Source organism: Narcine bancroftii, chromosome 3 (assembly GCF_036971445.1).
Source record: "Narcine bancroftii isolate sNarBan1 chromosome 3, sNarBan1.hap1, whole genome shotgun sequence".
NCBI classification, from domain to species: Eukaryota; Metazoa; Chordata; class Chondrichthyes; order Torpediniformes; family Narcinidae; genus Narcine; species Narcine bancroftii.
The window spans coordinates 335056919-335282943 of NC_091471.1; the positions used below are offsets into that span (position 1 = coordinate 335056919).

Genomic DNA, 226025 nt, shown 5'->3' on the forward strand with positions numbered 1-226025 from the left:
CCATCCACCCCTCACTCCCTTTCCCCTCACTTACTCCCTCCCCATGTCCCTCACCCACTCCTTCCCTTCACCCATCCGTACCCTCACCCCCTCCTCCCCTCACCACCTTCCCTCACCCCCTCCTCCCTTCACCCACAGCCTTCCCTTACCCCTCCTCCCCTCATCCACCCTTCACTCCATCCTCCCCTCAACCACCCCCTTTCCCCTCACCCCCTCCTACCCTCACACACCCCTCTCTTTACCTCCCCTCAACCATCCCTTCCCTCACCCTGTCCTCTCACCAACCCCTCTCTTTACCCCTCTTCTCTTTACCCCTCCTCCCCTCACCCCCTTCTACCCTCACCCATCCCGCCCTTTACCACTCCTCCTCTCACCCACCACCTTCCCTCAGCCCTCCTCTCATCTACCATCCCTCACCCCCTCCTCCCCTCACCCACACCATCCCTCATCCCTTCTCCCCTCACTCACACTACCCCTCACCCCTTCTTCCCTCATCACCCTCTTCTTTCCTCACCCACCCCTTCCTTCACCAGTTCCTGCCCACCCACACCACCCATCACCCTCTCCTGCCCTCATCCACTCCCCTTCACCTAGCATCTCTTTTCACTCTCGTCCCTTTACCCTTATCCTCCACTCACTACCGTCCTCTCCTCACCCTCGTCCTCCCACTCCCTCCCTCATTCCCCTCATCCTGGTCCCTCCCTCACCCAAACCCTCCCCTCACCCTTGTACCCATCCTCCCTGCCCTCGCCACCCCCCTGCCCTTCTCCCTCGGGTATCTGTTATTCTATCTACAACCCCCGGGTCTCTGGTCAGATACAAGGAGACTACTTTCCCGCACGCTAACTCTGCAGACACCCCTGTGGGCTAGCCCATTGGTGAAATGCAGTTTGCTGTGGATGTGGATACACACTGTGTGGTAAAGAGCAGACGTAATCTCCTTGTTGACACAATTAAGGCACTTCAGAGCCTGTTGGACAAAAAACATTGAAAAAGCAACTCATTACACGAATGCGGGAAATCCAATTTCAGACACAGAGTACTTCTGACACGGTGACAGATTGGGTGGCACTAATATTTCTAGGCATTTCGGGGTCCTTGTACACAAGAACGGAGAGCCAACACGTCTCTGCAGCAGGTAGTTGGGAAGGTGGTTGGAACTGAGAGAGGGTTTGAGTGGAGACGTCTCAGTGGAAGAACCCAGGGAGCATGTTGAGCTTTCACCTCCTTGACTATCAAAGGATGCACGTATTATGCAAGGAGTGCAATGAAGATTCAACAGACTGGTGATTCTGATAGCAGTTTACTGTTTATCGAACATGCACAGCGCAGGCCCTTCGGCCCACAATGTTGCTTTGACCTATATAAACTTACTCCCTCCTTCATTAATCCTCCATCTTACATGCATGTGCCTAACAGTCTTTTAAGTGTCCTGTTGTACCAGCTTACGCCACCACCCCTGGCAATACATTCCAGCCACCCATCAGTCTCTGTGTAGAAAACATGCCTCTGACATCTCCCCTAACCTCAAACCAATGTCTTCTGGTATTTGCTCTTATTGCCCCAGAAAAAAAGGTCCTGGCTGTTCCCCCCATCTATGCTCCTCATAATTTTATACATTTTGTATTAAATCATCTCTCATCCTCCAGAAGTTTCCAAGATTACTTCAGGACTTGGACACGAGATACAGGGAGGATATTTCTCCTGGCAGAGGAACCTGCAGCTGTGGGTAAGGACCAGGGGAAGTGGTCGTGAGTGGGGCTCAGAGGTTTTGGTTTGAGAGGCGTTGGCAAGTAGAGGTTGAGGAAGTGGGGTAAGTGATAGAAAAAAAGACTTGCATAAGAAGGCACAGGTTAGAGTAGGTGAGTTCAGGGAAGGTCCTTATTGTACCACCAGTGCAAGAGGAATAGATGGGGATGAATTTGTCATGTGTCCAAGAAGGATTCCAGACACAGTATGTGGACAAGCCAACGAGAGGAGAGGCCCTACTGGATCTAGTATTGGGTAATGAACTTGGTCAGGTGACAGACCTCTCGGAGGGGGTGTATTTCAGAGACTCCCTGATCTTTATCATAGCTATGGACAAGGTTAGGAGCAGATAAAATGGGAAAGTGTTTAATTTAGAAAGAGCTAATTATCATGGGTAAGGCAGGAACTTGGGAAAGGAAATTAGGAACATGCGTTCGCAGGGAAAATGCACAGCAGAAATGTGGAGAATGTTTTGGGGCCACATGCATGAGGCCTTGGATAGGTTTGTCACAAAGATTCAGTAAAAGATGGTAGGCTATAGAAACCATGCCCGTTAGAGAGGTAGGTCAGCTCATCAGGAGGAAGAAGTAAAAACACAGAAATGCTGGAGGAACTCGGTAGGTCTCGTAGTGTCCACAGGAGGTAAATAAATATTACTGATAATTTTGGTCTGAGTCCTTCTTCAGGGTCAGAAGGAAGCAGACATAGGGTTTAGGAAGTGCTCATGAGAATTATATGGTAACCAGGAAGGAATGCAAAGGACTTGGGAGAGCTAGATGGAATGAGGAAACCTTGGTAAGTAGGGTTGAGGAAAACACTGAGACATTCTACATGTAAATGAAGAACCGAAGAATAATGAGAATGAAGGTAGGACTGATTTGGGATCGGGGGGGAGGGGGGAGGTTGGGAATTGAAGGCAGAAGGGAAGGACTGAAATTACTATTTTTGCCTTTTATTTTATTAACATTTTTTTGAATATTTTGTTTGATTTTCCAAAGACGTCCAAATCCAATAAACAAAATATTACATTCTCTTTCCACCTAATATGATTTACAGAGTTCTTATTTCCCACTCCTTACACCCTGTCCACCCGATCCCTTAAATTATACAAATACCAAAATATAAAAATGCAAACATACAAACCCCCCCCCCCCTAAATACTGACAAAGGCAAGAAGGGTAGGGGCAAAAGCATTTGTTGTCTGCGTCGCATTCCCCATTTCATACTCTTAATCCTTTACCTGCTGGGATGGATTGTTTCTTTACTCTTATTCGGGGAGGGGGTAATTGTGAATTATATCTATGCCCCTATGTGCCTCAGATATGGTTGCCACACTTCAACGAATGTGTCATATCTCTTCCATAAATTGTAGGTGATTTTTCTCCAGGGGAATTCAACTCTGAATTTCCATATTCCATAAGGCAATATTTAGCTGGAATCTGACTTCCATGTAACCTCTATACACTTCTATACACTTCCTGGCTACTGACAAGGCAACCTTCACAAAATGAATTTGTATTATTACTGTACTATCCTAATGTTCCTAGAAGGTACAATTCTAGATCTTGTGGAAAATCCACCTTTGTAATATTTTCAGTGTCCCTCAGGTCTTCCCAGAAGGATCTCACCTTTATACACTGCCAGGTGGAGTGGACAAACTGCACCTAAAGCACATATCCAAAATTTCTGGCTTTGTCCTTTTAATATTAAAATTTGATAAATTAGCAAGTCACCCTTCTTGGGTAGAAATGGAACTGAACTTTTCCAAGAAATCATCTATGTTGGCAATTTTAGGCTCTGCTTTACCTTTTTCATTTTCTAAATTGACACATAATCCAATAATGAGAATTAGATTGAGGATAAAGGCTCAATTTAGGAAATTTTTTGGTTATAATAATTTTTCTCTGGCTAGGTCCATTATGGATAACTATCTATTCCCGCCTTCAGCATTAAAAATTTTAAAGATTTATTTATTCAAAAAAACTTTACCTCTTTTGAACAATTGTCAGTTAAATTCTCTAATAGACATTAGAAGCTCTGTAATAGACTTTTTTTTAAGAGTTTGCAAGTTAAGAATTTTGTTTGGTCCAAATTGAACACTTTTCCTTGAATTGTGGATTAAAATATTCAGGATTTACTTTTTGTTCTGCAACTTGTTCATCGTGGATTGATATCAAGTATTCATATTGATTTAAGATTAGCCCCAATAACTAAGATTAAAAATGATTGGGAGCATGATCTTTTTTTTTTAAACTTTATTTAAAATTTTATGACATGAATAAAATAAAAATTACATTTAAAGAAATAATAAAAAATAAGATAATAAAAATTAGAATACTACATCATTAAACTACACAAATTAACCCCCCAATAATTATAACACAACATTAATCATCTAATTTAAAATTAGTCCAACCCTCCCCCCCAAAATAAAGAGTGAAGAATTAATTAACAATATTGTAAATAAAATAGAAAAAACCCCACTTACAAAAAAAGGATAAAACTTATCAACAAAAAAAAATTACTAACAACAACAAAAAAAATATATCAGGGAGCATGATCTTGATAAAACTTTTTAGATGAGGGTTGGTATTCCACTCTCAGTTTGATCAATGAATCTTTATTTTGTGCAAAACACTGTTTATTACAATTTAAGGTGATACACATGCCTAAACTTAAATTATCCAATTTCTATGCAGATGTTGATCCATTTTGTGAAAAGTTGTAAAATTTTTGAAGCCTCACTGATTCATGTGTTTTGGGAAGTTATTGGCGGAATGTTTTAAATTCTTTGTCAATGATTTTTAAGATTAAATTAGATCCTTGCCCTGAAACTACCCGGTTTGGTTTTTTCATGTGAATCAGATAAACTTTATCGGCATCTCAAGAGAAAGTTTTAGCTTTTAGCACATTGATAGCCAGACGAGCAATTTTAATGAAGTGGAAAGATAAACTCTCACTGACTCATGCACAGTGGCTACATAATATAATGTCATATCTAAATTCAGAGAAAATTAGGTATAATATTAAAGATGAAAAGTTTCAGTTTGAAAAGGTATGGGGCCCATTTATTGAATTCTATCATAACTGGCAGTTTTAGGTGATTTGGGTGCTTGAGTGGTGATCCGTCCGTCTTCTGGAGGCCGTGACTTGATGCATCTTTGTATTTTTGTTTTGTAACCTTGATTGGGGGGGGGGGGCGGGAAATTAGATTAGTTTTAGGTTTTTTTTCTTTTTTCTCTTTTAGATAAGTGGGTTTATTGGTTTAATTATAATTATCATGTGTAATATCCCTTTTTTAGATCTTATTAAGATATAATGTGATTTGTAAAAATTGTATTTAATTGATTTATATGTATAATTATTTTAACAGATAATCACATTTAATCATCAGGGATGGAATTTAAAATATGGGATATTGTATATTTAATTTTATGTGATGTATACATTATTATTTTGTCTTGCTTTTTAAATTATTTTGTATATGGATTGTTATGTTGAACTCATTAAAATATTTTGGAAAGACTTTGCATCAGTGTTCACGGGAGAAGGACCTTGGTGAATGTGGTGACAGTGTTGAACAGGCTAATGTGCTGAAGTATGTCAAGGTTAATAAAGAGAAAGTGCTAGATCTTCTTAAAACTATTCATTTGGAGACAGGGTGAGATATATTACAGAAAGCAAGGGAAGAGATTGCTTAAGTGTTAGCGATGATCTTTCCACTCTCCCTGGCCACAGGAGAGACATCAGAGGTTTGGAGAAGGGCAAATCTAGTTCCCTTGTTCATGAAGGGTAAGAGGGAGAATCCTCGGAATTATATCTCTTCTTTGGCTTGGCTTCGCGGACGAAGATTTATGGAGGGGGTAAAAAGTCCACGTCAGCTGCAGGCTCGTATGTGGCTGACAAGTCCGATGCGGGACAGGCAGACACGGTTGCAGCGGTTGCAAGGGAAAATTGGTTGGTTGGGGTTGGGTGTTGGGTTTTTCCTCCTTTGCCTTTTGTCAATGAGGTGGGCTCTGCGGTCTTCTTCAAAGGAGGTTGCTGCCCGCCAAACTGTGAGGCGCCAAGATGCACGGTTTGAGGCGATATCAGCCCACTGGCGGTGGTCAATGTGGCAGGCACCAAGAGATTTCTTTAGGCAGTCCTTGTACCTTTTCTTTGGTGCACCTCTGTCACGGTGGCCAGTGGAGAGCTCGCCATATAACACGATCTTGGGAAGGCGATGGTCCTCCATTCTGGAGACGTGACCCATCCAGCGCAGCTGGATCTTCTGCAGCGTGGACTCGATGCTGTCGACCTCTGCCATCTCGAGTACTTCGACGTTAGGGGTGTAAGCGCTCCAATGGATGTTGAGGATGGAGCGGAGACAACGCTGGTGGAAGCGTTCTAGGAGCCGTAGGTGGTGCCGGTAGAGGACCCATGATTCGGAGCCGAACAGGAGTGTGGGTATGACAACGGCTCTGTATACGCTTATCTTTGTGAGGTTTTCCAGACTCTTTTGTGTAGTCTTCCAAAGGCGCTATTTGCCTTGGCGAGTCTGTTGTCTATCTCATTGTCGATCCTTGCATCTGATGAAATGGTGCAGCCGAGATAGGTAAACTGGTTGACCGTTTTGAGTTTTGTGTGCCCGATGGAGATGTGGGGGGGCTGGTAGTCATGGTGGGGAGCTGGCTGATGGAGGACCTCAGTTTTCTTCAGGCTGACTTCCAGGCCAAACATTTTGGCAGTTTCCGCAAAGCAGGACGTCAAGCGCTGAAGAGCTGGCTCTGAATGGGCAACTAAAGCGGCATCATCTGCAAAGAGTAGTTCACGGACAAGTTTCTCTTGTGTCTTGGTGTGAGCTTGCAGGCGCCTCAGATTGAAGAGACTGCCATCCGTGCGGTACCGGATGTAAACAGCGTCTTCATTGTTGGGGTCTTTCATGGCTTGGTTCAGCATCATGCTGAAGAAGATTGAAAAGAGGGTTGGTGCGAGAACACAGCCTTGCTTCACACCATTGTTAATGGAGAAGGGTTCGGAGAGCTCATTGCTGTATCTGACCCGACCTTGTTGGTTTTCGTGCAGTTGGATAATCATGTTGAGGAACTTTGGGGGACATCCGATGCGCTCTAGTATTTGCCAAAGCCCTTTCCTGCTCACGGTGTCGAAGGCTTTGGTGAGGTCAACAAAGGTGATGTAGAGTCCTTTGTTTTGTTCTCTGCACTTTTCTTGGAGCTGTCTGAGGGCAAAGACCATGTCAGTGGTTCCTCTGTTTGCGCGAAAGCCGCACTGTGATTCTGGGAGAATATTCTCGGCGACACTAGGTATTATTCTATTTAGTAGAATCCTAGCGAAGATTTTGCCTGCAATGGAGAGCAACGTGATTCCCCTGTAGTTTGAGCAGTCTGATTTCTCGCCTTTGTTTTTGTACAGGGTGATGATGGTGGCATCACGAAGATCCTGAGGCAGTTTACCTTGGTCCCAACAAAGCTTGAAAAACTCATGCAGTTTGGCATGCAGAGTTTTGCCGCCAGCCTTCCAGACTTCTGGGGGGATTCCATCCATACCTGCTGCTTTGCCACTTTTCAGTTGTTCGATTGCCTTATATGTCTCATCCAGGGTGGGAACCTCATCCAGCTCTAGCCTTAGGGGCTGTTGAGGGAGCTGGAGCAGGGCGGAATCTTGGACTGAGCGGTTGGCACTGAAAAGAGATTGGAAGTGTTCTGACCATCGGTTGAGGATGGAGATCTTGTCGCTGAGGAGGACTTTGCCGTCTGAGCTGCGCAGCGGGCTTTGGACTTGGGGTGTGGGGCCGTACACAGCCTTTAGAGCCTCGTAGAAACCCCTGAATTCGCCAATGTCCGCGCTGAGCTGTGTTCGTTTGGCGAGGCTAGTCCACCACACATTTTGGATCTCCCGGAGTTTGCGCTGAAGATGGCTGCATGCGCGACGGAAGGCTTGTTTCTTCTCTGGACAGGACGGCTTTGTAAGGTGAGCCTGGTGGGCAGCTCGCTTCTTTGCCAGCAGCTCCTGGATTTCCTGGCTGTTTTCGTCAAACCAGTCCTTGTTTTTCCTGGAGTTTTATGTCAGTGGTTTTCCAACTATTGGAGATGATTTTTAAGGACAGGATTTCTGAGCATTTAGAGAAGCATAATCTTCTCAGGGATAGTTGGTATGGCTTTATGAGAGGCAGGTTATGCCTCATGAGCTGAATTGAGTTTTTGAGGATGTGACAAAGGAAATTGTTGAAAATAAGTCAGTGGAGTAGTGTATATCATCTGACTTAGCATTGATAAGACCCATGATAGGCTCATTCAGAAAGTCATGAAATATGGGATCTATGGAACCTTGGCTTCTTGGATTCAAAATTAGTTTGCCTGCAGAAAGCAGAGGGTAGTAGTAGATGGAATGTATTCTGCCCAGAGGTCAGGGACCCTCATTCTTTGTGATTTTTATAAATAGATGAAGATGTGGAGGGGTAGGTCAGTAAACATGCAGATGATACAAAGGTCAGCAGTGTTGTGGATAGTGTAGAAGGTTGTTGTAGCTTACAACAGGATAGAGACAACAGGATGCATAATTGGGCAGAGAAGTAGCTCAATCTGGATAATTGGAAGTGATGCACTTTGGAAGGTGAGTAAGTGGCTGATGTTGGATTTTTAACAGTATGGAGGAACAAAAGGATCTTGGGGTCCGAATCCATAGATTCCTCAAAGTTGCTGCACGTTTGGAGTATTGCATTAAGTTCTGTTCACCTCATTACAGGAAGTACTGATGCAGATGGTTTGGAGAGGATGCAGAGTTAATTTACCAGGATGTTGCCTGAATTGGAGAACATGTCATATGAAGCAAGGTTAACAGACCTTTCTCTTTGAAATGACAAAGGATGAGAGGTGACTTAACAGAAGTATATAAACTTATATAGGGTGGAGAGCCAGCACCTTTCTCCCAGGATAGCAATGACCAATACCAGAGGACATCTGTTTAAGGTGAGTGGAGGAACATTTAGGTGAGATGTCAGAGATGTTTTTTTTTACACAGACTAATGGATGCCTAAAATGCATTGACTGACACTCCTCACAAATCATTGGATTCAAACCCAGTCAACACCACTGCGCTAAGAAATATACAGGGTTATGTGCGTAAGGTAGGGAAGGATTAAATCATTGTGGGTTAGGTTTCCATAAGTCAGCATGATATCGTGGGCCGAATGTCTGATACTGTTCAGTTTTGTTCCTCAATGAGTACTTCTTTATCTTTACTGTGGAAAATGAGGACTGGGGAACCTGAGGCAGTCAATGGTAGAGTCTTGGATCAGTGCTGAAGATCCTGATGTGTATGAAGGTAGACAAATTTCCTGGGCCTGATCAGATATACGGTGGAAAGTGAGAGAGGAAATTGCAGGTGCCCTGACTGAGATTTATGAGTTGTCATTTAGTTTTGGTGAGGTGCTGGAAGATTGGAGGATGGCAAATGTTGTGCCTCTATTCAAGAAGGGCTACAGGGAAATGCCTGGGATCTACAGGCCAATGAGTCGGTAAATTACCGGAGAGTATTCTGAGGGAGACCAGAGGTGATTAGGGATAGACTGCACGATTTTGTAACTGGAAGGTCATCTCTCACAAATATTAAAATTAAAATTAGACATACAGCATGGTAACAGGCCATTTCAACTCATGAGCCCGTCTGCCCGATTACACCCAATCCTACATTCCCATTACATTTTTGAAGGGTGGGAGGAAACCAGAACCTCCAGAGAAAACCCATGCAGACACGGGGGGAACTGACAAACTTCTTACCGACAGCGAGGGATTCGGAACCTGGTCCCAGTCACTGGCTCTGTAACAGCGCTGCGCTAACTGCTACATTAAGCGCACTGCCCATTTTTTGGTGACCAAGAAGGTTGATGAGCACAGAGCTATAGACATTGTATGTATGGATTTCAGGAAAACATTCGATAAAGTTCTGCATGGTAAGGCTGCTATGGAAGATTAGATCACATGGAATCCGAGGTGAAATAGCAGATTAGATGGAACATTGGCTTCATTGTGGAGCAGAGGGTGGTGGTGGAAGGTTGTTTTTCAGATTGGAGGCCTGTGACTAGTGGTGTGCCACAGGGTTCAATGCTGGCCCATTGCTGTTGATATCAATGATTTACATGAAAATGTACATGGCATGATTGTCAAGTTTGCAAATGACACTGATATTGCAGATAGTGAAGACAGTTACCAAAGATTGCAGCAGGATCTTGATCAGTTGGGTTAATGGACAAAAGAATGGTTGATGGAATTTAATACAGAAAAATGTGACGTGATGCATTTTGGAAGGTCTGACATGGGTAGAACCAATACAGTGAATGGGAGGAATCTGGAGTGTGGTCGAGCAGAGGGATCTACATTGTATATTTGAAAGTGGTGACACAGGTAGATAGGGTGGTCAAAAAAGCTTATGGCTTATTGACCTTCATCAATCTGAGTACTGAGAATAGAAGTTTGGAGGTCACGTTGCAGTTTTATAAGACATTAGTGAGTCCCATTTGACTCCTGCTTTTTCTTGGTCAGGCTGGTGTTGTGATCCTTAGGAATGGCTCCTGTCTCCTCTGGTCCAGGATGGTGTTGGGATAATCAGGAACAGCCTCTGCTCTCACTTGGACTACATTGATGTGTTGGGATCCTCAGGAATGGCCCCTGATCTGCCTGGACTGAGCTGGTGTTGGAATCCTAAGGAATGGCCCTGTCTTCCTTGGACTGGACTGGTGTTGGTATCCTAAGGTATGGCCCTGTCTTCCCTGGACCAGGCTGGTATTTGAATCCTAAGGAATGGCCCCGTCTTCCCTGGACCGGGCTAGTGTTTGAATCCAAAGGAATGGCCCCGTCTTCCTTGGACTGGGCTGGTGTTGGAATCCTAAGGTATGGCCTCTGCTCTCCCTGGACTGGGCTGATGTTGCAGTCCTCAAGAATTCTTTGAACTGGGCTTGTGTTGGAATCCTAAGGAATGGCCCTGCCTCCTCTGGACCACACTGATGTATTGGGATCCTCAGGAGACCTCTGCTCTTCCTTGGACCGGCTGGTGTTGGGATCCTCCGGAGACCATACCCCATCCTGACTTAAAGCAGCAGCATGGTCCATGATGGACAACCTGTGGCTCAAGGGCAGCTGGTTCTCCCATATTCCCAATGCCTAATTCTTTAATCAACATCTGCCATTGACTGTGATGCACTAGACACTTGAACCAGGAATTGAGGGGACTACCACACATTAGCCTGGACAGCATCTGAACTTAGAAGTGAAAGGTCAGTGAATAATCCACAGGACTACACTTTGAACAAGTTCACCTCTATTGCTGGGGCCTTGACAAATGTATCCTCCACAGGTAAGGATGGGGAATGGCCAATCCTGTGCTTTTGTTCCAGAAAAGAAGTAGGGATAATCCAAGATATTATAGGCCTGTGAGCCTCACATTAGTGGTTGGGAGGCTAATGCAACGGATACTTTGGGATAGGATTTAGGTGCATTTGCAAAGTCACGATCAGGCAACAGTCAACATAGCTTCGTGAGGGACAGGTCAAGATTGAATTTTTCGAGAAGGTGACGAAGGTTAATGAAAGTAACCTGAGATTAATGAAGGTAAGGCAGTGGATGTTGTTCACATGGACTTCTGTAAGATCTCCAGCAGGTATAGAGCCATGGAGAGTTGATAATGAATTCAGACCCTACATAAAAGTGCTGAAGAAACTCAAAGGACAAATTTGGATACAGGATTGTCTGGCCCATAGAAGAGGATAGGATTGGAAGGATATTGTTCAGGCTGGAGGCCTGTGATCTGTGGTGCACTGCAGGGAATAGTGTTGGGATCCCTGTTATTTGTGATTATATATACCATATATACTCGTGTAATTGTCAACCTGCTTTTTCGGCCTAAAGATCGGATGTGTTTTGTATGACCCATGTAAAAGGCAACCCCCTATTTTTGGCCCCTGCTGCCTGTCCATCTGAACTCCCGACATCCTGATCGTCGCCCTGACCACCCATCGAATTCCTGACTGCGGATCCTCGACCTGACCGCCCATTGAACTCCCGACCGCGGATCTTCGCCCCAACCGCCCACCCATCTGAGCTACCGGCGCCCCAACCATAAACTTACCTCCCAGTCTCTGCCATCTGAGCTCCTGATACCTTGGACAATGCAGGTACTCATGAGGTCAAAAGTTTGACCCATGTAAAAGTCGACACCCCTCCCATTTTTTCCCAAAAAGTGGTCCACAAAATTCGCCAGTTACACGAGTATATACGGTAAATGACTTGGTTGAAACAGTAGGTGGGTGGGTTAGTAAGTTTGTAGATGATACAAAAACTGGTGAGGTTGTGAATAGGGTAGAGAGGTGTCAAAGAATACACAGGTAAAGAAAAGAGCGAAGAAGTTTGATCTGGATGACTATGAGGTGTTACAGTATGGAAGGTCAGATGTAAGTGCAGTTAGTGGTATCGATGTGCATAGGGATGTAAAGGTTCAGGTCCACAACATATTGAAAGTAGTTACGCAAGTCAACAGGGCAGTAAAGAAGGCCTATCTATGGTAACCTTAGCTTCATTGGGTATTGAGAGTAAAAATAAATGAGTCATGTTACAGCTCTATAAAACTCTGGTTCGTCTGCACTTGGAATACAGTGTTTATTTCTGGTCCCCCCATTGAAAGAAGGATGTTGAGGCTTTGGAAAAGAGACTGAAGAGGTTTAAATTAAATTTTAAATTTCTTAAAAATTTAGACATACAGCACGATAACAGGTCACATTGGCCCGAGCCCATGCTGCACAATTACACATAACTGTCAGTGGAAGGAAACCCACGCAAACACAGGTAGAATGTACAAACTCTTTAAGTCAGTGCGGGATTAGAACCCCGGTTCTGATTGCTGGCGTTGTAATAGCATTGCGCTATCCGCTTCGCCAACTATGGCGCCATGTTATGGGGAGAGGTTGTAGAGGCAGGTTGTTTTCTCTGGAGCATTGGAGTCTGAGGGGAGACATGATAGAGGCTTATAAAATCATGAGAGCCTTGATTGGGTGGACGGTCAGAATCTTTCCACAGGGTAAAAATGCAAATTTTAGAGGACATGTATTTAAGGTGGGGAGAGGGGCGGGGGACTTTGGAAGCTTTAAGGAGATGTAGAGGGAGGGGAAATGAGTTAAAAAAGTAAAAACCACACAAAAGTGCTGAAAGAACGCAGCAGGTCTTGCTGCATCCATAGGAGGTAATCATACATTACTGATGTTTCAGGCCTGAGCCCTTCTTCAAGGTATATCTTTACTTCCTATGGAAGTTGTGAAACTGGTTGAGTCCCTACAGAATTTCTATGTGTTTTTACAATAATCTCAGTATCTGTAGATATTTGTGTTTCACGGGCAAGTTATTCTACACGGTGAATTGTGGGTACCTGGAACTGGTTGTCAGGGGTAGTGGTACAAGCAGATACAACAGTAGTTTTTAGGGGACTTCTAGATCGACACACGGATATGAGGAAGTTTAATTTTTTTTTAGACATACAGCATGGTAACAGGCCATTTCGGCCCACAAGTCTGTGCTGCCCAACTTACACCCCATTAGCCTACATCATTGGTACGTTTTGAATAGTGGGAGGAAACTGGAGCCCATAGAGCAAACCCACGCAGACACGGGGAGAAAGGACAAACTCCTTACAGACAGCGCAGGATTTGAACCCCGGTTCGGACCCAATTGCTGGCACTGTAAAGGCGTTGCGCTAACCGCGGCACCAACCATTGTAGGGATGTGGATCAGTGCAGGCATCAGAGTTCTAGTTTGATTAGGACATCATGTTTAGCGCAGACATCAAAGTGCCTGTTCCTTTACTGCGCTGTTCCATCAGGAATCTGATCATTTCTGCAGAAAGTTACATTTTGCCACTTACCTTAACAGCATCTTTTCTCTCAAGAACGATGGAAGAACTTAAGCTCTTTATCAGATCCTAAAATTTAAAACACAAGGTAAATCTCACTATAATGGTTCAAGACAATGTATGATTCTGGAGTAGCAGCCGTAATTATAGGAGAGAAAGTGTATGTTACCCATCCATACAAACAAGAGCCAAATACTTGCACATGTAACTTTGAGCAGAAATTACGAGGTGAAATAGCTTCATGAACAGAGATCACTGCTTGTTCAGAAAGAGATATGGTTCAGAAGCTAACAAGATAATACTTGGGGGGGGGGGGGGGGGGGGTGGGTGTCATACGAACAATCTGGAGCAAGTGAGCACTCAGCTGGAGGAACTCAGCGCCGAGCAGCATCAGGCAGGGGGGAGAAAAGAATAATTGATGAAGTGTTCTGACCCAAAACATCAACTATTTGTTTCCGTCATTGAGGCAACTGTGCACGCAAAGGCGTCTGTGAAGAAGGCATGCCAATGCCTCTACTTGCGAAGAAGTCTGAGGAGATTTGGCATGTCATCGAATACTCTAAAGCAGTGGTTTTCAAACTTTTTCTTTCCAATCACATACCATTTTAAGTAATGCCATAGATGCTCTGTGATTAGTAAGGAACTACTTAAGGTGGTATGTAGGTGGAAAGAAAAGGGTTGAAAACCACTGTTCTAAACCCATCCAATCCATGTAGTCGTCCAATTTTTTTTTATACAACACGGTAGCAGATCCTTCTGGCCCATGAACCCTTGCCGCAAATACCCCAATTAACCTACAACCCCCGCATGTTTTGAAGGCAGGGAGGAAACAGGAGCACCTGGTGGAAATCCACGTTTACACGGGGAGAACGACCAAAAAATCCTTACAGACAATTCCGGATTTGAACCTGGGTCACTGGTGCTGTAACAACATTGCGCTAACCACTAACCACGTCATCCAAAGTTTTATTAAACTTTTCTGCCTCAAAACCTCCTCTGGAAGTTCGTTCCCTCAGTGTAAAATGTTACCCCTCAGGTTCCAGTAAAATCTCTCCCTCCTTCCCCTTTAACCCATGTCCTCTCGCAACGGATTCCCCTACTCTGGGCAAAAGACTTTCTGCATTCATCTGATCTATTCCTGTCGTGATTTTGTACACCTCTATGAGATGACCCTTCATCCTCAACCCTAACCTGCTCAACTTCTCCCTATAGCTCAGGCCCCCTGAGTTGTGACAGCATCCTTGTAAATCTCCTCTGCATCCTATCCAGGTTGACAAAATTGTTCCTATCACAGCGACCAAAATTGAACACAATACTCCAAATGGGTCCTCATCAACATTTTATACAACTAGAATATGACCTCCCAACTTCTAGACTCAAGCCAAAAGCCTTTTTGACCACCTTATCTACAAACTATATGGTAGATGCCACTTTACGTATCAGTAGTTCTAATTCTTTCTGCTCTACAGCACTCCCCAGATCCCTACCATTCACTGTGTAGGTCCTACCCACATTAGACCTCCCAAAATGGATCACCTCACATTTCTCTGTGTTAAATTCCATCAACCATCCCTCTGTCCACCTGACCAACTGATCCACATTCTGCTGCAATCTTTGGCAACTGCCTTTACTCTCTATAAAACCAGACATTTTAGTATCATCCACAAACTTGCTAATCATGGCATGTATGTATTCATCTAAATCATTGATATACTGTATATTTCGGCATATAAGTCAACCATTGAAACCCTCAAAAAGCACTCATAAATCTTATATACCAGATGCAAAAATGAGCACCTCCCCACCGCTGGCACCGCCACTCCCTGACACTTCCCCACTGCTGCCATAGCCCAACTGGAGGTCCCTGCTCCTGCTTGGGAATGGGTTCCCCCAAGGCCGACACGTGTCCGTGGTTCTTGCGTCAGCAGTGAGGTGACTTCCACGATGTGGATGGCACCGCACCCGATGTTGAGAATGGAGTGCTGTCATTGACTCTGACAGCAGCCGATGCTGAAGACTTGGACCCAGCTTCATTTGGCTTCTTCCCGGGCAGAAGCAAAGATTATTTTTTAACTTGATTACCTAATTTACAGATTTACTTGGCGATTGGGGAGTTGTAACAAAGTTTGGGTCGTTGCTGGGAGGCCTGGACACCCAATATATGATAAAACCATGAAAATGGGGTCCCGTCTTATCTGAAGGTCGACTAATACACCAAACTATATGGTAGGTGACATAAGGCAATGGGCCCAAACCCTGCAGAACACCACTGGCCACAGGCCTCCAACCTGAAAAATAACCTTCCACCATCACCCTCTGCTTCCTTCCAAGAAGCCAATTTTCTATCCATTCTGCTACCTCATGTGATCTAACCTTCCTAAGTAGTCTCCCAGGTGGAGACTGCTTTCCTGAAATCCATGTATACTACATCTACAGCTCCGACTTCGCCAACTTTCTTGGACATGTCTTCAAAAAAATCTCAATCAGATTTGTGAGACATGACCTCCCCATTTTCAAAACCGTGCTGACTATCCCAAAGCAGTCCTTGTTCATCCAAGTGCATGTATATCTTCTCCCTCAGAATGCTCTCTAGTAACTCACCAACAACAGACCCAGGGGAGAATGGAGTGGAGACACTATACTCATCCATAGGGTCCTATTATTTTGACAGTCCCCTACAGGCTTAAACCACATGTAGAACAGGGTTGACGGTGTTCTTTTAACATCGGAGGACCCACGGTCTGTGCCCAAGATGGCGGTGCCCATGCTTGGCAGCCCAGACCACATAGGGCAGGGATTCTGGGTGAGCAGCAGACCAGCACAGGCACCAGGGTGGGAGACCATCCCAATCAATGGAGAAGGAGAAGCCTGGGAGAGAACCCTCGAGGGGAGGAGACCACAGCATTGTACCAGCAATGGGCATGGCGGCTCATTGAGGGGAATGCCTCGGTTAATGCACAAGAGGTGTGTTTAATGAGAGTGAGGAGGAATGATGCTGACCCCAAGGCTATGACGGCCACCCACATTGGTCAGACACTGGTGGGTTTGATGGAACGTTACCCACAGTCCCTCCACCCTCGCTGGCAATAAGCAGGAGATCCTCCATGACCCCTTCGCTCCCATGATGCCTCATAGCATACAGTGGATGCTGGTTGTATCCTACGTTGACCACACTTCTGTTTTTATACTAAGAAACATCTGGATAGGGGTGGGCGATCACTGTACGTACCTGCAACCTTTGCCATTTCAAGGGGTGAATATCTGCATCAATCTCCTTTGGTTTCTTATGTATTTTCTGAACACTTAGAAGGACCGCATAAGCTGCTGCATGGAACTGATGCATGTAGTACTTGTGCCTGAAGGATGATAAGGCTTGGTGTTAGTCAGGTCTCAAGGATCCACCCATGGCCATGCTATTGTGACTGGGGTGTCACCATGCCTCTAACCCCACTACCCTGCCATCGCTCAGCTTGTCCGACCTGTCCTTCCCACCACTTGGAACACAAATGGATTGTTATCCAAATCAAGGGGTGTTGACTTCAGTCAAGTGGCACTCGCCTAAGTCTGATATTTTTATAATTGTCAAGCAGAAATATTCAACAAATGAATATACTTGGAGTGTTGTGATGAGGTGAGATCACTCTTGTTCAGTTCTGGTCCCCAGCTATAACAAATTATGGTGCAGGAAAGATTCCTGAGGATTTACCAGGACAGTTGGGTAAGCTGGGACTTTTCTCCCTGGAGCTTAGGAGGGGAACATAGAGGTATATATAATTCTGAGGGGTATGGAAAAGGTAAATTATTACACTCTTGTTCTCAGGGTATTAAGCAAGGGGGTATAGATTTAAGCTGAGAGAGGAAAGAGTTAACAGGGACCCGAGGGGCACCTTCTTCACACAGAGGGTGATGGGAATTTGGAACGAACTGCCAAAGGAAGAAGTCAGTTCAAAAGCAACATTTAAAAGACATTCAGACAGGTAGATGGATAGGAAAGAGAGATGGGCCAAATGCAGGCATGTGCGAATGACTCAGGTTAACAATTTGGTCAGCAAGCTTGGCTGAAGTCCATGCTGTAAAAAACCATGAGCCTTCTTTTTGAATGCCCTGCTATTCCTCCAGGGTTAGTTCATAGATTCACATGAGGGATTGTTAATTCTTGAAACTTATGGACAATGCTGGGGTGTTGGACGAAGTAGGCCGTCCACAGCTCCCAGGGTTTTCCCAGAGCATTCCTGGGGAGTGCAATCTAACAGCAGAGCAGAGCCTCACTTCCCGTTTTAACATGCCTGTCACGTTCACTGTCACAGCCCCATCCTCCCCCACCCCCTACCGCAGACCGACCACACGACACATCTGCATCCAATTCTCACCATTCAGCTGTATGCATTTCTGTGTTCCCTTCACATCTGTGGTGACAACCCCGGGGGTTTTTTGCTGAAGCCGTATTTGGAGTTCTGTGTGAAGTTTTGGTCAACCAACCACATGAAAGATATCAATAAAATTGAAAGAGTGCAGAGAAGATTTACAAGGATGTTGCTGAGACTTGAGGAGCTAAGTTAGGTGAGTTAAAGGGAAAAGTTAAACAGGTTAGGACTTTATTTTCGGAAGCATCAGAGAATGAGGGGAGACTTGATAGAAGCATACAAAATCAGGGGTATAGATAGAGTAAATAGAAGCAGGTTTTTTTTCCACTGAGATTAGGTGAGGCAAGAATTTGGGACATGGGTTAAGTGAATGGTGAAATGTTTAAAGGGAACATAAGGGGGGACTTTACAGAGAGAGTGAAAGTGTAGAATGAGCTGCCATCTGAGGTGTTGAATGCAGTCAATGGGACGAGGCAGGGTAATAGATCGGCACAGACTAGATAGGCTGAAATGCCGGCTTCTATCCTTTAGTGTTCTATGATTCAGTGCTCAGAGGTCAGTGGTCAGACTAGAGCAGCCTCCACACAAATCTCCTATGGGTTTGTGAGGGAAGAGCCGGTGGGGGTGAGGGGGTGGGGCAATGTACCAGGGTGATCTACAGGTGTCTGACAGGATTGAGCAGGGCAGACATGGCTTCCTCTGCCTCCGGCCTGTCTGAACCTGCTGCAGCAGTGCTGGTGTCCCTCATTCGGTGTGGTATTTCATCCCCAAGCACTCATTCCGTGGTAAACTTGTGAAAGAGACACGGAAGCTGCAGATCCTTGAATTGTAAATGAACAATGAGACTCAGTGGGTCAGGCAGCAATGATGGAGGGAAATGGTCAGCCAACAGGGTGGCACGGTAGTGCAACGCCATTACAGCGCTAGCGACCCGGGTTTGAATCTGCTTCTGTCGGTAAGGAGTTTGAACATTTTCCCTGTGACTGAGTGGGTTTTCTCTTGGTGCAACAGTTCCCTCCCACCTTCTAAATATATAGGGTTTGTAGGTCAGTTGGTCACATGGGTGTATTTGGGCATATAGGCTTGTGGGCTGGAAGGGCCTGTTACCGTGCAGTATCTCTAAATTAAAATTTTTAAAAATGAAATGTTTTGGGCTGTGCCCCTTGTTTGAGACTGAGCACATCCCTCTGTGGATGCTGTCTGACCCGCTGAATCCCTCCAGCTTCTCATTGTTCACCTGTTGAAGCCATGTCAGGACTTACCTGAGTTTCTGCTTCCTCCGCTCCTCAGCCTGCTGCTTCATGCTTCCCCGCGTCTGGTAGATGACGTTGTCCTGGCTGACCAAGTGGGGCTGTTGACTGATGGACTCTGGGTCCTCTCCTGACCACCGGTTCGGCAGTGGAGGGATCACCTGTTTTAGGTTGTCAGAGGACGAGAGGAAAAACATTGTAAAGTTGCCATCTTCATTGAATATGTGTCCCACTCCCCCCCTACCCCCAATTCTCCAACGCTCCAGGGAAAAAAGTCCTAACCTGTTTAACCTTTTCATGTAACTCACTTCCTCAAGTCCTGGAAACATCCTTGTAAATCTTCTCGATAAGTGATCAAAACTCCACACAATACTCCAAATTTGACCTCACCGTACCATTTCACCAATTCAAGTCGGAAATATGAGTGCAATGTGCTTCTGGAGTGTGCACTCCAGTGTCTACACACTCACACCTCATCAATCTTTCATAAATGGAACTTGGCAACTTCCCACAAATGGCACAAAACAACTGCACTTTTTCAAGTCACAAGGATTACTGTGAAAATTTAATATCGCTCCATCTCATGTATTTATTGTCTCTTATAATTCATCTAAGTTTACTGTTTTGGTTTTATTTTAATGAATACCTGCAGCAAGTAAGAATTTCAGTACACATGTACATCGTACAATGTGCACGATGATAAATTCAATATTATTATGAACTATGGTAAAAACCTCGGTATCCAGCACCTATGGGGATATTTGTAGATGCCGGGTAACTGAATTTGCCGGTTGCTTGAGATTGTGCGCTGAGTGGATTGACCACTAGGGGGAACCAATTTTAAACTTTCTATTTTTTAACCTACTGCTATTTTTTTTTTGCTAGTTGCTTGAATTCCAGATAAATGGGATTTTACTGTATTTCAACAAATGCTGCCTGTTCTTCTGAGTGGTTCCAACATTACCCGTTTTTATTTTAGGTTTCCAATCTCTGCAACTTTACTCCGGAACTTTGTCCAGATGTGTTGCTACACATCTGCTAATTGCATCATCCTTGCATTCACACCAACCCTGGTTCTGGGTTCAATGAGGCATGAATCACGTCTCTCCATCACTGTAATCAACCGAATCCCTCTGAGATCTCTAACCTTCTACAATTTTCGCCTCTTGCATACCCCATGATTTTGACTGCTCCTCTCCTGGAAGTAAAATACTCAGTTAAATTTATCTGTCACATTATACCTAGTCCAGTGAGAAGTTTCTTCTGTGAGCTGTCTAGCTAGTTATCTCTAACATTCATACAGCGATGTAAACCCTCAATTTATAGAATATAGGGTTGAAATGAAAAGATCAATGATCACCAAGCAAGGGCAACATGATCATGATGGGGTTCATTCAGTATCATGGTGGCTGTGGGGAATAAACTGTCTTTAAGCTTGGTTGTGCACCTTCCTCCCAATGGAAGGAAGAAGATGGGTGGAGAGGGATGGGTCCTTCAGTCTGCTGGCTGCCTTTCTCAGGCAGTGGGAGGTGTTGATGGAGGGGGTGGAAGTTTATGTTATCTTCCCACCTTCTGCTAATGCTCTGAGCACTGGCACTCCTTCAAACCTCATCATCTCTCCAACTCCCCCTCTCTTGCTTCAAAGCAGTCTTCAAACCTACCTCTTCAATTATGCTTTTGCTCATATTCTCAACAACTCTCCTGAGTGGGATGAGTATGCTACTGTAAAGGGCAACATTAGAAACTCTATGAAAGTCAAATTGCTACTGTGCTGTTAAGTGCTGCTGGGTCTGGTTGCTGCACTAACACAAGATCTCTCTGGAAGTTGGCAAAAAACCTACTGAATATTGAAAAGGTTGGATAGAATGAATGTGGAGAAGATGTTTTCATTAGTGGGAGTGTCTAGGACAGAGGGCACAGCCTCAGCATTAAAGGACGTCTCTTTAGAATGGAGATGAGGGTACATTTCTTCAGCCGGAGCTTGGTGAATCTCTGGAATTTGTTGTCACCGACAGCTGTGGAAGCCAAGTCATTGGAGAAGTTTAAAGCAGAGGTTGGTAGGTTCTTGATTAGTGAAGATGTCAAGGTTATATAGAATTCTCCTGCAGTTTGAGAGAGAGAAACTAAAATCAGACATATCAGTATACCAGTGGAATAAAGGGGACTGCAGAGGTATGAGGGGGAACTGGCAAAAGTGAATTGGAAAGCCACACTAGCAGGAAGGATGAGAGAGCAGCAATGGGTGGAGTTTCTGTGAGAAATAAGGAAAGGGCAGGACAGATAGATTCCAAAAAATAAACATCTGAATGGAAAAATGACACAACTGTGGCTGACAAGAGAAATCAAATCCAAAGTAAAAGCAAAAGGAAGGGCATCCAAGGAAGCAAAACTCGGTGGGAAGATTGAGGACTGGGAAGCTTTTAAAAGCATACATAAGAAGGTCATTGGAAAAGATGAGGTTTGACAGGAGACTACCCAAAATATCAAAAGGAATACTAACAGCTTTTATATTAAGTGTATAAAAGAGGCAAGAGTAGATATAGGGCCAATAGAAAATAACGCTGGAGAAATAATAATGGGAGTGAAGGAGATGGCAGACGAACTGAATGAGTATTTGCATCAATCTTCACTGTGGAAGTCATTAGTATTCTACTGGACTTTAAAGGCTGTCAGGGAAGAGAGATAAGTGCAGTCACGATTGCCAAGAGAATGTGAAAGGTCTAAGGGTAGATAAATCTCCCGGACCAGATGGAATGCACTTTTGGATTCTGAAAGAAGTAGCTATAGAGATTGAGGGGGCACTAGTAATGGTCTTCCAAGAATTAAGTGCAAACGTCACTCCATTATTTAAAAAAGGGAGGGACACAGCAGAAAGGAAATTATAGATCTGTTAGCCTAACATAGGTGATTGGGACGTTGTCAGAGCCGATTGTCAAGGATGAGGTTACGGAGTATCTGGGGGTGCATGACAAGATAGACCAAAAGCAGCATGGTTTCCTCAAGGGAAAATCTTGCCTGACAAACCTACTGCAATTATTTGAGGAAACCACAAGCAGGCTGGACAAAGGACACGCAGTGGATGTTGTCTATTTGGACTTTGACAAGGTGCCGCACATGGGGCTGCTTCACAAAATGTGAGCCCATGGAAGTACAGGAAAGATACTAGCATGGGTCAGGCTTTGGCTCATGGGCAGGAAACAGAGTGGGAATAAAGCGATCCTGTTCTGGGTGGATACCAGTTGTCAGTGGTGTTTCGTAGGTCTCAGTCTTGGGTCCACTTCTTTTTACATTGCCTGTTAATGATTTGGATTGTGGAACAAATGGCATTGTGGCTAAGTTTGCTGATGGTATAACGATAGGTGGAGGGATAGGTAGTGAGGAGGAAAGATAGATTAGGACAATGGGCAAAGATGTGGGAAATGAAATACGATGGTGGAAAGTGTATGGTCGGGCACTTTGGTAGAATGAATAAAAGGGCAGATTATAATTTTTTTCAAAAGGTTTGGTTCCTGAAAAATAATTGGGGATTACGATAGACAACTTCAAGCTGAACACAAAGATAATTTCAGATTTGCCGTATCACTAAGGAAGTTGGAGAAACATTAAATTAACTTTTATTGAATTGAGCCTGTTTAATCGCATAATGATGCTGACACATTGTGTCAGTTCAACTGACCTAAAAATGTTTTGCTGCTGATTTACATTTGGACTCAGCATCTGATGCCTCTCATGTCAGTGTCCAACAATCGTCAGCCACCAATAATGGATTCCAGTTGCCTTTAAACCACTCTCCCATGGTCTCAATGTCTCGATGAAACCTTTCCCCGTGTCCGTCACTGACTGCACCAAGATCGGCAGGGAAGACGTCCAAGTGTGAATGCAGAAAATGAATTTTCAATGACATGTTGCACTTGATGGTTTTGTAAGCTTGAAGCATGTTAAAAGTATGACAGGAAATCATAAAAATAGGTTTATATATATATATATATATATATGTATATAAAAATAAAAGGTACGTTTTAGTAAAGTTTTAAGGTAATTTTCATGACCAACAGCCTAAAATCCAAGAGATACAGCCAGGAAGCAAAATCTTCATTGCCCAATGTTATTTGGATGGAGAAAAACTTCAAAATTCAGAGGTGCTACCTTAACAACAAATTCAATCAGGAACTCATTTAAGGACCCTTTTGCACTTTATTGCTTTTTTTCCCCTCTCTGTATTGCACAGTCAGTTTATTTACATTTGTTTATTTGTTTACATGTGAAAGTTGAGAAGTTTTTTTTATACTACCATTAGTGATAATTCTGCCATATCCGTAGGAAAAAGAATCTCAGGGTTTTATGTGATGTCATGTATGTACTCTGACAATAAATATGAAATTTGATTTGGGAGTTCTCGATACCTTAATGTTTAACCTTTATGTTGAGTTGGTGGTGAAAAAGGTGAATGCAATGATGTCATTCATATCTGGAGGAATAGGATATAAGAGCAGAGATGTGATGTTGATGTGATGTTATAAGGGACTGGTGAGGCCTCACTTGGAGTACGGGGTACAGTTTTGGGATAGGATGTGCTGGCATTGGAGCGGGTTTGTAAGAATGATTCCTGGAATGGGAAGATTAGCATATGAGCAATGTTTTATATCTCTTGCGCTATACTCCTTGGAGTTCAGAAGAATGAAGAGGGACCTCATAGAAGCATTTTGAATGTTGAAAGGCCTGGACAGAGGAGGTGTGGTAAAGTTGTTTCCCATGGTGGGGGGGGGGTGGGAGGGAGGGGGTCAAGGACAAAAGGGCACAACTTCAGTATTGCATTGTACCCACTTAAAACTGACTCGTGGAGGAAATTTCTTTAGCCAGAGAGTGATGAACCTCTGGAATTTGCTGCCATGGGCAACTGTGGAGGCCAGGTTGTTGGGCAGAGATTGATAGGTATCTGAACAGTCAGGGTATGAAAGGTTATTGGGGGGGGGGGATGGGTGGCAGAGGAATGGGACTGAGTGGGAGAATCGATCAGCTCATGATGGACCAAATGGCCTACTTCTGTTCCTGTATTTTATGGTCTTACGTTTTTGGGGAGAAGAATGGAGGATAGGGTTGAGAGGTAAAATTCATCAGCCATGATTTGAATGGCGGAGCAGACTCGATGGGCCAAAAGGCCTAATTCTGCTCCTATGTCGTGGTCGTTGTTTGTGGCCATGCAGAAGGAACATTGCCCCCATCCGTCTCAGCATGCATCGTTCACTGTTAATTACCTGCTCCCCCCTAGCTAGGCATCGGCTGAAGTAAATTCACCTCTTTAGGAAACTTCCGATCCTTGCCTTTCAATTGTGCCCTTGTCTCCTTGATTCCCCTTCCGTGGGGAACAACTTTGGCTTGGGGTTTGCCTTTTAATGAGGAGGAGGAACATGGAACTAGTGATGCAAGGAGCTGGAAGTAAATTACCTGAGGCACTATTGTATTTAACCCTTTGGGCTCTGGCCATGTTTAACTTTTCATAATATCTATTCCGTCCTGACTGGTATAGTACAAACCCCAGTACGAAGCAGCTGGTATAAAACCAGTCCCAGATGGAGTCCAAAGGGTTAATGTCACTGGGAAGTCATAGTAATGGGGAAATTAATATCCATAATCAGAAAATGGTAGCCAGCCAATCCCAAATAGTTCGAGAATTAGGAGCACTTCAGCATAATTATTCATCATCTTTTCCGGCAGGTCTCTGGGATTGTTTCCTCTATGCTTTTGGGGGTTCAGAGGTGGCTAATGTGGTCACTTTGGGATTCACAGGGGGAAGGAGATGACCAGCAGAATGGGGGGATGGGGATTTTGCAAAGGGTGGTGTACCTTTCCCACGGTTTCTGGTGGATTTCCACTTGTCTAGCCATTCTGAATGCCTCTTCCCTGTTCTGAGTGCCCATGTTACACTCTGCCAAGGGGGCTTAGAGAACTTCCTCAATTAATTTCTTCTGTTCTCCTGGAAATGCTTTGCTGTGACAGAGCTCCAAGTTCTGGACTCTGGTCTTGCATATGTGAACTTGGACCTGGTTGAGTGTAATTGCGGGGTAATTAATTTTGCAGAGTATGGACATGTGGTATTTTTAGTGAATCCAACAGTGGCTTGGTGAGTGAAGAAAGAGGTGAGTGGTAGATATATTCCACAGTACAATAATTGTAGTCCACAGCTCAATTAAATAGACAGATAGGATAGCATTGAGTCTCCATGTTGCAGGTGTACAAAACACTGGATTGATTAGACCTCACTTGTGTAGAGTTCTGGTTGTCACACTGCAGGAAGATGCGGGAGTGGTAGAGAGAGTGCAGAAGAGAATCACCAGGATATTGCCCGGAATGGAGAGCTGAGGTTATAAGGAAAGATTTGGTCGGCTCGATTTATTCTCACCAGAGTGTAGGAGGGAGAAGGGTGATCTTATGGAGGCTTGAAAGGTTATGAGGGATAGGCAAGATAGCCACTGTTTTTCCCAAGCCAGGCGAATCTAGAATCAGAGGGCACTAGTTCGAGGTAAGAGATGAGAAATATAAAGGACACCTGAGGGATAAGGTTTTAACTCAGAGGGTGGCAGTTATCAGGAATGAACTGCCAGAGGAGGTGGTGGAGCGGATACGAGCACAATATTCAAGAGGAATTTGAACAGGTACTTGGATGGGAAAGGTGGGAGGAATATGGGCCTAATGTGGACTAATGTGAGTAGTGTAGATAGACATGGTACGGTCAAGAAGGGGTGACAGGGACTGCTTTGTGCAGTTTGACCCTTGAATTCTTTGCTTTGTGGTGCATGATGCAAGTGAGAGGTCACTGTGGCCTGGCAGGGCATGAGCTCTGAGTCGGTTTGACATGTGAGGGCACCATTAATTGGTGGCTGTGCTGGCACGTTTAAGGCAATGTGGTGTTTGATCATCAACGTCTGCCCTCACTGAGGCATAGCTCCCACAATGTGGTAAACAGTAATATTATCTCCTCATGGACCTTTCTTGACAGAGGAGAGTATACACCAGGGAGAGGCAGACAACACAAAAACTTTGAATATAAAGGCCAATGTGCCAAAACCTCTCTTTATGACCCTATCATACCACTTTCACAGAATTATGTATCTGTATTTCCAGATCTCTCTGTTCTACCATACGCCTCATTTACCATTTACCATGTATGTCTGACCTTGGTTTGCTTTCCAAAATGCAACATCTTACACTTGTTTGCATTAATTCCATCTGCCATTTTGTAGCCAATTTTTCCAGCAGGTTCAGATCCCTCTGCAAGTCTTGAAAGCCTTCTTCACTGTCCACTATCTTGGTGTCATCTGCAAACTTGCTGATCCAATTTACCACATTATCATCCAGATCATCGATATAGATGACAAACAACAATGGTTCCAGCAGCGATCCCTGAGGCACACCACTAGTCACAGGCTTCCAGTCTGAGAAGCAATGATCCATCACTCCTCTCTGGCTTCTCCTGCATAGTCAACATTGAAACCTGTTTACATGAATACCAAGCAACTGAACCTTCCTGACTAATGTCCCAGGTGGAATCTTGTCAAAGGCCTTACTGTAGTCCACGTAGACAACATCCACAGTCCTTCCTTCATTGGCGTTCCTGATAACCTCCTTGAACCTTTTCTGGCTAAAGACTCTCTGCATTCACCTGTCTATTCCTCATGAATTTGTAAACAGAGGTTACCCCCCCCACCCCACCCCCTACCAATCCTTTTGCTCGCTTTCCCTGTTGCTCAGGTTCTCAGCAATTGCCTAAAGATTTTTCTTTTAAACAGAATTCAAGCAAATGGCAAATAAATTGCAGAAAATAAATGGGAAAAAAGTGTGGAAGTTTAAAATTGGTGAGCCTCGCTGTTAGTTCTCCAATCATGCAACATGCAATCTCAAGCAACTGAAAAATTCACTTATCCTCATCCCAAAACGTATACAAAACCAGGGGTTTTATTGCATATAGATCTCCCAAACCCGTCCAACCAACCGAAGTCGTCCAACCAACCAAAGTCGTCCAATCAACATACAAGACCACCACCTCCAAGTTCACCTCCTTGCACACCATCCTGATGGATCATTTTTCCTCCATCATCAATTGGACAAAAATGAGAAAAACGTGAAAACTGGAATCTAAGAACAAGAAGCTAGAGAGACAGGTCAGGCAGCATCCATGGAGAGAAAATGGACAGTCAACATTTCAGTTTGGGACCCTTTTGAAGATTAGGATGGAAAGAGGAGATAAAAGGTCTGGTATCCTAGATAGTGAAGACAGTTGTCACAGATTTTAGCAGGATCTGGATCAGGATGGGCAGAGGAATGGTTTATGGAATTTAATACGGATAAGATGTTAGATGGCACACGTGGGTTGGACCTGCGCAGTGAATGGATGGAATCTGGGGAGGGTTGTAGAGCAGAAGAATCTAGTAGTAGGGAAAAAAGTACCTTGAAAATGGTGTCACAGGTATAGAGGGCGGTCGAAAAGGCTTTTGGCCATTGGCCTTCATCAGTCAGAGTATTAAGTTTGAGGTTTAGAGGTCATGTTGGTGAGAACCCATTTGGAGTATTGTGTTCAGATTTAGTCATCCTGATATAGGAAAGATGTCATCAAGCTGGAGAGGATGCAGAGAAGATTCGCGAGGAGGTTACCAGGACTTGGGGACCTGAGCAATAGAGAAAGGTTGAGCAGGGTTGGGCTTTATTGCTTGGAGTGCAGGAGGATGAGGGATGATCTCACAAAGGTGTACAAACTCATGCGAGGAATAGATTGGGTGAACGTACAACTGGATATGATTAGAGGTTACATAATTGGAAGATTCAAGGTTGATGCCTTAGGCAACTCAAGCAAAAATGTGGCATCTCATCCTGAGTCTGAGGATAGATGTATATCATTGTTGGAATGGTTGAGGGAGTTGGAATGGTTGGCTACAGGAAGCTCAAGCCTAGACCCACACACAGAGCATAGGTGTTCAGGGAAGTGGTTACCCAATGTGTGCTTGGTTTCCCCAAATGTAGACAAGGCCACATCGTGTGCACTGAATGCAGTAGATCAGGTTGGACGACATGCAGGTCTGTCTGTGGTCTTGGGTGGAGGTGAGGGGGAAGATATAGGGACAAGTTTTACACTTACTGTGGTTACAGTGGAAAGTGCTTGAGGGGGTGGAAGAGTAGGTGGTGAGGGAAGAGTGGATCAGGGAGACTAGGAGAGACTGATCCCTGCGAAAAGCAGATTGGGTGGGAAAGGGAAGATGTGGCTGGTGGTGGGATCACGTTGTAGTTAGAGGAAGTGACAAAGAATGAGGTGACATTCGTGGACGCTGGGGAACAAAAAGTTAAAAAGCCGGAATTCCCAACCTGACAGCAATATGAGGTTTCCTTCATGACATGAATTCAAGAATGGAATATGAACCACAAGACACTGAGAATGCACAATATGTTGAGAGAAGGCCAGATCCCAAGAATGAATGATCTTGTTTGTAGCCCAGCCAATAAGAATCCCGTGTCCAGGTAAAGCTAATATCACCATCATTTCGGGCCTGAGCGTATGAGTAAAATGCAGGCAGGTGCCCGAATTAAAAGGCTGAGGAGAAGGGGAGAAAGGGAAGAGGGAGAACTGCAGACCAACAGACATAAGATGTTAATTGGGTATGAAGAGGAAGACAAGAGAGAGGAAAGGTGAGATTTGATTGGGGGAGGGTGTTGGCTGTGTGAATGGAAGAGGAAAAGGAAAGAGAGAGAGAGACAGCTGGAGGAAAGGAGACAGGAATAGATGGGAGGGGGCTGGGGTGTGGGGGGCTAACAGAAAGAGAGGTCGATATGAATGCCATATGGTTGGAGGATGCCCATTCGGAATATTACGTCCGTTCAACATCGACTTCTCTGGTTTCTGTTACTCCTTTTTTACAACAACCACAGCATCTGCAGACCTTTGTGTTTCAAACATTTGCCTTTGACCAGACCTTTTTAAAATTGTTCCTTAACAAAGATTTATTAGTCTCAAAATTACTAGCAACTGGCCAAGCATTCATTTCTCCCAGTGACTCTGTGTGAAACTGTTTCCAAACATCATCCCAAAAGGCCTGGTTCTAATTATTAGAATCTGCCCCTGGCTGAGACTCAAGCTTACATCTGTACATTTATTCATTCTCCTTAACGTCTTGGAAATGTTAACTGTCCCATCATCTTCAAAGTTCCAAGAAAAATGACTGCACAGTTAGGATGGGGTCTAGTGCAATGCTCTCACTGCACCATTAATTAGGGTTTGAATCTGGCGCTGTCTGTAAGGACATCCTTCCTGTGACCTCATGGGGGGTTTACTCCAGGTGCTCTAGTTTCCTCCCACATGCCAAAAAATGCGGGGCTATTAGGTTAATTGGTCACAGGGAAGTATTTGGGCAGCGTGGGTTTATGGGCCAAAAGGGCCTGTTAATCTATTGCATCACTAAATTAAAAACAAACTTGAGTCTATGAAAGTTAAACAAGAAAACCTGTTTCTGACGAAGGGCTCAAGCCCGAAATGTCATCTGCCTTTCTTCCCATGGATGCTGTGTAACCTGCTGAGTCAAGTATCCAGTTACAAGGCACGTTCAGGTGGCCAATTGACCCGCTTGTAAAGCCACATATTTTGGCAAAATGCAGCTGTGGGAAGGCCACGTGAATGAAAAGCGGCTGCATTCGGATGACAGTCAGCACCTCTCCCAGTCCCCACACTGTTGGGCGGCCAGTGTGGGCTGTCAGTGCAGGGACGTTCCCACACTGATCCCGCTGTCCTGCTTTCTCCCCACTTACGAAATCAGTCCCTACACTGTCGGGCAGCCTGTGCGGGCTGTCCCCACACCTTTGGGACTGATTTAGGGAGTGGGGAGAAGTGAGCTGGAGTGGCCGGCGGGGGAGAAGGGGGCTGCTTGAAACAATGCCGGTGCCCAACTCGAACGCCTCCTTCACCCCTGCCGGCCGCTCCAGCTCCCGTACTCACTTGCTGGTGCTCCAGCCTCCTCCTCTGCCAGTCGTTCCAGCCTTGTGAGTGGGGAGAAAGCGGGTCAGTGGGATCAGTGTGGGGACAACCCATGCCAGCCGCCCCAAAGTGTGGGGACTGAATTCGTGAGTGGGGTGCTGTTAGCCAGCCATCCTGAATTGACAGCCCAAGGGACAGGAGCTGGAATGCGCTCAGATGCACATCCTGGCACAGCTGTCCTTTCAAGTGGCCAGTGCTGCACTTTCAACGCTGCCACCTGAACTGTCATTTAAAGGGCCGCTTCTGCTTCTTCAGGCGCATTCTTAGAGGAGAATACACCTGAAAAAGCCTATGGAGGGAGGTGAATAGGCCCAGTTTTTGTTAACCAGTACTGAAGGGATGATGACAATGAAAGCTGAGCTGTAGTCGATGAAAAACAGCCTGATGTACATGTCGCTGTGGTCCAGATGATCTAGGACTGGGTGAAGAGCCAGTGAGATTGCATCTGCAGTGGAACCATTGTGGCAGTAGGTAAATTGCAGATCTTTACTTAAGTATGAATTAAATCTGGCCATGATATCACAGTGATATTAGTGCTAAGGGCCATAGTCATTGAGGCAACTCCCTCAGCTTTTTTTGGGCTCCGGGATGATTGATGCCCTTTTGAAGCAGGTGGGAGCCTCCGACTGCAGCAGTGATCTGTACCACACTCTCTCCCAGTCCAATATATCCCTTCATGGAACTGGTGCCCAGAACTTTTCTGGAATACTGCAGCAATGGTATCACCCAAAAATTCTTCCTCCCTTGTATTCTCATCTTTCGGTCTAAAACTGGCATTCCAGGAGACTTTTTGATTATTGTTATACCTGTCTGTGATACTATAACGTTCCAGATACATGGTCACAAACTCTCCTTGATCTTCCACCATTTCTAGTTTTCACCATTTATAAAGGGAGGTACACAAAATCACAATCGACTGCCCAACTCTGGCCATGCTCCTCACAGTGCCCCATGCCCCTGATTCTGCCCACATTGCCCAAAGCTCACAACTGGCCAAGCAGCAATGAGAACTCAAAAATTCCCATAAATTCCTGAATCCTGGGTCACCTACAGTAGCCACCTCCAGTATCTTGGAAGACCGCGCAAGACTGTCTCCAGAAAATCATCCGAGTTCATTAGAAGGTGAAATGAACCAACGACAGTGTTCTCACCCAAATCAACATCCCCAGCAATGAAGCCTTCATAACAACATAACAGCATAAGAAATAGTAGGAGTGGGCTATTTGGCCCATCGAGCCTGCTCCACCATTCAATAAGATCATGGCTGATCTGATAATAGGCTCATCTCCAGCTACCTGCCTTTTCACCATATTCCTTTATTCCTTACAAGGCAAAAAATTCCACCCAATCTTGTCTTAAATATGTTTACTGAAGTAGACTCCACTGCTTCAATGGGAAGAGAATTTGACATGTATTCACCATTCTCTGGGAAAAGCAGTTCCTCCTCATCTGACTGTAAGAGGCACCACTGGCTGTAAGAGGCATTTCAGGCAATTTCTGCTGATAGTGAATCTGTCTGTCTTATGACACAGACGAAAACAAATTTTGTGCAATATGACACTGTCTTTATTACATGACAATAAATTGAAGCTTGAATCTCTGCCCCAAATCCACTACCCTAAATCTTGAGGCTTTGCCCCCCCCCCCACCCACCCCCCCAGTTCTTATCTCATGTAGCAGTGGAAGAAGTTACAGTCTGTTCCATCAGGGAAGCAATGTTGTTGACATACTCCCGAAGCACTCAAATCAAAGCTCTGTCACTGAAGGAAATGTTTGCTAACCTACTGGAAGCAAAGAAACATCCCTGGTGAGTCCTGGGCTGATGACCACTCAAAGTGGAGAGGGAGCATTCAGGATGGCCTTGAGAAGTCACATGAGTGGCTTCAAGAGGTTGCACACATTATCTCTAGACACCCAGACAGCCTCAACCTACTCCAATTTACTGGCCCCTGAAGCAGGTCCAGACCAGACATCACTAGGAGGTGCGGACCACACCAGGTGACACCGTCGGGGGGGGGGGGGGGTGGGGAAGGGGGGGGGGGAGACGGACACAAAATGACTGTCTATAAAATTTTTGTGTAGTGTTTCAGCAGAAATTTATTATTTTTTAATAAAAATATCCCTGTAGTTAGTTATAACAACAAAAATGTTTTTTGTGAGACCAGCTTACATGTACCAAAATACCTACAAGGCTAAAACTCTATGCTAGTTTCTTTTTGAACCTTCTAATGCACTCCAGTCACAGCTGTCATTATGACCCAATTACAACGATGCTTCGAATCATGTGGTTTTGTCTGCATGCGCTGTTGTTTTCATTGCTGCTGGTGTTTTTATAATCACTGTTTTTGTCAAATTTTCTGGAGTTTTAGCTACAATATTTTGGTAATTAGTATTTGTGAACTGAGATCAATAACTTTTTTGAGAATGAAGTTGTATTTAAAGGAAAAGAAAGAGAAAAATTTTAAAATATTTAAATCTGTTACTAATAATGTTGTAATTCAATGTCGAAAGATTTTATAAAACAATTTTGTTGTTTAAGAAATGTTACATTTAAGCAATTTACAACTATATTTATCACATATGATTCTATATTTTTACAACTATATATACTTTTTTCAAATATTGGTAATTTGTTTTTTTTTATTGTGCGGGTAGTGGGGGGGGGGGTGCTGATACCATGAGTTACTGCATTGGGTGACACCAACCCTAGCGACACCACTGACCATCACCCTGGCCCTACATTCAGCCCCAGATCACAGGACACCTTCAACAGACTAATATTTATTGCCTATAGCTCCATATTCAACACAATAAGACAAAGCAACTCATCACAAAGTATGGATTGGCTTCAGCACCCACTCACCCCCCTGCCCAGTAATTGGATCAGCAACTTCCTATCCCGCTGGCTATGATTAGTGAGGACTGGTGACAGCACCTCCTGCACAATCATCCTCAACACTGGGGCACTGTACTCATCCCCCTACTGTACACCACCACTGCATGGCCAGCCATTGCTCCAATTCCATCGATAAATTTGAAGGTGACCATCGTTGTTGGCCAGATCTTTCACAACGAGTTGGAGCACAGAGAGAGACTTATGGCTTGGAGTCAGCACAACAACTTCTGCAAGACCAGAAAGCTGGTTGTAGACATCTGGAAGAGGGATGGAGCTCAGTCCCCGATGTTGAGATGGAGATAGATGACAGCTTCAGGTTTCCATGGTGAACATCTCCAGTGACCTGTCCTGTTCCACCCACATTGATGCAATGGCCAAGAAAGTGCCAGGCAAAATTTACCACGCCACCTGTGTCCCTTAATGACTTCTACAGATGCACCATTGAAAGCATCCAATGTCAGGGTACATCACTGCATGGGATGGGAACTGCTCTGCCCAAGACCACAAGAAGGGGTGTGAATGTGACTCAGACCATCACACACATGCCCCCCTCCCCTCTCCTCCATTGACTCTATCTGTAACTCCTGCTGCCTTGGCAACATATTAAAAGGGTCATCACACCATGGTCACACTCCTCTGTTCACACCCCCTCCTGTCAGGAAGAAGATTCATTGATGTGAGCTCACACACCATCAGATTCAGGGACAGTTCTTTCCTGTTGTTATCAGATCCCTGAATGCACATCACACTCATAAAATGATGCTGCCTTTACTCTCCCTGTAACTCTCCATTTTTGGATTTTGGTGCTGGGTCTTTCTTGTACTGTGAATGAGATGGCTACTGGTCTGCTCATGGAACAACCTTTGCCAATGCACTTCCGATACACGTGGCAATAAACTTGAATGTGACTTTGGGAACATACAGAAACCCTGCAGGAAGACATCATGAACCTGCCCCAGCGGTTGGAAGGGCCAGTGGCTCCCTTTGTCACGACCCATAGTCAGAGTCATCCTGACCCTGAAGGACTGCTGCAGAGGAGAAGAACGAGGGTGGAAATCCATTCTGATGCAGATGGGTCTGACCCAGGAGACTCACCTCCAACATAGCCGGCTCCACCTGGAGGCAGTGCTGGCAATGGTTGGTTCTGATGCAATACACAAACATGCTGGAAAAACTGCATAAGGAGCATCTAGAGGGAGTAATCATCCTTTCAGGCCTGAAGCCTTCATCAGGATTCTGGAAAAAAAACAGGATGCTTGAATAAAAAGGTGAGGGAGAGGGGAGGAGGAGAGAAGAGGGAGAAAGGGGCAGCTGGGGAGGAGCATAGGCTAACAGGTAAGAGTTAATAGGTGGATACAGGTGGGAGGGTCGAAGGAAAGGAAGCTGAGAACTGATAAGGGGAGATGCCCGAGGGTAACTCTCTGATAGGGGAAGGAAGGGAAAGGGTGGGGAACTGAAGGAAAGGAAGCAGGGGGATAGGGAAAGACAAGGGGAGGGGGTTAATGGAAATTGGAAGAGTTGACATTGATATCATCTGGATGGAACATAAAGGGGTTGTTCCTCCAATTTGTGGATGGCCTCAGTTTGGCAGTGCATGAGATCATGGACAGACATGTGGGAATGGGATGTGGAATTAAAATGGTTGGTCATACCTGTACTTAGAGCAGCAGAATCAAATGTGCCTTGCTATTGCAGAGGAGAGAGCAAGGTGCTCAACAAAATCATCTGCCAGACTGCGTCTGGCCTCATTTGACCCCCAGCATCTGCAGATTTTATTGTTTAACGCTATAGTTGGCTCTGATATAGGTCTATCCTGTTGAGGGATAGCTCGGGCATGGGGTGCGACCAATCACCTATGAATACAATCCTGACCCCTTGCCTGCGCTCGCTGAACCTTTACTCACAATAAGTGTAGCTTCAAGCGATTTGCTTGTCGTGCTGACCTGATGACAATGTGGCTCACTGGACAGAGAGAGACAGACCCGAGTCTTTCTGGGCATTCACTCTCACCCTTTACTGAGGCAGTACACAGGTTTTGAAAGTGGGGCAGCCTCTCACTACTGAGGCTCGATTGTGATGTCACGAACCCCTGGCTGTGCTCACTGTTTTAAGAGCTCCTCGAGGCTTTGCTAACCCACAGGCAGGAGCTGCAGCCCCTGGCATCCTCAGCATTGACACCAGACCCCATGAAGCTTCTCTGCAACAAGCCAAATACTGAGCGAGAAACCTTCCTCCTGATTGTTCCTCACCCTCCCTTCAGCTGATGAATCAGTGCTCCTCCACGTTGACCAACATCTAGAAGAAACACGGAGAGCAGTTGTACCAGCTATAATTTACCCGATAGACACATGATCAAAAGAATACACTCACTCATTCATCGGGTACAAAATGGAGTTGACCATCTTAATTCTTCTCAGCCACATCAATAAATTCGTTCTTCCACCAAACACCACCCAGACAAATCCCCCTGACCTTTTCATTGGCTCTCCACCAGACGAGTGATCTTGATGCACTCAATCTCTTCCTCTTGTGTCCGAGATCCATCACAGTGTATGTAGCCTTCTAATCTGACCTGCACGTGTGCGCTATTACAAGCTGTACCTCTTTAATCTGGTGACGTTGGGTCCTGGCCATTGCTGGACCACAGAAAATGACTGAAAATAGAAAATGACCCCTAAGGGAACCTCCTATGTAAACATATCAAAGGTAGAACAAAGGTTAAAACAGGAAATAATACTGTGGGCCGGCATGGTTAATATAGCAGTTAGTGCAATGCTTTACAGCGCCAGCAATTAGGATTGAGATTTGAATCCAGTGCTGTCTGCAATGAGTTTGAGGTATGCACCGCTTAACGTCCACAACATTTTCTGTGAAATGGGCATTATGTGATGTGGACGCTGTGCGAACATCATATCATATACTTTAGCAAAGCTACATGAGATATTGTAATGCACCTGAAAACTTTTTATTTGCAAGTTGGGATCAGTGGAGTGACCAACATGGGGCTGTGGGCAGAGAGTGGGGGAGTGGGATAAGTGTGGGGACCAGCACGAGGTTGTGGGGAGAGAGTGGGCAGTGAGATCAGTATGGGGATCAATACGGGGCTGAGGGGAGAGAGCAGGACAGTGGGATAAATGTGGGGACTGATACAGGGCTGTGGGTAGAGCGCAGAGCAGAAAGGTCAGTTTGGGTATACAGAATATAACTAGCATTTGCTTTTTCTCAATTGCTACGGACTTGCTTGTGGTAACTGAATAATTATGGGACTACGGACGTATATGCGGTGGGACGTTTCCCAAACAGACATTAAGTGGTGCATACCTGTACTTACAGCAGCAGATTCAAATGTGCCAAACCATGGGAGCTGCTGGACCACAGAGCGCCGTATAAGAGAGATACAACCTGTACTCCCGTGCGTCGCCCCAGATACGTCATCACCACTCTCGATACAGGTAAGGGCACAGTAAGGCCACAGATCATATTCTGGATTGGAACTATCATCACTCTGTCATAGAGTAGTTGACATTTACACCAAGGAAGCAGGCCTTTCAGCCCAACCGTGCTGACCAAGTTATCTACCTGAGCTAGTTCCATTTGCTGCGTTCAGCCCATATCCCTCTGAACCTTTCCTACCCATGGACCAGTCTCACTGTTTTTCAAAAATCTTCCCCTCTCACCTTAAATCTATGCCCTATGGTTTCACAATTTCTTACCCTGGGAGAAAAAGATTCATGTCCATTTGACTTATCCATGACCCTCCTGATGTTATAAACCTCTCCCCTGAGGTTCTTACACTCCAGAAAGAAAAGTCCCAGCCTATCCACTGGGAGATCCACGACATTGTGGGGGACAGAGACGAGATACTCAATAAAGTGATCTCCCGTCTGCGTCCAGTCTCTCCAATGTAGAGGAAACCACAACGGGAGCAATTTCAGGACAACTTTGAAGATGATCCATTGTAAGGCCCTGGCCCAAAACATTGACTGCTCTTTACTTTTCATGGATGCTGCATGACTGTGATGCACTATCGAGCAGAAAAGCAGATGCAAAACAAAGTCTGTTCAACAGGCTTTATTCGACATAAACTTCCACAGAGCTGGCTGTGAGAGTAGCTGTGCTGGCTCTGAGACTGACCTCGAGGGGTCGGATGTGGCTTATATCCCGGAGGGTGATTGTCAGCCGATCGGGTGGGGCTTGGTCCATTCAGGTTGGCCAGGTGTTGCCTTAACCTCCAGTGCTCTTCTGCAGGTACACAGGTTGCCCCCTGTAGTCGGCTAGTGGTGTATCACCAGAATGACCTGCTGAGTTTCTCCACCGCTTTTGTTTATGGCACTGTTAAGAACAATGTTGTTATGACAACCTAGACATTGGGCTAATAAAATAAACGTGTTTTTGTAAAGTACTTAACACAAATCTAATGCATGCATGACAAAGTGTATCTTGCCTCATTTCAATCAATCAGTCCTCTCTCCAGCCGAGGGAAGACCATGTAAATTTGAGGCCCTGACATTAATGTTCCCTTCAGTTTTTAATAGTCAGTGTGTGAAAAAAAAATCACATGTTGTGCAAATATTTTTTCTGTGTCCAAAGTACGTGCGCACTGGATGCTTGTGCAAATGTAAACTTGAAATTGTTTCAAGATCATTTTGGCACAGCCTATTTCTCATGGCTAATAAAACTGTATTGGCAGGTTTTAATATAATACAAGTATGATTGGATTCTACGAAGTAACGTACTTGCTTGAGTTTTTTTTAAAAGTGATTAACCTTTTGTGCACACGTAGATTCCCTTTGTGCGCCAATTGGAAAACAGGTGCATGCGCACACGCGCACAACTTGTCTGTCAGAGACTGCGTCAACTTAGAACTGCTCACACGATGGATGGTCAGTTGGCTATGTGCTCTAGTTCAAATATGTTCTCTGTTCTAGAATAAAATGCAAAGTTCAACACAGATAAAAGCCAGGAGTAAGGCCAGCTCGAAGTTGGCCAATCACAGTGACTCAACCGAGAGATCCAATTTAAATGCAACTGGTTTCAAGATATTAGAGTTAACAGTCCAAAGCCACTCAACCACACAGGCCTACATTTCTGGCTCTCTTAGCCATGAGTCAGCAAGATAAGCTCTTTTTGAAAAGAGAAAACAGTATTTCATGGAACACATTGTCTATTCAAACTAGATGACTGTATTCCAGTTTATGTTGCCTGAGAAACAATTATAAAAATAAATCCTAGAACAGAGCTGAGATGGGTAGATTAGTGGTTAGGAAACTGCAGGCCAGTGGGTTTGACATCAATGGTATGAAAGGAAATGGTGAGATCCAGATGGAGAGCAAATCTGGCTGCCTGTTGCAAAAGCAATCACCTGATGTGAGCAGGTACACCAGCCCCCATCTCCCTCCCCTTCTCCTATCAGAGAGCACTCCCCCTATCACCTCCTAGCTCTTCTCCTGCCTGTATTCACCTATTATCTGCCAGCCTGTGGCCCACCCCTCCCTTATCTGCTTGATATTCGACACTCCTGATGAAGAGCTCAGGCCTGAAATGTCGACTGGCTTTTACTTCTTATGGATGCTGCGTGACCTGCTCAGTTCCTCCAGCAACAGTAAATTTCTCGTTTACTTCCACGTTAGCTCATATCGCTTTAAACAGAATGAATGGACTAACTCGCTGAGATTAGGAGAGATACAAACCAGAAGACATAGGTTAAGTTCTATTAGATTGGATAGATACATGGATGGGAGAGGTCAGTGGGACTCGTGAAATAGTGGTCAGAACAGACTAGAAGGGCTGAATAGCCTGTTTTCTGTGCCTTCTATGGTTCTAAAAAGTTCTAAAAAGGAAAAAAGTTTAATGGGAACATTAGGGGGAACTTCTTCATGTAGGGAGTGGTGGGAGTGTGGAATGAGCTGCCAGCTGAATTGGTGAATGCAGGTTCAATTTTGACATTTAAAAAAAATTTGGACAGGTACCTGAATGGGAGGGGTATGGAGGGATATGGACCACGGGCAGATCTGTGGAACAAGGCAGAATAATGGTTTAGCACAGACTGGAAGGGCCGAAGGGACTATTTCTATGTTGTAGTGTTCAATAGTTATAATCATTGTTCTTTATAATGGAATTATCAGTGCACACCAATAATTTTCCAACACCAAGCACCCTAGCTATAATTGGTTAACAATTCCATTATGGAGATGCCATGTGACTGGCAGGGCAGCAGAAAAAGAAATGGATGGGTTTACTTTGAAATTGCATTCCTGAGGCACCATATTCCCTGTGTCTAAAATGCTTGCTGCCTCTTCTTATTTCAGAACACTTCATTCTGACAAGAAGTTCTGCTGCCAACCATCAAAATTTGGCTTGAATCGAAGATTAAAACACTGCAGATGCTAGAATCTGGAAGGAACATAGAACACATTAAAAACTCTCAATGGGTTACAAGAGGACACAAACGCACGCAGGGTGGGTTGCCAACGAAAGAGGCACCATTGCAGGTCACACCAAATAGGTCCCAGCGCAATCGACAAACGTGCTAGAGTAACACAGCAAGTCATACAGCATCCAAAGGAAATAAAAAGTAACCTATGTTTTGGACCTAGCCCCTTCATTAGATAGAAGCAAAAACAGCCGGGTGCCTGAATAGAAAGGTGGGCTGCGGAGGGGGCTGGTGGTGTGGAGGAGAGGAGAAGAGGGTGGAAGGGGAGGCAGGACATTTTAATTCAGGCACCTGTTTTTTTATGCATACATTTTGAAAGGTTCGTTGCCCACCCCATCACAGCATCGGCAGATTTTCTTGTTGAACTCCACCAACCTACCAGACCTCTCTCTCGGGTCCTTTTATGCCATGGTATTGAACTGGTGTCAGGCATACCTTCTGCTCCACATCCATCCTTTGAAATAGTCCTGGAGGTAGAGTTGGGTGGGGGTGGGGGGGGGGGTAGTGTTTCATGGGCAATTTCTGCAATGAACCAGGTCAGGTGTGGTCTCCTCCCTTCACTCTCTGTTTTATACCTTCCAATCGACAATGAAACAAAGCAACAAACATCAGTTCAACATTGAGCGATGCCTTCCCCAGCCATCTGCCATTAGTGATCAGAAAATAAAACAAACAAGAGCAGGAGTTGTCTCAATCCGGACATCCAGATCCCCAATGTAGAACCACCAACCCCATCTTCTGCTCCCAATTATCAGCACTTGACATGTGGTCTTCAGTGCCTTAGCAATTCAGTGCCTCATTGAAATACCTATTAAATATTGTGGAGTCTCTGCCTCCTCCATGCCTCTGGCAGGTCCCCTGAAGAATGTGCCCCAGCCCCAACTATCTTACTTCCTTCCTTTCAGCCTAAGATCAAAAGTGTGGCGGAGGTTCACCCATTGGTTAGAGCTCGTGACGGTGCCTTCAGATCAGGTGACAAAATGGCATTGAGATCAGCAAGGGCTGAACTCTCCCGTGCAATCAGGAAAGCAAAGTGGGGGTTTGCTCAGAGAATCCACAGACACCTGTGTGACACTGGCAGCATGAGGCAAAGTTCCATGCCATGCATATAAGTGACGACCTATCCTGGACTCACAACACCTCCTTATGGAGTCAGGAAGGTGCAGCGGCCCATACATAACCTAAGGAGACTGAAGAGGGCAAGGCTACTAGACATGTGATAACACTTTACAGGAGCACATTTAAGAGTCTCCTCTCTGGCTGCATCATTGTGTAGATGCAATGTGTCAGACTGGGTCTAAATAGAGGGTCATTAAAACAGTTGAGAGGTTTACTGGGGATCTCCTTTTCCTCTAAAGATGACATTTACTGGGAATGCTGTCTAAATAGAATTCAAGAAATTATAAAAGATCCTTTCCATCCAGTGAAGATCCAACTGCGCTGAGTGGGTCACGTCTCCAGAATGGAGGACCATCGCCTTCCCAAGATCGTGTTATATGGCGAGCTCTCCACTGGCCACCGTGACAGAGGTGCACCAAAGAAGAGGTACAAGGACTGCCTAAAGAAATCTCTTGGTGCCTGCCACATTGACCACCGCCAGTGGGCTGATATCGCCTCAAACCGTGCATCTTGGCGCCTCACAGTTCGGCGGGCAGCAACCTCCTTTGAAAAAGACCTCAGAGCCCACCTCACTGACAAAAGACAAAGGAGGAAAAACCCAACACCCAACCCCAACCAACCAATTTTCCCCTGCAGCCGCTGCAACCGTGTCTGCCTGTCCCGCATCGGACTTGTCAGCCACAATCGAGCCTGCAGCTGACGTGGACTTTTACCCCCTCCATAAATCTTCGTCCGCGAAGCCAAGCCAAAGAAAAAAGAAAGAAAGAGAGCATCTTCAACCCATTACCATCAAGAAAGATATTCAGAAGCATCAAAATCAGGACTGCCAGGCTGGAAAATAACTTCTTCCCGCAGGCTGTGAGATTGTAACTGACTGAATCATCCCAAAACATTTGTACTGTATATATTTATTTTAAATTATATCTTTATGTATATATGTGAGTATTATATGCTGTGTATTGTGTCTGTTTGTGTGTGCTCCGTGGTCTGGAGAAATGCTGTTTTACCAGTGACAACAAACCATTCAGCCCAATTGCCAACTCTTTCAGATAATAAAGCAGAGTGGGGTTATGGGGCAGAAAGACCTGAACAACATTCATGCATTGCCTGATGTGACAAGTAATAGTTTATTGCAGAAAGAAAAATAAAAATCCACTTTCAAATGGAACAAGCCACTTGGCCCAAGACGTCAAACATTATCACGTTGGACTCCCTCCCCCACCAGATCCTTCGATCAAACTGGGGCTCCCATTGATCAGAATCTTACCCGAACCTGCAAATAAATTCTGTGGCCACAAGAGCTGGTCAGAGGCTGGGTATCCTGTGGAAGAAACTCATCTCTTGATGTCCCAAAGCCTTCCCCCATCCACGAAGTCCTGAACAAACTGGGATATTCTCTGCAAGAAAAAGTCTTTGACTGTCTACCTTATTTCTTATGACTTTATAAACTTCTGATGATCCTTTCTCTGCCTCTGATGGCTCAGAGAAAAGAATCCAAGTTTGTCTGAGCTCTCTGTATACCTCATGCCTTTTAATCCCAACAACATCTTGGTGAATCTCTTCTGCATCCTCTCCAGATTTTCCTCATCCTTCCTGAAATGCAGTGACCTGTAGTGCAGGCAATACTCCAAATGTGGCCTGATTAAAGTCTTATACAGCTGCAACATGACTTTCAGTTTTTATACTCAACACTTTGAACGATGAAAGCAAGCATGCCGTGCACCTTCTTTACCTTCCTGTCCACTTGTGTTGCCATTTTCTGGAAGCTGTATCCTGAGATCCCCCAGTAGATCAATGATCATCCTGCCATTTATGATATATTTAACTCATGAACTACTCTTTGCAGACGATGCCGCTTTAGTTGCCCATTCAGAGCCAGCTCTTCAGCGCTTGATGTCCTGTTTTGCGGAAACTGCCAAAATGTTTGGCCTGGAAGTCAGCCTGAAGAAAACTGAGGTCCTCCATCAGCCAGCTCCCCACCATGACTACCACCCCCCCCCCACATCTCCATCGGGTACACAAAACTCAAAACGGTCAACCAGTTTACCTATCTCGGCTGCACCATTTCATCAGATGCAAGGATCGACAACGAGATAGACAACAGACTCACCAAGGCAAATAGCGCCTTTGGAAGACTACACAAAAGAGTCTGGAAAAACAACCAACTGAAAAACCTCACAAAGATTAGCGTATACAGAGCCGTTGTCATACCCACACTCCTGTTCGGCTCCGAATCATGGGTCCTCTACCGGCATCACCTACGGCTCCTAGAACGCTTCCACCAACGTTGTCTCCGCTCCATCCTCAACATTCATTGGAGCGCTTTCATCCCTAACGTCGAAGTACTCGAGATGGCAGAGGTCGACCAAGCCAAAGAAAGAAGAAGAAGAACTCTTACATTTGACCTGTTTGAATTGCTAAAATGCAATACTTCTTACTTTCCTAGATTAAACTCATTCAGCCTGCTGCATCTTTTGACAACCTTTATCACCATTCGCAAATGCACCAATTTACAAACTTACAAATTTGCCCAGTATTGTAGAACGCGCCAGAAGAACCAAAGACTTGCTGATCACAAGTAGATCAACCAGTCCAGAATGACCTGGTCTTCCTTTAAGACCTGCCAGTAGGTGTGGCTACATTCTCAGCCAATCACAGACATCCTACACTACAATCTGTACATATACACATTGGTGATAGAATCTGTACTATCACATTCACCCCTTCTTTAAGAACTGACCCCGGGTGGATGGAGGTTAGGAGCTGTACCAGACAGGGGGCCTGACCATCTGGCATGACCACCGTGGTGCCGGGATTGGGGTCACCGGAGTCGTGTCGTCGGCAGGCCCATAGGGTGTGCCACTGCTTCGCTCAATTCCCCAACAGTGTTGTTGACAGACTGGCCTGAGCTGGTGGGGTGGTGCTGGACCCTCTGTTCAAGCAGATGACCTGGGGAGAAGGAATAGGGGGAGGTTGGGTTAAAGGCACTGCTGCGCCTGATCCGACTTGGGCTAGGTCCCTTACCGAGACTGTGTCCTCCCACCCGTCTAGGTACTCAACGTAGGCATAATGTGGGTTCGCGTGGAGCAGAGTCACTCGGTCAACCAAGGGATCATTCTTTGAGTACCGGACGTGGTCGTTCTCGATTTGGATTTCCTCGGGAAAGAGAACATCCTTTCATGGCGGGGGTGGCATTGGTCGTGGTGCATAGGAGGGAGCGGATGGAGTGTAGGGCACTAGTGAGCACGTCCTGCCAGCAAGAGGTGGGGAGACCTTTGGACCGGAGGGCAAGCGTAACTGGTTTCCAGATGGTGGCATTCTCTTTTTCGACTTGCCCATTACAGCATGGGTTATAGCTAGTGGTCCTGCTGTTTTTTTCACACTATGAACCATGTTGACCAAAATACACATAGATATTTCCCTCTTGAATATACACAGTGTCATTTTCTCCCCCTTTCCCCCCCTCCCTTCCCTCCCTCCTTCAACCCCCCTTCCCACCCACTCAGCGTTCAACATATATGATACATTAAATCGATTAAACAATGTCATCACACAACAAAAATAAACAAGAAAACTGTCATCTACTCTTACATTCTGGGTCAGTTCATTTCGTCTTCTTTTCATTCTATCATTTTAGGTGGTGGGGGTCCGTGGTAGGACTTCTCTGTTGTATTCCATGTATGGTTCCCAAATTTGTTTGAATACTGTGATGTTATTTCTTAAATTATATGTTATTTTTTCCAATGGAATACATTTATTCATTTCTATGTACCATTGCTGTATTCTCAGGCTATCTTCTGATTTCCAGGTTGACATAATACATTTTTTTTGCTACAGCTAAGGCTATCATAATAAATCTTTTTTGTGCTCCATCCAAATCGAGGTCAAGTTCTTTACTTCTTATATTACTTAGAAGAAAGATCTCTGGATTTTTTGGTATATTGCTTTTTGTGATTTTATTTAATACCTGATTTAGATCTTCCCAAAACTTTTCCACTTTCTCACATGCCCAAATTGCATGTACTGTTGTTCCCGTTTCCTTCTTACAGCGAAAACATCTATCTGATACTGCTGGGTCCCATTTATTTAACTTTTGGGGCGTTGTGTATAGCCTGTGTATCCAATTAAATTGTATCATGAGTAACCTCGTGTTTATTGTATTTCTCATAGTTCCAGAGCATAGCTTTTCCCATGTTTCATTCTTTATCTTTATGTTTACATCGTGTTCCCACTTTTGTTTGGGTTTACAGCTTATTTCCTTGTTCTCTTTCTCTTGTATTTTGATGTACATGTTTGTTATAAATCTTTTAATTATCATTGTGTCTCCTACGTTGTACCAATTTTTCATCCCATTTATATAATATGTGCTCAGGTATCTTTTCCCCTATTTTATCTAGTTCTAATCTAGTCCAATCTGGCTTTTCCCTTGTTTGATAAAAATCTGATAGGTATCTTAATTGTGCTGCTCTATATAATTCTTAAAGTTTGGTAGCTGTAAGCCCCCTTGTTTGGACCATTCTGTTAATTTATCTAGCGCTATCCTCGGTTTCCCCCCTTTCCATAAGAATTTCCTCATTATTTTCTTTAGCTCCTTGAAGAATTTCTCTGTTAGATGAATTGGTAACAATTGGAATAGGTATTGTATCCTTGGGAAGATATTCATTTTAATGCAATTTACCTTTCCTATCTGTGTTAGTGGTAAATCTTTCCAATGTTCTAAGTCATGTTGCAATTTCTTCATTAATGGCTGATAATTTAATTTGAATAGATTGGCCTAGATTATTATCTAGTTGAATACCTAGGTATCGGATTGCTTATGTTTGCCATTTAAATGGTGATTCTTTCTTAAACTTTGTGAAATCCGCATTATTCATTGGCATCGCTTCACTTTTATTTGCGTTGATCTTGTACCACGATATTTCTCCATATTCCTTTAATTTCTTATGTAATTCTTTTATTGATAATTCTGGTTCTGTTAAGTGTACTATGACGTTATCTGAAAATAGACTGATTTTATATTCCTTCTCTTTTATTTTTATCCCTCTTATTTTATTTTCCGTTCTTATCAGTTCTGCCAATGGTTCTATAGCTAACGTGAACAGTGAAGGAGATAGTGGACATCCCTGTCTAGTTGACCTGCTTTATTTAAATTGGTTTGATATATATTAATTTACTGTCACCTTCGCCAATGGTACTTTGAATAAATAATTCCATTCTACTCTGTCAAAGGCTTTCTCTGCATCTAAGGCAACCGCCACTGTTGGCGTCTTGTTTCCTTGTATTGCATGGATTAAATTAATGAACTTACAGATATTGTCTGTTGTTCGTCTTTTCTTAATAAATCCAGTTTGATCTAGTTTTACTATTTTTGGTACACAGTCGGCCAATCCGTTTGCTAATAGTTTAGCTATTATCTTATAATCTGTGTTGAGTATACGATGCTGGTTTTAGTGGATCTTTCCCCGTCTTTGGTATTACTGTAATTATTGCTGTTTTGCATGAATCTGGCATGTTTTGTGTTTCTTCAATCTGGTTCATTACTTCCAGGAGAGGAGGAATTAATAAGTCTTTAAATGTTTTATAGAATTCTATTGGGAATCCGTCCTCTCTCAGCGTTTTATTGTTCGGTAGTTTTTTAAAATATATCCTGTATTTCCTCTATTTCAAATGATTTTATTAATTTGTTTTGCTCCTCTTCTTGCAATTTCAGTAGTTCAATTTTAGCTCGAAACTCATCTATTTTGTCTTCTTTCCCTTCATTCTCAGTTCGATATAATTGCTCGTTGAATTCCTTGAAGTTTTCATTGATCTCCGTTGGGTTATATGTAGTTTGTTTGTCCTTTTTCCTTGATGCCAATACTGTTCTTTTAGTTTGTTCTGTTTTAAGCTGCCGAGCTAGTATTTTGTGCATTTTTTCTTCTAGCTCATAATACTTCTGTTTTGTCTTCACCTTGTACGTTTGTAGTGTTTCATATTTTTTTTTTGTCCGCCAATTCTCTTCTTTTTGTTGTAATTCTTTTTCTGTACTTGCTATTTCCCTTTCCAGCTGTTCTATTTCTCAATTGTAGTCCTTCTTCATCTTAGTTACATAACTTATTATCTGCCCTCTGATAAACGCTTTCATTGCATTCCATAGTATAAATTTATCTTTCACTGATTCCATATTTATTCCAAAGTACATTTTAATTTGTCGCTCAATGAATTCTCTAAAATCCTGTCTTTTAAGTAGCGTGGAGTTTAATCTCCATCTATACGTTCTCAGTGGGATATCCTCCAGCTCTATTGCTAATAACAGGGGTGAATGATCCGCAGCTTCTCCTTTGGGTGTTGTCTCCTCCATATATCCAAAAGTTGCATTTCCTGCATTGATTTAACCATAAATTTGGTTACTTTGTTCTTTCTGCTAGTCTTTTGTCCAGTTTTATCCATATTTGAGTCCAAATTAAGGTTAAAGTCCCCTCCTATCAGTATATTCCCCTGAGTATGTGCAATCTTCAAAAAGATATCTTGCATAAATTTTTGATCCTCTTCATTAGGTGCATATACATTGAGCAAATTCCAAAATTCTGAATATATCTGACATTTTATCATTACATACCTCCCTGCCGGATCTATTATTTCCTCCTCTATTTTGATTGGTACATTTTTATTGATTAATATAGCTACTCTCTGGCTTTTGAATTATATGATGCTGCCGTTACGTGCCCTACCCAATCTCTCCTTAATTTCTTGTGTTCCACTTCAGTTAGATATTTTTCCTGCACGAATGCTATATCAATTTTTTCTTTCTTCAGTAAATTTAAAAGCCTCTTCCTTTTGATTTGGTTATGTATTCTGTTAATATTTAAAGTCATATAGTTCAACATGGCCATTTCATACTTTGTTTACCTTTCCTTTCTGCTTCCTCATCGCCACCTTTCCTCCTTATCCATTTCTGCTTTCTTTTTTTGAACACACTGTAAGACCACACTTCTAAAACATAAAATATTTCCACTACTCCCACATCTAAAATTCCTTTAACCCCAAATGTCCCCCGCCTCTCCGAGTTGCCCCTTGTCCCTTGCCAGGCAACCACAACTCCCCTCTCCATTTGGATTGCGAACCCGCTCGCAAGCGTCAATTGATTTCGCAGTGACTGTTATTCTCTCCCACCCAACCCCCTCCAGAAAAGACTTTTATCTTCACATATAACAAAGCTTACCCTCTTAATTCCCCCCTTCCTTCCCCTTCTTAGTTCTTACTTAAACATGATTTTTCTTCTTTATATGAAGTTTGTCGTCATTCTTGTTCTTGTTACATCTCTCTTTCTGTTTTGTAGGTGTTCTGCAAATTCTCGTGCTTTCTCCAGATCTGAGAACAGTCTGCTTTGCTGCCCCGGGATAACTATTTTAAGCACCACTGGATATCTTAACCTCAATTTATAGCCTTTCTTCCATAGGATCGATTTTGCTGAGTTAAACTCCTTCCTCTTCTTCAGGAGCTCAAAACTTATGTCTGGGTAGAAAATTGTTTTTGACCTTTGTATTCCAGTGGCTTTTTGTCTTCTCTCATTTTTTTCATTGCCTTCTCCAATATATTTTCTCTTGTCATATATCTCAGGAATTTTACTAGAATGGATCTTGGTTTGTGTTGTGGCTGTGGTTTTGGGGCTAATGTTCTGTGTGCCCTTTCTATTTCCATTCCTTCCTGTATTTCTGGGATTCCCAGGACCTTGGGGATCCATTCTTTTATAATTTTTTTCATATCTTTGTCTTCTTCATCTTCCTTAAGGCCCACTATCTTTATATTGTTTCTCCATCTTCTGAGCTAACAACTCCTGTGTTTCTTTAACTTTTTTATCTGTTTCTTCCAATTTCCTTTTTAAGTCGTTCACTTCCATTTCTAGGGCTGTTTCTCGTTCTTCCACCTTGTCTACTCTTTTCCCTATTTCTGTCATGACCAGCTCTAATCTACTCACTTTTTCTTCTTTACCTTTTATTCTTCTTTTTATTTCATTAAATTCTTGTGTCAGCCATTCTTTTAATGCTTCCGTATATTCTTGAAAATTTTTAAAAATCTATGTACTGTCCATTCCCTTTATCTTCTATTTCTCTGTGCAGAGCTTGATGTTCTCCTTCTTCTTCTTCTGTGTCTGCTCTAGGGTTTGTGTCTTCTACTTCTCTTCCCTGTATCTGTGTGCTGGTGGTCCTGCTTGAAGTAATACCAGAAGGTACTGCTGCAGCTCTGCGCTCATAAACGAGGACCCGCTGTCACTGTGGATGTAACTGGGGTACCCGAAGATGGCAAAGATGCTGTTCAGGGCCTTTATATCTGAGGAAGCAGTCATGTCTGAGCAGGTCACAGCGAACAGGAAGCGGGAGTACTCGTCGATGGCCTTAAGGACATAGGTGTTACAGTTGGTCGACGGTAGGGGCCCTTTGAAGTCTACGCTGAGATGCTCAAAGGGGCAGGTGGCTTTGATGACATAAGCGTTCTCCGGATGGAAGAAGTGGGGCTTGCACTCAACGCACACCGGGCAGGCTTGGGCCATGGAGCGAATCTCTTCGACTGTGTAGGGGAGGTTGCGAGCTTTGACAAAATGCGCGAACCTAGTGAACCCTGGATGACAGAGCTCCTTGTGGAGTTTCCGCAGCTTGTCCAGTTGTATGTTGGCGCAAGTTCCCCTGGAGAGTGCATCTGGTGGGTCGTTGAGTTTAGCAGGCCGATACAGTATGTCATAATTAAAAGTGGAGAGCTTGATTCTCCACCTGGCGATTTTGTCATTCTTGATCTTACCTCGCTGGATATTGCTAAACATGGTCGGTCAGCAGCGTAAAGTAGGCACTTTAGAGAGGTAGTGTCTCCAACGACATACTGCTTCGACTATGGCCTGGGCCTCCTTTTCGACAGAGGAGTGTCGGCTCTCAGGATCCTGGAGGGTTTTGGAGAAGAAGGCTACCGGCCGGTTGACCTGGTTCAAAGTGGCTGGCAGTGCAAAGTCGGACGCTCTCGACTTGGAACAGAATGGACTCGTCGATGGCATGCAGCGTTACAGCAGCGATGTCCAATTTAATGGGGTCGAAGGCCGCTCTGGCTTCGGTTGACAGGGGGAAGGATGTGGTCTTGATGAGTGGCCGTGCCTTGTTGGCATAGTAAGATAGGGTGTAAGATAGTAAGACGTCAAGCGCTGAAGAGCTGGCTCTGAATGGGCAACTAAAGCGGCATCGTCTGCAAAGAGTAGTTCACGGACAAGTTTCTCTTGTGTCTTGGTGTGAGCTTGCAGGCGCCTCAGATTGAAGAGACTGCCATCCGTGCGGTACCGGATGTAAACAGCGTCTTCATTGTTGGGGTCTTTCATGGCTTGGTTCAGCATCATGCTGAAGAAGATTGAAAAGAGGGTTGGTGCTAGAACACAGCCTTGCTTCACGCCATTGTTAATGGAGAAGGGTTCAGAGAGCTCATTGCTGTATCTGACCCGACCTTGTTGGTTTTCGTGCAGTTGGATAATCATGTTGAGGAACTTTGGGGGACATCCGATGCGCTCTAGTATTTGCCAAAGCCCTTTCCTGCTCACGGTGTCGAAGGCTTTGGTGAGGTCAACAAAGGTGATGTAGAGTCCTTTGTTTTGTTCTCTGCACTTTTCTTGGAGCTGTCTGAGGGCAAAGACCATGTCAGTAGTTCCTCTGTTTGCGCAAAAGCCGCACTGTGATTCTGGGAGAATATTCTCGGCGACACTAGGTATTATTCTATTTAGTAGAATCCTAGCGAAGATTTTGCCTGCAATGGAGAGCAACGTGATTCCCCTGTAGTTTGAGCAGTTTGATTTCTCGCCTTTGTTTTTGTACAGGGTGATGATGGTGGCATCACGAAGATCCTGAGGCAGTTTTCCTTGGTCCCAACAAAGCTTGAAAAACTCATGCAGTTTGGCATGCAGAGTTTTGCCGCCAGCCTTCCAGACCTCTGGGGGGATTCCATCCATACCTGCTGCTTTGCCACTTTTCAGTTGTTCGATTGCCTTATATGTCTCATCCAGGGTGAGAACCTCATCCAGCTCTAGCCTTAGGGGCTGTTGAGGGAGCTGGAGCCAGCTCTTCAGCGCTTGACGTCCTGCTTTGCGGAAACTGCCAAAATGTTTGGCCTGGAAGTCAGCCTGAAGAAAACTGAGGTCCTCCATCAGCCAGCTCCCCACCATGACTACCAGCCCCCCCACATCTCCATCGGGCACACAAAACTCAAAACGGTCAACCAGTTTACCTATCTCGGCTGCACCATTTCATCAGATGCAAGGATCGACAATGAGATAGACAACAGACTCGCCAAGGCAAATAGCGCCTTTGGAAGACTACACAAAAGAGTCTGGAAAAACAACCAACTGAAAAACTTCACAAAGATAAGCATATACAGAGCCGTTGTCATACCCACACTCCTGTTCGGCTCCGAATCATGGGTCCTCTACCGGCACCACCTACGGCTCCTAGAACGCTTCCACCAACGTTGTCTCCGCTCCATCCTCAACATCCATTGGAGCGCTTTCATCCCTAACGTCGAAGTACTCGAGATGGCAGAGGTCGACAGCATCGAGTCCATGCTGCTGAAGATCCAGCTGCGCTGGATGGGTCACGTCTCCAGAATGGAGGACCATCGCCTTCCCAAGATCGTGTTATATGGCGAGCTCTCCACTGGCCACCGTGACAGAGGTGCACCAAAGAAAAGGTACAAGGACTGCCTAAAGAAATCTCTTGGTGCCTGCCACATTGACCACCGCCAGTGGGCTGATAACGCCTCAAACCGTGCATCTTGGCGCCTCACAGTTTGGCGGGCAGCAACCTCCTTTGAAGAAGACCGCAGAGCCCACCTCACTGACAAAAGGCAAAGGAGGAAAAACCCAACACCCAACCCCAACCAACCAATTTTCCCCTGCAGCCGCTGCAACCGTGTCTGCCTGTCCCGCATCGGACTTGTCAGCCACAAATGAGCCTGCAGCTGACGTGGACTTTTACCCCCTCCATAAATCTTCGTCCGCGAAGCCAAGCCAAAGAAAGAAGAAAGAAGATAGTAAGAGAAAAATCCCAGGCAGCGTCTGAGTGCCTTCTAGGTGTGGGGTGGGGGAGGGGGGAAAGTCCATGAGTGGATGCATGCGGTCATGGTCCGGCATGAGCACCCTGTTCTCCATCATACAACCCAGAATTGCGAGCCGAGTGGTCAGAAAGAAACACTGGTCGAAATTGTAGATCAAGTTCAGCCGAGTTGCAGCCTGAAAAAATTTCTCAAGGTTGGCATCACGATCCTCCGCGTCACGGCCGCAGATGGTGACATTGTCCAGATATGGGAAAGTAGCAGCAGCCCGTTCTGGTCCACCACCCAGCCCATTTCCTGCTGGAAGACCGCAACGCCATTTGTGACCCCAAAGGAATTGATACAGCCGCTCATTCGCCTCAAAGGCTGTGAAAAGTCGGTTTTCTCGGCAGATCAAGAGCTAATGATAGGCCGAACTTGTCAATGGTGGAAAATACACCCTATTGGGCGATCTGATTCACCACATCCGTGATCTGTGGAAGGGGTTATGCATCCAGAAGCGTGAAGCGGTTGACTGTCTGTCTGAAGTCAACCACCATCTGCCGCTTCTCCCCATTTTTAACAACCACCACCTGGGGCCTCCATGTACTCTCAATAATGCCCTCGTCCAGCAGTCTGTGCACTTCACTTGTGATAAATTTCCTATGTTCATAACTATATTGCTGGCTTTTGGTGGCCACAGGCTTCCAGCCTTGGAGTGAGGTTTGCGAAAAGCACTGGCGGAGAAACTCTGAGGGTGGAGAGACTACAGGTGAGGCCTCAGGGCGCAGGGGTGGGTGGCTCGGGCTGCCGCTGGCAAGAGGCTTCCGGGGTGTAGTGGTTACAGACAGAGAGTGGAACGTGAGGCCCCCTCAAAGTGCAGGGAAATGGTTTGAAACTGGCACTGAAAATCCAGTCCCAGCAGTGCAGGGGCGCTCAATTGGGAAAGGACTAATAGTTTGAAGTCTGTGAACGTGATGCCCTGGACTTTCAGGTACTACCACGCAGTACCCCTTTACCCTAGCTGAGAGCAATCTGGTCGCCAATGAAATTCTCTGTGCAGTGGGGAGAATAGCCAGCCCACAACGGTGGGCCTGATCTGGGCGGATAAAACTGTCAGTTGACCCCGAGTCAAATAAGCAATTGGTATAGTGTCCATGCACTTTAATCAGTTCCATTGCTTTTGTCAGGGGTTGGGGGAAGTCCTGGTCGAGGGTTACTGATGCAGATACTTGTAATGGGGACAGTGGAGTCCTGCGTGATGACGACACGCAAACAGTTGGGCCTGAAGAGACAGCGTCGAGGAGTTGGTGTCACTGCCTGCAGCCTGCTGGGGGTGTCGGCCAGCCAACGGTAAGTGTTGGGGGTCGCTGCTTGCTGTCGGCGGTGGGGCGGTTAGCGGCGGTGGGTCCCTGGTTGGCAGTGTCGGGTCCCTGATCAGCAGCGTCAGGTACCCGCAGCCACGACTGACACCGAACTGGTACACACCGACGCTGCCGACCGGGGACCCAACGCTGCCGACCGGGGACCCAACGCTGCCGACCGGGACCCAACGCTGCCGACCGGGGACCTGCTGCCACTGATCGTCCCACCGCTGACGGCAAGCAGCGACCCCCAACACTTAGCGTTGGCTGGCCGACACCCCCAGCAGGCTGCAGGCAGCAACACCAACTCTTCGACGTTGTCTCTTCAGTTCCAACTGTTTGCATGACGTCATCACGCACACGTTGCGTGATGTCATCACGCAGGACTCCACTGTCCCCATTACAAGCCTCTGCATCAGTAACGCTCCGGGCACCTGGTCAGCTGCCTCGGTGGTGGCGGGTCCCCAGTTGGTAGCGGCGGTGGGTACCCGGTCAGCACCGGCAGCGGGTCCCTGGTCGGCAGTGGAGGTGGGTCCCTGGTCGGTGGCAGTGGCGGTGGGTCCCTGGTCGGCGACAGTGGGTCCCTGGTAGGCGGCGGCGGGTCCCTGGTCGGCAGCGGCAGCAGGTCCCTGGTCGGCAGCAGCGGCGGCCGTTGAGGTTGGGGCTGGGGCCTGGTCAGACGTTGCTTCGTGAGGTAGGGTGAACATCATTGTCTGCCCTGCTTCGTCAGGCACTGCCGTCCAGTGGAGTCCTCACTCTCATTGGACGAGAGATCGGAGGAAGAAATGTTTGAAATGGAGAGTGGCAATTGGGCTTCACACGAGGCACTGTGTTTGACGGTGGCCATTTTGAAGCGACAGACTACAGCAAAGTGGCCGTTTTTAAGGCACTTCTGGCACCTGGCTTTTCTCGCCGGGCACTGGGACCTGCTGTGCTTGTTCCTCCCGCAGAAATAACACTTTGGGGTTGCATCGGGCAGAGTAGCGGCAGTAGTAGGGTAGAGGAAGTGATTCCTACTCACATCAGAGTGTGGGGTCCAGCCCCAAGAGTACATGTCCGTACTTAAAACTGTAGCCTCCTTCATCTCTGCGATCCGGATCACATCCTCTTGGTTTTCTCCCCCGTGCTCTAGCAGGCGCTGCCTCACCTCATTCAATCGAATCCCAGCCACATAGGCATCCTGAATGAGATCGTTTGTGGTCTCCGCAGCAGTTCTGACTGTGCAGGCACAGTCCCTGCCCATTGCCCTTAGTGCTTGAATATAAGCTCTACAGGACTCACTGGGCTGTTGCCTCCTTGTTAAAAGTTTGTACCGAGCATAGACCCTGTTCACCGGTTGCTCGTAGAGCCCTTTCAGCACCTTCATGGCTGTGGCGTAAGCAGTCGCTTCCTGGACAATCTGGTAGACTCTCGGGGACACCATAGTCATCAATATTAGTAGTCGATGGCTGTCCTCTATCATGGCAGGGTCAGAGAGCTGTAAGTATGTTTCGAAGCATCTCACCCAGTGCTTAAAGTCATTTGAGGCTGTAGGCATTTCAGCCGTAGCATACGCTCTATCCCTTCAAATTTTTTTAGTTAATAAAATTGTAGAGTGTGGCGAAAGAACCAAAGACTTGTTGATCCAAACCAAGGCTTTTATTAACTAAAAGACTGAAACATATCACAAATAGGTCAACCAGTTCAGAATGACCTGGTCTGGCTAGGAGCAATCCTTTAAGACCGGCCAGTAGGTGTGGCTACACTATCAGCCAATCACAGTCATCCTACACTACCATCTATACATATACACATTGGTGATAGAATCTGTAATATCACACCCAGCTACATTTTCATTGATAAAAATCTATTTATGTGCATTTGTACAGTATATCTATCATAAACATTGGTGGTTCTAACACTAAACTCTGTGGTACACCACAGACCCATGGTTATTAAAACTATTCCTCTACCATGACCACAGTATTGCAAGACCACCTCCCTTTTTCACCACCTCACCTTACTGAGAGCTGGATTAAAAAAAAGGAAACATATGGCAAGTGCAGAGGAAGGATCTCCAGGGGTACAGAACACACATGACAGTACTTAAAGAAACCAGAAGGAAAAAGGGAGCGGGGGTCACTTGGGTGATTCGATACCCTGGAAAGTGGAGTTTCTAGTCTGACTCTTCTCTCAAGCATACCTCTCACATCAGCAATAATATAATCCCCTCCATTGATCGAAACTTCGTCAGACTCCTTGCAATAAATTGAAGCAATCCCTCCCACATCATATCATGCCATGTTCTGCCTGGTTTTATTTCCTTCTCCAATGGAACATCTACCCTGTATCCCAATTTTCTGCCAATTTATTTTTTCCTGCAGAGACTCACAAGGGTAGTGAAGGTATGCGTGGTATCACAGGCTACAAAGCAAAGTTCGGACGAATTGCACCAATAACATTTCCCTCCTTGTCAAACTCGATGTATTTTTATGCTGGATTTGAGTAGAAGGTCAATTAATCATTGTAAAGGGACCCATCCCATCCCAGTAACACTCTTCCAAGAAGAAGGTACAAAATTGAAATTAGAAACTTTCAGAATCAAAGTCATTTTCTTTCCAGCCGTTATCAAACTCTTAAGCAGACCTCTTATTGGCAAACCGTGTTTCTCTATATTCTGTAATTTGTAATTGTGCAATGAAGACATCTATGTGAACCACATCCTGGTCAGAAACTCTCTTCACTGCTCCCTTTAGGCAGAAGGTACAGAGTCTGAAGTCTGCCATCACAAGGTTCAAGAACAGTTTCTTTCTAACAACTATCACTTTTGAACCTCTCCTTGTTACACTAATCATGTACTGCTCTGACACTACAAAAGTTCCGTCTGCATTATAGCAGTCACTTTATTTTGCACTAGGATTACTGTGAATATTAGAGATCTAGCTTTGCAATTGTTGTATCTTTTTAATTCAAATTTTGCATACTACTGTGGTCCTTTTTTTAAATGAGGTACCTGTTTGTCTGCAGCAAGTAAGAATTTGGTGCATATGTTCATTGCACAATGTATATGACAATAAACTTGTCTTGAAACACTACACCTTGCAATTATTCTTTATTATTTCAGTTCATATTTTACTTAAGTACAAGTTGACTTGGGGTGAGGTGAGTTTCATGAAAGTGGCAATACAGGTAGATGGGGTGAAAATGTCATTTGGCACACTTCCCTTCATAAGTACATGAGCAGGATGTTATGTTACAGTTGTGCAGGATGTTGGAGAGACTACATGGAGTTTTGGTCACCCAACTGTAGGAAAAGTACTCTTTAGCTGGAAATAATCCAGAAAATATTCACAAGGATGTCACTACGACATTTTGTCTTAAATTATGAGAGGTTGGGACTTTTCATCCTGGATGCTGAAAGGGGGGTCTTATTGAGGTTCATAAAATCATGAGGTGCATAGATAAAGTTAATAGTCATGGTCTTTTTCTAAGAATAGGTGAATGTAAAACTGGAGGGCAGAAATTTCAGGTGAGGGAGGAAATATTTAAAAAGGAGCTGAGGGGCACCTTCTGCACTCAGAGGGGTGCAAATATAGGGAATGGGCTGCCAGAGCAAGAGGTAGAAGTGGGACAATTGTAATGTTCAAATCATAGCAGCACATGGATAGGAAAGGTTTAGAGGGATATGGGCCGAATGCAGGCAAATGGGACTAGCTTGATCATCATGTACAAGTTGGGCCAAATGGCCTGTTTCCATTCTGTAAAACTCCCTGACTTGCCTGGAAACAAAGCTTTTCACTGTATCTCAGGGTGTTCATCCACCGTACTGAAGGACCCATCACATCCAAACTTTCTCTCCCTCCTCCCTTATGAAAGCACGCTCAACAACAGGTTTAAAGATGGTTTCTTCCTTGGAGCTATCATTCCCCTGAATGAACCCCTCAACAGTGCTGCCCTTGCTGGGTGTTAATTGATCTTCCTTTTTATTGCAATCCTATACTCTGTAAAGGATTGTACTCTTTACGCCACTGTATGAATGCAAGAGGTAACCTGCTCGCAGAAGAACCCTTCTCCCTATACCAGTTTTTTTGTTTCAAATAACTCAAACTTAATTAAAAAAACATGACAAAACAATATAATTCATGTTGGTGAAGTAGTGAACTGCATTCAACAATGGTTGGATGGGAGAAGCCAGAGAGTAGAAGTAGATGATTGCTTCTCAGACTGGAGGCCTGTGACTAGTGGTGTGCCTCGGGTATCAATGCTGGGACCATTGTTGTTTGTCATCTATTTCAATGATCTGGATGATAATGTGGTAAATTGATCAAAAAGTTTGCAGATGACACTAATATTGGAGGTGCTGTGGACAGCAAAGATGGTTTTCAAAGCCTGCAGAGGGATCAAGACCAGCTGAGAAAATTGACTGAAAAATGGCAGATGGAATTTAATCCAGACAAGTGTGAGATGTTGCATTTTGAAAGGTCAAACCAAGAAAGAACCTACATGGTAAATGGTAGGGCACTGAGAAGTGTGGTAGAACAGTAAGATTGGGGAATATAGATACATAATTCCCTGAAAGTGGAGTCACAGGTGGATAGGGTTGTAAAGAGAGCTTTTGATATGTTGGCCTTCATCAATCAAAGTATTGAGTACAGGAGTTGGGATGTTATGTTAAAGTTGTATAAGACATTGGTGAGGCCAAATTTAGAGTATTGTGTGCAGTTTTGGTCACCTAACTACAGGAAAGATATCAATAAGATGGAAAGAATGCAAAGAAGATTTACTAGGATGTTGCCTGGACTTCAGGAACTGAGTTACAGGGAAAAGTGAAACAGATTAGGACTTTATTCCCTGGAGCGTAGCAGAATGAGGGGAGATTTGATAGAGGTATTTAAAATTATGAGGGGGACAGGCATAGTAAATGCAAATAGGCTTTTTCCACTGAGGGTAGGTGAGACATAAATCAGAGGACATGGGTTAAGAGTGAAAGGAAAGAAGTTTAGGGGGAACTTCTTCACACAAAGAATTGTGGGGGTGTGGAACGAGCTTCCAGCTGAAGTAGTGAATGCGGGCTCAATTTTAACATTTAAGAGGAATTTGGACAGGTACGTGGATGGGAGAGGTAGGGAGGGATATGGACTGGGTGTAGGTCAGTGCGACGAGGCAAAAAAAATGGTACAGCACCGATTAGAAGGGCTGAAGAGGCCTGTTTCTGTGCTGTACTGTCTTATGGTTCTAAATTCAGGGAAATATTAATCCCAGCTCACATCCAGGGAAAGCACAGATCACTTGAGTAGAGTGAGTGTATTCTTTATCCTTTAGTTACTGAATGAGCTGATCTCGAGTCACACAGGAGATTGAATCTGAAGCCAACACAAACCACTGGAGGAACTCAGCGGGTCGAGCAGCATCAATGAGAGAAAAAGAATGGTAGATGTTTCGAGCCAAAACTCTGTATTGAGACTGGGGAAATGTAGCAGAGAAGCCATTGTAAAAAGGCCAGGGTGCGAGTGGTGGGAAAGGCATCCTTACAGGAGACTGGGTGGAAGGAGGTGCAGTCGAGGTTGATGTTGGATTAAGATGTTGGTTTGTAGTTAATGTCAGCCAATAGCTTGACCCATTTTTTTTTTGCCTCTCTTCCCTTTGTCTGGCATCTGCCCCCTCCTCGCCCTCTGTTCCTCATGTTTTATTTTTGCCTGGTTCACTAATTCTGCATGGCACCTGCCTCCAACACCCCAATGCTTCTGGTTAACTTCCCTTAGTCTTGACAAAGAGTTTTGGCTCAAAATATCGACCATACTTTGTCTCCCACTGATGCTGTTTAACCTGCTGAGTTTTTCCAGCACAGGTGTATTTTTTTTAGCTGATCCAGAAGATCAATGCCAGATTTCACTTTGATACCAGTTGCTTGGTCACTGGTGTGTGACCATTCACAACATATTATGTCAACATTGATTGAGAAAGCAGTGAAATAATAGGCTCCATTGTAGCAAGACATTTTAAAAAAATGAAGACTTTATATTCAGCCTTGAAGGTAATCCTTGTCTCATCTTTTGAAAACTAGACACTGTGATTCTTCCTCCACTGCTGCCCGTCACCTTCCTGTGACGCAGATTACTGCACAATGGGAGATTATATGATCTACTGAGTTGGTGCCAGCTTGTTACAAGAGCAGTTCTGTCATTCCAATTCCCCTTCATTTTCAGCACCCAATATAAATTATTTTTCTCTTGTTCAGTTCTGATTTTATATTCCTGTTTGCTTGCGCAATTATTGGTCACAGGATCATAAGATTCTGTTGAGGGCGAAGTCGATGGTGTTTAAGACCAGTGATGGAGATCTCTACAGTAAGTCCAGGTATGACCTATGGTCGGCTGTATTAGCAGCAAAGAAGCAATTCTGTTGGAAGCTGGAAACAGAGTCAGATACTTGCCAGATAAGGCAATGGCTTACATGCCATTACATCCTACAAGGCAAAACCAAAACCATAAATGGCTGTGATGCTTCACTCCCTGACAAGCTGAACACCCTTTATGCCTGCTTTGAGAAGGATAGCAATGAGAATCCCTGCAGAAGCTGGGATTCTGTCTCTGAAGCCAATGCCAACATTTCAAGAGGGTGAACCCTGATGGTGTACCTGACAGGGTTATGAAAATCTATGCCAACCAACTAGTTGGAGTGTTCATGGACTTTTCCAATTTCTCACTCCTGCAGTTGAAGGTTCCCACCTGCTTCAAAAGGGCATCAATCACACTGGTGCCCAAGAGGAGTGGAGTGAGCTGCCTCAATGACTGTTGCCCAGTAGCCCTCACACCTCAAATGCTTTGAGAGGTTGATCAAGGCAATTCATACTAAGTAAAGATCTGGACCCACTGCAATTTGCATACTGCCACAATGGTTCCACACCTGATGGAATCTCACTGGCTTAGCCTTGGATCATCCTTGACAACAACCACATGCACATCAGGTAGCATTTTATCCACTATAGCTCAGCTTTTAATACTATTCCTTCAGTACTGGTCAAAGCTTCAAAACCTGGGCAACTAGATCTTTGACTTCCTCATCGGAAGACCACAGTCAGTACGGATCTGAAACATGCCCCCTTCTCACTGACAATCAACACAGGTGCACCTCAAGGATGCGTGCTTAGCCCACTGTTCTACTCTCTCTATACGCCTAACTGTGTGGCCAAGCACAATTCAAATGCATCTACAAATTTGCTGATGACACCATGGTTATCAGCAGAATCACAGATGTCAATGAGGAAGCCCACAGGAGTGAGATAGATCAGCTGGTTGAGTGGTGTCACAATAGCTTTGCACTCAAAGCTGGCAAAACTGAGGAAGTGATTGTGGATTTCAGAAAGGGGAAACCAAGTGAACACAAATCAGTCTTCATTGCGGGGTCAGCAGAGGAAAGGGTTAAGAACTTCTAATTCCTGGATGTCAAGGTCTCTGAAGATCTATTCTGGGGCTCCCATATTGATGCAATCAAGAAGGCTCGACAGTATGTCACAAAAGACCTGCAAATTTCTATATGGAAACTGTGGCGAGCATTCTGACTGATTGCATCACTGTCTGGTAAGGAGGTGCCAATGCACAGGACAGGAAAAGGCTACAGAGAGTTGTGAACTCAACTAGCACATCAGTCTCCACTCCATTGAGGACATCGACACGTGGCAGTGTCTCAAGAAAGCAGCCTCTATCCTCAAGCACTCTCGCCACCCAGGCCATACCATTTTCACACTGCTACCATCAGGGAGGAGGTACAGGAGTCTGAAGAAGAACATCCAACATTATAAAACAGCTTCTTCCCCTTCGCAATCATATTTCTGAATGGAGAATTAACCAAAGACACTACCTATATTTTCTTTTGTACTCATTATCTTATTTTAAAGGAAGTAATTTATAGCAATATTTTGCCTGTAATTTGCTGCAAAAGAACATATTTTGTGACACGCGTTCATGATACTGATTCTGAGATCCAGACTATAATTATTCTCTCCACAAAAACTGTTTGTCTTCGCATTCTCCCATATCAGTTTCCTATCACGTTAACACTGTGTCATGCAGTTCCGAATTATCCCATGCTGGAATTAGCTCCTGGTTGTAACACCCTGTGCTGTATGTCTAAATTAAAAAAATTATTCCTGTGCTCTAAAGAATCAAGCCCTTGCCTGCTCAACCTCTCCCTATAGCTCAGGCCCCCAAGTCCTGGCACCATCCTTGGAATTTTTTTCTCTGCACCCTCTCCAGATTGACAACATCTTTCCTGCAGCAGTGGCTCAATCTAAACACAATAAACAGGACCTCACCAACATCTCATACATCTGCAACATGACCTCTCAACTTTGAGACTCTACTCTGACTGATGAAGAACAATGGGCTGAAAGCCTTTTTGACCACCATGATGCCACTTCAGGCTACCATGTATCTGCATTCCTGTTCCTTCTGCTCTACCACACTCCTCAGATCCCTACTATTCACTGTGCAGGTTTTACCCACATTTGGCTTCTCAAAATTTAATATACATGTATTCCTTGTATTAAATTCCATCAACAATTTCTCTACCCACCTGATAAAGATCTTGCTCCCATCTTTGGCAACCATCTTCACTGTCAACAATACTAGATAATCTCCCTGGTCTACCCTCCCCTCCCCATCCATCTTTCCACCCCTGGGGCATGTTTTGCTTTCACCACAAAAGGGCAAAACTTGCCCTGACATCAACTCCCTCACATCCATCCAAGTCTTACTACTTCTTAGCCCCTTTGGGGTAGAGCCTTCCACAGTGCTACTGGGTAGGGAGAATCTAGATTTAAATCCAGGGACAATTAAGGAGTGGTGATAACTTTCCAAATCAAGATTGCATTTTTCTTGGAGGGGAACCCGGAAGAGGTGATGCTCCCATTTGCCTGTTCTTGTTGTCCTGCTTGGTGTTAGAGGTCATGTACTTTTTAGGTGCTATTAGAGTGGCCAAACTGCAGCGTGGTTTGTAGTCAAGTTTATTGTCATTTGATTGTACAAGTACAACCTGACAAAACAGCATTCTCCAGTCCTTGGTGCAAAACACAAACACACACCCAGACATAACACACATACAAACAATACATATTCAGGACAAGTATTTAATTGATACAAATAACTAAATAAATATTGTTTCATGAATATGAGAGTCTCGGATGGTTAGTGTGAGCAGTTCATTTGGACGTTCAGTGTTCTCACTGCCCGTGGGAAGAAGCTGTTCCTCAGCCTGGTGGTGCTGGCTCTGATACCCCTGTATCTCTTCCCCAATGGGAGCAGCTGAAAGATGCTGTGTGCAGTGTGGAAGGGGTCCTCCATGATTTTGCGCTCCCTCTTCAGACAATGATCCCAGTAGATCACATCGATGAGGGGGATGGAAATTCTAGTGATCCTCTCTGCCACTCTTATGGTCCTGTGGATTGACCTCCAATCAATTTCTCTGCAGTAACCCTGTGATGCTGCTGGCCAAGACGCTCGCGATAGAGCTCCTATAGGATGACATAATGGTGTCCAGTAGCTTTGCCCACTTCAGTCTTATTGGGAAGTGCAGTTGCTGTTCTGCCAAGCTGACGAGGAGACTTGTAGCAGGCACTCAGTGAGCATCATGATGGAGGGAACGAATGTTAGGGGTGTTAAATAAGGCATCAGTCAAGTGACAATCTTGGGAGATGTTAAAGTCCTGACAGTGGAGAACATTTCATCACATGCCTGGATTGTACCTTGAAAAGGATCACATGGGATCAGGATGTGAGCCACTTGCTGGACAATATCAGCCACTGACCAACAGTATTTATGTGGCTGGTCCAGCTCAGATTTCCGATTTATTGTTAGAGTACATTCATGGCATAATATAAAACATGTGGATACTTTTTCCTGTGGGTGAGGCAGAATTACCATTTATTGGTAGTGCAAAAAAAACAGTACAAACATACACATGTAAACAAATAAAAAACAAAAGGACTGTGCAATGCAGAGAGAATTTAAAAAAAAAAATCAATAAAGTGCAAAAGTAAGAGTTTTTAAATGAGTACCTGATTGAATTTGTTGTTGAGGAGTCTAATAGTGGAAGGGTAGCTGTGACCTTCTGGTCAAAGGCCAGCCCCAGAATGTTGTTGAGGGCAACCATATTGGCAGTGCCTTTGAACCTCAAGCCACTGAAGTGTTTTCCTTTTGGTGACCATGAATTTCAGATTTACCAGGGTGCCTTGAGGCTACTACACTCAATAAAATGCTGCTTTATTCCTCAGGCAGTCAGACTCACCTGACCTTTGGAATTCTGTTCCATGTTGGCATCAAGGCAGTAGTCTGGAACAAAATAGCCCTTGTGACATTCAGAGGGCTCCTTGTGGTTAGTCGTCCCTACAGAAGGTTCTTGGCCCAGAATGTCAATCATCTCTTGCCCTCCATCGATGCTGCTTGATCCATTCTGTTCTTCCAGCATCTGCAGTCTGTGTCCCCTCACTTGACTGCCAGCTCATTCATCATCATAAACATTCATTCCCTCCACCACTTATTCCTTGCTGTGCTGTTCCTGCAATACTGTATATACCATTCTCAATGCAGTGGAATTACTTGCCCAGTATGTCCCCTACTCATGGTTTCTGCCACCAAGGATAAGGGAAGCACCACTACCTGAAGAATCCCATCCAAATGTCACACCAACCTGACACGTCTTAATTCTTTCCACAATGGCCTGGTGTGGTACTTTCATCTGTCAAGGCAACAGTCTCTCCATCTTCTCATGGGTCCCTTGCCAACAACGCTCAGATCCTGAACATGAAAAGAAATGATCAGGTGGTAAGTAGCTGAATAGGATGAGCTACTGCCCGATTGATGCCAACAATTTATGATTTTCTTTAAATTCAAATCCATGCGAGTATCCTGCAATTTGCAAGGCAGCTGATATCAACAGTCAGTGTTATCTGCAATCCTAGAACTTTGCCAGGAACTTTGTTCCCACCACAGAGGACAGGGACCCAGAGGTCAATGTGAAACCATAGCACCCATGGAACAAGTGTAATAAAACATGAATCAGGTGAGCTGTGATCTCGTTAATCAGGCTTGCTAACATTGACTACATTCCTCATAGGTAGCAAGAATTTGTTGCATAGGATGAGTTTGAAGGTTCTTGATTTCTATCCCAGTTGGGATTCTCATTCATCCACATTATAAAGGAGTTGGATGGGGTGGAATTTGTTAAGTGCATCCAAGAGACTTCCCTCAGGCAATATTTTCAGGGCTGACTAGACCTACTTTTTTGGGAACAAGATAGGACAAATGACTGAAGTGACAGTGGGAGAACACTTTGGGACCTTCACTGACTCAAATAGTTTTAAGACAGTTATGGAGAAAGATGGGACTGATCTTGCAAGTCCTACATTGGGAAAAGAGGGATTTTGGGGCAATTAGGCAGGAACTTACTGGCTTTGATGAGGAGAGGATGTTTCCAATTAAGGGAAAGGATGGAAAGTGGGATGTTTTTAAAGGTGAGATCAAAAGTGTTCAAGTGCCGCATGTTCCTGTCGCATGGAGTTTGTTTTTATGCAGAGTGGGTGTCTGGAACAGGGTAGTGATGAAAGCAGATAAAATAGTAGCAATTAAGAGATTTTTTGATACACACATGAATATGCAGGGAATAGAGGGATATGTATCATATTTAGTACACACGTGGACTGAAGGGCCAGTTCTTATGCTACACTCTGGTAGGCATAGACAAGTTGGGTCGAAAGGCCCATTTCCATGCTTTATACCACTGACTTGAAAGGGTGTTTTAAAATGCTACAACAGAAAGAAAAAAATTGTTAAATGTTTAAAAAGGGAGAGAATCAACAGGATTTGTGTTTCAAAAGCCACAGATAGACCAAAGGGAAAAGCCCAGATGATTACCAGATGGAAAGTATGAAGGATTTCCTCTCAGGACAACAGGGCTGAGGACATGCAGACATTCAACTCAGGCGGAGATACCACACATCACTGTGTGCAGTGCTGCTCCGGCAAGGAGGTGGGTTGTGCCAGCTCAGGGACAAGAATGCCTCTCTAACAGATGATGGAACAAGACAACGGAGGGCTGAGATGGAGGAAACTGAAATAATCCCCCTCATGCAAGGGAAGGGGGTTGGGCCACAAGGACCCAGGGGTTGGGGTCTAGGCTGTAGGGAACCCCCGTGCTGAGTAGGAGAACTGGGGATGGGGGAACAGGGATCCGAGTGGAGGGAAGGGAGACAAGACCCCCCCCCCTCCACCCAGGCAGGGTGCTTAGCGCAGGGGAGGGATTCATAGAGACCCCTGAACAGGGGAGTGAAGCACATGGACGATAGCATAGGGGAAAGGGACAGGGACCACTGGACAGAGGGCACAGGAACTCCTGCACAATGGAGGTAGGCACAGGGACCACTGTGGACAGGGATGGGGGCACAGGAACCCCTGGACAGGGGAAGGGGGAGGGACACATGCACCCCTGGTCAGGGAGGGGGGCACAGGGACTCACGGTCAGGGAAGGAGGCAATGGGGAGGGCAGGGACGGGAGAGAGGGGGCATAGGGAGCAGGGGGGAGGGGACACAGGGACCCCTCAACCCAGGGAAAAAGGCACTTCAGGTCTCCCCGGTGCGCGAGCATCGGAGGTCAGCGGCGACGCGTCATCGGCGAGGCTCCGCCTCCTCAGCCCCCGCCTCGCGCGCACGCGCGCCCGCCCGCTGCCTCCGCCGGGAAGATGGTGGCCAAGCTCCGAGTTCGGAAGCTGGCGCGGAGGTACCGGGCGGCGGCCGCTACCGCTCTGGCCATCCTGGCCGTGCAGGCACTGGCCGTGTGGAGCTTCAGCGGCCTGGACGCCGAGGACAAGGTAAGGGCCGGTCCCCTGGTCGGGCCGAGTGGCGGTGATGGGAGAAGGTCCGGGAGAAGAGGGGCTGGAGGGAGAGCCGGTGGGGTTGGGGGGGGGGGGGGGAGATGTCAGGTCGGGGCTGACGGGGCAGTGAGGGGTTGCCATATGAATGGGGGCCAGTGAATAGCGTGAGTGGAGGGGTTGGTTGTGTCGGGTGGCAGAAGTGGATCGGGAGTCGGTTGGGAACGGGGTGGAGTGAGGTAGAGGTAGGTCGGATGTACACCAAGTGTAGAGATCAGAATGTGTCAGAAACTCGGTGTTTTGCGGCCTCATCATAGGGCAAACATTCATATTATAACCATCTTACAACATCGCTATAAATGAAAAAAAATGCACGAAAAGTAAGGCAGTGTCTTTGATTATTCAGACAGTCTCCTGCCTTCCTCGCTGTCCTTAACCTTTACACTCCCCCCCCCCCCCCCCCCACCCTCGTCTTGGATCTCAACTCCCTGATAGTCTAGTTTAAAGCCTCCTGAATCCTACAAATCCCTCCAGCAGAGTTTTTGTTCACCTTGAGTTCAGGTGTAACCCATCTCTCCAGAACAGGTCACTTCTGGTCTAGAAGCGATCCCAAGTGTTTATAAATCTGAAACCCTCTTTCCTGCATCATTGCTCTCTCCTACTTTTCCTACTCTCATTGGCACATGGAATCCCAAATTGAGAGACTGCCTACTCCAAGGGAGGAAACTGGACCATCTGGTGTAAACCCATGGAGTTACAAGGAGAACATGCAAACTCCACACAGAAAGCACCCGAGGCCAGGATTCACGTTATGTCGCTGGTACTGTGCCAGTGTACTTCCCCCTAATGAAGTGAGTGAAAGGACAGCAATGAGGAGAGGGGAAATGGGATTTAGTTGATTTGGGTGTTGGTTGGGGGTAGTTGCCAAGAGGTGAATGAGTTTGGTGGTGTAATCTAAGATGGGGGAGAAGTTATGGATGGAGGAGAAAGAGTGTCATGGGTTGAAGACTAGGGAAGAAGGAAAGGATTGGGTATGTTGGGAATGGAGTTGTCTGTGGCAGAGGTGTTGGGGGTTTGCTGGCCCAGTGTGTAAGAGCTGGGAGGCCAGGCCAGGGCTTGGGTGTGGGGTGGGAAGTTACCAGTGATTGATGTCTCAGTAGAAGAGAGTTGGACTTGGGGGCAGTGGAGGGAGGTCAACAGGTTTGTGGGAGGTGAAGCGTTATGATTCAGGGAAGGAGTTGTGACTCTCGGAGGGGAAGAGCCATAGGGATCTAGAGTTGGGGATAGAATGTGGCAGAGTGCGGTGGGGAAAGAGCATTCTGGAAATTGGGAAGGACACTGGGAATGGATAAAGGTGGCAAGAAAAGGAGGCTGGCTGGAAGGAAGGGAGAGAGCAGGCAGCAAGAGAAATTGAGGAGAAACTAGACTGAGAAAGAGGCAGGATGAGAAGGCAGACTGCAGTTGGAAAGAACATAATTTGGTTCACTGCATATGTGGCTGCATGGAGTGTGGTAAATAAGGTTATTAAACTACAGGTACAGATATCCTTGAGGGAATTTGATGATGTGATAACAGAAACTTGGCTGAAAATGGGGCAGGTTTGATGATCATCTATTTCTGAATATTGGAATGTTGTGGAAGGAAAGAGGCATGGGTAGCAGTGTTGGTTAAACAATATTACAGAGCTGGAAAGAGGATGGTGTGGAGGAGTCAACAATGGTATCTGTATGGTTAGAACAAAGAAGCAGTCAAGGAGCCAGAGCACAAGGGTATCCTTTATTGGTCATCAAGAAGTGGGATGGATATAGATGAACAAATATGCAGGATGATTGAAGTGTTATGGACCCTGGACAATTTTATTTTCGGACCAGGGAGAGCACTGAATCTACGGTGAGAGAGAGGATCTTTCACTACTGTGAAGCACTGAAGTAGCTCTTGGAAAATTGACAACTGTTGTGAAGTGCTGAAACATTGCTGGTAAATGACAGCTGATAGACAACATGGACTGCCATTAAAAAAGAGATGGTTCAACTGGAGGCCCAGCAAGGATACAGAAGCAGCTCATCAGAGAAGAAAGAAGATGACGCAGACACAGAAAAAGAGGAGGAAGAAGACCAAGAATTTCAAAGGAAAGAAGGTAAAATAAAAGGACAAGATTTAGATAAAGCCTTTTTCGAAGAATAAATGAGGTAATTAAAAGAATGGCTATCGTTAGAATTTAGTTCAATCAAAAGAAAAATGAAAAGAGCTGAAGACAGAATGCAAAGCTTAGAGTTGGACATGACTGAAATAGGGAAAAGAGCAGAAAATGTGAAGGAACGAGAAGCTGTTGTAGAAATGGAGATAAATGATTTAAGAGGGAAGTTGGAAGAGAGTGGAAAAAAAAATTAAAGAGACACAAGATTTATTGTCACAAAAAATTAACGTATTGGAAAACTACAGTAGGCGAAACAACATAAAAATAGTGGGCCTGAAAGAAGGCAAAGAAAGGTTAGATATGAAAGAATTTATAAAAGGATGGATCCTGAAGGTGCTGGGAATGACAGATTCACATGAAGAAATAGAAATCGAAAGGGTGCACAGAGCACTAGTACCGAAACCGCCACCACATCAAAAACCGAGATCCATATTGATAAAACTTCTAAGATATTCAACAAGAGAAAACAAGAAAGAAGGTTAGAGAAGACAATAAGCCGTTGGAATATAAGGGACAAAAAATATTTTTTTTACCCAGACATAAGCTTTGAACTTTTAAAGAAGAGGAAGGAATTCAACACGGCAAAAACAATCTTATGGAAGAAAGGTTATAACTTTATATTAAGACATCCAACAGTACTCAAAGTATTTATTCCTGGAGAACAGAATAGACTGTTCTCGGTCCCAAAGAAAGCCCAAGAATTTGCAGGACAGGAGAAGAGAGGAGGAAGAGTGACAAGAAGGAAGACCGGCAAGAAAATATACAAAAATATGTAAAAATATAAAGTAAAGATAATGTATATATAAAGATTTAAAGGGAAAAAAGAAGGGGGAAAAAAAAGAGAGAGCTTTGTTATATGTATAGGTAAATAGTGTTCTCTGGTGGGGGGAGAATAATGGTCACTGCGAAATTGGTTGGCAAGTAAGTTCGCAAACTGAATGGAAAGGGGAGTTGTGGTTGCCAACAAGGGGCAATCCAAGGAGGGGAGGTTCATTTGGGGTTAAAGGGTTATTGCTTGTGGGGATTGTTGGGGTATTTCATGTCTTAAGTGCGTTGTCATATATTGAGATTATAAAGGAAAACTTAAAAAACTAATGGAAAAAAAGGGAATGGAGGTGGAAAAGAAGAGAAAATAAAGATACAAGATGGCCACTTTGGACTATATGACCATAAACATTAATGGAATATATAACCGAGTTTAAGTGTATCCCACTGGAAAAAAAATCACATAATTTAAAAGACAAAGTTACAATGTTTGAAAAAACCTGGGAACCACATATGGAACATAACAGAAAGAGCAGGCCTCAGAGCACCTAAAATGATAAGAAGATAAACACGATCAGATTTAATGTGTATAAGTAGATGATACGTCATTTTTTGTTTGTATTCCCTTTGTATAAAGATATTGTTTTATTGTATTTTAAATGTTCAATATTTACTATTTTTGGAGTGGGGTGGGAAGGGAGGGATGGGTAAAAAAAGAGAAAATGTTACTGAATATTTAAAGTGATGCATCTGTAAATATATTGGTTGATATGGTTCATAGTGCGATAAATAAAGAATTACAAAAAAAAAAGAAGAGATAGTTCAAGTATACTTGAGGCACATTCCCATAAGAGGGAAATGAAGAATGAACAAACCCAGAACTCCCTGGATGATGAAAGCGAGACAGAGGAAGGTAAAACAAAGATCGGTTGTTTCTGGTAATTGTCAAGTTGTAGTGAGAACCAGGCTAATTGCAAAAAATCAGAGTGAAAATGAAAACTAAAATGAGATGAAATGGGCAGATGCACCAAAATTCTTGCATGCCACAGACACATAGGTACATCAGATACAAAGAGAACACCTGAGAGAGGATCAGAGAAACCGAAAAACTGTAGATTCTGGAATCTTAAGCAAACAATGAGGAACTTGGGTCAAGCAGCATCCGTGGATTGAGGTGGATCACCTGGCAACATGAATGGGATTCCAAAATTATTCTGTAGGTAAATTGCTAAGGAACTGAAGGAAATGTGGAGATGTCCTGGAGCATATTAAAGTGGACAGATCTATAGGGTCTGATGAAGTGCATCCTACAAACTTATGGGATACTGGAAAGAAATTGCAGCGACCCTTGCTGAGGTATCTTTGTCCTTGGGTGAAATCTTAGAAGTCCGGAGAATGACTGATATGTTACTAATAAAAAAAGGCAGCAAGCACAAATCAGACAACTACATGCCAGCAAGTGATGTCAATGGTCATAGAATTGCATTTAGTAGTGAATATTCTGAGTGATGGAATGTATACATGCTTAAATGGATAAGGGCTATTTTGGGATTGTGGCATGGTTTTGTAAGTAGGAGGTAATGCCTCTGAATGAGTTTATTTGAAGATGTGACCAAACAGGTTGACGAGAGCAGAGTTGTAAATTTTGTGCACATTGATTTCACCAAGGCATCCACACAGGGTTAGCTCACATAGGATCCAAGCTGAGATAGCAAAATGGATAGAATACTGGGCTTTATGGAAGAAAGGGTGATGGTGGAAAGTTATTTTTCTGACTGGAGGGCTGTGACTATTGGTGTGCCACAGGGTTTGGTGCTGGCCCATTGCTGTTTGTCATCTGTATCAATGATTTAGGTGAAAATGAAAGCTTGTGGATGACACTAAAGTGGCTGATATTGTAGACAATGAGTGTGGTTGACAAAGATTGCAGCAGGTCCTTGATCAGTTTGTTAGGTAGGCAGAGGAATGGCTAATGGAATTTAATACAGAGAAGTGAAGTGTTGCATTTTTGGAAGTTTAACATGGGTAGAACCCACAGAGTAAATTGTAGGAATCTGTGGAATATTGCAGAGTAGAGAGAACTAGGAGTGCAGGTACATAGTACCTTGGAAGTGGTCTCACAGGTAAATAGGATGGTCAAAAAGGCCTTCATCGGTCAGCGTATTGACTATCAGAGTCGAGAGGTCATGTGGCAGTTGTATGAGATGTTAACCTATATCTCAAATGTTCTGGTCATCCTGGAGAGGATGCAAGGATGCTGCCAGGAATCAGGGACCTGAGCTATAGGGAGAGGTTGTGCAAGCTGAAGCACTATTCCTTGGAGTGGTGGAGCATGCGGGTGATCTCCTCGTGGTGTACAAAATCATGAGAGGAATAGATTGGACGAATGCAAGGAGGGAGTCTTTTGCCCAGAGAACAGGAATCAGTAACCAGAGGACATACATGGTGATGGAGAAGAGATATAATTGGAACCTGCGGGATTTTTTTTCTTCACAGATGGACGACTGGAGAAGGTGGTTGAGATAGGTACTAATGAAATGTTTCAGAAGCATTTGGACAGACCCATGGATAGGATGGGTTTAGAGGGATATGAGCAAAGGCAGATTTTGTTCAGCGTGAGCAAGTTGGGCTTAAGGGCCTGTTTCCATGCTGTTTGACTTTATTACTCTAATTTGGATTTTATAACCAACATGAACACAATGGCATAATGGGACGATTGTTCTTTGGCGCCAGGTAACTTGAGAGGACAGCAACCTATGTGATCTTGGAAAGAGTTGGATTGGTTTGTCAGGTTTCAGAATCTGAGCTGAGATTTTGGAGGGAGATGAACAAATCTGAATTGAAAAGTTAAGTTATTACAAGTTAGAAAGGTAGAGAAAACAATAGTTGGAAGAACAGCAACAAGAGTTTGTACTTAATGGTAAATATTATAGAAGATGTACATGCTTCAGTTTAAGATGACCAAGGAATAAGATGTGCTGAGATGCAGTTATGGAGATAAGATACCAGAGCAACCACTGAAATATAACCTAAAGTGGGAAGGAATGATGTTTCAGATTTTTACATTAACAGGATTTCCATATGTTAAGAAAATGGATATAAATTGAAGGCGGGAGTTCTTCTGGAGAATAGAAATAGCTATTGATTTGTAATCCCATGCATCTATAATTCATTTCCAAAGAACATAAGAAATAGCAGGGGTAGGCCATCTGGCCTGTCAAGCCTGTTGGGTCTCTCTCTGTTCCCCTAACCAATGAATCCCCGATCACTTCTGCTCTCCTGTCTACCCTTCCTTTCTGAGACACAGTGCTAACCTGTGTGTCAGAGAACTGGCTGCTGCGGCTTTCTCCTGGTAGTCATTCTCCCAGCAATATCCAGTGTGTTGTATGTTATTGAGGGAGTAGCCACAGGGGTACACTGCATTCACTACCAGTTTCTTTTTTTCCTGTTGTTCACCCAGCTACCTGTCTCCTGCATCCTCAGTGTGACTGCATTCTCTCTATAAACCCCTTAGCCTCTAGAATGATACATTGTTCATCTTGCTCCAGCTCCCTACAATGTCTGCAAGGAGCTGCAGTCAGGTGTGCTTCTGGCAGGTTAAGTCATCAGGGATACTGAAAGTCTCCTGCAAGAAGAACATTGTGGCGTCTCTCAGCGCAGCTTCAGAACCAAACTCTTAAACTTCATTGTAGGATTATAAAGGGTGTTTAGGATGGTGTATTTTTATGGTCTCATTAATCTGTGTTGCCAAGGCTATTGCTAAAATATTAATGGAGTGAATATCACCACTGCCCACCAAGATCAACATGTTGTCTTTTGCCTAACTAATATTTCTTCTCTCCATTCAGCACTAGATGCTTTTTCAAGGCAATTTGATTCGTCATACCAAAATAAGCCAATTTGCCTGTCATTCATTTGCCAATTACAGATTCATCCTATCATTTTAATAATGCTATCTAAGACCTTGTCGTTATTTACTGTTGACAAAACTCTCCAATTTACATTTGATTTGACTCTGTATCACTTTTGTAAATTGGCCTTATTATCATTCCTTGTAGAAATTCCTGTAATTTATCATTGACTGAGAACTCTTAAACACAGCTGTCCTGTGGGGCCAGCAGGCATTTGTTGATGACAGATTGTTTTTCTATACCCTGACAGATTTTATGATGAAGAAACAATGTCAAGAGTGAAACAGGTTTAAGTTTGTCATCAGATTGTATAAGTACAAGTGAACGAAGCAGCATCTTTCTGTTCTCGGTGCAAAAATATGTATACTCATACAAAACTAGCACACGTACAGACAAAATGATTCATATGCAATAGATTATATAAAATAAATTTTTTACATGTAAATAATGTTATTTTTCCATTGTCAATTTTTACTTTTACCTTCCTAAATGGCCGTCATACAGAACGACCTGTGTATGGATATTGCCGCATGGTTAGACTGAAAACCTGACATGTGGTACTTGTGTAGGCTGGATGTAGGTTGATGTCACCCATCATGTCGTATATATTAGCTCATTTTTGTGGACTGTCTGCTCTTCAGTTTAGACTACAGGCAGTCCGCAATAATGTCTAGGGGAGCCGCAGGTAAAATCTCAGAACGGGGCTGAGTCACTCATTTCTGTTCTGATCTTTTTACACAGACTGCGTTCCGGGAATTTGGAAATAATTTCTTGGAACACAGTGGCTGTTTAAAATTTAAAAAAAAAAAAATGTTAAATAAATAGTGGTCCCAGAGGGTTTGTATGAGCAGATCATCAGTTGTTCAGCAGTTATGCTGGCTGTGGGAAGAAGCTGTTTCTCAGCCTGGTGGTTCTGGGTCTGATATTCCTGGTATCTGTTTCCCGAAGGGAGTAGCTGGCAGATGCAAGGTGGGGATCCTTACTAACTTTGCAAGCTCTCTTCAGACAGTGATCTCCATAGATGGTGGATGGAGACCCCTGTGATCTCTGATGCTATTAACGTCTTGTCTCTGATCCAATGTAATCTAGCCGGCCAAGACGCTCTTGATAGAGCTCGTGTAAAAAGTTGACAGGATAGTGGTTACCAGCCTTGCATGCCCCAGTCTGAGGAGGTGCAGTCGTTGTTGTGCCTTCTTTACAAGTGAGGAGATGGGTAGGTCACTTATTAAGTGGACTCCGAAGAACTTGGTGCTCTCTACTCTTTTCATTACCGATCTATTAATGTGTTGTGGAGGATGGTCATCCATGGTCCACCTGAAGACCATAATCCTCTCCTTTTTCTTGACCACGTTGAGGCTCGGGTTGTTATTGTTGCACCACTTCTCAAGATTTTCCACCTCTGCAGTGCAACTCTTTGTTGTTGCTGATGAGACCAATTACTGTTGTGTCACCTGCAAGTGATGACTGTTGGAGATGGATTTGGCATTGTAGTTTTGGGTCAGTAGCGTGAACAGAAACAGGCTAAGCACACAGCCTGAGATATACCAGGACTCAGCGTGATGGTGCTCAATGCTCTGCTGCCAACCTGGACAGTCTGTGACAGACTAGAAATCTAATTTCTAGACTCCAACCCACCGGCAGTTAAGGACAATATGCTATTTGCTTTTGTAACCACTTCCTGTGCCTCTGCTAAATTTTTGTGATCAAGCATAAGAATGATCATATATCCCACTATTTCACTTATTTGTAGTCTTTTACAATTTTGATTATGGTCTGTTCTTTATTTCTCTTATTGAAGTGCATGACCTCAAACTTTACATTAGAAGTCTGAGCAGGAGTAGGCCATCAAGATAATGGGTGATCTGACATCTATTCATTTATACCTTGTTGAAAAGCCCAAATATCATCATTGCGACGTGTCTTCCTTCCTATTTTTGGGCCAGACAGACTTGGAAGCTCTGTTCCCTCCAGGTCATTAATATTTGAAAAGGAAAATATATGTATCATGGTCAATGTGGTTTATGGTGTGAAAAATAAAAAATTTTAAAAAAATATATATATATAAAAATGATTTCTAAAAATGGGGAGAAGTTAGAAAGTAATTTGATGTGCTTTTTCAATAAAGGCATAGAGGACAAGAGCAAGGAAGTCATGATGAACCTTCATAAAGTGCTGGTCTGGGCATAAATGGAATATGGTATCCTCCTTTTCTGAATGCTCTACTCAAAGAAAGGGACAAGAGATTTTAGTAAAAGAAGATGCAAAATATTTTTTTAATATCTCTGGTATTTTCTTAATATTAATTCCCCATCTAACGTCTAATGGAGAACATTCTGGCTGGTTGCATCACTGTCTGGTATGGAGGTGCCAATGCTCAGGGCAAGAAAAAAACTCCATAGGGTTGTTAACTCAGTCTGCGACATCATAGGCACCAGACTTCACTCCAAGAGGCAGTGTCTTAAGAACGCAGCTTCTATCCTCAAGGACCCCCACCACCCAGACCATGCCTTTTCAACTCTGCTACCATTGGGGAAAAAGGTACAGGAGCCTAAAGCTGAGCTTTCAGCGGCACATGGACAGCTTCTTGCCCGCTGCCATCAGATTCCTGAATGATCAATGAACCAAAGATACTGCTTTACTTTGACTTTTCATGCACTATTTTTATTGGTGTTAGGTGGTTTATATGAATGTTTGCATGATGACGCTGCTATAAAACAACAAATTTCGTGACTTGTTCATGACAATAAATTCTGATACTGAGAAGCCATTATGAGGCTGAAAAACAAGAATAAAACAGTAAGAGATATCAGCCAAACCTCAGGATGACCAAAATAAACTGTTTGGAATATCATTAAGAAAATATATTTAAGAAGGAAAATGTATGTATCTTGATCAATATGGTTTATAGTGTGAAAAATAAAAAAATTAAAAAAAAAAAGAAAAAAGAGCTTACTGATGAACTCAGTAATCACAAAGGTTCTTCTGGACCAAAAAAGTCTTCCTCTGCTGATGACAGAAGAATTCTCATCATAATGAAGAAAAATCTCCAATGCCTGTCCGACAGATCAGAAACTATTTTCAGGAGGCAGGTGTGGATGTTTCAATTATGTTTTTTTTAACCAGCCGCTGCCTTCCAAGAAATTATTACCATTTTCCCAGAACACCTGCTGTGTAAAAAGGTTGGAACGAAAATGAATGTGCCATTCCCGTTCTGATATTTTACCTCCTAGAAAATTTCCCAGAACATCTGCAGTCTAAAGTGAACTGCAGGCATTCTGTGAACAATGGGCAAATGAATAGGACGTATTGATGACACACATTGCAAGTCCTACCTCTTTAATTCCCTCACTTCCGGTATGCTATCTAAATTCACGTAATGAAATGGAGATTTTGAGTTTTGGTCGTTTGTGTGTGAACTACCAATGTCGAGACCTCCGACATTCTTCAGACTGGTAAAATCGTGCAAATTCTATATATATATATATATATATATATATATTAAAAAAAACACTGAAAGATTAGCCACAGTAACAGGATGTCCAGATAACAATTTGCCAAGAAGTATTTAAAATAGCCTGCAGAATTTTAGAAAAATGTCTTGTGGATAGATGAGACCAAGATGAATGTATCAGAGTGATGGCAAAAGCAAAATGTGGAAGCATAAAGGAACTGTTAAGATCCAAAGCATACCACCTCATCTGTGAAACATGGTGGTGGGGGTGTTGGCCTGGACATGTACACTGCCTCAGGTACTGATGCATTTATCTTCATTGATGATGTAACCGCTGATGGCTGTAGCAAAAAGCATTCTGAGGCGTATCGAAACATCTTGTCTGCTCAAATTTCAGCAAATGCCTCCAAACTTATTGAACAGAGCTGCATCCTACAGTAAGACAATGATCCCAAACATACTACTAAAGCAACAAAGCAGTTTTTCAAAGCCAAAATCTAGAAAGTTCTTGATTGGTCAAATGAATCTCCGGCTCTAATCCAATTAAGCATGCCTTCCAGATGCTGAAGAGAAAACTTAAGGGGACAAGCAGGAGCTGAAGATGGCTGTAGTAGAGGTCTGCCGGAGCATCACCAAAGAAGATACTCAGCACCTGGTGATGTCTGTGAATTGCAGACTTAAAGCAGTCATTATATTGCAAGGGTATGTAAAAAGTACTAAACGTAACTACAGATTGTCCCTGACACAAGTGCGATTTCCATTCTGACCAACTGGTCATATCTTGAAATCGACGTAAGTATGTTATCCTGACATTTAGAAGTCGTAAATCAAGTCATTTTCAATTCCAAATTCCGCACCTTCCTCGGCTTCTTGCCTCATCTATCAGGAGTGGATGGATTTTTCCTCTTGCTTGCCATCTTCTTTGGTGAACTTACTGAATGGCAACTGAGAGATGGTCACTATTGTAGGTGTTCAGCTTTTATTTGGTTGTATGGATGGTCGTTAGTCGCGTAGGTTGTAAGTCGGAGAGTGTCTGTACTTTAATATACACACCATTGCTATATCCCAATGAGGGTATTATGTATAAAAAGTGCTGTAATTTCTTCATGATCAAATGAAAATGTATATAAATAACCTTGAATAAAATCTAGAATATGCTTTTTAATCACATAGCCATATAACCATATAATGTGAATTATTTGATTACAATTTTAAAACTGTGGTGCATAGGAGCAAAAAAAGGAAAAAAAAATGTCTTTGTCCCAAACATTATGGAGGGTATTGTATGGGTTTGCAATACTGCACCATATTTTAGGAGAGAGGTTACTATTCCAAACAGTGAACCAGGAGGTTCCACTTAGAGTTGTCGATAAAATAAACAAGTATTGCACAATAATTGTTTCTCCCAAGCTGGTTATTTTGATGGTGTTTAAAAGCAATAGCGTTGTTAGCATTGTGACAACCATTTTATTAGTTGGCTTTTGAATTTTTAAAAATTTCTTTTTGGCATTGTTTGTTGTTTTGGCTTTTGACTTTGAGCCTGACATAAGAATTGGGAACAGGAGTAGGCTGTTGAGCCTGGTGCACTGTTCATAAGATTATGGCTGATTCTGAGCTTTACTTTAGCTCCACTTTCCAGCCTCTACTGCACATCTGTAGACCCCAAATCTACATGAACTTCATGGTAATCAGTAATTTGGTAAGCAGCTCTCTGGAGTAGAGAATTTAAAGGTTCATTATCCAGCGTGAAGCAATTTCTCCTCATTTTCATCTTGAACCCATTATATTGTTCCCCTCCCATTGCTGGATTGGGTGACTATTTGCATTACAACGGAGGAGTTGTTTGTCATTGGCAAGTTCTCAATTTAGGATAATCTGCCAGTGTTCAAATCTCAAAGCATGAATTACTGAGTTATTATTTGGGCAGTGAGCAGATTCTCAGTGCAAATGAATTTAAATTTATTTTGTACCCACCACTATATAGATACTTTACTCAAGATTTTTTGTTAATTGTCAACTTGTTTGTTTTAGCTCTTTGATAGTTGTAAATTGATAACCACCTTGTGTCTGGGTAATTTGTGAATCAAGTATTTTTATATATTCTGCAGCTCACCATAACCTGTTTCAAATGTTTCTAGCCCAATATGAATTGGTTCAGTCCTGATAGAATCATTTGCTCAACTACACGGTACAGCAAAGCATCATTGAATCTTTCAGACACAGGCTCTGACCTCTTTTAGTGATACATTTGAAATCTTACGAATGAGTTGAACAGGCTTAAATTGTCAAATGTAAGTTAGAAACTGTTTTCTTTAGATTCACTCAGAGTTCGAGCTTCTCTGAGACCACAATTCAGCTTCAATGTAATGCAGAATGAATTAATTTGTAATTTTAATGTAATTAATTGAATGGTTTATACATTTGTAGTTTTTGTAGAATTGGTACATTTTATAATAATGTAAAAGTATGTCTAATAATTTACCCATGTCTACACTTTACTTGGAGAAAGTGGATAAGTTATTAAGAGGGAGTGCAAGTTGTGGCAGGCAGAGGATGGTACTGCTGGAGGGGAACTATTTAGGTTTGTTTTAAGGAAGAAGTGGAGAGCCCTGAGGTCTTCTTTATGGGGAGTGGCAGTGTATAAAGACTGAATGTCCATGGTGAATATGTGAAAGTTGTTGAAACGATGGTAGGTATGCGAAGTGTCCTGCACGTAGGTGGGAAGGGACTGGAGCAAGGGGGAAAAATGGAGTCAGCTTGGGGGGGGGGGGAGGGAGGGGTGGAGCACCCGGAGGCAATGGGTCTACCGGAGCAGTTGGGTTCGTGGATCTTGGATAGTAAGTAGAACTGGGCATGGCTGAGTGGGATACAGTGAGGTTGGAGGCTTTAGAAGCGAGATTATCACGTGATGAGGTCAGTGATGGTGCAGAGCCGGTGGCTTGTGATGATTTGGAGGGGTCCTGCTCAAGGACTATGAAAGTGGAGGTGTCAGAGAACTGTTGTCCAGCCTCAGCAAGGCAGAGGTCAGTGTGTCAAACTTCAACAGCACCACCTTTGATAATGAAGTTGGGTTTGGTGCAGAAAGAATGGAGGTTAGTGCTATCTGAGAGGGTGAGATTGGAATAGGTGAGTCCCATGTAATTTCAATTAAGCTTCCTCAACTTTCTGCTCAAGTTCCTTTGCAATAAATATTGATACATAAGTTGCCTCCCTCAATGTTTACCTGCATTTTAAATTTGTAATACATATGATGCTTGAATCTTTAATAATCAACACTTTAAAAACTTTTTTGTTTTTGTTTAGTTTTGATAACTTAGTATTTTCCCCAAATAATTTGACGTTGGTAGATTTTCACAGCTGCACATCTCAACAGTGCTTCCTTTCCCACCATCCACTCCTCACTGGTTTTGCATCATATATTACACATAGTCTCTTTAACTGCCAGTAGATGGATGTAGATTCTAAAAATGTGAAATTCAATCAGCACTTGATCATCTACAACTTGTCTCTCTAAAAATACCCTGTTTATTCCTACGCTTTTAGCTTTGTTACCCACTGCTTATTAACCCTATGACCTCTTGTGTAAATTCCAGCAATCCAATGTGTTTCAAACATTTTCTCTGCTACCTTTACTCCACTGTTCTCTTCAGCTCTGGCTTGGAGCATGTTAGCGGTGTGAGATGCTGGCAGGCAACCATCTCCAAATATTGCCATGACAAGTGTAGTCTGAGAGTGATGTAAGGGCTAGACTCCAACTGCTCCTCTTCAAATAGTTATTTTCCAAATGTGGAGACAAGGCAAGATGGTGCATGAATCCTGGAAGATTACAATCCTTTGCTTTTTGAGAGTATCGACTCCTGCAAAGTGCTTTGTTTTTACAAATTATACGTCACTAGCAATGGTGAAAGAAATAATAACACTTTGGAAAGAACCATCTTCAATGTTTTTGTTTATAAAAGAGATGAGGTGGAGGGGTGCCTGCAACATGAGAATGAGTTTGCAGTTTTGATAACTGGATATCAAAATCTGTGTAAGGACATGAGCTGCATACTGACTGACAGTGGTATGACAGGGTGAAGTTGGATCCTGGCAGCTGGAGTCAGTGATGGGAGGTGTTACACTTCATTGGTTGTGTACCATGATTGGGAGGTATGAGAGCTGCAACATAAAAGATGGGATTTCAGGAAAATAAATAGAGGAAAAGTTAATGGAGGAGAAATGAATTGCAAGACTCTTCTAAAATGAATAAAGGTAATTGAACGGGGGTCAATTATCCTCCATTTTCACATCCCCTTCCTTTACCATTCAGAGGACTACACCCCCTCCACCTATCAGCTTTTTTCTCTTCTGCCCTTCCACCCATATCCACCTATGACCTCTTACCTGTTGGCCTGCCCTTCCCCCACCCCCTCCCCATACCTTTTTACTCAGGTACCTGCCTGCTTTTTACTCATGACAAATGGCTCAGACCTGAAATGTTGGTTATATCCAATAGACCAGTGGTTTTCAAACTTTTATTTTCCACTCACATACCACTTTAAGTATTCCCTATGCCATAAGGTGGTATGTGGGTGGAAAGAAGAAGTTTGAAAACCACTGTTTTAATCATTCCAAATTGATTCATTATGTGCACAGTTTCAGATCTCCAAAGGAAATGGGCCAATGACAATTTTTCTCAAGCAAAATATTGGGTCTAGAGCAGTGATTCTCAATCTTCCCTTCCTACTCACATCCCACCCTTAAGCAATCACTTATTAATCACAGAACACTTATGGCATAGGGAATACTTAAAGTGGTATGTGAGTGGAAAGTAAAAGGTTGGGAACCACTGCTATTGACCAGGGGTGTCAAACTCAAATTCACGGAGGACCAAAATTAAAAACTTGGACTAAGTCGAGGGCTGAACTAAAGATTTATTGAAAATTTTCAACAACATCTGCGTGTTTTCTCTTCTTTCAACATATGTAATGTTAAACTTTTTCTTATTAAAATAAATGTTTAATAATAGTTTTGGATAAACTCTTTCCAGAAGCATTAACAAATGAGAAATAAAATATTCAAGAAATAATATTTCTCTATAGAGGATTTGTCAAATGTTGCTAGTGTGCTGTTGAATAGTAAAATCTGAGGGCTATTGAGAATGTGGGAGAATAACATGATTCCTGAAACAACCAAATGGGTGACTGATTGTGGGCATGAACTCTAGCAGGGTTATTTGCCATGCGCTTTTTCCATTGGTACAGATATCCTTTGATTGACACACTTTTCAAGTTTTATGCCTAATGAGCTTGTATCCAGGTGCAGGACCATTTTTAACCAGGAATATATTTATCACTGTGACATGAAACTATTGGAAGATCGTTTTATCCTGAGATTAAAATTCATAATCCTTACTCAGGCCTGTGTGCGGGAGGGCGGGGTTTGCGGGCGATAGGGTTGGTCAACGACAGTGCGGGGGCATCGGCTCTCGCTGCAGGGTGGCATCTCGGCGGATCAGCGGCCCCGTCACCGTGAGTCGCGGGTCGGCCTGCGGCAGGGAGGGGGAGTGGGCAACGGTCCTGGTGAGGTCAGGCCCGAGGCCTCCGGTTCCGGGCACTGGGAAGCGGCCTTGGCTTCCCCTGACACCGGCCAGGCCCCAAAACCAGAGTCCACAGTGAGACCCTGCAACGTAAACAGAGGAGGTGGGGGCGATTAGCAGGCTGACGCCAATGCATTCTGGGATTTGTTGTATTACTGTGCATGCACTATACTGGCGCAGCGGCCAGCGGGCCACCTCTAATACATTTTTGAAATGATCTTGCGGGCCAAAAAGAGTTTGACATGTGTGCTATAGACGATGCATGATGTGGTGAGTTTCTTCAACACTTTTGTGTATTGCACTACAATCAGTGCCTGCAGACATTTCTGTTTAACTTTAACTTGAATGTCAACTCATTCATCTTATCTCGGTAGGGTTATCAAACGTCATGATTTCTATGCTGTGACCAAGAAGAGATGATACGTTTATAATCATGAAATGTTTGGTGGATATTTTGCAACAGGCCATTTCATCTGCACATTGTTGAATGGTTTATGAGGGGAGAAATTTCTTAGACTCTTTGAAAGAAGGAAAGCAATTCCTTGGGGTTATGTATAAATTCTCGATTTCTGACCAGACTTGTAACTTGGTTGTTGTTTTTCCTGCAGACAGGGAGGGAGAAGAGGACCAAACTGCCAGACAATGAGGTGGACAGTTCTGACAGCCGACATCTGGGGCCCAGCCGAAGGCAAAGCGCAGGGAGGATGGCCTTTGGGCATCCAAGTAGCACTGCCAGTGTGCTTAGAACTAGTTTACTGAAACGGAAGCCTCCGCTGCGGCTCAGGGTTGGTCCGAGAGTCCACTTCAGCAACACTCTTCAAAGCAATCTCTCTAGCAGCAGAAACATCAGCGATGTGAAAGGGGATTCAAAGAACAGTGATATTGGGAGCGTAGGAGGGGCTCCTCAGCTGACTAGCAATGAGTTCTCACCGAACTGCGACATAGTCGGGAAGGATGCCTTGTCTGCGTTGGCCAGGGCCAGTACTCACTTGTGTCAGCAAGAGATCGCCAATGTGGTCTGTTTACACCAGGCTGAGAAGCTGATGCCACACACTGTACCTCGCTTCTGTCATCTCTCAGGTAGAGTGAGTAATAATGCTTAAATCCTTTTAGCAAAGTGTTATCAATTTATTGCAGACCTTATAAAGGAATATAGCAATGGAACATTCAGAAACTGACTAATAGTATCCAGCACTCCCAAAGCATTGTTTAAATCATGTGCTGAAACAAAAAGCAAAACACTGCAGAAGCTGCAGATTTGATGTAAAAACAGATTGCTGGAGACGTTCAGCAGTGGTGGCAGTGCTTGAAGAAAGAAACAGAACTAACATTTCAGAATGATGAAAGATTATTAATTTGGTTTTTTTATTTTCCAGAGATCGTGTGAGCTAAATATTTTCTGATGTTTTCGTTTTTAATTTTGGAATATGCGATGTTTTGTCATATTAGTTTTTTTCTTCTGAGAAAAGTGGCTTCACCCCACTTATTCAGTTTCCCTTTTTTATCCTCCCAGTTCTTCTCTGGCTTTGTTTAAAGAACAACCATGTTTGCAATAGTGAAAAATCACAGACGATTTTTGAAAAGAAAATCAAGCATCTGTTTTCCTGGAGGGGCTTTTACATGAATATTGCCGTGTTTTTGTTTAGGTCTGATTTTCTGGATCCTGGCCTTGCTAAATCACAGCTGGAACTCATATTATGGGCTGGCTTTTCAATCATATTATCTGATTTAGGAACTACCCATTGCCATCGTTCCACTGTCAATATATTAAACACTATGAAGGGTACGTTTTAATATTGTAGTGTAATTCATATTTCTCCCTGTACAATTATTAGATATTCTGTAAATTCACGAAAGTGTTCATTAAACATAGAATTGGATGTAGTTTTGTGTGGCTGAGTTGTTCAAATTGTAAGATGGAATGTGGAGAAGTTCTGCTAGAATAATAGGACAAAAGCAATCCAATCCAGCATCTGCAGTTTATTGAATTTGATTTTTCTCAAGGTGCTCCTCTAGCTAGCTCTCTAGAGATTCAATCTTAAGAAGGGACTTCCTGGCCCAGAAATAGAAATGGTAATAATGAGTTTACTGTTATATACATTGTGCAATGGCCATAAGCACAAAAATTCTTATTTACTGCAGCTGGACAGGGACTTTAGAAAGAAAACTCAGCAGTATACATTAAATTAAGAAGATAATAAATATTCACAATTGCCCTAGTGCAAGATAAAAGAAGTGGCGTTAAAATAATCCAGATATTCCTTTTTATGGTATCAGAGCAGTCCCTCATTAGTGTAACAAGGAGAAGTTCAAGAACCTGATAGCTGTCAGAAAACGGTTCTTGAGCAGAGAAGTGCTGGTCTTCAGGCTTCCACCCGAAGGTGGCAATGCTCCAGAAACCTGAAGCCCTCCATTTCCGTAGGACAATGGACGATCGATAATTTGTTAACGTGGGTGGAAATTGAGGACCAAAAAGCATAACAACAAATTTCATGACACTAAATCTGATTCTAAAATATTGTGGAGCTTTGGTGAGGAACAGAGTCAAACTCTTTTATCCCCAAGATTGATTCATGTAAAACTAAAGGTTATAGATTTAAGATGGGATGGGAAAGATTTTAAAGGGACCTGAGGGAACCACCTTCACCCAGAAGGCGGCGGGTATATGGAATGAGCTGTCAGAGGAAATGGTAGAGTGGATATATTTGTAACATTCAAAACACATTTAGGCAGACACATGGATAAGAAAGATTTTGAAGAGTATCGGCTGAATGCAGGTAAATGGGACGAGCTTGACTTGCATGGACGTGAAAGGCCTGTTTTCATGTTGGGGAACTCTATGGCCATAACTTTATAAAAATCAGAACACTGATGCAAAATATTAGAAGGCAGGATCAATGCCTGTGTCATTCCAAGTCACTTGATCTCACTGGAAGATGACCCATTCATTTTAAATCTCTTTTCTCTTCATTAACCAATTCCGTTTACACTCGTATATATCCTTAATTGAAAATTAAGGCTGTGTTCTCGCACCAACCCTCTTTTCAATCTTCTTCAGCATGATGCTGAACCAAGCCATGAAAGACCCCAACAATGAAGACGCTGTTTACATCCGGTACCGCATGGATGGCAGTCTCTTCAATCTGAGGCGCCTGCAAGCTCACACCAAGACACAAGAGAAACTTGTCCGTGAACTACTCTTTGCAGATGATGCCGCTTTAGTTGCCCATTCAGAGCCAGCTCTTCAGCGCTTGACGTCCTGCTTTGCAGAAACTGCCAAAATGTTTGGCCTGGAAGTCAGCCTGAAGAAAACTGAGGTCCTCCATCAGCCAGCTCCCCACCATGACTACCAGCCCCCCCACATCTCCATCGGGCACACAAAACTCAAAACGGTCAACCAGTTTACCTATCTCGGCTGCACCATTTCATCAGATGCAAGGATCGACAATGAGATAGACAACAGACTCGCCAAGGCAAATAGCGCCTTTGGAAGACTACACAAAAGAGTCTGGAAAAACAACCAACTGAAAAATCTCACAAAGATAAGCGTATACAGAGCCGTTGTCATACCCACACTCCTGTTCGGCTCCGAATCATGGGTCCTCTACCGGCACCACCTACGGCTCCTAGAACGCTTCCACCAGCGTTGTCTCCGCTCCATCCTCAACATCCATTGGAGCGCTTACACCCCTAACGTCGAAGTACTCGAGATGGCAGAGGTCGACAGCATCGAGTCCACGCTGCTGAAGATCCAGCTGCGCTGGATGGGTCACGTCTCCAGAATGGAGGACCATCGCCTTCCCAAGATCGTGTTATATGGCGAGCTCTCCACTGGCCACCGTGACAGAGGTGCACCAAAGAAAAGGTACAAGGACTGCCTAAAGAAATCTCTTGGTGCCTGCCACATTGACCACCGCCAGTGGGCTGATAACGCCTCAAACCGTGCATCTTGGCGCCTCACAGTTTGGCGGGCAGCAACCTCCTTTGAAGAAGACTGCAGAGCCCACCTCACTGACAAAAGGCAAAGGAGGAAAAACCCAACACCCAACCCCAACCAACCAATTTTCCCTTGCAACCGCTGCAATCGTGTCTGCCTGTCCCGCATCGGACTTGTCAGCCACAAACGAGCCTGCAGCTGACGTGGACTTTTTACCCCCTCCATAAATCTTCGTCCGCGAAGCCAAGCCAAAGAAAGATATCCTTAATTGCATCTGCTTAAATTTCTTGAAAAACATGATAATGTTGATTACAACAAATTTATTGTCATATACATTGTACAATGTATACCTGCAGTGAAATTCTTGCTGCAGCTGAACAAGTACTTTGTTTTTTTAAAAAAGCAATAGAATACATTAAATTAAAAGGAGATAATAAATATTAACAGTTACTGTAGTCCAAGCAACAAAAGTAGCATTGCAACCGTGCAGGCAGTCTTTTTTGTGGTGTTGGAGTAGTCCCTGATTCATGTAACAAAGCAGGTGCAAGAACTTAATAGCTGTTGGAAAGAAACTTATTGAACCTAGAAGTTCTGGTCTTCAGGCTTCTGCACCTTCTACCTGAGGGTAGCAGTGAGAAGAGGATGTGATCACGGTGGTGGGAAGCTCTTTATGATGTTGGCTGCTTTCTTGAGGGAGTGCCTCACATGAATGTCTTCATTAGATAGGAGGTCGGAGCCTGTGATGGACCTCCTATATTTGCTGCCTTCTGTGATCCTGGGCATTCAAATTCCCAAACCAAGCTGTATACTTTCCACACTGTTCCTTCCACAGAGATGAGAAATTGCATCAGGCAGAGGGTGGCGAATCTGTGGAATTTATTGTCTCAGACAGTTGTAGAGGCCGTCATTGGGTAGGTTTAAAGCAGAGATTGATAGTAAGGGCATCAAGGATTATGGGGAGAAGGCAGGAAGGGGAGAATACATCAGCCATGATTCTACTGAAATGGCCTAATTCTGCCTCTATCTCTTATGTTCTTGTGCGTCTCTTGAAGTTTGATAGCGAACCTGATGACATGCCAAATCTCTGGACTCCTTAGAAAGTAGAGTCGTTGGTGTGTGTTCTTCAAAGTAACATTGATGTGCTAACTTCAGGAAAGGTCTTTTGAAGTTTGGACTCCCAGGAACTTGAAAATTCTAACCCTTTCTTCCTCCATCCCATCAATGCAATGTGGTCCCCCCGTTTCCCCCCCCCCAAACATTTCCTAAAATCAACAATAGGTTTCTTGGTGATAATGAGAGCGTGATTGTTGTTCCAGCATCACCCAACCAGGTTATCGATATCCATCCTATATTTTGACTCATTATTTCCAGTTATTCAGTGATACCATCAACAAATGTTTTGATTACCCTGGAGTTGAACTGGGCATGAGTGTCCATGTTGCGTGACACCTTATTAAAGGACTTCAGAAAGTCAGATCACTTCTCGTTTCTCACCTGCTGCACCTCACAGATATGATGCATTTCTCAGATATGATGCTACTCTCAGAAATCCATATTGATTTTGCCAATCCTATTATTCGCCTAGTTCCCTTCTGTTACACTCTTAATAATAGATTGTAGCAGTTTCCTAATTATGAAGTAATGTTAGCTGGTGTTTATATTTCCCCATATTTTTCCTCTCCCTTTTTCTGAAACATTAGGATATGTTTTTTTTCTATTGGAATCGATTTAGAGTTTATGGAATTTTGGAAGACCATGTCTGGTGTCTCCATTGCCATCTCTTTCAAAATCTTGGCATGTAGGTCATTGGGGATTTTATTGGCTTTCACTCTGGACCTGTTCTGCACTGCTCTGTGACTCTTCATCCTTCGTGCCATTACTGCTAATTTAGCTTACCCTGATTATGTTTTTATTTTGGAATTAAAGAGGAAGGCAGAGAAACCACAGCATGGTTCTTCACACCAGTCTCAGAGTGCAGTGGGTGTGTATTATTTTAATAATGCTTTTGAATGGAAACATAAGAGACTGCAGATGGTGGAATGTGGAGCAAAAGGTAAACTGCTGGAGGAGCTCAGCAGGTCAAGCTGCATCTGTGATGGGAAGATGTGGGCAAGTTTTTGGAACAAATCATACAAAAACATTCACCATTAACAACTGAGCTTTGTCTTTTGGGAAATGTGTATGATTTGGAACCCCAATTGAAGTTGTCGAAATATCAATTAAAAATTTTTAAAGTTGCATTGCGGTGGCCAGGAGATGTATAGCAATTACATGGAAATCTGAATCCTGTTTCAAAATTGATTGTTGGGAGAGGGAGGTGCAAAATTGTATTCCCTTAGAAAAGGTAACTTATAATATTAGAAATGGGTATGATACATAAAAATATGGTAACCATATTTAGATATTGTGGTTTTGGATATCCATTGATTTTCTCTTCTACAGCCACTTTTTAAAAAAAAAGTCTTAATGGTTGAACCATTGGTTTAATTCTACTGTTTTGTAACTATCCTGTTTTTCTTTTTGGGAGGGTCAGGGGAGGGGTAGTTATCACAGTAGTTTTGCACATATATTTTTTCTTTTACACTTTTTTCTCTCTTCTCACTTTTATTTTTACAACCTTTTATTTTTATTCTATTTTGATAATTGTAAGTATCGTTTGGAACTGATTCTATATTATATTGAAATGTATACAAAACCATAAATAATTTAAAAAAATCTGCCTCTGTGGATGATTTGGAGGTGTTTGGGTATTTAGAAACCACATTGAGTTTTCATTGTGAAACAGTGTCAGAATATTAGTTTTGGAGGGAGAGAAGATGGTGTGGAATCAACTTAGTCACGTTCTGTCATTTTTTTGGGTCTATAGATATATAGACTAAGGTCTCTTCCTCAGTGCTTTCTCAGGCTCAACCATTCATATTGTGCCCTTATAATCCTCCCATTCTTCTTCTTTGGCTTGGCTTCGCGGACGAAGATTTATGGAGGGGGTAAAAAGTCCACGTCAGCTGCAGGCTCGTTTGTGGCTGACAAGTCCGATGCGGGACAGGCAGACACGATTGCAGCGGTTGCAAGGGAAAATTGGTTGGTTGGGGTTAGGTGTTGGGTTTTTCCTCCTTTGCCTTTTGTCAGTGAGGTGGGCTCTGCGGTCTTCTTCAAAGGAGGTTGCTGCCCGCCAAACTGTGAGGCGCCAAGATGCACGGTTTGAGGCGTTATCAGCCCACTGGCGGTGGTCAATGTGGCAGGCACCAAGAGATTTCTTTAGGCAGTCCTTGTACCTTTTCTTTGGTGCACCTCTGTCACGGTGGCCAGTGGAGAGCTCGCCATATAACACGATCTTGGGAAGGCGATGGTCCTCCATTCTGGAGACGTGACCCATCCAGCGCAGCTGGATCTTCAGCAGCGTGGACTCAATGCTGTCGACCTCTGCCATCTCGAGTACTTCGACGTTAGGGGTGTAAGCGCTCCAATGGATGTTGAGGATGGAGCGGAGACAATGCTGGTGGAAGCGTTCTAGGAGCCGTAGGTGATGCCGGTAGAGGACCCATGATTCGGAGCCGAACAGGAGTGTGGGTATGACAACGGCTCTGTATACGCTTATCTTTGTGAGGTTTTTCAGTTGGTTGTTTTTCCAGACTCTTTTGTGTAGTCTTCCAAAGGCGCTATTTGCCTTGGCGAGTCTGTTGTCTATCTCATTGTCGATCCTTGCATCTGATGAAATGGTGCAGCCGAGATAGGTAAACTGGTTGACCGTTTTGAGTTTTGTGTGCCCGATGGAGATGTGGGGGGGCTGGTAGTCATGGTGGGGAGCTGGCTGATGGAGGACCTCAGTTTTCTTCAGGCTGACTTCCAGGCCAAACATTTTGGCAGTTTCCGCAAAGCAGGACGTCAAGCGCTGAAGAGCTGGCTCTGAATGGGCAACTAAAGCGGCATCGTCTGCAAAGAGTAGCTCACGGACAAGTTTCTCTTGTGTCTTGGTGTGAGCTTGCAGGCGCCTCAGATTGAAGAGACTGCCATCTGTGCGGTACCGGATGTAAACAGCGTCTTCATTGTTGGGGTCTTTCATGGCTTGGTTCAGCATCATGCTGAAGAAGATTGAAAAGAGGGTTGGTGCGAGAACACAGCCTTGCTTCACGCCATTGTTAATGGAGAAGGGTTCAGAGTTCTGAATCCTCCCATAATGAATCATTTAATTCCAACTGGGATTAAATTCCATCTGCCATTGTTTTGCCATCACCAATTTTCACATCATTTGCAAACTCAATAACCATACTTCTACATTCACATCCAAGTCATCAATGTACATGCCCTAGAACTGATCATTCCGGTCACAGGCTTCCAATCACAAACACAACTCCTCTATCATCAACCTGCATCCTATTACTAAGCCAGCTTTGGATTCATTTGCCACTTTACCTTGTATTCCATTTTTGGCCTTCATGTGGGACCTTCCTAAAGGTTTTTCTGAAGTTCATGTTGAGTTCGTCAACCAAATTGACCTAAAACTATTTTGTTACTTTTTTCAGAAAATTTGAAAAAGATTTCCTACCAACAATGCCATGTTGACTAGCCCTCATTAATTAATTCCAAATATAGATTAGTGCTGCCCCCCACAATTTTTTCCTGTAACTTTCCTATCATCAAAGTTGAACTCAAAAAATATACACAATCCTTCAATGTTTATTTTTGTCTTTATTTTATACAATGTAGTTGACTTGTCTGAAAAGTAAGAACTTTGGTGCATCTGCTCATTGTACTTGACGATAAACTGTCATGTTCATTGTTTAATACACAAAAATGCTGGAGAAACTCAGCAGGTCCCGCAGCGTTTCTCTAGCACTTTTGTGTATTAACTACAATCACATTGTCTGCAGTTTCTCGTTTCACTCATTATCTGGCTTATCCCCGCTGCCCTTCCTGAATAAAGTAACTCTGGATATTATATTTCAATTCATATGGGAACTCACTTGTGACAAGTAAATATTTTAAAATCTTTATCAAAGCCTCAGCAGCCTTCTCCCCAGTCTGCGCTGTACCTCATCATTTCCTGGGGAAGCATCTGTCTTTGTGTTTTAATGTTAACATGCTCATGTCCCTCCTGGAAATCTGCAACTCCAATGTCATTCTCCTCAGTGAATACAAATGTGAGCCTGCAGAGCTCATCATATCTCATCCATCAATCCACCATCTCTGGCTGTGCTTTTAATTCCTACCAGACCCGACTTTTTTCTTAGTCTTAATATACCCAGAAAAGGCCCTGGTATTTTCATTAACATTGTCTGCCATTGATATTTCTTAGCTCCTTTGCTCTTCTAATTCTTTTATGTAAATTAACATAAAAAGGTATGAATGTTGGAAATACAAAATAGAAATAGGAATCGGAGGAACAACTTAGCGGGTGACATAAAAATTGTGGAAATAGAAACAAACAATATTTCATGTCAGTAAAGTCCTTCATCAAAATGGGTAAAAGGGAGATGATATTTTTGGGAGAGAGAAGGTGGGGCAAGAACTGCAGAAAAAAAATGTACGTCTGTGATAGGCCAAGCCAAAATGACGAAATGGCAGTAGTTGCCCACACATTAATAGGTGGTTGCCCTGTAATGTAATCAGTAAGGTTGCGGGACTGACTAGTAGGCTGCATTTGTATGAGTAAATTAAGAAAAAATGGTCAGCCTTGATCTAAAACAGAAATGGGAAATGCTGGAAAAACTTACCAAGTCAGGTGGCATCTGTGGAAGGAGATTATTGTTTTAGAGGGACCCTTCAGCAGATCTGAAAAAGAGAGATTTTTTTTTCTGGATATTGGTGAAGGTTGAGAAGGGTAAATATCACTCCTCTTCCATTTTTTATCATGAAGAACAGACACAAAATATTTTCTCTTTCTACAGATGTTGCCTGACTGGGTGAGTTTTTGCAGCATTTTAAAGAAGAGTGTACACACCCACCCACCCACCCCCCCACCTCCCCACCCCCCACCCCCCACCCCCCCCCACCCACCCCCCCACCCCCACAAAATGTGTTTGTCCCAAATGTTATAGAGGGTGCTATACATGTTATTTCTTTGTGTTTATTTGTGTGTTGCACTGAAGCTGTTTTTCTTCAGGTTGTAAGGTACAAGGACTGCCTAAAGAAAGCTCTTGGTGCCTGCCACATTGACCACTGCCAGTGGGCTGATCTCGCCTCAAACCGTGCATCTTGGCGCCTCACAGTTCGGCGGGCAGCAACCTCCTTTGAAGAAGACCGCAGAGCCCACCTCACTGTCAAAAGACAATAGAGGAAAAACCCAACACCCAACCCCAACCCACCAATTTTCCCCTGCAGCCGCTGCAACCGTGTCTGCCTGTCCCGCATCGGACTTGCCAGCCACAAACGAGCCTGCAGCTGACGTGGTCTTTTTATCCCCTCCATAAATCTTCGTCCATGAAGCCAAGCCAAAGAAGAAAGAATTGTATAATTGGATGATAAATACATTTTAACTTCCCCTCCCTGTTTTCCGGAGGGACTGCTCCCTCTGGGACTGACTCATTTCTTCCCATGAATCTCCCCCGCCACTTCTGTGCCTACTTCTGTGAGCGTAAGAAATACTACACTTGCAGCTATGCCTCCTCTGTCACCACTGTTTGGGGCCCCAAATAGTACTTCCAAGTTAAGCAGAATTTGTGAATCTGTGGGGGTCATTTAGTTTATCCATTTCTCTCACCAATGGCCTCCTCTAGATCTCAATGAGTCCGGATGCCGATTGGGAGATTGTTTCGTTGAGCTCCATCCATTGCAACAGCAAGGACCTCCCAGTAACCACCCAATTCAATTCCACATACCATTGCCATGCCTTCATGTATGTTCACAGCCTCATGCACTGCCAAACTGAGGCCACCTGGAAAATGGAGGAACAACAATGCTTTCTTTCTGAGCACTCTCCAACTGGATGACATTAACATTCACTTCTCCAATTTCTCTTAACCCCCTCCCCTGAACCTTTCTTTCCCTATCTTTCTATCTCCATCCAGCTCCCCATCCTTCTCATATCAGAGAGCTACCCTTGATCTTCTCCCCCATCACTTTGATTTTTTTCCTTTTCCATCCTTTCATCTGTATCTACCTATGACCTGTTTCCTGTTAGCCCTTGCTCCTCTCCTTCTCATTCCTCTCTCCTCCTCTCCCCCCACCATTTTATTCCAGCACCTGTCTTAATTATACCCAGAAAAGGCCCTGTCTGTTTTTGCTTTTACCCGATGAAGGGCCAAGGCCCGAAATGTTAGTTACTGTTAATTTCTAAAGATGCTGTGTGATCTGCTGAGTTTCTCTAGCACGTTTATGTACTGCACTCTGCTCCAGCTTCTTCAGACATTCTTGTTTAACTTCAACAAGGATCTCTGGTATAAAAGCATAGAGGGGATAGAGTTTCAAAGTTCATCTAGGACAGTTTTTTGAACTAGTATGTGGATAGTCTTGCAAGAAAAGGGTCAGTACTAGATCTAATATTTGGGAATGTAGCTGAATAAAGAGTCTGAGAAAGTATTTTTGGTGAGACACACCATAACTGCATGTTTCAAAGCAGTTGTGGAAAGGAATAAAAAATGGTTTGGAAATTGAAGCCCAGAATTTGGGAGGGGAGACGTTTTTAAAAATATATTGAGATAGGATTTTGCAAAATTAAATTGGGAGTAGCTATTTGCATACAGGTCTACATTGAACAAATAGGAGTCATTCAAAAGTGGAAGAATGTAGGACACAGGAGGCAGTAGAAGTAGATTGGGGAAAGATGGTAGGTCAGTGAGAAGAAAAATGAGAAATTTAATGTGTAAGACAGCAGCAGCAGCGAGGTTTGATGCTTAATATTTTGCTACACAGGAAGGAGTTTTAATATGAAAAAAACTACCAAAAACTGGTGGAATCAGTTTTATTGAGCACATTTAAGGGGCGTTTAACAGCCGCTTAATAGGCATGGCAAACTTGGATCATTTTCTCTGGAGCATCTGAGGCTAAGGGGTGATCTGATAGGTTTTTAAAATTGAGAGACAGATACAGGGCAGATGGTCTTTTTTCCTGAAGACATCTATTAAATAATTGAGCACAGAGATTTAAGGTGAGAGTGGGAAAACTAAAGGATATTTCTGAAGAAGTTTTTTAAAACCGAGAGGATGATAGGTGTCTGGAATGTACTGTCAGTGGAGATAGTGGAAGCAGATATGATGGTGACATTTAAGAGATGTATCGAGAGGCACATGAAGAGTCAGGATGGGGAGAGATAGACTTGGTGCTGATGTGCACTTTTTGGCATAACTGACGATGGGTTGAGCAGCCAGTTCTTATGCTCTACTGTTCTGTGTTCAAAAGAGAGACTTCAGCTCCTTGCATAGACTAGGGAAGTTGGAATTATTCTCCAAGGCAGCAGAGAGTAAAAACTGTTCCTATTGGTGGTGATGTAGAGAACCAGGATACATAGAATGAAGACAAAGGTCTGAAGTAAATAGTGAATAGATGAAGTTTAGAAGTCATTGATTGTTGTGGTTACAGAGAGCTGTCAGTATTTGAATGGAAATAATTGGAAGGTCTGTGGGGAGGGGGTGAGAGAGTAGGACTATTTGCATCACTCTTACACAGGGTGGCTTAATGGGTTAGGTTTCTGTCTCTGTTACCTTTCTCTAGTATATTATCATTTCCTCACCTTTGTACTCCATGCCTTCCCTGTTTACTCCCTCACTCGTACCCAGATGCGGAGTGCACATCAGAAAGAACTGTTGTTTTGGTAAGGGTTCTGACTCTAAATGTTGACCATTCTTTTTCTCTCACTGAATCTGCTTGACACTGAATTCCTGCATCAGATTGTGTTTTACTCCAGATTCCAGCGTCTGCAGTCTCTCGTGCGTCCTCAGTAAGAATACAATCCGGTGCAATCATAATAGCATCCTATATGCTACTTTCTAGCCGAGTATAACACCTTTTGTTATTGGACCAAGGAACTCAAAGGAATCGCGTGCTAGATGATGTAATAGAAACAGAGTTGGTGAAGTACATTGGAAAGACCCTGAGGAAATTAAGCCTTTTCTGGTTGTTGTGATTATACTAATTAGTAATTTTTTTTTGTAGGGAAACCTAATAGCATCATCCAGTGGGAAGATGGCACTGTGGATCTAACATCCATCCAAAACCCAATTAGAATTGCCTATGTGCTTGTCGTTCATGGCAGAGCCATCAGGCAGCTTAAACGAATGATCAAAGCCATCTATCACCAGCGCCATTTCTACTACATCCATGTTGATAAGGTACACATTCTCACAATCCTGATAGGTATGTTGCTTGCTGTGTGGCAGGGAACTTCATCTGCATGTTGCATGGATTGGATTAAGACTGTAAATGGTATTAATGTGGCTTCAATTGCAAGAACACAGGTTAAAATCTGGATTGTGGGAACAGTAGAGAGCTGATCACAGTAAATTCATGTTTTTTGGTGAAAGTACAGCACTGATTCACCATAATACTAGGCTTATGTTTTCTTGGTTTTGTATATATGTTTAGAATATTAATGAAAGCAGTCCAGACCAAGGTTGGTGTTCTCTTCAATAACAGCTGGGTTTTTAAGGATTGGAATTAAGGAGGGTTCTTCCTTTTCCTGACCCTGGAAATATTCCACCGAGATTGAACAACAAAAAAAAAATCAATGATGAATAAAAAGAGGGTGGATAAGTGGGATAAAGGCCAGCACTGATCAAGTAGAACGATGGAACAGTGAAGGGGGCTAAAATGGCTGAACTTGATTCTTTGTTTACCACCAGTAATTAAACTGTAGAATAATTAATTTTTAAAAATGCCAGAAATCTGAAACAAAAATAGAAAATGATGGAAAAAGTCAACAAATCAGCCTTGAGTGAAGGCTGATCGTGGAAGAAATGCTTTCACTATCCACTTTCAGGTGAAAGTGGAAGGTCTGTGGGGAGGGGGTGAGAGAGTAGGACTATTTGCATCACTCTTACACAGGGTGGCTTAATGGGTTAGGTTTCTGTCTCTGTTACCATTCTCTAGTATATTATCATTTCCTCACATTTGTACTCCATGCCTTCCCTGTTTACTCCCTCACTCGTACCCAGATGCGGAGTGCACATCAGAAAGAACTGATGTTTTGGTAAGGGTTCTGACTTGTAAAGCCACATATTTTGGCAATACGTGGCTGTCGGGAGGCCACGTGAATGCGCAGGAGATGCCTGCAAGGCGAACTTTGTAACCCTCCTCCGAAAGGGATAATCGCCGCAGCACAATGGCCTCCCCAGCCATCTGAATGCAGCTGCTTGAAAGCGGCTGCATTCAGGATGCGCGTCAGCTGGCGAGCACCTGACAGCTCCTCTCCCAGCTGCCCTTTCCCCTGCCACAGGACGTTAGGGCAGGGGCAGCTGGCGTGGGCTGTCAGCACAGGGACTGCAGGGCTGGAGCTGCCGGCAGGGGAGTACAGGGTTGGGGCGGCCGGCAGGGGAGTACGGGGTTGGGGCAGTCGGCGGGGAAGTACGGGGCTGGGGCGGCCAGCCCCCTTCTCCCCCGCCGGCTGCTTCAGCCCCCTTCTATCCCGCCAGCCGCCCCAGACCCGTACTCCCCCGCTGGCCGCTCCAGCTCCCTTCTCCCCCGTCGCCAGTAGAGTGATCAGTGTGGGGACATCCTGTGTGGGATGTCCCCGCTCTGATAGCCCGCCTTGGCTGTTCCAGCTCTGAGAGCCAGCCATCCCAAATCTGACAGCCCAAGGGACAGGAGCCGGAGTGGGCTGAGATGCGCATCCTGGTGCAGCTGTCCCTTCAGGTGGCCAGTGCTGCGCTTTTAGCGGTTTTAACTCCATGGAATTATGGACAATGTAAAAGGCCATCAACAGGATGTAGATGCAGGTATGAGCAGAGAAATGGCAGATGGAGTTCAATCCAGATAAGTGTGAGGTGTGGCATCTTGGGAGGTTAAACCAGGACAAGACTTGTACAGTGAGTAGAAGCACAGCAAGGAGACTTGGGAGTGGATGTTATAGTTAATTGAAAGTGACAACACGTGTTAGGAGGGTGGTGAAGAAGGAATTGGCTCACTTACTTTCATAGATCATGGTGTTGAGTAGGGATGTCATGTTACAACTGTACAAGACATTGGTGAAACCACACTTGGAGTACTGTGTGTAGTCCTGGTCACCCAACTATAGAAAATATATCATTAAGCTAGAAATGATGCAGAAAATATTCACAAAAATGTTACTGGGTCTGGTAGGTTCTAATTAAGGCTGAGAATTTTCTTCCTGCAGTACAGGAGGCTGAAGGGAGAACTTAAGGTTTATATTTCTAATATCATGAGGGACATAAAGGTAAATCTTCATAGTCTTTTTCCCAAGGTATGGGAATCTAAACAACAGAATGGAGATTTAAAGTGAAGGAAGAATGATTTAGAAGGCACCTTTAGAGCACCTTTTTCACACAGATGGAGGTGGCTATATGGAATGAGCTGCCAAAGGAGGTGAAAGAGCTAGGGGCATGGATTTCAGTGAGGTATTTGACAAGATCACCCATCGTAGGCATTAGGAAAGTCACAAGGCATAGGATTTAAGGAACCTTGGCTGCTTGGATTTGGAATTGGCTTGCCTGCGAAAGAAGTGGGTAGTAGTAGATGGAACGCATTCTGCCTGGAGGTCACTGCTTTGAGGTGGTCTGCAGGGATCTGTTCTGGAACCTTCATTCTTTGTGATTTTTAATAAATGGATGAAGAAGTGGAGGGGTGTGTCAGTAAATATGCAGATGGTAGTAGATGGAGCATATTCTACATGGAGGTCAATGACGAGTTGCATTCCACGGGGATTGGTTCTGGGATCTGTTCTTTGTGATTTATTTTTTACAAATGACTTGAACGAAGAAGTTGGGGACACAATGATTGGAGGAAAGTGTAGAAGGTTGTCGTACGGTGCAACAGGATGAAGAATTGGGAGGAGAAGTAGCCACTGGAATTCATTCCGGGTCAGTGTGGTGATGCACTTTGAAAGGTCAAACTCAAAGGTGGAATATGTGGTAAATCTTTACATGTGGAGGAATAGAGGGATCCTGGAGTCCAATAGATTCCTAAAGTTGGCTGCACAAATTGATAGTGCAGTTCATTAGTCAGGGGAATGAGTTCAAGAGCCATGAGGTAATGTTGCAGCTCCATGAAACTGGTTTGACTATATTATGTACTGATATGGTTAATGTAGAAGATAGAGCTTTTCTCTTTGGAGAGACAAAGGTTGAGAGGTGACTTAATGGAGGTATATAAGATTATGAGGGTCTTAGATATGGGAGGGGGGGCGGGGGAGAGGACAGCATCACCTTTTTTTTCTGGAGTGACAAAAACAAATACCAGCAAATATCTGGTTAAGGTGAGTAGATGAAAGGTTAGAGAGATGTTAAGGGTATATTTTTTTTACACATAGATGGGTGCCTGGAATGCATTGCTGAGGCTGGTATGATCAAGACGTGAACAATTCTTAGATAGCCACATGGATGTTAAAAAAAAGTGTTATAGGTGTGAGGTAGGGAAGGAGTAGAAAGTCTTTTGAATGCCTTGGTTGTACCAGCTTCCACCACCACCACTCCTGACAATGCACTCTAGGCACGTACTACTCTGTGTATAATTTAAAAAAAACTTCTCTGACATCTCCCTTAAACTTTCCCAATTCACCTTAAACAATTGTTCTCTGGTATTTCCTATTGTCACCCCAGGTAAAAGGCATTGGCTGTCTACCCTATCTTGGCCTCTCATAATCTTATGGACCTCTATTAAGCCACCTCTCATCCTTATTTGCTCCAAAGAGAAAAGCCCTAGTTCTGTCAACTTTTCTTCAAGACGTTCTCCAATCCAGTCAATATTCTGGTACAACCTTCCTGTAATGAGGCGAACAGAACTGAATGCAATATTTGAAGTGTGGTCTGACTGGAATTCTTTTGAACTGCACATTACCTCATGGCTTTTGAACTCGATTCCTCAACTTAAAAAAAGCCATCATCCTATACACCTTCTTAACCACCCTATTAATTTGCACAGCAATGTTGAAGGATCTACAGACTTGGACCCCAAGATCTTGCTGTTCCTCCACAATGTTAAGAATCCTGCCAATATTCGCATACTCCACCTTCAAGTTTGACCTTTCAAAGTCTCACTTACTTATTCTGATTGAATTCTATCTGCTACTTATCCATCCGACTCTGCATCTGCCTATATCCTGTTGTAACCAGTGACAACCTTATACATTATTGACAAAGCCTACAATCTTTGTATCTTCCGCAAACTTACTGGCCCACCCCTCCACTTCATCCAAGTCATTTTTAAAAATCACAAAGAGCCTTCTGCATACAGCAAACTATTTCAGAATCCAAGCAGCCAAGGTTCCTTGAATCTCATGCCTCCTCACTTTCTGAATGAACCTACCATGGGAACCCTGAACCTGGAGGTACTGGACTTCCGGCTTCTGTACCTTCTGGTCAAAGGTAGCAGCTAGAAGAATATATGACCAGCTGATAGGAGTCCTTTATGATGCTGTTTGCCTTATTGCAATGGATGTGTTCCTCCTTTCCGAGGTGTCAAGGGAACTGAAGTAAGGGTGAATGTTATAATATCTAATTTCTACATTTGAAGGTGAAACAAACCACATGGAAGGTGGATCACCAAGATCTCAGCAGATCTCAGATTTTTCAGTGCTGACAGGGCATAATTCAGACAGTTCTGGATGGATAGAGCTGAGGGTTTTTAAAGGATTTAAATGTGATTTTTGACAGTATAACCAAGGAATCAGGAAAGCTAGAAATATAAACAGTTTCTTTCAGCAGAATCAAAAGATGGGAATATTCTTCACATGGAGGAACTCGGATTGCCCCATCAAAAGCACACTCTGGGTGAATGAATGTGAAATCCAAGCTGACCTCATGAGTTGTTCTGATTTGTTCTTTCCATAATTGTCATCGAGTTATACAGCGCGTAAACAGACCCTTCGACCCAACTTATCTATGCTGACCAAAGTGCATTTCTGAGCTTGTCACTTTTGCCTATGTTTGGCCCATATTCCTCCAAGCCTTTTGTAATCATATTGCCTGCCTGAAGGACTTGTAAACATCCCAATTCTACCACTTTGGGCAGCTTATTCCACCTACCCACCAAAGTTATTCTTCAAGTTCCATTTAAATATTTCCCCTCTTCTAGTTTTAGACAGCCCTATCCTGGGGTGGGGGGTGGAGAAGACTGTGAACCATCCATTTTATCTGTACCCTTCATGATTTTAGAAACGCCTCTGCGGTCACCCCTCAGCTTCTGACATTCCAGCCAATTCCGTCTCTCCCCAGAACTGTTGTTGCAGTGTCATCAACAGTCCAATTAATCTTTTCTGCATCCACTCTAGTGTGATCAGAATGAGAATTTATTGTCATGAACGTCACAACATTCATTGTTTTGTGGAGGCATCAGTGCAAACGTTTATATAAACCACCTTACAAAATAAAAAAAATTAGTGAAGAAAAATTTAAAAAAAAGATAAAGTAAGGTAGTGTCTGTGGAGCATTGTTCGTTCAGGTGTCTGATGGCAGCGGGGAAGAAGCTGTCCTTGTGCTGCTGAGTGCTTGTCTTCAGGCTCCTGTACCTTTTTCGAGGTGGTAGCAGAGAGAAGAGGATACGGCCTGGGTAGAGGGGGTCCTTGAGGATAGAGGCTGTTTTCTTAAGACACTTCCTTATGTAGATGTCCTTGATGGCGTGAAGACTGGTGTCCGTGATGTTGCTGGCCGAGTTAACAACTCTGGAGTTTTTTCTTGTCCTGAATGTTGGCATTTCCTTGTAACCAGCCAGACTGCTCTTCGGGGTGCATCTGAAGAAGTTTCTGAGAGCTATTGGAGACATGCCAAATCCCCTCAAGCTCCTTATAAAGTGCAATAGGTGACGAGCCTTTTTCGTGATTGTATCAACGTGGACAGATATTCAGAGATGTTGACCATCAGGAATTTGAAGTTCTTGATCCTCTCCACTGCAGATCCCTTGATGAGGACTGGTTCATGTTTTCTTGATTTTCAACTGAAGCCCACAATCATCTCCATGGTTTTGATAACGTTGAATGCACATCCTTGTTGTCACATCCTTCCTGTTGTATGGAGATCATGGGGAATGTGAAAAGAGGGTTGGAAGGAAATTGAGGTGTTAGTTCAGTCACTGTGAATACAACTTTTGCCTTTCTGTTCTTGCAGCGTTCTAATTACCTGCACAGAGAGGTCATGGAGCTAGCACAACAGTACCCAAACATCCGTGTAACTCCATGGCGGATGGTCACGATATGGGGAGGGGCCAGCCTGCTGAAGATGTACTTGCATTGCATGAAGGATCTTCTGGAAATGGCTGACTGGCAGTGGGACTATTTCATTAACCTGAGTGCCACCGACTACCCTACCAGGTCAGTATCTTGGAATAACAGGAGAGCAAAATGCACATGTTTCTGTTTGGAATTATTGTGAAGGTCATAGTTTTGAAAGTATTTATGATAATCTCTCATTACCCAAGAACTTTCTGGTACAGTTCCAAGCAAATTATGATCATTTTCATTCAGTTTCCTCAAGTGGCCAATTGTTAATTGTGTATGTGTGAAGTCGGATGGGGAGTTCATAATCTTGCCCCCAATCAATGTCAAGGTGTTGCTGCACAGCTTGGAAGTGGAAACCAGCCTCATAATTTGTCCTCCATCATGAGGCTGAATATCAGTGTTGGTTGTTGCCAGCCTTTTTCACGATTGCCCTGAAAGGGTGATCATCACTCTTTATTGCTGGAATTCTGCTTGGTGCTCTTCGATAGTTGCAGGGAGTGGGATCTCCCCCTCAGGACAGACTACTCACAGCTGCACGAGTTTCATTTCAGAACCTATCCCACAACGGATGAAAGTGATCACACAGACACTGGGTCAACTGCAATTCTGTCAGCAATGGGAACAACTGTTGACCCTGAATCAGGTTGTGGATTCAAATCCAACTCCAGAAACCTGAGCACCAAAATCAAAGATGACTCTTCATTTACAGATGTCACGTTCACATAGAGGGTTAACGAGATGACCTGAAGACGGCCAGCGTTGACGCGATCCATCATGAGATTGAGGAGGTGGAGAACCGAGGTGCAGGGAGCCAGCATCTGGGATTGAGGAGAGTGGAGTACGGATAACATATCAGCTCATGGCCAAGCCTGAGGGTATCCAGAAACCTTTATCCTTGAGGCAGCATCAAGCAGCACTCATAAAATCTGAAAATGAAGTGCAGAAAATATCTTCTGAGGAGCAAAGAGCGATGCCCTAAATGGTTAGTAGTCCTATGCAAGATGGAAGTAGGGATTGTGAGCAACCCTGATCCCTGAATCAGGATGTGAAAGAATGGGTGATTTGACACAGATTTCAGCAAAAATCAACTCTCCATGGAGAAAATTGCAGAGAGATGGAGTCTATAAAATAACCAAAATGACTTGGTTGGAGCTAACGAAATGCTAGTGCCATAACACATTGAAAAATGCCCTTTGGACTGCGACCTCCATGCTGACTACCCTACCTTTGATGCTCATAATTTTTTAAACTCTCTCGCTCACACTCCGCCTCTGGTCCAGGGAAAACAGATGCAGCCGATGCATCCTCAAAACAGTACTGTCTCCATCACCGGCAACATCCTGCTGATTCTCCTCTGCTCTCTCTCCATTGCAGTCGCATCCTTCCTATAATGTGTTGTCCAGAACCCCATACATTACTCCATTTATGGCATTACTAATGTTTCAAAGGTTGAACCACAAACAAGCTGTTCTTGTATTCCATTCCTGTAATGAAGATAAGTATCCTGTATATCTTCTTCATCTTAGCCATCTTCAGGAATCCTTGGGCCACCATACTAAGATCTCTCTTGCTCACCACTACTTGCACCCTTACATTCTGTAGTTCCCATCCTCATTGATCCTCCTAATGTGCTTTAAATCTTAGTTACCTGGTTTAAATTCCATTCACCGTTGCTCTGCCCTTGTTGTCAACTGATCTTTAAAAAAAAACCTCACAGCCTTTGACAATTTATCAATAACACTGCCAATTTTCTTGACCTCTACAATATAACTTTAAGTGTCCCAGCATTAATCCCTGTAGTATTGCACTGGTCACAGGGTTCCAATCACAAATACAAACCTCCACCATTACCCTTTGCCATCTGTTACCAAGCCAATTTAGGGACTATTTTGTCAACTTGCCTTGGATCCATGAGCTTTAAATCTTTTGACCAGTCTCACATGTGGAATCTTATCAAATGTTTTACTGAAGCAACAGCTGAATTGGTCTCGCCAAGTTACTTTGCTACCTTTCAAAAAAAAAATCAATTAAACATGGGAAGACAAGATCTTCCAAATAAAGACTAACTTTAATCCTGTCTGCCCAAGTGCAGATTAATTCCGTCCCTCAAAAATTCTTCCTCTGACATCCCTTCTCTTGGCATTGAACTCACGGGCCTGTAATCATCCAACTTATGCTACCCTTGAAAGGAACCATGTTTGCTGACCTTCATCAGCTGACCCCTTCTCTATGACCAGCAGTGATTTAAAAATCTGTCAGGGCCAATAACCTCTACCCTTGCTTCTTATAACAGCCTGGGCCAGTCTCATCAGGCCTCATGGGTTTCATTCAGCAAAGACATTTGATGCCTCCTCATTTCTTGCACAGCACAAAAGTGCTGGAGACATTCACCATAGAAATGAAAATGCAGTTGAAATTTCAATTACTCCTTCAGGAATAATTTCCCATGGATGCTTTTGAGCTTCCCCATCACTTTTGTGGACTGCACTAGACCCCAGCATATGCAGATTACCTCCTTTGTGTCTTTAGTATGGCTTGGTTTTATATAGCTTGGGCACAGCTGCTTTGTCCATCCGACCTGCCAAGAAATTCTTTTCCACAATGCTGTTGTTTAAGCTCTTTGCCATGGAAAATCAATGCTCCTTAGAGTGGAATGTGGCTTTTTGGCAAGATTCACATGAAATCATATATTAGATCAGTGCATCAGACTGCACATTTACTGGTGAGCCTCATCCATCAAGTCTTACATCAGCGGAACCATGCTGGGAAAAATCAGATCATATTTTTCCATTGAACAGATCATAGCCTGCTGACATGAGGATGAGTTTTCAAACCACTCAATTCTGTTAAACAGTGTGGTGATTGAGGCAGGGAGCACTGGTGGAACAATGTTTCTCTGATAGGGGTGTGTTTTGAAAAGTGAATAGGTATTCTATATGTGCAGTAAATGATAGGGCACAAGGATAGAGCACAAGCAGAGGAACAGGTCCTTTACACTGAATAAGAGGCCCAAATTAAATTTAAGTCTCTTCTGTTTGTACCTGATACATATCCCACCGTTCCCTGCATATTCATATGTCCATCAAGATGTCCCATAAATGCTTCCACCACTGCTCCTCACAACCACCCACCACTTGAATTTTTAAAAAAACCTTGTCCCACGCATCTCCTTTAAATTTCCCATTCTCATCTTGAGTGCATGTCCTGTAGTATGTGGCACTTTTACCCTGGGCTAAAGATTCAGTCATTCTACCCCATTAATGCCTCTCATAATGTTTTAAATTTCTATCAGCCTCTGATTCTCAAGAGAAAATAACCCAAATTTGTCCAATTTCTCCTAACTCATTCCCTCTAATTTAAGCATCATGCTGGAAAGTCTTCTTTACCCTTTACAGAATTCCACATAATACTCCAAGTGCTGTCTCACCAGATTTGTATGTTTGCAACATGACTTCCTTACTTTTAAGACGGATTTAGGAGATCTAGAAGGAGACACAGGAAGCCTTTGGTAATAGGATCAAGGATGAAACTGTACAAGGCATTGGTGAGACTAAATTTAGAGTACTGTGTGCAGTTCTGGTCACCGATTTATAGGAAGGATATTAACAAGATAGAGAAGATTTACAAAGAATTTACAGCATCTGAAATACAAGGAAAGATTGAGCAAATTAGGTCTTTATTCCTTGGAACGTAGAAGGCTGAGAGGGGATTTGATAGAGGTGTTTAAGATAATGAGAGGGATAGATAGATGTGGAAAGGCTTTTTCCATTGAGAGTAGGAGAGATGGATACAAGAGGTTATGGGTTGAGAGTTGACGGGCAAAGGTTTAGGAGTAACATGAGGGGGATCTTCTTTACTCAGAGAGTGGTTACTGTGTGGAATGGGCCGGTAAAGGTGGTGGAGGCAGGGTCAATTTTGTCATTTAATAAAGAGTTGGATAAGTATATGGATGGGAGGGGGATAGAGGGATATGGGCAGAGTGCTGGTAAATGGGATTAGAGGAGGGTACTTGGACTCGAAGGGCCAATTGGCCTGTTTCCATGCTGTAATTATATGGTTATATAACCCCAAGGAGCTTTACACAAACATGAAAAACAGGAGGATGACAAGAGTGAGGGTAAGACTGTTCATGGTAAAGGGGGGGGAATGTGCCTGGAGTTAGGGGAGGTCATTAATGGATACTTCAGTGTTCACCAGGGAAAGTGACCTTGACAAATCTGAAGTCGGTGTAGAACAGTGCATGTTGAGGTTAAAAAGATGGTTGTGTTGGAGTGCAAGAAAAATACTCGGATTGATAAGTCTACAGGATTGGATGGAATATACCCCAGGTTATTACAGGAAGTGAGAGAAGAGATTGCTGGGGTTTTGGCAATGACCTTTGCATCCTCCCTGCCCACAAGAGAAGTACCAGAGGATTGGGAATGGTTGTTCCCTTGTTCAAGAGTTAATAGGGAGAACACTGGGAATTATCGACCAGTGAGACTTGCGTCAGTGGTGGGAAAACTATTGGAGAGGATCCTTAGGGGCAGGATTTAAGAGGATTTGAAGAAGCACAGTCTTATCAGGGATAGTCAGCATGGCTTTGTGAGGGGCAGGTCATGTCTCACAAGCCAAATTGAGTTTTTGAGGAGGTGACAAAAAGATGTTGTGAATATGGATTTTAGTAAAGCCTTTGACAATGTTCTGCATGATGGGCACAGCCAGAATGTCATGAGGCATGGAATCCATGGAAATCTGGCAGCGTGGATTTGGAATGGGCTTGCCTACAGAAGAATCCCTCTGCTCATCGATGCTGTGAAGGGCCCTGCCACCAACTGTATACTTTCCCCTTATATTTGACCTCCCAAAGTGCAGAATTTCACATTTACTTGACTTAAACACCATCTATCATTTCTCTGCCTCTATCCCCATGTGAAGCATATCCAAGTGTATCATTTGAAAACCCCCTTTCACTGTCCACAACCACAAAACACACTCATCTACATTTTCATTCAAGTCATTCATATATAACAAAACACAGGGATTCCAACATTAATCCTTGAGGAGATTATTGGTCACAGGACTCCAACCTGGATAAAACCCTTCCACCATGACCAACAAATTCTAAATCAAAAATATTCAGTCATCGTGGATCCTATGCATCTTTACCTTCTGGATCTGCCTACCATGAGTGCTTGTCAGATGCTTAATAGGCAACATTCACTGTCCTATCCTTGTTAACCACCTTTATCACCTTCTCAAAAAACTGTCGAGTTGGTAAGATAATATTTGCCCTGCACAAGGCCATGCTGAATGTCCCAACTCTGTGCCTTTTGAAATTTGTGTCAATCCTATTCCGAAGTATCTTCTCCAATAGCTTCTCTATCACTGATGTGAGACAGACAGGTTGATATTTTCTTCAATTATCTCTATTTCCCTTGAACAAAGAAACTACTCTTGGTTACTTCCCTTTCTTTGGGACCTCACCTAATGCGAGTGAGTAGGCAAAATTCTTCATCAAGGCCTCAACAGTCTCCCCTCTTGCCTTTTTCAATAACCTGGGATATATTCCAAAAGACTTGTTCAAGAGATCCAGCAGCATCTGCCCCTAGCCTTAGCACATCAGCATGTCCTTCTCTTTGCTGAATTCCAAAGCAGTGCTCATTTAGTACCTCACCTCTTCCTCTCACTCCAAGCACAATCAAAAATGTTAGATCTGGTGAAGTTGAAAAGATACTGATGCATCTTTATTAATAGCATCAAACATTTTCCCCTTGACATTTGCTAAGCCAACTGATCAGTAGTTTTTAGTTTCCGGTCTCCTACCTTATTGAGTTATTTTCCCTTTGCTGTTTTCTAATCATGTGGACTCTTTCCCAAAAGTAGGAACTCTCCCTCAGGCCACTTCATTTCAGGGCCTAGGATGAAATCCACCAGGCACGAGAGGCTTGTCAGCCAACAGCTCCACCAATTTGCTAAGTTTCACTATCTTGTGATCATAATTAGCTCCTCCTTCCACAATATATGGCTGTCATTTATTTCCTCTAATGGAAAATTCCTATTTAATCCATCTGTTTTTGGCTTTTTCCGTTGATTTCCCAAACTCTTTCTTTCAGATCAATGCTCCTTCTGTTCACATTTTAAAATAACCATAGAAAATTTGCCATCTTTTTATATTTTTGGCTGGCTATTCAGTACTTATTGTTTCTTATTAATCTTTTAATCGTTCATTTCTGTTTTCTATATTATGTTTATTTTTCTGACCTGACACACCCAACTTTATGCAATTATAGGTTCTAAATCTTGAAGTTTGATGCTATCTTTAACTTTTGAGTTTTCCCCTTGCAATTTTCTTTTCTCAGTGAATATAACTTGTATGGTTTCTTAAAGATCTGCTTAAATTTCTGTTGCTAAACTAGTTTGATTGATCCCTAAGCCTAATTTACAAGTTTACTTCAGCTAGCTCTGCAGTCATGCTTTCTCAATTATCGTTATTTAAGTTTAAAATACTAATCTACAAATTAGAAACATAGAACATTGCAGCACAGAAACGGCCACCTTCATCTCTCTAGTCTGTGCCAAACTCTTTTTTTGCCTCATCCCACTAACCTGCACCCAGCCCATAGTCCTCCATACTTCTCCCATCCATGTAGGTGTCCAAATTATTCTTAAATGTTAAAATTAAGCTTCCATTTACAACTTCAGCTGGAAGCTCGTTCCACACTCCCACCACTTTCTGTGTGAAGAAGTTCCCCTTCATGTTCCCCCCTAAACCTTTCCCCTTTCACCCATAACACGTTCTCTAGTTTGTATCTCACCTACCCTTAGTGGAAAAAGCCTATCTACATTTACTCTGTCTATCCCCCTCATAATTTTAAATACCTCTATCAAATATCCCCTCATTCTTCTACGCTTCAGGAATAAAGTCCTAACCTTTCTCTGTAACTCAGTTCTTGAAGTCCAGGCAACATCTTCTCTGAACTCTTTCTATCTTATTGATATCTTTCCTGTAGTTAGATGACCAAAACTGCTCACAATACTCCAAATTTGACCTCACTAATGCCTGATACAACTTTAACATAACATCCCAATTCTTGCACTCAATTCTTTGATTTATGAAAGCCAGGATGCTAAAAGCTCTCTTTACAACCCTGCCCACCTGTGAGTCCACTTTCAGGGAATTATGTATTTGTATTACCAGGTCCCTCTGTTTTACCAGACTCCTAAGTGCCCTACCATTCAAAAACATTCAGAAGCTTGTAAAGTTCAAAGGAGCTCAGCTCTGATCAAAACCTTATGTTCTTACCCTATGTGATTCCAGACCAAAATACAGTAGCCAGGCATGGAAATGCTCCAAATACAAGAAGAAAATGGACTCATTACTGAAAAACAGTTAGTGAATCATCAGAGCCTGCCCGAAACTGCTCACTGGATTAGTGCCACTGAACATTCAAAAAGCTCTGGCTGTTTAATGCACAGAGGAAGAAACTGGTAGAGATCTTGAGACACTCTTGTACAATCACTCCAAAACACACATTTGCCTGGTGTGGTTTAGCAGCTTCCCTGTGACTGTAAGTACAGTCGTCACTACACTTTTACAAACAGATAATTTTTGTAAAAATAAACTACAATACTATACATTAAATATCCCAGTATGGAAAGAGATAATAAATATAAAAGATCATAAATATTCACAGTTACAATAAGTGCAAGGGGGATAAAAAAAGAAGTACAGTGTGGAATAATGCAGACGTATCTTTTTGTTGTCCAGATGTAGATAACAATTCAGGTAATAAAGGGACTTTCTGGACCCCGATAGTCATTAGGAAAAATGCTGTTCTTGAACCTAGATGTGCTGGACTTTAGGCTTCTATACATTCTCCCCGAAGGTAGCAGTGAGAAGAGTTTGTGATCAAAGTGATGGCGGTCCTTTATGATGTTGGTTTCCTTCTTGAGCCAGCATCTCACATAGATATCTTCAATGGATGGGAGATCGGAGCCTGCGATGGACCTGATAAGTTTGCTATTTACTGCAACCTTCTGCTTTCCTTGGTACTCAAATGACCAAACCAGGCTGTGGTGCAACCAATCAGTATAGCTTTCTACTCTTACATCTGTTGGTTTGATAGGGTATTTGATGGCATGCCAAATCTCCTCAGACTCCTTCGAAAGTAGATGCACCACTTTGCCTCTGTACGCTGGCTTCAGGAGAGGTCCTCTGTTGTGTGGACTCTGAAGAACATGGTGTCTCAGATGCTAACCCTCTCCACCTCCATCCCATCAATGCATATGGATCTTCAGCCTCCCTGTCCGAAAGTCCACAATAAGCTCCTTGGTCTTGGTGATGTTGAGAGCAAGATTGTTGTGCTGGTACCACCTAATCAGATTCTCCATCTCCATGATCTCCATTCTCTATTCTGACTCGTTATTTGGCCAACAATGATGGTCTTATCAGAAAATGTGTAGATTATGTTAGAGCTGAACTTGGCTATGCAGTTGAGCAGAGGGCTAAGCATACATCCTTGAGGTGCCCTATATTGAATGTTGACATAGAGGTGATGTTGCCAATTCACATTGATTGAGGTTTGCCAATGAAGAAGTCGAAGATCCAATTGCAGAGTGATGGAGTGTGTGCCAGATACCTTTGTTTGATCATAAACTTTGCTGGTAGGATGGTGTTGAACACTGAGCTGTAGTCTGTGAACATCAGCCTGACATTGGTGTTCTTGTAGTCCAGATGATCTAATGCAGAGTTGAAAGCCAGTGAGGTGCATCTGCCTTTGGCCGATTGTGACGATAGTCAAATTGAAGTGGATCCATGTCTTCCTGAAACTGGTTGATTCACTCTATAACCAACCTCTTGGAGAACTTCATCACGTCGACTGAAGTGCTACTGGCTGATAGTCGTTGAGACAGGTCACCTTGCTCTCCTTGGGCACTGGTATAATGGACATCCTTCTGAAACAGATGGGGACCTCAGATCATAGCAGAGAGAGGTTGAAAATGTCTATAGCCTTCAGCCAGTTGGACCATACACTTGTTACGTTCCTCGATGAGGTGTGTCGTTGGGCACTGGGACCAATTTGGACACTTGGGCTTTCTGTACTGACATTCAAAGGTGAAGCTGCTGAGAACCCAGTCACCGCATAAAGAATAACTATTCAAAGTGGGGTTACTCCTCCAGTCCAAAGACTTGCAGTGAGCAATTGTCTGTCTAGTTTACATGAAGACTACCTTTACACGGCCTAACTTGCTACAGAAATAGATAACAGAAGAAGATAACTTGGGATGCTCTTTACCTTCTACCACTCTCCCTATCTTAAAAACCTTAAATTGATACATTTTGTTCCCAGTGTTGATGTCCTCCAGCCATGTCTTAGTATTGTCGTGTCATACCTTCCAAGTCGAACTTGCACCCGTTTATATGTAAAGAATGCATATTTACCTCAAATACTCTGATGTATTTAGTTCTACGAGTAATCAGTTATCTTGTGTCTTTCAACTGGTTAATTTAATTGACATCTTGTCAATTTCACTTCAGATTTCAGATTTATTGCCAGAGTACATACATGAAATCTCATCCAATCCTGAGATTCCTTTTTCCTGTGGGCGAGGCAGAGTTACCACTAATTGATAGGGCCAAAAAAAAACTGTACACAGCATGAATATGTAAACAAATAAAAGAACTGTAATGAAAGTAAACACACTGTGCAATATGAGGAGAACAAAAGAGAACCTCCAATGTCAAAAGAACTATTCATATCCATTAGTTTTCACCCATTTCTTTAATTTTATAACAGTTGTGATAATCCTATTTATTTGTTTCACTGGAACTCTGGCTGTAGCTGCCGTGATGAGGTATTGTACTGCTTGATAAATATCTGCCAGGATGCAATATTGGTGAGAGGCCTTCTACCACATAGCTCTACCATCTGCTCCCATTGCAATCTTTTAAAATTATTTTTATCGAGTCTTATCAGAAAAACAAGCAAAAAAAGCAGTCAATCAAGATTCTAAATGTCAAGTTTATGTGTGGATTTTCTCGTTGGATGTTGTCATTCCAAATTCCTTTATTAAATTCCTGACTAGAATGAACACCCCATGCAGGATAGGTGGTGTAAGAAATGGAAAAACAACCCCACTGAAAGGGAACATGGGGATTTTATTAGAGGGGACAAAGCTTTTTTTCTTCACCTGTGTTGTTCTTGCTTTGGGAATATTTGTTGGAGCATTGCAGAAGGAGCATGATTGTGTCTCTCAGCTGCCTTGTCACTCATCTGGGAATGTATCATGAGTCAGTGCAGATGAAGCTTTGTTCTGTGCCTCTGCTGGGTGTGTGTGGTGGTGCAATGGTTATTGCAAAACCTGCATTGATACTTGCCCAAGGAAAGGGTGGGGGTGATTCTAACCAACATGGAAAAAGTTTAGTTCCCCAACATTAAGGTTTAACGAGGAAGGAATTCTGCAGCTTAAATAAAAAGTGTTGGAAACACTCAGTAGGTGAAGAAAAAAAATCCTTCATACCAATCAACACAAAACTCCAGATTCCAACCACAATCAACAGTGTGACATAAAAGAAATGCTCAGTTTTGTTTGAATTGTTAACTTTTTCTTTCCAAGAACAAATGATGAACTGGTGGGATTCCTCTCCAAGTACAGAGGGAAGAACTTCCTGAAATCTCACGGCAGGGATAATGTCAGGTAGGTGCAGAAATCTGGGCTAATGTTTTCATGGTAACAAATCTGGAGTGTGTTTAGCTCCCTGACCTCATCCCAGGAAACAATCCAATTGGATTAGGAACTGTGACATTGGAGAGCCCAATATTAGCACTCCTGGTCATGATTGCTGTTGCATGTTGGAAACCTAAGCAGGTTCATGTCCCCACTTGATAACTCCAACCAGGATGGGTTAGTCATTCATTCGCAGGATTTTTTTTGAAGCTGAGTAGATGAACGAGTTTGCATTAACTTGAGATATTTGTGAACAGCATACTGTGTTGAACTCAGAATCTCGCTTGTATAGCAGAGATTTCAATACCTGTAATGAGCAGTCTGCCATTTTCTTAGTATGCCAAAGGCAGTGATGAGCTGTTGGTTCTCAGTGCTGCATGTATCCCATGATTCTGTCCATGGTGATAATAGCTGCTATGTGACTCTGGAAACCTTAGAGTCAGACAGTGGGGAAACAGGCCCTTTGGCCCATTTTGCCTATGCTGACCAAAATGCTCCACCTACACTAGTTAAACATAATAATCTAAGATGCTGACATCGATGCAATACATAAAATTGCCGGAGAAACTCAACAGGCCATGCAGCGTTCACGAGAAGTAAAAGGTAACCAAAGTTTCAGGCCTGAGTCCTTCATCAGGATTCCTTACTGAAGTGTCTGTTTAAATGCCTCTTAAACCTTGTACTTGCATCTAATTCCACCACCTGATTAATTGTGGATTGGCAGCATCACTTCCTCCTCTCTGACCATCAACATGGTGGCACCTCCAAGCTGCATGTTCTGTTCCTTCTACACTCTCAATTGCAGAGCCAAATTTGGCTTCAACATCATCTATAAATTTGCTCACAACACTACTGAGTCTTGCAACATGGAAACCGACCCAAACAACAAGTACTCCTGCTTCCGTTCAATTTGGCTGCAATAGGTCCAAGCCCCTAAAAATCAGTATGTTGTTCCCCTCACAAAGCCAACCATATGGGTCCTATTCAGTCCCCATCTTTCCAAATGTAGTCAATCATGTTCCTCAGAATTTTCTGCAATAATTTCCTTACCACTCGTCAGTCTTTATTTACCTGGCTTATCCCTGCTGCCCTTCTTCAATAAAAAAGTAACATTAACTATCCTCAGGTTTTCTGACATTCCTTACCTGTGGCAAATGAAGATGCAAAAATATCGTCAGACCCCAAGCTATCTCATCACAGGTTATTATTTGGGATATTATTTCTTTTGGAGGTGTTGGATACCTTAGAATGGTTACAGTTAGATCAGTGGTTCTCCACCTTTTTCTTTCTATTCACATACTTTAAGTAATCCCTAAGCCATAAGTGCTCTGTGATTACTAAGGGATTACTCAGGTTGGTATGTGAGTTCTCCATTAACAATGGCGTGAAGCAAGGCTGTGTTCTCGCACCAACCCTCTTTTCAATCTTCTTCAGCATGATGCTGAACCAAGCCATGAAAGACCCCAACAATGAAGACGCTGTTTACATCCGGTACTGCACGGATGGCAGTCTCTTCAATCTGAGGCGCCTGCAAGCTCACACCAAGACACAAGAGAAACTTGTCCGTGAACTACTCTTTGCAGACGATTCCGCTTTAGTTGCCCATTCAGAGCCAGCTCTTCAGCGCTTGACGTCCTGCTTTGCGGAAACTGCCAAAATGTTTGGCCTGGAAGTCAGCCTGAAGAAAACTGAGGTCCTCCATCAGCCAGCTCCCCACCATGACTACCAGCCCCCCCACATCTCCATCGGGCACACAAAACTCAAAACGGTCAACCAGTTTACCTATCTCGGCTGCACCATTTCATCAGATGCAAGGATCGACAATGAGATAGACAACAGACTCGCCAAGGCAAATAGCGCCTTTGGAAGACTACACAAAAGAGTCTGGAAAAACAACCAACTGAAAAACCTCACAAAGATAAGCGTATACAGAGCCGTTGTAATACCCACACTCCTGTTCGGCTCCGAATCATGGGTCCTCTACCGGCATCACCTACGGCTCCTAGAACGCTTCCACCAGCGTTGTCTCCGCTCCATCCTCAACATCCATTGGAGCGCTTTCATCCCTAACGTCAAAGTACTCGAGATGGCAGAGGTCGACAGCATCGAGTCCACGCTGCTGAAGATCCAGCTGCGCTGGGTGGGTCACGTCTCCAGAATGGAGGACCATCGCCTTCCCAAGATCGTGTTATATGGCGAGCTTTCCACTGGCCACCGTGACAGAGGTGCACCAAAGAAAAGGTACAAGGACTGCCTAAATAAATCTCTTGGTGCCTGCCACATTGACCACCGCCAGTGGGCTGATATCGCCTCAAACCATGCATCTTGGTGCCTCACAGTTTGGTGGGCAGCAACCTCCTTTGAAGAAGACCGCATAGCCCACCTCACTGACAAAAGGCAAAGGAGGAAAAACCCAACACCCAACCCCAACCAACCAATTTTCCCCTGCAGCCGCTGCAACCGTGTCTGCCTGTCCCGCATCGGACTTGTCAGCCACAAACGAGCCTGCAGCAGACGTGGACTTTTACCCCCTCCATAAATTTTCGTCCGCAAAGCCAAGCCAAAGAAAAAGATGTGAGTTGGAAGGGAAGGTTGAGAATCACTGCTCTAGACCCAGTTGTTACTGAAATATTTTGTAGAGAAAAATTGTCATTGACCCATTTCCTTTGGAGTTATGAAACCATGCACATAACGAGTCAATTAGGGACAAGTAAAACATTCCCTAAATTCCCTAAATAATTAGCTTTCAAACTTCTTATTTTCACCCACAATACACCTTACTAATCACAGAGCACCTGTGGCATAGGAATACTTAGTGGTATATGAGTGGAAAGAAAAAGGTTTAGAACGACTGATCTATCTGTAACCATTCCAAAATATCCAACACCTCCACCTTCATGTTTGTTTTGGATTTTCAATGTACCTCTACTTGTACTTGCTATTCTCTACATCCATCCGTGGTGAATAAAAGCAAGAAGTATTCATTTAAGTCCACACCCACTTCACTACCTCCATACATCTTTGGCTTGGCTTCGCGGACGAAGATTTATGGAGGGGGTAAAAAGTCCACGTCAGCTGCAGGCTCGTTTGTGGCTGACCAGTCCGATGCGGGACAGGCAGACACGATTGCAGCGGTTGCAAGGGAAAATTGGTTGGTTGGGGTTGGGTGTTGGGTTTTTCCTCCTTTGCCTTTTGTCAGTGAGGTGGGCTCTGCGGTCTTCTTCAAAGGAGGCTGCTGCCCGCCAAACTGTGAGGCGCCTAGATGCACGGTTTGAGGCGTTATCAGCCCACTGGCGGTGGTCAATGTGGCAGGCACCAAGAGATTTCTTTAGGCAGTCCTTGTACCTTTTCTTTGGTGCACCTCTGTCACGGTGGCCAGTGGAGAGCTCGCCATATAATACGATCTTGGGAAGGCGATGGTCCTCCATTCTGGAGACGTGACCCATCCAGCGCAGCTGGATCTTCAGCAGCGTGGACTCGATGCTGTCGACCTCTGCCATCTCGAGTACCTCGACGTTAGGGGTGTGAGCGCTCCAATGGATGTTGAGGATGGAGCGGAGACAACGCTGGTGGAAGCGTTCTAGGAGCCGTAGGTGGTGCCGGTAGAGGACCCATGATTCGGAGCCGAACAGGAGTGTGGGTATGACAACGGCTCTGTATACGCTTATCTTTGTGAGGTTTTTCAGTTGGTTGTTTTTCCAGACTCTTTTGTGTAGTCTTCCAAAGGCGCTATTTGCCTTGGCGAGTCTGTTGTCTATCTCATTGTCGATCCTTGCATCTGATGAAATGGTGCAGCCGAGATAGGTAAACTGGTTGACCGTTTTGAGTTTTGTGTGCCCGATGGAGATGTGGGGGGGCTGGTAGTCATGGTGGGGAGCTGGCTGATGGAGGACCTCAGTTTTCTTCAGGCTGACTTCCAGGCCAAACATTTTGGCAGTTTCCGCAAAGCAGGACGTCAAGCGCTGAAGAGCTGGCTCTGAATGGGCAACTAAAGCGGCATCATCTGCAAAGAGTAGTTCACGGACAAGTTTCTCTTGTGTCTTGGTGTGAGCTTGCAGGCGCCTCAGATTGAAGAGACTGCCATCCGTGCAGTACCGGATGTAAACAGCGTCTTCATTGTTGGGGTCTTTCATGGCTTGGTTCAGCATCATGCTGAAGAAGATTGAAAAGAGGGTTGGTGCGAGAACACAGCCTTGCTTCACGCCATTGTCCATACATAAATTGTTACTAAGGGCACACACTCAATCCCCATCTACCCTCTTGCTCTGAATATATGTATTGAATGATCGAGGATTGTTCTTAATGTTATCTTGCATAGATGTTTCCAGTGTTGCTCTCAAAGATATTTCGTAGCTTGTTTTTGTTCTTGTAATTTTCACCTTAAGTACTCTACTGCACCCTCTATGTTCCCAAAAGTGAGGAGTAAGCAGGAGAGAGGAAGTCCTTTAGCCAGAAACTAGATGAATGTTTCAGATCAACTGCATTTACCTTTTGAGAATCTCAAATTACACCAAGCGAATTTATGCAACTTGTCTTGAAAAGACCAGAATTCAGAAATGGAATTGAAAAGTTGGATCTTAGTTTACTTCGGAGCAATTGTCCCTCCCAACACCCAATGACAACGAAGCTAATAGTATTATTACCTATTTTGTAGTATTTTGGCTGTGACAAGAATTTCACTGCATGGGTACATTTTACAATTGTATTACAATGAACTCATTATCACTAATGTTTACAATTTTCTTTTGGTATCTGAACAGGAACTTGTGTTAGAAATCAAGAGAAGCAGTAATGTATTGTGGTCTTTATCACAGGGATGTGATAACATTTGAAGGACGAGCAATCACTGGCTGAGAGGAAGGCAGGGGATACTTGTCCAAACCATGATTGATCAAAGTTTTTCTCTCTTGCTTTCTTTCCTGAGACCATGAATCCTTGCTGCATTGTGTCAGTAGATGGCAGCAAGCTCTTGTCTAGAAGCTTATGCTTATGTGAATTTAGGGAATGCTTTGGAACAATCTTTTGTGAAGTGCATCACGCCTGGGTCCAATTCTGATCTCACCTTGTGTCCGTCTGTGCAACAAGAATATTATATTTGGTGATCATGAATTTACTATAAATCTAGAAACCCACAAAAGTACCAGATTTAAAGTGGGTCATTCCAACTCAGAAAGCATTAAAGTTCATGCAATTAAATTTATGAAATTCGAAGAGACACATGAAGCAGGCAAACCATTGCTCAGATCAATATAACAGTGTCTGTTGTCTGTTACTGTGTGGGCTCATGGCCAGAAGGTGACGACCAGAAGGCGCTTGGCACAAATTGAACAGTGAACCAAAAGTTTCAGTGAGGATTGGTGGAGACTGCTTAATTTGCTGGTCGTGTTGAGATGAGGACATCTGGGCATGTGCCTGAGTGCCAGGGTCAGAGGTTCATGGATAGAGAAAGAAGCAGCAACGGTGGGATAAATACACAAATGTGCTGAAGAAATTCAACAAGTTACATAGCATCCATAGGAAGTAAAAGGAAGTTGCCGTTTAGGATGTGGGCCCTTCATCAAGGAATAAGAAAATATAGGGAGTCGATAAGAAAGCAAGTAGAAAAAGCTCTGACCCAGTAGATAGGAATTCTGATGAAAAATTGTGGAAACATTGGTGGTACATCCTGTGAAAGGTTGGTTCCACTAACTTTAGAATGTTGAGAAATTTAGAGCAGGGAAAGCCAAAATATTAGAAGTTGACTGGTTAAAATGTAAAATATGCAGCAGACAATAAAGTAAAATCGACGAGCTGGGTCCATGAGGTTTGCAACCATCCACCCCATCTCTTCTCCACAATTTTGTACACCTCATTCAAGTCCCCTTCAGAAGACAGCTTCCACTTATTTCTTGTAACTAAAACATTCTATCCCAGGCATTGTCCTGGTGCATCTTTTCGCACTCACTTTATTGCAATTAGAACATGAAACTGCAGAGAAGAGGCCCTTTGGCCCATGATGTCTGTGCTGACCATACCAAATTAAACTGCACACATTGCTGTCAAATCTCTGCTAACACTTCCCTTGTCAGTATGTTCTTGTCAGTACCTACCTTTCACCCCTCTCACCTTAAATATACGTCCTCTAGTTTTTGACATTTCAACTCTGAGGATAAAGTCTGGCCATGCACCTTTCATAATTTCTATATACTTCTATCAGGTCACCCCTTGGCTTCCAATGTTCCAAAGAAAACAATCCAAGTTTATCCAGCCTCTCCTGCAGCTAATGCCCTCCAATTCATGCAAAACCCTGGTGAATCTCTTCTGCACACTCTCCAAAGCCTCCTCATTCATCCTGTTATGTGATAACCAGAACTTAGGAATTTTGGCCCACTAAAGTTTTATGCAGTCCAACAATACTTGCCAACTTTTATACTCTGGAAGGATGGGCTGAATCTCTCTCTGAGTTCTGCTGATACGGGTTGGAGGGGAAAGCTTCAAATGGTGGCAAAGGAGGTTGGCCAGGAAGGGGGAAGCCAGTTTGTTACGGGGATGCAGAGGGTGTCCATGACTTGTGTAGCCCAGACTCTGGATGTCAGATGTGATCAGGCAGACTAGTTCTGCACCCTTTCTCTATGACCAGGAACAGGAATATTCGACAACTGAGTTGCGCCAACAGAGTTTGCAATGTAACTGCACAGCGATCTGTTCAATTGGTATTTAGTACAAAAATGTGATCCAACTGCCGTCAGCTCCGTACAGACTTTGAATAGCCTGTTCAAGGAGTCAACGTTAGTTTTATTTAAAATCCTATGACTGAGGTGTTTATGCCCAAGATGGTAGTGCAGGCTCCAAGGAAGCAGAGGGCTGGCGCAGGGCACCAAAAAATGGGGAGACCGACCTCCATATGAGAAGCAGAGGAGACAACCCACAGGATGGTGTCCATACCAGCGGACCAGTCAGGGGTTCTGCAGCTGAATGGGTGACTCAAGGCGAGGAATCTACACAGGCTGTGGGCTGCTGGAGACTGTGGTAAAGGGACTCGCACCAGGCTGCGGATTGCTGGAGCCTGGATCATAACTGGCTAATGGGGGATCAGGTATCGGAACTGGGATGTGAGAGGAAGCCGAGGGCACTGAAGGGTTCTTCATTGTATCAGAGGTTGAGATGATGGTTTGGACAGGACTCTGTGGCTGCAGTGTCTGCAAGAGCGCTGGAGGCAAATCTATGGACACTTGATGACTGCAGGAATCTTTCTTTTGCTTCTCTTTCTCTGACTGTAGGAGGCGCTTCAGGCAATTTCTGCCAATGGCGAATCTCTCTGCCCTACAGCAGACAAAAAGCAATTTTGTGTAATATGAACCTTTTTAATTATATGACAATAAATTGAATCTTGAATTCAAGTTTTATTTCAGCAGTATCTAAATTAATTCAGGTTGCCCCTGCAGTGGAACATTGAGGGATCAGTATAAGAAGTTCCAACCATAATAAGCCAAGCTAGTCTTCTCATGTTGACAGAGCAAGTACCACAGCATAATTCCAAGAAAAGTCAAAGAATTTCCCCTGGTGGTGTGTCCATTGCTCAGCCAATGTCAATTAAAAAGATTGCCTTGGCTATTTACCTGCTTTAGAGGATCTAGTTTGTGCAATTTGGCTGCTGTTTAATCTCAATTACTTTTTTAATTGTTCGTCGAGCACTTTGGAACAGCCAAGGGCTTGATATATGTGTGCAAGTCTGTTCTTCATTAATTCAGGTGGAATTCTATCATTTGCAGGTTCATCAAGAAGCAAGGTTTGGACAGACTCTTCCATGAATGTGACAACCACATGTGGCGCCTTGGAGACAGGCAGATCCCTGAGGGCATTGCAGTAGATGGCGGTTCAGACTGGTTTGCTCTGACACACAAGTTCGTTGATTATGTGGTGTACTCACAGGATGAGTTGGTCAAGCAGCTGAAACAGTTCTACTGGTACACACTGCTTCCAGCTGAGGTGAGAACCCACTGAGATCAAATGAGTTCTATTCACTATCACCAAAATCAAGGCTTTTCTCTGCCTTGGAACAGTGCTCTGCCTCCTTCAGACATGCAGTGACAGGATGAAACACTTCCTGGCCAGGAGCAGCACAGATTTGGTCCACAAACAACCTTCCTCTGGTATGGGGGCCATACCAGACAAATGAGCTCAGCTAGGTAATCAGAGTTCTGATGGGAGAATATTTTGAGAATAGTGATTGTTGTTCTCAACTTTCAAGGATAAGTTTGGACCTTGTGGAGAAGGCAAAATATGATAGGATTTGACAGGAGCTTGGGGAGTGAACTGGGAGCAGCTGTTATTGGACATGTGGGAGTTGTTCAAGGACCAACTAATTAAAGTCCAGGACCAGCGTGCTCCAGTGTGAGGAAAGGTAAAGAATGGCAAGGGAAGGAACCTTAGATGATGAGAGAATTCATGAGTCAAAAAGAAATGGGAGACATTCACAAGGTTCAGGATGTTACATCATCGGAAAGGGAAGAACTCAAGCAGGGCATTAGGAAGACCAAAATACCATGGGCCATGAAATGTCCTTGGCAAGCAGAATTAAAGAGAATCCCAAGGCATTTTATACTTGCATTGAAAAGAGTGACAGATATGAGAGGTCAGAAGGAGAATTACATTTGTTTGGGCAACATCTGACCGCATATACATCCATTGTCCTATAATTATTCAGTTACCATGAGCAAGTCCACAGCAATTTAGAAAAACCGATCGCTAGCAATAGAAAATTGTATACTGTATACCCAAACTGATCCGACTGCCCCGCACTCTCTTCACAGCTCTGTATCAGTCCCCACACTGATCCCACTGTGCCGCTCTCTCTCCACAGACCTGTCGGTCCCCACACTGATACCATTGCCCCGATCTCTCCAACAACCCTGTGTCGGTTCCCACACTGATCCCACTGCCCCGTTTACTCCCCACAATCCCATGTCAATTCCCACACTGAATCCACTGCCCCGCTTTCTGCCCACAGCCCTGTGTTGGTCCCCACAGTGATCCTGACTAACAAATAAAAAGTTTACAGGTACACTACAGTATCCTATAAAACTTTGCTATGTAAGATATAGTGTTCGCACAACATCCACATCACATAACGCCTAATTTCACAGAACGTATAGTGGATGTTAAGCAGCTTATACCTGTATAAGGGGGATGTTCGGGGCAAATATTCTGCACAGAGTGATGAGTGCCTGGATCAAGATGCCAGGAGTAGTGATGGGAGCAGATACAATAGTAACATTTAGGAGGCTTTTTGATTCAGACATGAATATGCAGGGGATGGAAGGATATCTGTAAAATGCATCATGATTGACAGGTGGGCCGAGGGGCCTTTTCCTGTGCTGTTCTAAGTAACTGAATTTGAATTAAGATGGATGTGGGCTGAAACTTGCTGATGGAGATAATGGAGCAGTGTGGGAGTGGAATAGGAAGAATGTCTCCAGGGAAATGTACACAGGTGACAATAAAAAGTAATTCTAAAATTATTCAGCAAGCAAGGCAGCATCTGTAGAGAAAGAAATGTCCTACAGTTGATGCAAGTGCTTTCTTCTCTAATTCAGAGTTATTTTCAGTGTTCTGGTTCATTGAGGAGTAGGGTTTGGACTAACTTTTTTAATGCATGAACTGGTTGAGATGGTGAATGGCCTGTTCCTTGTGAGTAATTGTTTGGAATGTGTTGCCAGGGGAATAGTGAAGATGGTTTCCATCGTAGAGTTGAAAGAAAACCTTGATAGCATCAGAAAGGAAAAGAGAATTCTGGATGAGTGTGTAGAGTTGGTTTGCTGTGGTTTGGGTTCCATACAGACCCACTGGGCCAAATCATACTCATTCTGTAGTTCTGTTTCTCCGCAATTTACTGTTTCATCAAATATTTCTAGCACATGTACACTACAGAGTCAGAACATGGAACATTACCACACAGTACAGGGCCTTCGATCCACGAAGTGGTATTGATCCATATAAACCTACTCAACAATCTAATCCTATCGTACCTCACACCCATAACCCTCTATTTTTCCGACATCCATGTGCCTACCTAAGAGTATTTTAAATGTCTCTAATGTACTTTCCTTTACCATCACCCCTGGCAATGCATTTCCAGGCACCCACTACTGTCTGTGTAAATTAAACGCCTCTGATGCCTCCCCAAAACTTTCCTCCACTCACTTTAAACAGATGTCCTCTGGTTTGGCCATCGTCACCCTGAGAAAAAGGTGCTAGCTGTCCACCCTCTGTATGCCCCTCATAATCTCATGTACCTCTGTTAAAGTCACCTTTTGATACCAAGTTGTTACCAAATAAAGTGCCTCCTCCCTGCAATGTAACAGAGCAGTTATGAATTTGGTTAGATGCAGAGTAAACCTCCCTTTAAATTGTTCTGTCAAACACGATGAGATGATCAGTTGTCCATTTCTCTAGGGCTATACAGAATGGAAACAACTCATCCCTGCCAATCATATTATTTATTATCATGTAATAAAACAAATGTAACATTACATGAAATTGCTTGTAGTCTGCCTTAAGGCCTTTACAGAAAAAGAAGCGAAAGAGAGCCCATTAGCTTCACCGAGTGTTCATAGATTCACCTCCAGTGTTCCTGCAGCTTCTGCAGCCGCACAAAACCTCAATTAATTTCAAATCATTATCAACCTAAGCCCAGATCCAAACCTCCGAAACAATGAAGAAGCCTTCAATGCCCAGGACCCTTGCCTTGAACATCCTCTCAAACCTCTGTTCCGATACCTAGTTCTCATGAGCCAGTCTCCTGCAGCCTATTGTGAGTCCTTTGACCTCGTCGCTAGCAATCTGCAGCCTGTGTGAGCACCAGTCCGCTGCTCCCCCAGAATGTGCAACCCCTCAAGGTAGCTGCTGTACACAGGCACTGCCATCTTGATTGCAGGATTGGCTCCTTTAACAGGACAGGGCAGGGAAGTGCTGTGTCTCCATTTGCAAATCTCACAACCAATACTTTTTTATTCTAGATGACATTATTTGCAAACCACTATATTCAGTAGACCACTGAAGCCATCAGTTCTATGACCTCCTGCTTTTGTGTCATACTTCAAGCCTCCAACCAATATATACCCCATTTATTTCAAGGATCTGTGAAGAGGAATCTCTGTTCATTTTGGATTCATAATATTTACTCTGCTGTTGTGTTCCTCAATTGCATTGCATACTGTCACATCTGTGACTCCTTAACAATTGTGGTCTCCCTGAAACCAACTTCTTTCACAGGTCCAATTTTGGTATCTTTAACTTGGTCATGGAATCCAAATGATTAATTTATCCTGCAGAAAGAACATGCCATGATACCCTGCTACACCATTGCAATAGCCCTCCAGTCACGAATGACCCATTGGCCATTAAACTTCACGTTCTGTCTTGGACACAGTTTTCACTCCTTATCACCTCATTTGTTTTCTGCTTATTCCAGGGGCTTTTATATTTCTGATCAGTCTGCCATGCTTTTCCCCCGTCTCACTGAGTGGCACTGTGATGTTATGCCCTTGACTCTGTGCACAGCCTGCAGCAGGTAAGATTTCCAGAGTAATTTGCAGTTGGACACATGGGACACATTCCGCACCAGGTCAGACCAGTACACTAACCCTGGAGCCATGTATGTGCAGATCTTTATTCTCTCAGTAATTTTGCTCATCATCTCCCTCCTGCAGTCATTCTTCCACACTGTGTTGGAAAACAGCCGCATGTGTGAGACACTAGTGGACAACAACCTGCGAGTCACCAACTGGAACCGCAAGCTGGGCTGCAAGTGCCAATACAAGCATATTGTGGACTGGTGTGGCTGCTCACCAAACGATTTCAAGCCACAAGACTTCATAAGGCTTCAGGTAAGGAGAGTTTGGTTCCTTTGTCAAGTGCAGTTTTCACACCATTCACAAGGTGTAAACTTGTGAAACTGCTAACTTCCCTGGAAGGTTGGAGCAACCGTTAGCATCTTTCAGGTGTAGTAGTGTAACCATTCCATTGCTCAGTCGGTAGCCACAGAATCAAGCACCACAGGAAGGATGTGAGTAATGTAGAGAATACAGAATACCAACAAGTCAATCTCCGATTGTTCACAAGTCTCAGTGATGGGCGTAGACTACACTTTCCTTATTCTAATGTATCCTAATTTCAAAGCATCATCTTCCAAAAGCATGAGCTATGATATTCCGAATTTCGATCTCTTTAATCCAATAAATCCAACTCTGTGACTGCTGCTTTATGTAGCTTTAATTCGTTGATAAAAATGGATAAACATTTTGCATAGCTTCGCATTAAGACTTTCTTAACTATGAATAAACAAAGCATTTACTCTACAATGATAGAGATAAAATGTATATAAAGAAGCTCAAACTTTAAAGAGATGCAGAAAAGTATTTAAAGAGACAAAACAAACATTCAAATAAATATTTCTCAAGCTCATGCTTCCTTTACATGTTGTCGAGTAATGAGCAAGCTGTTAGTCTGGGTGGATATTATGACATATTACATCATAGTCACTATGGTAATACTACAAACAATAGCTCTCTTAAAGAGACAGACACAAAATTAACTAACAGTTAAAAAACAAGGTTTTTAACCTTTACTGTGGGTAGTTCTGTTTCCCAGAATCCTTGTCAATTCACCACCACTCCCTTTTAAACTCATTAGGTCCCCAACTCCAGTACTCTGTGATTGGAATTGCTGTAAAAAGTCATGATCAGTCAGTCACCACTCCCTAGAACACTTCTTCTCACTCTCAAACTCTCTCGGACTCCTTTCCCACTCTTCTCAAACTTCTTGGTTTTTATGCTCCCTGCTCCCTTTAAACTTTGCATTTCCATGTTATACCTTTTTAAAAAAAAAACAGTCTCCTGTGGTATCAATAGTCTGGAAGATTTGTCTATTTAGTACCACCAAAGTGAGGTTGTTAGATTACTGTGAGGCTTTTAGACACACTTACACAGACAAAGCATAGACAAGAGATGGTCCTAAACCAAGAAAATGGGACATGTCGATGGACAGAAATGTTAGTGTGGAGATGGTGGGTCAAAGGGCCTATTTCTGTGCTGTAAGACTGACTCTGATGTTGGCGTTCACCAAATAAACTGGAGTCAGTAGAAGTAATTCAACCCCAGCTGTCAGAAGGCCATGAAACTCCCAGCCTGTTCACCACTTCCCTCATATCCATTCTGGGTTCAGACTTTATACAACTCAGCTTCCAAAAAAATATAAAGCACACTTTCACCATGGTATCTGAATAGCTACAGACCTCCTCCTCCACCCCCCCCCATCTTCATCATAACTTCTCATATACAGTACTCCCATCTCCTCTCAATCATCTCCCTGCTTTCCACAGCCATCTCTTGCATGACTGAATATCTTCCCTCCCATCTTCATCAGCCCCAATGACATCCTCTTTCTCCTTACTCTGCAAAGTGAGAGATTGTGAGGGGAAGGACTTTGCCCAGTTGTGTATGAAAAGCCACATTGGATCGGGGAATCAGGCCCATAATTCTAAACTGCAGGGAAAACACATTTTGAAGAATTTCTAGCCCACATGCATAGTGGAAAAGGTAATTGAGTAGAGGGATACAGAAATTCCAGAAATCTTGGATGCATTCCAATGAAACTGGGGACTTTCAGAGGTGAAGGGATGTTAAGTGATAGCCACTGCTTTCCCTTCCATTCACTAAAACCCAGTGTTTTACCTGTGACGTTCTTTCCTCATTCCATGTACTGCCTCTGTGTTCACAGCAAATGACGAGACCAACATTTTTTGCCAGGAAGTTTGAATCAACAGTTAATCAGGAGGTGATTGACATCCTGGACTCCCACCTGTATGGCCATTACCCTCCTGGGACAGCGGCAATGAAGGCCTACTGGGAGAATGTCTTTGATCAGATGGAGGAGCTGAGCAGCCTCTCCGACGTTGCCATCACCAGCTACCTGACTTTCTTCAAGTTGGGCCTGAGCAAAGTGCAGACGTGGCAAGAAGGAAAGGATAATCGCTGCAGGTATGGGAGTGTCGGAGTCCATGGCAACACCCCACGTGCACTTGAGCTTCTCTCAGCTAGATCCTTGTTGCATCTACCTATAGATTAGACAGGGTAAGTGGCCAGGTGGCTGACAACTGACCAGACCAGTGCCACCCTTCTGGAGTCAGTGAGATATCGTGATGTCTTTGATTTTCAGGGATCAACTAGTGAGGTGGTGGATGAGTTTCCCAGGTCCTGAGGTGGCTGATGAATCAATAGTCTGCCGCAGGACACACTGAGGGCAGTTGATCCATTGCAGTCTCCAGCTGATGTTCGTCTTCAGAGAGATTCCAAGTGGTCAGCACCTTCCCAAATATCTGTGCTGCCATTTGTGCAGATTGGGGCCTTGAATTCCCATCAGTTGTGCTGCTGAAGTTGGGAGGCTTTGAGGAAGTTGGTGTCTTCTCAGTGCTCGGTTATCCATTGCTGTCGCTAGCACAATGCAGTTTCGCTGTCCCATTGTATAATGCATGACCCCATCACGATTTAGTATTCCAACGTATTGCACAATGCAACTTCCTGTCACACTGGAACGTCCCTGTCACTTTGCACGAAGCAAAGTCCCAACATGGCACGTGGCGAATCAGACATGATGCGCTGAAGGAAGAGCAGTGTTAAAGGATGTATATTAGGGTGTGAATGAAGGCAGCTGGATGGGTGGCAGTCCAGCTGCAGGTTGGAGTAGATGGGACAATTCAGGGGCGAATGGAGGAACCTGTTGGGACAAAAGCATGTCTGACAGAGTTGATGCATTACCAGGATTGTTGGGGGAGGATATCAGGGATGAGAGGATTGTGTTGAGGATGTTAGGAGAGTGTTGAGGAGGGGACCAGGGTATCAGGGAAGGGGATGGAAGAAATGTGTCTGGGAAAGAGATAGGTGTCGGGATGCAATGGGAGAAATGTATGGGATGACATAAGAAATGGGGGCTTATTGTGCTTGCTCTGCTATTCAGTAAGATCACCGCTAATCTAGCCATGGACATAGCACCATACACATCTTTTCCCCAGAACCATTAATTTCTCGACTTTGCAAAAAATGTCTTAACTGTCTTATTTGTCAAATATTTATGAGACAGCCTCTCCTACCTCCTTGGAAGAGAATTCCACATACTAGCTACTCTCTCGGAGAATCATCTTGCTCATCTCTGACATAAGTCTCCTCCCCCAAACCTTGAGGCTGTGTCCCCCTAGTTCTCTCCTGCCTCTGCCTTAACTATCCCTTTCCTAATTTTATCTATTTTTATACATCCCCTCTCATTCTTCTGAAATCCAACGACTATATTCCCAGCGGCGAACCCCCTCATGTCTGGAATCATTGCATCAATCTGGGCTTCAAGCCTCCACAGACATATCTTCTCAAATCTTTCTTATTGACAACTACATTGGTATTGCCTCATGCACCCATTATGAACTTACCAGCTATATCCAAATTCCACCCTACTTCAAATTCACTTGGTCCATCTCTGGCAACTCTCTCCCGTTTCTCAACCTGCCTTCATTATGGAAAACCGACTTATCCACACACGTCTTTTATAAACCCACTGATTCCCACAGTAACTACACTTCTCACCCTGTCTCCTATAAGGAATCTATTTTCTTCTCTCAATTCCTCCGCCACTGCTGCATCTGCTCCCATGATGAGACTTTCCATTCTAGGGCATCTGGGATGTGCTTCTTCAGAAAACGAAGCTTCCCCTCTCCTGCCATCAACTCAACCCTCACCTGCATCTCCTGTTTCATGCACATCTGCCTGGCTCTTTCCCACCACAGGCAAAACAAGTACTGGATTCCCCTTGTCCATGCCTACTACCCCATCAGCCTGCATATCCAACATCTCATTCTGCGTAATTTCTGCCACTTCTAGATACATCTTTCCCTCCAGTGTCCCCGCTCCACTTTCTGTAACGAGCACTCTCTCAACAAATCCCTTCCCACCTACTCTGTGACCACAAGAAATACTACGCTTTCACCAGTGCCTCCTCCCTCACCTCTATTTGGAGCCCAAAATAATGTTTCTAAGTGAAACTAAACTTTGTCTGGAGACATTTACGGTGTTCAGTACTCCCGTATGGCCTCCTCTATATTAGGGAGTCTTGACACAGACTGGGAGATTGTTTTGTTGAGCACCATCACTCTGCCACTACAACAGCAAGGACCAACCTTTTAAATTCCATCCCCCTATTCCCACGCTGACACGTCTGTGCATGGTCTCATGTACTGCCACCCGAAAACTGGAGGAACAACAGCTTGTATTCTGTCTGGGACCTCTCCAACCAGATGGAAACAATATCAACCTCCAATATCTATTCATCTCTTCCCCTGGTTATCCTCTTGACCCTCTGGCTCCTTTCCTTCAGCTCCCCTTCCCCTTCTTTTCTCCTATCAGTGCATCTTTTTCAGCCCTCTGCCCCTCTCCCTATCACCTCTCACTTCCTTTCCTCTCCCACCTGCATCCAGCTACTACCTAAGACTGTGCTCTTCCCCTCCTCCCACCCCAACCTTCTTATTTGGGTGTCTGCCTGATTTTTGGCACTCCTGAAGAAATGCTCAGTCCCAAACCTCGACCGTCTTTTGCTTTCCCTGAATGCTGCTTGACGCTGAATATCTCCAACACGTTTATGTACTGTATATCCTTTCTCGAATAAGATCAACAGAACTGCATGCAGCACTCAAGATGTGGCCTCACCTATACCCAATACAGTGGAAGCAGAATGCTGCTGTTAAATTCAATCCCTCTAACAATGAAGGTGTCATTGCCTCCTTCATTTCCTGTTGCATCTGCAAACCATCCTTTTCTGATTCATGCAGAAGCACTCCCAAGTCCCTCTGAACAACAGGATGGGGCATTCTTCCACCATTTAAATAATCTGATCCTCTGTTTTTCCTTCCAAAGTGGATGAGCTCACATTTACCAGCATCGTGCTCCACCTGCCAGATTCTTGCCTACTCATTTCATGTGTAGTGTATGTGTAGTGAACAATTGCGGGAGCAGTGTGTGGAGATGGGAACAGTAGTATGTAATGCACTGGTGGAAGAGAACAGCAGACCAGGATGGAGAGAAGCATGACAGGACAGGCAAGTAGAGAAGTGGATGGGAGTTGAGGCTGAAGATTGGAGGACGTGTAACCCATAGAAACATCTTTGTCTCCCATGTCATTTTAAGAAGGAACACTTCTATGTTTTGAAGTTCAGTCTAGTTGAAACGGCAGTTGTATGCACTTGGGTCCAAACATTTATTCCAGTGTATAGAGAAACTGGAAGCTTCTGAGATGAATGGGCTCTGTATCGCAGTTACCAGTGCTGGTATAGTGTTATGCACAGCTGTGAAGATAAATGATTCACAAAGACCTGGAAGCATGAGAGACTATAAATGCTGGAATTTGGAACATAAAATGAGCTCCTGGAGGAACCCAGCAGACAAGGCAGAATCCTTGAAAGGAAAGAGATAGTTTGGGTTGAGTCTCTGCTTCAGAACACAAATCTGGATTTGGTTCTCAATCTGCTGAGATTTATTGGAGGAAAAGTGCTCAGTTAAAAAGAAAAGAATATTTAATTTGTGGTTTATTTTTACTTGTTTGATCTTGGAAGTGTTAAGGCTACCTTGTTGTCTCCTCTCTTCAGGTATGAACCTTTGGGTTATCCCCTGTCTGTCCATCTCTACTTCTATGACGACCAATTCCAAGGTTATTTAGTGATGCAACAGGTTAAGAATATGACGACAGGACAGAAAGAAACTCTGGAGAGCTGGGTGTCACCTATTACCATGCTCCATCTTACAAATATTAACCCAGAAGTGGACAGACTTCAGAGCCTGGCGGTAAGTAGACCAGCCCTGTCAGAGGGGAAGAGTCAGATGTGACATTGGTGTTTTAAATTGACCTCATGAAAGGGGGTCCTTGCTATTTCTGTTTCCAACATTATCAATACTAAGGCTAAATTGTCATTCAACGCATGAGGTGGGTGTATGCAAAAAGATTAGAAAAGTTTCTGTCATAAAATATGTAGCACGGTTTTCTGGTAGACCGGCAGGTTATCTCTAGCATTACACCCAACCTTGTAAAGAGCACAATTTACAGGATTTAAGATTAAAATGAAAAAATCAATTAGCTCCAAGCAAAGGCAGCACAGTGTGGGGTTCATCCAGGAGCCTGATTGCTGCTGGAAGAAACTGTCTTGAAGCCCTCTAATACGTACTTTCACATTGTTTTATTTTTAATATTTTATTTATTATTTCCACACAAGCTTGTACAGCCATATACATTGTTAGTGCCATATCCTGACAGCTTGTATTCAAATTTACATACACTCCATTCTCATTATTGACTGTATACATAAGCTCACGTCTTTTCCAGTCCTCCCCAGATCTAACAGGACAGCTCATTTAGACTTTGACCAACAATAAAAACTTTACCCCGGGATAGGGGCATTATATGATATTATACTAGTTTGATAACTACAGGAGCAAATTAATGAGATCAATTTATTTTCAATAAGAAAGTAATCAGTTTGCAAAGAAGTTCCATGAATGTGTAAAAAGAAGGAATACTATTTGGATAAAAGAAATGTCAGAAATTGCATAATCTGAGATTTTTAAAAAATTTAATGAGGCAGATTTATTCATTATAGTGGGTTTAAAGAGAAGAACAGTCCAAAGCAGGGTTTAACCAACAATTAAAATCTCCAAGTATTAGAGAGTATAAACTCAGATCTGGTAATGAAGAAAAAAATATTCAAAAATTCCCCACATCATCTGCATTAGGGGCTAAATATTAGCTAAAATTACCATTTTATTATTTGATTTCTCTGAAACAATGACATTACTTCTTTGTATTCAACACGCTGCTTCATGAATTCGGGACAGGAATATTCTACAATTCTGATATACTGTCTACAATATTCAAGTGTCCTATGGTGGGCTTCGTGGATCAAATATTCCTTTATTTGATAATAATATAGCCGAAGTACAACCGTATAGGTCTCTGACCAGGAGCTGGCTTAGGTAATAAAGAACGATGTGCTCTATCAATCACTGGGGGAAGTGGGAAAAAAAACTCCTTACCAAAGACCTCGTAAAGCAAGTCCAAGATGCGCAAGTTTTGTCTTCTTTCCAGATTGACGCCTTCGTTAATTTCAAATTGCTTTCACTTAATCCGGACCCTGTATTTTCCATATCATCAACCCATTGAATCAAGCTGTTCAGTTCCCCCTTAACAGTTGTTCTTTAGTTATTTTTTTGGACGGTCAGGTTTAGTGTTAATCTCACCCAAGACTTCTTTAAGATCATCAGTTATCATCTGTCAGTGCTGATTAAGTGCATCCATGATGGACTCCAAGGTCAGATTTGTTAATACTTCTTTCTTCCCAAATTTGCTTCTAGTAGCCATTTCAATGTGATTATAATTAGAAGAAAGACAGGCAAGTAATATGGAGCTCTTTAGTTGTGAAATAAAGAGCTGAGTAGATAGAAGAACTGTAAAGTAGGTAGGACCATTAAATTGCTGCTGTTACCTCATGAGAAGCCAACCGGAAGTCCTCTGCCATTCCCACTCTGCCCTCTGATTCCTTTCCTCCAGCTCCCACCCCCTTCCCTTTCCTCTCCTATTTCAGTGCTATCCCTCCCCATCACTTTCTCAGCAATTTTCTCCTACACTCTCGTCTGTATCCACTTGTTATTGTTACCTTGTGCTCCTCCCCCTCTCTTTACTTCCCTCCTTTCATCTTCTCAAGACATCCCCTCCCCCACTTTTTTTATTCAGGTACCTGTCTGCTTTTTGCTCATACCTTGACGAAGGGCTCAGACCCAAAACATTGCTTACCCTTTACTTTCTATAGGCACTGAATGACCTGTTTTCTCCAACACCTCTGTGCATCGGTCTTGACCCCAGCATCTGCGGACTTTATTATTTAAGGATGCTCTCAATTATGCTCCTGTAAGATGTTGTCAAAATGGGGGCTGGTAGCCTTGCCCTCCTCTACCTCGCTGTTGTGCCTTTCTGTCTACGAAGGTGCTCGAGATAGGTTTTCCTTTATATGCATACCAAGAAACATTTTGTAGTCTCTGCAAACTACTACTGTAGAGCAAGAACTGATCCTTTTCCATTCACCCCTCCTTGTTCTTTAGGTGGGAACAGAATGGGATCCCAAGGAACGGTTGTTCCGGAATTTTGGCGGTTTGATTGCACCCTTTGATGAACCCATTGCCATGCAGAGATGGTCCAAAGGCCCCAACATGACTGCCACAGTGGTGTGGATTGATCCAGCGTACATAATCGCAACTTCCTATGATATCACGGTGGATTCAGAGGCTGAGTACACCCAGTACAAGCCCCCCCTGAGCCACCCCCTGCGGCCGGGCAGCTGGACTATGCGGGTGCTGCACCTGTGGACGTTGCTGGCAGAGATCAAGTTTCTGGTGATTCCTTTGGCCTTCAATGGGAAGCGGCCTCTCAGAAAAGGTGTGTGAAATCTGAGGGTAAGAACAGGTTTGATGGAGCAGTTATGCTGGCTCGAACTCCAATTTGAAGAAGGGCTTAACACATCTCAGCATGACTATTAATTTCAGACTGACTTGCATTTTCATGGAAACGGCAGGAGAAGGAGGGATTCTCATTGAGATTTTTAAAGCCACTAGGAGGTCTGAAGGTGTATGGGGAAACCAGAGGTCATGGGTGTAAGGTAATTGGCCATTATCTTCATATGAGTAAACTCATAAGTGAACATGAGATGGTGTAACCAGTGTTTGAAAGGGTGATAGAAGTTGCTTCAAAAGAATTTTGTGGAAGGAAAGAGTTCAATAGCCCCACGGATAAAAGGCAAGGAATTGGCATGAATCTATCAAGAGCAGAGAGAGGCCTGCTGGGAAAATTGGGCTCCTTCACCACCAGCACTGCTGCTTTTAGAGATTTGTGGTGTTTCTCACTGATGCACAACTCCCTCCCAATATCTCTAACTGTGAATGCCAAAAATTGGCAATAAGAGAGGTGCAGTGGGTAGTCGTGCAGTGACACAGCAGGTAGTAATAAATTTTTATTTTAAAATTTAGACATGCAGCATGGTAATAGGCCCTTCCGGCCCATGCCGCCCAATTACACCTGATTAACCTACAACCCCATATGTTTTGAACGGTGGGAAGGAAATGGAGTCCCTGGGGAAAACTCACGCAGACATGGGGAGAACATACAAACTCCTTACAGACAGTACAGGATTCGAACCCCGGTTGCTGGCGCTGAACCCTTGCTCTAAACATGCCGCATGGTGCAGCAATGCAGCAGGTAGTGATGCAGTGACACAGCATGCAGTGATGCAGCGGGGAGCAGTGAAATGGGGCCATGATATAGTGGTGCAGCAGGCAGTAATGTAGCAGGTAGTAGTGCAGTGTTGTAGTGTGTTGTGAGGTTAGGTGAGATAAAAAACCAGAGGACATGGATTAAGGGTGAAGGGGGAGATGTTTAGGGGAAACATTAGGGGAAATTTCTTCACACAGTGATGGGAGTGTGGATTGAGCTGCCAGCTGAAGTGGTGAATGCGGGCTTAATTTTAACATTTAAGAAAAATTAGGATAGGACCGTGGATGGGAGGGATATAGAATAGGTGCAGCTCAGTGGGAAAAAGGCAACTTGCATACACCATAATTTTGTATATATCTATCAAATCTCCTCCCATTCTTCTGCACTTCAGGCAATAAAATACTAACTGTTTAATCTTTCCCTGTAACTCTGCTCCTCAAGTCCCTGCATCATTCTAGTAAATCCCTGCACTTTTTCCAATTTTATTGATCTCCTTCCTGTAGTTAGGTGACCAAAACCTCAGATAATACTCCAAATCTGGCCTCACCAATGTCTTATTCAACTGTCCCATAACATCCCAACTCCTATACTCAATACTTAGATTTATGAAGGCCAATGTGCTAAAAGCTCTCTTTACAACCCTATTTACCTATGATGCCACTTTCAAGGAATAGTGTATCTGTATTCCTAGATCCTGCTGTTCTATCTGACTCCTCCATGTCCTACGTTTCTCACGTTTACCATATATGTCCTTCCAAAATGCAACATCTCACTTGTCTGCATGAAATTCCATCTGCCACTTTGCAGCCCATTTTTCCAGCTGGTCCATATCTCCTTACAAGTCTTGAAAGTCTTCCTCGCTGTCCACTACATGTCCAATCTTGGTGTTATCTTCAAACTTGCTGATTTGATTGACCACATTATCATCCAGATCATTGCTATAGATGACAAACAACGATGGTCCCAGCTCCGATCCCTAGCCTCCTGTCAGAAAGGCAATCTGTGTCTTCTCCCATAAAGCCAATGTTGAATCCAATTTACTGCCTCACCATGAATACTGAGTGACTGAATGACCCTGACATCTCCCATGTGGGACCTTGTCAAAGGCCTTAAGAAAGTCTATGTAGACAACATCCACAGCTTTTCCTTCATCAACTTTCTGGTAGCCTCCTCGAAAAATTGTACAATCTACCATGCACAAATCATATTTACCATTCCTGATCAGTCCCTGTCTATGCAAATACTTCTATATCCAATCTCTTAGAACACCTTCCAATAACTTGCCTGACTCATCACCCTCTAATTTCCTGGGTTATTTTTGGAGACTTTTTTTTAAAGAACGTAACACTATGAGCTACCCTCCAATCCTCCAAGATCTCACCTGTGGCTAAGGACATTTAAAATATATCAGCCTGGGTTCGTGCAATTTCTGCATTAGCCTCCCTCAAGATACGAAGGAATAACTTGTCAGGCTCTGGAGATTTATTCACCTTTATTTGCTTTAAGATAACAAGCATCTCCTCCTCTTTTATCTGTTTAGGTTCAGGACCTTACTACTTGTTTGCCTCACTTCCCTTGACTCTGTGCCAGTTTGTTGAGTAATATAGATGTAAAAAACAATTATCTCCTGTCTCTTCTGGCTCTATATACAATTAACCACTCTGATCCCTCAAGAGGACCAATTTTCTCCCTTACTGTCATTTTACTCTTAATATGCCTATAGAAGCCCTTAGCATTTTCCTTCACATTGTCTGCCAAAGCCACCTCAGGATTTCATTTGGCCTTCCTGATTTCCCTCTTAAGTTTTTCCTGCATTTTTATTATCCTCAAGTACCTCATTTGCTTCTTATTGCCTATAGCTGCTTTCACCTCTCTCTCCTTCTGAACCAGGTCCCCAATATCTCTCGAAAACCAAAGTTCTTAATTCTTGTTAACTTTGCTTTTAATTTTTACAGAAACGTCCAAATACTGTACTCAAATTTTTCCACATTTTAAGGCCTTTCACTTACCAAGCACTTCCTTGCCAGAAAAGAATTTTGCCCAATCCTCGTGTTTAAGATCCTTTCTCATTTCCTCAAAATTGGCCTTTCTCCAATTTAGAATCTTAACTCGAGGACCAGCCCTTTTCTTATCCATAATTAACTTGAAACTAATGGCATTATGATCACTAGGTTATATGTGTTCCCTGACACATGTATTGGTCTCTTGACCTGAGTCATTCCTGAATTGGAGATTCAGTATTGCATTCTCTCCAGTTCAATGGTTTTTAACCTTCCCCCCCCCCACCCCCAACTCAAAAATGACCTGAAGTAATCCCTTACTATCCTTTCTTGTGCCATTGGAGCTCTGTGGGTAGTATGGGATTACTTAAGGTGGTATGTGAGTGTGGGGGTGGGGGTGGTGGGGGGGGGAAGGTTGAGAAACACTACTCTAGATGGAACATTGATATAATGGAAGGCTTTCCTGAACACACCTGACAAACTCTAAGCTCTTTTACAGTATGAAAGTTCCAGTCAATATGTGGAAAGTTAAAATCACCTACTATCACAACTTTGTTTCCTATAGCTATCTGCTAACTCCCTGCAGATTTGCTCCTCCAATTTTTGCTGACTATTGGGTGGTCTATAATACAACCCCATTAATGTGGGGTGGTATTCCTCAGCTCCGTCGTCGAGTCCTCTAGTCTGTCCTGAATGCACAGTTGTGATATTTCCCCTGACGAGCAATGCCACTCCTCCCCCTTTCATCCTTCCTGCTCTATTGCACCTGAAACAACTCCAGCTGCCAGTCCTGCCCCTCCTGCAACCGTTTCACTAATGGCCACAATGTCATAATTTCACAAGTCAATCCATGCTCTAAGCTCCTCTGCCTTTCCTGCAATACTCCTTGCATTGAAATAAATGCGCCGAAGAACATTTCCACCACGTACAACTCTTTGATTTTTCTCTCTCTACGTGGTCTTAACGTCATATTTTTCATCCTCTGCTCATCTATCTGCTCGAGCACTTTCATTCCCATCCTCCTTCAAATTTAGTTTAAACCCCATCTCCTCCCCCCCACCCCACCCCCGAGCATCCCAGCAAACCTTCCCTCAAGATATTAGTCCCCTTCCAGTTCAGATGCAAATCTTCCCACTGGTACAGGTCCTACCTTCCCTTGAAGAGAGCCTAATGAATCAGATTATAATGCCCTCCCTCCTGCTGTATCTCTTTAACCATGTTTTAAGCTGTAAAACCATGTTTTACTAGGACTAGGACATGGCACGGGTTGAAATCATGAAATCACAACCGAGCAGGTCCTGTCCTTCAGCTTCACACCTAACTTCCTGAACTGTCTTTGCAGGACCTCATCACTCTTCCTACCTATGTCATTGATCCCTCCATGGACCACAACATCTGGCTGGCTACTCACCCTCCCTCTTGAGAATGGCATGAACCATCTGAGATATCCTGAACCCTGGCTCCTGGGGGGGGAATCCAGGATTCTCAATCTCTTCCACAGAACCTCTTATCTGTTCCCTTCACTATTGAATCCCCTTCACTAAAGCTCACCTCTTCTCCTCCCTCCCTTTCTAGGACACCGAGCCAGAGTCACTGCTGGAGACCTGATTGCCACTGCTTGTCCCTGGTGGATCATACCCCCCCTCAGCAGTATACATTATTAAGGGGAACACCTACAGGAGTACCCTGCTCTGCCTACCTGTTCCCTTTCCCTCTCCTATCACCCAGCTTCCTTCCTCCTGCCTCCTAGGTGCGATTGTGTCCCTGTAACTCTTATTTATTAACCACCCCACCACCCCCCCCATCCCTCTCTCATGAATGATCTGGAGTTCCCTAACATATTTGAAAGGAACTGCAGTTGGATGTACTTCTCATCAATGAAGTCACTGGGGATACCGTTGACTTCCCTAACTATCTACATTCTGCAAGAGGAGCATCTCCCTGCCCTGGCTGCCATTTCACTGTCTATGAAATAGAGAAAAAAATTGTTGGTAAAACCTGTCCTTACCTTTTCTTCCTTGCAGAATCCTTTTGTTCCTTGACAGGGTTATCCTTTCCTTACCTCAACTCCTGTACCACCACCTCAGTCTCTGGTTGCTAAAGGCTCAAAATCCCACTTTGACACTAGCTACTCACACAGTGGTCACTCCAGTTAAGCTTCCCTTCCTTTTATTGGCTATAGCTAATTAGCCAATGGAGAAATTTAAAGAAGCAGCTACCTTTTTTGTGCTTTTTAAACGATTCTCTTCTCATTCCAAGTCTCACTCTTGCAGTTCCCAACGAGAAGCAAACAAGCACCTACCTTTCCCAATGTTTTTTTTAAATGGCCCTCTTTCCAAGTCCCGCTCTCGCAGTTCCTGATGGGAAACAATCATCTACCTTTCCGGTGCTTTTTTAAGCAGTCATCTTCCCATCCAAGTGGCATTCTCACAGGTCCTAACGAGAAACAAACCAAATGCTCTTTCAACACTGAAGTATCCACCTCTACCCCTTCCTCTGATAGTTCAAACCAGGTAGCCACCACCCATGTGAATGTATCCAACTACCTCTTCCCCAGCAGTTTGTTCCAGGTAATCAACACTCTTGTTAAAAGTTTGCCCTTGCATTTTTAATTTTTTTTTCCCTCTCACTGTAAATCTGGGCCTTCTAGTTCTAGACACTCCTGCCTTGAGAAAAAGAGACTGTGCTCAACACTATTTTAAAAAAGATCCTATCAGTGCCCCTCATAATTTTATCATTCTTTCTAAGGTCACCCATCAGTCTATTGTGATCCAGTGGAATAAATCCACCCTATTCTTTCTCTCCTTGTATCTGCAGCCCTCCTTTCCAGCCAATATCCTGGTAAGGCCCTTTTGTACTCACAATTGTAAAAGTATTTGAAATATGTTTAATTTAGTAATCTTGGGAAGATGGCAAGCAAGTTGTGCTTGGCAAGATTCCAGAAATGTAACAGATTTTTTTCTAGTCCCACTTTTCCTCTAAGTAGCTTTATAATTCAGTACAGATTAAATGGGCCAAAGGGCCTCTTTTCTGTGTTCTATTGTTCTGTCTCCATTAGTGAGTCTGTTAGGGACTCTGGTAAAATTGAGGCCCAATGAAGAAATCTTCACTGGCAGCACAGTACTTCTCTGGAATGCATTGCCATCAATGGCCCTGCAAGGAGAGGTGTCTGGGAGAAACTTAATATTACTCAGTTCTTACAGCTGCTGATCTTGGATCCCATAATAAGGACAAGCCTTTTGTTTTCTTCTTTCTGTGATACAGGACAAGACGAGTGGATTCATGCTGGTCCACCAAACAATGAATATATGGACCAGAACTTCCAGCGCCTTAGTGGGATTTTGAACCTCCCCCCATCAGACGTAGCAGAGAAAGAAGCTCTTCGAAACTCTCAGCTGGTTGGTGAGCAACTGGAATCCTGGATATATGAGAGTGTGGGCAAGTTCTGGTCAGCTACCGACACCTGTGCAGTGGGACCTTCACTTTGTCCTGCATTACAGCCTTGTCGAAAGACACTCTGGAGTTCTCTATCTGATGACCCCAAGTCTGAACTGGGACCAGTAAAAGATGATGGGCGTCTGAGGTAGCAAAGGAGGTTAGTTGGGGGAGGAGAGTTTGGCATAAGACTCAACCAAGTCGAAGGAAACCCACTTGTGGGCTGATGTGACAGTCCCATGGATGTCAAGATTGGCACTGGTACATACAAGAATGAATTCAATGTGTTAAAAGGACCAAACGTTTAACACAAGGATTAAGGGAAGGAGAAACCATTCTCTTTAAGTACCCTGTATCAGCCAATCCAATGTAGCAGTCAGAAGTCCAACAGGAGTTGCACTGAGGTATATGCCCCAGCACAGGTTGGCTGTGAGAAGAATTGAGTGGCTAAGAACAGGTGGACAACCTCATCATTCCTGGTATCATGCAACAGCTTCTGAAATCCTGGTTCCTCAGCACGTCTGAGTTGTTTTGTGATTGAATTTCAGCAAGTTGTTGCTAAATAATTGGAATAATTTGATAGTTTGAAAGCCATTTCCTTATCTCTGAGGATGAGAATCACTAGCTTCCAATTGAAAGATCTACTTACACGTGGCCTGAACTTCAGAATTCTTAATAAAGACGTGTTTTTACAAGATTTGATCTTCAGCTTGTGCTCGCTGTCATTCATGAGCTGTGGAGAACTTTCCACTTCAAAACTTGTTCAGAAAAGGTGCATCAAAGGTTGACCTGAGAGTAATGTTCCTCCGTCCTCCTAATACTGTATGAAGCTCTCGTGAGATCTCTTCAAGGAAGCTTTTACTGACAAAGGCAAAGAAAGGGTTAGGTAAATGTCTAACTCCCACTGGACTCCTTCATCAAACACTCTCACTGGCTGCAGTGGTAGCGATGAATTGGTGACCTAACAACAGAGTTCAAATCCCATCAGGGTACGGTGAAGTTTGAATTAGTCTTAAACTTTTTTTTTAAACTAGCAATTACTAATTGCAAAATGACAGATTATTGCAATAACTGATCTTCTTCGCTAATGCCCTTCAGGAGACAATGTGTATGAGAGACAGGAAGTGGCCCCAAGTTGATTGGAAGGGGAGCCCAGCAGGCAAGAGAGTAGAGCAGCAATGGGAGGAGCTTCTGGGATTAATTCAAATGCAGCATTGTTTCATCCCAAAGAATATGAAGCCTTTATGCCCAAAGGGGAAGTAAGAAAAATGTGGCTGACGAGGGAAGCCAAGGACAGCATAAAAGTAAAAATTAGCAGGAAGCTGGAGGATTGGGCAGTTGTAAAAAAAAACAGAAGAAAAAAGGAGAAAAGATTAAATATGAAAATAAGCGAGCCAATATAAAAGAGGACACCAACAGTTTTTTTCATGACTATAAAGTTGAAAAGAGGCAAGACTGTTGGAAAATGATGCTAGAAATGTGGTAATGGGGGGGGGGGAATAAAGAAATAGTGGATGAACAGAATAGGTATTTTAATGTCAGTATGGAAGACACAATTGACGTGCCAGAAATTTGAGAGTCGGGGGAGAGGTAAGAGTAGCTGCTTCTATTGAAGGGAAGGTGCTTGGGAAGCTGAAGGTGGTCAAGTCACCGGGACCAGACGGACTACACCACAGGGTTCTGAAAGAGGCAGCTGAAGAAATTGTGAACACATTAGTACAGAGTTTCTTTCAGGAATCACTTGAGTCAAGAATGGTTCCAGAGGACTGGAAAATTGCAAATGTCACTCCTCTCAAAGAAGGGACAGAGACAAAAGACAGGAAATTATAGGCTGGCTTCAGTGATTGGCAAGGTTCTTGAGTCCATTATTAAGGATGAGGTTTTGGGCTACTTGAAAACACGAGATAAAATAGGCCAAAGTCAGCAGGGTTTCCTTCAGGGAGTTCTTGCCTGACAACATTGGAGTTCTTTGAGGAAGTAACAAGCAGGATAGATTAAAGAGAGTCAGGAGGCCTTTGACAAGGTGTCCCACAAAAGCCTGCTTAAAAAAAGATGGTCCATGATATTATGGGAATGGTACTTCCTGGTAGAAGGCAGAGTGAGAATAGGGAAGCATTTTCTGGCTGGCTGCCGGTGACTAATGGTGTTCTGCAGGGGTCAGCACTTTTCACATTGTACGTAAATAGTTTAGATGACAGAATTAATGGCTTTGTGGTCAAATTTGCAAATGATATGAGGTGAGGTGGAGGGACAGATTGTGTAGAGGAAGTTGGGAGTTTGCAGAGAGACTTGAACGGGTTGGATGAATGGGCAAAGAAGTGACAGATGGAATACAGTTAAGGGAATTTTGTAGAAGGAATAAATAGACTATTTTCTAAATGGGGAGAGAATTAAGAAAGCAAAGGTCCATAGGGTCTTGAGAGTCCCAGTGCAGGAATCCCTAAAGGTTAACTTGCTAGTTGAGTCAGTTGTAAGGAAGGTAAATGCAATGTTAACATTTATTTCAAGAGTCTAGAATTATAAAGGCAAAGATGTTATGCTGAAACTTTATAAGACATTAGTCAGACCACATTTGGAGTATTGTGAGCAGTTTTGGGCCTCATATCGAAGGATATAAGCTGGCATTAGAGAGGATCCAGAGAAGGTTTACAAGAATGATCCCAGGGATGAGAGGGTTGACACACGAGGAGCGTTTAATGGCTTTAGGTCTGTACTCACTGGAGTTTTGAAGGATGAGGAGGATCTCATCAAAGCAGACTGAATGTTGAAAGGTCAAGATAAAGTGGAGGTGGAGGAGATGATTCCATTCGTGGGAGAGTCTAGGACCATAGGGCTCAGCCTCAGAATGAAAGGAGGTGCCTTTAGAACAGAGATTAGAAGATTATTCATCCAGAGGGTGGTGAATCTGTGAAATTCGTTGTCACAAATGGCTGTGGAGTCCAAGTCATTGGGTAGATTTAAAGTAGTGGTTGAAAGGATCTTGATTGGGCAATTGAGTTCAGCAAGTGAAGTCAAAGGATTGAAAAGGAGGACAGGTCAGATAACAACTGATTAGGCAATTGAGGTCAGGTGACCCAAGCATCATTATAAAAGTGAGGAACTGTGTAGCGGAGTGGTCATTGAGGGGGTGGTCTGAGCCAGGGTGGAAAGGCTTTGTTTGGCTCAAGTAAGTCAGGGCCACCCTATTTGAGGAACAAAATGGATTTGAGCAGGGTAAAGGCAGGTTTTATATATAATAAATATATTTTTTCTGTAGTCATAGACAGTGGGAATGGCAGGCAGTCAGTGCAGGGGAATGCTCCCTTTTGCAGAATGTGAGTCATTAGGGAAGCCAAGAGTATCCCTGACAACTTCTTCTGCAAGAGTTTATCCAGCTGCAGCTCTTGACAAACCAAGTTAAGGAATTAGAGCTGGAATTGGATGAATTCCAGATCATTTTGGAGGCAGAGGGGGTGATACACAGGAGTTACAGGGGTGCCATCACACCTAGGAGGCAGGAGGAGGGTAGATGGGTGACAGTCATGAGAGGGAAAGGGATGAGGCAGTCATTGCAGGGCACCCAGGTGGCTGTTCCCCTCAATAACAAATATTCCATTTTGGATATTGTGGGGGGTGAGGGTGACCTACCAGGGACAAGCCACAGAGATCAGGTCTGGCACAGAGTCTGGTCCTGTGGCTAAGAAGGGAAGGGAGGAGAAGAGGTGAGCTGCAGTGATAGGGGATTCCATAGTTAGGGGGACAGATGAGAGGTTCTGTGGAAGTTATTAAGAATCTGGATGGAATGTTGCCTCCCTGGTGCCAGGGTCTGAGAATCTCAGATCTAGTTCATGGCATTCTTAGGAGAGAGGGTGAGCAGCCAGATGCCGTCGCCCATAAAGAGAGCAATGACGTGGATAAGAAGGGTGAAGAGGTCCTGCAAAGAGAGTTCATGAATTAAGCCCAAGGTTGAAGGGCAGGACTCCAGGGTTGTGATCTCAGGATTGCTGCCTGTGCCGCATGCTAGTGAGGTTAGAAATAGGAGGATAATCTGCTTAACACGTGGCGAAACACATGGTGCAGGAGGGAGGGCTTCAGGTTTCTGGATCATTGGGCTCTCTTTCAGAGAAGATGGGACCTGTTCTGACGGTGCGGTTTGTATCTGAACTGGAGGGGCTCTAATATTTTTGCAGAAAGGTTTGCTGGTGCTGCTCTGGGGGGGTGGGGTTTAAACTTGATTTGCAGGGGGATGGGAACCAGTTTGTCAGAGCAGATAGAGTAGAGGAGAGGGAAAAGATGATGTGAAAATTGCATGTAACGTTAGAAATCAGTGGGTTGTAGGTGGTGGAAATGTTCTCAGATGCATCTATTTCAATGCAATGAGTATTGTAGGAATGGCACATGAGCTTAGAGCATGAATTGGCATGTGGATCCATGCCATTGTGGCCATTAGTGAATCTTGGTTGTAGGTGGGTCAGGTCTGGCAGCTCAATGTACTGGGCTTTAAACATGATAGAATGGGGGGGGGGGGGGGAGGGAATGGAAGGGGGAGGAGTGGCATTTTTCGTCAGGAAAAATATCACACCTGCGCTCAGGCAGGACAGACCAGAGGCTATATGGGTGGAGCTGAGGAACAGGAAGGATATGACCACAATCATGGGTTTGTGTTATAGACTGTCCAATAGTCAAAGAGAATTGGAGGAGCAAATCTGGAGAGAGAGGGAGAGCTGAAAGCTGCAGGGATCATAAGGTTGTGATAGTAGGAAATTTTAATTTTTCACACATTGACTGGGACTCCCATACTGCAAAAGGACTGGATAGCTTGAAGTTTGTCAAACGTGTTCAGGAAAGTTTTCTAAATCAACATATCAAGGTACCAACTAAAGAGACTGCATTACTGGATCTCCTATTAGGGACCAAGGCAGGCCAGGTGACAGAAGAATGTGTAGTGGAACATTTTTGGGTCCAATCAGTTATGGAGAAATACAGGCCTGGGCCTCGGGTTGAGATTCTAAATTGGAGAAAGGCCAATTTTGAGGAAATGAGAAAGGATCTAGAGTGCTGGATTGGGATAAGTTGTTTTCGGGCAAGGACGTGCGAGGTAAGTGAAGGACTTTCAAAGATGAAATTTTGACGTACACAGTTTGTATGTTCCTGTTAGGATTAAAGATAAAGTTAACAGGCATAGGGAACCTTGTTTTTGAGGGATATTGGGGATCTAGTTTGGAAGAAAAGATAGGTGTATAGAGTTATAGGTAACATGGAGCAAATTAGGTTCTTGAGTATAAACAATGCAAAAAAAACCTCAAGAAATAAATCAGGAAGGCTAAAAGAAGATAAGGTTGCTTTGGCAGACAATGTGAAGGAAAATCCTAAGGGTTTCTACAGGTAAATTAAGAGCAAAAGGATAGTTTTTTTTGCATCAGTATTAATTCAGAGACTGATACAGAGTCGAGGGAAGTAAGGAAAACAAGTAGTGATGTCATGGAACCCATACAGATTAGAGAAAGAGGTGTTTACTGTCTTAAAGCAAATAAGGGTGGATAAATCCCCAGGGCCTGACAAGATATTCCTGCAGACCTTGAAGGAGGCTAGTGTAGAAATTGCAGGGGCTCTGGCAGATATATTTAAAGGTGTGGTCCAGGAGGATTGGAGGTTAGTTCATGTTGTTCCATTGTTTTAAAAAGGCTCCAAAAGTATCCCTGAAAATTATAGGCTGGTGAGCGTGATATCATTAGTAGGTAAATTATTGGAAGGTGTTCTAGATATCAGATATACAGTATTTAGATAGCCAGGGACTGATAAGGGATAGTCAACATGTGCATGGTAGGACATTTTTAGCCAATTGTAGTTTTTTGAGGAGGTTACCATGAAAGTTGACGAAGGAAAGGCTACATGGACTTTAGTAAGGCCTTTACATCATTCCGCATGGCAGTTAGTCAGGAAGGTTCCGTTGCTAGGTATTCACGGTGAACTGGATTTGACAATGGCTGGATGGGAGAAGCCAGATTGTTTCTCAGACTGGACGGCTGTGATTAGTGATGTGCCTGAGGGATTGGTGCTGGGACCATTGTTATTTGTCTTTTATATCACTGATCTGGATTATTTGATACATTGGATCAGCAAATTTGCAGATTACATTAAGATTGGAGGCGTTGTGGACAACAAAAATGTTTTCAAAGCTTGCAGGGGGATCTTGACCAGCTGAAAAATGGCAGATGGAATTTAATGCAGACAAGTGTGAGGTGATGCATATTGGAAGGACAAACCAAGAAAGTACATACACAGTAAATGGGAAGTCACTGAGGAGTGCGGTAGAACAGAGGGAATACTGATACATAATTGGCATCACAGGTGGATAGGGTTGTAAAGAGAGCTTTTAGCATATTGGCCTTTATAAATCAAAGCATTGAGTATAGGAGTTATGATGTTATAGTAAAGTTGTACAAGACATTGATGAGGGCAGATTTGGTTACAGGAAAGATATCAATAAGACACAGAGAAAATTTACTCGGATGTTGCCTGGATTTCAAGAACTGAGTTGCAGGGAAAGGTTAAACATGTTGGACTTTATTCCTTGATGCGTAGAAGAATGAGGGGAGATTTGATAGAGGAATTTAAAATTGAAGGGTATTTTTTCTTTGGCTTGGCTTCGCGGACGAAGATTTATGGAGGGGGTAAAAAGTCCACGTCAGCTGCAGGCTCGTTTGTGGCTGACCAGTCCGATGCGGGACAGGCAGACACGATTGCAGCGGTTGCAAGGGAAAATTGGTTGGTTGGGGTTGGGTGTTGGGTTTTTCCTCCTTTGCCTTTTGTCAGTGAGGTGGGCTCTGCGGTCTTCTTCAAAGGAGGCTGCTGCCCGCCAAACTGTGAGGCGCCAAGATGCACGGTTTGAGGCGTTATCAGCCCACTGGCGGTGGTCAATGTGGCAGGCACCAAGAGATTTCTTTAGGCAGTCCTTGTACCTTTTCTTTGGTGCACCTCTGTCACGGTGGCCAGTGGAGAGCTCGCCATATAATACGATCTTGGGAAGGCGATGGTCCTCCATTCTGGAGACGTGACCCATCCAGCGCAGCTGGATCTTCAGCAGCGTGGACTCGATGCTGTCGACCTCTGCCATCTCGAGTACCTCGACGTTAGGGGTGTGAGCGCTCCAATGGATGTTGAGGATGGAGCGGAGACAACGCTGGTGGAAGCGTTCTAGGAGCCGTAGGTGGTGCCGGTAGAGGACCCATGATTCGGAGCCGAACAGGAGTGTGGGTATGACAACGGCTCTGTATACGCTTATCTTTAAGACATTAAGCTTTTTCCACTGAGGGTAGGTGAGATACAAACCAAAGGACAGGTTAAGGGTGAAAGGGGAAAAGTTTATGGGGAAACAAGGAGAATCTTCTTCATAGAGTGTGGAATGAGGTGCCATCTGAAGTGGGGAATGCAGGCTCAATTTTAATGAAGAATTTGGATGGAAAAGATATGTGGATGAAAAAGGTATATGGATGGGAGAGGTACATGGAGGGCTGAGGACTGGGTGCAGGTCAGTGTTACTAGGCAGAAAAATAGTTCTACCCAGACTAGAAAGGCTGAAGGGGCCTATTTCTGTGCTGTAATGTTCAATGGTTCTATGATTAGAGAGGACTTCAAAGATTATGGGAAGAGGGCAGGGGAATGGTGTTGTGAGAAAAGATCTTAGATTTGAATGGTGGAGCAAACTCAAAAGGCTGAATGGCCTAATTCTGCTTCTTTGTTCCATGGTCATGTAACTTCAGCCCCTATAAAGTGCTTGGCTTTGAAATATTCTGGCATGCCACTCATTTCACCATGGCCATTAGATGGAACAAAATCATGTGTCCAGCATCACTGAAGCCACAACTTCAGATAAGGCAAATATCTCCTCGCTTACATCTAGGAATGGGTATGTCAACTGGAGGAGCTGTCTCACAGAGCAGTCAAGCAGTTGATGTGAAGACAATGTGCCAAACTCCATCACAGCCCACTGGATCAGGATATGTCCATCAACAGAAATCAATCGCTTTGGGAGCCTTCAGCATTGATCCAAGGCCCTGTGAGGTCACAGACATGGTTCTGTTAGCTGGTGAATCAGCCTCAACATGTTGGACAACACTTAGAAGAGCCAAGGAAAGTGGCAAGATAGTTAATTTAGGGATAATGTGTGAAATGAGGAAGAAATCCATTTGTCGTGATCGTTTCCTGCTGGAAATTGAAAAGAATCATGTATGAAATCCAGGCATTGTTATGACTCAATAAACAAAAATAACTCTTAGGCAAAGTTAATTCGTAAGGGAGGCTGACTATCTTGGGCTGGTGTTTGGTTAGCTGAACTCGTGTTGAGAAGTAGACCAGCCAAGATGGGCTTCCAGTGAAGTTAAGGTGAGATACATCTGTCACTCCATGGTTGAACATCTGACAGAACCAATCACTTGTGCAGACAGAGGTCTGAGGAACTTGACTGAAGATCCAAAGGAGAGATGGGAGATGTTTCTGGACTGAGTGAAGGCATGACTCCATCATGGTGGAAGCAGATTCAGAGGTAGCTTTCATCAAACGAACCTCCCCAAGAAGGTGCAAGTTTAGGGGAGAAGGGTCGGCAGTGACACTAACTGGAAAGGTTCTGATAAAGAAACATAATGTTGACACGGGCTGAAAACCCTGCTCCTATACTATTTTATTCACTTCCGGGAGGTAGCAGTACTTTATTGGTGGAATTGCCCCAAAGGAGCAAATTAACTCAGCTGAAGTATTGTCTGCTTTGCAATAAAATTAATTTTCATTTGTGAAATGCAGCAATTGAAAATGTCTCCTGTATCAGTGCAACAGGAATTATAAACCACTGTCCTGGACTCATCTCACACCCCCAGCTCCACAGTTAAAACAGAGTTGGTCAATAACTCTGTCAAAGGACCTTGTGTTTGATTTTTCTACTCATTTACTTGGACAACCTGCAGTGCTGGATAACGGCTGTATAACATGAAATATCTACACAATTTTGTTTGCAATGAAACTATAGTTCCAGTCAGGTGTGACTGAACATTTGCCTGCCTCAATTATCAAGAACTGTATCTTGCTCCTGTACATCATCGTCAAATTTTGCAGAGAATTCATATTTTTGAACAATAAAATATATTCCATGTCCATCACTGAAGTTATTCTGTCACAAGGTTCAATGAAAATATTGCTGTCTTTTCATGCTGGACTATGTAACTTGTAGTTCTGCATTGGAGTTTTTAGCAGATATATGTCCCATCCAGTTGCATTGGCCAATTGCTCTGCAACCTCCTTCCATTAAGGAACAAATCATACACCCTGCAGATCTGACATCATTTCTGCTGAACAATAATGGAGATCACAAGTTGGAGGCTTACAGCTGAATGCAGCCACATGTATAATATAGACCACAGGACAGTGCAGGGACAGGCACTTGGTTTGTGTAACCAACCCGAACATGAGTCCAATGCAAACTATAAAGCTGTTGCACTGGATATAACAGAGAACAGTACTCAAGGAGATGATGGGGTAAGTTATTGGTTGTGGTGGTGGAGGCTGGTCCAATAGGGACAATTAAAATAGTCTAAGATAGTCACATGGATGTAAGAAAAATAGAGGGTTATGGGCCATGAGGGAGGGGATTAGATTGATAACAGTTTATATAGAATGGCACAACATTGAACCAGCCCTTCAGCCTACCTATATAAATCTATTCAACAATGCAAACCTTTTTTCCCCCTCACACTCCTAATTCTCTATTTTCTTGCATCCCTCGCTAACAGTCCATAACCCTCTATTTTTCTTACATCATTGTGCCTATCTAAGAGTATTTTAAATCTGCATATTGGACCAGCTTCACCATCATCCCCAGCAATGCATTCAAGGTACCCATCACACTGTGCAAAAATAAACTACCTCTGGTGTCACTCTTAAACTTTTCTCCATTCACCTTAAACCCATCTCCTCTGGCATTTGCTATTGTCACCCAAGGAAGAAGGTGCTGGCTGTCCACTCTATCTCTTTCTCTCATAATCTTGTACACCTCCATGAAATCACCTCAATTCCTCCTTTGCTCCAAATAAAAAAGTCTGAGCTCACTCAACCTTTTCTGGTAAATCTCCTCTGTACCCTCTCCAAAGTTTCCACATCCTACCTGTAATGAGATGATCAGGACTGAGTACAATACTCTGTATCGTTTAATCAGAGTTTTTTCAAAGTTTATCACATATCTGGATTGAACACCAACTGCCATTTCTTTGACCAACTGCATCAGGTCTATAAACTTACAGACCCACCCTCTACTTCATCAAAGTTGTTTACAAAAATCCCACAACGGATTCCTATGGAACACCGCTTGTAAATGACCTCCATACGGAATACATTCCATCATCTGCCACCCTTTGATTCTATAAGCAAGCCAATTCCAAATCCAAGCAGTCTAGTTTCCATGGATTCCATGCCTCATAACTTTCTGGACGAGCCAACCATGGGGTGCCTTAGCAAGCACCTTGCTAAAATCATGTACACTGTGTCCATGCCTTTCCTTCATAAATTTCCTTTGTTGCCTTGAAAATCTCAATTAGGCTCGTGAGACATGACAAAGCCATGCGAAATATCCCTGATAAGTTTTCGCTCCAAATGCTCATATATCCTGCCCCAAAAATCCTCTCCAATAGTTTGCCCAATACTGAAGTTAGACTCACTGGTCTACAATTCCCTTACATTTCTTAACATGAACACTCATGCCATTCTCCAGTCCTCTGGTATCTCTTCTGTGGTATGCAAATAACATCGTCAATGCCCCAGCAAACTTTCCCCTTGCTTCCCTTAGTAACCTTGGGTTTATCATGTCCAGTCCTTGGGACTTGTCTATGTGAGTGCCTTAAAGAGGCTTTAATACTTTCTTTTTCTTAACTTTGACATGCTCCAGCACATTAGCTGACCTCATATTCACCAAGGTCTCGTCCTTGGTTAAACTAGTTCTAGAATATATTGTTTGCACTGTGGTGGTGGCGCAAAACATATTTCGTAACAAATTCTGATTCTGAGATTTGCCTTCCCCTACTTTACATTTAGTTGATAGATCCAGGAGTCTGTCTTATCAATCTGCTGCCTGCATGTATTGCAGGACCCTCTGGAGTTTCTGATCTAACCAACATGTTTCCTGAAACTCTTTACAATTTGAATTTTGAGGAATGAATTCCTTGTGACTCCAAGCACAAAAGCCAGTGGCCTGAGTTCCTAGCCCAAGGATGGGACCTGTGGGCAGCACGCTTAGCATGGTAGTTAGCGCAACGTTGTTACAGTGCCAGCGATCGGGACCGGGGTTCAAATCCCACACTGTCTGCAAGGAGCTTGTACATTTCCCCCGTGAATGTGTGGGTTTCCTCCCACCATTCAAAATAGACTGGGAGCTGTAGGTCAATTGAGTGAAATTAGGTGGCACGGACTCCTGGAGTGAAAGGCCCTGTTACCGTGCTGTATGTTTACATTTAAAATCTAGCACTGGTATTGCTGATCTGAGGCTCTACTTTTTAAACTTTTATGTAAATAGACCTCTCATTGCAAGGCCATTAGGTATATCACTCCCTGAGAGCACAGGGAAATCAATCTAGTTCAGTAGTTTTCAAACCTTTTCTTTCCTCTCACATACCACCTTAAGCAATCCCTATGCCATAGGTGCTCTGTGATTAGTAAGGGATTGCTTAAGATGGGATGTGAGTGTGGAAAGAAGTTGGGAATCACTGGTCTGGACCCAATTGTTACTGAAATATTTTGCTTGAGAAAAATTGTTATTGGCCCATTTCCTTTGGAGTTATGAAACCGAGCACATAAGTCAATTAAGGACGATTAAAACAGTGGTTTTCAAACATTTTCTTTCCACTCACATACCACCTTAAGTTTCTTTGGCTTGGCTTCGCGGACGAAGATTTATGGAGGGGGTAAAAAGTCCACGTCAGCTGCAGGCTCGTTTGTGGCTGACAAGTCCGATGCGGGACCACCTTAAGTAATTCCTTACTAATCACAGAGCACCTATGGCATAGGGAATACAAGATGGTATGTGAGTGGAAAGAAAGAGTTTGAAAACCACTGATCTAGTTGGACCCATTCCTCCAATCATGCTTGATATATTTCACCCTCCACTGCATCCGAGCTCTACTTACACATGTTCATTTCTGACCTCAAGCACTGTCTGTGTGGAGTCTACATGTTCTCCCTGTGAACTCTCAGTTTAAGTTCATTATTAATAGATTGTACATTAACTAAATCTGCTAGACAAGGATGTCCTTTGACTCCAGCATTATTTGTTTGGCAGTTGAACCATTAGCACAATTAATAAGACAAGATTGTACCAGGATTGGTACTGCTACAGCCAGGTTATAGCTCATGGTTGTAGCTCAAACGTTGCAGAGGAAAGACACACACTCACCAGTAGAATCTATTTGATGCTGTGTTTATTTAGGGGCAGCTCTGCCTTTTATAGTGAGCTCAGCCGTGTCACCACTGGGTCATAGGTTGAGCAGACCGACCACTGATTGGGCCTCCAGGATCCGCCAGTGGTGGTTGGCCAGTTTCACCGTACCACTGGCGGATCCTGGAAATGGGCATCTCAGCCCGTGCAAGGTCTTGCCGGTTGCTGCGTTCGATGCCCATTTCTGGTGTTGGCCAGAGGCACAGGCCGCTACACAACTCACCCCAGAACCGGCAATCAGGGCAGAGTTCTGAGGACGGTGACCTCTGCATCGTGGGGTCAGATGGCTGATGGGCTGATCGGTGTCTAAGTAGGTCAGTTTCATCCGGTCTCCTCTCTGCCACTAACGTCCAGAACACAGGTGGAGCTGTTGTTTCATATGAAACAGTAGGACCCCTTGTAAGGTCTCTGAGAGGTGACTGGTGTGCCCCGTGCTGAACAAATACATATTTACAATCAGCCAAGTCCTTGGCGATGTACATGTGGGGCTGGCTGTGGGCTTGGTGGGGGCCAGGGTGCCGAGGCACTCGTGAAGCCAGGACAGTGTGGTTGATGGAGGCTCCCCTAAGTCCTCAGAGTTCATTACAAATTTGCTCGGTATGATCAGGGGTGATCCAAGAGCACCTATGGCATAGGGAATACTTAAAGGGGTATGTGAGTGGAAAGAAAACGGTTTATAACCACTGCTCTACATCCTTGTTGATTTTTGAGCTCTCTCAATCCTCTTTCAATCCCAACTCTGACCCCAGCAACTCCATCTCCTCCAGTTTGTCCATGCAGTAAACCCTCTTCCCAACCCTGTCCACAAATCAAACCTGCAATCTCTCTGACCTGCAATGACAGAAATACTGGAGGAATTCAACAGATCTAGCAGCGTCCATAAGAGGTAAAATATATTGCCAATGTTTCGGGCCTGAGCCCTTTTCAAGGTAGTCAATAGTGATCAAGGTAGTGATTTTTTTTAAAACTATAATCAAAACATCTGGAGATCTTTGTTTTCCCTCCACGTCCAGAGTGTTAGAACAGTTCTGTGTAAGTTGGAGGCTTTTTAATTCTGTGTCCTGTCTGTAGATATGAATAATATAAAGACAGGAGTCTCATCACCTGCCTTCTTCAGAGATGGATGCACTTATATTCCTAGGTCTCTATGTTTCTAGAAATGCACACTGTTGGAAACTTCTTCTCACTATATGTGAATGATTCAGCTACATGTCCACTGTTTGTTTCCATAATTATACAGAAGTCACATTCAAAGATTCAATGGACCCTTTATGATAGTGGAATATTTTTCATGTGCACAGAGTTTGAATCAATTTTGGTAATATTTCTCATGATTTTTGGATCTCAGGGTGGATTCAGAGGTAGCTGCTTTTGTATCAAAAGCAAGGTCATCCTCATGTTATTTCATCTCCCAGTCCCAGACTGACCTGCCCATCCTCAGCTTTCTCCACTGTCAGGATGAGGTCAAACACACTAAGAAGGACACCCCATCTTCTGTCTGGGTAGCCTACAGCTCCTGGGCATGTGCAGTGAACTTTCCATTCGCAACTAACTAGTACTTTCCACTCCCACCAATCCACTCAGGTATTCTCTCTCATTGTTTACCTTTTCCATTCATCCCTAAACTGCCCACTACATAATTATCAACTTTGACCTCTACTCCCTTCATTCATCTGTCATTTCCAGTCCCTTCCCACTCTGTCTGTCAAATTATTTTCCTTGTACTTTCACCCATTACCAATCAGCTCTGTCTCAATGAGCTCCTCTCCAACTTGGCCCTACCTGACCATCTCTCCCGGTCGGTTCTACCTATCACGTCCCAGCCCCTGCCTCATCCCTCCCTCTCATAGTCACATAGTGTGGAAACCGATCTTTCAGTCCAACTTGCGCACACCAACCAAAATGTCCCACCCATGTCCCATCTGCCTACATTTGGTCCATATCCCTTAAACTTGTCCTTAAATTCATCCAAATGTTTCTTCAGCATTCCAGCCCATTCCATACACTGAACACCCCTCAGTTTTCTATTAAATTTCTTCCCCTCACCTTAAACTGATGTCCTTTAGTTATTGATTGCCCAGCTCTGGACAAAAGACTCTCTGCGTTCACCCGATTTATTTCTCTCATGATTTTTCCCGCCTCTGTGAGATCACCCCTTATCCTCCTCCACTCTAATGAATAAAGCTGTAGCCTGCTCGACCTCTCCCTGTAGCTCATATGCCAAGTCATTTCCACATCCCTCTAAATCTTCCTCTACCCTCTCCAATTTGACAACCTCTTTCCTTAGCACAGTGATCAAAACTGAACACAGTACTCCAAATATCAACTCACCAATGTCTTATACCTACCAACTTCTGCACTCAGTGCTCTGACTGATGAAAATAACTGTGTTGGAAGCCTTTTGACCACCCAATTCACATATACCACATTTACAACTCTGCCCTCGTCAACCTTTTTGGTCGTATCTTAAAAAAAAACTCAATCAGATTTGTGAGATATGACCTCCCATTAACAAAACTGATTATTCCTACTCAACCCTTGTCTATCCATGTGCATGTACTGTATATCTTTTCCTTCAGAATGTTGTCCCGTAACTTACCAACCACAAATGCCTGTAGTTTCCAGTCTTTTCCCTGCAGCTCTTCTTGAATAGAGGCACCTCACCTGTATTTAATGAAAATTCATCATTCTCAGCTAGGTCCCCTGCATTTTTTCTCTCTTGCTTCCCACAAGGTCCTTGGCTACATCTGATCAGGCCTAGGAGATTTCTCTACCTTCACGACATCAGGGCCTTTTCAACCATGATGCTGTCTGTTCTTGAAGCACTATTATTGACTGCTCCAAGTTCCCCGGTCCTCATTCTCCACAGTAAAAAAACCCAGAGAACTATCATTGAGGACTTCGCCCATCTTCTGTGGTTCCGTGCAGAGTTGAACACATTCTTTCAGGAGGTGTCCCATTTTTTTCCCTATGGTTGCCCTTTTTCCTCTTTTTGCAAATAAAACCTCTTGGGATTATCCTATCCCAGAGCCATCCCCATCCCTTTATTCCCCCTCTCAATTTCCTTTTTTTGCTTGCTCAGTTCCTGAAATTCCTCCAGGTATAAATGATCCCAACTGCTTTTACCTGCCCCATTCCTCCTCCTTGTCCTTGACCAGTACCTGAATTTCTCTCATCATTCAAGCTTCTCTATGTTTGCATGTCTGAACCTTCACTCGAACAAAATTAAAAATGTGCATGTCCTGGACTCCTGTCAACACACTTTTAAAAACATTCCATTTTCCTCACATTCCTTTTCCTTCAAACAACCTGATCCAATTAACGAGATAGATATTGTCTTATACCTACAATGTTGGCCTTGCCCCAATTCCAATTTTTAACTAGTGGTCTTGCTCTGTCTCTCGCCATATCTATTTTAAACCCAGTGTAACAATGGTCACTGACCCCCCTCCCAGGCTTATCCGCAAACACTTCACCCACTTGCCCTTTCCAATCTCCCAAGAGAAGATCAAGGATTGCACTCTCCTGTGTGAGACCCTCTTCATATTGTGAACACGTTTAACCAATTCAAGCTTTTCGCAATATGGCTTTCAAGTTAAATATTTTGGAAGTTAAAATCTCCTGGCAGATTAGCTTCTCTTATTCCCATTGACCTTTTAAGGGCACATAATACACCCTCAACAAGGTGATCATGCCTTCCTTGTTTCTTAGTTTCACCCATACAGCCTGTACCTCATAGTCCAGCAACAATAGAAATTCACCAAGATGATGTTGTTTCCAAAACAATATCTTCATTAATAAATAACTAATCCTTAAATCTGTGCATGTATGTCTGTTTGTTCTATTCTGCAAGTCAATAGGGAGCACTGGAGAAATGTCCAGGTAGGTTCAGTAGGGGTAACATTTGATGCTGAATGTCATGACCACATTGAATTTAAGATCATATAAGTGGTTCAAAACCAGCTTGCACTGATTTGCATTACTGTTTATTATACAAGTATTCATTAGCACTAACGTGATTTAGTTTACTATAATTGTGGTAACATTTGATACTGAGTGTCATGACTACTTTAAGGTCATATGAAGTTCCAAAAAATTGAACTTGCATCAGGAACCCCTCAATTAGTTCCAGTGCTGTGCACCAATGTTTTTTCTTTCTTTGGCTTGGCTTCGCGGACGAAGATTTATGGAGGGGGTAAAAGTCCACGTCAGCTGCAGGCTCGTTTGTGGCTGACAAGTCCGATGCGGGACAGGCAGATACGATTGCAGCAGCATTCAGAATAAAAGCAAGTGGCCAAACCCAGTTTAATACGGGCCCAAAAAAAGCGAAGCAACTTGGGCAGAAGCTCTTCACAAGCCCGGAGAGTCAGACATGGGAGAAAGTGAGAGACAGCAGAGGAACATCAGTCTTAACCCCACTGTTGATGTTTCCAGACATGCAAGGAGCAGGCAGCAGGAAACGGTACAACGGTGATACGCCTGTCTCAGGGCTCGGGCCTCGAGACAGGCAAGGGGCAGGCAGTGGGAAACAGAACATCAACACCAATGAACTCTCCCGTGCAATCTGGAAGGCAAAGCGTGGGTACGCACAGAAGAACCACAGACAGCTGTGCAACACAAAGCACATGTGGCAAGACATCAAAACTATTACAGATCACAAGTCAACCTTGTGAATTAAGGACAATGACACCTCCCTTCTGGACAGAATGAACACCTTCTATTGTTATGGACCATGGACTGACCTTTTGGACTGTGGACTGTCATTATAAAGGATGGATATTTGCCAAGAACTCTGTGCAACTTGTGGTACAGCTGAGTGCTGACTCGCCAATTGCTTGGAACTTTTGAGAACAAGGGAGAATCCAGCTGTGAAGCAGAGAGCAGCAGTTGGAGCGGTGGAGGGCAGCTGGAGAGCTGTGTGAAATGCATGTGCCTCATAAGTGAGGATTCATAAATTTACTGCAGCGCAACATCCGTCATTTCTCTCTCCAACGTTCAATACGATGTCCTTTATTGTCAGTTAAAGAACTGAACTGGGATATTGAATTTTGAATTCTGTGGACTGTTCTTTTAACTGACTTACTTGACTGACCTGGGAATTTTGGGGATTTTTTCCTTTTTGAATATTGGACACAGTCTGTAATGGTCTGGGTTTTTCACATACTTCACTGTTTATAAATATATGATATCTGTATATTTGCTGTAGATTATTTATTGTGGCGTTAAATGTGTTAAGTGATTATATTGTTAAGTCATTGATAAATATAGAGTCAAAATTTAATGCTTTTGAATTACATCTTCTGTTGTTGCTGGTTTGAGATGTAACACTGCATGGTTTGATGAGATCAGGATGGTGCCAAGGAAAGCTCTATCTCCCCCTGATGAATGGGCTCCCTGAGGAGAACCCTATCCAAGGTGTACCCACACAAGGCAGTGGGACCAGGCAGCATACCTGGTCGGGTACTGAAGGACTGCGCAAATCAATTCATGGACGTCATCATTCCCAGTACTCAAGAGGATGACAAAAACAGGCCTCAATGACTACCATCTGTGGTACTGACCTTCACCATTCTGAAATGCTTTGAGTGTCTGGTGATGAAACGTATCAAAGCGCACCTCCCAGGGACACTGGATCCATTTCAATATGCCTATAGAAGAGACTGATGCGCAGATGATGCAATATCCTTGTTGCTTCACTCCGTTCTGGCCCACCTGGACAAAGACATCTCATATACCAGGCTGCTGTTCACTTACTTCAGCTCAACATTTAACATGATCATTCCCCAGTGGCTGGTGGAGAAGCTGTCCTCACTGGGACTCAACTCCTCTCTTTGTAACTGGATCCTGGAATTCCCAATGGAAAGATCACATTCTATCTGGGTTAGTAGCAGAACGTTGAGCACCGTAACACTGAGCACTGGTGCAATGCAGGACTGTGTGCTCAGCACGCTCCTGTTCACGCCACTGACCTACGACTACATTGCTAGATCCAGCTCCACCAGTGTCAAGCTTACAGATGGCACAACAGTCGTTGGCCTCAATGGCAACAACGATCAGTTGCTCTATAGAGAAGGGGTGGAAAATCTCATGAAATGGTGCAAGAATAACAACCTGAATCTCAACGTGGACAAGACATAGATGATTGTGGACTTCAGGAGGACCAGGAACGACCATCCTCCACTACACATCAACAACTCTGTAGTAGAGTGTGGAGAGCACCAAGTTCCTTAGAATTCACTGAACTAGTGACCTTTCATGGGTACTCAACATCTCCTCATTTGTTAGGAAGGTGAAAAGTGACTGCATTTCCTGGAAAGACTGGTAGTGTGTCTGCATGTTTTGCACCGAGGACCGGAGGATGCTGTTTCCTTGGGTTGTACTTGTGCAATCAGATGACAATAAACTTGACTTGGTGGGTTCACTTGTTGGTGCACTTGATCGATGAACATGATTGGTGCATTTGTAGCTACCATTGAGGCAACTCCCAGAATATGGCTGATGATTAAATCAGAATGCAGGGGTGACAATGAGCTGGTTCAGACGAGTTCTGATGTTCAGAGGGAACTCTGAACATGCAGTGATGAGGATGAAGTACATGAAAATATAAGAGGTTTTGGTGCCACCAGACATGCCCCACCAGGTTCACATGCTCTCCCTCCACTATCAGACTCCTCAACAATAAACTCAGTCAGGGACTCGTCTAAGAACTCTTACCTGTGCACTTTATTTTTATTTTTGAAGACTTTATTTAAAATTTTATAACATGAATACAATAAAGAATTACATTTAAAGAAAAATAGAAAAAAAATTAAAAAATGTATGATTACAATATTACATCAGAAAACTACACAAAATAACCCCCCCCTGTTAATTGTAACACAATATTAATAGTCTAACTTAAAATTAGTCCAACCCTCCCCCCAAATAAAGAGTGAAGAGTTAATAAAATTGACAATATTATATATGAAAAAAATACCCACTTACAAAAAAGAGATAAAACTTAACCTAAAAAAATTCTAACAACAAAAAAAAATTGTCAATACTAAAATATCACACTTAAACATATATTTAAATCAAACTTAAATGCATATAATTAGCAAACGGAGTCCACTTTAACTTATAAAAAGACATCTTATCCTGAAATGAAAAAGATATCCTTTCCATAGTCAAACAAAATTTCATTTCCAAATACCACTTATCTAAAGTTAGTATATTTCTATCTTTCCAAGTAAGTGCTATACATTTCTTAGCCATAACTAAAGCTAAATAAATAAATGAAATCTGATAATCCTCTAAACCTAAATCGATTAATGATTGCATGTTCCCTAATAAAAATATATCGGGATCTAATACAAGATGGATATTATATAAACTGTTAAAAACAGATTGAATACCTTTCCAAAACTGTTGCAATCGATCACAAAGCCAAACAGTATGCAAAAAAGTATTGGCCATCTGATCACATCGAAAACAAGAATCCAACATACTAAAACCAAATTTTTTTAATTTCTCCGGCGTTAAGTATAGCTGATGAATAAAATTATAATTAATCATCGCTAGTCTAGCATTAATTAATTTCCGAATACTATTCTGACAAATTTCCATCCAAGCTTCTTCAGCTATTTTATGTCCTAAATCTTTTTCCCATTTCAACTTATCCCAGTCTTTTTTACTATCAATTTCTTGTAAAATACAATACAAATCAGATATATATCCCTTTTTTGGTATTGAAAGTACATATTCTTCAAAACTAGATTCAGGCAATAAAATCATATGTCAACCACATAACTGTTTTACAAAAGATCTTAATTGATAATATACAAATATAGAATTTGCACTAATACCATATTTCCTTTGTAATTCGTCAAAGGATCAAAAACAACCCTCAGAAAAACAATCAGATAAATTTTTTATTCCCTTCTTTTCCCATTGTTTCAAAGTGGCATTGGAGACCATAAAAGGAACAAGTTGATTATTATATAATGGCAATCTTCCAGAATATATATTTTTAAGTCCCAATTTTTTAAATTTACTTGTCCATAAATTCAATAAATGTTTCAATATTGGCATATCATAAGTTCGTAATAAATTTTTATTCCATCGAAACAAAAACTCATGAGGAAATTTTTCTAAAATAACCGCCATTTCTATCTTTACCCAACTAGGTGGGTCATCCATATTCATTAATGCACTAAGAAATTTGAATTGAGCTGCTTCATAATAATGCTGAAAATTCAGTAATTTTAAACCTCCAAATTGAAAATCCCACATCAATTTTCTCATTGCTACTCTCGGAAATTTTCCCTTCCATAAGAATTCTCTAATCGCTTTATATAAATCCTTAAAAAAACTTTTTTAAAAAAAATAAGGAATTGATTGAAACAAATATTGTATTCTAGGAAAAATATTCATTTTTATGGTATTAATCCTCCCTAGTAAACCCAAAGGTAGATCCCTCCACCTAATCAAATCTAATTTAATCCTTTTTATTAAAGGAAAATAATTAATTGAATATAATTCTTGAAATTCTGTATTAACATTAATTCTTAAATATTTAATTTGTGTAGTCCACTTCAAATTTGTAATATTTTTATATACTGAATAATCACCTTTACAAATTGGTAAAATTTCACTTTTAGTCTAATTTACTTTGTAACCAGATAATTGGCCATAAATTTCTAAACATTCTTGAATTGCAGGTAAAGAAATATCCGGATCCACCAAATATAATAAAACATCATCAGAAAATAAATTAATCTTATATTCCTCATTCAGAACTCTCATACCTTTAACATTTTCATTTTGACGTATTAATTGTGCTAAAGGTTCAATAACTATAGCAAATAAAGCAGGTGACAACGGACATCCTTGTCTAGTAGATCTTGTCAAACTAAAAGATTCTGAAATTTGGCCATTAACAGCAATTCTAGCCTTCGGGCTATTATCTAAAGCCTTTATCAACCCAATAAATGAAGAACCAAAACAAAATTTCTAAAGTACTTTGAACAGAAACTTCCATTCCACTCTATCTAAAGCCTTTTCTGCATCCAATGAAACCACTATTGGATAATTCAACTGAAATTTAGATTTATTTATCAAGGTTATTAACCGTAAACTATTATCTGACGCATACCTGTTTTTTATAAATCCCGTTTGATCACCATGTATAATTTTAGGCAGATATTGAGCTAATCTATTAGCCATATTTTTAGCTACAATTTTATAATCTACATTTAACAACGAAATTGGTCTATAAGAAGGAACCTGTAAAGGGTCTTTATCTTTTTTTGGTATAACCGTAATTATTGCGTTAGAACAAGACTCAGGTAATTGAAAAGTATTGTAAGTTTGCTGTAATACATCCTTATAAATAGAAGATACATCAGCATAAAAAACTTTATAAAACTCTATAGAAAACCCATCTTCACCAGGTGCCTTTCCATTCGGCATGTCTCTTATTGCCCTTTCTATTTCATCTTCTGTAAAAGGTTTATCTAACTCTTGTCTGTCTTCTTGATTCAATTGTGGCAAGTTAATATTTTCCAAGAAAGAATCTATTGCGTCTCCAGTTACATCTTTACATTCCGAAGTATACAATTGTTTATAGAAATTACAAAATTCCTCATTAATCTCCTTTTGATTAAAAGCAATACCTGATTTCTTTCTAATCGCTGGTATAATCCTAGATAATTGTTCCTTTTTTAATTGCCATGACAAAACTTTGAGCTTTCTCACCCCATTCATAAAACTTATGCTTAGTTCGATTCATTAAACATTCAAACTGATATGTTTGTAATTCATTATATTTAAATTTTAAATTAGTTAACTGATTCTTTTGCGTTTCGGTAGCATGTTTTTGAAATTCTTTTTCAGTAGCAGTTATATTTTCCTCTAAGTCTTCAATCTCTTTAATTCTCTCCTTCTTTACTTTAGAGGCATAACTGATAATTTGGCCTCGCAAAAAAGCTTTCATTGCATCCCATAAAACAAAATGACTAGAAACAGAATTACAGTTAATACCAATAAAAATTTCAATTTGCTGTTTTAAAAAAACTAATAAATTCTGGTTTTTGCAATAGCATAGTATTAAATCTCCATCTTGAAGCTTTCTGAACATCTTGTGAACTCAAATATTCTAATAATAATAGTGAATGATCCGAAACCAATCTAGCCTTATACTCCACAGATGTAACCCTATCCTGCAAATGTGCTGATATTAAAAAATAATCAATTCTAGAAAAAGAATTATGTTGCGAGGAATAAAAAGAAAAATCTTTCTCTGTAGGATTAACTCTTTGCCAAATATCAATTAAATTCAAATCTGCCATCATATTAATCACTTGGATTGCCATCTTAGACTTCTTAATTACTCTTGGGTACTTATCCAATAAAGGCTCCAACACCACATTCAAATCTCCCCCAGTCATCACATTAGAGTTCGATTGTCCAAGTAATAAAGACATATCCACAACAAAAGCTGTATCCTCAACATTAGGAGCATAAACATCAAGCAAAGTCCATGCCTCATTAAAGATTGTACAATTTAATTTTAATAATCTTCCATCATTTTTCTCTTCATTCTGTAACTGAAATGGTAGATTCTTATGTACCAAAATTGCCACACCTTTTGCCTTAGAATTAAACGAAGAATAAAAAACTTGCCCAACCCATTCACGTTTGAGTTTCAAATGTTCCTTATCTGTTAAATGAGTTTCCTGTAAAAAAACAACATCAACTTTTAATTTTTTTAAATAAGCAAGTACTTTCTTACGCTTAATAGAATTATTTAAACCCTGAACATTAAGAGAAGCAAACTTCAATTTAGACATTTCTTACCCTCAATAAAACACAAGAAACAAACAAAAACAGGAAAAAAAGAGAGAAAAAAAGAAGAAAAAAAAGAAACCCCCAAAAAAAGAAAAAAAAAGAAAAAAAAACCGTTAATTCCCCTTTGAAATTACAACCAAAAACTAAAAAAAAGTTATATATAAAAAAAATTTAATTATTTAAAAAAGATAATAAAAAAAAGCTTCACTCCCTAACCCGAAAATTAAAAATAAAAAAAAACAGGTCGGAGGTCACAATTACCTCCTCCTGTTTAAACCGCCTAATGCGGTAACTCCCCCAAAATATTGGGTGTGAGATAACTCACACGCAGCTGATGACTTCTGGAAATTTGTGCCCACCCAGTTCCCTCTCCCAACTCCCATCACTATTTAAAATCTTCTCAACAAAAAAATAATAAAAAATATTTAAAAAAAAATTTTTTTTTTAATCAACTTTGCCATTGCGTCCACCGTTTCTTCCATTTCTTCCAGAAATCAGATTCCCTTCTTGCAGCTCTGCCCTCTTTGGAGACCGTGGAGGACTACGTCGTTCCTGGAATTGCATAATTGGTAAAGACTGAGCAAAATCCATAGCTTCTTTAGGATTATCAAAGAACTTTGGTTGATATCCATCCTGAAAAATCTTCAGTACCGCAGGGTATCTAAATATCCTTTTTTCCACAATAATTCTTTCACAGAATTAAATTTACGTCGTTGAAACATAATTTCCTGACTCAAATCTGGATAGAAGAAAACACGATTACTCTGAACCATCAAAGGAGATCTGTTTTGCTGTGCATTTCTAATAACCATACGTAAAATAGTCTCTCTATCACAGTAATTTAAACAGCGAACCAAAACAGGTCTTGGATTCTGTCCTGAAAAAGGTCTCCTTCTCAAAGCTCTATGAGCCCGTTCCAATATTAAACCTTCAGGAAACTTATCTTGTCCCAACACTTGTGGAATCCATTCAGTAAAAAATTTTCTTGGATCTGGCCCTTCTATGCCTTCTGGCAAGCCGACAATTTTCACATTATTCCATCTAGATTGGTTCTCCAAATAATCAACCTTTTTTGCTAAATTTTTATTCTGAATCTGTAGCGTTTCAATTGTTTTATTCACATCTTGCAATTGATCTTGTACATCAGATAATCCTTAATCACACATCTCAAGTCTTTCAATAGTTTCGACTTTAAAAGCTCCATAATCAGCCATCTGTTGAGTATTGACATCCACCAATGCATTAATCTTAGAAATAAGATTATTCATAGAATCACCTAAATGCATCATTGAAGAAAATATCTTATGTTCAAGGCTCTTGAAAAGTATATCAACATCAGTAGATCCAGACATAGTGGGATCCTGCTGTTCTTGTGGAATCAGAGGACCTTCTATCCCTTCTTTTAATTTAGTAGCTTTTCTTGCAGTTTGACTCCGTGTAAGAGCCCCTGCCACAGACCCCCCAGAAGTGTCACGAGGCTGATGATCAGGGTTATCTTTGATCCAAACCTCCTTTAAAAGCTTCGTTACGTCAGTATCTGGAAGAGCTGTTGTAACTGATGGTATAGCAGTCAAATAACAACTCTTTAACTCTCCAACTGGTGGCGCCCCAGCTAATTCAGTAGTCAAAGTCTCAGTAACAGTAGACGTTGTTTGAAATACTAGCATCCGGCCAGCCCTTTGTTCTAAAGGCTGTTGAAAACGACCTTCAGAAAGACTTACGGATTCAGAGCGGAGCTCCAAGGCCAAATTCTTCGCTTCCTTTCCTGGATCCATTTCACGCTGAGTCATGGCTTTTTGTAAACAAGCAGGCTCAGATAATTTCGGAAAATATAATTTTTTAACAATCTGTTGATGTTTCCTTTTACTTTTTTTTAAACAAATGTACCATTAGGTATTAATTCAACACCTCATGCTATTTATAAACTTTTTTAAAAAAGTTTTAACGGGCACTTAAAGACAAAACAATAAGTTAGAGTCAGGAGAGGACTGGAAGGCACATCTGTTCCTTACGCCATCTTGCCACGCCCCACCTGTGCACTTTATTGATTTTCTTTTTATTCTCTCTATATTGCACAGTTTGTTTAATTCATTATCTGTTTATGGTTATTTGTTTACATGTTTACGCTGTGTACAGTTTATTTTTGCACTACCAATTAGTGGTACTTCTGCGCCCGCAGGAAAAAGGAATCTCAGGGTTGTATGTGATGTCATGTTTGTACTCTGACAATAAATCTGAAAGAGGGAGGTCACTGTGCTGAAGGTTAGTGATAGGAAGAGGTGAGATGCTCCTGGATTGAAATGAGGGATCGTGCTCAGATGACACAAAGTCATCCTGGTGTTGCAGAGGTGGTGCTGAAACGCGAGGTGGTTGTGCGTGTGATGGAATGAGTAGATATCTGACAGTAGTGTGGTGAGGTGTGCTGGAAATTTCTGGAATGGTCTTTTGTGTGGGTGTCCGTAACTCTCCATGCTGCAAGACTGAGGTTCTTTAGTTCACCTGATTATTTGAGTGTTTGTAAGGAAGCCACCCATTTTCAGTGCTGGAAAATCTCAGCAGATCATGCAACATCCATAAATCCACCATTCTCCAAGGATGCTGCATGTCCTGCCATGTTTCTCTAGCACTTTATAGACTGCACCAGGCCTCAGTGAGTTTTTCTTGTTTACACACAGTTACAGAGTTCCAGGATGACTCTGTAATCCTCAGAGCAGAGTCACATCTGCTCTGTGTCTTCCTTGCATGTTAAACAGTTTTATAGCACGGACACAGACCCTCCAGTCCAACTCATCCATGCTGACCATGTTGACTACCCAAGCTAATGCCATTTGCCTGTTTTTGGCTCACACTCCTTCAACCTTTTCCTATCCATACATCTGTCAAAATGCCTTTGAACATTGCAATTTACCCACCCATCACAAACATTTGGATAGGAAAGATTCAAAAAGATACCAATCAAGGGCAGGTGAATGAGACTAGCCCAGAATGGTTGGCATGGATGTGTTGGGCTGAAGACTGTGAAGCATGACTCTATGACTTCGCACATTATAAAGGAACACTTTCCTCTCCAATATTCAAACAATGACCCTTGTGACCCTTGTAGAATAAATCATCCCTTTGGTTCAAGTCAACATCACAGCCCTTCAAAGCTCTTTTATATTTTCCGTTTTCATTTTGACTTCTAAAACGCTGACCTTTCCTTGCACTTCAACTGACATTTGTTGCTTCAGGAACAAGATTGTTGCCCTGTGTATCGTGAATAAACAGTCCTCTGAAGACAGTGATCTGATCATGAGAATGGTATTACCATACGCATTGTACAATGCATACATACACCAAAATTCCTACTCTACAGCCAAACAGGTACTTTGTGGAAAAAAAAACCTACAAATATAACTACAACAGTATATGAAATTGAATTAAAAGAGACAATAAGTTCAAAATAGATAGAACGTAGAACATTACAACACAGAATATGCCCTTGAGCCCATGATATTGTGCTGACCTATGTAAACTTACTCCACACAATGTGATTTTTCCCTTTTTTTGCATCCATATGTTGATCCAAGAGTCCCAATTGTATCAGCCTCCCCTGCATTCCAGGCACCCACCACTCTGAGTTTATAAAAAAAAAAGTACCTCTGACATCTCCCCTAAACTTTCCTCTAGTCACCTTAAACCCAGTGATTCTCAACCTTTTCTTTCCACTCACATACCACTTTAAGTATTCCCTATGCCTAGAACGCTTCCACCAGCGTTGTCTCCGCTCCATCCTCAACATCCATTGGAGCGCTTTCATCCCTAACGTCGAAGTACTCGAGATGGCAGAGGTCGACAGCATCGAGTCCACGCTGCTGAAGATCCAGCTACGCTGGGTGGGTCACGTCTCCAGAATGGAGGACCATCGCCTTCCCAAGATCGTGTTATATGGCGAGCTCTCCACTGGCCACCGTGACAGAGGTGCACCAAAGAAAAGGTACAAGGACTGCCTAAAGAAATCTCTTGGTGCCTGCCACATTGACCACCGCCAGTGGGCTGATAACGCCTCAAACCGTGCATCTTGGCGCCTCACAGTTTGGCGGGCAGCAACCTCCTTTGAAGAAGACCGCAGAGCCCACCTCACTGACAAAAGGCAAAGGAGGAAAAACCCAACACCCAACCCCAACCAACCAATTTTCCCCTGCAGCCGCTGCAACCGTGTCTGCCTGTCCCGCATCGGACTTGTCAGCCACAAACGAGCCTGCAGCTGACATGGACTTTTACCCCCTCCATAAATCTTCGTCCGCGAAGCCAAGCCAAAGAAAAGAATGCCATTGATGCTCTGTGATTAGTAAGAGATTGCTTAAGGTGGGATGTGGGTGGGAAGAAAAAGTTTGAAAACCACTATTTTAATTTGTATCTAATTGACTCGTTATGTGCACGGTTTCAGAACTCCAAAGGAAATGGGCCAATGACAATTTTTCTCAAGCAAAATATTTCAATAACAATTGGGTCTAGAGCAGTGATTCTCAACCTTCCTTTCCCACTCACATACCACTTTAAGCAATCCCTTACTAATCACAGAGCACCAATGGCATAGGAATTACTTAAGGTGGTCTGTGAGTAGAAAGAAAAAGGTTGAGAACCACTGCCTTAAACCAATGAGCTGAAAGTTTTATCTTTTAATATTTTAAGATAGCTATATGGATGGAAAGGGTATGGAGGGTTATGGGCAGAGTGCAGGTCAGTGGGACTAGGGGGGCAAAGAGTTTTGGCACAGACTAGAAGGGCTGTAATGGCCTGTTTCCGTGCTGTAATTGTTATATGGTATTTGTTTCTGTTGCCCCAGGAAAAAAGTGCTGGCTGTTCACCTATCTATGTCCCTCATAATCTCTATTAAGTCACCTCTCATCCTTCATCACTCCCCAAAGAGAAAAGTCCTAGCTCTGCCAACCTTGCTTCATAAGATATGTTCTCCAATCCAGACAACATCCTGATAAATCTCCTCTGCACCCTCTCCAAAGCCTCAGTATATTTCCTGTAATGAGGTGACTAGATCTAAACACAATACGCCATGTGTGGACTTGCCAGAGTTTTACAGAGCTGCAACATTATCTCATAGTTCTTGAATTCAATCCCTGGGCGATCGATGCCACTCCAGGATGTCATCGTACGTTCATCCATTCCCACTAATTGCCCCATACCACATGACTGCAAGAAATGCTTCATGTGCCCAGACCTCCTCCCTCACCACCATTCAGGGCCTCAAACAGTCCTTCCAAGTGAAGAAATACTTCACATATGAATCTGTAAGGGTCATTTACTGTATCCAGTGCTCACGATGTGGCCTCCTCTACGTTGAGGAAACTGGATGCAGATTGATAGTTTAGTTGACCACCTTTGCTCTGTCTGCTGCAGGACCCCACCAAGGAACATCAAGCCAACATCTCAAGTACTATCTCCTACTTCATCTCCTCTGGTATCTCCCTCCCATGGCCTCCAAACTCATTGATTCCCATTCCCACACTGCCCGGGTGTACCTCCTACCCAATATATACAAACCCAATTATGCTTGTAGACCCATTGTTTCCACATGCTCCTTCCCCACTGAACTCGTATCACCTTACCTCAACTCTACTTTTCCTGCCCTGGTCCAGTCCCTCCCGACCTACATCTAAGATGCTTCGCATGCCAACCATTTCTTCAACGAATTCCAATTCTCAGAACTTGACTGCCTCATTTTCATTATGGACATCCAATCTCTTCACACCTCCATCCCCCATACAGAAGATCTCAAAGTTCTTTGTTTCCTTTTTGACAAGAGACCTAATCAGACCCTCCTCCTGACAGAACTTGTTTGTACCCTCAATAACTTCTCTTTTGACTCCTCTCACTTTCTCCAAATCAAAGGAGCAGCCATGGGAACCCACACGGGTGTGAGCTCTGTCTGCCTTTTTGTTGGCCATATAGAGCAATCCATGCTGCAAGCTCCTCAACTCTTCCTCAGCTACATTGACGACTACATTGGTGCTGCCTTATTGCATCTGTGATGAGCTCCTCAACTTTATTCACTTTCCTGCTAACTTCCACCCCAACCTCAAATTCACTTGGTCCATCTTCGATGACTCATCATTCACCCTTTCTTGATCTCTCTGTCCTCCATCTTGGGAGACAAGCTTTCTGCAAACCTACCAACTATCTCATCTACACCTCCTCACTCTCTATTTCATGGATTCTATTTCTTTCTCTCAATTCCTCCATCTCCGTCGGATCTGCGAACAGGATGAGGTCTTCCAGTCCAGATCATCTGAAATGTCCTCTTTCTTCCAAAAAGGTGGCATCTCCTCTCCCACCATCAGGTCAGCCCTGGCCCCCTCTGCCCCTAGGTGCAACAAACTCAGGATTCCCCTCTCCTCACATACCACCCTCATCAGCCTCCACATCCAATATTATCCTCCGCAATTTCTGTCACCTCCAACATGATCCCACCATCTTCCCCTCTCCACCTTCCATAGGGGTGACTCCCTCGCCCACTCATCCCACCAATCACTCTCTTGGCACCTTCTCATGCAGCCACACTCCTCCCTCACCACCACTTGGGGCTCCAAACTGCCCTTCCAAGTGAAGCCACGCTTCACTGATGGATCTGTGATCTTCTCTACATTGGGAAGACTGGGCCCAGACTGGCAGATCACTGTGACCACATCGACGACAGGGATCTCCCAATGACCAATGATTTCAATTCACCACCCCACTCCTGCACTGTCATGTCTGACCCTGGCCTCATACTATCAAACCAAGGCCAAGCATAACTTGGAGGAGAAATACTAGTATTTCATCTGTGCACTCTCCAGCCAGGTGGCATTAACATGAAGCTTCAGTTTCTGCTACCCACTCCCTCTCTTCCCCATCCTTCTGCCTTCTGTACTCCAGCTCTCCACCCCCTTCCCTCTCCATTCACAGAGACAAGCCCTCCTCCCTGTTTTCTCTTGTGCCCTCCCTCCCTTACCCACCTTTTACCTCTGCCTGTGCTCCACCCCCTGTCTGCCTCTCCTATCATTTTGTTTGGGCACCTGCCAACAAGCTCAAAATACTGTTTATGTATCTATCTTTCCTGTATAAGGTACCCTGTTTGACCCGCTGACTTTCTCCAGCGTTGTGTTTTTACTTAACCCATGGTGTCTGTGGGCTTTCTTGTCTTACTCGTGTACCTGGTTAAGTTTGCTACCTTCTGCAGCATTCTGCATTCCTGGGCATTTGAATTTCAAATCCAAGCTGTGATGCAATCAGTCAGTACACTCTCCACCGTGCACCTGTAGAGGTTTGATGGAGAATTCAACGACATGCCAAATCTCTTCACACTCCTTCAAAAGTAGAGAGATTGATGTCCTTTCTTCACAGTTGCCTTAATGTGCTTGGCTACACCCCTGATACAGGGATTCTGCAGGAAACTGAAGGTACTAACTCCACCTCCATGCGATCAATGCAGACCCTCACCCTCCACTTCCTGTACAACAATAACCACCCTGGTCTTTGGTGACGTTGAGAGGAAGATTGTCATTCTGGCACCACTCAGCAGTGGGTCAACTAAATTCCTTGGATATCTACTAGTTTGTTCCCACCTTCACTCCCAAGGCTACAAGCTCGATTTCAGATTCTACATTTAACACACAGGACTCTGTTCTATATCAGAATATTTTATACCAACTGTGTCACCATCCAAAGTGTCCTGACACTAAACATTGTTGAAATGTGTGGGTGGTGAGGTGAAGGGATGCTCGAGTGAGATTGTATCACAGTGATGCGAAAACAGTGCACGATCTGGCGCAGAAATGACAGTGTGGATGAATGTGATCACATGCTTCTGAGATAAGGGAGGGGGTGCTGTATTGAATTGTTGCAGGAAAGGGATAGCATGGTGCTGGACTGTGTTGTTGACCTGAATTGAAATGATGGGAATTAATGCTGCATGAGATCTTCCTAGGAGGGGTGGGGTGGGGGGGGTGGAGAAAGACACTGCCTTCTGTTGAGATTGTGTTGCCACTATACATTGACATGGCTGTGCCATGACTCTTATGGAGGCTGCAGTGAGCTGAGGGAGGATGTGAGTTGAAGTACAGATCATGATGGATTCTAATGCAGTCTGGTGAGCTCCGAGGCAGATCCTGGTGGGCTACAATGGAGTCTCTGGTGAGCTCCGTGGCAGATCCTGGTGGGCTACCATGGCGTCTTTGGTGAGCTCTGAGGCAGATCCTGGTGGGATACAATGGAGTCTCTGGGCTCCAATGTAGTCGCGAGTTGAAGAGCCATCGCTGTGAGTTGAGGCAGTGCTACAGATAATCCAGTACTCCATTACAGATAATCCATTACAGAAAGGCCACTGCAATGAGGTAATGAGGCACCATCATGACTTGAGTTGGTAATCGGTAGGACTGTTGATGGTCAGGGGGATCTCAATGATGGAAGTCCATCATTGCCCCAAAATTCCAGTGTCACAATGTTTAAAAAATGTTTAGACAGATTCAGAACCATAGAAATCTACAGCAGAGGAACAGGCGTTTTAGCCTTTCTAGTCAGTGGTGAATGATCATTCTGCCTAGTTCCATTGACCTTCATCTGGGCCAAACCTCACCCACCCATGTATCCATCCACATTTTGCTGAAATGTCAAAATCGAGTGAACATTCATCATTTCAGCTGGCAACTCATTCCACGCTCTCACCACTCTCTCTGTGACAAATCCCCCCTCCTCCCCCGTGTTCCCTTTAAACCCTTAACCCATGTCCTTGAGCTTTTATCTCACCTCCCCTCAGTGGAAAAAGCCAACTTGCACACATCATAATTTTGTGTACCTCTATCAAACTTCCCCTCATTCTCTGACGCACCAGGGAATAAAATCCTAACCTGTAACCTTTCCCTCGAAGTCAGTTCCTCAAGTCCCTTCAACATCTTTGTAAATTGTCCCTGCACTCTTTCAATATTATTGACACCTTTCCAATAGGCGGCTGACCAAAACTGTGCACAATATTCCCAAATTTGGCCTCACCGATGCCTTATACAACTTTACCACAACATCCCAACTCGTGTTCTCAATATTTTGATTCATGAAGGCCGAGGGATATGAGCCAAAGGCAGGCAGGTGGGACATTTTGGTCAGAGAGGACAGACTGTGTTGAAGGGCCTGTTTTCACACTGTGATTATGCTGGGATAAAGGTAGATGGCTTGAGATGCCGATGTGCTGGGCCAGATGAAATGGCAGGATGAGGTTACCTCGGAATGTCATGTGTCAGAAGTGTAGGGCTGCGATTTGGGGATGATGGTACTGAAACTGCAGGGATTGATGCAGTGTTGCTGCAGTGAAACGATGCTGTGGAGTACTGGAGGTGGTTGTGCTGGGCTGGGATCAGGTAATGGTGAGAGAAGAGGTGGTCCTAGGATGAGACAATGCTGTGCTGTAATGAGATAGGGCTGGACTCTAATGAAAGGATAGAATAAGATGGAGCTAAAACAATATATTATTGAAAGCTGCTTAGAGGATGCGATCAGGTGGTGCCAGATCGGACAGGGGTGGGATGACGCTGCACTGAATGAGATGGGGCCGGAATTAGATGAGTTGGCGTTGTCCTGCTGGATTAGTTTAGTGTATAACTGAGTGTGTGTGAACGAGCTTGGTGGTGGAAATTGGATATCCCTTTGGTTGTTGGCAAGACTGACTTGATGCTTGAGTGGGGGGGGTTGAGGTAGGGTTGAATGGAGTGAGGAGTGGACATTACACGAGGAGAGGTGGTGATTTAATGTGTCCTTGAAATGGAGCGGACTCACTGATGGAAATAAATCATTCTGCCCTAAAGCATCTGTGTTTAAGGAGGCAATCGGGAAACAGAAATGTTCGAGTTTTTACATTTATTGCAAGTTTGTTTTTCTACAAATTGTTTCCCAGAATTTCAACACAATGTTAACAGGTTTCTTACTCTAAAATATGTGCCAATAGAATGCGCCTGAAAGGAGCATGTCATGGTTTTTATTAGTGCAAAAATATTCAGAAAATGCTTGTCTTATTTACACTAGCAGCAGATTTTAAGAGATATATCTAAACCAGTTTCTCAGGCAGTTTTGGGGGCACAATGTCATCACATCAAAGGATGCCATGTTATCATTTTCTTGTTTTTATGCTTAATGCAGCTTGTGAACATCTGAGTGAGTGCTCAAAGTCCTGCACGTGCAATGATAGCTTTCCAACAGTGGTCGGGTGATGGAGGGCTTGGGTAAAGAGGTTCAAGAGGGGATCTGAGGAGGGTTGGAATCTGGCCCACCTGCCTAAATGGGTGGTGAAGGCAGAGTCTGTCACCATGTGGACGAAGCTTCCAGAGAAGGCTACAAATTGGAAGTGTAGATGAACAGGATGTGTCAATAGGAAATTGATGGGCTGAGAGCCTGCCTCAGCTGTATGTGCTGCCTATCCTCAGTGAGGCGTGTTGCCAATGCAATAATCTGATTGGCAAAACACCTTTAGCACATTGGCCAATGCAGTGTCTTGATTCCAGGCACGAAAACTAGATGTAGGAGTGGGTGCATGGAAATGATTTGCTTCTTATGGTGTTAACCATTGGTTTACAGCATTACTGTTCCCATTGCGCAGAGTAAGAAAGGTTTCTAAATTTGCCTAATTGAAACGCTCGGCCGATGTTCAATCAGTGTGAGGTGAATGTTCAGAAATCAACAATCATTATTCTTCGATCTAAGGATGGGGAAGAGGGTGTATATTTCAGTCAGCATTCAACCAAAAGAACGAGGGAATTCCCAGGAAATCCCAGAAGAGGTATGGAGGGCCGGGTCTCAACAGGGCTCTTGAGGGGAATGAGGGGCAGGTTCAGGTAGTGGCAGGACCTGAATAGTAGGCATAAACCTCTGGCATTCACGGGCTTCATCGAACACTTCCCTGCAGCAACGGAGCTGTCTGCCCACCTTGGCTGATGGTGACTCAGCAGGGGCAGTGTTTGGGAGGGCAGGGGGGGGGGGGTTCAAGGGGAATGCATACTCAGACAGAGACCTGTGGGGAAGCATCTGTCGGTAATCACTGAACAGGACGGGAACCAGAATCATCCACAGGAAGGGGTACAGTTAGTGTAGGGAACCGTGCAGACCTCCTGAATGGGAGAGTGGGCAGGAGGCAGAACAGCTTCCCATTTATCTCACAGTAACAAGGACGGAAGCACACAAATCAGCAATGCGACCTGGGAATGTTCACCCTTCCCATTGGGCAGCTGGAAGTGATGTTCCTGAAGCATGATCTCAACCCAAAATATCGGCCATCCACAGGCAAGAGTTCCTCTTGCATTCTTTTTTTTTTTTTTGCTGAAGTTCCAGCATCTCCAGTCACTTGGTTTGAAATATGCCTATGTTTCTTCTGACCATTTACAAATTAGATCTAGAAAAGGTATTCGTGTTCAGTCATTGCAGATAGATTGCCCACCACCTGCTAGAACCTTGACCATATGGTTGCCAAGAAGGGTGGACATTTCAGCGTGGTGTTCAAAGAGTCACATGAGGTGGAAATAGTGTCCTGGCAGGTGACCTGAACACAGAAGTTATTGGCGGTGGTCTTAAAAAGAGTTGTGGTGTCGAACTTGATGCCGCACAGCTCACTCATGATGGAGCTGGCGGTCTGTGGAGTGACCTGAACCCCAGAAGACGACGTTGCTGTGGCCGAGCTCAGTCCATAACTCGCCGATGAGTTGACTTCTCTCTCATCCGTGTCCAGGAAGACGAAGGCTTTGTCTAGCTGCTCACCATTCCAACAACGCAGGTGAGAAGGCCAGCAGTACTCGTTCTCACTGGCTGTGGGGCAAGAGAACAGAGTGAGGTTATCGCAGTGTCAAGCAGATACCCTGGAGTTGAACCCTGTTCTGTCCGTGGCAGGGAATGGTGACCACAAGGCAGTTTGTCAACGAGGAGAAGGGTTTTGTCCCAAGCCCTGCCTGACTCGCGTCCCACAGCCAACTTCTTAATGGTGCTGGAAACCTGAAATAAAAACTGTGAAACATTGGAGACACCAGCAGGTCAGGTGGCATCTGCAGAGAGAGAATCAGATTTCAGATTTATTGTCAGAACAAACATGACATCCCTTATAACCCAGAGAGTTTTTTTCCTGCGGGCGAGGCAGAATTACTACTTATTGGTAGTGCAAAACAAAACTACACGGCACATATATATATAAACAAATAAAGAACTGTAAACAAACTGCGCAATGCAGAGAGAAAAAAAATCAATAAAGTGCACAAGTAAGAGTCTTTAAGTGAGTCCCTGCTTGAGTTTGTTGTCGAGGAGTCTGATGGTAGAGGGGTAGCAGCCTATCCTGAACCTGGTGGTGTGAGTCTTGTTACCACAAGACCTCTTTCCTGACGGCAGCAGTCAAAGTTCAGATTTATTGTCTGAGTTCCTATATATCATATACAACCCTGAGATTCTTTTTCAGTAGGGCAGGCAGAATTTTTAACTTAACGTTGTGCAAAAAAAGTATTCTAGCAAAGATACATATATGAAAGAGAGAAGTGTAAACAAACTGACTGCAACAAAGATGATAAATAATATGTATTGTAAGAGTCCTTAAATGAGTCTTTCATTGAGTATGTAATTGAGGAGTCTGATGGTGGATGGATAGCAGCTGTTCCTGAACCTGGTGGGGCGAGTCTTGTGACACCAAAGCCTCTTTCCTTTTTTTTTAAATTTTTTTTATTTTTCACACCATAAACCACACTGACCATGATACACACATTTTCCTTTTCAAATATATACAGTGTCATTTTCTCCCCCCCCTCCCTCCTCCCATCCCACCCTCCCTACCTCCCCCCCCATCCATTCAAAGTACAAAATCTAAGATACACTAAACCAGTCAAACAATGTTGTCATTCAATAAAAACAAACAAGAAATTCCACTGAGTCAATTCTTTTCATTTCCTTCTCCTTTCGTTAATTTAGGTGGTGAATGTCCCCGGTAGGTTTTCTCTATTGTGTTTCATGTATGGCTCCCATATTTGTTCAAATATTTCAATATTATTTCTTAAACTATATGTTAATTTTTTAAATTGAATACATTTATTCATTTCTATATACCATTGTTGTATTCTCAAATTATCTTCCAATTTCCAGGTTGACATAATACATTTTTTTGCTACGGCTAGAGCTAGCTTAACAAATCTTTTTTGTGCACCATCCAAATCAAGTCCAAATTCTTTGTTTTTTATGTTACTTAGGAGGAAGATCTCTGGGTTTTTTGGTATATTGTTTTCTGTAATTTTATTTAATATCTGGTTTAGATCTTCCCAAAATTTTTCTACTTTCTCACATGTCCAGATTGCATGAATTGTTGTTCCCATTTCTTTTTTACAACGAAAACATCTGTCAGATACTGTTGGGTCCCATTTATTTAACTTTTGAGGTGTAATGTATAGCCTGTGTATCCAGTTATATTGTATCATACGTAACCTCGTATTTATTGTATTTCTTATCGTTCCGGAGCATAACTTCTCCCATGTTTCCTTTTTTATCTTTATATTTAAATCTTGTTCCCATTTTTGTTTAGTTTTACCATTTGTTTCCTCATTCTCCTTTTCTTGCAGTTTAATATACATATTCGTAATAAATCTTTTGATTATCATTGTATCTGTAATCACATATTCAAAGTTACTTCCCTCTGGTAACCTCAGACTGCTTCCTAATTTGTCCTTCAAGTAGGATCTCAATTGGTAATATGCCAGCACTGTATCTTGAGTTATATTGTATTTATCTTTCATTTGTTCAAAGGATAATAATCTATTTCCTGAAAAACAATTTTCTATTCTTTTGATCCCTTTTTTCTCCCATTCTCTAAAGGAAAGGTTATCTATTGTAAAAGGGAGTAACTGATTTTGCGTCATTATTAGTTTTGGTAATTGGTAATTTGTTTTATTCCTTTCTACATGAATCTTCTTCCAAATATTGAGAAGATGATGTAATACTGGAGAACTCCTACGTTGTACCAATTTTTCATCCCATTTATATAATATGTGCTCAGGTATCTTTTCCCCTATTTTATCTAGTTCTAATCTAGTCCAATCTGTCTTTTCCCTTGTTTGGTAAAAATCTGATAGGTATCTTAATTGTGCGGCTCTATAATAATTTTTAAAGTTTGGCAGTTGTAAGCCTCCTTGTTTATACCATTCTGTTAATTTATCTAGTGCTATCCTCGGTTTCCCCCCTTTCCATAAAAATTTCCTTATTATTTTCTTTAACTCCTTGAAGAATTTCTCTGTCAAGTGTATTGGCAATGCCTGAAATAGGTATAATATCCTTGGGAAAATGTACATTTTAATACAGTTTATCCTTCCTATTAGTGTTAATGGTAAATCTTTCCAATGCTCTAAATCGTCCTGTAATTTTTTCATTAGTGGATAATAATTGAGTTTATATAGATGGCCGAGATTTTTATTTATTTGTATACCTAGGTATCTTATTGCTTGCATTTGCCATCTGAATGGTGATTCCTTCTTAAATTTTGAGAAATCCGCATTATTCATTGCCATTGCTTCACTTTTATTTACGTTAATCTTGTAACCCGACACTTCACCATATTCCTTCAATTTCTTATATAATTCTTTTATTGATAGTTCTGGTTCTGTTAAGTATACTATAACATCATCCGCAAATAAACTGATTTTATATTCCTTGTCTTTTATTTTTATCCCTTTTATATTATTTTCTGTTCTTATCAATTCTGCTAGTGGTTCTATAGCTAACGCGAACAATAAGGGTGATAGTGGGCATCCCTGCCTTGTTGATCTGCTTAAGTTAAATTGCTTTGATATATATCCATTTACTGTCACTTTCGCCAATGGCCCCTTATATAATGCTTTAATCCAATTAATATACTTCTCTGGTAAAGTGAATTTTTGCAATACTTTGAATAAATAATTCCATTCTACTCTGTCAAAGGCCTTCTCTGCGTCTAAAGCAACTGCTACTGTTGGCGCTTTACTCCCTTCTACTGCATAAATTAAGTTAATAAATTTACAAATATTGTCTGTTGTGTGTCTTTTTTTAATAAATCCAGTTTGGTCTAGATTTACCACTTTAGGTCCAAAATTTGTTAATCTGTTTGCTAATAGTTTAGCTATTATCTTATAATCTGTGTTAAGTAATGATATTGGTCTATATGATGCTGGTGCGAGTGGATCTTTCCCTTGCTTTGGTATTACTGTAATTATTGCTGTTTTACATGAATCTGGTAAGCTTTGTGTTTTGTCAATCTGGTTGATTACTTCCAGGAGGGGAGGAATTAATAAATCTTTAAATGTTTTGTAGAATTCCATTGGGAATCCATCCTCTCCTGGTGTTTTATTATTTGGTAGTATTTTTATTATCTCTTGTATTTCTACTATTTCAAATGGTTCTGTTAATTTATTTTGTTCCTCTATTTGTAATTTTGGTAGTTCAATTTTAGTTAAAAATTCATCTATTTTGCCTTCTTTCCCTTCGTTTTCAGTTTGGTATAATTGTTCATAGAATTCTCTAAAGTTTTCATTGATCTCCATTGGATTATATGTGATTTGTTTGTCTTTTTTCCTTGATGCCAATACCATTTTCTTAGCTTGTTCTGTCTTAAGCAGCCATGCTAGAATTTTGTGCGTTTTTTCCCCTAGTTCATAATATTTCTGTTTTGTCTTCATTATGTTCTTCTCCACCTTATATGTTTGTAGTGTTTCATATTTTATTTTTTTATCTGCCAATTCTCTTCTTTTAGTTGTATCTTCCTTCATTGCTAATTCTTTTTCTATATTTACTATTTCCCTTTCCAACTGCTCTGTTTCCTGATTATAGTCCTTCTTCATCTTGGTTACATAACTTATTATTTGCCCTCTAATGAACGCTTTCATTGCATCCCATAGTATAAACTTATCTTTCACTGATTCCATATTTATTTCAAAGTACATTTTAATTTGTCTTTCAATGAATTCTCTAAAATCCTGCCTTTTAAGTAGCATGGAGTTTAATCTCCATCTATACATTCTTGGAGGGATGTCCTCTAACACTATTGTCAATATCAAGGGTGAATGGTCTGATAATATTCTAGCTTTATATTCTGTTTTTCTTACTCTATCTTGCATACGAGCTGATAACGGAAATAGGTCTATTCTTGAGTATGTTTTATGTCTACCCGAATAATATGAATATTCCTTTTCCTTTGGGTGTTGTTTCCTCCATATATCCAAAAGTTGCATTTCTTGCATCGACTTAATTATAAATTTGGTTACTTTGTTCTTTCTGTTAATTTTTTTCCCAGTTTTATCCATATTTGAATCCAAATTCAGGTTGAAATCCCCTCCTATTAATATGTTCCCTTGCGTATCTGCTATCTTCAAAAAAAATCTTGCATAAACTTTTGATCTTCTTCGTTAGGTGAATATACATTGAGTAGATTCCAAAACTCCGAATATATCTGACATTTTATCATTACATATCTCCCTGCTGGATCTATTATTTCCTCTTCTATTTTAATTGGCACATTTTTACTAATTAATATAGCTACTCCTCTTGCTTTTGAATTATACGACGCTGCTGTTACGTGTCCTACCCAATCTCTCTTTAATTTCTTGTGCTCCAATTCAGTTAAATGTGTTTCTTGCACAAATGCTATATCAATTTTTTCTTTTTTCAGTAAATTTAGCAGTTTCTTCCTTTTAATTTGGTTATGTATTCCGTTAATATTTAAAGTCATATAGTTCACCGTAGCCATTTCATACTTTGTTTATCTTCCCTTTCCGTTTCTCCATCATCACCTTTCCTTCTTATCCATTTCTGCTTTCTTGTTTTGAACACTTTATAAGACAACATTTCTAAAACATCAAACATTTCCCTTATTCTCCTATTTAAAACTTCTTTAACCTCATTCTCCCCTCCCCCTCCTGAGTTGCCCTTTATCCCTTGTCGGGCAACCACATCTCCCCTCTCCATTTGGATTTGTGAATTCACTCGCAAACGTCAACTGATTTTGCAGTGACCGTAACTCCTCCCCACCCAGCCCCCCCCAGAAAAGATTTCAATTTTCATATGTAACAAAGGTCACTCTTTTAATTCCCTCCTTATTCTCTCTATTCCCTTTCATTCCCTTATTAATTCTTATCTATACTCTATATATTTTCCTCTAAATACGGATACATTCATGTATACACACTATATATATATATATATATATATATACACACATACACCCCTTTACACACATACATATAGTTCGTGGTCATTTTTACTCTCATTACATGTCTTCATCTCTCTGCTTGTTTTGTAGTTGTTCTGCAAATTTTCATGCTTCTTCTGGATCCGAGAATAGTCTGTTTTGTTGCCCTGGAATAACTATTTTAAGTACTGCTGGGTACTTTAACATAAATTTATATCCTTTTTTCCATAAGATCGTTTTTGCTGTATTGAACTCCTTCCTCTTCTTCAGGAGTTCAAAACTTATGTCTGGATAGAAAAAAAATTTTTGACCTTTGTATTCCAATGGCTTTTTGTCTTCTCTTATTTTCTTCATTGCTTTCTCCAATATATTTTCTCTTGTTGTATATCTTAAAAATTTTACTAAAATGGATCTTGGTTTTTGCTGCGGTTGTGGTTTCGGGGCTAATGTTCTATGTGCCATCTCTATTTCCATTTCTTCCTGTAATTCTGGTCTTCCTAGGACCCTGGGGATCCAATCTTTTATAAATTCTCTCATATTCTTGCCTTCTTCATCTTCCTTAAGGCCCACTATCTTTATATTATTTCTTCTATTATAGTTTTCCATTATATCTATCTTCTGAGCTAACAGCTCATGTGCCTCTTTAACTTTTTTATTAGATTCTTCTAATTTCTCTTTTAAGTCCTCTACTTCAATTTCTACGATTATTTCTCGTTCTTCCACATTTTCCACTCTTTTTCCTATCTCTGATATGACCATTTCTATTTTATTCATTTTTTCTTCTGCACTCTTAATTCTTCTTTTTATCTCATTAAATTCTTGTAATTGCCATTCTTTCACTGATTCCATATATTCTTTAAAAAAAGATACATCCATTGTCTTGCTTTTCTCTTCTTATTCCACTTCTTTCTGTTCTTCTTCTTCATTGACCATCTGTTGTTTCCTTGTTTTCTTTTTATCCTCTTCTTTTTTGTTGTCGTTATTTTCTCTGTTCTGCACCTGCTGCTGTGCTGCAGGTATCTCTCTCAGCTGTGGAGATCGACTCCACAGCTGTTCCCCCCTCCCGTCAGTGTGTTTTTTTTCGTGCGCGGTTGCGCACTTTTACTCGGCTCTGCGAGCCATTTTTGTAGTCCCGTGCCCGGGACTTTCACTGACCTGAGGGAGCGGGCTTCTCTCTCCGTGGCGGGCCTCCTCGGACAGGTAAGGCCTTCACCTTCTTCTTCCGACGTTCTTTCTGCTTCTCTTCTTCCCGTTGTTTTCAACTTTTCTCTCTTCGCTGCCATTTTCTTCTCACCTTTATTTTTACTTTGTTTTAAATTTTAATCTTGTACATTTGTGTTTTGTGTGTTTTTTTTAAACTTTTTCGGAGAGGGCTGGAATTCCCTGACCGGCCACTACTCCACCACGTGACTCCTCCTCCAAAGCCTCTTTCCTGATGGCAGCAACGAGAACACAGTGTGTGCTGGGCGGTGTGGATCTTTGATGATTGCTGCTGTTCTCCGACAGCAGCATTCCCTGTCGATTTTCTCAATGGTGGGGACAGTTTTTTTTTTGCCTGTGATGTCCTGGGCTGTGACCAAGACCTTTTGCAGGGTTGACTACTCAGAGGTATTGGTGTCCCATGCCAGTCCATCATGCAGCCAATTCACGACACTTCTATGGAAGCTTGCCAAGGTATTCAATGTCATACCAGTCCTCTGTAAAGTACTGAGAAATTTATTCCCGACAATGTTTGAATTGGGTCCAAGTAAGGTCCTCCAAAATAGGGACTCTTGGGAATTTAAATTTTCTAACCCACTCCTCCTCTGACTCCCAAATGATCATTGGATCATACATCTCTGGTTTTCCCCATCCTAAAGTTCACAATCAGCTTTTTGGTTTTGGTGACATTGAGTGTGAGGTCGTTGTTGATGCACCATTTAACCAAGCTATTAATTTCCCTCCTGTACGCTGACTCATCACCCCTTTTTATACAGCCCTCTACCATGGTGTCATCAGCAAATGTGTTGTTGGTGTTGTTGTCATACCAAATGACACAGTCATAGGTGTAAAGTGAGTAGAGCAGGGGGCTATGAACACAGCCTGCAGTGCTCTGGTACTGATGGAGATTGTGCGAGATATGTATACACTGACCGGTCACTGGGAGTGTGTACATATTACACAGACACAGAGTGTGTGTAGTCACGGATGGGCCACTGGCAGGTCATTGAGTGTGTGTATTCACTGATGGAGCATACGCTGTGTGTACCAAATGAAGGTCACTGGGTGTGTGTACACACTGATGGTTCACTTGATGATACTCACTATGTATGTACATATATATATATATATATATATATATATATCTGTGCACGTTTCTAAAGTTAAGTTTATTATCATCTGATTGTACAAGTACAACCGATGAAACAACGTTCTCCGGTCCATGGTGCAGAAACAAGCAGACAGACTGACAAACAACCAGACATAATATTCATACAGACAAATAATACATATGCAAGACAAGTATTTTATCTATAAAATAAATTATCCGTGTGCGTTTGTGTATGTGTCTGTGTGTTCATATGTGTGTGTGTTTGAGTGTGCCTGTGAGTGAGTGTGTCTGTTAGTGGGTGTGTATCTGTGTGATTGAGTGTGTTAGTGAGTGTGTGTCTATGCGAGTGTGTGTTAATGTGAGTGTGGGTCTGTGTGAGTGAGTGTGGGTTTGTGTGAGTGTGTCTGAGTGTGTTAGTCTGAGTGTGAGTGTGCATGTGAGTGTGTGTTAGTGTGATTGTGTGTCTGAGTGTGAGTGCATGAGTGTGTGTTAGTGTGACTGAGTGTGAGTGTGTGTGTGTGAGTGTGTGTGTTAGTGTGACTGTGTGTCTGTGTGAGTGTGCACCTATGAGTTTGTGGCTGTGCAAGTGTGAGTGAGTGTTGTGGGTTAGTTTGAGAGTATGAGTGAGTGGCTGTGTGAGTGTGAGTGAATGTGCATCTGTTAGTGTGAGTGAGTGTGCATGTGAGGCTGTGTGAGTGCGCGTGTGTGTGTTAGAGTGTGTGAGTTTGAGTGAGTGTGTGTGAGTGTGCATGTGTTAGTTTTAGTGTGTGTTAGTGTGAGTGTGAGGGTGTTAGTGTGAGTGAGTGAGCTCGTGTTAGTGTGAGTGATTGGGTTAGAGTGAATGTATGTGCATTAGTGTGAGTGAGTGTGTTAGAGTGAGTGAGTGTGTTGGAGTGAGTGAGTGTGTTGGAGTGAGTGAGTGTGTTGGAGTGAGTGAGTGTGTTGGAGTGAGTGAGTGTGTGTGTTGGTGTAAGTGTGCATGTTAGTGAGAGTGAGCATGTGTTGGTGTGAGTGTTAGTGTGAGTGAGTGTGTGGTAGTGAGTGAGTGTGTTAGAGTGAATGTGTGTTAGTGTGTGTTAGAGTGACAGTGTGGGCGTATGTATTAGAGTGAGTGTGTTTGAGTGAGTGAGTGTGTTAGAATGAGTGAGTGTGTTAGAATGAGTGAATGTGTGTGTTGGTGTGAGTGTGCATGTTAGTGAGAGTGAGCATGTGTTGGTGTGAGTGTTAGTGTGAGTGAGTGTGTGGTAGTGAGTGAGTGTGTTAGAGTGAATGTGTGTTAGTGTGTGTTAGAGTGACAGTGTGGGCGTATGTATTAGAGTGAGTGTGTTTGAGTGAGTGAGTGTGTTTGAGTTAGTGAGTGTGTTAGAGTGAATGAGTGTGTTAGAGTGAGTGAGTGTGTTAGGGTGAGTGAGTGTGAGCGTGAATCTGTTCAAGTGAGTGAATGTGTACGAGTGAGTAAATGTGTTTCAGTGAGTGTGTTAGAGTGAGTGAGTGTGTTCGAGTGAGTGAGTGTGTTCGAGTGAGTGAGTGTGTTCGAGTGAGTGAGTGTGTTGGAGTGAGTGAGTGTGTTGGAGTGAGTGAGTGTGTTAGAATGAGTGAATGTGTGTGTTGGTGTAAGTGTGCATGTTAGTGAGAGTGAGCATGTTGGTGTGAGTGTTAGTGTGAGTGAGTGTGTGGTAGTGAGTGAGTGTGTTAGAGTGAATGTGTGTTAGTGTGTGTTAGAGTGACAGTGTGGGTGTATGTATTAGAGTGAGTGTGTTTGAGTGAGTGAGTGTGTTAGAATGAGTGAGTGTGTTAGAATGAGTGAATGTGTGTGTTGGTGTGAGTGTGCATGTTAGTGAGAGTGAGCATGTGTTGGTGTGAGTGTTAGTGTGAGTGAGTGTGTGGTAGTGAGTGAGTGTGTTAGAGTGAATGTGTGTTAGTGTGTGTTAGAGTGACAGTGTGGGCGTATGTATTAGAGTGAGTATGTTTGAGTGAGTGAGTGTGTTTGAGTTAGTGAGTGTGTTAGAGTGAATGAGTGTGTTAGAGTGAGTGAGTGTGTTAGGGTGAGTGAGTGTGAGCGTGAATCTGTTCAAGTGAGTGAATGTGTACGAGTGAGTAAATGTGTTTCAGTGAGTGTGTTAGAGTGAGTGAGTGTGTTCGAGTGAGTGAGTGTGTTCGAGTGAGTGAGTGTGTTCGAGTGAGTGAGTGTGTTTGAGTGAGTGAGTGTGATCGAGTGAGTGAGTGTGTTCGAGTGAGTGTGTGTTCGAGTAAGTGTGTGTGTTAGAGTGAGTGTGTGTGTTTGAGTGAATGAGTGTGTTGGAGTGAGTGAGTGTGTTGGAGTGAGTGAGTGTGTTAGAGTGAGTGAGTGTGTTCGAGTGAGTGAGTGTGTTCGAGTGAGTGAGTGTGTTCGAGTGAGTGAGTGTGTTCGAGTGAGTGAGTGTGATCGAGTGAATGAGTGTGTTGGAGTGAGTGAGTGTGTTGGAGTGAGTGAGTGTGTTGGAGTGAGTGAGTGTGTTGGAGTGAGTGAATGTGTGAGAGTGAGAGAGTGTGTGAGTGATTGAGTGTGTTCGAGTGAGAGTGTGTTCGAGTGAGTGAGAGAATGAGTGAGTGTGTTAGAGTGAATGAGTGAGTGTGAGTGAGTGAGTGTGTTAGAGTGAGTGTGTTTGAGTGAGTGTGTTTGAGTAACTGAGTGTGTTGGAGTGAGTGTGAGTTAGTGTGTGAGAGTGAGTGAGAGTGAGTGAGTGTTTTGGAGTGAGTGTGTGAGTGTGAGTAAGTGTGTGAGAGTGAGTAAGTGTGTTGGAGTGAGTGAGTGAGTGTTTTGGAGTGTGAGTGTGAGTGAGTGTGTGAGAGTGAGTGTGTGTGTTGGAGTGAGTGAGTGAGTGTGTTGGAGTGAGTGTGTGAGAGTGAGTGAGTGTGTGAGAGTGAGTGAGTGTGCGTTGGAGTGAGTGTGTGAGAGTGAGTGAGTGTGTTGGAGTGAGTGAGTGTTGGAGTGAGTGAGTGTATGAGAGTGAGTGAGTGTGTTGGAGTGAGTGTGTGAGAGTGAGTGAGTGTGTTGGAGTGAGTGAATGTGTGAGAGTGAGTGTGTGAGAGTGAGTGAGTGTGTTGGAGTGAGTGTGTGAGAGTGAGTGAGTGTGTTGGAGTGAGTGAGTGTGTGAGTGAGGGTGTTGGAGTGAGTGTGTGAGTGTGAGTGAGTGTGTGAGAGTGAGCAAGTGTGTTGGAGTGAGTGAGTGTGTTGGAGTGAGTGTTTGAGAGTGAGTGAGTGTGCGTTGGAGTGAGTGTGTAAGAGTGAGTGAGTGAGTTGGAGTGAGTGTGTGAGAGTGAGTGAGTGTGTTGGAGTGAGTGAGGGTGTTGGAGTGAGTGTGTAAGAGTTAGTTGGAGTGAGTGTGTGAGAGTGAGTGTGTTAGAGTGAGTGAGTGTGTTGGAGTGAGTGAGTGAGTTGGAGTGAGTGTGTGAGAGTGAGTGAGTGTGTTGGAGTGAGTGTGTAAGAGTGAGTGAGCAAGTAGGAGTGAGTGTGTGAGAGTGAGTGAGTGTGTTGGAGTGAGTGAGTGAGTTTGTGAGTGAGTGTGTTGGAGTGAGTGTGTGAGAGTGAGTGAGTGAGTTGGAGTGAGTGTGTAAAAGTGAGTGAGTGTGTTGGAGTGAGTGTGTAAGAGTGAGTGAGTGTGTTGGAGTGAGTGAGTGTGTAAGAGTGAGTGAGTGAGTGTGTTGGAGTGAGTGTGTGAGAGTGAGTGAGTGTGTTGGAGTGAGTGAGTGTGTTGGAGTGTGTGAGTGTGTGAGTGAGTGTGTTGGAGTGAGTGTGTAAGAGTGAGTTGGAGTGAGTGTGTGAGAGTGAGTGAGTGTGTTGGAGTGAGTGTGTAAGAGTGAGTGAGTGAGTTGGAGTGAGTGTGTGAGAGTGAGTGAGTGAGTTGGAGTGAGTGTGTGAGAGTGAGTGTGTTGGAGTGAGTGAGTGTGTAAGAGTGAGTGAGTGTGTAAGAGCGAGTGAGTTGGAGTGAGTGAGTGTGTAAGAGTGAGTGAGTGTGTTGGAGTGAGTGAGTGTGTAAGAGTGAGTGAGTGTGTTGGAGTGAGTGAGTGTGTAAGAGTGAGTGAGTGTGTTGGAGTGAGTGAGTGTGTAAGAGTGAGTGAGTGTGTGAGTGAGTGAGTGTTTTGGAGTGAGTGAGTATGTAAGAGTAAGTGAGTGTGTTGGAGTGAGTGAGTGTGTGAGAGTGAGTGAGTGTGTTGGAGTGAGTGTGTGAGAGTGAGTGAGTGTGTTGGAGTGAGTGAGTGTGTGAGTGAGGGTGTTGGAGTGAGTGTGTTGGAGTGAGTGAGTGTGTGAGAGTGAGTGAGTGTGTGAGAGTGAGTGAGTGGTGCGAGTTAGTGAGTGTGAGAGTGAGTGAGTGTGTGAGTGAGGGTGTTGGAGTGAGTGTGTGAGTGTGAGTGAGTGTGTGAGAGTGAGCGAGTGTGTTGGAGTGAGTGAGTGTGTTGGAGTGAGTGTGTGAGAGTGAGTGAGTGTTTGAGAGTGAGTGAGTGTGCGTTGGAGTGAGTGTGTAAGAGTGAGTGAGTGAGTTGGAGTGAGTGTGTAAGAGTGAGTGAGTGTGTTGGAGTGAGTGAGTGTGTTGGAGTGAGTGAGTGTGTGAGAGTGAGTGAGTGTGTGAGAGTGAGTGAGTGTGTGAGAGTGAGTGAGTGGTGAGAGTGAGTGAGTGTGAGAGTGAGTGAGTGTGTTGGAGTGAGTGAGTGTGTAAGAGTGAGTGTGTAAGAGTGAGTGAGTTGGAGTGAGTGTGTGAGAGTGAGTGTGTTGGAGTGAGTGAGTGTGTAAGAGTGAGTGAGTGAGTGTGTAAGAGTGAGTGAGTTGGAGTGAGTGAGTGTGTAAGAGTGAGTGAGTGAGTGTGTTGGAGTGAGTGAGTGTGTTGGAGTGAGTGAGTGTGTAAGAGTGAGTGAGTGTGTTGGAGTGAGTGAGTGTGTAAGAGCGAGTGAGTGTGTGAGTGAGTGAGTGTTTTGGAGTGAGTGAGTATGTAAGAGTAAGTGAGTGTGTTGGAGTGAGTGAGTGTGTTGGAGTGAGTGAGTGTGTGAGAGTGAGTGAGTGTGTTGGAGTGATTGTGTGAGAGTGAGTGAGTGTGTTGGAGTGAGTGAGTGTGTGAGTGAGGGTGTTGGAGTGAGTGTGTGAGTGTGAGTGAGTGTGTGAGAGTGAGCGAGTGTGTTGGAGTGAGTGAGTGTGTTGGAGTGAGTGTGTGAGAGTGAGTGAGTGTTTGAGAGTGAGTGAGTGTGCGTTGGAGTGAGTGTGTAAGAGTGAGCGAGTGAGTTGGAGTGAGTGTGTAAGAGTGATTGAGTGTGTTGGAGTGAGTGAGTGTGTGAGAGTGAGTGAGTGTGTGAGAGTGAGTGAGTGGTGAGAGTTAGTGAGTGTGAGAGTGAGTGAGTGAGTGTGTTGGAGTGAGTGTGTAAGAGTGAGTGAGTGTGAGAGTGAGCGAGTGTGAGAGTGAGTGTGTAAGAGCGAGTGAGTGTGTGAGTGAGTGAGTGTGTTGGAGTGAGTGAGTGTGTAAGAGTGAGTGAGTGTGTAAGAGTGAGTGAGTGTGTTGGAGTGAGTGAGTGTGTGAGTGTGAGTGAGTGTGTGAGAGTGAGTGAGTGTGAGAGTGAGTGAGTGAGTGTGTTGGAGTGAGTGTGTAAGAGTGAGCGAGTGTGAGAGTGAGTGTGTAAGAGTGAGTGAGTGTGTGAGTGAGTGAGTGTGTTGGAGTGAGTGAGTGTGTAAGAGTGAGTGAGTGTGTAAGAGTGAGTGAGTGTGTTGGAGTGAGTGAGTGTGTGAGAGTGAGTGAGTGTGTGAGAGTGAGTGAGTGTGTGAGAGTGAGTGAGTGGTGAGAGTTAGTGAGTGTGAGAGTGAGTGAGTGAGTGAGTGTGTTGGAGTGAGTGTGTAAGAGTGAGTGAGTGAGTGAGCCCTCGGCACTGTTTACCTGTCACGGAGTTATGGAGCCGGATGGTCACCCTCTTCTGCTGCCGGAGGATCTTCATGTAGGTCCACACGGTGCAGTTCAACATGCACTGGTTTGTTGGCGGGAGCCTCCGCGAATGTTCGGAGAACCTGTGGCGCTCGCCGTGGGCGAGACAGGGCGCGGCTCGGGCCGGAGCTGCGCTCAGCCAGGCGGACAGCAGCCACAGGCTGCACGGCCCCCACACGCAGGCTCGGGCCATCTCCGGAGTTGGCTGGCGGCGGCCAGTCAGGAGCGCGGCGGCGTCGCCCCCCTCCTCCCCGGGCAGCCGCGGGCTGCTATGTTTGGAATCTCCTGGCAAAGGGCATCGTCCTCAAACAGCGGGCGGCAGCCCAGCGCCTCGCAGTGACGGAGCCTGTGGGCAGCGCGGCTCCCCCGGTGCGCTGGGTGCAACGGGACTGCCCGGGGTCCCCGAGGGGCCCTGCAGCGCCTCTCGCATGTGGGACCACTCACCCCAGTGCTCCAACGCCCCTTCCACACAGCTCCCTCGCTGTTCCATCCCCGACCCCTGCCTCAGCTCCCTCACCCGACCCCACCACAGCTTCCTCACCCATTCCACCCCACCCCTGCTTCTATACCCCCCTCACCCCTATCTCCACCACTTTTCCCTCATTCCTTCTTCCCCACCCTCACTACTGCTCCCTCACCCCTTCCTCCCCCACACCTTTACAGCTCCCACATCTCTTCCTTCCCATCCCACTGCTGCTCCCATACCCCTCACTCCTTCCCCCCCACCACAGCTCCCACACCTCTTCCTCCCAACCCACCACTGCTTCCATGCCCCCTCACCCCTTTCCTCCACTACTCCCACCGCAGCTCCCTCCTCCATCCCCTTCCTCCTTCCTCCCCCACAGGCATCACTGGCCCCACACCACTTCCTCCTCCACCACAGCTCCCTCTCCCCTTCACAATTCCCCCTGTCTGTACCCCCACCACAGCTTCTTCCCAGCCTGTGTTCCCTCTCCACAGTTCCCTCATTCCCCCCCACCAAAGCTTACTCTCCCCCTCCCCAACATAGCTCCATCTCCTCATCCCTCCTCCTTCTCCACCACCACTGCTTCCTCTCCCCTCCCCACACCTCATTGGGCATGACCTATTGGCCTTGGGTCCTTTTGGTCACCTTCAAACTGGTCCTGGCAGCTGGAACCTGCCCCACCCTGTGGGCTGATCTGGGTGCACCTCTTCCCAAGGGTGGTTTCTCAGTGGGTGGGGTTGCTGTCTCCTCTGTTCTCTGCTGTCCTCTGCAGGTGCTGTGCTGGGCCCCAACTGCTGAATGGGGAACACACCTCTGAATCCTGGTAGCTTCTGGAGACCAGGAAGTCCCAAAGTTTCCAAATATAAATCCCAAAGTCTTGGCAATACATTGCCAGGCCACAGCTTTGGGAGACTGGAGACCCTTGCTCAGGACTGGAGAAGAGACAAAACCAGGAGGGGGTGAGGAGTCTTTCATGGGTTAAAATTGGGGTGGCCATGAAGATAAGCTGTAAACATGGTTACCTGATTTGAGGAATAAATGGGACAATTAGGGAGAGAGAACCTGGATAAAAGAATGCAGGAGTTGTGAAATGCAGAGGAGGGAGATGTTTCCCGACAGGTCAGACTGGGCACATCTTCCTCTCCCAGAGGGAACAAAGGAAAAGTAAATATCCTGTATGATGGGGTGACAGATGATTGGAGGAATGAAATGAGGGGAGAGTACAGCCTCCAGCCCTGTGCATTCGGAAGATGTCAGATCTCATTATAACAGAGATAGGTCAGGGTGGGAATGTGATTAGGATGGAGAGCTACAGCCTACGTCTGAGCCAAAATACACGTCCTCCTGCTTTAGTCCCACTTAGATTCGAATCCTTCCATTCCCCTCTCATCCCTGGAGTGGTTTTTAAAGAATGCTAATGTACCCACCTCCACCACTTTGGCAGCTCGTTCCACATGCCCACTTTGGTGAAAAACTGTTCCCTCACCACCTTCTAAACTCTACACCTCTCACCTCTTGTCCTAGATTCTCCTACTCGGGGAAACAGACGGTCACTATTCACCTTATCAATGCTCCTCATGATTTTATAGACCTCAAAGAGATCCCCTCTCAACCTTCTACACTCCAAGACCAAGTTTTTCCAGTCTCTCAACTTCCCCAATCCTGGCAACAGCTTCATAAAAGCTCTTCGATTTTCACAGACCTCAGCAATCTTTGATGCTCTTGCTCCCAGTAACTGTGGGTGGCCTATAGTATGCACCCATCAAATTGACTAATCCTTTTCAGTTCCTGATTTCCACTCGCACAATCATTCTCCGACAATATAGTCTCTAAAGACTGCTGCAGTATCTTCTTTGACTAATATCCTGTATGATGGGGTGTTCGAGTGAGTGAATGTGTTAGAGTGAGTGAGTTTGATTGAGTGAGTGTGTGTGTTAGAGTGAGTGTGTTCGAGTGAATGAGTGTGTTGGAGTGAGTGAGAGTGAGAATGAGTGAGTGTGTTAGAGTGAGTGAGTGTGTTCGAGTGAATGAGTCTTTTCGAGTGAGTGTTTGAGTGAGTGTGTTAGAGTGAGTGTGAGAGTGAGTGAGTGTGGTGGAGTGAGTGAGTGAGTGAGTGTGTTGGAGTGAGTGTGAGAGAGAGTGAGTGTGTTGGAGTGAGTGAGTGTGTTGGAGTGAGTGTGTGAGTGAGTGAGTGTGTTCGAGTGAGTGAGTGTGTTCGAATAAATGAGTGTGTTAGAGTGAGTGTGTGAGAGTGAGTGAGTGTGTTGGAGTGAGTGCGACTTCCCATTGTTCTGTACCTAAGCTCGTGCTCTTTCCTTGTCAGGCTTCCTGCGTTGGGGTAAACACAACAGATTTACCCATCTCACCTCGGCATTTGTCCTCCACCATCCTGTTCTGCTTCAACACACTTCCTTTACCTTCCTTGCTGTCCTCTCTCTCTCTCTCTCTCTCTCTCTCTCTCTCTCTCTCTCTCTCTCTCTCTCTTTCTCTCTCACTCATTCCCTCTACCTCTCCGATCCCAGGCTAGTTTAAATCCTATTGGGTGATCTTAGCAAATCTCTTGGTCAGGGTTGGGGAATTGAAGTGGTAGGTAACAGGAAGGTCAAGGTTACTGAACCTGGATCCTCTGCAAGGTGATCACCCGCGGTCTCTGGTGGAGAGGGGATCACACTCTAGACTCTGCTTCACCTGATGGATTGAGTCTGGATGGTGGGAAGGGAAGAGGTGGAAGGATGGATGGTGGTGGATTGGTGTCCCCAAACCAGACCGTGATGCAGCCAGACACCACAATTTCTACCACACATCTGTAGAAATTTGCCAGGGTTTCCGAGGTCATGCCAAACCTCCACAAACTCCTGAGGAAGTTGAGGCACTGACGTGTTTGTTTTAGAGGTAGAGCATGGTAAGGCACCCTACTGGCCCACAAAGCCTTGCTATCCAAATATACCTATGTGACCAATTAATCTACTGACCCCTTATGTCTTTGGAACTCGTGTGGTCTCAGGGAAAATGTACAAACTCCTGACAGACTGCAGTAGATTTGAACCCAGGCTGCTGGCACCATAATAGTCTAGCGTTTAACTGCAACACGAACCAGGCCGCCCTCTACATTTTTTGACATGCTCAAGTATTTGCCAGGAAAAATTCTGCCACAATGCCAAAGCTTCAGAGGCTTGGTGCTTGCCTCGACCCTGCACAACTGTTGGTCATATGTAGGCTGGCTCATGCAGAGAATCCTAGTTAGTTTTTGGTGAGAATAAAGGGTCTCAGACCTGAACCATTGATCTACTCCCTCTCCACACACACACTGCCTGACCTGCTGAGGCCCAAGTATTATCTGCATGAAACTATTTCACAGGCTCACTTTCTAATAGGAGATGGTGCAAATTAACAACCTAGACCATTCTCCAGCAGGAAAACTGGCCCTTCGGCCCACTGAATCCATGCTGACCAAGCTATTTTCATTTGCCAGCATTATCTCTACCACTTCCTCAGCCAGCTCATTCCAGGCATCCATCACTCTCTTGACCCCTCAGGTCCCTTTTAAATCTTTCCCATCTCACCTTAAATCTATGCCCTCTAATTTTAGACCCTCTACTCTGGGAGAAAGTCTATGATTATTTACAAAATCGATGACCCTCATGAATTAACAAACCTCTGCAGTGTTCCCCCTCAGCCTCCTGTGCTACAGGGAGAAAAGTCGGGAGTGATCCAGCCTCTCCACATAACTCAAGCCCTCCACTCCCAGCAACATTCTGGTGAATCTTTCCTGCACTTTTTCCAGCTTAATGATACCTTTCCTATTGCTAACTGACCAAAACCACACATAATTATCCATATGCTCTCCCCAACATCCTGTTCAACTGTAACATAATATCCCCACTGTGTCCATCTTCCTCTTTCTGAACACTTTCACCAATATCTCTTCCAGTGTGTTTTATCCAGGTGATTAATACTTGAATGATTAATACTTGAGCAAACAATAGGTCACAGATTCACACACACACACACACACACACACACACACACACACACACACACACAGACAGACAGACAGACAGACACACACACACACACACACACACACACACACACACACACACACACACTCTCTATCACATGGGCTGCTCACAAACATCTTCGCTGGACACCTGGAGTCCAGGGCTCTGCTCTCATAAAGGTTGTTCTCTTGCCTCAGGCGCTGTCTTTGCTGTTCTCAGCTAGCTCTTGTCCTCACTTTTATTGTTCCTCTGCCTTTCACTGCTGATCACCGGGGTTGAATTATCACTCCCTCTGTCCTCACTGACTACTGAGTTATCAGTAAGTAAATCACAAAAATTTGTCGTCATTGGAGGAGCTCAGCAGGTCAAACAGGGTCCTTTATGTAGCAAAGACAAAGATACAGAACTGACATTTGGGGCTTGATCCCTTCATCAAAGGGCTGAGATATCACTCCCTCTGTCTTCACTGACCACCGGGGTGGGGTTATCACTCCCTTTGTCCTCACTGAATGGTAATGAGCTACCAAACAGATGAGGTTTAGTAATGTTGGTTGAGGAACGGCTATCAATCAGAAGCAGGATTTATTGTCCATGAATACGTCACAAAATTCGATGTTTTGTGGCAGCATCATATTAAACCATCTTACAACATTACTATAAAAAAAATAAAAATAATAATGCACAAAAATGTAAGGCAGAGTCCTTGTTTCGTTGATCATTCAAGAATCTGATGGCAGCAGGGAAGAAGCTATCCTTGTGCCAGAGTGCTCATCTTCAGGCTCCTGTACCTTTTTCCTGATGGTAGCAGAGTGAAGAGGGCAGGGGTTGGGTGGTGGGGGTCATTTTTAAGACACCGCCTCATGTAGATGTCCTCGATGGAGTGAAGTCTGGTGCCTGTGATGTCGCAGGCTGAAACTGGACATAATGCCTTGTTCTCTGAGTAGAGCCATCTGCAAGAGGCATCCACAACTCAATCTTCAGTGACTCAGCTTGGATGATGTTAAGTTTGTACTTCAATCTTCATCAAAAGAGAAGAGTGCTATTGTACAATGGACAGTCTAGTGGAGATACTATATTTTAAAGAAACGGTGAGAAACTCAGTCACATTCTTGATAAGTGGTCCTGACCTGAAGCGTTGACTCTTAGTCTCAATAAAGAATCCCGACCCAAAATATTGACTGACCATTTCAATCTCGGCAAAGGGTCCCGATCTGAAAGATTGACTGACCATATCTCCTTGTGGAAGCTTGTCTTACCCACTGAGTCACTCCTGCCTGAGATAACAGCAATTGACTCTTTAATTGAGAGTGGGCCAGTTATAATATGGAGTGCAAGATGATAGGGGGTGAACTAATTGATGAACTAAGTGACACGCTCTATCAATAACTCCAAACACAGTGAGTGAGAAACGATAGGCTTTAATACACTTTAGATTGTAGCTGGCCCATCCCACACGCCAGCTGCCCATACACAGTCATACCCATACACATATCACCACACTAAGTACGTGGTAATGTAGTACTGATCTTTGCCTAACAGACATTAATGAACTCAGTAGTTGACAGCTAAAGCACATTTGATTCCATGTGAGAGCAGGTTTATAACAATTTAGTGCAGCGAATTATGATCCGACCATTGGCTTGATTTGTTTGATTGTACAGGAAAATCACTAACTAAAAGCTTCATTGTGAATATTGGAATTTGTATGATGCACATTTATGGATTGAGATGTTCTGTTCTCTAAAGGATAAATTCAGGAATGTGAGGATATTTCTGGAGCTTTTATTTTGCGGATCAACCTTTGAGCTACTAATATATGCCCTGGAACATAGAGAGGCGGTTTTGCCTGTGAAACATTTGATTTTTGAGCCCATTCTCCCTTCAAGAATCGTCACCCAGTAGCAATTTACTGTCTAGAGATCAGAAAGGAAGAGTACAGAGCAAGTGAGAGGGAGAAAGTACAACCATCATCAGTCCGTAACAGTGAGTTCAAATCAAACAGAAAGCAAGTTATAGTACAAATCAATTTGTGTTCATTATCACAGTGGGGGTACCTCTGGAAAGAGCAACATTCGTTGTTCATCTTGATTGCTTCTTTCTCTAATCATTGCAGTCCATGATAATTCTTCCACAGAGTTGGTAGGTGAACAGTTGAATAAGTTAGGTCTGGTGTCCACATTGCGTGATATTTTTCTTGATGGTGTGTGAGTTTCAAATAGCATCTTTCCCGGCTCTCACTCACAGACACAAATTAACCAAGCACATTTCACTCTCTCATGAGGAAATACAAAGCAGGGAATCTGCTTTAAGGAAGTTGCCTTCACTTTAACCATCAGTTGGCAGTGTACAGCACCAGCCAACAAATTTATCCTTGGGACACTCTAATGCAGGGGTGGCCAACCTTTTAATTTTCAATTTAGACACAAAACACAGTACAGGCCATTTTGGCCCATGAGTCCATGCCACCCAATTAATCTACACCTCCAGTATGTACTCATGGGCCGAAATGGCCTGTTAACGTGCTGTATGTCTAAATTAAAAGGTTGGCCACTCCAGTTTGGTGGATGTTTCAATTAAATTGTAATTTTACTTCCACTTCTTCTGGCTGTAGGTTAAATTGCATCAGTGAGGCAGAGTTTGGGAACCATCATCTCGACTGTAAATGTGTTTTTGTGCCTACATTGTATATATTCCTGTAAGAATTGGGTTTTCTGGACCAAATTTTCTGGACAAATTTGGGGGAGGGGGTCGACTTTTATACGGGTCATACTTTTGACCATGGTAAGTACCTACATTGTTCAAAGCATCAGGAGCATGGATAGGTGGGACCGAGTGGTAAGATTGCATTCAGGGCTTCGGGAGCTCAGATGGGTGGATGGCCGGGGCCTAGGAGAGAGTCTGTGGCTGGGGTGTTGAGAGCTCAGATAGGCAGGCGGACGGGGGCTAGGAGAGAGTCTGTGGCCGTGGCATCGGGAGCTCAGATGGGCGGGCAACCAGGACGACAATCTGCAGTCGGGGCATGGGGAGCTCCAGTGTGCCAGCGGCCGGGGCCAAGGAGAAACTTCATGGCTGGGGCGTTCGGAGTTCAGATGGGTGGGCGTTTGCGAGCTCAGATGGGCAGGTGGTCAATGCCAAAAATGAGGGGGTGGACTTTTACAAGAGTCATATGGAAAACGATGTTTGGGCCAAAAAAGGGCGGTGGTCGACTTTTACATGGAGTCAACTATTACATGAGTATATATGGTATATGTTTCTGCATAGTAGAGCAGATCTACTATGCATGGAGCTACTGTGCATGGATCTACTGTGTATAACCATATGTTGGATTGTGTGAAATTATCTATTTACAGTATATATTGCTAGGTAACTGTGCTTATGTCATTAAACACTTGGCTAGATAAGTTGCATGTGCACCTTGTTGGTCGAACATCCAACAGAGAAATAAAATGTTCTTCACCATTAGTATGTGATCAGTTCAAGCCTTGTCTCCTCCTTCCCTATGATATTAGCCCAGTACTGCCTATTCCTTCATGCATGTAACCAGTCTTGGGTACGTCACTCCATTTTCGATAATACTCCTTCCTATGATAACAATTCAATAGAGTCATACAGAAATACAGCACATGGGCGTAGCGGTTAGCATAATGCCTTTACAGTGCCAGCGATCGGGACCAGGGTTTGAATCCTGTAATGAATTTGTTCTTTCTTCCAGTGTCTGCATGGGTTTTCCCCGGGGGCTCCCACTGTTCAGAATGTAGGTTAATGGGGTGTAAAATTGGGTGGCACGGACTCGTGTGGCCGAAATGGCCTGTTACTACGATTTAAGTATGTCTAAATTAAACAAGGTCTTGGTCCTGACTAGTCCATGCTGATCCAAGTTGCCCGCTTCAGTTGGCTTGATTCCTCTCACCCTTTCGTATCCATGCAATATCTTTGAAATGATGTAATTGTATTCGCTTATTTCCTCTGGCAGTTCATTCCACGTGCCCACCATTGTATGAAAACGTTTCTTTTAAATCATTCCCCTTTCACTTTAACGGTCCATATTCACTCATTTTCACTCCCCTACTCTGGGAAAAAAAAGACTGTAACCATTCAGCTTGTCCATGCCTGTCATGATTTTATCTTGGGTCACTCCTGGGCATCCCATGATTTAACGAATAAAGCTCAGCCTATCCAATCTCTCATTGTTACTCAACCCGAAAAGATCTGGTAACATCCTTGTAAATTCTTTTGCACCCATTTCCTGCTTAAAGGCATATCTCCCTAACTAAATAACTAAAGAATCTGATTGATTTTTTAGTGAATATCATACAATGCATTCCATTATTTTGATCTTTCCCTATAACTCTGTGCTCACTCTGTCAAAACTTCACAATTTAAGGACTATTATTAGGTCACTTTGTAGTGGCCCGCAGCCTGCTCCATGGGCCGACACAGGAAACGGCCGTCGACCACAACGAATGAACAAACAGCACGCAGAATGAGATGCCCGCTCCCATTGGCCCCAGGAATAGCTGTTGATTTGACCAATCACTACCAGCAGAAATCCGGGCCCATGCATCTGGGACAGCCAATCGGCAGCCAGCCCCGCTGAAGCCACACCCCGGTGGTGATGCGGCCGGCTGCCTATAAATGGCAGAGCTGCAGCCCAATGAAGTCAGTGTCGACTACACTCCCTCCGTGTGAGAATCTTCTCTCTTCGACCTTAAGCTGTAACCGCAGCGACCCCGCTACAACTTCTTGTTTTTTCTTCTGTTCAATAGAAGAGACCCAGCCAGTTTGCCCACTCGGGACATTAACATATTTCCCAGTGCCCTCCTTGTGAATCTAATAATCTTATCTACAATGGCAGTGCCATTGCATCCATTTTAGAAAATGATGGTTAGAAGTTTAAAGTGCGGTCCAATCAGGTTTGAAATAATCTCAACATAATTCCTCAGTTTTTTAAAAACAGTTTGCTGGAAATAAAACATAACTTTAATGATCTGGACTGTAATGTTATTGATTGGGTATTAATGACCCTTGATCAGTTTGCTTGTCTGCCCCATTTGCATTTATAATTTTAACTAGCAGGTTTAACACTCAATTCCGCACTAGTTTTTAAAGCTTAGGCCTTTTTTTAAAACATCTTGCACTCAATACACCTCCAACCAAAATTGGCATTGCCCACAAACATAAAAATTTAGTTTTTGATAACAAAATCTAAACTAGTAAATAAAATTTTGAACATGAGTGGTAAAGTGAGACCCTCACTCTGCAGCTTCTGCCACTTCATGTAGTGATTCGTGATCTCTTTTATTACCACTGTTTTGCAACCAAGCATTTGTTCTGCTAAACGTCCCCTATACTCTGCATGTTCTGATATTATTTATTAATTTGTAATTTTAAACGTACAGCACGGTAACAGGCCCTTTTGGCCCACAAGTTTGTGCTGCCCAATTACACTCAATTAACCTACAACCCTGGTACGCTTTTGAATGGTGGGAGGAAACCAGAGCCCCCGGGGAAAATCCACGCAGACAAAGGGAGAACGTACAAACTCCTTACAGACGGCATGAGATTCAAATCCCGGACCCGATCGCTGGCACTGTAAAGGCATTACACTAGCTATGCCTCCCCGTCTTTGATATCTTAACAAAAACTGGAATATATTACATTTACTACAACACCTATGTCTTCAGTATTGCCAAAGAATTCAAAATCTTGGACATGAAAATCTTTTGAAATCTATTCCTTCAGTTTTTCAATTTAATTTTATGTTTTTCCCTCTTAGTAGACTATCCTATTTACGTTGCCCAGACAGTAAGGAAACATTTTGTACTTTATAGAATGGTACCACCAGAGAGGAGGCCATTTAGCCCATCATGCCTATCCTAGCTCTTTATTTTCACAGCTGGCCTTGGCAATGTTTCCTTACCTATCTATCCAATTCCTTATCCAAAGTCACAGTGGACCCTTCATGCACTACATCTTGCAGACAGTGCGTTCCAGATTCCAACCACATGCCTCACCTCATTTTTCATTCTTTTCCCCTTTATTTTAAACGTGAGTTTAGTCTTTGACCTGCCGCCCCTCCAGCACCAATGGGAATAGCCTCCCGCTATCTCCTCTTCCAGGCCTCCTCCATAGAAAACAGTCCCATTATCTCCAGTCAGTCCTTGTAACTGCGGTGCCTAGCATCAGGAAACATTCGTGTAAATCTCCTCTAGACTTTCTCCTGTTCCTCCACAGTAGGGAGAACAGGACTGAATACATTTCTCCATCTGAGGGTGGACCACTGGTTTATAAAGATTCAGCACGACGTTCCTGTTTTATAGCCTGTGCCTCCATGACTTGGCACGGTTATTGAGGCTGTTAGCTCAACGCTATTACAGTGCCAGCGGCCTGTGTTCAAATCCGATGCTGTCTGTAAGGAATTTGTATGATCCCCCTCCTATTGGCATGGGTTTCCTCCTGGTATTCTGGTTTCTTTCACAAAACATATGGGGATTGTAGGTTAAATGGGGTATGTTGGCAGCACGGGCTCATGGGTTGGAAAGGCCTGTTATCGTGCCGTATGTTTAAATTTGAAAAAAACATAATAAAGCTGGGATTGTAAATGCCTTAGTCATAGAGCCGGAGAGTGTGACAGCATGGAAACATAGCCTTTAGCCTAACTAGTTCAGGCCAACCCAAGTGCCTACTTGAGCTAGTCCTATTTGCCTGGGTTAGGCCCATATCCCACTAAATCTTTCCTGTCCATGTACCTGTCTATATACATTTTTAAATGTTGTAATTTAATTTTTAAAAGAAACTTAGGCATACAGCATGATAACGGGCTATTTCAGCCCACGAGTCCGTGCCGCCCAATTTACACCTCATTAACCTACACTTCTGGTACATTTTGAATGGTGGGAGGAAACTGGAGCCCCCGGGGAAAACCCACACTGACACGGGGGGAATGTACAAACTCCTTATAGACAGCGTGGGATTTGAACCCTGGTCTGGTCCCAATCGCTGGCGCTGTTAAAGGCGTTGCACTAACCCCTACGCCAACCATGCCCCTGTAACCATTACTTCCTCTGACAGCTCGGTAACCATCTGGGCTCTTAGTGAACCTTTCTTATTTCTGTGTAATTTTATGGGGAAAAGTATGGTGCCTGGTTTAGAATAGAAAAGAGAATGTGACTATAAAAGTGTGCATCGAGGAACTGTGTGAAGAAAATGCGTGATCTCTGTCTATTTCAGGGTTGAAGGAGTTTACACCGTACACCAACATAATCATGGCTGTTTGGGATCATCAGTTTTTGGGGCATCATAAGTAACTCCATCATAATCTACACCATTGTAAGGAAGATCAAGTTCAGGCGCAAGCTCACAGTGCCCGACATATTTATCTTTAACCTGTCCTTAGTTGATCTGTTATTTCTTCTAGGAATGCCTTTCCTAATCCATCAGCTTGTCGGGAATGGAAGCTGGCATTTTGGTGCAGTTGTGTGCACCATCATAACTTGCTTAGACAGCAACAGCCAGGTCACCAGCACTTATATATTAACAGTAATGACCTTCGATCGTTACCTGGCCACAGTTCATCCTCTGAAATCAGCTTCCATTCGCACACCGTCCGTTGCCTCCTTTGTGATCTGCCTGGTTTGGCTGGTGTCCTTCTTAACCGTCACACCAGTGTGGCTGTACAGTGGATTAATGTCACAGTCAGATGGCACAGTTGGATGTGCCTTACTTCTGCCAATCCAACCACAGACATTTATTGGTTTACGCTCTACCAGTTCACCCTGATTTTTGCCGTCCCTCTGGGGCTCATCTGCGTCATTTACTTCAAGATCCTTCAGCACGTATCCACAACTGTGGCCTCTCTGCTGCAAAGAAGCGTAAAGCTGAGGACCAGGAAAGTGACCCGGATAGCTGTGGCCACCCGTACAAGATTCTTTGTATGTTGGGGACCCTTCTACATCCTTCAGCTGGTTCACCTCAGGATCGAGAAGCCAAGTGTCACCTTCTTCTCCGCGTACAACTTTGCAATCAGCCTGGGCTACGCTAACAGCTGCATCAACCCTTTCCTCTACCTCACCTTGAATGAGACCTCATTTTCTGGTGGCAATCCAACCTGCTCACCAGCAGTGCCGGGTGAATAACATTGAGGCAGAAGGAAGCATGTTCATCAAGCGATCTGTGGGACCATCTCGACGCATCCATTTCATTGCAGAGCTTTCGCGAAATGTTTTGCCCATGACGTTCACAGTCCAATGAAGCTCTGTTCCAACCCTGTGCCAACCTCAGGAATTCCTACCTTCATTCATTCCAGCAAAGCTACAATCGATTTGTTGACTTGCATTTATCCCTCAATAATTAAAGGAAGTTTTTTTTAAAGATTACAGGCCCTTCTGGTCCACAAGCCCGTGCTCCTCAAATACACTAGTTAACCTATAAACCCTGTATGATTTTTTTTGGAATGTGGGAAGAAACCAGAGCAACTGGAGGAAACCAGCGCCAAATTCGAACCCGGTTTACTGGTACTGTAATAGTGTTGCTCTAATCGTTGTGCTATTTGTACCACCCTAATCTTCTTCTTCTTTGGCTTGGCTTCGCGGACGAAGATTTATGGAGGGGATAAAAAGTCCACGTCAGCTGCAGGCTCGTTTGTGGCTGACAAGTCCGATGCGGGACAGGCAGACACGATTGCAGCGGTTGCAAGGGAAAATTTGTTGGTTGGGGTTGGGTGTTGGGTTTTTCCTCCTTTGCCTTTTGTCAGTGAGGTGGGCTCTGCGGTCTTCTTCAAAGGAGGTTGCTGCCCGCCAAACTGTGAGGCGCCAAGATGCACGGTTTGAGGCGTTATCAGCCCACTGGCGGTGGTCAATGTGGCAGGCACCAAGAGATTTCTTTAGGCAGTCCTTGTACCTTTTCTTTGGTGCACCTCTGTCACGGTGGCCAGTGGAGAGCTCGCCATATAACACGATCTTGGGAAGGCGATGGTCCTCCATTCTGGAGACGTGACCCATCCAGCGCAGCTGGATCTTCAGCAGCGTGGACTCGATGCTGTCGACCTCTGCCATCTCGAGTACTTCGACGTTAGGGGTGTAAGCGCTCCAATGGATGTTGAGGATGGAGCGGAGACAACGCTGGTGGAAGCGTTCTAGGAGCCTAATAAGCAAGAGACATTGGCGACCTTGTCAGAAAGGCACTCATCCATCTTCACCACTGTCAGGAACACCACTTGTGTGTACAAATGCAGACACCCTCTTTCTCCTGATCAACCAATGTTAGTTAAGATATGGTGGCCGGTTATTCAGTTGCTTTAAATTACTCCGAGTGCAGTGAAGTGGACAAAGATTTAAGGGGTAGCTGATGGGTTTGTGAGAGAGAGAATAAATTCAGCAAAATAAGTAGGGGGACAGGGAACTGGGACGAATGGGATTGTTCTGCTTGGACCTCAAAGAGTGCTGGAGAAACTCAGCAGGTCATGCAGCATTCATAGGAAGTAAAGGATAGCCAACATTTTGGATCTGAGCCCTTCGTCAAGTATACAAAGGGCTCAGGCTCGAAACTTTCATTAAGCGGGATTCGTGATTTCCAAATGATGCTGACACCATCAAAATGTAATGAAGAAGATGACCCGTGAAATAAAATATACGTTTGTGTGTTCTGCAGACTTCCTTGTTTAACTTATGAGAAGTAAATCACGGCAAAGTAATGAGGAAAGGTGAAAGAGAACGTCAGTCACAGAAAAACTGATGGAAACGTTGCAGTCAATGTAGAAAAAGATTGTAACTGGCGGAACGTGGAGAAGGTTTCAATGTTTCAAAAGGAACAGGGAGTAAAAGTGGTGGGGGCATGGCATTGCTGATCAGGGATATTACAGCTGAAGAAAAGGGAAACACAATGGAGGGATTGTCTGTGTGGGTGAGTCAGGAATAGAAAAGGGGCAATAATCCTACTAGGTGTATATTAATAGACCCACCCCCCCATACTAATAGAAACAGCAGATAGAGAGTAAAATACTAAAAGTTTCAAAAATAATAAGGTTATTATGATGGGTGATTTTAACTTTCCAACATGAATTGGTACCATCTTAGAGTGAAGGGTTTGGTGTCCTGGAAGGTTTCCTGACACAATATGTAGATAGGCCAACAGAGGAGAAGCTGTACTTGACCTAGTATTGGGAAAGGAATCATGTCAGGTATCAGATCCCTCGGAGAATATTTAATAGAAAATGATCATGACTCCTTTTGCTTTACCATAGCACTGGAGAAGGTCAGGAATCGATAATTTGGGAAAACATTTAATTGGGTTAAGGGAAAGTATGATGCCTTTAAGGTAGGAGCTTGGGAGCATAAATTGGGAGCAGATTTACCCAAGGAAATGCACAGAAACATTTGGATGGCGCTCTGCACAAGTATATTCTATTGAGGCAGGGGAAGATTTCAGATTCAGATTTCAGGTTGATTACTTACATGACATCACATACAAGATTCTTTTTTCTGTGGGTGAGGCAGAATTCCCACTTATTTGTAGTATTAAAACAAAAGCATACACAACATACACATGCAAACAAATAAAGAACTGTAAACAGATAATGAATGAAAACAAACTGTGCAATTCAGAGAGAATTTTAAAAAATCAATAAAGTGCACTTCTTTAATTGTCTCTGATTGAATTTGTTGTTGAGGTGTCTGATGGTGGAGGGGTAGCAGCTGTTCCTGAACCTGGTGGTGTGAGTCTTGTGGCACCTAGACCTCTTTCCTGATGGCAGCAGTGAGAACAGAGCATGTGCTGGGTGATGTGGGTCCTTGATGACTGCTGTTGCTCTCTGACAGCAGTGCTCCCTGTAGATGTTCTCGATGGTGGGGAGGGTTTTGCCTGTGATGCCCTGGGCTTTGTGCACAATCTTTTGCAGGGCTTTATACTCAGAGGTATCAGTGTCCCCATACCAGACTGTGTTGCAGCTGGTCAGCACACTTTCCACCACACAACTGTTAGAAGTTTGCCAGGGTTTATGATGTCATACAAGAAATCTGCAAACTCCTGAGGAAGTAGAGGCACTGACGTTCTTTCTTCATGATGCCATTAATGTGTTGGTTCCAGGAAAGATCCTCCAAGATAGTGACTCCCAAGAACTTAAATTTGCTCACCCTCTCCACCTCTGATCCCCCAATGATCACTGGATTGTTTACCTCTGGCTTTCCCTTCCTGAAGTCAGCAATCAGCTCCTAAGTTTTGGTGACAATAAGTGCAAGGTTGTTGTTGGTGCAAGATTTCAATCTCCACCCCCCCCCCCAAATGGTGACCTTTCTTTATACACTACCGTGGTGTCGACACCACTATGCGACTTCAGGGGTTTCTACGAGGCTCTAAAGGCTGTGTACGGCCCCTCACCCCAAGTCCAAAGCCCGCTGCGCAGCTCAGACGGCAAAGTCCTCCTCAGCGACAAGATCTCCATCCTCAACCGATGGTCAGAACACTTCCAATCTCTTTTCAGTGCCAACCGCTCAGTCCAAGATTCCGCCCTGCTCCAGCTCCCTCAACAGCCCCTAAGGCTAGAGCTGGATGAGGTTCCCACCCTGGATGAGACATATAAGGCAATCGAACAACTGAAAAGTGGCAAAGCAGCAGGTATGGATGGAATCCCCCCAGAAGTCTGGAAGGCTGGCGGCAAAACTCTGCATGCCAAACTGCATGAGTTTTTCAAGCTTTGTTGGGACCAAGGTAAACTGCCTCAGGATCTTCGTGATGCCACCATCATCACCCTGTACAAAAACAAAGGCGAGAAATCAGACTGCTCAAACTACAGGGGAATCACGTTGCTCTCCATTGCAGGCAAAATCTTCGCTAGAATTCTACTAAATAGAATAATACCTAGTGTCGCCGAGAATAATCTCCCAGAATCACAGTGCGGCTTTCGCGTAAACAGAGGAACTACTGACATGGTCTTTGCCCTCAGACAGCTCCAAGAAAAGTGCAGAGAACAAAACAAAGGACTCTACATCACCTTTGTTGACCTCACCAAAGCCTTCGACACCGTGAGCAGGAAAGGGCTTTAGCAAATACTAGAGCGCATCGGATGTCCCCCAAAGTTCCTCAACATGATTATCCAACTGCACGAAAACCAACAAGGTCGGGTCAGATACAGCAATGAGCTCTCTGAACCCTTCTCCATTAACAATGGCGTGAAGCAAGGCTGTGTTCTCGCACCAACCCTCTTTTCAATCTTCTTCAGCATGATGCTGAACCAAGCCATGAAAGACCCCAACAATGAAGACGCTGTTTACATCCGGTACCGCACGGATGGCAGTCTCTTCAATCTGAGGCACCTGCAAGCTCACACCAAGACACAAGAGAAACTTGTCCGTGAACTACTCTTTGCAGACGATGCCGCTTTAGTTGCCCATTCAGAGCCAGCTCTTCAGCGCTTGACGTCCTGCTTTGCGGAAACTGCCAAAATGTTTGGCCTGGAAGTCAGCCTGAAGAAAACTGAGGTCCTCCATCAGCCAGCTCCCCACCATGACTACCAGCCCCCCCACATCTCCATCGGGCACACAAAACTCAAAACGGTCAACCAGTTTACCTATCTCGGCTGCACCATTTCATCAGATGCAAAGATCGACAATGAGATAGACAACAGACTCGCCAAGGCAAATAGCGCCTTTGGAAGACTACACAAAAGAGTCTGGAAAAACAACCAACTGAAAAACCTCACAAAGATAAGCGTATACAGAGCCGTTGTCATACCCACACTCCTGTTTGGCTCCGAATCATGGGTCCTCTACCGGCACCACCTACGGCTCCTAGAACGCTTCCACCAGCGTTGTCTCCGCTCCATCCTCAACATCCATTGGAGCGCTTACATCCCTAACGTCGAAGTACTCGAGATGGCAGAGGTCGACAGCATCGAGTCCACGCTGCTGAAGATCCAGCTGCGCTGGATGGGTCACGTCTCCAGAATGGAGGACCATCGCCTTCCCAAGATCGTGTTATATGGCGAGCTCTCCACTGGCCACCGTGACAGAGGTGCACCAAAGAAGAGGTACAAGGACTGCCTAAAGAAATCTCTTGGTGCCTGCCACATTGACCACCGCCAGTGGGCTGATATCGCCTCAAACCGTGCATCTTGGTGCCTCACAGTTCGGCGGGCAGCAACCTCCTTTGAAGAAGACCGCAGAGCCCACCTCACTGACAAAAGACAAAGGAGGAAACACCCAACACCCAACTCCAACCAACCAATTTTCCATTGCAACCACTGCAACCGTGTCTGCCTGTCCCGCATCGGACTCGTCAGCTGCAAACGAGCCTGCAGCTGACGTGGGCATTACCCCTCCATAAATCTTCGTCCACGAAGCCAAGCCAAAGAAGAAGACTGGGGACAGGGGAAGTATTGGAGGATTGGAGGGTGGCAAATGTTGTTCCACTGTTTAAGAAAGGGAGTAGAAATAACCCAGGAAATTATCGACCAGTGAGAGGACAAGCTGTTGGAGAAGATCCTAAGGGACAGGATTTACCCGCATTTAGAGAGAAATAATCTGATTTGGGATAGACAGTATGACTTTGTCAGGAGATGTTCAGGTCTAACAAGCTTGATTGAATTCTTTAAGGATATTAAAAAAAAACACATTGAGGAAGGTAGAGCGGTGGATATAGTGTATATGAATACCACAATTATGCTATAACTCCCGTAGGGTGGGAGGGAATTGGAGCACCCAGAGGAAATCCATGCAGACACAGGGAGAAGATTCAAAATCCTTACAGGACCGAATTCAAAGTCCGGTCGCTAGCGCTGTAAAAGCGTTGCATTAACCTAACCTGGTGTATGTTTCCAGCAAACCCTAACATGTTTTTGTTAGCTATCAAGAAATCTAATTTACAATATTACCACATCTACCATTAAAGGGCACACATTACCCCCAGTGTATTTCTGAAATTGTTACTCATCTCCAATATCTATTTTGTTTTCTCTATATTTTTAATTTGCTGCTTTTATCTCTATTACTTTGCTTTCCCTTGTTAATTTTCCCATTCTTGGTGATTTTGCTCTTCACCTTTAGATTTAGTTTTGCTGTGCTTCTTTGTTGACCAAGGATGTTTATATTTTCCTGGAGAGTTTCTGCCCTTCAGGGCTGCTCCAGGAGTTCCCTGCCGGTGGAGTATGGGGTAGCATGGTTATTTTACCTGCTCCTGGCCAATTTATCTCCCACGTTCTATGATTTAAACTACGTTGTCCTTAACTTGGGGTTTTCTTTTAGTTTTAATTGCTTTCCTTCCCCAATTTGTTTATTTTAACATATTGGTTCTATTCAGTCACCTTGACGTCTTGTGGTGCTAAAGTGGGAGGTGAGAAGAGGAAAGGTTCTATTTCTGATGACTTTTCCACTCTGATGAGATACTTGAGCAAAGATGTTAAAGATTTTTATAAAAAAGAAATAAAAACCTCCCTTAATCAAGTCACTGGGAACATGAAAGAATTATGAGCCAATCATAGAGGATCACGACTCCAAAATCAAGGACTTGGAAAAAGCTTTGTCTTCCCTAATGGATGATACACAACAAAATAACTTTAAGCTAAGGAAACCCAACGATTTGTTATTGAAGAAAGTCACAGATTTGAAAGCAAGGAGCAGAAGGAATAATTTAAGAATTTTTGGCTTAATGCAGGGAACCGAATCAGCTTTCCCAATTCTTCACTGAGTTTCTCCGCAAGGTTTTTTGGGTCAACTCTCCCTGAAGTCGACAGAGCACACCGTTCGTTTATATCTAAACCTGCTTCTGGTATGAAACCTCGATCCATTGTCCTCTGTTTACATCGTTTCCAGATGAAAGGTCAGTTTTTGCGAGAGTCCCATCACAGAGGGACCCTATAGGATTGTCGATGACTACCCGCCCGAAGTTATGAAAGAACGATCTACATACAAAGTTGTTATGTCCCAGCTTTACACCGCTGACTTTAAACCATCGTTGATTTTTCTAGCTAAGCTGAGAATGACTCTACCAGATAAGAACAAGAAATGGTGGGGCTTGCCCAATGTTGCCATTCAGATTTTGAAAGATAACACTTCAACTCCTGGTGATCAGTGAAAATTCTTGTATAACCCTCTGTCTACTTGTTTTTTTTTTCCCTGTCTTTTTTTATATGAATATTGAGATCTTTCTTACTGTTTTAAGATGCAGTGAGATGATGAATAATTAAGGTCTTATAGTATTTGTAAACGCTTTTTAATTAAATCATGGTCTCAAATATCTACATTTGTTTTTAAAAAAGGAAGGATTTTTCCCTTGTCTTTACATTTCACTTTCTAATAGAATTACTGAGCTGTGGAAATCAAAATAATTTTGCAACTCTGGGACCCTTTGTAATCTTTTGGGGTATTATCATTTAGACTACCAGCTGCTGCCTTGAGCAGTCGGAATTTTCTGGGGGGGAGGGATTTTTTTTAATGGGGTCTTTTAAGAGGTTTTTTGTTACTGGACAAGACATTACTGATCTTTAATTTATTAGAAAGCTACAGGTATTAAGCCTTTATCTTGAAACATTTAGGGGTTAAACCACCCGGTTAAATGCCATAAAGTTTTTTTTTTACATATTAGAAAGTTTCACCACGAGATTGTCTTCTTGCAAGAAACTCATAGCCAATATCTCATTAAAAAAAAAAAATTTGGAAGGGACTGCAATTTCATTCTGCATTTTTGGCCAAATCCAGGGGAGTCTCAATTCTGATCGATCGCTGCAGCCACAGCCAGCCTGGCTCTGTGGAGGTTTTTGTGGATTAAAGCCTGTTGTTCAGTCTTAAAAAAATACTGATCGATCAATCACTGCCGTTTATAAAGTATGAGGTTATCGCTGATACTAATGAGCTTTTTAAAAATCTTGTCCAGTAAACTTTATAACAAATCTTATATTTTTGTAAACATTTATGGACCTAATACTGATGACACTCATTTTTTTTAAAAGCTTTTTTCTCTTCTACTGACTTAAATGTGTATTCTTTGATAATTGCCGGAGACTCAAATTGTTGGCTGGACGCAGTCCTTGACCATTCATCTTTTAGAATTGCTAACCTAAACAAGTCTGCTATATTCCTCAATTCATTTATGTTGCAATCTGGTGTTACAGATGTATGTAGATTCTCCATGCTACTGACAAGGAATTTTCCTTTTCCTTAAGGTCCACCGTACCTATTCATTCTTATAGACCAGCAATTGATCTCTTCTGTTAATTCCTGTACATACGAAACTATAGTCATTTCTGATCATGCTCCTGTGATCTTGTCTATCAATGTTCTGAGTTTTCCCAATGTAACCAAACAGTGGTGATTTAACACTATATTACAACCAGACCCTGATTTTTTGAAATTTATGAAAGATTAAATCCCTTTTTTTTCAGTAAAAATTCTACTCCTGAAGTATCTTGTTGAGTAGTTTAAAACATTCACTAGAGGTCAAATAATTTCTTTTTTGGCCAACGTTAAAAAGAAAGCTAATTCTGAGAAAGATGATTTGGCTAATCAAATTAAGCGTATTGATCAACAACATGCCTTAACTCCAAAACTTGAGCTTTTTCAAAAGAGGGTTCAAATTAAAACGAGACATGACTTACTTCTTACTTACCCTGTACAGAATCAACTCTTAAAAAGTAAATCTAAATTCTATTTTCATGGACATAAGGCAGGGAAACTATTAGCTAACCAAATTAAAAGTTATATAGCTAAACGACTTATTACAGGGATCTGTCAGTCTGACAGTCAGATTGTAAATGATCTTCTTTGGCTTGGATTCGCGGATGAAGATTTATGGAGGGGTAAGTCCACGTCTGCTGCAGGCTCGTTGGTGACTGACAAGTCCGATGCGGGACAGGCAGACATGGTTGCAGCGGTTGCAGGGGAAAATTGGTGGTTGGGATTGGGTGTTGGGCTTTTCCTCCTTTGTCTTTTGTCAGTGAGGTGGGCTCTGTGGTCTTCTTCAAAGGAGGTTGCTGCCCGCCGAACTGTGAGGCGCCAAGATGCACGGTTGGAGGTGATATCAGCCCACTGGCAGTGGTCAATGTGGCAGGCACCAAGAGATTTCTTTAAGCAGTCCTTGTACCTCTTCTTTGGTGCACCTCTGTCTCAGTCGCCAGTGGAGAGCTCTCCATATAACACAATCTTGGGAAGGTGATGGTCCTCCATTCTGGAAACGTGAACCACCCATTGCAGTTGGGTCTTCAGCAGCATGGATTCGATGCTTGCGGACTCTGCCAGCTCGAGTACTTCGATGTTGGAGATGAAGTAATTCCAATTAATGTTGAGGATGGAGCGGAGACAGCATTGATGGAAGCGTTCTAGGAGCCGTAGGTGATGCCGGTAGAGGACCCATGATTCGGAGCCGAACAGGAGCATGGGTATGACAATGGCTCTGTACACGCTGATCTTTGTGTGTTTCTTCCAGACTCTTTTATGTAGTCTTCCAAAGGTGCTATTTGCCTTGGCGAGTCTGTTGTCTATCTCTTTGTCGATCCTTGCATCAGATGAAATGGTCCAGCCGAGGTAGGTAAACTGGTTGACCGTTTTGAGTTCTGTGTGCCCAATGGAGATGTGGGGGGGCTGGTAGTCATAGTGGGGAGCTGGCTGATGGAGGACCTCAGTTTTCTTCAGGCTGACTTCCAGGCCAAACATTTTGGCAGTTTCCGCAAAACATCACTGACCACCGGCTTGTTCGCTGCAAGCTCAACCTTCACTTCAAGCCAAAGTTCAAGAACAGTGGAGCCCCCAGAAAGAGGTTCAATGTTGGAAACTTGCAGTCAGACGTAGTGAGAGGAAACTTCCAGGCAAACCTCCAAGCAAAGCTCGAGGATGCAAACTGCCTCATGGACACGTCTCCTGAAACCCTCTGGGATCAGCTGAAAACGGCCATACTGCAATCCACTGAAGAGGTTTGGGCTTCTCCTCCAGTAAAAACAAGGACTGGTTTGATGAAAACAACCAGGAAATCCAGGATCTGCTGGCAAAGAAGTGAGCTGCCCTGCAGGCTCACCTTGCAAATCCTTCCTGGCCAGAGAAAAAATGAGCCTTCCGTCCGCATGCAGCCATCTTCAGTGCAAACTCTGGGAGATCCAAAATGAGTGGTGGACTAGCCTCGCCAAACAAACCCAGCTTAGCGCCGACATTGGCAACTTCAGAGGTTTTTATGAGACACTAAAGCCGGTGTATGGCCCCTCACCCCGTCCAAAGCCCTCTGCGCACCTCAGACGGCGAAGCCCTCCTCAGCGACAAGATCTCCATCCTCAATCGATGGTCAGAACACTTCCAATCTCTTTTCAGTGCCAACCGCTCAGTCCAAGAATCCGCCCTGCCTCAGCTCCCTCAACAACCCTTGAGTCTAGAGGTGGATGAGGTCCTTACCCGGGAAGAGACATATAAGACAATTGAACAACTGAAAAATGGCGAAGCAGTAGGTATGGATGGAATCCCCCCCAGAGGTCTGAAAGGTTGGCGGCAAAGCGCTGCATAGCAAACTGCATGAGTTTTTCATGCTCTGCTGGGACCAAGGAAAGCTGCCTCAGGGCCTTTGTGATGCCATCATCATCACCCTGTACAACAACAAAGGCAAGAAATCAGACTGCTCAAACTTCAGTGGAATCACGCTGCTTTCCATTGCAGGCAAAATCTTCGCTAGGATTCTCCTTAATAGACTAACACCTAGTGTCGCCGAAAATGTCCTCCTAGAATCACAGTGTGGCTTTCGCGCAAACAGAGGAACTACTGACATGGTCTTTGCCCTCAGACAGCTCCAAGAAAAGTGCAGAGAACAAAACAAAGAACTCTACATCACCTTTGTTGACCTCACCAAAGCCTTCGATACCGTGAGCAGGAAAGGGCTTTGGAAAATACTAGAGCGCCTCGGATGCCCCCCCAAGTTCCTCAACATGGTTATCCAACTGCAGAAAACCAACAAGGTCGGGTCAGATACAGCAATGAGCTCTCCGAACCCTTCTCTATTGACAACGGCGTGAAGCAAGGCTGCGTCCTCGCACCAACCCTCTTTACTATCTTCTTCAGCATGATGCTGAAACAAGCCATGAAAGACCTCAACAATGAAGACGCTGTTTACATCCAGTACCGCATGGATGGCAGTCTCTTCAATCTGAGGCGCCTGCAAGCTCACACCAAGACACAAGAGCAACTTGTCCGTGAACTACTCTTTGCTGACGATGCCGCTTTAGTTGCCCATTCAGAGCCAGCTCTCCAGCGCATGACGTCCTGTTTTGCGGAAACTGCCAAAATGTTTGGCCTGGAAGTCAGCCTGAAGAAAACTGAGGTCCTCCGTCAGCCAGCTCATGCTGAAGTAAATAAGACTTTTTTCCCAATTTTATTTTAACTTATACAGTTCTGATTTGGTTAACGATCAAATGTCTATGATGCAATTCTTGAATAGATTTAATATTCCCACTGTCTCCTCAGAGAACAAACTAAAGCTGGAACATTCTATCTCTGACAGCGTGATTGCTGCAGCTATTAACTCTTGGCAGTGTGACAAGGTTCCCGGGCCAGATGGCTTCCCTGTGGAGGTCTATAAAACATTTTCCCACCTACTGATACCTCAATTGGATTCAGTTTTATCTTAATCCTTAGCAAGTTGGAAGCAACCACAAACTTTTTATGAAGCGTCAATTTCTTTTATACTCAAAAAGAACAAGGATCCATTAAATCAGGGGTCTCAAGCTTGCAGCCCGCGGGCCAACTGCGGCCCTCGGGACGATAGTTTGTGGCCCCGCCTTAATATGAAAGTTTAATGTTAGTGCGGCCTGCGAGTTTGATATAATTGGCACTTTTCAGTGTTGTGTGCGGAGCTGAACGAACCTACCAATCACCGTGGGGTATATTGCTCTCGGGGGCGGGACATCGGCTGGGCTTATTGCGAATATAAGCATATTTGTGATCATTTTCTATTTGTCATTATATGTACGCGGCACATGCGCAATTTCCGCGGCCGCTTCACGCACTTCGGCGTCCAGTCTGAACCCAGAAGTTGTTGCTCAGCGGGACAGAAAAAGAAGCGGAAAAGACGCATCGGCTAAACATTGAAACTTCAACGCAACAGTGACACCAAGTGGAATTATATATATTATACAGCCCCAAACATGTCTTTTTCAAAGTCTGCAGTGAAGAGAAAGGTTGGTGATGAGCACAGGCAATTTCAGGAAAAGTGGGAAGTGCAATATTTCTTTGTTGAGCACAGGGGTATCCCGACGTATCTTATTTGCACAGAGAAAGTTGCAGTGCACAAAGAATACAATTTGAAACGTCATTACACAGCTAGACATGCTGAGGAGTATGCAAAATACCAAGGAGATGAGAGAGCCAACCGGGTTGCTAATCTTAAAACATGTCTAGTGAGGCAACAAGATTTCTTTAAGAAAGCAACCAGAGAGAATGATGCAGCAGTCGAAGCCAGCTACATGGTTAGAGAGATGATTGTTAAAGCAGGAAAGTCATTCACAGAAGGTGAATTTGTCAAAAAGTGCATATTACAGGCTGCAAGTATTGTCTGTCCAGAAAAGAAAGGTCAGTTTAGCAACATCAGCCTTTCTGCCAACACCGTGGCGGAGCGCATTTCTGACCTGTCAAGTGACGTTTATGATCAACTGTGTGAGAAAGCAAAATGTTTCAGTGTATATCAGTCGCTCTTGATGAGACCACAGACATCACCGACACTGCCCAGCTCGCAATCTATGTTCGTGGTGTTGATGACAATTTTGAAGTCACAGAGGAGATGCTCACAGTAATTCGAATGCATGGCCAGACCACTGCTCAGGAGATATTTTACCAGCTGTGTGATGCCATTGAGAATGCCGGTTTGCCATGGAAGAGGTTTGTTGGAATAACAACCGATGGAGCGCCATCAATGACAGGGAGGAAAAATGGACTGGTGGCACTTGTTAAAAAAAAACTGGAAGAGGAGAGCGTGGAGGAGGCCATTGCTCTGCACTGCATTATCCATCAGCAGGCTCTTTGCAGTAAATGCCTGAAGTTTGACAATGTGATGTCTGTCATTGTGAAATGCATCAACCAAATCAGATCCAGGAGCTTAAAGCACAAAAGTTTCCGTGCTTTTTTAGAGGAAATGGAGTCAGATTATGGGGATGTGCTCTACTTCTCCGAGGTACGTTGGCTCAGCAGGGGAAACATATTGAAGAGGTTTTTTGAGTTGAGAGCGGAAGTGAAAGCCTTCATGGAGAAAGATGGGGTTGCTGTTCCTGTGCTAAGTGATCCCAAATGGCTCATGGACTTAGCTTTTCTTGTTGATATTACACATGAGCTTAATGTACTGAACAAGAAGTTACAAGGCCAGGGGCAACTTGTCAGTGCTGCCTATGACAACGTGAGAGCATTCTCTGTGAAACTTATGTTATGGAAAACCCAGTTTTCTCAGACAAACCTTTGCCATTTCCCAGCATGCAAGGCACTCATGGATTCAGGCACACCATTCAGTGGTGAGAAGTATGTGGATGTCATTTTGAAGCTCCAGGAGGAATTTGATCACAGATTTGCAGACTTCAAGATGCACAGAGCCACGTTTCAAATTTTTGCGGACCCCTTCTTCTTTGATGTGCAAGATGCCCCTCCTGTGCTTCAAATGGAGCTCATTGACCTGCAGTGCAACTCTGAACTCAAAACCAAGTTCAGGGAGGTGAGTTGAAAAGGAGACAAGCTTGGGCAATTTTTGAGAGAATTTCCCCTAGCTTCCCTGAGCTTTCCCGAATGTTCAAGCGGACCATGTGTCTTTTTGGGAGCACATACTTGTGCGAAAAGCTCTTCTCTACCTTGAACTTCAATAAGTCCAAGTACAGGTCGAGACTTACTGACGAGCATCTTCAAGCCCTACTGAGGGTCTCAACTGCCTCCTCCCTTAAGCCAAATGTGGCTCGGCTATGCGAGAGGAAGCGCTGCCAGATCTCTAGCAGTAAGAAGTAGGCTGAAGAAGATATGTTCATAACAGTTTATGTTCAATGTTCCATTCATGTTCAGAAAGTTAAAGGTTAAAGAACTGTTAATACAGACATTTGAATCTGAATAATAATAATTACATTTCTCCAGTCAACAACTATATGTGGTTTCTTCAGTCTTCTGTATCTGCTGTATTATTATTATTATTTTCATTATCATTATTATTTTCATTTTATTTATTTATTACTGATTGATTTTATTTTTTTCTTATGAATTGTTAATTTATTTATTTTTTCATCTTATTTTGTGTTAAAAAATAAAAATAAAGACATTTGATAACATTGGAATGTTTTTGTAAGAGCTTTTCTTGTGGAAAACCTGATGCGGCCCAGCCTCACCCAGACTCTACCTCCAGTGGCCCACAGGTAAATTGAGTTTGAGACCCCTGCTTTAAATGGTTCCTCTAATAAATCAATTTCCCTTTTAAATGTGGACACTAAAATATCTAAGAATTTAGCCACCAGGCTAGAAACTAACATTCGTCGCTTGTTAGATATACTCTACCCCCCTGCAGTTGCATCCTCTGAATGTATTATTTCTTTAGATGCTGAAAAAGCATTCGATAGGGTGGAATGGGATATCTAATTACTGTATTAAGAAATTTAATGTTGGTCCCCAATTTATTAATTGGATAAAACTCCAATTATCTCCTACAATTTCAGTTTTTACTAATTCAATTAAATCAAAATCTTTTAAATTGCATCATAGAACTAGACAAGGTTACCCTTTAAGCCCTATATTATTTAACCTGGTGTTAGAACCTTTAGCCATGGCTTTTTGACAATCAGATAAAATTTCTGGAATTACCAGAGTTCATAGTGAATCTCTTTATCCAGATGATCTTTTACACTGTAATTATTGAATCTGGATTGATCGATTCCCTCTATTTTGTCTCTTCTTCAGCAATATGGTCAATTTTCAGGTTACAAATTAAATTTACAGAAAAATGAGATGTTTGTGCTGGACTCTTCTAACTCTTTAGATTCCTCTGTTCCTTTTAAAATAGTCAATAATCAATTTAATTATCTGGCTATTACCATCACTTGGAAATTTAATAACCTGTTTAAGGAAAAAATTCATACCCTATGTTAAGTAGTCCTTGACCCAATGGTCCACGCTTTCAATGCCCTTAATTGGACATGTTGATATTATTAAGATGAATATCCTGCCAAAATGTTTATACATTTTTCAAGCTGTATCAGTTTTTGTTCCTAAATCCATTGTTCGATCCATCAATCTCCTTTTCCTCTCTCTCTTTCACCTCCTCTATCTCAATATCACATTACCTCTCTCCCCTCTCCATCTCATCTCTTGCTGTCTTTCCCCTTCCCTCTTTCTTTCTCCCAATCACTCATCCTCTCACTTCTTTCTCTACCTTTCTATCACTATTACTCTACCTCTCTCCTCTTTCTCTTAGCCCTCTCTCTTTCTTCTCCCCAATTTCTTTGTCAATCTCTCTTCTCCTCTTCATCTTTTCACAACACACATACACACACACTCTCTCTCTCTCTCTCTCTCTCTCTCTCATTCACTCCCCTTTTCTCCCTCGCTGATGAATTTTTTGGAAATTTGACACCTGACCTTTGGGAAGATTTCCCTTTATGCAAAACCTGTGGGAATGATATCAACTATAATGCAGCTTAATCTATCAGCAGTGAAACCTCCAACCTCACAGGCCTGAAATTGATAATTCTTCTTCAACAAACAGTTTTCACGAACCCCCATTTCCCCTGAACCCATGTTACCTGAAGATCCAACACTCAAAATGCACTCTTTGTCTTTGCTGAGATCCGTGACCACCTCAACATTCAGCCTCACAGCCTCACACATTGTCCTTGAGGCCTTTGCTGGTGGAGTTTGAAGCGTTTTCACCCACATCATCATGGAGTTGTCTCTAGTTGCCTCCTGTGAGAGACAAATCACGACATGGTCTTGTAGGGTTTCTATGGGTCCTTTGTAGAGAGAAAATATTTCCTTTAAAACTACTCAGTCCCACTCTGCCATTCCCTTTTGGTCCCGTGTGCCCTCTCCTACCATCCTGTCTCTCCAGCAAAGCATCAGTTCATTCAGATAAACACTTCTGAAGATGGAAGGGTACTGTGGCACTTTCCTTTAAGAATTGACTGCAGCGATCGCACCTTTGAGGCTAAATGCCAGCAGATGCAAGAATTTGCAATTGATTGTTAAAGATCACTGCACCGAAATGTCAGTTTCATCCTAGTGTTATAACAGGATAACCTAATTAAATTACTGTAATGGTATGGATTGTGTGTGCTAATTGGCTCAGGCTGGCCCGCCCCCTGATGACACTCTCACCTGGACTCTTCCCCTGGGACCCAGACCATAAAGGTCGGGCTACCTCTCCCTTCTCTGCACTTCCCTAGTTTGGATCCAGGTCAGCTCAATTTTTCTGTACAATAAAACCTATTGTTCCCCTCAGTCTTTGTCAATGTGATTACTGGGGCAACTGGTAGTGCCCAACAATTACTCCATGAATACTGCGTTTGAAGAACTTGTTCTTAATATGGGCGATATGGTTGGCTTAGCGGTTAGTGTAATACCTTTACAGTGCCAGTGATTGGGCCCGGGGTTCGTGACCTGCGCTGTCTGTCATGTAACAATATTAATATTTGGGGAGAATTTATAAGATTTAGATTAGGTCACATACATACACACATTTTAAAACAGATCTTATTTGAAAGACTGAAGAATTCACATTGCAGGATCTCTGGAGAATGTAAGCACCTTTCACAAGTAGGTTTTAATTGAACTCATAAAATTCTTGACCATTGTTTTGCTGGAGTCATCCTGTCTATCAGTATTGCTGCAAAGTGCTAATGGATTGTTTATCTAACAGCAGATGGGAGAAGAAAGAACTCCTGTTGTTTTGTTCAGGAAGATGGAGGTTTTGCAAGACATGAGTCACATGCTCTCTTTGGATTTGGAGTTGGAAAAGAGAGAGAGTTGAGTTAACAGCTCAATCAGTCAGTGTGTGGGACACTGACAAGTAACTGAAAAGTGCATCCAGGGAAAAGTTTGAAACTGATGAAAGCAAGTTCCAGAGCAGTAGATGTTGGAAGTGCTATCTGCCTGATGTTTCTCTTGAAATAGAGGAAGGAATGGAACTCTGTGGTAGTTTGAAGGAAGAGGTTACCATCTGGAAGACCCTGAAGGGGAAAGTTTCATCAATGAGATCCTGAGGTGACTCGTGGTGGTACCTCAGTTGTGGAAATCCTGGAGCAACAAATATCTCTCTCTGCAAACCCTACAAGAACTTTCCTGAGCGGTAAACATTTACCTTTCAAGCACCAAGCTTGGTGAACTTTATACATGTTAAATTCTATGCACAGTATTGCAAGGGATAATGGAATATGGGGAGTCAAGCAAGTGCTAATTAGGAATGAATTATGATGGGTTAAATAGTGAAAGAATGGAATGTGAGGAAAGGTTAAGCAAGTATAATAGAATAGGGGTCTTATAGCAAGTAGATAGATTTAGCAAGTCCTGGGGGTTGATAAAAATGAGTAAGAACAAAGACATGACACTTCCTGGTAAACAAGTTTGCAGAAAGGGCACAGGCACATAAACTGATAAGAAGTTAGAAGAATTACCTAATGCTAAACCAATCCAGGAGGCAGAAGAATGTTAAGGGGGGAGGTACCTCTGTACTGAAATGGAATGTATAAAAAGTTGGGTAAGCCCCAGTATGTGTGTGGTAAGGGGAATCACACAACTTTGCATTGTTGTAAAATAAATTTTCTTTGTTCTCAATTTTTGTCTCGAGTGAAATCTGTGAAGGCACCTCTGCTTATCACAACTTGGGGACTCGTCCGGGATCGCACTCCCTCCACTGACAGAGCGCCTGACGATGGGGTTAGGTGCACCCCGGCTGATTCAGCTGGACTCCCGGACGACGGGTAGCTGGTCAGTGGACGAAGCAAGTGATATCCGAGAAGAGGCATTGAGAACAAACGATGAGAGGACGTTAAGGAAGCGCTCGGAATAGCTACTGTATTCCGGTAAGAGGAATTTTATTTTCCTGCCAATATGGGAGGAGGAAGAAACATGAGAAAAAGTCCTAAAGAAGGACGGGAGGATAAAATATCAAAACATAGTCCTTTAGGACTAATGTTATCCAATTGGGGTGCGGGGAAAACCCGTGAGAAGGATAAGCAGACCATGGTCAGGTATTGTTGTCAGGAATGAGTTAAGAATCCGATAAAAGGGAGTTCGGTATATTGGCCAATGTTTGGATCCAACGAGGACTGGATGCGTCAGGCATTGAACATCTGGCTCTACCAAAATCAAGGAGACAATACCGAGAGTAGGGAATATGCAGCCTGTTGGCTTAGTGGATCGTCTAATCAGATGATTTTGGACGAGAAGAAACTTACAAACAAGAAGGATGAGGAACCTTCTGCCCCCGAAATAAAAGGATGGGATGTGTTACATTTCCTTCCTCCACCTTATGTTTCCCCTGTGCCGGCTCCCATTCCCTCCCTTTCCCCTACGCTTTACCCTTCTTTACCTTCCTCTCCTCCTCCACAGTTAAAGAAAGAAGGAGAAAGTAGGATTAGCGCCTCAATCGACACGAGAGGGAGGAGACTTTGATTGTGAGGGTCATTCAGAAGAACAGTGAGGCCCTTCGGGAGGAAGTGGCTGGACTCTTTGATTTATCTCCCAGAGGGCAGGAATCTAACCATCATAGAGGAGGAGATAAGCCAGAAACTAACTGGATGAGACCTTTACTGGAGGCTCCCTTGGGAGGGGATGGAGGGGGTCTCGGATTTGTAAATGTGCCTTTGACTAGTACTGAGGTGCGCAATTTTAAAAAGGAAATTACCTCTCTGGTAGAAGACCCTCGGGAATGTGCAGAACAATTAGATCAATTTTTGGGGCCTAATATATATACCTGGGATGAATTAATGTCTATCTTTAAGGCTCTATTTACTTTGGATGAGCGTGGAATGATCCGCCAGGCAGGGATCAGTGTCTGGGAACACCAAGGGGGGGCCAGGGGCGATACCTGGAGAAGCTAAATTTCCCCTGGTAAACCCAAATTGGGATAAGACTACTAATGATGGTCGCACATGAATGGATGAGGATAGGGTTAATCTAATAAAAGGAATGAAGGAGTCTGTTCCAAAAGGACAGAACTTTAAAAAGGCCTTTGAGGTTCCCCAAGGTCCCGAGGAGACCCCCTCTGCATTTCTGACTAGATTATGTGCAGCCATTCAGCAATATGGGGGGTTGGATATAGGATCCCCAGCAGGTGAACAGTTGGTATTGACGGGTTTTGTTACTAATTCAGCTCTAGATATTAGGAAGAAATTACGAAAGATGGAGAATTGGCATGAACAGGGACTATCACAGCTTTTGCAGATCGCACAAAGGGCATACGTCCAGAGGTCTGAAGAAAAACAGAAAGGAAAGGCTAAGATTTTGATGAAGTTGTGGATGGAAAGCAAGGAAGTGTTAGAAACCGTGTGTCGGCTCCTGGATGTTTGGAGGAGCGCCAGGAGTAGGGAAGTAGAGACCAGGGCAGAGGTAGGGGTAGAGGAGGATTCCGGGGATGGCGACCATTCCTGGGACCCCGTGGAGTCCCTGGCAGAAATTGGGAGACAGGAGCATTAGTATGCTATTATTGTAAAAAAGAAGGACACTTTAAGAGGGAATGCCCGATCCGGGCCAGGGAGACGCGATCTTACGCATTCTCAGCCAATGCATACCGTGGGGCTGCACGGAGAACCATTGGTAAATTTAAGCGTAGGACCCCACGGTGACAAAATGACTTTCCTAGTAGACTCCGGGGAAGCCCAGTCTAGTATTTTACGACGGCCCGAGGGTGTTACTACAGAAGGGATGGTGATGATTTCGGGAGTGGGGGAGAGAGATTTTGCGGTCCCTAAATTAAAGAATGTAAAGATACAAATGGGAGGAAAAATCATAATAGAGGATATTTTACTAGTTCCCCAAGCTGGGGTTTGCTTGTTGGGACGTGATTTACAGGACCAATTGGCTATCGGTACCAGACCACAGGGATCAGGTATCGGGGTTCAATTTTATGTGCTGACGGAGGAAGATCAGGGACTAATAAATCCTAAGGAATGGATGAAAAGAGGCAACAGAGGAGGGTTAGATGTTCCTCCCCTGCAAGTTACTCTAAAAGACCGAAAAAAGTATCCGATTCCTATGGCTGGCCGAAAAGGGCTGCAGCCAGTAATTGACCAATTGGTGAAAGACGGTATACTCGAACCTTGCATGTCACCCTTTAATACTCCAATTCTACCTGTCCAAAAACCAGACAGCACATACCGATTAGTACAGGATTTGAGAGAGTTAAACAAAATTATTCTCACCTGTTATCCGGTTGTACCTAACCCTTAAACGTTGATGGGTAAGATTGACCCCCATAGTAAGTGGTTCAGTGTAATTGATCTCAAAGATGCCTTCTGGACCTGCCCTTTGGCAATGGACAGTAGGGACATGTTTGCATTTGAGTGGGAAAATCCCTTTACAGGACGGAAAAATCAATACCAGTGGACGGTCCGTCCCCAGGGTTTTACGGAATCACCAAATTTGTTTGGCCAAGTTTTGGAACAGGTACTAGATGAGGCTCCTTGGAGAGAGGATTGTCAATTAATACAATATGTTAATGATTTATTAATCACGGGAAAAATGTATGATTTGGTTAAACAATACATTGTTGATTTATTGAATTTTCTAGGGAATAAGGGTCCCTTTGAGTGAATCGAAGTTGCAATTTGTTCAATCCGAGGTTAAATACTTAGGACATCTGGTTAGTCAAGGAATTAGGAAAATAAGTCCAGAGAGAGTGCGCGGTATTTTGCAGGTCCCGCTTCCAAAGAATGCTCAAGAACTTAGGAAATTCCTTGGTTTGGTGGGATACTGTAGAATTTGGATTGAGAATTATTCTAGCCTGGTCAAATTTCTTTATGATAAACTTGCGACTCTAGGGGGTGAAACTGTTGTCTGGGCGGAGGGGGAGATTAAAGATTTTGCCATGGTGAAAGAGCGTCTTACTAGTGCCCCGGTTTTGGCCTTACCCGACCTAAATAAGCCATTTGACCTATATACCAATGCGAAAGACGGTGTGGCCATGGGAGTATTAACACAAGAGCGGGCAGGCTTTAGACTGCCAGTTGCCTTTCTATCAAAGATTTTAGATCCTGTTTGTCATGGTTGGCCAGAATGTGTGCAAGCAATTGCGGCAACTGCCATTCTAGTAGAGGAAGGACGCAAAATTACGTTTGGTGCCCCGATGACAGTTCACACCCCTCACACAGTCCGCACCATTCTCTTACAAAATGCCGGAAGGTCGCTTACAGATTCCATAATTTTGAAGTATGAAGTTATCCTTATGGATAGGGATGATTTGACATTGGTTACAAATAAAGATCAGAATCCAGCCGCCTTCTTGGTTTCTCCAGACTCTGATACGATCCGCAATGATTTAGAGCATGAATGCTTAGAAGTAATAGATTTACAGACTAAAATTAGAGGTGATTTAAGCGATGAACCTTTACGAGAGGGTGAAAGATGGTTTATTGATGGATCTTCCCGCTCCATTGATGGTATTCGTTACAGCGGGTATAGTGTAGTGGACAGGAATGAAGGAGTTGTGATTGAGGCCGGTCATCTTCCCGGTCCTTGGTCGGCCCAATCCTGTGAATTGTATGTCCTCTGTAGAGCTCTCCAGGGTCTAGAGGGAAAGGTGGGCACAATCTATACCGACTCCAAGTATGCTTTTGGTGTAGTACACACCTTCGGAAAGATTTGGAAAGAGCGGGGAATGATAACCGGGAAAGGACAAAGGTTGATCCATGAGAACTTAATTGTTCAATCCCTAGATGCTCTTATGTTACCTGAGGAGCTAGCTGTAGTTCATGTACGGGGCCATCAAATTATTGACAGTCCTGAAGCCCAGGGTAATAGATGGGCAGATGAAGCTGCCAAACGGACTGCACTAACAAAATAATAGAGATGCAGCTATTACTCCCCATCCCACATGAGATTCAAAAGGCTCCCATCTTTTCACAGGAGGAGGAGATTTATATGAAAGACCAGGGAATGCGTCAAACTGCAGATGGGTTATGGTGGACGGCAGAGGGATGCCAAGTCCTGAATAAAGCCTTGGCTCGTCAAATTATTGATCAGCTCCACCAGCAGACACATTGGGGAACACAGGCACTTGTTGATGCTTTTGTACGATCCTTTACTTACTCGGGAATATACACCATAGCCAAGCAAAGTACTCGGGGGTGCCCAATCTGTCAGCGAGTGAATAAGAAAGTCATGCGCCAGGTAATGCCTGGTGGTCGCGATATAGCCGTATGCCCGTTTCAATGAATAACGATTGACTTCACGGAATTGCCCAAGATAGGGGTCTATAAATATCTCCTAGTAATGGTGGATCATTTTACTCGATGGATTGAGGCTTTCCTGATCCCTAATGATCGTGCTAACACCGTTATTCGGATATTACTAGAGGCTACTATTCCACGTTATGGTATTGTGCAAACCATTGATTCAGATCGAGGTACACATTTTACCTCTCAGGTACTCCAGAGGGTGTGTAAAATCTTGGGAATAGATTGGCAGTTACACACCCCATAGCACCCCTAGAGTTCAGGCCGTGTCGAGCGGATGAATCAGACCCTGAAAAATCAACTCACTCGACTTCATGAGGAAACTGGCCTCTCCTGGATTAAATGCTTACCCTTAGCTTTAATCAGGATTCGCACAGCTCCTCGTAAGGACCTTGCCATCTCACCATATGAGATGATGTTCGGTCTTCCCTACATGGGATTCCACACCGATTTCCCTACCCCTGAGGCTAATGACCAATATATATATATATATATATATATATATAAGTATTTACAGGGACTTTCCACTTCTTTGTATGACTTAAAACAGAAGGGGTTATTAGCTCAAAGCCCATCCCTGGACTATCCCATTCATTCCATTAAAGCTGGTGATTGGGTATATCTAAAAGCGTGGCAAGCCCATAAACTAGAACCTACATGGGACGGCTCTTATTGTGTACTTTTGATTACAGACACTGCAGTACGAACAAAAGAAAAGGGATGGACTCACGTGCAACGCGTTAAGCGCGCTAATCCACAGACTAAAGACGTTGATAATATCCCCTCCACCTGGCATGCAGTTTCTCATCCTTCTGGTCTGAAAGTCACGCTCCGCCGACAAAAATTGTTGTAATGTTATTTTTATTATTGTTTTCCTGCTGGTTCCCAATTTTTGGGAAACCACCCAATTGTACACAATGTATTAAGTCCTCCTGGAATAGGGGCAGCAGAGGTGATAGTTACTTTGAAGAATGGACAAGTTTACCTTTAGAATGCAGACGGGGCACAGGTAGGAAGTGCATTCACAGTGGGGTACCTTATTTATTATGGTTTAATTTAGGATCCCAACATGGACCAGGGAAGAAGAACTGTCCTAGGGGAGTAGATTGGGTTTGCATCCCGGCCTCTTCTTCTTTGGCTTGGCTTCGCGGACGAAGATTTATGGAGGGGGTAATGGGTATTAAAAAGACAAGTGCCAAAAATATGGTACAAAGTAGATGGTGGGAGAATAATAAGCAAAATATTAGTCAGGGCTATAACTGGAGTAGGAATAAAGGGGGTATATATGTTAATGCTCGCAGACAAGCCGCTACTCACCGGTTAGGTGTCAATAAGTGGGTAGTTTTAAGTCAACAAACAGCTGACTTGCTGGGGTTGAAGAATTGTTGGATTTGTGGAGGCCCAACTAAAGATGGTACCTGGCCCTGGCGAGGTGAGCCTTTGGATATATGGGAACTTCTACGCTTTAATGCTACAACGAATAAAATTGAACGCCCCCCCCCAAACTTGGCATCTTGTAAATCATCCATTGGGTGATGAATGCATTCGGAAGGCTAAAGGCCGTCACTATAAGGGGGATTCCACTTGTAAACGGCTTAAGCTACTCAAGAATACTACAGCTGTTTGGCATCCTGCAACCCCTACCTGGTATTTCTCTATGGAAAAAGATTCGGATTGTGTGCTTTATGAGAGTATCAATGACACCAGTGACATATGGAACTGTTCAGGTGAAAATCCTTACTGTGGCATCCCCTCGCTTCGGCAGATCTGGAACCAGACTATCCCACATGGATATGCACCAGAGGGTTTATATTGGATTTGTGCGAATATGGCTTATCCCTTTTTAGAACCTGATTGGAGCAGCACTTGTTGTATTGGATTCATTCAACCTCAATTTGTCTTACTGCCTTTGCATGCCGACCACCACCTTTCCACCAAGCTATATATGCACCTAATCGCACAATCTCCTCAGGATACTCGTCCAAAGAGAGAACTTAAAATTGGAAATTGTGGTGAAGACTGGCCCCCTGAATGTATTATTTCATATTATGGCCCTGCTACTTGGGCTCAGGATGGATCATGGGGATATCGAACCCCCATTTATATACTAAATCGTTTGATCAGACTCCAGGCAGTTTTGGAAATTATCACCAATCAGACAGCGACAGCCTTAGATTTATTGGCTGATGAGCAGCAACAGATACGTGCTACAGCTTATCAAAATCGCCTGGCCCTCGATTACTTGTTGGCTGTTGAGGGCAGCGTCTGTGGAAAATTGAACCTCACCAATTGTTGCTTGAAGATTGATGACAATGGCCGGATGGTAAAAAATATTTCTTCAGGAATTCAAAAACTTTCCCATGTCCCGGTCCAGACTTGGCATCCTTGGTCCGGTATGTGGTGGACTAAAATTTTTACTGGCGACTGGAGCTGGATACATACGGCCCTTATAGCAGCTGGGCTTTTTATTCTAGCTCTTATAATAATTCCCTGCTTAATGCCTTGTGTGCAGTGTTTAATTCAACAGGCCCTTCGCCTGGTCACTGCAACCCAAATGATGTATATTTTCCAAACTCCGTTTGATGATGCTGAGGCCGCAGTTCGCTTACTCACTTGCTGGGAAAAAGACCAAGCTTAAAAGAATACTGCCCGAACGAGGGTTTACTAAGCATAGCTAAAGAAAAAGGGTGGATTGTAAGGGATAATGGAATATGGGGAGTCAAGCAAGTGCTAATTAGGAATGAATTATGATGGGGTGAAGGGATGGAATATGGGGAGTCAAGTAAGCGCTAATTGGGAATGAATTATGATGGGTTAAATAAGGGTTAAGTAAGAATGGAATGTGAGGAAGTGTTAAGCAAGTATAATAGGGGTCTTATAGGCAAGTAGATAGATTTAGCAAGTCCTGGGGGTTGATTAATGAATAAGAACAAAGACATGACACTTCCTGGTAAACAAATTTGCAGAAAGGCTGCTAAACCTGGAGTCTGATCAAACGATTTAGTATATGAATGGGAGTTCGATATCCCCATGATCCATCCTGAGCCCAAGTAGCAGGGCCATAATATGAAATAATACGTTCAGGGGGCCAGTATCCTGAGGAGATTGTGCGATTAGGCGCATATATAGCTTGGTGGAAAGGTGATGGTCAGCATGCAAAGGCAGTAAGACAAATTGAGGTTGAATGATTCCAATACAACAAGTGCTGCTCCAATCAGGTTCTAAAAAGGTATAAGCCATATTCCCACAAATCCAATATAAACCCTCTGGTGCATATCCATGTGGGATAGTTTGGTTCCAGATCTGCCGAAGTGAGGGGATGCCCCAGTAAAGATTTTTACCTAATGCTAAACCAATCCAGGAGGCAGAAGAATGTTAAGGGGGGAGGTACCTCTGTACTGAAATGAAGTGTATAAAAAGTTGGGTAAGCCCCAGTATGTGTGTGTATTCCCAGGGTAAGAGGAAGCACCCAACTTTGCATTGTTGTAAAATAAATGTTCTTTGTTCTCAATTTTTGTCTCGAGTGAAATCTGTGAAGGCACCTCTGCTTCTCACAGTATGGTGATTGCCTGCAACCAGAGAACTTGGAAGAAGGAGAAGTGAGATTGAACTGTGAACCAAAGAAATTTTCTTGAATTTACACACACATTACACACACATACGCTTAGAATTAGAAGGGGGTTAATTTGGGTTAGTTAAGTATAGAGTTAAGTTAATGTTTAATTCTATTTTCATGTTTGAAGTTGATTAAAAATAACTTGTTTTGAAAGCCACTTGTCCTGGTGAATGTCTATTGCTGCTGGGTTTTGGGGTCCTTTGGACTCGTAACAGTGAGTAGTTTGTACGTTCTCCCCATGTCTGCGTGGGTTTTCCCCGTAGACTTCGGTTTCCT

The 226025-nt window shown here is 43.4% G+C and overlaps 3 protein-coding genes and 1 long non-coding RNA gene across 7 annotated transcripts; 3 read left to right on the forward strand and 1 right to left on the reverse strand.

Annotated features, from left to right (window-relative positions):
* Positions 1–12587: 12587 nt before the first annotated feature.
* On the reverse strand, positions 12588–35203 carry LOC138759263 (protein HEATR9-like). Its single transcript, XM_069929394.1, has 5 exons — positions 35070–35203; positions 19268–19416; positions 16871–16997; positions 13654–13710; positions 12588–12740 (listed from the first exon to the last, which is right to left on the reverse strand). The coding sequence occupies exons 1-5, from the start codon at positions 35163–35165 to the stop codon at positions 12678–12680; spliced, it is 492 nt and encodes a 163-aa protein (XP_069785495.1). The 5' UTR covers positions 35166–35203; the 3' UTR covers positions 12588–12677.
* A 30608-nt stretch (positions 35204–65811) lies between these two features.
* Positions 65812–223913, forward strand: xylt2 (xylosyltransferase II). Of its 4 annotated transcripts, none has more exons than XM_069929397.1 (12): positions 65812–65956; positions 82467–82938; positions 94886–95061; positions 101005–101207; positions 111714–111794; positions 119576–119792; positions 123515–123691; positions 125583–125842; positions 129487–129682; positions 131987–132320; positions 138416–138553; positions 146469–147717. In XM_069929397.1, the coding sequence occupies exons 1-12, from the start codon at positions 65828–65830 to the stop codon at positions 146798–146800; spliced, it is 2715 nt and encodes a 904-aa protein (XP_069785498.1). In that variant the 5' UTR covers positions 65812–65827; the 3' UTR covers positions 146801–147717. The 4 variants fall into 4 exon arrangements, with proteins under 4 accessions (XP_069785498.1, XP_069785500.1, XP_069785499.1 ...); XM_069929398.1 differs by lacking the exons at positions 65812–65956; positions 146469–147717 and adding exons at positions 67836–68093; positions 222826–223913; XM_069929396.1 differs by lacking the exon at positions 65812–65956 and adding an exon at positions 67836–68093.
* LOC138759268 (uncharacterized) lies at positions 69688–73277 on the forward strand. Its single transcript, XR_011354677.1, has 2 exons — positions 69688–70274; positions 73080–73277. It is a non-coding gene; the product is annotated as an uncharacterized lncRNA (long non-coding RNA).
* Positions 196391–210855, forward strand: LOC138759628 (melanin-concentrating hormone receptor 1-like). The gene is given in 8 exon segments (XM_069930342.1): positions 196391–196490; positions 197895–198008; positions 199006–199042; positions 199044–199504; positions 199507–199858; positions 199860–200016; positions 200238–200288; positions 209639–210855. Coding segments are annotated over 8 exon segments (1491 nt in total). The 3' UTR covers positions 209858–210855.
* Positions 223914–226025: the final 2112 nt, after the last annotated feature.

Coding starts and splice junctions, on each gene's coding strand:
- LOC138759263 (XM_069929394.1), bottom strand. CDS start 35,165: ATGCCCAGAAAGACTCGGGTCTGTCTCTCTCTGTCCAGTGAGCCACAT. Junction 16,998..19,267: donor CGGAGGAAGCAGAAACTCAG/GTAAGTCCTGAC, acceptor ATCATCCTTCAG/GCACAAGTACTACATGCATC. Junction 12,741..13,653: donor AGAGAAAAGATGCTGTTAAG/GTAAGTGGCAAA, acceptor GTCTCCCCTCAG/ACTCCAATGCTCCAGAGAAA.
- xylt2 (XM_069929396.1), top strand. CDS start 67,938: ATGACAGCTGATAGACAACATGGACTGCCATTAAAAAAGAGATGGTTC. Junction 68,094..82,466: donor AGAATTTCAAAGGAAAGAAG/GTAAAATAAAAG, acceptor TTTTTCCTGCAG/ACAGGGAGGGAGAAGAGGAC. Junction 123,692..125,582: donor AAGACTTCATAAGGCTTCAG/GTAAGGAGAGTT, acceptor CTGTGTTCACAG/CAAATGACGAGACCAACATT.